Consider the following 288,358-nt stretch of genomic DNA (forward strand, 5'->3'; position numbering starts at 1 on the left):
TGAGAGTGTACACACCCCCTTGTGGCTGCTGTGATGCCCTCAAGCGCCCATCCAACTCAGGGTAGGCCACGCCAGGATCAGGAACATCAGGGGGGTCATGGTTCGACGGGCACCCTTCCCACATTGGGAGGCCATCCCCAGCTGAGCCTCCGCCGTCTTCTTGCTCCAGCGGCGAATGTCCTCCCATCTTTTCCGGCAGTGGGTGCCCCGTCTCTGGTGGACCCCCAGGGTCCGGACGTCCTTGGCGATGGCACGCCAAATGTCCTTCTTCTGGTGGGCGCTGACCTACATGACATGTACAGGGGAAGAAGAGAAGTCATCACCAACTGCACCGTCGAAGTGAGTGGCCCACATCCCTACCCTTGCCATGTGGCACATGCATTCACAGTCCTACATGCTCGCAGAACCCTGCCCCCTTCCATCTTACAACCAGCCCTCTCCACCCAGGCATAGCCCATACAACGTGCTCCCTGTGTACTTACCTGTTGGTCTGGAGGACCGTAGAGTAGCGTGTACTGGGGGAGGACCCCGTTCACGAGCTTCTCCAACTCCTGAGCTGTGAAGGCAGGGGCCCTTTCCCCAGACGCAGCAGCCATTGTCTCTTCCAGACCGAGGTCACAGCAGCACTTGCAGTGTAGGTCCTCTCCTGTCGAAGATCATGTATCGAGTGATTGAACAGATAGAAAATGGAGGTCACGTCCGCGGCGGTGACGTCCGCGGCGGTGCGTATCATTACCGCCGGCGCACTTCATCATTGGCTCCTGGGACCCATAGGGTCCAATGTTAACCGCGACGGTGTACAACACTAGCGCAGTTACCTCACATCCCATTGTCCCAGTTTAGAGGTCAGGCAGCCGTCATTTCAGGGGCCCACATGGCTTCATTTACTACTGCGTCACACATACCTAGGCCTACACTCAACACACATGCAGGAAGAGTTTTGTATTTGGTGTCGTGTTCTGTGTAGCTGTGGGAACATACCTGAGAATTTGTTGACTCTGTGGTCGCTGTTGTCCTTCTTAGGCACTGTCAGCTGGGACATTTGAGGAGATGGCGGAATCCTCTGGAGTACCGACCGCTGGTGGACCTGTTAACAATGGAGGAGTGACATTTGATCATCACCTACAGGTTTGATCGTGCCAAAATCCAGGAACTGTGTACCCAGTTGGAGCCAGAACTGATGTCACCAATCCGCCATCCCACAGGAATCCCCCCTGAAGTGCAGGTGCTGTCAGTGCTTCATTTCCTTGCAAGTGGGTCATTTCAAACAACAGTGGCCATGGCATCAGAGATGTCCCAGCCTATGTTTTCCAACGTGTTTTCCAGAGTGTTGTCTGCCCTGCTGAAACACGTGAGGAGCTACATCATTTTCCGTCAGGTGGAGGATTTGGCTACTGTTAAAGGTGACTTCTATGCCCTTGGACATATCCCCAACATCATAGGTGCTATTGATGGGGCCCATGTAGCTCTGGTCCCCCGCCGCAGGAGTGAACAGGTGTACAGGAACCAGAAGAGTTATCATTCCATGAATGTACAGATGGTATGTTTGGCAGACCAGTACATCTCCCAGGTAAATGCAATGTTCCCTGGCTCAGTGCATGACGCATACATCCTGCGGAATAGCAGCATCCCTTATGTGATGGGTCAACTCCAGAGGCACCGGGTGTGGCTATTAGGGGACTCTGGTTACCCCAACCTGTCATGGCTACTGACACCAGTGAGGAATCCCAGGACCAGGGCAGAGGAACGTTACAATGAGGCCCATGGGCAGACTAGGAGGGTGATCGAACGCACCTTCAGCCTCCTGAAGGCAAGGTTCAGGTGCCTCCATATGACAGGTGGTTCCCTATTCTACTCACCAAAGAAGGTGTGCCAGATCATCATCGCCTGCTCGATGCTTCACAATCTTGCTTTGCGACGCCAGGTGCCTTTTCTGCAGGAGGATGGTCCAGATGACGGTGTTGTGGCAGCTGTGGAGCCTGTGGACAGTGATGAGGAGGAAGCTAAGGAAGAAGACATTGACAACAGGGAGTCAGTCATACAGCAATATTTCCAGTGACACACAGGTGAGAACATTTGTTTACTATTATATTCACTTTCACACTTCTACCTCTATCCTGTCTGTCAATTTGTATCAGTATTGGGTAACTGAGTTGTACATTTCTATTACGGTTTCACAAGTGAGGTTACCAACGTGTGTCATCTGCTTGCTTCCTTCATGGACTTGTGCTGTGTGACATAGGTATGTTGACATTAAAATTTCAAACGGATTTTGTCATAGTCATAGCTAATACACATTTTCAAAATCACAGATTGACTCCAGATTGATTTGTGGATCAAGGGTGTTTATTTAAGTCCTCAAAAATGGAGGGGGGTGGTAAAATGGTGATGGGTGATGGTGGAGGAATGTCCATGGCAGAGTCCAGTCTATTCATCTCACAGGTGCATTGCCCATATGGGCATAGGAAGTGGAGCTGGGGCAGTTCCAATCTGGACAGGGTAACAAAGTGGGACAGTGGGATGACAATCAGAGTGGTCTCATTTCCTGGCAGGGGTCTTGCCATCTTGCTCTGTCCTGTTACTGGATCTCAGGGACCGCTTGCGGGGTGGTTCTCCGTCTGCAGGGGGTGGGGTGCTGGTGTGGTGGTCCTGTGGCGGGGCGTCCTGTCCACTAGCGCCTGGGGAGGTGGTGGGCAATTCATCGTCCAGGCTGGTGTCAGGGGCCCCTTGGAGTGCCACAGTGTCCCTCATGGTCTTTTGTATGTCCTTCAGCACCCCTACGATGGTGCCCAGGGCAGAGCTGATGGTTCTGAGCTCCTCCCTGAAGCCCAAATACTGTTCGTCCTGCAGGCGCTGGGTCTCCTGAAACTTGGCCATGACCGTTGCCATCGTCTCCTGGGAGTGGTGATATGCTCCCATGATGGAGGATAGGGCCTCGTGGAGAGTGGGTTCCCTTGGCCTGTCCGCCCCTGTCGCACAGCAGCCCTCCTAGTTCCCCTGTGTTCCTGGGCCTCCGTCCCCTGGACCGTGTACCCACTACCACTTCCCCAGGTCCCTGTTGTTGTTGGGGTGGTGGGTTAGCCTGGGTTCCCTGTAGTGGTGGACACACAGCTGATTGACGTGTCCTAGGTATGGAGGTATGGGCCCGCTGGGTGGGTGCTGTGCTGGTGTTACCAGCGGGTGGAAGGTCAGTTTTGGGCTGTGCCTCTGCAAGGGGAACTGACTGTCCCGAGGCCCACGATGGTCCGGGCTGGTCATCAGGATCCAGTTGGCCAGAGCTGCTGTCGTCACTGTGGGCGTCTTCTGAGGGTGGAGTGGAGATGTCTGGACCCTCCTGTCTGGTGACGTTCCGTAGTGGTCCTGCAGGGGTATAAGAGCATGATTATTGCATGTGTGTGTGTCATGGTGTGCAATGGCTGGGTGTTTGTGTACCCCAGTGCAAGCATTCCTGTGTGGGTCTTGTGTGATGATGGTTGGAGGGGGTGTTATGGGTATGTGCAGTGAGCATGCTTTAGTGAGGGGTGACCATGCTTAGTTGTTGCATGCAGGGCTTGGTGTTGGGATGTGTGGTTTGTGTTATTAGTACATTAGTGAGGAGTTGGAGTGATAGGGGAGGGGGTGAGGGTGGGGGGGTGTGATAGCATGCAGGTAGGGTGGGGGATATGATAGTTAAGATTTGACTTACCAGTGTCTATTCCTCCACCGACTCCTCCAAGGCCCTCTGGATGCATGATGGTCAAGACCTGCTCCTCCCATGTTGTTAGTTGTGGGGGAGGAGGTGGGGGTCCGCCGCCAGTCCGCTGAATCGCGATGTTGTGCCTGGAGACCACAGAACTCACCTTCCCCGTAGGCCGTTCCACCTCTTCCTGATGTCCTCCCGATTTCTTGGATGCTGTCCAACAGCGTTGACCCTGTCCACGATTCTGCGCCATAGCTCCATCTTCCTGGCTATCGAGGTGTGCTGCACCTGTGATCTAAATAGCTGTGGCTCTACCCGGATTATTTCCTCCACCATAACCCTGAGCTCCTCCTCTGAAAACCTGAGGTGTCTTTGGCGTGAGATGGGGTGGTGTGGGTGATCTCTGGGGTGGTGTATGTGTTGATGAGTGTGGTGATGTGTAGTGGTGTGTGGTGTTTTGTGCGTGGAATGTTGTATGGGTGATGGTGTTGTGTGCGTCTGTGTGGTGGGGTTCTCTATTGCTGTGCTCTCTGTCTGTCGCCTTCGTCTCTGATTTTGGGTCGTAGGGGTTTGTGGATGATGTGGGTGTGTGTTTTATATTGTGTTGGGTGTGTGGGAGTGGTGTTTGTATGTGTCTCAGGTGTGTGTATTTGGAATTGTCCAATGTGGCGGTGTTTTGGAGATGTGTGTGTATTTTGAGCGCAGCGGTGTGTACCGCCAATGAAATACCGCGGTTGAAAGACCGCCGCGTGGATTCGTGGGTCGTGATAGCATGGGTATGTTTCTGTTGGCGTGACGGTGGAGGTTTTGTTTTCACCAGTTTAACACTAACCTTTGGTGTGGCGGACTTGTGTGGGTGTCTGAATTTCGGCGGTTTCCGGAATGTGTGTCATAATAGCTGTGGCGGAATTCCGCAGCGGTAAGCGCCTTTTACCGCCAATGTTGTAATGACCCCCTATATTTGAAAAACATTTTTAAGACACTGAACTTATGCTCCTGCAGACCGGCAATCATTAGCTGGCTTAGCGGACTTTCGATCCCGTTTTCATGTCGAAGGACTAAATTCATATTACAGGCCCAGAAAGAATTAGTGAACAAAGTCGAAGCCGAGTGTGCAAGGGCCACAACTTAGGATTCTCACTCGGCTTCACTCATTTACTATTATCGTGTTCGCAAGGGAACAAGAAAGTCCTAAAGTTAAGTTCAAGATCAAGGTTGGAATTAGTGGAGAACAATCTAGATTGCACAACTATTTAATCATGATATGTTTTAGTTTTAAATAAGCTTTTATGTTTTGTATAAAATTGTTAATAGGCAAAGTATTTATACTATTATGCATTTTGGAATTGTGATGGTTTTTATTAACTGTGTCAATAAACTTACTGATTACTGATTGCTTTAACCATTCTATGACTCTTCCTGTTTGTGGATTCCCTGTCTGGGTCAGTTTGACAGTTAGGTTATTTGCACCTCTCTCTAGACCATGACACAGATGGAGCTGGGGTGTAGCCTACATATCTTGATGAGCCATCTGTGCTAGGAGGGAGGGGAGGAGTGGTCACTTACACCTGAAAGGGCTGTGTCTGCCCTCACACAATGCAGCCTCTAACCCCCTGGTGTGTGTCTGGGGCCTGGCCTGGGCAAGGCAGGATTTCACAAACAAGAGAGACATTCCTTTGAAGTAAGCCTACTTCAAAGGTCAAAATGGGTATAAGAAGAGCACCCAAAACCACAAACTTTAGATCACTTCTGGACATCAAGTGAAACCTCTGCCTGGAGAAGATCTTAAGAGCTGAGGAGAAGTGGTGCCCTGCCTGTGATTGTGCCTTGAGGAGCTATCCTGCAGTTGAAGCTTCTGCCTGTGCAAGAGGACAAAGACTGGACTTTGTGTGCCTTCCTGCTTGTGAAGAAATCTCCAAGAGCTTTTTTTGAGCTTGCCTCCTGTTGTTGAAGTATCAGGGCCATCACATTCTTCTCCTGCCAGCACCTGGACTAGCTGCTGAGACTCCTGACCTGCCATGTGGTGCCCTATCCAGTTGCTGGGGCCTTGGAAGGTGAAGCTGGCAGACCAAGACAGAAAATCCACGCACAGACCGCTGTGCGGGGAAAATATCAATGTACCTTCCAAAACACGGCTATAAAACAACATGCCACCGGCTTCAAAGCAGAAATTGACTCTCCACCGGCATCGTGGCTGGAAATTCGACACATGTAGCTGGAAGAACGACACGCAACACCTGCTGACGGATGCTGATAACGTCGCAACCCACATTGCACGGTTTTGATGATACTGTGCGGCAGGAACTTCGACGCAAACCTTGTTGGGCTTGGAAAAACGATGCAACACCTGCCCAGACCCGAGTGCTGCCCGGATCAACGCATTGCTACCCTGTGGGGAGGAAAAACGACACACACCGACCCGACCGGGGAAGGAGAAACAACGCACTTTCTCGCATGCGGGTGAGAAATAGACACATTGCTTACCTTTTTGCAACGCACACTCACCCAGGCATGTTATTTTGATGCTATCCAGGTACTTTTCAATGCTAACACTGTTTTAACTATTTTCTCAAGGATTTAAGACTTTTTTTCTTTTAAAATTAATAACTTGACTTGTGTATTTTAGATTTTTCATTCTTTTGGTCTTGTATTGTTTAGATAAATATTACCTATTTTCCTAAACCAGTGTTGTGTCATTTTGTGGTGTTTTTACTGAGTTACTGTGTGTGTTGGTACAAATACTTTACACTTAGACTCTGGAGTTAAGCCTGCCTGCTTGTGCCAAGCTACCAAGGGGGTGAGCGAGGGTTAACTGAGGGTGATTCTCCTTTACCCTGACTAGAGTGAGGGTCCTTGCTTGGACAGGTGTTAACCTGACGGCCAACCAAAGGCCCCATTTCTAACATTGGGCCTATAGTAGCTCTTGGAGGGGGGCCATTCATCCCCTTACCTTTTAAAAAACATATAAGCCTAGGGTTTTTGTTCTCGGGCCTCTAGAGGCTTAGGGAGGGGAGCCATGCACGCCCCTTTCTCTTTTGTACCATAGCGTACCTTGCATACTAGGGTAGGGGTGGACCCATGCATTCCCTGTTCCCCAAATAATTGTATTTCTGACCCCACCCCCCAAGCCCATCGAGGAGATCATGCCAAATATATTAGAAATGAGACCTCCCATTTTATTATTTTCACAATACAGTGGGAGTCCTTGGGTAGCCTGACATTTTTGGTTTTTAATTTTGACACCAGGGGATTCCTCTGGCAATGCCCACGAGGACTAGAGGGGCAGTTTATTCCTATTTCACCAATTATAAGAGAGGGGATTCAGACTACGGTGTCCTGTAATGGCAGCCACAAAATCTTCTTTTATTTGGCTGCCACTTAATCAAAATGCTTGCCCCCATGGGAGCCACACTTCCACTAGAGCGCAACGGCCTAAGGTAAAATAAAAAAGAGTCCTCTCGACCAATGAGAGTGCTTTATTTTTTCAGGTTTATCTTGTGTGATTACTGCATGAGTCCCTCACATCCAACCATCCAGATATACCAATATATTTGTACCTTAATTTCTAAAAATCTACTGAAAGAATTTACACCAAATCACAAAAAGCACGTTTTCTGGACTTAAATCTAGCTCCCTGCAAAAATGTTTGTAATTCCATTCAGCAGTTTTTGAAGTACTGCATTCTAAAAACGTCTATGGAAAATGCATGGGGACATTTGGTTTTGGGACACCTCCTTGTTTCTCGGCCCCTGCTTCATGGATCATCCTGAAACTTTCCAAGAAGGAGTTGAGGTGGGTAAAAAAAAATTATTATTATTATTTTGAAAAGATTTGTCAAGCAGCGACAAATTTATTAGTAAACCAAAAAACACTCTCCTGATGAAAACGCAGACCTAACTATAACTACCCAGTGGAACTGGGTATAGTCAGTTGTGCTGGTATGAAGTCTTATAGGACGTGGAGCAGGGCATTACCACCATGAAGATAGTACAGTACGAGGACACAAACTGCAGTTCTAAAGTCACTTTCTGAAAGAGTCTTTGTTTTGTTTTTTGGCAACATGTTCCTTGAGGGTGAGGTTGATGTCCAGGGTGAATCCAAGTGACTTGGCCTTTGGTGCTTGTTAGGGTTCAAAGCCATTAAGGTTAATTTAATTGATTCAGGTTTGTACTACTTCTCGCTTGTTCTTCATGGCAATTAAAAAAAATTGGTCTTGATTGGATTGAGCTTCAGGTGGGTATTGGACATCCAGATCTGGATGATGTGCATGCAGTGGGCCTGATTCAAAGAGGTAATCTTTGACCTTTGGTCTAAACTTAGACCAAATGTTTAAGTTTATGACTTTTAGTATTCACAAAAGGCATTTATGAGTAGTATCGTTACATCTGCACTCAGGCTGGAATCTCCTCACTTGGGGCAGAGTTTCGGCACGCGGGGTGGAACCTCTGCACTCGGGGTGGAGTAAGTGTAATTACATACACCTGCAGACTATCAACACCACCTGAATCACCAGCTCTAGAAATCACATAAAAGTGGAACACAAGCAAGTCACTGGATTGGCCACACCAACTTTTCACCTGCCTGCTCTGCACCTTGCCTCCACCATGCTATCTGCACTGCACCTTGCCTCCACCATGCTATCTCTGAAGAGGAAGAAGAATTATAGTGAGGATGAGACCACCATGATACTCCAGTTAATAGTGAGGCACCACAAAAAACTGCATGGTCTATCCCCTTACAGCAGAAATACCACACAGAAGGCAGACCTATGGCAACATTTGGCTACTGCAGTCTCTGCACTGGGGGAGGATGCCTGTACAGTCACAGACTGGCAGTGGCAGGGTGAGAAAAGGTGAGTGAAGGAGAAGTACAGCAGGATACAGCAGGATAGAGCTGGCTGGAGCTCTCCTTGGTGCACAAACTGGACCCTGCCACCTCACCTCACTCAAGAGGAATGTCCTCTCCACCATCCACCCCCATCTTATTCATGGGCTGCCTGTGATTGATGACCTCAATATGGTGCAAAGTATTATGTGATGAATCTAATAATGACACTAAATGACAAATGTCTGCACTACAGTGCAAATGTGACATGGATGATGTCCTTAATATTTGTAAATTGCATGGAGAGTGAGACCCTCATGTTTTTCTTTAGGCCATTGCACTACAAGTCTCAGGATCCTTTGCAGTGGAAATGGCAATCTCCAATTCCTCAGCCCAAAATATTAGTGGCCCATCATTGCTGGTGTATTCACCTAACACTGGTAAATGACAATAGATATTGTGCCTTATTGACTTATCATTACTGTTGGCATCTAGATGCAAGTGTGTAAACATGTGACAGGTCACACATAGTCAACATTTCTTCGTTACGTCTGCTGACTTTCCCCTTTTATTGCCACACACAGCCAGAGTACAGTCACTCACTGCATCAGAGGTCCCAGCAGGGAGGCAATCTCATGGAGCACAACAACCCATACCACCAGCACAAAAGTGTGTGTGTATATATGGTTAGGAGAGGTAACTCCTACTTTGTGATTAGATAACCCATAGATATATAACATGGAATCCATCAACAGTGCCAAACCTTTGAACTGAACTAGGTAATGTTGTTCATCACATGTGTCAACTCGAATGTAAACTGAAAACACAAATATTGTGATAGGCCCTGTGATGTTGTCCAGGAAAACACAGCCCACAATGACCTCTGCTACATTTACGAATGTGACTTCTGGTCAAGCAACATACACTGGTTGAAATACCATTACATGGATACTCGCTAACAAAATCCAAAGGCTCAAAATGTATGGTAATTGATGTGTATGTGGGCCACACTGATGCCAGCAGGGTTGCAGATGGGGAGAGCGGCTGGGGCTGGTTTGGTGGATGTAGAGGAAGTGAAGCATAAATCTGGTGGCAGAACTTCAGAGTGTAAAACCAGTAAAGGTGGGGATCATCTCAGCATCACCACTTGACTAAAATGTGTGATCCTAGACAAATGTTGGTTTTCACTTTTCCCCCTCTTCCTCCATAATCACATATAAGTGAACCTTGAAATACATGACTTCAGGGTGTGTGCTGAACAAAACCTTATCCAGTGTCAAATGCAATAGTCTACGATGATGTCCATGTGAAATGGGAATACAGGCCACCAAAAAAGTGTCCAGTACAAATGTTTGATCTCCCAGTCCAGAGTGGGCATTGTTTTTGGGGAGGTGGGGGTTTGAAGAATGAATGTTACCCAAATCTCGGTTGATAATTATTCATATCTGAAGTGTAATCTGCAATGCACTGACAAGACTTGATGTGGAAAGGTGAAAGAGTTGTGAATGTTGAGGAACACTCCTTTATAATTTTGAAGAGACCACATCATAGTTATGATGCATGATGCCCTTAAAAATAAAGGTGTATCCTAAGGTAGGCAGTGCAGGGCACCATAGTTACTTCCTTCATTTAACTAGCAATAACCTTCAAATATTTGTTGTAGGGAGTTGGCTCTGTATGCACTATTTCAAAGTAAGGAATAGTATGCACAGAGTCCAAGGGTTCCCCTTAGAGGTAAGATAGTGTCAAAAAGAGATAATTCTAATGCTCTATTTTGTGGTAGTGTGGTCGAGCAGTAGGCTTATCAAAGGAGTAGTGTTAAGCATTTGTTGTACATGCACAAGCAATAAATGAGGAACACACACTCAGAGACAATTCCAGGCCAATAGGTTTTTGTATAGAAAAATATATTTGCTTGGTTTATTTTAAGAACCACAGGTTCAAGATTTACATGTAATACTTCAAATGAACTTTATTGCAGCTAGGTACTTTAGGAACTTTGAATTAGCAAAATATCATATACAGTTTTCACATAAATGACATATAGCTATTTTAAAACTAGACAGTGCAATTTTCAACAGTTCCTGGGGGAAGTAAGAGTTTGTTAGTTTTTGCAGGTAAGTAAACCACCTACGGGGTTCAAGTTTGGGTCCAAGGTAGCTCACCGTTGGGGGTTCAGGGCAACCCCAAAGTTACCACACCAGCAGCTCAGGGCCGGTCAAGTGCAGAGGTCAAAGTGGTGCCCAAAACGCATAGGCTTCAATGGAGAAGGGGGTGCCCCGGTTCCAGTCTGCCAGCAGGTGAGTACCCGCGTCTTCGGGGGACAGACCAGGGGGTTCTGTAGGGCACCGGGGGGGACACAAGTCCACACAGAAAGTACACCCTCAGCAGCACGGGGGCGGCCGGGTGCAGTGTGCAAACAAGCGTTGGGTTTTCAATTGAAAGCAATGGGAGACCAAGGGGTCTCTTCAGCGATGCAGGCAGGCAACGGGGGGGGCTCCTCGGGGGAAGCCACCACCTGGGCAAGGGAGAGGGCCACCTGGGGGTCGCTCCTGCACTGGAGGTTGGATCCTTCAGGTCCTGGGGGCTTCGGATGCAGTGCCTTTACCAGGCGTCTGGTCTTTGAAGCAGGCAGTCGCGGTCAGGGGGAGCCTCGTGATTCCCTCTGCAGGTGTCGCTGTGGGGGATCAGGGGGGTCAACTCTGGCTACTCACGGTCTCACAGTCGCCGGGGAGTCCTCCCTGAAGTGATTGTTCTCCACAAGTCGAGCCGGGGGTGTCGGGTGCAGAGTGGCAAGTCTCACACTTCCGGCGGGAAACGCGTGTTTGTTTCAAAGTTGCTTCTTTGTTGCAAAGTTGCAGTCTTTGGTGAACAGAGCCGCTGTCCTCGGGAGCTCTTGGTCCTTCTAGATGCAGGGCAGTCCTCTGATGCTTCAGAGGTCGCTGGTCCCTCTGGAAAGCGTCGCTGGAGCAGTGTCTTTAGAAGTGGGGAGACAGGCCGGTAGAGCTGGGGCTAAGCAGTTGGTGTCTCCGTCTTCTCTGCAGGGTTTTTCAGCTCATCAGTCCTCTTCTTCTTAGGTTGCAGGAATCTAGTTTCCTAGGTTCTGGGGAGCCCCTCAATACTGAATTTAGGGGTGTGTTTAGGTCTGGGGAGTTAGTAGCCAATGGGTACTAGCCCTGAGGGTGGCTACACCCTCTTTGTGCCTCCTGCCAAGGGGAGGGGGCACATTCCTATCCCTATTGGGGGAATCCTCCATCTGCAAGATGTAGGATTTCCAAAAGTCAGAGTCACCTCAGCTCAGGATGCCTTAGAGGCTGTCCTGACTGGCCAGTGACTCCTCCTTGTTTTTCTCATTATCTCCTCCAGCCTTGCCGCCAAAATAGGGGCCGTGGCTGGAGGGGCAGGGCAACTCCACTAGCTGGAATGTCCTGGGGTGCTGTAACAAAGGGGGAGAGCCTTTGAGGCTCACCACCGGGTGTTACAGTTCCTGCAGGGGGAGGTGATAAGCATCTCCACCCAGTACAGGCTTTGTTACTAGCCACAGAGTGACAAAGGCACTCTCCCCATGTGGCCAGCAACATGTCTGGAGTGTGGCAGGCTGCTAAAACCAGTCAGCCTACACGGGTAGTCGGTTAAGGTTTTCAGGGGGCACCTCTAAGGCGCCCTCTGGGGTGTATGTTACAATAAAATGTACTCTGGCATCAGTGTGCATTTATTGTGCTGAGAAGTTTGATACCAAACTTCACAGTTTTCAGTGTAGCCATTATGGTGCTGTGGAGTTTGTGCATGACAGACTCCCAGACCATATACTCTTATGGCTACCCTGCACTTACAATGTCTAAGGTTTTGCTTAGGCACTGTAGGGGCATAGTGCTCATGCACTTATGCCCTCACCTATGGTATAGTGCACCCTGCCTTAGGGCTGTAAGGCCTGCTAGAGGGGTGACTTATCTATACCTGTAGGCAGTGTGAGGTTGGCATGGTACCCTGAGGGGAGTGCCATGTCGACTTAGTCTTTTTATCCCCACTAGCACACACAAGCTGACAAGCAGTGTGTCTGTGCTGAGTGAGGGGTCCCCAGGGTGGCATAAGATATGCTGCAGCCCTTAGAGACCTTCCCTGGCATCAGGGCCCTTGGTACCAGGGGTACCAGTTACAAGGGACTTACCAGGATGCCAGGGTGTGCCAATTGTGGAAACAAAAGTACAGGTTAGGGAAAGAACACTGGTGCTCGGGCCTGGTTAGCAGGCCTCAGCACACTTTCAAATCAGAACTTAGCATCAGCAAAGGCAAAAAGTCAGGGGGTAACCATGCCAAGGAGGCATTTCCTTACATTTGTTTTCCAGGAAATGTGATATCTGATTGACATCAGTGCTGTGTCGAGTTAACAGCTGCCCAGTGCTGCTGCTGACCAGGGGGATGAATGTAAAGGTCAGGAGGGCCACATGCAACCCTCCCCACCTGTGCATATCTCCGGTCTATACCTATGAGATATACATGAAAAATAAATGTCATCATCCTTCGCGTTTAAATATGGACATGTATGTCACATTGTCAGGACTTCATCGCTGATCCAGATGATGCCTTACAGGGGTTTGGGAGATATCCTGGCTGCAGCAGTCAAACCCACTGCAATCTGTCCCTCAGGTAAGCGTGTCATATATAGTATTGCAAACTATTGATTTCCAAATTATGCACAATAACCAAATCCTTGTGGAAGAACATTAGTAGATATAGCCACTTTTGCATAGAATCTGAAGATGGTGTGTTAAATGTTCCCAACGTAATCAGTAATGTGTGTGTCAAGCGTGCATGTTCACATATAATTCATGTAGAAAATTAAGTATGGTGTCACTTCCTCCTCATGCTGCTGGATCGAGGGCCACATCTTCTGCTACACACTCAAGAAGCCAGGTTCAGCAGTTGACATCAAGGGGGATAACAAAACCACACAGAGCTGAGGTTGGAGATGGTGAGTTTGTATTTGCATTTCACATCTGCATTGAACATCTCAATGCTACGGTGTGAGCAGTCATGTGTAGGTATACACAAACAGGTCACATGTGGAACATCCGCTGATGCAAAGATCATTTTACTCACCCCTTGTGTTGCACCACATGATACTCTAATACAAATAATTATCCTGTTGCAACCTCTGTATTTCAGGTGCTAAGGATGATGAGTCACTTCAGGAAGAAGGACCATCCATCATTAGTGGGCGATGGGCAATCCAAGGGAAGAACCCACTCCTCTTCCAGGCAGCCATGTCAGCTGCAAGTAATGCACAAGAAGAGGAGGATGAGGAGGAAGGAGTGGAGGATGAAGAAGAGCTAGTATTGTTTATAGAGTATGACGAGTTTGATCTCCTGGCCACCATTGTTGGCCAAATGAGCAAAACATCTGAGCCCACACCTACTCTAGCCAGCATAGTGCCTCAAACTCCACCCCCAAGGATTGCCCATTCCCAGCAGTCAGCCAACCTGCGTAACCATTTGCATACCCTAACACAGCGACCAACCCCTTTCACTCCTCACATCCAGATCAGACGTGTTGGTTCCCCTACACACTCCTCCCATGACAGTCCCTCCCATACCTTCTTTCCACCATCTAAGGGATTCACTACCCCTGGGGAAGAGCAGGTATTGCCTATGCATCAATCTCCAACCCACAGCCTCACACCTGCCACCCCCCCACCCGCTGGTGGACCTGACAGTCATATCCGAGGCCCTCCCATGCAGAGGGTGCTGGTAGATTGTCATAGTGGCCAGTGGGAGGAGGATTTTTTCCAGCAGCAGGCTGATGTTAGGGAGGACATTCATGCCAAAGGGGCTAGTCTGTCTGATACTTCAGACTCACTACAGGACATGTGCCAATTCCCAAGGATGGCCGACAGCCTGACCCAGGTCTTAGACAAGATGGATAAAACTTGACAAGACATGTCAAAGAAGATAAATGACATCATAGCCATACATAGGGAAAAAAGTGCAAGACACCAAGCCTTGTCCATGAAGAAAATGAAGTGCATGCTGACACTGATCCAAAGTCTCCTTTCACAGCCAGCACATGGAAGAGGCCCAACACATCTACCTACACCACATCAAACCAGCCACTGGTACCACAACCTGCACAGGCATCCCCCTACAACCTTCACAGGCACCACCCCCTTTGCACATGTCCCCCACTGCACAGTCACATCTCTCTCCTGCAGAGTCACATTCCTCACATGTACATTTACCACGATCCCCTGGCCAGGCACATCCCCCACCTGTACAGTCTGATGCACCACACACACCCTCCCCAAGCACAGTAAAAAAGACTTACTCACAGTGATCCTCACCACCACAATTGCAAAGTTGCAAGTGAGATACCCCATGTTGACGGTAAAATATGCTACTCACAATATATGGCAATTAAAGATATTCCTCACAAGTCAATACTGAGTTGCTTAATATGTGATGATGGTCAGTTGGTTACTCTGGTTGTAGGCCATAGATGTGATGATAAATGTGTTTGAGTGAGACATGTAGACTTGTAGGACCATCTGTGTAAGAAGGTATTATTTGGAAGACATAGCTAAACCACTCCAGATGTACACTTTCATACTTTAAAACCAGCATATATAGTGAACTACGCAAGACAGAGATGTCTGGTAAAAACATAAGAAATAATTAAAAAACAATCCATTGGAAAAGAAGAAAGGAAATCAAATTAAAATAATGGTCTTCATACAGAATGGGCAAGGGTACTTGGAGGGGTTTGGGCAAAATAAATAAAACATGCCAGGAAGCATCGGGGGAACCAGCCCATATACAAGGGGAAAACAAACTATCCACAGTCCAAACATGGTCCAGTCAATGGTCATCCTCCTTTTCAATGATCCTCCACCTAAGTGGCCTCTTCCTGGCTGGCCTGTGCAGGACAAGACACCCCGTGGGAGTGTGAAACATGAGGGTACGAAGGCTATTTGGGGTATGAGGGGAAACAGTATTGCTAGAGATACTGGGTGACACATGGGGGATGGTTTGGTAGTGACACTGTGCTATGGCAGATAACATGGCTGCACCCAAGGGAGTGATAGTGGCATTGAAGGTGACAATGTCTCTTGCATGTTCCTCTCGGAACTTACGCAGTTCATCAAAGATTCTCAGTAGGATCTAAGAGGACATCTTTGGCTCCCCTTCAGGTGCCACCATCATTTAGTGGGATGCATCCACAGGAGTCACAATACAGGGAGGGGTTTGGGTTGCATATGAGGGGTATGGGGTGTCAAGGGTCAGAGCTTTCCCTTGGTGCTTTTGGGCAGCCACTTGGAGGAGGACTAGTGGCAGGAGGTATAACTGGAGGCCCCTATGGAATGGGGACCTCAAGAGGTAGGGAAGAATTGGTGGCAGCCCCAGGTGATTATAGGGTCTGCTCTGGAGACACCTCAGCTGTGTCAGGTTCTTGTCTGTCCGGGGAGAGTCACAATCCTCCCACCCCAACTGGAGGTGTCTAGATCAGTGCCCCTTCTACACTGTCTTCAGCCTCCACACAGTCTGTTGCAGTTGTTGTAGGCTCTGACCGTGCAGATTCACTACCGCTGCCTGATGTTCCGGGTCCCTCCACCTCTTCCTCTTCATTGATGGAAAGAGTCTGTGGCTGCCGATGCCCCCAAGGATGTCTCGCTCTGCCCCGGTCCTGTTTCTTGTATTGCTGGCCATCAGAGTTCACTGAAATAGAAGGCAAAACATTATGTAGTTGGTGTACCAGTCATAACAAAGCACATCATCACATGAACTAAGTGCACACTTCGTTCTCCTTTCATCTCACTAACCAATTAGATGTGTCTCGGAGCCACAAGTCACTGAGATGTCCTGAATTCACTCACACATTGACATCTTTCACAATTTTGGAAAGATACACTTCTGTACTAACCAACCCTCACCATCAGCTTTATTGCAAATAGTGTTTCCTAACATTGCTACATAGTCATCTTCCAATGTCAGTCTAAAAGTGAAGATGGGACACAATCTGGATGGATATATATACACCTAAGCATGGATATAGGATTATCCTGTAATATGCAGTCTCAATAGTCTTACACTAACTATCAAACACCATCTGCTGTGTAGTATTGTCTAACAAAACACAAATGCTGGATTGGGTTTACTTATACAGCAAAGACATTGGATATAACCTTAGTTAAGATGTGAATATATGTATTGGAATATCCCTTGACAACATCAGATACTGTGCATGGCAAGTGCCACATTTAGCATGTCAAGGCTGTTTTTTTTGGTGCTGTATACAGATTAGTACATGTGCCTAGTTAGTACAGTTATGTAGACATTACAAATGGCTTATGAGCCACTGTTGGGAGGATGTGTGTATTTCGCCCCCCTTGGAAATGCTGGTATCATTTTGATTGAGATATGTATCACAAAGTCAGCCTTTACTTCATGGCACATAGGGGGTCATTCCGACCCTGGCGGTCCTGGGCCATTCTGACCGCGGCAGTAAAGCCGCAGTCAGAAAAGGGGAACCGGCGGTTTCCCGCCGGTTTTCCCCTGGCCCAGTGAATCCTCCATGGCGGTGCTGCTTGCAACGCCGCCATGGGGATTCCGACCCCCTTCCCGCCATCCCGTTCCTGGCGGTTTTTACCGCCAGGAACAGGATGGCGGGAACAGGTGTCGTGGGACCCCTGTCTTTGCAGACACTGAAAATCGCGACGGGTGCCACTGCACCCGTCGCACCCCAGCAACTACGCCGGCTCCATTCGGAGCCGGCTTCATCGTTGCTGGGTCTTTCCCGCTGGCCCGGAAGGCGGCCTTTTGGCGGTCGCCCGCCGGCCCAGCGGGAAAGCCAGAATGACCGCCGCGGTCTTTTGACCGCGATGCGGTCATTCGGCGGTTCCCGCCAGGCGGGCGGCTACTGCCGCCCACCGCGGTTGGAATGACCACCATAATGTTACATTTAATTCTGAAACAACACACAGAAAAGGCATACAAGATACAGCATCCAACACCCAAAGGCCTTTCATCCCTGCACTAGACGTTATTTGACCCGATTCTTCCCCATTGCACACAGTAGTTATAAGGTCCTTGGTTTACCTGTCATTGTGTTGACATTGCATTTATTCATTCAACTGCAACTGTGAGCGTTATTTCTCCAGTTGTGTTAGAACACTACAAGTCCCAGAATGCACTCTGATTAGTGTATTCCATGTGCTCCAATGCGGCATTGGCCTCATGACTACTGCAGCAATCACGTTAAAGGAGACATAAGACACACAAAAAAGGCATGCATGATACAGCATCCAACACCCAAGGGCCTCTCGTCCCCACGCTGGACATTGTCTGGCCTATTCATTCCCATTTGCACAGAGTAGTTATAATGCCCTTGGTTCACCTGTCATGGTGTTGGCAGTGCATTTATTCATTCAAATGCAACTATGAGGGTTATTCCCCCAGAGCAGTACCAGAATGCACTCAGGCTACGGCAATCAATGTGCTTCAATGAGACATTAGCCTTATGACTGCTGCAGCAATTACTCAGATTATGTAAAAGGAGACATAAGACACACACAAATTGTATGCATGATACAGCCTTCAACACCCAAATGCCTCTTGTTCCCACACTGGAAATTGTCTAGCCCATTGCTTCCCCATTGCACACATCAGTTATAATGCCCTTGGTTCACCAGTCCTGGTGCTGGAATTGTATTTATTCATTTAAATGCAAATGTAGGGGTCTAAAGGCTAGTTGTTTTCAGAAGACTACAAGTCTTAGAATGCACTCTAGTTGGTGCCTTCCATGAGCTCCAATAAGGCATTGGCCTTAAAGCTACTGCTGCAGTCACTCAGAGCGCGAATGGTGACATAAAAGAGATGATGGTACAGCTCTGTCACCACTCACATCATACTACCAGACACATAAAGCATTGTTGTGTGCTTACCAGGTGTTCGCTGCTCAAACTCATCCAGCTGCTCTTGGACACTCAGACAGGCTGCCCTCAGGGTCCTTATGTACAGTGGCGTAAACCTGGGCCTGTGCACATGGGGCTGGGATTACAGGCCTATTAATTCCTGGGCCTTGATTCTGGGCCAGTGTTCTGTTCTTCCTAGCACTTTTGGCATGTTTTGGCCAACAAGTGGTACACACCCACTGCACTGCAGTACTCTACAATGTCAGCTCAGAGTCTAGTGCATACTGCATTGCTCAGCTGGTCCTCAGGCCACTCCTATAAAGCTGAGGGTACTTATCAACCACCCCTCAGCTAATATGCTCAATTCGCCTTCACTGAAAGTGGATGTCTTCTCATCAAGTCCCTTAGTCATGTTAGGCAGTTTGAAAAAACAGAGCAGAAGGAAGGCAGAGGTTCTTATCTGAATTAGGAGTCGGCGGGTGCCCATTCGCACTATGCTTTTCACATTTAGAAGCATGACATGCTTTCTTGCGCTCAAAATACAGTATGATTGGCACCACGTTGTTCTCAAGTATGTGGCGATTTATTTTCAGCGTCTCTCTGTGCATGGTGCTGGACCTAACTTTAATCCACTTTTAATCTTTTCAATCACACCTTTTCCAAATTAGCCACCCCTCATTTTCCTTTATTTCATCAGTGTGTTTGTTTGTGTATGTGTTTTTTACGTTTTGTCTTATTTTGTTTGTTTTTTGTGACATTCCCCTTTCTTTTTTCCACCCAGCGCCTTGGCAGAGTATAGGTAATGGCAGAGGGAATGGCGGCTCTGGTGTGGCTGCTAGCCACTTATCTTATGGACTATGGTGCCACCAAAGGCTGCAGCCCCTCCCCATTTTTACCAAGGTGAAGATGGTAGCACTCGTATTTTTGTGCAGCGCCACCTCCCCTCCATGCTGGCAGCAGTCGACTGCTGTGGGGTAGGGTGCACCAGTGTGTGTGTCAACACATTGGGGTCCAGAACACCCAGCAGCACTTGATTCACCATTTAACAGACATACTGGACTGCTCGACCTCCAGGGCGTCAAGGTGTTGGGGTGCGGTGAGTAAGTTGTAATTTTTTTTTTCCGATAGCAGTGTTGACTCTCAGAGGTAAGTTAAGTTTATGTTATGATGAATAGTATGTGATCCAGTTTGAGCTAGCCAGATGCTCAGTCAGAGCTTCCTAATTGTACTTATCGGAGCAGTTTGGGCTGATTATCTAAGAAGCCATGCAGACTAAGACTCCTTCTGTCACCAAGAATAAGATAGTGATAGTAGTAGTAAGTAATATCAGTGAGTTAACATTCTGTTCTCTGTGGCTTTCTTTATGTAGCTTATGCAGTCTCTGTCAATCGCAATCTCCTAGTGATGTGTAGTATGCATCTGTGCATTGAAAAAAGGAGACTGAGTTGGACCATTAAAGGTGGTTGAGAAGCAAAGATCATTCTTTGCAATAAGAATGCATTAGTAGTGGTGAGAGTATGGACGGACAGGTGGATACATGGATGGCTGGATTGGAATGGTGAAAGACTTGACGAGAGAGAATGTAAAGCTTAAATGGTGGGTCTCAAAGGGTGAATAAATTAATGAAAAGATGAATGAATATTTGTTTGGATCAAGAAGTAAGGGAGCGCCCCTGGAGAAGGACATGTCTATTTACATATGTTGCTTGGGTTGCATGATTATCTAAGCTTTGGTTCAAAGTGGGGGGTATTTTAATTTTCTGTCTACACCCTTACATCACTATAGTTGTTACGCAAGGCAGATATGGATCCGCCCACCCATCATCATATCTCCCTCCCCCTTAGTCACCCATGCTGCTATGATGTAACTGCAGCATGGTATAATTCTGCAGTACAATAGTGTTGTCTGTGCAATATGCATCTGCTCTAGTTAATGCAGCATTTACAAAGTTGTCAATACATTTCAAACTTAAAACCTTCCCGCCCCCCCAGTGCCCACTCTGTCACCTACTAGTACTTCAGTCCTTTATTTTTTCCAAAGCTCTGTCCCAGCCACCCAAAAATTATTTTGGGGAAAAATCCCTTTTTGGCTGGTGCCACATTTATGTAGAAGTGATTACTATTTCATTGGTTCCATAACAGAGGCATGCCAGTACAAATGTTACCCTTTCAACATTTGTCAACTACAGTTAGCCATGTGTGGGTAAAACAATAGCAACACAAAAGGATGATGGACGGAGTGCTGAAACTTTTCAAACACTCATTCCCGGTCACATATCTAGGTTTCATCCATGGTTCTTTTGCTCACCTCGCCACCCCAGTTGGGACCCAGACAAATGCAAATCAATCTTGACCCTGTTCCCAATGAAAACAGTCCGGCCCGAACTGCCATGCCTGGTCCCCCCAGACCGGAAACAAGCATCCTGGGACCGGTTTTGGGTACCACCCCTCATCAGCAAGGCTAGCTTGAATCCAGTGCCACAGAGAGCAAGGGACCCACGTCTGGGTACATCCTGGTCACTTAGGACATCATTAGCAACAGAAAAAGATGATTGATGGAGTGCTGAAACTTTTCAAATACTCACCCCAGTCACAGTCCGCATTTAATCCATCATTCTTTTGCTCACCATGCCACCCCAGTTTGGACCCAGACATATGCAAATCAGTCTTGACCCTGTTCCCCATAGGAGCAGTCTGGCCCAAACTGCCAGGCCAGGTCCCCCAGACCGGAAACAAGCATCCTGGGACCGGTTTTGGGTACCACCCCTCATCAGCCAGGCTAGCTTGAATCCAGTGCCACAGTGAGCAAGGGACCCACATCTGGGTACATCCTGGACACTTAGGATCTTTACCAACACAAAAAGATGATGGACGGAGAGCTGAAACTTTTCAAATACTCACCCCAGTCACAGATCTGGATTTAATCCATAATTCTTTTGCTCACCATGCCACCCCAGTTTGGACCTAACCTTTTGCAGTTAGTCTTTACTCTGTTCCCATGGGGACAGTCCAGCTCGAACTGCCTTCTTACAGCAGGATATTTCAAGGTGGCATCTTATCCTATGGTGGTGGTGGTAGTGTTAGTAGCAGACTAACAAGCTGACAGGGAAGCCACAAGGTTCCACTGTCACTGTCAACTCGATTGAAGGATAACAGAGAGATAGTGGGTTATATTATATCATAATTTTAGAAAGACTGACACCAGATTACCACGATGACAGTATGACATACAACAGAGAAGACCTGACATGATAGTCAAAATTATCAATATCAACTTCTTCTGAGCAATGGGGTATTTAATGAAAACTAAACTTAAGAAATTAAATCCTTGAGTCAGGAGAAGTGGGTTCAGAGTCAGGAGTGGTATGGACAAGGTTAAGCGTTTAAGCAACACACAACACAAGGCCTGAATAATGATACTGATGAATAATGCGTGGGTGGGTAAATGAGGCCAGTGTGGGCTATTGCTCAGACGATAGAAGATAATGCAGTAAGCTGTGTCGCTTTCATTACATCTGCCCCAGCAAGTGTGTGTTCCATTTATTGTATAAAATTAAGTCACACCTGAAAAACAATCATACAGTCTGGGGGAAGAGGGTTAGAGGCTATGGAATGGATGGGAAAGTGAACATGGGGAAAGGGGTGACAAAGACAAACACTACACAAATGAAACAGTGACAATATTCATCAGGAGACTGAGCAGCACACCATCAGCAGTCAGCTGTGGAAGAAAATAAAGGAATGAGTATGACACAGTTCAGTTAAATGCAGTGCAAACAGTCCTTCAGCCCTAGAGAGACCCAAGTTAGTATATCTCTAAATGTTCTGTCTTCTAGGTTTGAAAAATAAAAATTATGGAGGAGTGAAGTTAACCCACCCAGTTCTAAAATGATGATTGCTAATTGGGAAATGGTACTGTATATATAACTAAAAATGCTCCAGCTGTATTTGTTGACAGCTTACCAGCTACAGTAGACAACTTTCTAATCTTATGAGAATTCAGTATCACTCCTCCATATGGAATAAATGAACCACACATGTCTCCAACAATTTAATTAGCACTAGCACTTCTTTTCACGCTAGCATGTTCTTTTTCTGTTAGGTCATCATGATACATTTTTGGAAACACTATCCCCATACAGCATGATCCATACCATCTCCTGGGTAACCTATAATAAGCGTATATTCCCACAAATATAATAGACTCCAGGAATACCTTGTTTCCTTAGATTTCAAACGTGTGATCACATTCACTGCTGTCCACAAAATGTGTGTCTAATTTGGATTTTCCAATGTAAATACACAATTTCCCATGATGTTGCCAATCCAGTGCTAAAGCCAATATCCCCCTTGCTACTTTATGTTCAGGCTCCTCCTTAGCCCAGTTTGGTGTATGGGTATGATTTGCATCACTGGCCATTATATGTATTGTCCTGTCTTCTGCTGAATCTATACATTTCTTATCCACATCTGTCAGTATACAGGTAACATTATGTCTATGAGCATTAGCAGTATCTAATGTCATAGTAGGTTTAAAAAAGTGTCTAACTATTTCTAGTGTTTTAGTATCAGACTAATGATTCCAATGTTTCAACAATGGAATTTCTGAGAAAACAAAGTCATAGTTTGAATAATAATATTGGAGATGTCTCTTTCCATAGAATAGGTTCAGCAACAAACTACACAACACAACATAAGTTAGAGGAATACTGTGATATGTTATACCCTCTGCAGTAAGTGCAGATAATTGCATACACACATAGCAATCCCTAGCATCCATAGTATCAACATACGCATAAAGCAAATTGGAATAGACATTCAATGAATAATCTCCTCTAGATGTATCTACATGTAAGTCTTTCTCATCAAATAAAGGCAAACTATTGTCATTAGGAAGTGGTGCTTTAGGCACTCCCATAGGCTAAATTCCTCTTCATTAGAATGTATGGGTAAGCTCAACTCTACAAACATGCAATTTATATTATAGTTATTATAACCAACACGCCTGTAAATATGTATCTACATCTGCCATTATTGTTAATAGGCTCCAGGACATTTCTGAACTCAGCAGCAGCAAAGTCATCTCCATTGATTCCCACTTTACAAGAGATGCAAAACAATGCCCATGCAATGCAATCATGTTATGTACAAAGCCTTTGTGAGTCTTGCTTAGCCCTACTTTATGTTCTTCTAAATGACAACCTTACACTCCTTCAGCAGTCTCGGGCCTGCGCACTATTCTTTCTTCCCTACAGAGTCTTTTTAAATATCTTTAATAAATTCAATTATAATCACATCCAGATTAAAATGTCTCAGTCTGTTAATTGGCAGTATAATCTCAAAACTCAGTTTGGCCACAAAGTTCAGTTCAAGGAGGCCCAGTTGGATTTAAATTGTTATACCAAAATGTCTTAAATTCTCTCCTCCAGTCATTGGAAGCAATATATGTCCATTCAGGTGAGGAGTACCTCTGACAGGGTACTTATGATCACTTTGATCTCCGTACTAATGGCCCAGTATCATCACTGCCACTTAGGCCAGATTCCTCCGTCTGTTCTGGGATAGTGTATGGTACTTGTGCTTCAGACAAACACTTCAGCATGAGACCCTCTGATTCCGACCTCAACTGTCCACTTATTTAGACCCCCTCACACCGAACATGTGCTGTGCCAGGCCCTATGGGTCCCCAACAGCTTGATTAACCTGTTCCTTTGTCTCACTGTAACCACTGGCACTTCAGGAAATGATGCTGTAAAATCATCAAGTGGATATGGAACTCTGCAGGTATGTGGGGTATGCCCCCAGTGGGGGGAGACACTCACACTTAACAGCTGTTTTAGTGACCAAGATGACTTGGCAGGGTCCTCTCTACCAAGGCTCCAAACATGTTTCGCCCACATGCTTTTTCACAATAACCTACTCGCCAGGACTAAGGTCATGGCACTGTTCCTGTTGAGGTAGAGCCGTAGCCTCTCCAATTCAATTACAAGTGAAGCTAGAAATACAGGACTTCAGGATGTGTGCTGTCGAAATCCTTATCCATTGTCATGTAAAATAGATTATGATCATGTATAAGGGGAAACAGGACAGGAAAAGAGGTAGACAGTTTCCCGAACCTTGGTTGACAATTATATCTATGATCTGTAGGCTGTAAAGAATTGAAAATATCTGATGTAAAGATGAAACAGATCTGCATGTTGAGGTAAACTCACTTAGAACTTTGAAGAGACCACATCATACTTATGATGAAAGATGCCCCCACAAATGAGGGGGTATCCAAACGTAGGTGGGGCAGGACACCATAGTAACTTCCTTCCTTTGTCTATCAGTAACCTTACTATGCACATTTGTCTGTAAATGTGAAATCTGGGTGATGTCAGTGCTGTGTTGAGTCAACAGCTGCCCAGTATTGCTGTTGACCAGGGGTCCACATGTATATGTCAAGACGGCCACATGCGGCCCCCACCCGTAAATTGCAGATCACTGTTTTTTTTTACCTATGACATAGATATGTGGAATAATTACCATAATCCCTTGTACTTAAATATGGAAATGTATGTCACATTACAGCTGCTGTCAGGACATCCTCAACATTTCTAAAGACACCATTCAGAGGTTTGTAAGACATTCTGGCTGCATCCATCCATCGGTCAGGTAATGGTGCCATACAGTGTTGTATACTTTTGAATCCCAATTCATTCACAATAACCGAATACTTGTGGAATTAAATTGGTAGATCTAGCCACCTTTGCATGGCATCTGAAGTTGGTGTCTAACTTCCTTCTCAAGCTGCTGGATCAGGAAAACGTCTTCTGCTACACACTCAAGGAGCCAGGTTGAGCAGCTGACATCAAGGGGAATCTTGATGCAACCCAGAGCTTTGGTTGGAGTGGGTGAGTTTGCTTTTGCATCACACATCTGCATTTAACACCTCAATGGTACAGTGTGAGATGTCATGTGTAGGTGTACACAAACCTGATCACATCCTGTGAGACACAGATCATTGTACTCAATCCTTGTGTTGTACCACATGTTATTCCAAGGCAAATACTTGTTCTGTTACAATCTCTGTCTTCCAGGTGCTGAGTAAGATGAGTCTCTTCTGGGAGAGATACCATCCGCAAGTGGTGGATGACGGGCAATACAAGGGGAAAATCCACTTCTCTTCCAAGTAGCTTTGTCAGCTGCCAGCAATGTATTGCAGGAGAACCAGGAAGGAGAGGAGGAGGTGGAAGGAGAGGAGGTCAAGAAGGTTTTGCGCTGTTCCCAAAGGATGATGAGGCTGATTCCCTGTCCACCATTGTTGGTCACCTGGGAAATGATCTCAGCTTATATCAGCTCCGGACAGCAAAGTGCTGCCAACTCCACCCCCAAGGTTTGCCCATTCTCAGCAGTCAACCAACCAGCCACAGTGTTCACATACCCCAACACAAACATCAACCCCTCACAAACCTCACAAGCAAGTCAGACATGTTGGTTCCACTACGCACTCCTCCCATGACAGTGCATCCCAGGCCTTCTGTCTGCCATCTGAGGGACCTACCACTCCTTGGGAGGAGAAGGTATTGCCTAGACACCAATCTGTGGACCACAGCCTCCCACATGTCTCCCACCTTGCTGCTGGGCCCAGTGGTTGTATCCAAGGCCATCTCATGCAGAGGGGGCTGGTGGATGGTCATGGTGGCCAAGGAGGACTTCTTATCACAGCAGGCTGATGTGAGGCAGGATATACGTGCCATAGGGGCTACCATGTCTGACATTGCAGACTCACTACAAGACATGCAAGGTTTCCCTCAGATGCTCAACCAACTGACCAGGTCTTGGACAGGATGGATAAAACTTGGCAAGACATGGCAAATAAGATAAATTACATCATGGCTAAACATAGGGAAGAGAGTGCAGGACACCACACCTTGGCTATGAGGTTGATGGAGGTCATGCTGAAACTGAATCCAAGTCAACCTTCACAGTCAACACATGGAGGGGACTCAACACATCCACCTGCACCACGCCCGGGTACAAAAGCCTGCACAGGCACCCCCCAAATTTTTAAAGTCACCACTCCACTAGCTCATTTCCCCACTGCACTGTCACATCCCCCATCTGTACAGCCACCATCAGCCCATGGAAGGCACATCCCTCACCTGTACAGCCACCATCAGTGTCTGTACAGTCACATCCCCCACCAGTACAGCCACCATAAGTCCTTGTACAGGCATGCCTCCACCTGTACAGCCACCATCATCCCCTGTACAGGCACTTCCCTCACCTGTACAGCCACCCTCACCCTCTGTACATGCACATACCCCACCTGTACAGCCACCCTTACCCCTGTACAGGCACCACACCTACCCACACATCAGCACCAACACGTTAAACACATTTACTCACAGAGGTCCTCACCACCTCAATTGCGAAGCCACAAGAGGGAACCCCCCATGATCGATGTCAAATATGTATTCACTACACTTTGTAAATACAAACTAGCATTCACATTTCAAATGAGTTGAGTAATAACTGATGATGGTCAATTAGTCAATCTGGTTGTAGGCCACATGTTTTGAAATATTTGTGTAAAACAAATATATATGTAGACCCTTAGAGGTAAAAAAAAAACATCATGTGGAGATCATAACTAACCACATAACAATGTGACTTCAATATATGGAATACAGCAAATATAATGAAAGACACTACACAGAGATGTAAATTTTTGAAATTGAAATTTCCTTTACACATTACAGTCCATTGGAAAAGGAGAAAGGAAATCAAATAGTATCTTAAATCATATTGGGTAAGGGAAGGTGGAGGGGGTTGGGCAAAATAAATAGAACACGTTAGGAAGCGTCAGGGGCACCAGTCTACGTAAAAGGGGGGGAAACAAAAAATAGTCCACTGTCCAAACAATGACCAGTCACTGGTCATCCAAACTATCATCTTTTACAATCGTGTCCAAATCCTCTGCCTCTGTGGACTGTTCTTGGCTGGCCAGTGCAGGACCAGACATCCCACGGAAGCAGACAAAATGATGGGTACAAGGAGTAGCAGAGGAAACAGAGATGGTAGACAAACCAAAGAGACATGACAAAAGTGGTGAAGGGTGCTGGGCCAACACAGACACAATTGCTGCCCCCAAGGAAGTGATAGAGGCACTGAGGTGAGCCATGTGTCAGGATTGTGTCTCTCCAAACAAGTTTATTGAGGATCTCCTGTAATATCCAACATGACACATTTCCCTCAACCTCAGGTACCAGCACCAGTTCTTGTGAGACAGCCACAGGAATCACAGTGCATAGAGGGTTCTGGGTCTAACAAGAGGGATGTGGGGTGCCGAGGGCAGGTTCCTCCAGCAGCTCTTCTGGGCGGGCACATGGAGGGTGAGTAGTGGCAGGGAGTGCAGCTGGAGGTCCTGATGGAACGGGGGCCTCCGGAGTTAGGGAGGGGGTGAGGGCAGACTCAGATGGCAATGGGGTCTGACCTGGGGACACCACATCAAAATGCTGGTGTTCTGGGCCAGGTGGAGACCTATCCTCTTCCCCCCCAGCTGGTGATGTTCCCCTCAATGTCTCCCCTGCAATGTCTGCAGCCTTCACCCGGGCTGATGGTGTTGTTGGTGTAGCTTTGGTCTGGGGGTGCACTTCCCCTGCCTTAGTGTTCATCTCCTTCCTCCTTGCTAGTGATATTGAGAGGTCGCACCCGCCTTCAAGCTCAGGTTCTACTCCCCTACCCCTGGTCATGGCTTGATGTACCTTCGCCAGCTGAGTCCACTGAAATAGAAGGCAAATAATTATGTATTAGATGTGCAAATAAATGAAAAGCTCACAACAACATTAAGAAAGTGCTGACTTTCTAGGCCTTTGTCCTCGCTGAGCAATGTAATGTTTTGCCATGCCAAATTAATATGTATATTCACTGTAAGGTCTTGATAATAGGCACGCAATAATATCTGTCTCAAGGTACCCCCGTATCCCCCTCAATATTTACTACTCTTCCCCCTCAACATTGATGTGATGTGAGTTTCTAGACATTGAAACACTTAGGGGGTCATTACAACCCCGGTGGTCGGTGGTATAGTGGAGGTATTACCGCCAACAGGCTGGCAGTACCTACCTCCACTATTAAGACATTGGCAGTTTGGCCAAAGCCAAGCCACCAAAGTACCACACCGACCACCACAGCAGTAACGACCGCTGGGCTGGAGACTGAAGTCTCCAGCCCAGCGGCCGTCACTTGGACGCCCATGGCATTATGACCCTGCCCACCGCCATGGTTTCAGTGGTTTCTGTACCGCCACTGAAACCATGGTGGTAGGCACTATCAGTTCCAGGAAATTACTTCTCTGGCACTGATAGGGGTCTCCCCCGCACCCCTCCCCTCCAAAGAGTCCTCCCCCACCCCCTCCCATCCCCGCACATTTACACACATACGCACACATACATACACACCCATACACACGCATACACCCATTTACCCACACATTCATACATTCATACACACTCACAGCAACACTCACAAACATACATCCAGGCACACACGCAATCTCATGACACAACATGCACGTACACTCACACCCACTCATGCATACATGCAGCACACACGGATGCATGCATTCACACACAGTCACACACAACCCCACACACACAACACCCCCCATTCCTCGTCTGTCGGAGGACCTGACTTACCTGCTTGCAGGGGGTCCTCTAGCAGGAGACGGGATGCGGCGCTGCTGCCAGCAAAATACCACCATGATACCAACATGATACGGTAGGCGGTGTTTTACCGCCGTCCGCTGCCATGACCGTAGACAGAATTCTGCCAGCCTTCTGGCGGAATTCTATCTACGGTCATAATGCCATTGACAGTCGGTAGCCACCGCGCCAGTATGTTGGCGGTTGTCGCCATGGTGGTAGGCGGCATTTGCCACCAAGGTCCTAATGAGGGCCTTAATATCCTGCAAAGGTTCACAAGTGGGGATAAGACACAGTCAGGATGGATTTAGCCAAACCTAAAAGGGGATGTAGGAATCTCTGAGACTGGGCAGTGTCAACTGTCATACGCTTACTAGCAAATGTAATCTGTTGTATAGAATATGTAAGCACTACATACCTGCAAATTAGGGTGTACAGTTACAAATAATGCTTTGAATTCCCTTGTCAAAGAAGTGAGTCAAAATATTTGAATATCCCTAGTGAACATTGTACATGCGAAGAGCCTCACTTGGCAAGTAAAGACTCTTCTGTCTATGCTGTGTACTGTTAAGCACATGTGCATAGTTAGGACTTAGACCAGGAAAATAGAAATGACATATGTGCCACTGCATTGAAGATGTGTGTATGTCCTCTTTTAAATATTTGCATTATTTTGAGTGCCAAGTATCCCAAAGTCAGGCCTTACTTCATAGATATTAAATATGTCATTCAAAGTATAAACACATTGACCCAAAAAAGCATGCATGAGATAGCATCCAAGCCCCAAAGCACAAGCCCTTCCTTCCCCACTGAATACAACAGTTATGAGGTCCTTTAGGAGCCTGGTTCTGTTTTCATAAGTGCATTGTTCTGGAAAATGCAGCTAGATGCTACTATTACCCCAGTTGTGTTTACTTCACTACAAGTCTCAGAATACCCTATAAAGCATCCTTTAAATTTCTTCAAGGAGACCTTGGCTTCTTAAATACTGTAAGCATTTGGCACATAGATTGAAAGCGGACAAAAGACACACCCAAAAAGCATGCATAAGATAGCATCCAGGCCCCAAAACACAGGCCCTTCCGTACCCATCAGACAAAACAGTTATAAGGTCCTTTGGAGCCTAGTTCTGATTTTGTAAGTATATTTTTTTTGAAAATTCAGTTAGGTGGTAATATTACCCTAGTTGTGTTTCCTACACTACAAGTTCCAAAACACCCTCATAAAATTTCCTTTAAATTGCTCAAAGGAGAACTTGGCATCATAAATACTGTAACCATTACAAACATAGGGTGAATGCAGACAAATAAACATGATGTAACATCACTTTCACCACTCATATCATAATAATAGCTGCATAAAGCAGTTCATGCCCTTACCAGGTCTATGCTGTTCAAGCTCCTCCAGCTGAGCATGGAAGATTGGAAAAGCTGTTCACAGGACTCCCTGGTGCAGTGGGCTGAGGCTGGGCCTGTGGACATGTGGCTGAGAGGACAGGTCCAAGAGTTCCTGGGCCTTGATATGGACCTATGCCTCTTACACACTCGGACCCAACAATGGAAAAAACCTATTGCACTGCAGAGTACAGTGATGTCTTCCCAAAAGGGAGTGAGTGCTGCAATACTCAGCTATTGTACTGGGTCCTCATAAAGCTGAAGGTACTGTTCACACCCTCCCTCTGCTAAGATGTTTGATTCTGTGTCTTTGAAAGAGAGTGCCTTGTCATCCAATCCCTTAGCCATGCTGGGGACAAGTCAGGTACACAAAGCAGGACTATGGCAGAGGATCTTGCCTGTAACTGAGGAAGGCACAGAATGACTTTAAAATGGCTTCCAGGATCTTCCTGGGATGAACTTCCTGCTATTTACTTCATGTGTGTCATTTCCTGTATGACATTGTTGGGATCCAGCTTGAGTACGTAGTCTTTGCTCTGTGTACTGAGTGTATTACTCTGGCAGGGACTCCGCCCTCGGTACAGAGACTCCACATTTCAACAGCAAAGATGTGATATAATCTAGAAAATGATACACAGGCAACCAAAAGTACCTACTGTGACACACAGCCAATATAGGCCCTCATTCTGACCTTAGCGGTCTTTTCGCAAGACCGCCGAGTTACCGCCGCGGTGAAGACCGCCGACCGCGGCGGTATGCCGCTGTGCGCATTCTGACCGCTGGGAGCGTTCCGCCGGAAAACCGCCAGCAGCCACACTGGCGGTCGGCGGGAAAGTGGAGACTGGTCAACCTCCACCGCCACGCCAGCAGAACACCGCCCACAGAATTACGACCCACATTTCTGTTGGCGGTCACCTCCCCATGGCTCCTGTCACCTCCCGGAGGACCAACGCACAAGGTAAGTTGATCATCCGTGAGGGGAGGGGGTTGGGGGGTGTTGTGTGATGTGTGCGTGCATGGGGGTGTGCGTGGGAGTGTGTAGAGGGGGTGTGTGAGTGCGTGCATGCGGGCGGGGAGTGCTGCTGTGCCTATGGGCAATGTGTGTAGTTCGGCGGGTGCGCATGTCGGCATGTATGTGTGCGGGTATGTGTCCCCGTTGTGTATGTGTGTGTGTAGGGGGTGTGTATATGTGCATGTAGGGGGTGTGTGCATGTCGGGGTGCGTGTATGTGCATGTCGGGGTGGGGGTGGGGAGGGGGTTCGTACCACCTCTGGGGGGTGGCAGGGGGGTGGAGGGTGTGGGGGGAGGACTCGGGGGGGCAGTGGGGGGTGGGGGAGACCCCTATCAGTGCCAGGGAAGGAATTCCCTGGCCCCGATAGTGCCTACCGCCATGGTTCGCATGGCGGTTCCCGACCGCCAGAAACCGCGGCGGTAAGCAGGGTCATGATACCGTTGGCGGTCTTGGGTCGACCGCCGGACCGGAGTGCGCAGACTCCAGCCCGTCGGTCATGACCGCCGTGGCTGTCGGAGTGGGGAAGTGGCGGTCGGTCGCGGCGGTGACCGCCGCGGTCAGAATGCCATTTTTAATACCGCCGGTCTGTTCGCGGTCCGACCGCCGTCTCTCCGCCGACCGCCAAGGTCAGAATGAGGGCCATAATGTTTTTCTGAGCCATCCTCAACAGGTACATTAGATCAAAACACTTCTACAGCTGACTTAAGCTAGGCAAACTGAATCAGAAATATATATGATTGCATTGCATCACATATGCACAACACAAAGTGGTACATGCATGATGCAACATTCTATGTCAGACATAAGAAGCAAACGCAAGCAATTTTGAATGGCTTAGGGTGGCCTCATAAATCAGAAGTAGTGGAACGCTTTACACATTGTTGCATTACACTACTGTACCCTGGCATGCAATGATTGTTTATACACAAAACAAAAAGATTTGGATGCATCCACAAATTTATAAGGCTATGTGACCATGGAAAAACGCAAGAGCCATAGCCTCCCTAGGTGAGGCACAATGATGTGCCAAATCACTATTTCTACCGCGCAACACACAGAGAAAGAGGAAAACGTCTTCCAGGTTAGTCTATATGCACAAAGGTATGACTTCCTGCACAAATACAATTGTGCATGGAACACAGGCACCCTTTCATCATAGTGCACGGGTGCCTGAATTGACACTAAACACACCATTTAGCCCCTGCTTCTAGGTAGTGGCCATGAATGGATTACATGCCTTAGATATGGCCCTTGCCTTACCTTTCAAAATTACACATTACAGGGCAGCAAGTGCAGCACTGCACCATCTCCTATTATATTTGCCCCCAAGATCTTCACACGGCCTCACACCCCCATGTCTCAAGTGCATTAAGGCCTGTCTCCACCATACAGTCTGATATACAGGCAATCTTGTCTAAACAATGGATAAGGCATGCTTTTTTTCAAATTCTCAACAGCTTACATTTAATTGTACCAATTTCAGTTACAATTCTAACTTTTCCATCTTGGACACAGCGCAAAATGTAAATTACTCCATGCATAGGCATCATTTATTGTGACACAAGTACAGATTTTTGTGATTTAGGCACACCTTCTGTGCAGTTAGCTAGCTTGCAGCACTGTGCACTTCTGACCTTCAACCAGCACTGACCTAGTGCCAAACAAGGAACCCAAGCACCATGGAGCAATAGGGACTGTGTTACATGAAGGACTGCTTTGGTGTAGTAAGGGGCACCTTCCAGCTCAAAAGCAATCCTGGAAGGCATATTCCTCTTTCTATGTGTATAGCACAATGCAGCACAATCCACTGATGAAAAAAAGGATGTGAACAATTGAGGTTACTCTTTGTTGTGCCTCCAATTGGCAGGCATAAGGTTTTAACACATCCCCAGATATACGAGTTCTTGTGAATTTGGGTAGCAATGTAAATCCATAAGTTTTGGGTTGGAACATAGAACACCTCCCTTGTGCAGAGTGAGACAATGCAGTAATTTGCACAACCTAGCCTCACTCCATATCTATATCATCAAAATTCATGAGATAGGTCGCAATTTGCGGCTCCATTGGGAACAGCCGCACTCGCAGGGAGGGTGGCCTGCTGGGGACAGCAGACCACTATGCCTGTGACTGCTTGTTAAATAAAGCAGTTTTTTAAAATGAAGCCCGTTTTCCTTGAAGGAAAATGGGATGCATTTAAAAAAAAAAAATGAAAAGTTTTCTTTCCATTTTTTCAGAGTAGGCAATGGTCTGTAGGACCAGTACCTGCTCTGCAAAAATATTTTTGCTTCCGTTCATAAAGGGGAAGGGGTACCATGGGGACCTCTGCCCATTTGCGAATGGGTTGGCACCAATTTGAAATTGGTGTTAACTGTAATTGTTTTGCGACCAAGTTAACAGTTGCAAAACAATCATACATGCCACTGCGACTCGCTATTTGGAAGGGACGCGCTCAGCAGGCCGCTTCCTAATTGTGACTTGCAAACCTATTTTGCGATTCGGTAAATGGATTACCAAATTGCAAACTAGCACTCCTACATGCCAAAATGCTATCTTAATGTTGCAAACAGCCTGATTCTGCAAATCGGCCCATTTGTGACAAAATAGCTACGTACATCTGGTCCTTGGTTCTCTAGCTCCAAAGTCGGTGATGCTAGCAAGTAAGCCACATGTTCCTATCAGCAGGTTACTGGTGGAAGGGTTTCTTAACTTCTGAACTGGATAAACTGAACAGGCATTTTTCACTTTTCTGTAACTAAAAATATTGTAGCACAATGTCATGGATATTATTATTCAAATGAATTATTTATCTGGGCTGGGCATCATCCTGGACTCCTCTCTATGCATGACCCGCCAAGTCAATGCCGTCTCATCCTGGCCATCCCCCAATACAGCCACATCTCCTCCCACCTCAGAGACCTACACTGGCTCCCAGTCAACAAGAGCATCACATACAAACTCCTGATCCACACCTACAAGGCACTATACAACATAGGACCGGCATACGTCATCCACCACCTCGCCTTCTATGTACCCAACAGCCATCTCCATTCTTCCCAGCTCGCCCTTGCAGCCGTTCCCATGATCTGGAAAAGCACAGCAGTAGGAAGATCATTCTCCTACCTCGCAGCCCAAACATTGAACATGCTCCCTCTCAAGATCAGGCAGACTGCATCACTGAAGCAGTTCAGGAAGGACATCAGGACGCGGCTCTTTGATTGAGCAGCATGCCCACAAACAGAGCTTTGAGACCCAACAGGTGATTAGCCGCACTTTAAAAATCACTGATTGATTGATTGATAGCTTGTCTTGCTTTGTTATTGAAGCGGTTGTTTATTGACTTGTCCTTAAACCATTTTAAAAAGAAAGAGTAAAATAAGAATATTACTAACACTTTTTTGCACAATTGGACTAAGAGTATGATTAAGAGTTTGGCTGAAGGTGAAGGATTAATGTCAATAAGGGCGATGAAGTACTACACTCACCCAGACAAACATTCCTTCCGCCAAATTTACAGTTCAAGGTCCTACAGATATCTCTCCACACTGACAGGAACCAATATCATTGCAGTTCCTGTCAATGTAGGAAAAATGTGATGGATGGTACCATCAGCTAAGACAGCCAGCTGTCACCCTTTTCAAAAGCTTTTTGTTTTTCATTAGCAGTCTTCCAAAGTGGCTGCTTGTTTCTGTTAAACACAAAAAATAATGACCCCGACAACCAGCCTGTTTTCCCTCGTTGTAGGAGTCAGCATTGATATTTTTTTGTCCCTCAGCACCAATGTTTTCCTCAAGGCGACGGACAGAAAAATAGGAATTGCTTCATCCACCACAAATGTGGCTGACAGTGTAATGTCCTTCCTCAAAAAGCCCCAACTCCATCAGGCCATCTGAGGATGTATTCCTTCTACATAGTCGAAGGGGGCTCAATTGATGGAATGCTTATGGTCTGCCGGTCTCTAAGTGACGTTAGCAGACTGATTGTTAGGTAGGCAGGATGTTCTGTTACATTTGCGATGGAGCACAATGTCTGCCAAACTCTAAATCAGGCACTTAGCCCCAAATTTAAGGATGGCCTTGCGCCATCTAACGCCAGATACGTGTTATTTTTCTGACGCTAATGTGGCGTTAGATTGCTGAAAATGCTGCTCAATATATACAAAGTTGCGAAATACATTCATTGCACCACTTTGCAACCCTTTGCGCCACATTATGCATGCACTACGCATAATGTATGAAAAGGGGGCATTCTAGTGCCAGGAGGCCCACAAGAATGGCGTAATGAAATCCAAAAGATTTCATTGCAGCATTTTCGGCATCCTTTTTAACGCCTGCTGAAAGCAGACGTTAAAAGTACACACCCATTGGAATCAATGGGCCTCCTTTCACCCTGCTCCACTAGCATCAGAATTTTTGATGCTAGTGGAGCAAAGTACCACAATGGCGTAAAATGTTTTTGACACTATTGTTCCTAATACCACCCTCGTGCGCTGTATCTTAAATACAGCGCACACATGGTGGTGTTGGGGGAGCAAGAAAAATGTCGCTTCATAATATGAAGCAGCACTTTTCTTAAATCTGGCTCTTAATGCTGTCTGGGAGGGGTGTTTTTATTCAAGTGACTGAAAGATGTATTAAGTCAATAGCAGGCTTTTCTGCTGTCCCTTGTATCAAAGTGACTGTTTGCCCTGATTCAGTCATTCCTAGAGACTACTACTTCCTTCTTTTGTGAGTGATGTTGTATATCTGTTTTGTAGAGCCTATTTAATACTATGTGTAGTTGTTATTGTTGATACTAGTTTGTAAATGTGATTTTTTGTTTTATTAAATTACAGGCTACTTCCTTTTCCTTGTAAATGAGTAAACAGTTATTAAGTCGAGATCTCTATTTATATTAGATCCTTCCATTAAATTATAACTTATTCTTTGATACATTTCTTGGGAGGTGAACCAGATCAAATTCTATGTGTGCTTATGCAAAGCCAGTGTCTCCAGAGCAATAGGCCCATCTTGTTTTCCTTGTTTGTGTTTTAACAAAGCCAAACAAAGCCAGGGGTACTCCTGATGTACCCCTTGAATCCAGTAGAAAGCCTGGAGAACTGCATGCGTAAATCACACTTCTTCATAGCAAAATCTTTGTAAATCAGGTACCATGGCCCGTATTTATACTCCGTTTGCGCCGAATTTGCGTCGTTTTTTTCGACGCAAATTCGGCGCAAAACTAACGCCATATTTATACTTTGGCGTTAGACGCGTCTAGCGCCAAAGTATGGGCAAATAGCGTCATTTTTTTGCGTGAACGCCTTCCTTGCGTTAATGAGATGCAAGGAAGGCGTTCCCGTCTAAAAAAATGACGGCGACGCAAATGCGTCGTATTTATACTCCCGGGCAAAAATCACGCCCGGGAGTTGGCGGGTCAAAAAACCCTGCATTTGCGCCACTATTTAACGCCTGGGTCAGGGTAGGCGTTAAGGGGCCTGTGGGCTCAAAATGAGCCCACAGGTGCCCTCCCCTGCCCCCAGGGACCCCCCCTGCCACCCCTGCCCACCCCAGGAGGACACCCAAGGATGGAGGGACCCACCCCAGGGACATTCAGGTAAGTTCAGGTAAGTATAATTTTTTATATTTTTAATTTTTTTTGGTGGCATAGGGGGGCCTTATTTGTGCCCCCCTACATGCCACTATGCCCAATGACCATGCCCAGGGGACAGAAGTCCCCTGGGCATGGCCATTGGGCAAGGGGGCATGACTCCTGTCTTTACTAAGACAGGAGTCATTTAAATGGCGTCTGGGCGTCGAAAATAATGGCGCAAATCGGGTTGAGGCGATTTTTTTGCCTCAACCTGACTTGCCCCATTTTAAAACGCCCTAACGCCATTTTCCCCCTACGCCGGCGCTGCCTGGTCTACGTGGTTTTTTTCCCCGCACACCAGGCAGCGCCGGTTTGCTAGCACCGGCTAACGCCATTCCAAAAATACGGCGCCCGCATGGCGCTTCAGAATGGCGTTAGACGGCGCTAAATTTTTTGACGCTAAACTGCGTTAGCGCAGTTTAGCGTCAAAAAGTATAAATATGGGCCCATGTATCTAGCTTCAGCCCATTATTTCGAAGGGAGGATGCTTGATTCTGAGAAAATAGTAAAATATGGCATATTAGGAAAAAGGCCTAATGTCGTATGCCACACTTTGCCCTTGAGCACTTAAATTCTATTTGAATGCGAAACCTTAGCAACGCATATTTCAGGACCAAATAAAATTTCGGTAACTAACATAAGCTGCATGTGCAGACATGAATGACCAAGCAACTGATTTGCCTCCAATAGGCAATTCAACAGTAACAAACCACTAAACCCCAATAGGTCAAAGACTGGCATATCAGATAACATGCAGGCATGATTGCATGAAAGCAGACTGGAAGCCTGGAAGCCTAAAACATTTCTGATGCAGTGGAAAGAGATATTTAGTTCCAGAAATATGACATGTGTTGATTCCATCAAGATCAAAGAAGCAATGGGAAATTGGATAGCACTTATGTAGATAGGCTCTATAGAAGCATCCGCCCTTGGTATATGAAAATGAAGCTGCATGGCAAGATCCAGTAGTTTGCTGATGGTTGAAGTGCTCGCAAATGGGTTCTAGTGCTTAGCTGAAGTCATTTGGTCTTTTCAAACCACCTGTTGACATTGTGAAGTATAGTAAGCCTAGGGTGGTTGAGGATGATGGTTTTCATGCAATTGCATAAGACTTCGACAAATGGAGTTTTTTTTGGGAGGGTTCCACCTTTGGAGAGAGTAGAATGAAATATCCTGGGTGTGAGATTGCACCTAACAGAAATAGAATTACATGCAGTGCTGGAGAAGTAACAAAGGAATGTGGTTGAGTAGTTTCTGTCCACTATGGGCATGCCTCCAGCTTTTTTGGGGGAATCCTTACATTCACATATAGGTAAGGAATAGCTTTTTCCAATATTTCAGATGTCCAGAAATGTTGATGTCTACACACCTAAGTGACAAAATAATTGCAACTTTGTCAACTAGAAAAATAGTCCTTCAGGAATGATAATTCCTTGATATCCAGTCAGAGGTTTGCTACCACTTCACATGATCACAGAAGAAAGAGGTTGGGACAAACACATTATTACTCATGCCCCAGACCACAGATCTATTGTCTGACTTGTGAGATTCACACAAAAAAGAAAACAGAGAAATCATTATGAATTTACTCACCGCAGATCCTTTGTGTTAGACCTGGCATCCTTGGCACAGTTTCTCCTGACATTTTTCCCTTCTGACCTCCTGTTTGCTGACTTAGGCCCTCATTATGAACACGGCTGGAAAGACCGCACTGCCAGCGATGGCGGTAACTACTGCCAACAGGCTGGTGGTCTGGGCCGCCAAATAATGAAGCACATGAAAAACAGGCAGCCTGAAATACACTCATCACCAGCAGAGGAGTGTCGACAACTACGGAATAGGCCGCCCACAGGCTGATGGAAAGGCCCAACCCACCCAACAAATAATGAAACACTGGACCGCCATCAGTTCCGGGGCGGGAACCACTGCCATGCAAAGCCAGGCAGAAACAAACCAAATAAAAGGAAACACTCACCGGAGGCTCACACAACACGCCGAAGCAGACATGGAGAGAGAGTTGCAAATCATGCCAGTCCTGCTCCTTGCCAGATACCTCCACGACTGAGTCCACAGATGAAGACGACGACGGTAAGTACCGCAACCTACTTAACAAGGGAAGGGATAACAAAGTTTCAAACCCACCCACTCCCCCACCCGTAACGCACTCACAATCCCTCACAACGGCACAAGCCATACACCCCAGAGCCAGAGGTACTTACCCGACACAAGTCAAATTAAACGTGGCCAAAGTACACACATGTGCACAACACCCCCCCACAATAAAACGAGTAACCACGGATCCAGAGTGTGCCAATAACAACACTGGCCACACAAACATTATTAACACTCAAAGAGCAACAGAACGTCCACAATAGGCCAATGGCCAGTCCATAGCTGAAAGGCTGATGGGCCCAAATGGCCCCAACTTGACTCCCACATGTGCACATGGTACTCCACCATAAAGGGGCATCAATGGGGCAGCCAGGCACCTCAGGGAACAGGGGCAGGTGGTGGCAGGGGTGGAGACTTACATCTTTGAGGGGGGGCTTAGACTTATGTTTGGGAGGTGGAGGGGGATTTGTTTATGTCTTGGAAGGTGGGGAGCAGGCTTTGACTGGGGTGCGTCTGCTGTACCTGGGCCAGCATGGGGCCTCTTGCTCCCTGGGGAAGGTGTACAGGAATGTGAAGGGCGGATAGGGGCGGACTTGGACGTGGGACGAGTGGACAGGGCAAGGAGGTGGGCACATTTAGAGACGAGACAGGGTGGGCTGATGGGTTCAAAAAGGTCTATATGGGATAGGAAAAGTTTCTTAGGGGCAATCAGGGTGGACCTGGAGGACGGTGTGGAAGTGGAGGTAGAGGGCGTGGTCATAACAGGTGTAGGTGTGCATGACGTTGATGCAGATTACTGTAAAGTATGCTGAGGTGTGGTGGATGTGTAATGGGTGGGTGTCTGGGAATGTTTGAGTGTCTTGGGAGGAGGGGGGTGGACACAGTGGGACAAGACAGGCTGCCAGTGTAAATGGATGTTGTCTGGGTGTCTGCAGGTCTGGTGAGTGTGCTGCATTTGACAGTCAATGTTGTTGTGGTGAATGCAGGTGTGGTGTCTGGGGTGCATGATTGGATGTCTGATATTGTGGTGACTACAAGAATGGGGCCAGAAACAGTGAAAGAAGGTACAGTGGCTGTGAGTGTGCATGTAGAGGTGACAGACAGGGAGGCAGGAGAGGTGGACACACTGGGGGAAGTGGATGTTGGTGTGTGTACCTTTGTATGTTGGTTGTGTGTATGCCTGTGGTGGGAAGTGTGGTGCTTGTGTTTCTCTGTGTGCTTCTTGTGTGGTGAGGTGTGTGCATGGCTGTCAGAATGTGTGATTTGGACGGGTGAAGGAAGTGTGGTGCTGGAAGGGGTGGAGGTGCTGGGAGGGGGGACGGAAATACCAGGGACACTGGCTGCCGTCAAAGAGGAGGCCAGAGCCTGAAAAGATATTTGTAGGCCAGACACGGCACCGTGAATGCCATTCAGGTAGGCATTGGTCTGCTGCACCTGTGATGCTAGCCCCTGGATGGCATTTACGATGGCTGTGTGCCCTACAGAGATGGTCCTCAGGAGGTCAATAGCCTCCTCCGTGAGGGCAACAGGGCTGACTGGGGCAGGGGATGAGGTGCCTGGGGCGAAGGAGATGCCACCCTTCAGGGTGAGCGGGCACGGGCAACTGGGTGGGGAGTGTGGTGGGGGGTGATGGTATGGGGGTGGCAGATTATGACAATGAATGGGTGGGCCCACTAGGATCTGCCACCACCAGGGAGCTCCCATCGGAGGAGGTATCAGAATCACTCCATTCAGTGGGCGGGCGGTGATGGTATGGGGGTGGCAGATGATGACAATGAATGGGTGGGCCCACTAGGATCCGACACCACCAGGGAGCTCCCATCGGAGGAGGTGTCAGAATCACTCCATTCTGTGGTAGTTGCCTCCCCTGTGGTACTCCCCTCGCCCTCCAACACACTGGTCCCCTTGACATCGCTCGACTCTGCCTCCTTGGAAATGTGGGCTGCTGCATGTGGCTCGTCGGTGCTACTGCTCCCTCACCAGATGATGCTGATGTACACAGACAACACAGGAGAACAGGGGTGGGGAGACAAAACAGGAGAGACATTTGTAAATAGCTGAATGGATGTACATAACTGGTTCACACATACTCCCACCCAGCAAATATACCACCATCCAGCACCTACAGCTATACTCATGGCTATGCCCCTGAATACTGGTCACAACCCTGGTAGACAGTTCTCATTTGATTTAGCTGGCTATATGTGCCCTATGGGATGGACACTTAAAACAGCATTACAGCACCTCACACACGCAGTATGTCATGCATTCCATGGCTGTACAGTGTCAAATCGTGCACACATGTTTACAGCCATATACCACCATTTCACACATCCATGCACCGCAATCCGCCTCCTCACTTGTACCTCTGGTTGACCATAGAGTTGGCGTACAGGTGTAGGACCCCGTCTATCAGCTTCTCCAGTTCCTCAGTGGTGAAGGCCAGGGCCCTTCCCCTGCCACTCGGGCCATTTCCAGGACCAGGGTCAGGACACAGCAGCACACTCAGTGGAGTACTTGCCTGTACATTATCCTGGAGTCAAATGAAGTTGGGGTGACGAGATAGCATACGCTCCACGGCGGTGTGCCTTGTCACCGCCGGCGGCAATCATGATAGGCCCATATTCCCCATTGACAACCATGTTAACCAATGAATGGGTGCATGGCGGTGAACACCGCCTTATGCCATTACGCCAACCGCTAGCGGTATTAGGTCACTTCCACTGCTACATATCTGGATTACTGGGGGCAGACATTTTACACACTACTACGCAGTTATTACTTATCGTTTGGCCCCCTGCAGGCCCTATGGACCCCATCCCCCAACTGCATGGACAAATTTTTTTTTACTCACCACAACAGTCCAGATGTATCAGTCAGGACATGTCACTCCAGTTTAACATCCTACAATGCATATGTGTCATTGACTTGTCTGCCAGCAGTGCTGAATCCTCAACATGTTGGGAAGATGAATATGTGTCCCTCACATGTGTTCTCCACTCCTCCTAGGTACAGACCCATGTGGCGAGGGAGTGCCCCATCGGTGTACAGACCACTTGTTGATTTGGAGACCATGGTGGAGCGTATCAATTACAGACTCACTTGTGCTACTATTCATGAAATTTGTGCGTTACTGGATCCAGCACTGAGACCGGTTAATCGTAATCAGCATGCCATCCCTACTGAAGTGCAAGTGCTCTCTGCACTCCATTGCATGGCCACAGGCTCATTTCAGGTGACAGTGGACATGGGTGCTGATGTTTTACAGCCAATGCTCTACCTCATACTGTCCAGATTCCTGAATGCATTTGTACAACACCTGCCGTTCTATGTGAGGTTTCTCCAAAGTGCTGGACTCCCTGCCATCAAGTCAGACTTTTATGCCTTTGACAAAATCCCTCATGTGATAGGTGCCATCAATGGCACCCACATAACTCTCATCCCCCAAGAGTAAGTGAACAGGTGTACAGAAACAGGAAGAACTTTGACTCTATGAACATTCAATTGGTGTGTACTGCAGACCAGTACATCTCACATGTGAATGCCATGTTCCCTGGATCAGTCCATGATTTCTTTCTGCTGAGGAACAGCAGTGTGCCACACGTGATGGAACAACTACAAGGGGACAGAGGATGGATCATAGGTAAGTGTTTCTAACACATTTTCTACACATAGCTGACAGCCAGCTTGTCTGCAACTGAGGGTTGTTAGTCACAGTCTTGTTTTGCCCACTTTTGCCGGTGATTCTGGCTACCCCAACATGCATTGGCTCCTGACACCAGTGAGGAATCCTAGGACAAATGCAGAGAGGAATTACAATGAGGCCCATGGACATACTAGGAGGGTGATTGAGCGCATTATAGGTCTCCTGAAGGCTAGATTCTGTTCCCTCATATTTCTGGGGGTTCCCTGGCCTATGGCCCTGAAAACGTCTTTAGAATAGTGGTGGCCGGCTGCATGCTGCACAATGTGGTTGTGAGGAAATCTATTCCCCTCTTGAAGGAGGAGGGTGCTGTATATCCAGACCAGATTCCTCTAAGAGGGGATGAGAGTGATGGTGATGATGAAGAGGGGGAAGATGTACACTCCAGGAACCAACTGATCCAACTAAGATGTACTATTTGCTGCTGTTGTTGTCTGTGCTGCATACTGTCTGTATGCCTTATCCCCTCTGTGGGTGTTGGGTCAATAGACATTTTCAAAGTAACAAGGTTTGCATGTGACATGTGACATGATGAACAATGTGTTAGACATTTCTGTTGACCCTACTGCTTGCTGTGTGTGGGGTGCCATTCCTGCAATAAAGGTACGATTATATGATTACAATGGCAATTACGTGCACAGTTCGATTTGATTCAACATACTGACAGGGGACATTGACATTGGTGTACATGTGTTTTATTAGGTGTCAGGGATGCCAGGATGTTCTTTACAGTGATGGGAGTGGGCTGTTGGTGGACGTCCATACTGGCTACATGGTCTCAGCGATTGTTGGCAGTGGTAATATGTCCATCTGTATTTTACATGTTGTTGAGTTGATATTGGACAGTGGAGATGGCGGTTGAGTGGCACACTTGGGGGACAGTACATGTCACAGTCACTTCTTTGAGCATGCCTTAGTCTTGGCAGGTGTTTCTGTGCCATATCTGGGCCTGAGGGACCATTTGGGTGCCTGGTGTTAGGCTGTACGGGTGGAGGTGCTGGTCTCCTGTATGTCCTTAGATAGTGGCACCAGTCCAGCTGCTGCTGCTGCTGTTGATGGCTGGTCTGTATCTTGGTCTGTGGTATGGGATTCCTGGTCTGTGGGGGTCTCAGGCTGGGTTGGGAAGTGGTGCAGCAGCGCCCCTGCAATTTTGGTCATGGTGTCATTGAGTTATTTCCACTGCTCCATGGCCTCCTTGTGGTGTTCTAGCTGCAGCCTTTGATTCTGCTCCAGGCTGGCCACGATCTGCCCATCCTGTCCTGGGTATGGTGGTATGCTCCCAGGACCTCAGAGATGACCTCCTGGCTGCTGCATCCATCCTTTGGCTTCCCCCCCTGGGCCACTGTTGCGCTCCCACTGGGCCTAGCCCCCTGTGCTTGTGTCCCCTGCACAGGTCTGGTAGTGTCACTTGTACTGGGGCCATCGTCTTCCTGCCTGTTGGTAGGTGGTGACTGTGGCCTCTGTCCTTGTGTTACACCAGTCTGTGGCCTGGATAGACAGGTTTGGGGCCAGTTGCCCAGAGCTGATGTTGGTGGCTGGGTGGTAGGGATGTCAGTGTTGTCCTGGGTGGGGCTGCTGGATGGTGACAGGCCAGGACTGTGTGAAGGACCAGGGTATTCCTCACTGTCCAGAGTTTCCTCTCCAGTGTCCTGAGTGGTGCGTATGTCTCCCTGTGGGCCACTGCCACTCCTTGTCCTGTCCATCAGGGTGGCATGGGTGGTAGTGCCTGTTGGGGGAATGGACATGTGTGTTACAATTGCAAAATCGGATGAGGTGCACAGGGCAGGCCTATTTTGTGCTGGGCTTCCACTGGTGGGACATGCAGGGTGCTTTTGTGAGGATGCCATTTTTCTTGGGATGTGGAAGTGCATTGTGGGTGGTGTAGTGCCATTGTGATGCCTTTCAGGGGTAGGTGGCTGTGCACAGGGGGAGGGATGTGGGCCTGTTGGTGGGTTTGTGGGCATGCAGGGAAACTGGATTTAGTGATTGTGGCCTGGGTGAGGTAGTGGTCCTGGTGGTATTTGGAGGGGTGGTGCATGCATTCAAGGTGTGGTGGATATGGGGTAATTGTGGATGACTTACCCAAGTCCATTCGTCCAGGGAGTGCAGTGAGGTCCTCAGAGTGCAGGATAGTCAGTACCTTTTCTTCCCAGTCAGTGTAGTTGGTGTTGTTGGTGGAGTTCCTCCCCCAGACTTCTGTACCGCAAAGTTGTGCCTGGATGCCATGGACCTAACCTTCCTGTGCAGGTCATTCCATCTCTTGCGGATGTCGTCCCTCGTGCATGGATGGCTTCCCACTCCGTTGACCTTGTTGACAATGGTCTGCCATAACTCCATCTTCCTGGCAATGGGTGTGTGCTGGACCTGTGCCCCAAATATTTGTGGCTCGACCATGAGTATCTTGTCCACCATGGTCCTTAGCTCCCTTTCTGTGAAGCGTGGGTGATTTGGGGGTGCCATGGTGTGTGTTGTTGGTGGTGTGTTGTGTGGATATTGGTGAGGGTGCTGTTGTGTGTTTGGGTGTGTGAGTCATGTGATGTGGCGTTCAGTGTCTGCCTGTAGTATCGTCCATCTAGCTTCTCCTATTTGCAATGCAAAGGATTGTAGGGTGTGTCTGTGAGTGTTTTATAGTGTTGTGGATGTGTGTCAGGTGTGTGGTTCTCAAACTTGCCAATGTGTGCATTTCTTACTGTTGGGTCCACTTGCTGGCCGTAGCGGTCTGTACCGCCAATGGTCATTCGACATCCACTGATCGCCGCGGTGTTTTGTGCATCATTATTTGGAGGGTGGGGGATTTGTGTGCTCGGCGGTGGCGGGGTGAGATGTGCAGCTTTTTTGCCGAAATGGCCCTGGCGGTGATGGGTGGAAGGAATTTTTTGGGCGGATTCAGTTTTTTGCATTTTTTTATGGCGGGTTTCTGTTCACCGCCAATGGCGGGATACTGTTTGCCATCGCCACGGCGGGACACGGTGTTTACCGCCATGTTCATAATGACTGCCTTAGTTTTTGGTGGCTTTAGTACTCTGGGTACTTTACATCTGCTGAGCCAGTTCTAAAGTGCATGTGCTCTTTCCCTAAAACATGTTACCAATGACTTAGCCACAATTGGCATATTTAGTTTACTTATAAGTATCTAGTAAAGTGCACCTGTAAATTAAATGCTACGCATGGCCCAGTAGCACTAATTGTGCCTCATACTTAAGTAGCCCTTTAAACATGACTCATGCCTGCCATTGTAGAGCCTATGTGTGCAGTGTTAAGCTGCCAGGTCGACCTGGCAAGTTAAAGCTCTTGCCAGGCCATCCCTTCCTTTTTAATACATGTAAGTCAACCCTGGACAGCCCCAAGGGCAGAGTGCAGTGTATTTAAAAAGATGGGCATGTACCTTTAAGCTGTGCATGTCCAGGTAGTGAAAAACTAATTTCTGATTGGATGGGACCCCCAAGTTTGGTGTCTCTAGAATCACAATTTAAAATCACAACTGATGGTGCAGTCAGATTTTAAATTGTAATTCTGAAAATGCCACTTTTAGAAAGTTGGCATTTACATACTTTAAATCATCTAGGGCCAGATGTAGGAAGCACTTTGCGAGTCGCAAATGGCAAAATTTGCCGTTTGCGACTCGCAAATGCGTGTTTCCTATGCAGAAATGCATTTTGCGAGTCGTTACCGACTCGCAAAATGCATTTCCGAATCGCAAATAGGAAGGGGTGTTCCCTTCCTATTTGCGGTTCGCAATGGTATGCAATTCCATTTGTGACCGCTTATGCGGTCGCAAATGGAGTCGCAGTTACCATCCACTTGAAGTGGATGGTAACCCATTCGCAAACGGGAAGGGGTCCCCATGGGACCCCTTCCCCTTTGTGAATGGACCCCAAAATATTTTTTCAGGGCAGGGAGTGGTCCAAGGGACCACTCCCTGCCCTGAAAAAACCGAAACAAAAGGTTTCGGATTTTTTGAAATGCAGCTCGTTTTCCCTTAGGGAAAACGGGCTACATTTAAAAAAAAAAAAAAAAATGCTTTATTGAAAAGCAGGTCGCTAACATGGAGGCCTGCTGACTACAGCAGGCCTCCATGTTAGCGAGTGCCTATACTCGCTATGGGGCCGCAATTTGCGACCCACCTCATGAATATTCATGAGGTGGGTCATTGCGACCCCATAGCGAGTTGCAGTCGGTGTCTGAGACACCGTACTGCATAGCAATTTGCGAGTTGCAAATTGCGAGTCGGAAGGACTCGCAATTTGCAACTCGCAAATTGCTTCCTTCCTACATCTGGCCCCTAGTGTTTTCTGCCTGTCTCTGAATACACATCTAGGTGGGTGACAGCTGGGCTTTTGTGCATTCCCTCCAGACAGCCACAAACAAAGGGAGCTTAGGTGTGACAGAGTGGCAATCTGCATGATGATGGCCCTTGCTGGGCAGGATGGGAGGTAGGACCTGACACACCTGAATGGGCTTTGTCCTGAGCCCTAACAAAGGGCTGCATACCCCTGTAGTATTTCTGGAGCCTGGGCAGGAAGGACAGGGAATAGGTGTGCTTCAAAGGCCTCTCTTTGAAGTCTCCTCCACTTCAAAGGAACTACTGGGTATAAGTACTGGACTTCTGATCCCACCAAATCAGTACACTTCTGGACCTCAGGACTGTTGTGCTACTAAAGGGACAGTCATTCTTCTGGAACTCTTCTTGACTTCGCTGGACTCCTACTTTGCTATGCCTGCCCTGCTTCCCTCTTTGCCTGGGAGTGAGAAGGACTGGCACTGCATCCCTACATCCCCAGAACCAAAGTGACTACAAGGGATTGCAGGCTTGCCTTCTGTTCTGAAGTCTCAGGGACATCAAAGACTTCATTCACCTTTGCTACAGCTGCTGGACTCTGTCAACTGTGAGTCCTGTCCTGTCAAGTAATGGCAATACAGTCTTGGGCCCTTGGAAGTGGTTCCCCTGTGCTGATCCAGCAGAATCCACCCGTCGCAGTCACTGTGCCGATGGGAACTGTCACATCTCGCCTCAACACAAATTAATCACTGCTGCTGATGAGGATGACGTCTCATCACTAATTATGTGTGTCAGGATTGATGCATCACCATCAGCCACGAGATATCACCTTTGCATTGCCAGCTGTGCAGCTTGATGATGACGCATCGCCTTCATTGCAAAGGGTACAAGTCCGTACCACTGCTCGGGGATTGACAACTGTGTGGTTTGTCAACAACACATCCCTGACTATGTGGATCGCCCCCTCTGCTCCTTGCATCAGATCTTCAACATAGACACAATCCTCCACACCAGGTACTGTTTCATCCAGGACAAGTTTGAACTTTGGATTTAACCCAGTCTAGTGCCCTGGTTGGCTTTTTAAGCTTTTAGGCACTACAATTGCAGATATTTTTAATATTTTTTTAATGATTCATAGCTTGACTTCTACTATTTGGATTTTTGTTGTTTTGTTCTTGCTTGAATCATTAAATTAAGATCTATTTTTCTAACTTTGGTGTGGATTATTTTTCTGTGGCGTTTTCACTGTTTTACTGTTTTAAACACTGTTGCCTAAGTTAAGCCTGCCTGCCCTGTGGCAAACTAACAGAGAGTGAGCACAAGTTATTTTATGTTGTGTAACTGACTTACCCTGACTAGGATTGGGTGTTCCTGCTTGGACAAGGTGCATACCCCTGCCAACCAGAAAAACTAATTTCTAACACTTTGCCAGACCACAGATCCTTAATCAAGTACATTCAGATGGGAAAATCAATCAATCAAATTAGACTTGTATAGTGCGACTAATCACATGTGAGTGTACCCAAATGCTGAGGATTCTTGCTGCGGAGGCTCAGTCAATCAGCCCGGTCTTGAGTCCTTTCCTGAATTCCTGAGGGTGAGGTCCAGAACTGAAGAGGGAGGTCGTTCTAGGACCTGTACACAAGGTGGAAGGAATGACCTCCATTGTGGAGTTGAGGGATGAGCCTTGAGGGACACTGCAGATGATGCTCATGTGTTCAGAAGTGAAAACAAGAGCATTATTTGCAGTTCTCTGTGTTCTTCCGATGAGGATGGAGGTGATCTCCTTGAATTCTGATGTGGTGGACCCCCTTGATAAGGGCATTGAAGATGATGTTGCGTTTGCTCTCATTGTACCAATGAGTCTACTGGATTTGGGGCGCAGCATCACCTGAATTGTGGGGAACTGAGTTCTATTCCATGTGTCAACTGTCGGCCCAATCCATTTTCGGCCAGCTAGCAGCTCGTCATGCACCTGTAGAAGCTATCCAGGGTGAAGCTGAGGTTATAGGCATAATCTGTTGGCGTGGGTGAGGGTCCTAGTTTGGCTGCCCACAAGGAGTCATTCTACTAGGAGGTGTTGTTCCCAAACATCAGACTTGTATTTTTTCTTCGTTGAGTTTCAGACAGTTGCCTTTCATCCAGTCTGCCATGCTCGTCATGCACCTGTAGAAGCTGGCCCTCATACTGGAGGGCACTTCTGACAGCGAGAGGATGAGCTAGGTGTTGTTGGCGTAGGAAATTATGTTTAGTCCATGGTTCTTGACGATGTTGGGCAAGGGGGGGTCATGTAGGTGTTGAACATTGTGGAGTTGAGGGATGAGCCTTGAGGGACACTGCAGATGATGCTCATGTGTTCAAAAGTGAAAACAAGAGCATTATTTGCAGTTCTCTGTGTTCTTCCGATGAGGATGGAGGTGATCTCCTTGAATTCTGATGTGGTGGACCCCCTTGATAAGGGCATTGAAGATGATGTTGCGTTTGCTCTCATTGTACCAATGAGTCTACTGGATTTGGGCCGCAGCATCACCTGAATTGTGGGGAACTGAGTTCTATTCCATGTGTCAACTGTCGGCCCAATCCATTTTCGGCCAGCTAGCAGCGGCTCACCTATGCCCAAGAGCAGGGCGGATTTGTGGCAGCCGGGCGCATGATATTGTGACCTCTCAAGGAAATCTGTGGTCGATCAGATCTTATCCCTTTCTCCCAGTTACGTTTGTCTTACATATGCAAAGACAAACAGAAGCCGAAAATGGTTCTATAGGTTTTATTGACTCAGTCACATTCTAGATAAAACAGCATGGACTGCAATAATTAGGATGATAAAACATACTAAACACAGAATGGTGACAAGAAAAATGAAACACAATAAAAGTTCCACCATACTGTCACTAAGCGAGATGTATGATTCCTAACTAAGCAACTAATATTCTATGTTAGAGCACAGCAGGATGAGCCCTAATCTGCCCTTTGGGACCCACCCGGGAAGACATCATCCCCCATACCTGAATATGGCAGTAGTGAAGAAGCCTGTTGTCTATTGAGACCCCCTCCCCATATAGGCCAGGGAAACAACAGTCTCAGCAAGCAGCTGTAGCTAAGTTAAACAGCATGCAATGGAAGTCATCTGGCTGGAACTCCCTCTAACATACAGGGAGCAGAGAGATGTTTCATAATAAAACAGCTAGTGTTCTGAGAAAAGTGTCCCCATGTAAAAATATGTATGTTCCTGTGAAATGCTAGAGACGCAATGTAACACTTTTTGCCAGCAACCCTATCTTGTTGCAGCCTTGAACAAGGCAGCAGCATTCCGTGTTGTGCCAGATGTTAAAGCAAGAGCTGCATGATCCACAAATGGCAGCTCATAAATGGCTTCCCATAGCAAATCCACCTTCAATGCGCATGTCTGGTAATGAGCTCTCAGCGAGAATATCAACAGATCAGCGTCCAATGAAAGTAACCTCCACGTAGAAAGACAAACGTCCAGTGCACATTCATAAAAGCATCAGAGGCACCGAAACATGGGCTGCTAACAACCCAAAACCGGTCTAAATGACAAAAGGACTAGTTACACTCCAGTTCTTCCATGAGTGGTGCTCCAAAATACTGCATCATGCGTTCACAACACAGTTACACTAGTGGAAGCGCCATCAGTCCTCTTTATTGCAATGGGATAGCTATTGTGAATGATTGCCTAAGTCTTGCATGTAGATGTCAGCACCACATGATTTTGGAACAATAGAGCTTTTGATCTGCTTAATTTGTCAAAATTTGCATTTAAAGTAGCAATATGAGGCCAAATATCTGCTAAGTTTGTCTGTTGCGTGGGGGGAAAAGTATGTTACTGCAACAGGTGAAAATTTGGGAGACTGAAACTACATAAGCAATTAAGGCTTGTATCCAACAATAGCTCTCACTATTAAAAAGTACATAACTTCCATTAGAGAGCACCTGGAATGCTAATCTAATCAAGGGGACTGGAACTCCCTTCAGAAAGCAAGCTAAATTTGCTGCTGAAGCATTGCATGCATTGTACAAGGACAGCTGCTTACAAACCATTGAATGGCTCAGAGACGTCTCGCATTTGCTGCTCTTAAGAAAGACCTCTTTTATGCCAGTGAGACATTTGGCAAAAAAGGTACCTCCTACGCCTCATTAATGTAACTATCTTCTAGTCTTTCATATCTGTCCACTAGAATGTGTTTTAAGCAAGATGTGAATTGCAGAGTTGAAATAGGCAAATTGATAGTCCCATGTATTAACCATTCAGCAGATGGTGTTTCAGCCACAGTAAAAGGCAAATTTTCGAACTTTTCGATGTTTAGCATAACATACATTGCTTCTTTCTTAGCCATTATTTGTTGCTGTTGCATCAGATTAAATGCTGAAAAAATGTCCCTTGCGCTAACGTTTTGCCAGGGAAAGTGACCAGACATCAATGTTTGTAGTGTCCATCCTAACTGCATAATGGACCTAAGCTGACTCTGTCCATGTTGTAAAAATGACATGTCACTTTGTACAATGTCTATTGCAGATGAAACAATATTATTTAAGGTGTATATGCGGTCAGACAAGGTGTAAATCCCATTATCTACAACAACTAATGCTTTATGTAAATTCTCCTGATCTATTTGCTTTAACCGGGCAACAGCATTTTATTGGGAAAGTTTCCAATTTTCATTGTAAATTACTTATAAGAAGAAATTTTCATGCTGTCTTCTGGGGCCTAACAGGAAATCCTGCAAGCCTGTGTTGTTTGACAGGAGACTGAGGTGTTCTTTAACAGCACCTAGTGAGAACCATGTTTTTACCATTGCTGGAATAATTTCTTACACTGTATGTTGTTACTTTACCCGAGTGTTCTGATGACATATAGCAAGGGTCTGGTCTACTAGTTCTAAAACCCCCTGTGGAGTTTACGAAACACGCATGACAACCATTTGTTTCCACTGGCCTCAAAAAACAACCTCCAGGACGTGAAAGCGATGTATTTAATGTTCCATTCTGGACCCACCCATTGAGCTGCTCTTCAGTTGCATTAATGTATTTCTGCCAACTGTTACATTTAGCAGGGGCAGGGATATTGGGTGCATTTAATATTCCTTAATTGTTGCCAAGCCTAAACAACTTGTCTGTTGTACAGCTTCATTTAAATGTATCATTTGAACAAGTATCAGGCATGCTCTGAATAAAGCTTCCTTTGCCCTTATTTGCCAATTTTTAGTTCCCCGCACACTTTTTTTTAAGTCAATTGACTTCAGCCAATATTCATAGCCTTCTAAAGGTAATCTTTTCAGGCACTGAATTTCCAACTTTCTGAATCAAACAAGTAGGTGTTTTTGAAGCATTCCTTATTCCCAAGGAAGCAGCACTGGCAGATGTGTTGTCGTCACAGAACTGTTGTAAGTCCTGCAAGACAGTGACACGTTCATTTATGTTAAAAGGTGTTTCTGCTGCTTCTGTGCCAGGAACATCAAGATCGGTAACATACATTTCTGTTCCAAAACAGGACTTCATATGGGGTGTGCACCCCCAGGGACCTTCTGGGAAGATTATTAAGCGCTCTCAGGACTCCATACAGGTGATTAAGCCAATTGGCCTGTGCCTAATATTCTTGCTGTTAAGGATTGCTTAAAGTCTCAGTTTCTTCGCACCACAACACGATTTTCCTTGGGATGATACAGAGATGAATAGTAAAGGTGTCCCTGAATGCCCTTGAGGAAAAACCAGGGCCCTGGTCTGAGTGGAAAGCCTCAACTGCATACGTGCCAATAAAGACTTGCAAATATTTAATAACAGTTAGATTGTCTGCTGAGCATTGTGGCCATACCCACAGACACCTGGAGCAAGAGTCCACAGTGACAAAAGATAGATTTGTATGCACCATCAGGTGTCAAAGGACCACAATGGTCCAGGTACACACATTGTAGTGGCTTGTTGAAAATTAAGAAAGGTGTCTGTGGTGGGCGGGGGAGCCTTTTATTTTCCGACAGATTTTGTTTAGACTGTTTGTATACACCAGGCTACTAGTAGCATGCTTATAGTAGAGAAACTGTAACCACCACTCCAGCATGGGCAGAAGCAACTCCTTCATGAACTGCTTTAATCAACCCAGATCTTTGATCTTGGTTGGGGGATCACATGATCACCCAGCCTGGTATAGGGCAGTATTTATGCTACATATGCAGTAGAAATATTTGGCAGGGTATGCCTTTGGCATGGGCTTGCTTTCAGCCAAAGCTTTCACAGCAGCCAATGTTTCATCATCCAACCTCATCCGTGAATGAGTTATTGCAGCAAAAGAAGCACTTGCTGACTTGGCCACTCCATCAGCCAAGGTTTTGCCTGTAACGTGTATTCCAACACATTGATGTCCCAATGAATGAACTACATAGACATTGGGTATCGTTTTTTTCAGATCCGCTACTTTCTCCCACAATAATTGTGTTTGATGGTGTTTCCTTTGAAATCTCTGAACCCATTCTGGTACCAGTAATGCAGGTATTCATTAAAGGACTGGCCACAATAGTAAAAATTATAGATGATTAATGTTAATTGTCCTGGATCTGTGTGTTCCAGTGCCATCAACAGAGCCTTAAGCTCTGCTAGTTGTGCAGTGCAGTCCCCTAAGGTTTGTGTGTAAGTATGTTTTGGATGGAATCACTCACAACCACACAGGCGGCAGAGTATTGATATTTAGTGCCTATTGCTGGTTGGACTGAGTCATCAGTGTAAATAATTGTGTGATATTGGTCAATAGGCAAGGTGTTTGCTGGAACTCGGTATTCTAGTTCATTTAAGAAACTCTTGAGTATGAAATTAAGGTGAAAAAAATACTCAAAATCTGTGGGCTTCAGAGAGGTTGTCCATTGAATCCAGCATGGATGTAGTGCTTTTGCGTTAGGATCCCTAGCTTTTGTGACAGCCTTGAGAGTGAAATCGGAGGTACTACAATAATGCGTTTCCCCTGGACCAGATGTCTCTTTTTGATGACAGCCATCTGAATAGCAGTCAGAAATGTTTCTGTGGGAACATTGTTCAGCTGTGGAATACAGATGTGACTTGTGTGCTATAGGGACGGGATCACCCTCAATGAATGTTACATAGGTGAAACCAATGGCACTAGAAATTACTCTGATGACTAAATGTGTTTTGTTGTCCCTTGCGTGTAAGTGTTTTGCTGAAAGCATGTCTTGTTGTAATGCTCTAAGGTGTGTGCGTTTGAATGTCCAATATTTACTTGTAAATTCAGGACGTATTAGATCATACAATGGTTTCATGCCATGTGCATAATCTGGAATGTTCGTTCTGCAAAGTTTAACAATGACTGGAGCTTTTTGATGGTGTTTGATGGTTGTAATTGTGCACACTTTTCTAGAAAATGAGGAGCTAGGCTCTTGACTTAATCTGGTAGTTCGTACCCCAAAAATAGGACACTAAGAAAGGCTATTTTTGGTTTTTTTTAATTGAACTTTTAGCCTAATTTGGAAAATTCCACAACTATGCAGTTCAACCATCTTATTTGTTGAACAAAATCATGATCCGTAAGGTAGATATCATCTACGTAGGACAATGCCTCAGGGTCAACACTCAATCAAAAGCGCAGGCCGCCCTGAGCTTTACCTGAACTAGGGTCATGAAAGACGGTTCAATTACCTCTTCCTCATATGGCAGATTGTGGACAAATTCTGGTGGCCAATCATTTTCGGCCAATAAGATATCATAAATGGTAGTTACGTGATACTAGAAGATAACATAAATTGTGTGCTCAATGTCTCCTTCTAATTGTACTTTCAGTTTATACACCCTGTCGGGTGGAAAGACGCACATGTCTGCATCCTCAACTTCTAAAAATCCATTAGATGCTTTCACCTCCAGATGCTCTTGAAGATTCCAGCTTACTATTGTGACCTCTGCCACGCAGTCTAGCAGGGCAGGAGCCCACTTCCTGTTCTTTAGTAAAGCTCTCATCCTTAGTGGCATTTCATACAGAAATCGCTGCCATCTTCTTCTTTTTGAATTGGGGTTTTTGTTGGGGAAGTTTGTCTTCATTCTTAACAGAATCTTCTGTTGAGCATTATGACTCTTTTTTCGGTTTCACATACTCAGTTTGCTGTTCTGACCGCCTGACATAGTTGGACTCTTGGTCTAGGCAAGACTGCTGGTTCAGGGATGACAGCACTTTTGTTTGTAGGCGACTAGGCCAATCCTACAACAATTCGCAACTGTCTGCCCAACCCTCCTGGCTCACAAGCAGTACCTCACCAAGAACCCAAACAGTAAAAGGTGATTTCTGGTACCCTTTCCGCATGGAATCTGGAGTGCGACATCTTAGGGGAGTTAGGATTAAAAGGAGATTACACTTTTCTCACATGAGCAACAAGTCTCATTCACACACAGGCAATGAAGGAAATGCAGTAAAGTTTCTTTTAGGTTTTATTAACAATACTGCAATCTACTGTAAATTGCATGGGCAGCAATGATTAGGATATTGAACAATGCAAGAAGCAGAATAGTAAAAATGAGAGTCGTGAATATAAAGACCCCCACCATCTTGCAATAACATGAAATGTGAAATATTCCTAAAACCCTAAGAACCTAGGGCCAGATGTAGGTAGGTGGCAAATTGCGAGTTGCAATTTGCGAGTCCGAGCGACTCGCAAATTGCAACTCGCAATTTGCTATGCAGAAAGGTGTCTCAGACACCTTCTGCAACTCGCAATGGGGTCGCAAAGACCCACCTCATTAATATTAATGAGGTGGGTCGCAGTTTGCGACCCCATTGCGAGTCTGGGCACTCACGGGGATGGTGGCCTGCTGGAGACAGCAGACCACCATGTCCGTGACTGCTTTTAAATAAAGCAGTTTTTTTTTTCCATCTGCAGCCCGTTTTCCTTAAAGGAAAACGAGATGCACTTGGAAAAAAATACCGAAACCTTTTGTTTTGTTTTTTTTCACTGCAGGCAGTGGTCCATAGGACCACTACCTGCTCTGAAAAAATATTTTTGTGATCACTCACAAAGGGGAAGGGGTCCCATGGGGACCCCTTCCCGTTTGCGAATGAGTTACCATCCACTTCAAGTGGATGGTCACTGCGAGTTGATTTGCGACCGCTTTCGTGGTCGCAAATCAACTCACATCGAGGTGCGAGTCGCAAATAGGAAGGGAACACCCCTTCCTCTTTGCGAGTCGGAAAAAGCATTTTGCGAGTCGGTTCCGACTCGCAAAATGCGTTTCTGCATAGCGTGAGGGCTTTTGCGCCGTTTGCGAGGCGCAAAAGCCTTGCTACATCTGGCCCCTAATCTCTAGCCTAAAAAGAGCCAGGTGTGTTAAACCTAATCTGCCAGTACCATGTCCATGAGAAGAGCCCCCAACTCTTGTTACCTTGGAATGAGGTCCCTAGCTCAGACTCCTTGGGGACACGAAGGCTGGGTCTGCATCAAAGTGACGTTAAGCATAGATAGCATTGATGGCATCTGGTAAGGATCCCTCTGATAACCTAGTCTGCATGAGAGGTATTTATACAGATCTTGTATAACCCCTGACACAGGTATGTTCCAAATCAATAGATAAGAAGGCATGCTTGGGGCAGCAAATACATAAACAATTCCCTCCAATAGTACATTATGTTCCTGTCACAAGTAAGCGGGAAAGGGACATGATGTGAATACCTACATCTATCACTTGCCTTTGACAGTGATAGTGACGCCTTCACAGAGTGGCACTGATAACATGAAATCAAAACATCGTTCTAACGTAGCAGCCACCTTGAAAGAAATAATTAAATAAATGGGCTAAAACAGAGCAGGCTAAGTAGGTTAAAAGTCTCTTGGTGTCGGGGCACAGGCCTCCAAGCCAGAAGGCTAAGCTATCTCCTGATACGCAATAAAACTAAATAGGATCCACTATATGCCCAACTCTCTCACTGTGTTCATCCGGTGAGTCCTGAAAGGAACAAGATTGGCGTGTATCAGTATATTGATATCTATCAGGAATTTTTATATTATCTCTATTTCTAAGGCTATATCGGTTTTGAAGTGTGTCTGAACGCAGAGATTCTCCCCTTTCTTATTTAGGTGTTTGTTTTTGTTTATCCCAAAGTTTTTAAGAACCCACAGGTATTTGCTTGGTAGAATCCTTATTGGATTTACCCTGTAATTGTGGTTTACTAGGTCAGGATCCTAGTCTCTCCTGACCAATACTAGAATAGGTTTTGGCGATAATCTTTGGCAGATCACCATTTTGATCCTGTTGAGGAACATCCCTGGGCCACTAGCGTACAGTCAAAGTTACTGCTTCCACTTAAGACTAATTGATTTTATTGAAGACACAGTGGCAAAATTGCCCATTAATTGCATCCCCAAATCCACAGCTAGGATAGCCCCATGTTCATCTTGTATTTGTTTTAATACTTCCGGGAGATTGGCAAGTGTTAGAGTACCATGTGTGGTGGTATAGAGTGTTGCAAATACCGTGTCCCAGGTGTTGCAATTATCTACTGAGGAAACCATCCCAAAAGACAAGCACATAGTGAGAATTCTATGTTTATCTTGAGGTCCTGCATGGGGAAACACTGCCTCCAGCGCATTTATTTTTTGAGCTAACCAAAACAGAATTTCTTTCAGTTTGGTGGATACTTTACCCATAATTGAATGGAAGGGTTCATGCCTGGTGTGAATGCATGCGGTTGCGCTGGTGTAGCGAGTGCTGGGTTTATTTTTAATGTTTGCATTACAAACTGCACTAATAGTCTATATAGTCTATCTAGCTCATTGTATATTCGGTGAACCTCAGCTACCGCCAAGGTGCCTGTATCGATATGCGGTGTGTATGTGGCTAACTGTGGCCAGGTAGGGCCTTCATTATTTAAAGGACCAAGCCTAACGTGTAGTGGTGTGTGGGGTAGGGAGCCATCAAGCCAGTTATGGTGGTCTTGAAAAGATAGAGGTATTGCTAAATATGTCTATGCTGCAGGTACATGAGCTATAGTGTAATAATAATGAAATGTATTGCTGTTCCCATCTACTACTGGAAAATGGACCCAAGAATAAAACATTTATGTTCTATAGGCTGGAGGAGCCTCAACTACAAAAGTATCATCGCCCCCCTGAGCTGTGAGGCCTTGTTGTAGTAAATGATTAGTAAATGGGGGGGCTCATGTTTACTGCAATTACCACCCGGTTTGGGTTGACCATATTGAGTGTATTTTGTTCAAAGAGAAGGACACCAAATGGGGATTGATCCTTTTAAGGTTCAAGCTTGAACAAACTACAGCATCAAATAGGCGCTACCTACCTAGTTGTGGAAGAAATCCTCAAGACCAGGGACATCTCCATATATAGTAATGATGGGGCCTTTAGCACATAGTGACACAGAGATACTCAGGAAGATCCAAAAATCAGTATCTGGCCAAACGTAGGTGGTGCCATGTCACGTTGGCTCTCATTGTACTAATGAGGCTGCTGGACTTAGGCAGCAGCATCACCTGATTTGTGGAGAACTGAGTTCGATCACACACCATGTGACAACTCTCGCCCAAATCCATTTCCTGCCATCTAGCTGCACCTCACATATGCCCAAGAGCATGGGGGATTATGACATTGTGTCCTCTCAGAGAAATCATGGTGGATCGGATCTCATCCTTTTCCCTCAGTTGCATTTGTCTCACACATGCAAAGACAAACAGAAGCAGAAAACTGTTCAATAGATTTTATTGAATCAGCTGTGTTCTAGATAAAAAGGCATGGACTGCAATATTTAGGATGATAAAACATACTAAAACAGAATAGTGACAAGGAAAGTGAAACACAAGAAAAGTTCCGCCATACTGTCACTAAGCAAGATGTATGATCCCTACCTACACTACTAATGTTCTATGTTAGAGCACAGCAGGATAAGCCCTAATTTGCCCTTCAGGACCCCCTGGGAAGACATCATTCCCCCATACCTGAGTATGGCAGTAGAGAAGAAGCCTGTTGTCTATTGAGAAGCCTGTTGTCTATTGAGACACCTTCCCCAGATAGGCCAGGGAACCAGCAGTCTCAACAAGCAGCTGTAGCGAAGTCAAACAGCATGTGGAGGCAGTCATCTGGCTGGAACCTCACTCTAACGCACATGGGGCAGAGAGATGTTTTATAATAAGACAGCCAGTGTTCTGAGAAAAGTGTCCCCATGTAAAAATATGTATTTCTGTGCAATGTTAAAGACGTGATGTACCACTTTGTGGTAGCAACCCTATCTTGTCGCAGCCTTGAACAAAGGAGAGAGTGAAAGAATGTTGTGCTAAAAAATGTAAGTGCATTCCTAATTGAAAGACCAGCAAGATGGGGGAAAATAAAACATCACCATAAATGTTATCATTTCAAAAAGAATAAAATGAAATAAAATAAAATGTAATTAGGCTACAGGGCACAAACAGCAGGCCTATTTGCTAAAATAATATGCCCAAAAACACAACTAAAATGGCTTCACTAAAATGACGGTGAGTTCATTACTGGATGACTTGGTTACCAGGATGAAAATGTAGTGGGGACAGTGTTTTGTAGGAGCTCCTGAGAAAGTAAACAGGCACCTGTGAATTAGTCAGACTACATATCGTGTTTGGTCTACCCAGATAGAGATGTGATATAAAGGGTATGTTGAGAATTTTCCAAAGCATGAATATAAAGATATAATGAATGAGAAGGGTAGCCAGGAATTGCCCAGATAACACATTTTCTCAAGGCCATCTGTAAGGCCAAATAGGGCAAAAAAATATTCAAACCACAAGCCCCTTGTTTGGTTCTTCCAGATGGGACTTTGCCTTCTCCCCAAAAGTGATCTCCAAGAGCTTGTCAGCTTGCCTCCTGTTAAGGAGTCTGAGGGTCAACAAAGATTTCACATAAGAGAGAAAATCCAACGCCCCGGAAGAAACGATGCAGCGCCTGTCTCGGGTGGAAAAACCAGTGCAGAACCTGCAGAATTGAAGCAGTGTCTGTTTCATCATCACAGTGCGTTTGAAATTTCGATGCATCATCCCTGGGTGTCAATTTGTCAACAAACCCTGCACAGCAGTAAAGAATCAAGACTGCATGCCCTGAAATGAACGCATCATCTTGCCTGCGAGGAAAGGAAAGAAGCATCACCTCCGCCGCGCTGGAAAAATCGACAAATCCCTTAACTTTGCGATGCGTCATCTCCTCTGGGGCCCGCATTGTCTTTATTTTTGACATATCTCAGGTAATTTGTTCTAAAGAGATACATCCATTTATTCTTATAGATTAAGACTCCGTTAAATATCTAAAAAGTGATATCTTGGCTTGTGCATATTAGATTTTTGTTATTTTGGTTTTTTTTTATTCAGAGAAATAATATCTATCATAAATAGATATAATAGATAGTAAATAAATAATATCCATTTTCCTAAATTGTTGTGGAGTACTTTTGTTGTGTTTTCACTTTGTTACTTTATGAGTTATTGCACAAATACTGTACACATTGCCTTTTCATTTAAGCCTGCCTGCTCTGTGCCAAGCTACCGGAGGGTGAGCACAAGATAATTTAGGTTGTGTTGTGGCTTACACTGACTAGGACTGTGATCCCTACTTGAATTGTTTGCATACCTCTGCCAACTAGAGACCCAATTCCTAACATTCCTTTTTTTTCTTTTTTTACTATTTATTATGTAACAAATCATGGGTGCATCAAAGGCCTCCACAGCCCCCGCAGTGCAGAGAGGCCACCTGAGCACAGTACTCAGACCCGAGAGGTCCTGAATAAGTCCAGAGGGGTCCCCTCCATGTACTTTGTTATGCCACTGTATCAAACTTGACCCCAACCCCAAGCTATTTACTTATGTTGTGAAAATTGTAGCCCATCTACTGTAGCATGACTTTCTCTGCTGTACAAGAGAAGTTTCATGCATGGAGACGAGGCTTTAAATGTGCATATTTCCTGCATAATTACTTTACTCTTTCGGAGAGAGGCATACATATGTGATAAACGGCCTTGAAACACTGCGCGTATGGCTAATCACCATAAGTTTGTCACACAGTCACTGTGCCAAGCTGCTTGATGTTGGTTTTATAAAAAGGCATGGCGGACCTCTCTTTTTATGTGAGAGACATTCCTTTCAGCCAAAAAGGTGTCAATTTCTCTATTTTGATTCAACTCCTTCTAAACTATCCCCCACATCACCAGTGTTATTCCAGAGATAAACAAAACTCAGTTTTTTTCTGCATCTCCCTATTATATGTTTACAAATGGTGATGTGTGTATATATTTTAAGACCAAGCCAGTTGGATAGCACAAAGTCCTGACCCTGCCCCATGGACAAACACATATGCAAAAAGCAGCTGCATTGCGACCTTTGGCACATCTGAGCCTTGCTACGGCAAGCAGCTTCCAGCACCTCTGTAAGCAGATACTTCAGCTTGCTTCTTTTTTAGGTCGAACACGCAAGCACTTTGACGTGATGTAGTCTATCAGTGGGATTTTAACCATGCCCATCACCATAACTTGTTCATGGGCTTGCCTTTTCAAAAATGCTTTGTCATCACTGGTAAATGCTTTACGTTTGCCCTTCCTTGGGGCTTTCTTACTGACTTGAACACCAACCCTGTTACATGGACATTGCACATTTGCCAATATGTTTGACTGTGAGCAAACTTCTTTTTCCTTTTGTGTCTCTCCTTCACACTTATGCTCATGGCGGCTGTGGCGCTTTGAATCGGCTCGCTTAGGTCAACTGTTTTACTTTTCATTTGAATTTATGCGGCAAGAAAAGTCCAGTTAGGAATTTACAACTCTAATAGCTCTATCTTGAGCAAACGCAAGACTCATTATATTGCACATGCTTAAGTGCAACTTTTATTTATGCTAGTGCACTTTACAGGCTATGGTTTGAAACCTGCACTTTGGACTTCTATTTTTGAGCTTGTAAACTTCTTGCTAACACCAGCAAATAATGTATATAACTCCCAGGGTTTGGTTTGGAAGTGGTTGGATCACATTACAGTGTCTCAGACACAGAGGTCCATTTTTAGAGCCCCACTCCACCAACCAGGCTTTCTACATTTAACACTCACAATCTCCTCCAAATAACTTTGCTAAACCCAACAACAGGCACATTTGTATTTGCACACAAAACGCCAGGCGGTCGGAGATGTGATTTAACCACCCAAACTGGCAACTTTGAGCATGGGTAAGCAGGTTCAAGTCCCGATGTCAGGTCCACATTGTGTGATTCTGAGCAAGTCACTTAGGGAAAGATTTAAGAGCTCTTAGCGCATCCTTGTGCCACATTAGCACTATTTATTTTTGTGTTAATGTGGCCAAACAAGGTCACAATCGCCGCGCCAATTTAAAAAGCGGCACAATGCATGCATTGCTCCATTTTGTAACCCTTTGTGCTACATTATGTCTGCGCTAGGCATAATGTATGGAAAGGTGGCATTCCCCCGTTAGGTGAGGAGAAACAATAGTGCAAAGAAATCTAAGAGATTTCTTTGCGTAATTTTTTTGGCCATTTTAATGCCTGCTCAGAGCAGGCGTTAAAAGGAGGCCCACCATTGTTTACAATGGGCCTCAATGAGCTTTGCAGGATTAGCGTCATAATCCTGCAAAGCTCCGAACTAGCGTTATAAATTTTGATGCTAGATCCCCTAAGTACAGCCATGGTGCGCCATATCTTAGATACAGCGCACACATGGTAGTGTTAGGGGGCGCTAAGGGGAGCAAGAAAAGTGGTGGTGCACCGGGTGCAGCAAAACTTTTCTTAAATCAGCCCCTTAATCTCCCTGTGCCTAAAATATGAATTTGACCCTCCGTGATGTAGTCTAGGGCTCATGTAAAGCGCTTCAATGCCCTTAAACCGAGATCACTCTATACAAAACTGCAAATAATAAATGAGAAGCGCAGTCACTGCTTGTTGCTTGGACTAGCTCTGCTTATATTCCTGACCCTCCCCATGCTAGCAAACAGCAACACGCACGAACGATCACGACGGTGCCATACCCTGAAAGGCGAACTGCAGGCAGAACTTGCAACAAATTACAGCCACAAAACGGTGCCCTATCTGTTTTGGTTTACTGGCTGGTGAAGTTGCAATCCAGTAGCTCAAAACAAAACCAATCAGGAGTATCCGGGATTGTTTTACAAAGCTAAATGTGTCACTTGTAACGATGTGGTCCAAGAAAAGTGAGAGGGAGGGACAATTGCTACCTTTGTCTGGGTCACTCTATATGTACTAGTAGAATAATTTTGCTTGCCTTTTAAAGCGAGGTATGTGAGCTGAAACTTTTTTATTAAAAAAAAAGTCGATTTTGCATATTTTTTTTAATTCATTATTATTGGAAAATGATTTGTAAGGATACACTGTCGTTTTTTTTCCTAACAACTTTGTCTTCTGTTCCCTTATCTGCTAAAAATTGTGCACACTTGCCAACTAAGAAGCCTTGTGCTAAGTGTGAGCCCCTGTATCTGTTCACTTTAAACAAACATGCTTTGGATTCTGGGAGGTGTAGTTCTACGTTTCTCATTATAAGAAAAAGCAAACAAGCCAATAGGTCTCACCTATGCAAGAGTCATTTTCTTTGTAAATGTATTTTAGCCAAATTGTGCAGCTGTACTGTCACTGTATGGCATGCCTGAAAGTAAAACACATGAAACAACATGTCTAAATACACGCTGACAACACAGCCTAAACCCAATAGTTCTCTCTGCAGGACCTAATATATTTTAGTGCAATGATGCCGACCCAGACCTAAAATCCATTAGTCTAACTCCTGAAGCATGGACAGAAAAACTAGGGCCCATATTTATACTTTTTGACGCTAAACTGCGCTAACGCAGTTTAGCGTCAAAATATTTAGCGCCGTCTAACGCCATTCTGAAGCGCCATGCGGGCGCCGTATTTATGGAATGGCGTTAGCCGGCGCTAGCAGACCGGCGCTGCCTGGTGTGCGTGGAAAAAAACCACGTAGACCAGGCAGCGCCGGCGTAGGGGAAAATGGCGTTAGGGCGTCTTAAAATGGGGCAAGTCAGGTTGAGGCAAAAAAATCGCCTCAACCCGATTTGCGCCATTTTTTTCGACGCCCAGACGCCATTTAAATGACTCCTGTCTTAGTAAAGACAGGAGTCATGCCCCCTTGCCCAATGGCCATGCCCAGGGGACTTATGTCCCCTGGGCATGGCCATTGGGCATAGTGGCATGTTGGGGGGCACAAATAAGGCCCCCCTATGCCACCAAAAAAAATTAAAAAATATAGAAAATTATACTTACCTGAACTTACCTGAATGTCCCTGGGGTGGGTCCCTCCATCCTTGGGTGTCCTCCTGGGGTGGGCAGGGGTGGCAGGGGGGGTCCCTGGGGGCAGGGGAGGGCACCTGTGGGCTCATTTTGAGCCCACAGGCCCCTTAACGCCTACCCTGACCCAGGCGTTAAATAGTGGCGCAAATGCGGGGTTTTTTGACCCGCCAACTCCCGGGCGTGATTTTTGCCCGGGAGTATAAATACGACGCATTTGCGTCGCCGTCATTTTTTTAGACGGGGACGCCTTCCTTGCATCTCATTAACGCAAGGAAGGCGTTCACACAAAAAAAGGACGCTATTTGCCCATACTTTGGCGCTAGACGCGTCTAACGCCAAAGTATAAATATGGCGTTAGTTTTGCGCCGAATTTGCGTCGAAAAAACCGACGCTAATTCGCCGCAAACGGAGTATAAATACGGGCCCATGGCCCATATTTATACTTTTTGACGCTAAACTGCGCTAACGCAGTTTAGCGTCAAAAAATTTAGCGCCGTCTAACGCCATTCCGAAGCGCCATGCGGGCGCCGTATTTATGGAATGGCGTTAGCCGGCGCAAGCAGACCGGCGCTGCCTGGTGTGCGTGGAAAAAAACCACGTAGACCAGGCAGCGCCGGCGTAGGGGGAAAATGGCGCTAGGGCGTCTTAAAATGGCGCAAGTCGGGTTGACGCTAAAAAATCGTCTTAACCCGATTTGCGCCATTTTTTCGACGCCCAGACGCCATTTAAATGACTCCTGTCTTAGTAAAGACAGGAGTCATGCCCCCTTGCCCAATGGCCATGCCCAGGGGACATATGTCCCCTGGGCATGGTCATTGGGCATAGTGGCATGTAGGGGGGCACAAATAAGGCCCCCCTATGCCACCCAAAAAAAATTGAAAAATATAAAAAATTATACTTACGTGAACTTACCTGAATGTCCCTGGGGTGGGTCCCTCCATCCTTGGGTGTCCTCCTGGGGTGGGCAGGGGTGGCAGGGGGGGTCCCTGGGGGCAGGGGAGGGCACCTGTGGGCTCATTTTGAGCCCACAGGCCCCTTAACGCCTACCCTGACCCAGGCGTTAAAAAGTGGCGCAAATGCGGGGTTTTTTGTCCCGCCACCTCCCGGGCGTGATTTTTGCCCGGGAGTATAAATACGACGCATTTGCGTCGCCGTCATTTTTTAGACGGGAACGCCTTCCTTGCATCTCATTAACGCAAGGAAGGCGTTCACACAAAAAAAGGACGCTATTTGCCCATACTTTGGCGCTAGACACGTCTAACGCCAAAGTATAAATATGGCGTTAGTTTTGCGCCGAATTTGCGTCGAAAAAACCGACGCTAATTCGCCGCAAACGGAGTATAAATACGGGCCCATGGCCCATATTTATACTTTTTGACGCTAAACTGCGCTAACGCAGTTTAGCGTCAAAAAATTTAGCGCCGTCTAACGCCATTCCGAAGCGCCATGCGGGCGCCGTATTTATGGAATGGCGTTAGCCGGCGCAAGCAGACCGGCGCTGCCTGGTGTGCGTGGAAAAAAACCACGTAGACCAGGCAGCGCCGGCGTAGGGGGAAAATGGCGCTAGGGCGTCTTAAAATGGCGCAAGTCGGGTTGACGCTAAAAAATCGTCTTAACCCGATTTGCGCCATTTTTTCGACGCCCAGACGCCATTTAAATGACTCCTGTCTTAGTAAAGACAGGAGTCATGCCCCCTTGCCCAATGGCCATGCCCAGGGGACATATGTCCCCTGGGCATGGTCATTGGGCATAGTGGCATGTAGGGGGGCACAAATAAGGCCCCCCTATGCCACCCAAAAAAAAATGAAAAATATAAAAAATTATACTTACGTGAACTTACCTGAATGTCCCTGGGGTGGGTCCCTCCATCCTTGGGTGTCCTCCTGGGGTGGGCAGGGGTGGCAGGGGGGGTCCCTGGGGGCAGGGGAGGGCACCTGTGGGCTCATTTTGAGCCCACAGGCCCCTTAACGCCTACCCTGACCCAGGCGTTAAAAAGTGGCGCAAATGCGGGGTTTTTTGTCCCGCCACCTCCCGGGCGTGATTTTTGCCCGGGAGTATAAATACGACGCATTTGCGTCGCCGTCATTTTTTAGACGGGAACGCCTTCCTTGCATCTCATTAACGCAAGGAAGGCGTTCACGCAAAAAAATGACGCTCTTTGCCCATACTTTGGCGCTAGACGCGTCTAACGCCAAAGTATAAATATGGCGTTAGTTTTGCGCCAAATTTGCGTCGAAAAAAACGACGCTAATTCGGCGCAAACAGAGTATAAATACGGGCCCAGGTTTCTCAAAAATGACTCAGGGACAAGGTGCCAAGGTGCCACAGGGCTACAGTCACTGATGAGAAATACATGGGTAACTAAATTACTCACAATCCAAAACCCTTATCAGGTTTTCCTGTTAGTAGGGTGTTGGTAATGTGGGACCAGCCCACTAAAAACAGCACAGATTGACTGAGAGTGTACTGTATAGTGTTGACATATACGCATATGCATGCCCAATATAACAAATGAACCTTATACCCCTAGAGTACTGAGCATAAAAAATGTATTGCAATATACATGGATACCCAAAGCAGAAAAAATGGCATAGTAAGAATAGAAAACTAGTGTAAATGGGCTCTGTTACATATCATAGAATAAAATACAAAGCACACCAGAGCAAGAGTAAGTGAGGATGTGTTTAGAGATAGTCTTTTACTTGATAGCGGTTTCAGATGAACTCTTACCACACAAATTCTGTGTAGGAATCCATGTCCAATGTTGCCCAAGATCAAATTGCTCACGAGAGGAGGGAGTTGTTCTTTACTTTGGATTCTTTTAAGCAGAGGATTTTAAAGACGGGATTCACTGAGTACTCTAAGTAAGAACTACTGCCTGTATCACATGAACACGTAGCATCCCTCTGTCAATCAGGACATAGGAAGCAGTGGCCTTCATGTTCTGTATCAGCTTGTTGCATGAAAAATGTTTCGAAAAATTAACAAGGTTTAGTTATGCGGGAAGGAGCAAAGCAAAGTAAGGGCCCTGGTATTATGTAGTAAGGGAAGAGGCTTCCGGTTTGAGCATTTTTGTGCCCCTCTATACTAAAACTGCAGCTTTGGTTTTGTCAGTGCTTCCTATGAATGTATTTAAATCAGTTCAGCCTTTAGTCGTCGATTAGGCAAATTTAGGTTCTTTTTGTACTTGGTAAACTAGCAGAAGATGCTGGTAGTTTTTGCCTTGGAATGTGAAACTGATTTGTGAAGCACTGTCACAAGAATTATCGCATGGCACTAATGCAGGTTCATACTGGAACTTTAAAACCCTCTAGCACTAATGCATTTAGGTAAAATATAGTTTGTTTCTGTAAATGATTGAGCAATGACAGAAGCAAGATTGTGTTTTTGAAGACTTTTCATATTAACTAACGTACTGAATTGGAAAGGACTTTGTTACGTTTCCCCGGGGTAATGCAAGGGCGGCCACACACACACAGTAATTTAACTGACTGGACACCCTATGGTTGGTAACTAGTCTTTGGTGTCAAGCTTTCTGCCCTCTCTACTATCTTGCTCCTACATCAGTAGCGTACTACTTTTGGCGTCAAACCATAGGGGAGACCACCAGGTAACATCAGAGGGTTTCCCCTCTGCGGGTGGTTTGCCCAACAACAGAACATTTCTCCTATACCCACACAAAATTTAATACAGAACAAACTCAAGCTGCAGTGCTGGCACGGACTGGTAATTGTCCAAAATTCAGTGCATCTTTCGACATCGGTGTCACAGGAGCACAAAGTCCTTCAATCGACTGGATGGCATACGCCACGGTCTCAGATCATACCTCCCAGTCCTGTCGCTCTGTGGGACTCCGGCTTCCATCAATATTGGGTCACCACCCACAGTTCTACTCTCACATGCCCTGGGACCAGGGGTTGATTGTCAGTCCGGGTCACCCCTCTCTACTGCGTGCCGGTCTGCACGCCGTCCTTAGGGTGTCTGCTGGGGATTCAGCCTTCTTCCCCCTGCTCCTGTTCCTCCGGGCTGTCATATTCCTGGTCCTCAGAGACTTCAGATTCTCGGCTGTCTGTCCAGTATCGTTTGAAGGAGGATACATTCCTGGTTATGGACTCCTCTTCGTGTCGTGCAGTGACCATGGTGCCACGCACTCTCACAACAGTCCACAGCCCTGGTTCGAATGGCAGAATGGAAGCTTAAACTTCCCTTCAGGACGCCGATTCTTGATCAACACTAGGACACCAGTCTTCACGTGTTTTGCTTGGGCATGACACTTTCATAACATGTGATTGTCGTGGGTGACCCGGTGATGCAATCTCTCGGCTGCCTGCTCATCCAAAATGGTGGGAGTCTTCAAGTGGGGAACGGTGTCCCTGAGCATGTGATTCATGCATAGGGACCTGGGTGGTATTTGAGTAGTGGTGTGGGGCGAGTCAATACTCTCTGAGAAAGGCATAAAGAGCATAATCTAACTTCTGTTTCTTGGCTACAGCAATTCTGAGGGCTTTGTTGAGGGTCCGCTTAAATTGTTCAGCCTCCCCATTAGCTTGTAGCCAGCATGGGGTAATCTTCTGGTGGTGAATGCCCTGGGAGGCTAGGTACCCACTAAATTCTTGACTTGAGAAGGGTGGTCTGTTGTCTGTCGTTATTTCTCGAATAAGGCCATGAGTCACCATGACCTTCTAGAGAAGGGAAATGATCTGTTCAGCTGTGGTTTTGTTCACGATCTCCACCTCTGGATACTCAAAAAAGTTGTCAATTATCACCAACATATGCCGCCCATCAGGAATGGACCATAGGTCTGCGCTCATGCAATGAATTGGAATGGCTGGAATTGTTTCAGTGATCACTGGTGCAGGAGTTTCACATGGACCAGCCGCATGGCATAGCTGGCAGTGTTGAACCACTTGTTCCACCTAATGGTCCAGACCAAGGAACCACACCTTGCACCGGAATCTTGCTTTTTTTCTTGACAACCCCCGATGTGGCGCATGAACAAGATCAACAATCGGGGGCTGGACCGATAGGGGTATGACCAGTCTCAGCCCTCGCAGCAGGCACCCATCCAGTGACGTCAATAGTTCCTGACGGATATGGTGTAAGGCTGTCAGCGTGCGCATGGCTTACTCAGTCCGTCGAGACAGGTTGTGTGTCAGAATGTGCCACCTTCTGATCCTGACCCCCTCCACCACTAGTTGTAGACACACATCAGCCTGGGTTGCCTCTTGGATCTCCTCCATAGACACTGGCCGGGACCATTCCACCACTAGCCGGACGTACTCTTGCACGTCTGCTGCCTCAGCAGCCTCTCTGGTCATGGCTGGCCTGGCATGTCAGGAAAGGTAGTATGCTGGATTGTGGGATCCCGGTTTACAGGCCACAGTGAATTGGTATTCTTGCAGTTGAACGATCCACTTCTCAATCCTCTGAGGTGGTTTGGACGCCGAGCCATTGAAGAGCGGGATCAAGGGACTGTGATCAGTATGTACAGTAAACGGTTGGCCATACAGATATAAATGAAAGTGGCGGCACCCCCAATAGACAGCTATGGCTTCCTTTTCAATGTGGGAGTACCTTTGCTCAGTTTCAGTTAGAGCTTGGCTGGCATAGGCTACTGGGGCCCATTCTCCACTTCTCCTTCATTGGGATAGGATAGCTCTGAGTCTGGTGGGGCTGGCGTCGACTGATAGTTCAGATTCCCTGGATGGGTTGAAGTACACCAGGGTGGTGTCGGCAGATAGTGCGCCTTTGGTGGCCTGAAACGCCTCCTCTTGAGTGGGGCCCCGATCCCAAGGAGCGTTTGCCTTTGCCAGTTCCCTGAGAGGACCTGTGAGGAATGTTAGATTCAGTATGAGCCTTCCCCAGTAGGTCAACATGCCTAGGAAACTGTGAATCCCGGTGACTGAGGTGGGTGCTGGGGCTGTGTGAATGGCCTGAACTTTTTCAGGGTCTGGCTTCACCCCTTGGTTGGAGAAGTGGTATCCAAAGAAGGCAATATCTTTCTGCAGGAAAGCACACTTTTCTTTGTGTGAGGTGAGCCCGTGATTGAGCAGCCATTTAAAGGTGGCCCAAAGTCGTGTGAGGAAGACATTTATTACCCCTTCAAGCCCAGAAAGCACTCCTCAGATGGTGTCCTGGTGGACTTCCACCACACTGGATACTCCAAAGCTGAGCTGTTTCCACCATCAGAGCCCAATTTGCATGGAGAGTATGGTAATTGCCCTCGACTCGGGGGTTAGTAGCAGTTAGTGATAGGCAGCTTGTAAGTCCATTTTTGAAAACCACCATGACCCACTTACTTCGGCCACTATGTCGTCTACTGTTGGTGTTATGTGCCTCTCCCTGTGTATAACTTGGTTAGGCAGTCTCATGTCGATGCAGATTTGCACCTCCCCAGGTTCCTTGGGTTTTCCTGTGATGCTGATGGGGGATACCCATGGCATTGGACCCTCCACCCTTTCGATGATATCTGCAAATTCCAGCTTTTGCAGTTCCTCCTCCACCTTTGGACGTAAGTGAAAACCCACCCGTTGATGTTTTAGTGCGACTGGCTGGATAGATGTATCCACGTGGAACTACACTTGTTTCCCTTATAAGCACCCAATGGCTTGCAACAGCAGAGAGTACTCAGCCACAAGTCCTTCAATGTTCTCCTGATGGAGGCTGAATGCAAACAATACTAGGTTCAGTCTCCCAGCAGTTCAGCAGCATAGCAGCATGCCCGAGCCGGTTTTTGTGACGTAGATGCGGGCATGAACAGTCTGAGCCTCATGATTGATGTCTGCCATGAAGACTCCTGCCATTGGGAGTGGTGTGGGGGAGCCAAAAGTGAATACCTGAGTAGTCGTGGATTGGAGGGTCAGGCGAATGCACAGTGCCTGCAGGACGGACAGTGCCATAATGTTGATGGATGTCCCCATGTCAATCAGGGCTACTACTGGCTGTCCAGCCACATGTAGGTGGCACTTTAGAATTTGTTTCCTGGGGTCTGCCCCTGGCTGCATTCTGTGGATTGTGTGGACAGCACCTTCTGCACCGTCATCATCCAGGTCCCCATCGCTTTCAAGATGAGCTAGCGTTTGGGCAACCTGTACAGTCTTTGTTTTGTTTGGTTTTCTGGCTGCCATGAAGCGACAAACTTTGGCGAAGTGGTTCAGCTTGTGCATTGCATTCCTTGGGCCGGGCATGCCCAGGAGTAGGGTCCTCCACACATGTAGCATTCTCTGCTCCCGGTGTTTGGCATGGGTCACAGCTTTTTCCTTTCCGCTGATGCAGTACTAACGGAATTTACCTGTTCGTCTTGGCGCTGCAGTGCCGCCTTCATATGTGCCGCCCGCACTCTTGAAAGCTCCTTTGAGCATGCCTATCATTGGCATCCCTGGGATCTGTAATATGCTCTCTCTCAACTTTATTGATGAGCAACCTTGGATTAATTGTGCTCTCATTTCATCCTCATGGTCGTGTAACATGCAAGTGCTTGTTAGTTCTCGGAGTCGGGCATAGAAAGTGTCCACCGACTCCTCAGTAAGTTGACTAGCTTACCGGAGAAGGAATCTGTTAGAAATGGGGTCTTTGGTTGGCAGTCAGGCTACCCCCTGTCCAAGTGAGGGTCCTTACTAGTCAGGGTGAAGGAGAATCATCCTCAGTTAACCCCCGCTCAACCCCATGGTAGCGTGGCACAAGCAGGCAGGCATAACTTCTAGTCTAGGTGTAAAGTATTTGTACCAACACACACAGTAACTCAGTGAAAACACTACAAAATGACACAACACAGGTTTAGAAGAATAGGAAATATTTATCTAAAAAAAACAAGACCAAAACAACAAAAATCCCAAAAGCAAAAGTCAGGCTAGGAATTAAAAAGCAAAAAAAAGTCTTAAATCCTTTAGAAAACAGTGCTAACGCTGTTAGCGTGAAAAAGTATCTGGGTTGCATCAAAATAACACTGCACAGGCGAGTGTGTATCAGAAAAGGCTAGCGATGAGTCAATTTCTCACTCGCAAGCGAGACTGTGTGTCGTACCTCCTCCGGTCGGGTCGGTGTGTGGTGTTTTTCCTCTCTGCAGGAGAGCGATGCGTTGATCCAAACAGGCACCTAGGGTCCGGGCAAGCTTTGCATAATTTTTCCGCACCCAGTGATGTTTGTGTTGAAAATCCTGCCGCAAGGTATCAGCAAAACCGCTCTATGTGGGTTGCAATGTTATCAGCCCCTGTCAGCAGGTGTTGTGCGTCGTTTCTCCAGCCGCGTGCGTCGATATTCCAGCTGCAATGCAGGTGGAGCGTAGATTTCAGCCACAAAGCCGGTAGAGCGTCATTTCTCAGCTGCGTCTCGGAAGGTGTGATGAAATTTTATCCGCATGGTGGTCTGTGTGTGGATTTTCAGTCTTGGTCTGCCAGCTTCACCTTCCAAGGCTCCAGGTACTGGATAGGGCACCACTTGGCAGGGCAGGAGTCTCAGCAGAGAGTCCAGGTCCTGGCAGATGAAGTCTTTGATGGCCCTGAGACTTCAACAACAGGAGGCAAGCTCAGTTCCACAAAGCACAGTCACAGGCAGGGCAGCACTTCTCCTCAGCTCTTCAGCTCTTCTCCAGGCAGAGGTTCCTCTTGATTTCCAGAAGTGATCTAAGTTTTCAGGGGTTTGGATGCTCTTCTTATACCCGTTTCTGCCTTTGACGTAGGCTTACTTCAAAGGAAAGTATCTCTTGTTTGTGAGATCCTGCCTTGCCCAGGCCAGGCCCCAGACACACACCAGGGGGTTGGAGACTGCATTGTGTGAGGGCAGGCACAGCCCTTTCAGGTGTAAGTGACCACTCCCTCCCTCCCTCCTAGCACAGATGGCTCATCAGGATAGGCAGGCTACACCCCAGCTCCCTTTGTGTCACTGTCTAGAGAGAGGTGCAAACAGCCCAACAATCCACAAACAGGCGGAGTCACAGAATGGTTGAAGCAAGAAAATGCCTACTTTCTAAAAGTGGCATTATCAAACACACAATCTCAAAACCAATTTTACTAAAAAAATCTATTTTTAAATTGTGAGCTCAGAGACCCGAACTCCACATGTTTATCTGCTCCCAAAGGGAATCTATGCTTTAATCATATTTAAAGGAGGCACCCATGTTAACCTATGAGAGAGATAGGCCTGGCAACAGTGAAAAACAAATTTGGCAGTATTTCACTGTCAGGACATATAAAACACATTAGTACATGTCCTACCTTAAACATCCACTGCACCCTGCCCATGGGGCTACCTAGGGCCTACCTTAGGAGTGTCTTACATGTAAGAAAAGGGAAGGTTTAGGCCTGGCACTTGGGTACACTTGCCAAGTCAAATTGGCAGTTTAAAACTGCACACACAGACACTGCAGTGGCAGGTCTGACACATGATTACAGGGCTACTAATGTGGGTGGCACAACCAGTGCTGCAGGCCCACTAGTAGCATTTGATTTACAGGCCCTGCGCAATACAACTTACACAGAGATCATATGCAATTTAGCACTGGTTAGCAGTGGTAAAGTGCTCTGAGTTCAAAATCCAGCAACAACAGGTCAGAAAAAATAGGAGTCAGGAGGCAAAACAAATTGGAGATGACGCTTCAAAAAGACAAAAAATCCAACAGAATCTCTTGTCTGGATTTGCCAGGGCTCGAAATGGGTAGTGAGGGCTCTTTTCATGGTTTGATACATGAATGGCAGGCCCTCCACTATTGATATGAATGCTAGGCCATCCACTATTGACTTGCTGATTTTGTGAATTGCTGTGTCACCCAGGTGTAGCAGCATGGGGAACGGCGATCATTGTCCAGGGCCACAGCTGCAAAATAGGTTTCCAACCGATTGACCCATTCCTTCCAGTGGGCCACATGTGTAGATGGCAGTTTGTCCACTATGAATGGCTCCAGTGCAGGTAAGGTGGACATTCTGTGTGGGTGACCTGTGTCTGGTGTCAAGACCTGTGTGCTCAATTCTTTGCCAACCTCTTAGACTGTTAGGTCGTGGTCACGTGAGGTGCTGAATGATTTTGTTGTCCAACTCTAGGCCTTGGCTTAATTTGTGTGTGGCCTTGGAGCGATGTGGCAGGCTCCTCGTGGCGACTCATTGTGGCCTGCCCCCTCTGGTGTATGCCTTGTGGGTGTGCCTTGTGCCCAGTGCCTGGGGTGTGTAGCAGCCCGTGCTTGCTGGCTCCTCTATGTTTGGCTGGTCATTGATTATCCAGCTTTGACTTGAATTGGGTTGGCTGCAGGGGCTGGCCTGTGGACAGGTCTTGTGGTCAACTCCTTATAACCCTCCAACCCCATGCTACGCACAGCCTTCGGCCGTGCACAGTGGGGGTTGGCCGCAGCGACTGGCTGCAGGCCAACCCCCTTAACGACTGAACCCCGCACTACATGCAGCCTTTGGCTGTAGGCGGTGGGAATTGGCTGCAGGGCCTGTATCCCTGGGTGTATGAAAAGGTGTGATAGGGCATCTCTGGGTGTGAGATTGTCTGCTTGGGTGCAAGATGAGTGTTAGAGTTTCTTTTTGGATATGAGAATGTCTGGGTATGAGAGTAGGTATCAGAGGGAGTGTCTGGGTGACAGTGGGTGTGAGAGCGTCTCTGTGAGTGGGTGTGTGAGTGTCCATGTGGGTCTGTGAGTGGGTGCATGAGTGTGTATGTGGGTCTGTGAGTAGGTGCATGAGTGTTTGAGTGGGTCTGTGAGTGGGTACATGAGTCTCTGATTGGGTCTGTGTGTGGGTGCATAAATGTCTGAGTGCATCTGTGAGTGGGTGTGTGAGTGCCTGTGTTGATTTGTCAGTAGCTGTATAAGTGACTCTGCCACAAAGGAACCTCACCTGCCCTTGTATCCAAAAATAGTCCACAGCTTTGCATGAAATATTTACCCAAGCAGGGTTCTTTCCGGCTCCTTAGGTAAATTTCCATTATGTATTCTACACTACAGCTGTGTAGTGGAGCACAAGGGAATGTCACCAGTGACCTTGTGTGAGTTTTGGCAACATGATTGTTTCCGTTGTCTGTTTCTGTAGAATTCTATGATAACATGAATCCTCCTAAAGAGAGGCCAACGAGAATACAAATACATCAATCTCCACCAAAGGTAACTCCTCTTATCTGTATAAAGTAAGTGCTTCTTTGTTTTTTGGAGATGTCCTCATATTCCTTGACATCAAGAATGCACCATCAAAATGGCAGGAAGCACACTGGGAGACTCTGTGGAAAGCTGTACATCATCCTGGCAAAGGTTGAAAGCCTCTGCAAAATACTAAAGTGGACAGTGCGGGGCCAAGCAGGTGCATCTTACAGGTGATTTGCACATATGCAGACTCATAGCAATTTAAAGGAAGAATCATGTACTTTAGGGGATGGATTCACGCGACCCCCTACGCTGCCTGATTTTGGCCCCGGGGACCACATCCCCACAGCCCACCACTATTCAATGGGGGAGTAGGGCCTCACAGCACCCTTCCACCAGCCAATTTCAGCCCCAAGGACTCCATCCTTCGGGACGCAGCCATGTCACCTAGGTGCCCTGCTGCTCCCAGTGCACACAATGGGGACCGCGTGGGATCCTTAAGGCCCCCGCGGTCCCAGCCAGCTGCCCACTTTCTTTGGGAGTAGTCATTTCTTTTGCACACAGGGAGTTGCTAAACATGCAGCTCCCTGTCTGCAGAAACAATAGTTTCATCTCTTTCCCTGCCCACATCTCTGAGGCAGGGAAAGAGATGAAACCTCTGCTTTCAGCAGACAAGAACACTTTGACAGCTCTCTCATGCTGGTAGCAGAGTGCTTGCTCTGACTTGGCGGGAGCTGACAAAGCTCCCATGAAGTCAAAGCAAACTGCTGTGTGCCGGGGGTGGGCAGCCCAGGACATAGCAGGAGTGGGCCCTGGGGTGGCAGTGCATTGGCTATACAAGGGGCTGTGCAGCCCCATTCCAACATTACATTTTGCCCCGGGAGGTGGTGGTCCCCTGAGCTGAGGGTCCACAATGGACCCCCTTCATTATTTATTTTCAGCCCCAGGGTGGTGGCAGCCCTTGGGGCTGCGGGGGGCCACACGGCCCCCTTAATTACAACAAATTGCCACAGCGAGGTGGTGGTGACAAGAGATGTGGGGGGGCTGTGCGGGCCCCACCCCCGCATACATTTCTGATTTAGCTCCGGGGAGGAGGCATCCCCAGGGTTATGGGGGAGTCTGTACAGTCCTCTCCCATGATAAATTATTGTTTTGCCACGGGAAGGTGGTGCTCCTCGAGGATTGCGGGGGTCATGGGCGCCCTCCCTGCCTACTTAAATGTTATCATTCTGGGGAGGTGGTGGGCCCCAGGGCTAACACAAGCCCTAGGAGAAAGGTCCCATGTGACCCCCTCCATTTTGAAGACCCCAATGACCCCAGGGCCTGGCCCACTTGGGGCAAACTTAAAGAAAAGGGCGGGAGACCACCTTTTCAAACATAAAATCTCAGAAAAAGCTACGGATCAGTATCCAGGTTCGCAGATTTTTTTAGATTTGTTTTTAAAAAATAATGCTTTTAAGCACTGGCCAGGTCCGTAAGGGACACCTGGACCAAGGATAGGGCTTCTGGGTGACCCTACTCTGGTCCCTTTTCTCTTTTTTCATCTTTTTTGTGGGACTCGGCTGCACAAGGGTGGTTGGATCCATAGAAGATCCGTGTCCTTAGATATCTATATTTTTAAACTCTAATATCTCAACAATAACTGAACAGATGTATCCCAAATCACAAAAAGCACGCTTTCTGGACCAAGAGCTAGCTTTCTGCAAAATTTGGTGTAATTCAGTCCAGCGGTTTGGGCTGTAATTGTGTTAAAAATCACTACAGGAAAATGCATAGGGAAAACACATTTGGGATTCCCCCTTTTTCTCGACCCCTGCTTGACAGATCACTCCGAACCTTTCAAGACAGCAGCTGAACCCACAGAAGTAAACGTTTTGAAAATGTCATGAAGATTCGTCAAGCCGCGCCAAAGTTACTGACAAAACAAAATATGGAAAGTAGGTCCTATTTATAACTACCTACTGGCAATGGTGGATGGATGATTAGTTTGACAATGTAGTGCAAGGTGAGCAATGCATGTTAACTTTAATCCTCAATACTTGGTGGCATTATGTCTGGCTTTTTTTCCTTCATGCCTATACACTAATTTTGGCACACTTTATTTTCCTTTTCTCTACTTGGTGATAATATTGGGTTTGATAACAAGTGAACGTGGAATGGGTATTTGTGAATTTAGGGCCAGATTTACAAGAAATTGGTGCAGCTTGGCCTGGCACAAAAATCAGCAGCACTACGTTCTGCCAGTTTTGAAACGCAGGACTGCACCTTATTCACAAAGAATATGACGCAGCCCTGCTTTTGACCCTGCACTGGTGCTAAATTGAGCTGCCTGCACTAACGCTGGCATTCTTGTACCACACTACAAGGGTGTCTCCGTTGAGGGGAGTGATCTACAATGGTGATTTGTCACTTCTATGTGTGCTTCAGAATGCAGAACACATAGAAGTACCAACGCGTCATTTTTGAATGATTGTTTATGTGCAAGAAGGGACACCTTCCCTCACATAAATAATCATCCATGGCATTTTGCTTCTTCTATGTGTGGGGGGGAATAAAAGCTTTCCTCCTCGTTTTGCCATGCTAACACCACCCTGCCGTTAGTTTTGGCATTGCCACAAATTTACCATTTCTCATAAAATCTGGGCAGTGTCAAACACAATGGGTGTTGCGATGGTACGACCACTGCAACACCCACTGAATGCCCCTTAGATGCAGATAACTGCGTCGGATGGGCCCATATTTACAAGGAGGCATAACGCCACAAAAAGTGGCGTTAAACCACCTTGTAAATATGGTGAAGTGGTTAGCGCCACTGGACTGTTGCAACAAGTGATGCTCTGTTGGCGATAGGGCCTAGTAAATCTGGCCCTTAGTTTTACTTGCATGAAATTGGCTTCATAGGCAGTTGCCAAATAGGTGACACTTGGAGATGGCACAAACAGTGTGTGTATTATAGAATGTTTTTACTATGTGTATATTTGATATTATAGCCCTGAGAAGGTCTGCTGATAAACAAGCAATAAAAGCAATGCAGATGAAATATGTGTTGGTAATGACAAATGTTGTTATCCTGTTTTGGGATTGATGATTGTGGAATCTGACAAGGAAACACTACAGATGGTGTCCCAAGTTGCATGAAAATAATGACTTATTTGATGGAAGACATACTACAAAGCTACATTTTGATTTAATTTTGGAGCGCTTTAAATCTTTTCCTGTTTTGAGGACTATGTGAAGCAGTGACATTATGTTACTACCACTTATCATACAATGTTATGCTCTGCACAGACAGAAACCTATCTGTTCAGGGCATACCAGGAGCAGAACAGATTTATGATATGCCCACTCAATATCCGAAGAACACCAGAAATCCACTTATTACATTCTGTTTACTGATCCATAATAGTTACAAGATCTTTTTCCTCACTACTATGCCTGTGAATGTCTCTTTTCCTGTTCACTTCCTTCACACTTAGGTGCTGTTGGATCACACGTGAGGGTCTGCTTCCTGTCTCTGGTTCAGAAACTGCACACACTCTGGTTAGACGTCACAACTAATCCCACCTATACTGGGGGTCGGCCAGATCTTTGGACTCAGTGAGGAGTGTGGTAATTGGATTCATTTAAAACAGGTCAGTAACATGAAAAAAACATAAACAAATTGAAGCACCATGACCAATTTTACTATAAAAACAAAACTCCAAACTGAATAAAGTTTCAAAGCTATATTACAACCACAAAGTTAATGTAACATAAATGGTGTGCAAAACTAAGTTATAAATATACATGAAAACCATCAGCTGATCAAAACGTCTGAAGAGATTAAACCCACTTAACAGCAATACTATTAAACACTCGAAAAGGATAACACAAATTAACAAAACTAAAATATACTCATCAAATTCTGATTTCAAAGCAGATGGTGACATCAGTAAATCATCAAACTCAAATTAATAACAGTCAGTTTTCGGGGCTGGGCCATCCTTATCCTTAATACAAATTTGGACTTGCATGTGAGGGGACGGGCTAACACATGCAAACAAAACAAAAAAAGCTACAAAAATAATTTGAAAAAATCATCTAAGTAGGGTAACTCACTATAAAAAATACACTGGTGTAATAATCTAAGCTGGAAAGGAAACAAGGGACCACATTATGAATCATATCTCTCCTCAAGGGACAGCAGACAGGAAATATTTGTTTGGTCAGAGAGTTCACAGCCTCTCAGCATCTGTCGACAGGAGCATCAAGGGCAGTGCAGAACAAGAGCTGCACATAGGGCAGATCAGCAGTTTAGAGTTTATTGTACATATTAGGACTGAACAACATAAGCAACAGGACATATAAACTAACAAAAAGTTACAAACATAAAGACTAAATATGGCACAAGGATTGGAGAGGAACAGGAGGTGACAGCATGAGCCCCCAAGAAGAACTCTCTCCAAGTTTCAAAAGTCTCTCCCTAACTAGAAATATCCACAAGTTTCTGACTGGTCTTCCGTGTGGGCTCATTTTGCACAAATTAATCAATATCCAATGGAAAACCATTGACGACATCAAGTTTGCAACTATTCCAGACTTTCTCAGGGAAGATGCAAAGTCATCTCGATGCACTCATACAGTTCTGCCAAAATACAGGGAGTGCAGAATTATTAGGCAAATGAGTATTTTGACCACATCATCCTCTTTATGCATGTTGATTTACTCCAAGCTGTATAGGCTCGAAAGCCTACTACCAATTAAGCATATTAGGTGATGTGCATCTCTGTAATGAGAAGGGGTGTGGTCTAATGACATCAACACCCTATATCAGGTGTGCATAATTATTAGGCAACTTCCTTTCCTTTGGCAAAATGGGTCAAAAGAAGGACTTGACAGGCTCAGAAAAGTCAAAAATAGTGAGATATCTTGCAGAGGGATGCAGCACTCTTAAAATTGCAAAGCTTCTGAAGCGTGATCATCGAACAATCAAGCGTTTCATTCAAAATAGTCAACCGGGTCGCAAGAAGCGTGTGGAAAAACCAAGGCGCAAAATAACTGCCCATGAACTGAGAAAAGTCAAGCGTGCAGCTGCCACGATGCCACTTGCCACCAGTTTGGCCATATTTCAGAGCTGCAACATCACTGGAGTGCCCAAAAGCACAAGGTGTGCAATACTCAGAGACATGGCCAAGGTAAGAAAGGCTGAAAGACGACCACCACTGAACAAGACACACAAGCTGAAACGTCAAGACTGGGCCAAGAAATATCTCAAGACTGATTTTTCTAAGGTTTTATGGACTGATGAAATGAGAGTGAGTCTTGATGGGCCAGATGGATGGGCCCGTGGCTGGATTGGTAAAGGGCAGAGAGCTCCAGTCCGACTCAGACGCCAGCAAGGTGGAGGTGGAGTACTGGTTTGGGCTGGTATCATCAAAGATGAGCTTGTGGGGCCTTTTCGGGTTGAGGATGGAGTCAAGCTCAACTCCCAGTCCTACTGCCAGTTCCTGGAAGACACCTTCTTCAAGCAGTGGTACAGGAAGAAGTCTGCATCCTTCAAGAAAAACATGATTTTCATGCAGGACAATGCTCCATCACACGCGTCCAAGTACTCCACAGCGTGGCTGGCAAGAAAGGGTATAAAAGAAGGAAATCTAATGACATGGCCTCCTTGTTCACCTGATCTGAACCCCATTGAGAACCTGTGGTCCATCATCAAATGTGAGATTTACAAGGAGGGAAAACAGTACACCTCTCTGAACAGTGTCTGGGAGGCTGTGGTTGCTGCTGCACGCAATGTTGATGGTGAACAGATCAAAACACTGACAGAATCCATGGATGGCAGGCTTTTGAGTGTCCTTGCAAAGAAAGGTGGCTATATTGGTCACTGATTTGTTTTTGTTTTGTTTTTGAATGTCAGAAATGTATATTTGTGAATGTTGAGATGTTATATTGGTTTCACTGGTATTAATAAATAATTGAAATGGGTATATATATTTTTTTTGTTAAGTTGCCTAATAATTATGCACAGTAATAGTCACCTGCACACACAGATATCCCCCTAACATAGCTAAAACTAAAAACAAACTAAAAACTACTTCCAAAAATATTCAGCTTTGATATTAATGAGTTTTTTGGGTTCATTGAGAAAATGGTTGTTGTTCAATAATAAAATTAATCCTCAAAAATACAACTTGCCTAATAATTCTGCACTCCCTGACTTTTAAGAAGATTTTAAAACATAGGCCTCCTTTCCCAAGCTTCTACAAGATCATTCTAACAGTTCTCATATGGAATTAATAAGGCTTCCTGTCTTGTTCAACAGCTAGAACAAATATTGGTACATTTGTTATTAGTTAAAATATGCTCTTTGTCTTTAATACAATAGGACATTCACCAACACATCAGCAACCTCTGAATTAATTCAGATCAAAGGAAACAGAATGAATTAGTACTTTTCCTCTCCTGCTGCAAAAACGAATCTTCATGCTAGTCTAGTTAAGGAAACCTAAACACCTATTGATGCAATTAAAATATATAAATCATATTGTACACCTTACAATTTAAATCAAATATACAAAGCAAATTATTTAATTGCAATCATTATTAATGATAATAGAAACAATTTAAATGTGCATTTATTTCTCTGCACACGTATAACTTGTGTTAATAAATTGATTTAATATCAATATAAGTATGATTAATTCATAGTCATGTAATACTGATAATATATTTTCATTTCAACTATTCTTCTAAAAATAATACTTTTAATGTTAATTCATGTCAGTAGTTCACTCCAATATAAATGCACAGCATCTTTCATGGGAAAATGTGATGCCAAAAGAAATAGTGGTCACTATGTACACCACAATTAAAACGTGCACATTCTTATATTTTATGTGTATTTCTCTATTAGGCTTTTAAATGAAGGTCTATAAGTTGCCATATGCTAACTTCTATGCCACTAATATATTGGTAAAATGTGATCTCTATCAGTGCTTTTTGAGAAATTAACTTTAGTATGGGCTCTTCACAGATATTCAAAAGGTGGAATCACTTTCAGAATATCAGAACCAAAAATATGGTGTACACAGAATATCATATAAAAAATATCGAGGACACAAATATTGAGAGGGTAAGAGCAAATAGGTAAGTATAGATCTACTATTCTTAACTCTACCTTAAAGATATATATTTGTATATATATATATATATATATATATATACAGTATATTGTCAAGGTATGTGTATGTGGAGTTATATGGTAAAACTTTGCTCACCTATAAATCTTACCTCCACAATCTTTTTCCTTGATATTCTTGGCACAATATTTTGTCCCACATTATTTTTGGTTGCGATATTCTGTCTAAACACCAAAAAGTGTACACAAATAAATAGTGATATGTAGATTGGGTTTGCATAAAATGTGTATGAGCATATATACAATAAAATATTACAGCTTTCTGTAAAAAATAGCATGTTCTGTAATTAAAAACAAAATGAGATGCTTGCCTGTGGCAATTTTCCCACGTCACATCATATACATATGCAATTGGATTTATTTATCTGTTTCAGGTAGAAAGTGAATCCAAATTGACAATATATTAAGTCAGTCATGCAATGCACATTGAGGTAAAATGGTTTCAGCCCACTCCATCACTTTCTTCAACCCGGGCTGCGGACTGGCTGGCTGCAACTTCTCCTTCAGGGCACTCATTTCAACTCAGTTTGGCGGCTGTACATCATGAGGGGAGATGGAGTTTACAGCAGGTAAACAACCAGGGATGGTGAGAGTGGAGGATGCTGGAAATCAGTTTCTTTTGTCAGAATTCCTAGCTCAACATCCAGGGGTTTCAATACATATCCTTAGTACCGGTCACAATTTATGAATAGCAAGGATATGCTTAATCAGCAACCAAAGCTGGAAACCTGACAAGAGGGGCTGGAAGCCTGACCTGTGGTGCTACCTCTGTTAAGGAGCTGGCTCAACCCACCCGGGAGAACATCATTATTTAATACCCGAGCCTAAAAGTTGCTCCTTTGGGACACTGAAACTGAACGATGTAGTAAGGAGTAGGGAAGGGAGTGCCTTTGGGAAACTAGCAGCACCTGAGAGGCAGCAAAGCGGGAACTGGAGGCCCTTAGTTAGTATGGCACCCTTTTTCTTTCTTTCGCAGATGGATTTGTTACCCTCCATAATTTATGCTCCTTTTGCATTCAGAAGAATGAAATACTGTGTCAGGCCATTGTTACCTGACTGCAAGCTTAACAGTGTTTGTTACTCTATATCAGAATTTAGTGTGCAACTCCTAAATTTGGTAACAAAATCAGCTTGTCCTTAATTTAAAATGTAAATGTTAATTGTCTGAAGCTTCAAAGCCAATAAGTGGGTAGAGGGAAAAGGGACAGGCAGCAGACCGAGGACAGGTGGCTCCAGTGTGGCACAGGCAGGTATGGAATGGTTAGATACAAAGGCAGGGTGATATGATGGAATGGAGGAGGGGCTTTAGAATGAGTTAAGAGAAAGAAGGTTAGTAGCAAACGAAATTTGGAGGAACTGGATAGCTGAGGAAGCCAGATATGGAAGGACTGTTGGTGCATGGCAAAACTAGCCACCAGTGGAAAAACAAACGTGAACAAATGGATGGACAGACAAGCTGAAGATAGGAAAAATAAAGACAAAGTATGGGCAGAAGGAATATGGGAGCGTTTTTGAGGCATGGCCTTGGATATGTTAGCCTCACTGCTTTCCTTGGTGTATCAATCCCCTGCCCTCTACGTTCAGGTCTAGCTGCACCCCGTGTCAATTTGCATATCAATGACGGGAATTGGGAGAATGTCTAATCAAATATTTAGTGAACTTGCTCTGAGAATGTGTCAGTGCTCATTACAGAAACATGCAATGAAATGCAACCAGCAGCAGCTGACATAAATTACAAGTGGTGGGGTGGGTGGAGTTGCAGGGAGGGGGACCATGAAGGGGGGGAATGTGGATGGAGTTAATAAAAAAAGCACTTACCTGCTGCTGACGGCCTCATCGTGCTCCTCTGCTTCTTGGTCTCAGCAGTCCCTGGGACAGCATGAACAACTCCCTGTGCACTCTCCTCGCTGCTCTCATGCCATTAACTAGCATGAGAACAGCTCGGGATTGGCCTGAACAAGCTGGTTTGCTGCTCGCTCAGACACAAGGAGTGTGTGCTGTTTCTCTAACCTAGCTGTCAAATACAACTGGGTTAGAGAAACCTAACTGCGCATGTCTGTTTGGCCGGCCTAGAACATCCGGCCAAACAGATATGCGCAGTAAAGAGCACACTCCACTACCCCCCCTCCGTCTCCCATGGCCAAGCAACAACACTCCCTGCACTCGCTGGCACAGCCAGCAGCAGAAAAAAAAAATATGAAATATTGTTTTATTTTTTGTTGCTAGCTCTGAGCCAGTGGGGCGACGCTCCTCCGCCAGGGGAGCCGCCGCTGAATACAACATCACAAATTAAACACCTGAAACGACTTAAATCTTAAATGTGAGTTGTGAGATAAACATGTTTCACATGATAATCATGGCTGATTGTTCATAATAATTAATAACATATAGACATCAAATGGACTGACTTTACATATCCTCATTTAGAACTGTAGTTATTTGTGAACGTAAAGTGAATCACCACTTTATGTAGACAGACACGATCACGAATGGGTAAAAATAATGACATGTTTGCACAGAGAAGCACGAGGAATAATACACCAGACCATGCAGTGATCAAAGCCACCTGTGTTGCAGGTGGTCATGCGGTTTGTTTAAAAAAAAATCCTTCTCCTTAAAAAGAAATTTGTCTGCCAGACATCCGCAGCATTCCAGCGTGGGAATGTTTTAGAACTGACGACTTTTGAGTGGTTTATGGCGTCAGCAGTATTTTAGTACCTCCCAAAACATTCGCATAAGTACATTTTTATTGGAAAAAACTAGTTTTGTGTAATCCGTCGAGCTGGAAATTAAAGGCAGTGTGCCGCTTACATAACGGTGGAATCACTTTGTGGACATGTGGTACTGGTTAAGAAATTTGAGACTGCACTGTTGATATGGTTAATATAAGAATCCAAAATGGCCGACGAAATGAAAGGCCTCGATATGTCATGTGCCTTTACGCTTTCTAATGGCTCTGATGAATTCATCACCACTACAGCGTGTGAATGATTGGATTGAATGCAAGTAGTACATTTTCCAAACGGACAGCCGAACTCGTAGTACCCATTTTTTTCAACTGCATCATCCACGTGATTTATGTGCAAAAACTGAAACAGGTTTTCTCAGAAAGTGTTGCTGCCCTAAAACTGATTCTGGAGGTCAGTTTATGTTCAAATTGTCGTAGTTATAACATATTGTAACACTTAAATTCAAACTTGCAGTAGCAACACCAGACACTAGCCAGATTTGGTTTAGTCAGTCACTTGGTAATATAATCTAAAGAATGGCATGTGCCCTTCTCCTCCCACCTCTCACTCTGTTTAAACCAGTTTGAGAATATAACACGGGGAAACAGAAAAAATGCCTGGCTCTGATTTAAACAGAACCTAATTTGATCAGTGTATGTTCTCAAATTCCTAAATATCTAAATCTGCTTTTCGTATTTAGGTCTTTAAGTGCCGCAAGCAGAGTCCATTGTCGATTTTGAAAGTCTCTATGTGACTTTAAGGATGGCTTACACCAAACTATAACAAATGCAAAGCATTTGTAGTTTACAGGACATCTTTCTGCCTAAAAACTTCTGACAATTCGAAAGATTACCTCCCATGGCACCAATACTATATTGTTAATGTATAGTGATAGTCACATAGAAAAACTTCTCTAGCAGGAATTTAGAGACTTCAATGTGTAAGTTGATTTTAGCCAATTTACAGACAAACTGTCACATTTTCAGTCAACAACGGTTTAATTTGAGACGCATATTTTTAACAAAAGGTCTTCAGCCATCATATTTTAACATTTTACTTTTGCAAGAAAATTTTAGAATTATTGGATACTGGCTTTAATCATGAATCATTTTAGATAAATAACATTTTGTTTGATAGTATTCTACAGAATTAGTAAGGTTACTGTTGAAATAATGCTCAGTGTGGGCAGTATTACTCATGAATAAGTCAATTTTTAAGGTGAATTACACATACATACTCAAAGAGTACTTACTTACTGCCCTTTATGCCGACTGGCATGTAGTGCTGCATTGGAGGACCGTCACTTCTGTATGTCTTGAACAAGTTTCTGTATGTTCCCTCAGCTGTAGTTCATTGTCTTCATTTCTGTTGCCACAATTCTCCTCATGGTGTTCTGTAGCCTGCCTCTCTTCCGATTACCTTCTGGAGTCTAGTGGAGAACTGCTCTTGTTCTTTTCTGATAGTGTGTTCGGTCCATCCCCATCTTTTCCTCATTATGATGGTGCCCATGTTCTCTTGCTTGCGTCTGGTGAGTAGCTCCTGGGTGGAGAGGGTTCACTGCCAGAAAATGTGCAACATTCAGCTCAGGCTACTGGTGTGGAATGCTGACACTTTGGTGATGTTGCTTTTTGCCACCCACAGGCATTCTGATCCATACAAGAGTGTTGGAAATAACACAGGTCTGGTAAAGCCTCAGCATGGTGTTTGTGCTGTACTGAGACAACCTCCACACATTGTTCAGCATTCTGATGGCATTCCAGGCCTTGTTCAGGATGTTTTTTATCAAGTCTGATAGCACTGCCTAGGTAGGTGAACCCTTCAGTTATGTGGTAACATCGAACATGGCAGCCATACCCCATCATGACACTGCTTCAATAAAAATAACACTGGTGGGAACATTACTCTGAAGTATAATTTTGTAAATGTGTACCTTTGATGGACACAGCAAAAATGACAGTTTTGGGGAGATAGGTCAAGGACAGCTGGGAGACATTTGTAATGCCCCATCCCAATGTATGCAAAATCTGCTGTCTCCATGCCAAGGCCGGATGGCCCCTAAAACTATTTGAAAGACAGGTATAACGGAGTTTAATAGTTATTGGGTGTCATTCAACTGCTTTTGGAGAAAGTTCACATTCCTAGTGGAAGGTTACCCTACATTTTCCAATCCCAAAAAATCTAGTCAGGAGTAATTTAGACAACATTATAGCTCCCTACTTCTGAGACATTGGCATGTAGTAATGTTGTCAATAATGTTTAAATTTTTGATGTGATTCATCAAATTATTTCAATCTAATAAATATGTTAACAGTATACTGTAAAAGATGTATCAGCCTAGAATAATGTTTACATATCAGGGTACCCTGAATATATCTCTCGCAGGTTGGTAAGGTATGATATTTTGGGGGAATGGTAACAACTAGCAATAGTCAATACTGTTAGCATAGCTTCAAAGTGTATTGGGGAGAGGAGTGAGAATTGTGGTCTAGGCCTTTCCATACCCTACTGTTTCGGTGCCTGTTGACCTCCTCAAATGCACAACCAGAAAGTTAAATATCCTACTGTTTGGCTGCACAGAACAAAATAAATATGTTGGGAAAGAAGGATGACTTAAAAGCTTACACCTTTGGGAAAAAAACTAAATTACAATTTATAAAATAGATGATAACTCAGGACTGTCTGACATTGGGACACTGGGACACTCATTAACATAGCTTAATATCCTGAACTTTCAGTACATTACAAAGATCTAGTCATTCACTCAAGGTCAGGCACTGAGGTTTCAGTTGTCATTCTGTGCTGTGAAAGCTATCTCCTTCAGTGTCATTCTCTGTCACCCACGTTGCAATCGTGTCACGTGGCTATCCACCAATACTGCAGCTGTCCTGTTTTTTCCTTGAAACTTCCCACAACCTGACCCTAGTAACCTATCACTTAATGGAGTACTGAGTTACAGCAGGGGATCTATGCCTCTGTCTTGTGCACTAACAGGCTCTCAAGTCTCCCAATTCTAAATAATCTCAATCCCCGTTCCTTTGTAATACCTCACCTGATTCACCTAACCCCTGTCTGGCCTGAGTAAATAACTCTTCACTAAAATCTTGTGTGTTGAGAATTTTACCCACGTTTCTTTGGTGGGATGGGGAAAAATAGTTTAACAAATCTTCATTGCCAAGAGAGGGCACCTCATAGCTCTGATGCAATGTGATCGTGCAGTGGTGGGGGTGATAGTGGAACGCTGGGAAAGGCAGTGTGGAACTCAACAATGTAGTGTGACGGTAGAGTTATAGTCTGGGGTTGAAAAATGATAGGCTCATGGTGGCTATAGATGTGTTTGCATTTTTGGGAGTGGGGGATTTTTATCTGGTAACATGGAGTGGAAGGGTGTTTCTGTGGTGGAGGTGTAGTGCACTGGGTCGGCGGTGCATTGGTGTGGGTTGGGACTGTAGTGCAGTAATATTAAGTGGCAATGCAATGCTGGAGTGGTAGCCTAGGGCTGGTAAAAAAGATGACACTCATGTCAAAGCATTGGTGAATTTTGTATAAACCAGAATTTAAATTGTATCTGCAATATCATATTACCATTGGATTTGTTTTTTTATCAGGTACTATAAATAGCACTTATTGTAGGTATTTTTCCTTAAAATAGGAAATAATATGCTGCCCCAAGGTTTACCGGAAACCCCCCCCCCCACCTCCTATAAATGCCAGCACGGTGACCTGCCGAAATTTATCCAGAGGATTGAGATTTTTTTGCACCCAGTATTTGAGTGTGTTAAAAGCATCAAAACCTCTAATTCTGATGTGTGCAGTTATCGCAGATGTCCGAATTTATTAGACAATTCATATTGATGGCCTTAAGCTCACATTTACTAGAGTTTGTGTAGGCACTCTGATACAGTGCAGTTTACCGCTGTGGAAGAGGACCTTTAACAATGGTAAGCAAATTGACATGTTGTTCTGCTTCAAGTTGGGTTGTGCAAGCACATGCGACAATGTTAGTAAATGTATGCCTTAGTCTCGATAGAACAAACTTTGATCCTAATTACCTATAGATAACTATAACTCAATATCTGTTGCCTTTGAATTTTGGTTTTCTCCTTTTGATGAAGAAAGCGTTTCATTAGGTGAGAAGAGAGCATAAGGCCAAACCTTTGGCGAAATAGATGTACAGTCCCCGGAGTAATTTCTTTAATATGGACAAATATGTCAGGTGTAGTGCAAATTCTGTTTTTATCTTCTAATTTAAAATGGATCCTACCGCATTTCTTAACCATGAAAAACAAGCATTCTGAATCCCTGGTAAAGCCTGCAACTTAATTGAAGATGCCAAACCACGCATGGTGCAATACTTATATAAATCGAGGGCAGGCATTTAATTTATTATTTACATATTTTATTTCAAGTCATTTTTAGTGAGTTGAATATATCTGCCGAAAACTGTTATCAGTCCAAAATGCATTTTATTAAAAAAATCTTTCTTTGAAAGGGAGGGCTTCAAGGTGAAGATTCCTTTACTGCCCGTTTGCGAATGCAGATGTTTATCTCTTAAGTACATTTACTCCTGCCTGGCTTGGAAACATCTGTCTCTGATTTTCTTCACATTCTGAAACGGAAGCGTCTACAACCTCTTGACATTCGTTTTTTAACTTAGAAATGAACCGTGCAAGAATAAACTCGCGCTTATTATCTTTATTGGTAGATGCTAATCCCTTTCTGCTCAAAATGGCATTTCCATCAGCCCCTCCTAAAAGACATGTCTCGCTTTGGACTTTTATGGTTATCATTCATGATAAATTAGAAGTATTGGTATCACACGGAGGACGGCGATTAAGAGATTCGAGAAAGGTAGAGTTAAACAACCTTTTCCAACTTTAAAAGGGCATAGAAATAAATAAGTTTCGATTTAAAAGGTAATTCGTCATTTACTGTTTAAATATTTATTAAACTGCAGACATTGGGCCAGATGTGCCTTCGCAATGTGGAAAAGCTGCACGTGCAAGTTTTTAGTAAAGTACCTACCCAGCACGAAATGGGGCTTGGTACAAGGATGCACATGTACGGCAGAAGGAAGTTGGATGCAGGCATGTTGCGCCCTAACCCCCGTTCAATAATGTAAGCATCCCAAAGGGACTTTCCGTAGACTCCATGAGTAGAAGGACCCCCAGAAAACTCACAAAGTGCCATTGACGTTTATGAGCTTGCTAATGCATTTTTTGTGGCTGTATCCTGAGACAAGGTATGGTATCGAAGGGTGCCGCAGTGGAACTTAATGTGATATGATTCATATATTTCACTTCTGACTAGCATCCTATTCCTTCCCTGCCTAATGATCACTTGGTGCTATAGTTTGGGCAGACACATTCCACCAAAATATTTTGGAATTTCGACTCAGACAATCACCAAAAACATTTACCTTTGTCCCAAAATGACCCATAAAACTGCACTCTGCCCCTGTCCTTTACATATTCCTATGGTAATCTGTTTATCTCCTCATGATTTATCTCTAACTATTACTGACATCGCTCTTTCTGCTCATGGCATGATCAACCTGGTGGGTGACATTCCTTAACCAGTCCTACTAGCATTCCTCTCTATCGCAGTGTATGTTTTGGCTGTCATGGTTCCTTTATCAGAAAAAAACGAGATAGGCTTTAGCGAATAAAAACACCAGAGGCTGCTTTATCAAAAGTGTCCATGGGTGCAATGGAAATGTTCCCTCCCTATATGCAGCCATAGGCCACTCTGGTATTACCAAAGACTCCGAATATGCTTATTTGGGGCCTTATGAAAGAGAGAAGTACGCGCCAGTGCTAATTGCGTGTCAGCCCGAATTCAAGGGGGAATACCATCAACTGTAAGGGACTTGACGTCATGCAAATCAGGTAATCCTTTGTTTTTACATGTGTGCCCTACTATATTAAAGGTAAAAATACCATCAGGAAGTGCACTCACAATGCATCACACACAGGTGGTGCACAGTCAGTGCACCCCAGGGCACCCTCCAAATATTTTAAAGGAATCATGTGGAGTCCTTTGACATCAGCAGATGCCCCATCCACCCTACTCCTTGTTACACTGTCTTGTTTACAATCAGAGGGAGTACAAAGTGACTGATGATAGATTCACAACCATGCCAGGTGCTGGAGAACTTTAATCTCCATGGCATTGAAATGATACCTTTCAGTGCTCTTTTTTTAGGTCACAGCCTACCAGACAGAGTAGAGGTCTAGTTTGCTCTTTCAGAAAGTTGAACTAGGTATACATTTCACTCATTGATTACCATTGGCTTTGTGGTTTATAACTCACACTTTCTGGCTTTCCATTTGCTGGCATTATTTGTTTCAGGGTCTCCAGGTTCAGTTCCTTCCTACCATTGCCTAAACTGTGTTTTTTGTACCCTTCCCTGAACTCGCTTTCTGTTAACAGGTCTTTAAATCTTGTTTCTACCTCATTGCATTTGCTGTGCATTCAAAGACCAAGGCCAATTGTCAAGCGCTGTCTTTCAAGGGTGCTTGTTACTTTTCTTTCTCTGATTTCAAAGCAAGAGAATTTAGGTGACAGTCTTGCTTGTCGGGAAAAATATATATGCACATGTATGTACCTATAGATATGATACTTTAGTTCCAATTGTCTCCTCCTTTATCTGAATCCCAGTAAGACTTCCCTACTGACCTCTCTGACACCTATGCCAGTTGTACAAACAAACCTCTCCAAGCCAAGTTGTTAAGTTTAGCTCGGTCTCGCACTTTCAGTTCAGCCAGTCAGCAACCCAGCCCCTTTCCTTTAGGGACCACCTGTTGTCTGTGCACGTGTTCATGCTCACACTGCATTATGTATATTTTACACTATGGACTTTAAGTTGTGTGTATGCAGCATTTCTTTTGTGCCCATGTTTGGACTGTGTCCCCTTTTGGGGTTGTGCTGTGACAGCACTTATCAACATATATAAGTGCCTGACTTATATGCTTCAGGGCAGAAGATGCCAGCTTGTAAGACGTAACACTGGGATGTGCGTCTGCCTTCTGCCTTGGCATGCCAATAAACCTTGGTACCTCAAGACACATTTCATCTGTTCCGGAGCCTTGCCTGGTGTTTGTGTTTTCTTTGAGCCACTCTGGGGAGGGTTGAAAATAGTTTCCTAACAAATGGCGTCAGAAGTGGGATGCGTGAAATGCCACCACCGGTAAGTTAATTAAATGCCTGTTGTTGTGGCCTTTCAACGCTTAGCTAAGAGTTAAACTGGGGATTGATGTAAATAAAAATATGGCTGGCTATTTAATAGGTGACTGAGGAGTAACTAAGTTATCCGTATCATTACATTAAATGATAGTGGCAAATTCGTGCGGCGAATTGTAATTCCACGCAGGAGAACCTGGCCAGACTGAAGATAATTTTTTTCTTAAATAGGTGACTGAGGAGTAACAAAGTTATCCGTATCATTGCGTTAAATGATAGTGGCAAATTCGTACGGCGAATTGTAATTCCACGCAGGAGATTCTGAACAGAAAGAAGAGAATTTTGTTTTTGTTTTACGGGAATCCCAGAGAGAAAATAAATAAATAAATTAATTAATTAAAACCCTCCTGGAGTGTAGCTTGGGAAGCATTTGATCAGCTGGCACCGGAACACAGGAAATGATTTTGAAATGTGCACAAACAAATAGTCTGTCATTGATCAATGGCTGTATTTGAATTATGTGTTGTTTAAGTGTAAATGTGCCACTATGTTTCATTGCAATGTTTTTGAATTCCATGTAAAGTAATGCAGCACTGCATTAGACAAGAAAAATGTTTTATGTTGTGCCTCTAAATTGTCAACAGCTCCTGTTTTCTCTATCTCTCTGTCTATACACCACTGCATAAAAAAAATGTTTTCCCCCTGTTTAACAATTGTTTTTGCAGGATACAACCATTGTGTTTATTTTTCCAGATTGTAAAATTGAGAGGGAAGGGCACAATGTGTAGCGGCAAGTCTAAAGGAAACATAATGGTGGTAAGCCCTAGGATGCTGAAAAAGACTAAAACGTTTAAAAAGATGACAGGAGAGAAATGTTTTAACCAGATAGCCCCATAGAGCAAGGTAAGAAGGACACAGACTGTCTACCAAATGTAAAGTAGTTTGCGTGCTAATGTGGACAGAGAGAGGGAAAGCAGAGTGTAGCTGTAACAAAGCCTGGGTATTAAACACAGGCTGCATGCACACAAAACTGTAACAGCAGACAAATATCTACATTTTAGGAGTGACATTAAGAACATAGTGATGATAAAACTAACTTTAATAGTAAAAGAGCACTCAATTTAAGAGGAATAAACCTCACCGTAGTGAAAGAAAGAAAAAAAAAAAAAAAACGAATTTGTGCGTGACATCACCAGGACATGTAAACTTAAAAGTACATGCCCCACCAACCTAGCGCCTACCTTAGGGGAGACTTATGTGTAGCAAAAAGGGATTTTTACGGATTGGCAAAAAGTTTTAAATGCTAGGCCAAAGTAGCAATAAACTGCGCCTACAGGCTGCAGTGGCAGGCCTGAGACAGGTTTTGGAAGGCTACATCTGTGGGTGGCACAACCAGTACTACCGCCCACTAGTAGCACTTAATTTACTGGCCCTGAGTACTTGGTAAACTACTTTAGAAAAAAAAAAAAAAAAGACCTTTCAAATATATTTGTGGTTGGATGGGAAATAATTACTTATTTCTAAAGGATAAAATAAACATTTCTAGGATTCAGTAAGGGATCATGTTCGCAGCAATAAAGAGATCAACCTAAAATGTTAATTATGAAAAAACACTTATTACAGTGTGAAGCTACAGCTTGAAGACCTAAAACATTATTCAGTAATGACCAAGGCTGAATATGGCTAACTACCACAATGTTTGCTCAACATACACACATGTAAATTATTCTTAAAATTAATTTTACAAAAATCGTTTTTGCATTTTCATGATGTTCATTATGTCTAATATCACTACTGTAAATATGAGCTATGTAACTAATTCCCATAAATGTTTGCACCTCTTTCTTCTCATGGTGTACTACAATGTAAGGCAACAGAAAGGCTGAGGCACATCATTAGAATTGCATTATTCTGTCCACATAATGATTTTAAATAGTCTTTTTCATAAGTATTCGGTTATAACATCTTATTAAGAGGCAGTTAATGTTTTGCATTTCAAGCACACTTTTAAGGTGCTGCTACTTTTCTGTGTCATTTTTCTCACAGCTTTAAAATATCTTAAGTACAAAATAGGATAATTGTGAGCTCTAACAACGCCAATATTTCTGTATCTTAGAGACAAAATTAAAATGTGAGCTTTAGTTTCAATGTGGCCTCATGGCTGCACTGTTTCCCAAGTACCCCAGCTCCTGGCCTGCTTTTTGCACAGGATTTCTATGCGCATACTGGAATTCTAAATTTTCTTGAGCCAGTTCTTTGGAAGGTTACCTTTCCCTACTGATGTTAATTGGTGATAGAGAGTGCATGGCACAGAAATACAAAAACAGCATAGTTTAAATCTTACCTTTCCAAAGACTGAAAATGTGGATGTTAAGCAGTCATGCTTCTGGCTGTGCAGAGCTCTGATGGGACTCTCACATAGGACAAACACTAAAACACTAAACAGCAGTTGTTAACTGTGCTGGGACAGGGGATGTGAATTTACGACAGGAGGTTTAAGTGTCAGATGCTAAGCTTCTGTAAGTAGCCCTGACTTGCACTGCTGTTACCAACAAAACAAATCAAAAAAACTCAAGGGTAGCTTTATTTCCTCAAAGTTATGCAAATAAGTAATGGCAACTGTGGCAGTCCTATTTTACACCAGATTTTTAGCAGTACACTGATTAAACTGGTTTTATATAAATGATTTAAAAGGGACAAATGCACACATGTAGCTTGGCAAACTGCTGAAGGGTCTAAATTAGACTGTGAAAGCATGACTGCAGGTCATCACCATATTTTTAAATATGAGATAGATATATATGTATATATACATGTACATTTTTAATTGTACTAATGCAATTTGTACATTTAGTATATACCACTTGTAATAATATTAAAGAAAATGAAACGGGTGAGCTAGTTTGGAGGACTGGCTACTTATTTTCAGCAGTTTTGCTTCTATTTCTTATGGTTTGCAACAGATGCTTTTTGTAGGGAGGCTTGCAGCTTTGTCCTCATTTGAGACAGCTCTCTTCCACACACGTACAAACAGTGCAGTGTCATGTTAGCCCTCAACACACCGAATGAGCACAATTTCCTAAAAAAAAACAACAACAAAAAAAAAGTAATACTGGAGTGCAACTTGTTCTAAATAGGTACTACAGACCAAAGAAAAGATATATAATGTATGCTTGTAATTTTGAAGAGTAGGTTAAGAATAACTAAATTTCCTACTTTTTCTAATTATTCCATGGTAGGAGAACCCACTTCGAGTAATATACAGACCAGAACATACTAGGTAAAAAGAGCTAATATATAAAGGAAAGTCCTTCTGCTTAGTAAAAAGAGGGTCAAATTGATGCTGAATACATGTAAACTGTTTTAGAATATCATCATTAGTAATTTAAATACATTTAATAAATGGAAGAATTTTGCAGAGTGGTAGCAATACATTTCTGGCTTAAAGGAAGAATTGCAGATTCTATTAAGGACAGAGCGGAGTTTGTGCTGTTTTCTTGAGGAATAGTACCTTTGTAGGAGATATGCAAGGTAGGACTTACATTATTGAATAACATTATCAAGGGGCGCAGTGCAGATAAGATGGAGGACAAGGATACCAGCAAGGAGACTAGAGTAGGGATCAGTGTTATTCTTTCCCATGCCAAGAGGCTTACAGAAGAAAAAGCACTGCATGAGGAACGCTTTCCAGAGAAAACAAGTAGGAACATAGGATGACGCAGGGAGAGACATGACCCATGCAGTGGAAAACCGATGAGCCCGGTGCTTTACGATGGAGGTATCTGACACATCTGAAGAGAATACAATGTTTCCAACTAAGGTAGGAGATAAAATGGTTGATTTCTTAATTTCAATATGGATGTGCCCCACCAATTAGCTGGGGGTATACCTCATCTGCCACAATTTCTGCAACAGTATATGCTTTCAAGAAATGGGATTTACTTACAAGCACCTGAGCGCAGGTTAGAATTGATTAACACAGCGTAAACTGCAGCAGTGAGCATTGACCTAGGACCACAGGAAGAGAAATTATTATAGCGCCAGCTTCAGAACAACACGTCTATAGCTGTAGCACCAGGATTCTACCCTACAAATTTGGGCCCCATGGTAATTAAGAATTTTACATTTCCTTTGGGAGTTGTGACTGTGTTGGCAGATGGAGAAGAATGGTTTTGAATGTTGTGTATGCTCAGAAACGACAGGGCTGTAGTTTTTGACAAGCTTGAAGGGAATATGACTTTACAGCTGACTGAAAACAAGGTCCTAAAACAACTGAACTCAGAGGTTTGGGCAAACACAAAAATGAGGCAGGATAATTAAAAACACACCCTCCCCATAAAGTAACGCTTAGGGAAAATGCAGAACTACCGTATGTGCGTCAGTATAGACTGTCACCTCAGGCAGAGGAGTCAATAAAACCTGTGATTGAGTCTGTCTTACAAGAGGGTATCGTTAAAAAGACCAATAGCCCCTGTAATAGTCCAATAACTCCATTGCCCAAGGGCAACACTGGGCAATATAGATTCATACAGGATTTACGCCAGATAAACTACATCGTGGTTCCCTTAGCACCTGTTGTGCCTGACACCAATACTATATTATCTTCTATACTTGCAGAAGCAGAGTACGTTTCAGTTAAGTCTTGCAAGTGTGTTTTTTAGTATTACGGTCCATCCAGAGAGTGAGTACCTCTTTGCCTTCACAGTAAATGATACCCAGTGCACTTTCACAAGACTGGCCTAAGGCTTCACAGAGAGTATATGCACAGGCAGTAAAGAGAGACCTGGACAGCCTACACCCGAAGGGCAACAGTGTAATCTTGCAGTACCCTGGTGATCTCCTTGTAGCATCTCCATCACTTGAGGCTTGTGAAACAGGCACTGTAGCTCTGCTGAACCACCTCCAGGAGAGAAGACACAAAGCCTCATTGTCAAAATTTCAGTGCTGCCAAAAAGAAGTGACTTACCTTGGTTATGTGGTATCCAAAGGTACACGCTGCATATCACCTGACATGATAAAAATGATTCAAAGCATGAATGACAGAATGATGTCCTTCCTGGGGATGATGAACTACTGCGCCAGTGGATCCCTGAGTACAGATCCTATGATGCATTCTTGAGAAAATGCACACTACAAGATGCACCTAACAACATTGTATGGAGTAATAAACTTGCAGAATGTTTCAAAAGACTGAAAGGGACATTGTGTACTGCACCAGCATTGGGACTGCCTGGTTACAAACTGCCCTTCCATCAGTATGTATCAGAGCAAAATGGTTTTGCAAATGGTGTACTGACACAGCAGCATGGCTCTGGAAAAAGACCTGTGGCATATTACTCTGTGACTTTGCCTTCGGAAGTGACTGAGCATCCAGACTCTTTGAGAGCAGAGGTAGCGGTGGCTGTGATGGTAAAGAGGGCGGCTCCCATTGTGATGGACTACCCTTGTATTGTTTATGTGCCACATTCGGTACAGTTGTTGTTGTCATCAGCAGCAACACAGCATTTTTCGGCAGCCAGGCACACAGGTTATGAGGTCACGTTGTTGTCTAACACTAATATTATCATTAAAAAATGCCCCCTGTTAATTTGGCAACATTATTACCTGCCATAGGTGATTCTGATGAGACCCCTGACCATGATTGTGTTGAGGTTGTAGAAACATGCACCACCCCCAGACAAGATTTACAACAGACACCTTTAGAAAAGGCAGACTATGAGTGGTACACTGATGGTTCCTCCAGTAGACTAACAGACACCGATTACAGAGCAGGGTATGCGATAACAACAGTAGACACCATAATTGAAAGTGCAACTCTGCCCCCTGGCACATCTGCCCAGCAAGCTGAGCTGTATGCTGTAACAAGAGGATGGGAGACCTGTGGCTCCACATAGTATGTTCCTTCCCCTTGCAAGGCTTGCTCATGTACCCACTCACATGGCACAAGGGGGGATGAATGAGCTAATTAGACAGGAATGGTTTGCACCAGGGATAACAGCCTTCACTGCACAATTCTGCTCCCAATGTCTTGTCTGTGCCCAGCATACTAAAGGCCGGTCCCCTGCTTCACATAATCACTTACCAGCACCACAGGGGCCGTTTACCAATGTCCAAATAGACTTTGCCTATATGCCCCCAAGAAATGGATTCAAATATTTACTGGTTTGTGTGGATCAATTTTCAAAATGGGTGGAGGCGTTTCCCACAAGGAAGAATGATGCGGCAACTGTGGTGTGATGCTTGATGAAAGATATCATACCCCGATTTGGGGTCCCCTAGGGCATTAATAGCGACAGAGGGGGTGAATTTGTGGCTGCAGTGGTGCAAAAGATGTGTGAATGTTTGGGAATAGAGTGGAAACTGCATGCCCCTTACCACCCCCAAAGTTCAGGACAGGTGGAGAGGATGAACTCCACTATAACAAATAGATTAGCAAAAACAACTGATGCAACAGGCCTGAAATGGCCTGAAGCTCTGCCTTTAGTGCTGCATGCCTAAGGGCAACTCCATCTAGGACAACCCTTTTGTCCCCCCATGAGGTACTGATGGGGCGACCTAAGTTTGTGGGGTTGAGGTTGCCTCTCCCAGCATCTCAAGCAGCACTGCTGTGGGCAGATGAAAACATTTCTGACTATGCTATAAAATTGTCATCAGTCTTGAGGCATCACCATCTCCAGGTGAAGGAAGCCTTGCCCCATCCGTCCTCAGAGCCCACACATCCTTTTAAAGCTGGAGACATAGTCATGGTCAGAAAAATAAAAGATGTTTCTCTTAGTTCTAGGTGGACTGGACCACACCTTGTGCTCCTGGTGACGCGGACGGCGGTGAAGGTACAGGGACATCCTGAGTGGATTCACGGCACTAGGTGCAGATCCGCACCATCAACAACAAAGACCGACGTGCCTGCAACGGATGAGCTCATGCAACCCGTGGAGCAGCGCAGCATACCAGAAAAAGGGGAGACAGACCAGACCATTCCTAAGAACCACACTCAGAGCTCCTCACCAAGTGTCAGGTGACACCAACTGATGCAGTTGAATGAAGCACACAACATAATCTCGAAGAAGGGTGATGGTCACACCTGCAGAAAAAATGACTCAAGAGGACACCGCAGGGCAGGTCCATGAAGCGCCCCTGAACAAAACGACTGCAGAAGAGAAGCAGAGGACAGCACACTGTGTGCCATTGCTTCACTGACAACTAGAGAAAGTGGCTTAGAACTGAGTAACAGAAAGACTTAATATCTATAAAGTTTTGCCATGCTCCAGAAGTTCTGTAGTAAGAACATCTATTCCTTTTCTGCAGTTAAAGTCCTACATCTTACAGAGCAGGAGATAGCCCACAGATATCTTAGAATACAATAAGATGTAGCGGAAGCACATAAAGAAATGTTTGATTTAATGGCTATAGACCCTTAACACATGAATGCATGGGATACTAGCATATCATTTTGTCTATGTTTAAATAATGAATACCTCTTAGGTGTATACCTAAATGACAAAATATGTGTTTCATCTAAACAAAATGTGTAATGCCATCCGAAGATATGTATTTTATTGATACGTTATTACTATGCTTCTGCAATGTATATATATATATATATTTTTGCAATCAAGTATGATATTACTATCAAAAAGGAGAGATTGTCGGGAAAAATATATATGCACATGTATGTACCTATAGATATGATACTTTAGTTCCAATTCTCTCCTCCTTTATCTGAATCCCAGTAAGACTTCCCTACTGACCTCTCTGACACCTATGCCAGTTGTACAAACAAACCTCTCCAAGCCACGTTGTTAAGTTTAGCTCGGTCTCGCACTTTTAGTTCAGCCAGTCAGCAACCCAGCCCCTTTCCTTTAGGGACCACCTGTTGTCTGTGCACGTGTTCATGCTCACACTGCATTATGTATATTTTACACTATGGACTTTAAGTTGTGTGTATGCAGCATTTCTTTTGTGCCCATGTTTGGACTGTGTCCCCTTTTGGGGTTGTGCTGTGACAGCACTTATTAACATATATAAGTGCCTGACTTATATGCTTCAGGGCAGAAGATGCCAGCTTGTAAGACGTAACACTGGGATGTGCGTCTGCCTTCTGCCTTGGCATGCCAATAAACCTTGGTACCTCAAGACACATTTCATCTGTTCCGGAGCCTTGCCTGGTGTTTGTGTTTTCTTTGAGCCACTCTGGGGAGGGTTGAAAATAGTTTCCTAACATTGCTGGATACTGGGGTGGAAAGAGTTTTTTCTAGCACATGACAACCTTTAAATGAACTGTGTAAGTATTTCAGAACATATCAGAATTTTGAACGCACAAATGAAGCACATTTATTGTCATTTCTGAAGTGTGCTTTAAACAGATACTTTAATATGATTAAAATGAATAGCTAAAGTAGGTCATGCAATTTCCATACATTTTGTGCACTGTATAGTTTTATTAGTATAAATGTATGTTTGTGCAAATGTAATGGTCAACTGAAAATGTCTGTAATGGCAGTGTGCTACCACACCATGAATACTCCACTCTGTGCCACTTCTCTCTCCTCTACACTACTCCATACCACTGCACTCTACTCAGTGCCAATACACTTTACACCACTGCACTGCCCTCTGGCTGCTCCACTCTTCACCACAGCACTGTACACCATTTCCCTCTTCGCCACTGCACTCTACACTACTCCAATCTAGGCCAACCCATCTACTCTGCATCCTTCCACTCCACGCACCTCTACTCTATGCCACTTTACAACATTGCACTCTACACAACTGCGCTCTGCCAATACACTCTACGCAAATGCATTTTACTCTGAAACACTCAATTCTATGTCCGTGCTATCTATGCCAATCCACCATACATCACTCTAAACTACTCTGCACCACTGCACTCTATGCCACTGCACTCTACACCACTTTACTCTACGCCATTACACTCTGCAACCGCACACTACCCTGCACCACTCCTCTCTATGCCACTTCACTGTACTCTGAAACATTCTACTCTATGCCACTACACTCTATGTTACTCTATTCCATTCTGCCACTACACTTTATGCCACTGCACTATATGCCACTCTACTTTTAATCACTACACTCTATGCTGTGCACTCTACACAACTGCACTCTGTATCACTGTACTGTATGCCATTGCACTCTACTCTCCATCACTGTACTCTATGCCACTGCTCTCTACACCATTCACCTCCACTGCACTCTGACACTCTACTCTGCAACACTGCACTGTCCATCACTGACCTCTATGCCACTCTACTCTTGACTACTCCCCTCTATGTCACTGCATTCTATGGCACTATAATCCACTCAGCACCACTCCACTCTGCTCCATTCCACTCTATGCCTCTCCTTTTTGTGCCGCTTCACTCTGCGCCACTCTACTCTGTGCCACTCCAGTCTGCAGCTGTGCACTCAATGGCACTACACTCTACTCTGCACCACTCTATGCTTCTCGACTGCACTCTGCACCACTGCACTCTATGGCACTATACTCTACCTTGCACGACTCAATGCCATTCCACTGCACTCTGCACCACCATATGCTGCACCACTGCATTCTACACGGCTGAATTCAATGCCACTGAACCCTGCACCACTATACTCTGCATCACTCTTCACCAATGTATTCTACAGCAGTCCACTCTATTCTATGCCACTCCAGTGTATGCCATTCTGTACAGCTCCAAACTGTGCCACTCTAATGCACAACACTTTGTTACACTACACTCTAAAACACTCTACTTCACTCTTTACCATTCTACTCTACGACACTCCATGCCACTCTCATCTACACCACTAACTTTTGGCCATGCTGAACAGCAGCCACGTTGGTGGACAGCATGGCTAAAACACAATGGAAAAGCTAATAGTTCTTGCATAGGCGAGAACTACTGGCTTTGACAGTGCTTATCCTTGTCTGGGACCACAGTGCAAGGCATGGCACAGCAGTCCAGGTTAGGAAAAAAGAAACTCTGTCCCAGATGGACTAGTAGAAACGGAATGTATCTTTTTCAATTTTCTGCATGGAACAAACACAGTGGCAATTGGCCAACCATGCTGCCTAAGCCAACAATTGCCTCTATAAAGGGTCGGAACTCTATCTTTAGTTGACAAGTCCTCACAGAGCTGGTAGAAAGAGATTCACAGCTCATCTGACGAATACTAATTGACTGTCAGAGTGCATCAATACAATGTGTACAGTTCTTTGCCTTTTACTAGCATGGGAGACGTACTCCAATAGTAGTACTTCAAGGTGTGACAAATGGCTGTTCACAAAGCTATTCTTGAAAAAGTACACCTATGCTGTTCGATCCTTCTTAGTGTGGAGTTCGCTGCCAAATGTGCAAAGACTGCTTAGGTGCTTGGAAACTTGATGAGGATACAGTTTCAATCAATAAGAGCTGGCTCTACCTGTGGAATGCCCATTATGTGCTCTAGTTGCTCAACTGGGCACAAATAAAACAATCAACATGTACAAAACTGATTTATGCCTTTTTTTAAGCTCACATCAGCAGTTCTGCCTGAATACCTCTCTTTAGAATGCTAGCCTTGATTTATGTGTCTTTTTTTCTTCTTTTTTTATTTTCTGCATAGCTCTGAACGAGGGACATAAAGCAAATTAGGACAGAGGCTTGCTAAATCTGGGCTGACAGTACAGCAGTCGCCAAGACCTGTTTCTCCCATTATACTTGGGCCAGATTTACTAAAGTTTTGTGTCAGCACCAAGTAATGCAAATCAATGCAGAACACCAAGAAGCCCCAAAAGGGTGTATGCTGTGCAGTGCAAAGGTGTTGTGTGCTGGGAATGTGCTTTTTTGTCTGGGCAAATTCCCCTTTGTGTCGCTTTTTGCCCAGTGGGGATTACTGGGCAGATCAGAGTAAATACCTGTAGGATTTGATGCAAAGCCAAATCTACTGAAATAACCAGACTTTGCTTTGTGTGAAAACTAACACCTCCTTGAAGCAGGTGATAACAAGAGCAAATGTGATACGTTCTTTAAAACATCTAAGCATTGCATGAGTGTTGCATTGGGAGCACGCCTATAATGCGTGGGATCCCTCAGAGTTTGTCCAGGCATAGGACTTTGTACAGCAAGAGTATGCTTTGCGTACAGTTCCTATGCCACATACCTCGGCACCATGGTTCAAGGCAGTGTGTCGTGTAGACAGCCTGATTTGTGAATGTACACAAGCATGGGGGATGACGGCAGCAGCAGAACATTTTTAGTGCATACGACTCAGAACTGTGTTTCCTCCCTTGTGCCATAGCAAACGAAACCCCCAAATACCTTCAAAAGCTTGTCATGTAACTGCTGGTGAAAGTAAGCATTCCTGACATTAAGTTTTTTTAATTGGGATCACAACCTCGGTTCCACATGGAGTGCTTTTAAAAACAGAAAAAAACACGTGGATCCTGTCTAATTCGTGTTTTGAACATTTAGACATTAAGAGAAGTAAATGCACTCATTTATCTTACATTGACGTTGTGGTTTGTGGCATTTAAAAGCTAAGTGAACAGTCTTTGAAGATAAAAAAGCATTTGTTTATGTTGCCCATTCTTTGTTTACCAGTAGCTAACACATACTACTGTTATATTCGTATTACAGAAGGTAATGACAGATGGGAAAAACAACATTAAAACAGAAATCTATGTTCTCAAACTGAGAAACGGGCACTAAGGAGGGTTATGAACTGTTCCTATGCTTCTTAACAATTCTTTATGGAAATTGTGCTGTATTTTCTATTACACATTTTCAAGAACCCTATACTCATAGATTGTTCCCGGTAATACCTCAGCTAAGAAGCACAGAAAACTTTTAAATGATAAAAGCGTATCCTCAAATTGTTCCATGTACATAAAAAAACAAATCTTTCCCATTGTTCAGCAGAACAGCTTCTAATTGTCCAAGAAGCGATCAAGTGGTATGAGTTCGCAAACATCAGAGTCCTGGAGGTATCAGTCTTTACTTGGTCGATTGCTGAGCTCAAGTTACAGATGCCTGTATCTCTCCGCAATTGTATCTTCACTACAATCTAGTTAGAACAATTATAGTATTTTTTAATGTTACCGAGGGGAATGTTCTGCTGAAGCAGATGTCTTAATTAGAAATTATTATTAAGGGTTTACGTATTTTGAATAATGACTTTGTAGAAAATGAAATAATATAGAAAAATAATGTGCACGTTTGAAATTGTGACCTCGAAGAATGTCCACCAGTGTTCACAAAATGTACTAAATAGTTATTAGTACTTATGAAATATTGAAAATGTATTAGATTTATGTAGTAATATGCCATATTATGGGTTATGAAGTATGCTCTAATTTATTAATTGTAGGCCTTAACTTAGCAAGTGTCTTAGCCTAGTTTTGCCAGGCCTCATGCAGAAGCTGTATTTCTTAGCATTCAATAAAAATGCTGACAGAGTGAACCAACTGTGAAATGCTAATTGTCTTGTTAAAATGCTTAGAAGAAGCTTTCTGTGAAAACCGACTAACAGTAGACAGTGTCCTTAAAATGTATTGAGATGTGTGTAAAATGTGCAAGAGGTTCTTTCACCAGGACGCAAACAATGAAGACACTGACTGGAGAGGAAGATGCAACAAATTTGATGCCTGAAAAGCCGGATGATGAGAACATAGTAAAACGGACCAATCAATGACGTGTGAAATATTAGAATTCATCATAGAATTCATTTAGAGTAATAACGTATGATTAACTGACCAATTTGGAATTAGGGGATAATTTGGGTGACTTTGATATAACAACACGACAGGGAACTTAGACAGATTGCGAGACTAGAGATCTAGAGTGACGTGGGAGAAGAAGAGATTTGAGATTCTGTCATTGGGCTCATACTCTCTGAATGAGAGCCTGATGTTTTGCTGATCGATTGATGACCTGTGGACGAAGACTGACTCTGCTTGCTGACCCGTACCGTGGATAGGTAGATATGACAATGTGACCAAATTTAATTTTTATGCCTTTTCTTTCTAGGTACCAACTGCGCTGTCTTGATAGTATTCCTAGCTAGATATTTTCTAAATTTGTGTTCTAAATTGTTTTGCATCAAGCGCCACATGCTGATCTGGGTTAATTGAGGCGATTCACATGATGACTGACAGTTAGCAGAGACAAATGGTTGACAAATTATTTTGCTGAACTCAATGGATTATGTAGTACAATTGAAGCTGACTTTACTAATGCTTTGTACGGATGCTGTAGAATGTATTGTGATTCAAGCTTTGAGTAGGTTATGTTTCTTGCGTCTTTTTGGTTAAACAATATTATTAATTGTGTTTGGTATGATTTAGAGATTAATCTACTTGACTTTAGCATTGTTAATATAAGGGAAATAAACTTACTAAACTTTTACTAAAGGTGTGGTTATTCGTGGCTGAAAGGCCCTGAGTTGTGATAATTACTAACTCCATTGATTATTGATTTAACTAATGATTATTGATTATTGTGTAATAATTAATGTTTCTGTTCTGGAACTATGGTGAGAACATCCTGAACGAGTCAAAAGGTTCATAGACCTATACGCGTCCCCTTGTAAGTTTACTCATTAAGGTCCGACGCGCTAACAGTTCCAACTGTAGTTAAAACATTTTAACAGTAGAATGCCAACCCTACACCTAAAGTACAAAACCATAGCCACCACTGGCTCCACCTCATTCAGGTGAGGTCAAGTATAAGTACACACTTGCAGTTTAGAAAAGCTGTGGCCAAGCTTCCTGGGGTGGTAGAAGTGAACACCACCATCTGCAGCCAAGGTTTGTATGCAGATTTCACTTCATACATTGTGTCAGTGGATATGAGGTCAGAGAAGGACGAAAGGTATGTTAGGCAGTAGGACATGTTGTGCCAGAATCAGCTGAGTGATCCATTACACATGAGGACTAAAACATCACACTGGTTCTACCCGTAGTGGCCTAACCTCAATGTCCTCCATGCTCTAGCTCATCATTTGATTGGTCTTAATTTAGCAAGCGAGGAGATGTCCATCATACAACATTTATTGAGCGTTGTCTTCAGATTTGGAGCAGAAATTACGTTTTCACTCAAATTATTTGTAATTTAAAATCTTCTTTAATGGTAAAGTTAGGTTTTAAGGTGTAAATCTAATAATGCAACTTTTATAAAGTTGACATTTTTCTACGTAAACTAACTGTGCCTTCCTGCCAGTGTCCTGGGTAACAAAACTTTAAATGGCTTTGCTATGAGGGTTTTGTAATGCTTCCAAACAGTGACACAAAGGAGACCTATGTGTGAGGTGAGAAGGTCTTTCTGACAGGATGGCCGGGGAGGAGCTGTGCCCTGCCCCGATCACTGTTCAAAGGGCACTGCTTGCAGCATGCACAGAGTTAGCAGACCCCATGTCTGCCCTGCCTTTTTTCACCCTACACAGTTGGGAGCCATGACCAGAGAATGGGAAGAACTGACCAAAACCAGCTTTGGAGGTCTGGGAATTTCATCACCCGTTGCCTGGCACCAGATGTAAAAATTAGACCCTCGGAATCACTCATCAGAACACTCCAGGACCAGTGCAAGATTCAGAAGAAGGGCTGACCTGCTGCCAGCAGCACTTCCCTGCTGCTGGAAGGACTGCCTTGCTGTCAGAGAAGAAAGATTAGACTTGCTTGCCTTCATCCCATATTTACAAGACTGACTCCAAGGGTCAGTTGGCTGACCTCCTGTGTGAGGTACAGGGACTCAAGCTTCAGAGGCCTCCCTGCAACTTCCCAGCTGAACTGCTGCAACTGGACCTGTAGATGCACCAGCCTGAGCCCTACTGGCCTCTACTAGAGTGAGATCCAGATTCCCAAAAGGTGCCTCCCCATGACCTGGATGCTTGGTTGGTATCAGAGTATATTCTTCTTAAAGAAATCCTGCAGTTTGGGCTCCTCGTGAAAACAAACAGCCCCTTTTGTGCCAAGACTCTGTCACCCAGAATGACTGCCAACACCAAGCTCAAGAAAGACCTGTGCTTTGCATCGACAGTGACCACCAGTGATGACCACCAAAGTGAGACCCGGACTTTGTGCTACAGCAGTGACAGCGCCACAACCGCCAATACGAAGCTACAGCAATGACTTTCTATGATGTCGATTTGCTCTTCGCGATATAGCAATGAACATCCATGATGCTCAGCTTCTTTCTCACGGCAACCTCCAACGTGAACGGAACTCTCCATGTCTGACTTTGATGGTAACTTATCAGCTGGACTAACCTGGTCCCTGCATCCAAATCATGCGTCATTGAGTTAGGCCTGAGCTTCTGACTTTCTCTTGATCTCTTGGTCTAGCACAATCAGATGACTAAGAGGGTCACTTTGTGTTTTTAGATACTATTTTCACAAAAAACTTTAAACTCGCAAATCTACGGTTCTACTGATTGGATTTTTGTTGTTCTGGTATCATTTTGTTTGTTAAAATTTACCCTGTGTTTCTAAATTGAGTTGGAGTTTTTCTTTTGTTGTGTTTTCTCTTTATTATTGCTTGTGTGCTACATGAATACTTTACACTCTGCCTCTTATTTGAGCCTGACTGGATTATTGCCAAATTCCCATAGGATTAAGCATAGGCTAATTTTGTATCTTTTGTGGTTCACCCTGACGAGAATTGTGGTTGTTGCCTGAGTGGGGCTCCCACTCCCCTCAACCAAAAACCTAATTTCTTACAGTTGTGATTTCAGGGCAAAGAGTACAGAGTCATGTGTACCTTAACAGGTACGATGTTGTGTTGTTGGTCAGAAGGTTAAAGGTTCAAGACCTGATGCCTACATGTTAATGTGTTTGGTTCAAGTGAATCTTTTTTTTTGTTTTGCACCAAAATATCCAAAATTGTGTTTGCTAAAGGGACATAAGTAGCATTGGGTTAACGTTTTTTAACTTACCTTTCTGTTACTAAATATGCATTCCTCAAAACCCAAAACATATTTTGCTGCCTCCTCTTCCCTCTGTCATCACCTTCTCCCTTCTAAGTCTGTAAACAGAATAGCTATCAATGTACAGCTACCTAAACAAGCACATTGACTTGGTTAACTGGATCGACGGTCAGGGTTATGCTTCCAAGTGGTACAGTAAAGTGTCAATTGTGGCCTAATTGTTCATGTTTCAGTTTCTCCTTCTAAACATTAGAAGTTCAAGACTTAGGGGGTTATTACAACTTTGGAGGAGGTGTTAATCCATCCCAAAAGAGACGGAAAAGTGACGGATATACCACCAGCCGTATTACGAGTCCATTATATCCTATGGAACTCGTAAAACGGCTGGTGGTATATCCGTCAATTTACATTCACTTTTGGGACGGATTAACACCTCCTACAAAGTTGTAATAACCTCCTTAGTCTTTCCTTGGTCATGTTTCTGCTCCAACCAGCATTTACAAGGTGAATTAATTTCATTTTGTATCATTATATACAATTTTCTGTTTGGTAAAGAGACAAAAGTAGCATTTTTGTCTGCAAAGATGTGGTTTCACATAATTTTTTTTTTTCTCTTTGTCATATTTTCTCAAATCTCCTCTGAAAATTGAATATTTCTCACTGTGCACTCACCTATGTAATCTCTTTAACATGTGCAATTGCATTGGAGGTCATAATTATGCTGTGAAGCTTGATAGTGGGTAGTACCTTGTGTCCTAATGGTTAGGTGTCAGACTCTGGGATTACAGGATCTAGATCGAGTGTCTCCATTGTCAGGTATCTGTTTACAAGTCTGCTTCAATGCTCATCTTAGTGAATTGTCTTCAGATTGAACTATTATGTCCAAACGTTTGCTTGTTAAGGGGACAAAAGTAGTTCTAGTAAAAAGTATTTTACTTGGCACTCTGGGAATATCTGGTTTTAAATATACCATGCACAAAGGGGAAAAAAATGTTTACCTCTCTCCTGTTTCATCTGTCATCACTTTCCCTCCATCCTCTTCTGTAAATGGAATACCTAGCAGTGTGCATTTCCCCATCGAATCACATTGACTTGTGAAGTTGGATCTATGTGATAGTTATGTTTTCAACTCTAGCACTAGTGAATGACTGGTGGCGTAATGGTTAAGTTATCAGCCTTTTATTCAACAGGTTAAACTTTCAAGACCTGGTGTCTCCATTGTCATGTATCAGGTTAACTCTCTGCTCCACGGTTCAGGTACAAAGTTAATTAATTTAAATTTTTTGTCTGATTTAAGGGCAAATGTATCATTCTGTGAAAGTATTTTAATTGGCATTCTACTGAGAATGTCAAGTTTTAAAATGTCAAGTTTAAATATTCTGTGCCCAAATAACACAATTCTTTAAATGAAATAGCTTTTGCTTTCACTTATGCAATCTAATTGACCTGTTTAATTCTATTGAATTTTTTGAATATCCATTAAGGTTTAGAAATAAAAGGCCAGATATACAAGGCCCTAGTGCCACATTTACAAGGCGGTGCTAAGCTACTTTTTGTGGCTTAACGCAACCCTGTAAATATAGGCTACTCTGCAGTTTTATGCATCAGAGGGGTGTGCAATGGGTGTTGCTGTGGGCATTCCACTGCAACACCGATTGCTTTTGACGCAGCCCCAGATTTACAAGAAGGCCTAAACCTCTGGAGGTGCCAATGGCTATTGCCACCCCAGGGGTGGCGTTAGCATGGCACAATGAGGAGGAATACTTTTATTCCTCCTCGTTTTTGCTTTTTCCAAGTGTATTGTATTCTACAGCACACATAGAAAGAGCAAAAGGCTGTGAATGAATGTTTATGTGCAGGAAGGTGTCCAGTCCTGTACATAAACAATCATTCAAAAATTCCAATTTGCTACTTCTGTGATTGCTGCATTCTAAAGCACACATAGAAGTGCCAAATCACCACTGCAGATTGTTTATTTGCAGGAATGAACACCTTCCTGAACATAAACAATCAATCCCCTTAATGCAGACACCCTTGCACTATGGTGCAAGGGTATAGTGCAAGGGTGCCTGCTTTGGCTCTGGCAGCTAAATTTTGCACTGGTGCAGGAGAAAACTCATCGTATTTTAGTTAACAAGGCACATCCCTGCATTTCTAAAGTGGTGCAGCGCTGCAAATTTTGGTGCTGAGCCACCTTTTAGTAAATTTGGCCCATAGAGTAATTTGTGGCCTAATGATTAAGGTGTCTGACTCTCTGTCTGAAGGTTAATGCAGATGTTAAGATACTTGGCAAAAAGATGGCCAACAGGATGCAAAATGGGAAACATTCCTTTATTCATTCTTAGCGATCTTCCTTTTTCAGGTTTTTCTTCAGGCGATAATATTAGACTGCTTTTACACATGAGTAGGAAGTTAGGTTATTAGATTAGGAGAATAAGGAGCATATTTAAGTAAAGTGGCACTGCACCTAGTGCAGCGCCACATTCCTAGTGCCCCTTAGCATCCCCCTACCGCCACCATGTACGCACCATAGCTAAGATACAGCGCCCCATAGTGCAGGGTAGGAGGCAATAGTGTCATTTTTATTGACGCTATTAATGTACTCTGCAGGAGTAGCACCAAAATGTTGGTGCTACTCCTTCAGAGTACATAGAACATAGTAAATAATGAAACCCCTCTTTTAACGCCTGCTCGGAGAGAGAGTTACCTCTTAAAGTCAATAGCCTTCGGTAAGAGCAGGCAGTTGGCTGGTGTTAATGGAAGGGGATTTGTGGTGGAAAAAGTTTACATTTTCTCGAAGCCACGAGAATGAATTGGGCACTCATAGACAGCAGCATTGAGGGAGCTACAGGATGGAGTTGAAGCAACCTCGGCATCAATGGATTTCATCATCATGCGTAGAATGTAGCAGGAGCTATGACAAAGTCTGGCAGAGCAGAGATGCCCCCTTATTGGATTGGCTAGGTAGGGTGGGCCTGGTTTCCCGATGGTTCTCCAGGGATTTTATTCTATTCTATATAGCACTTATAGAACGCATAGCAACCAGGAAGCATCCAAGAACTGTGGATAAGATCCACAGAAAAGTCAAGATTTTCAAGGGAGTACACACTGGGACCAGCAGAGAGTCCAGGACATTGGGTAAAGCAATTCAGAGAGGTCAAAACTCACTCCAACAGAGACCAGAAGCAGAGTCTAGGGCATGCCCAGTTGGCATTAGTCAGCTGGGAATAAAGTGAAAATGCTTCTTGAACCTTACAGTGTCCCAGTAGATCAACAGGAGGTCAGTCTTCTGACCCTTAATGGTACTTCTGGGGCCTTGTGTACAAGAGATGCAAGTCCAGTTTTCCATGAATTCACCCAGGATGGCAGTCTTCTTCTGAATCTTCCTCAGGTCCAGTTGTAGTCTGACAAGGGTTCTGTGGATGCAACATGTCTGCCCAGTGCCAGCCTGTGGGTGAGGGAAACTCCTGCCCACTCCCTCACCAAACGGGTACAGGTACCTATGAGTGAACCTACCCACTTTTGCAGAATTTTCTGTGTTTTTACTGTACTCTAACCTATGCCACAGTACCCCTCTCTCCTTAAATTCAACATCACAGAAACGTTCTTACCCTGGCCAGAGCTTCCTGTGGATGTGGCTATGAAAATGGGCAACCCTTTACTTGTGGTCACTCTGAACCAGCTCTGGGGAGCTCCCTCTCTCACTGGAATTGGTGCTAGCCTTGTATTGAGGACAATAGAGGGGGGAGGCCCAAGCATGAGCTACATCTATTTGTGATAGAGACGTTCCCTCTGGAGGTAATAAAGTTACTGGTTTCAGCCCCCCAGGCCTTCCTGGCAAGGGAAGGAGAACACTTCTCCACACTCAAGGCTCTTTGTCCATGTCCTGTGAGCAGAGTTCACCTCACCACATGGGAGCAATCATTTGCCAGGTGACAGCTGGATTACTTACAAAAAGGCCTTGCAAGGTTTATGGAGCAAAGTGGCAACTTTTTAAAAGTGCCATTTGCCCAATAGCTAGCAAATATCAGACTTTACCACTATATTGGATTTTTTTAGCTCTGAAAATACTCAAATTATTTTTCTAACTGCTACCAATCTTAACCTAGCAATAGAGGGTGTAATTATGGAATGTAGGGCTTTCCTAGTCAAGCAGCCAGCCTTGCTACAGTGACAATAGCTTTTAGGCATTTCACAGAAGGACATGGGAAACAGTACATGTTGCATGCCCTACTATTGGCCTTATGAGCAATAAGGGCTACCCTAGTAGTGCCCTCTTCATATTTAAAAGAAATGTTCAGGAATGTTGATTTTATTTCGACAGGTGTAATTGGCAGTTTTAAACTTCCCTTCCAGACTACAGGGGTAGGCCTTCGGTTAGGTTTGATGTGTCACTGCAGTGAGTGGCACAGCTAGGTACTGCTGCCCAATGGTGGCATTTAACGTGCAGGCCCTAGGTACACTTGGTACCATCACTATTACTAGACTTATAGGTAAGTTAAAGTTGCCAATCAGGTGGGTAGCAATTTCATCATTTTTGTGGGGGGGGGGGCCACAGGCACTTTACCGCTGGTTAGCAGGGTTAGAGTGCACAGAGTCTAAAGCCAACAAAAACAGTTGAGGCAAAACTCTGGGAGAAAAGACGGTCATTTTCAACAACTGCTTACCGGGGGTTAAAATATGCAATTATAAACTGGTGGTATCTTTAGAGATGAACAAATTGTTTGACTGTGAGTAATGAGGGTACATTTTGAAGACTTTGGACCTCAATACTAGTCAGCCAGGATTAAACTAATGTATGCTTGCATGAAATAACATCACTGCCTGAATATTAGCGATTAGCTTTTCCACATCGGAATTTACCCAGTATGTAATGCCCTGACCTTATTTTTCCATCCAGAAAAAAAAGACAGACAAATCACGAGACTCGTGCTGATTTTTCTCTAATAGAGTGAAGCATACAATGCTTTCCCTGCAACAAAAATGTCCACATTCCTCCCTTACTCCCCCACTCCCTGACCCAAGCTCCACCCCACGCACAATTATCACGAACTCAGCACAGGTGGTAGTTGTATGTGACAAACTGCCTTAAAGAAAGGATCCTGTCTGTTTTTATGGCAGGAACAATTGTCTTGGCGTTTGAATTCTCATTTGCACTAAGTTTTACTCATAATTGCATGGTAATGGGTTGATTTTACCGCATGAAACAGTAAAATCTCATGTAATGTTACCATGCGGATACAGCTGGCTTACTTCCCAACCTTTTTGTTGTTGATAAATGGCTTAATTCCAGCCCCAATTACAAAGGTAAGCTGCAGTAGCTTTTTGTTTGAGCTTTTTAACCCAAAGTGGCAATAGACAATTAAAGATTCCCGTTACTCCTGTTATCTCTGCTGTTTTATCTCTTATTGCTGGAACCCTTTGCAGATGTCGTCATACAATCTACTAGGAGATAAGAAACACCCCAGGTGGGCTACAAATGTTCATGTTGTATGCTAATGATAAATTGCTCACTCTTTCATATCTTACCACCTCTATCCCCTAGAACCTAGGCCTCATCTAGACCTTCAACACCTTCTCAGGTTATCATAGTAATTGGTCTATAAGTGAGGCACTGTCAGTAACCAAATTCACAAGGAGGGCAATTATAGATAGATATTCTTTCAAATACGGGCCTAGCACCCTGAAAAACCTAGACTTTTTGATAAACTATTTTATGGTACATATATTACAATTCAAGCTCTGCCCATTGTTATACCGATCCTTTGATAACTTCCTCTATTGGTTAAAACTTCAACAATCATTGTGTGGAAGTGTTCAAACAGTGAAACTGACATCAGTATATAGACTCAACTACATCTTTAGCATGGTCTCTTGAGAGCACCCTGCACAAACCTAGCACAAGTAGAAAGCAAAATTAAAACCTATATTTGGGGTAAGAGTAGATGTCTTAAATAAGAGAAACTGCATTCAGCAAAAACGGTTTTCGGTTTACATTTACAGCTGCACATTTAAATCACAGTTCAAAGGCACATCATCTGCCATATGTTGCACACTAATCCCCTAAAAAACATGAAAAACATACATGGATTGAGTTAGCAGGAACTATATTTCAACCAGTGGATGAACTAGATTTACTCCATAAAAAAACATCTTGATAGGTGTAATACAACCCCATGGAGATATGCAGCGGGATGCACATTGATGCACCCATTCAATGGTAGCCATAAATTGTAAAGAAAGGAGTTATTGGAGAAAAGCACCACGAACCTCCAAAAGCTGATGTAGAATGGCAAGGTAAAAGCCTGCAGTAGACTCATTTCTATTATTTTCCCATCTTGATGGAGTCTTCAGTTGACCCATTGTCTGAAATCTACATGGAGAATAACACCGTATAATTTGCCTGCCTTTTGAATTATGCATTGCCTACATGCTAGGAGTAAATATTAAGTTGTTGTATTCAGCCTTTGTGGCACAATAGTCAGTGCACGTTTTTCATATCTGACTGCAGCCCTTCGCATGAATAAGTGGTAGGACACCTATCCACTCAAATGTCAGATGAGAATTGGTCAGACTCATTCCCACTCGAGAATAACGGCCTCGGAGAAGTGCTCTTTAGATCCAGATTTTCAAAATACAGGAAACAAATTTATCTTAGTGGAAGTGGATTACGCCTATAAATACCCAGAGTAACTCTGAGGCTGGTAAACCCACCCTTAGTGGATAGGGAACTTTTAGCTGTTTCTTTTCCAGTAGGCTACACTAAGGAGGTGGTTTCACACAGGGGCACAAACTTCATGTCAATGTACTAGAAGGTAACGTGGGCAGAGTGAATGGGCTTATTGATAAATTCAACAAGTCTCTGAGAGGCATAAATTAGGTGCTGGGAGAACCCTCAGGAGGACGTGGGATGTTCTGTTGCTGTGCCTTTTGGTTGGTTAATGAAAAGTGCAGCAGTATGGTGGATGTGAGAACAATGGAAGAATGATACCAAAAGCCCACATGCACAGAGTGGTAATGTTCTGGGTTTTATGTTCAGGATGATGCAGTACATGATAAAAAAAAAAACATGAGTGTTGTGGAGGCCAGTCAAAAGCTAATGAAACAGTTGTAATATGACAGGGCAACAGTGAGAGAATATCGACCTGTTCAAGGGTCTTGAGGGTAGATCCTGAGGAACTCCAGCCATTCAAGTTAAAAGTATTAGGATGAACACGTTGCTAGAGGCTGGATAAGGCAACTCGCCTTATGTGTCATGTCACCTGTTAGAAATGGGGTCTTTGGTTGGCAGTCAGGTTACCCCCTGTCCAAGCAAGGACCCTCACTCTAGTCAGGGTAAGTCACACACAATCCACATTATCCTGTGCCCACCCTCTGGTAGCTTGGCACTGAGCAGTCAGGCTTAACTTAGAAGGCAATGTGTAAAGTATTTGTGCAATAAATCCTACAATAACACAATATAGCACCACAAAAATACACCACACAGTGTTTAGAAAAATATATAATATTTATCTGGATATTTGCAGGTCAAAACGATAAAAGATGCAATAAGAAAATGTAAAGATATCACTGGAAAGTGATATAAAGGCCCTCATTACAACCTTGGAGGGTGGCTGAAGCCGCCTGGCATGGTTGGACCGCCGGGCGGCCGCCATTGCGGCTGCAGTCCCGCCGCGGTCATTTTGAGATCCCGACTGGGCCGGCGGGCGGAAACCTGGTCGCAACACAGGAGCCGGTTCCAAAGGGAGCCGGCGGTGTTGTGGGTGTGCGACGGGTGCAGACACTGAAAAGCTGCACGGGGCCGTGTCAGGGGGCCCCTGCACTGCCCATGCCAGTGACATGGGCAGTGCAGGGGCCCCCAGGGGCCCCACGACTCCCCGTACCGCCAGCCTTTTCCTGGCGGTTCAAACCGCTAGGGCTGAAGTGGCGGTAAATCGCCGGTCCTGGCGGTGCGACCACAGCGCTTCCGTCACGGTGGTAATACCATGGGAAGCACTGCCAGCCTGTTGGTGGTGCTTCAGTCGGAACAGCCCTGGCGGTCTTTGACCGCCAGGGTTGTAATGACCCCCAAAGTGTCTTAAGTCTTTTAAAAGCAAACAAAGTCTCTTTCAAGCACAAAGTACCTGGTTGGAGTGAAAAATCTCCGCAAAGGGCCGCAGAGGAGGAGATGCGTGGAAAATGGTGTGTGTGTCGGTTTCGCCCCTTCACACACGGACTTGCGACGTTATTTTCCACGCGGGGAAGACGTTGCACCAATTTTCGCCGCACGGATGGGTCTCCTCTTCGGGTCACAGGGTTTTCAGATGCCCCAGGGTCTGTGCGTGGAATCCTGGGCTTGTTGACCAGCTCTGCGTCGTTCCGGTGAGCGATACGGGGAAATTTCTCCCTCACCGCAGGTGCTGCGTCGATTTCCCCTCTGGAAGTCGGGCGGCATTGTCCCAGGTGGGCCGTGCGTTGAAGTTCCAGTTGCACCGCAAGCGCCGCGTTGATCTTTTCCTCGCGAAGTCGAGCTCCGTCGTTCCGGTTCAGCAAGCGGTGAATTTTTCACTGCGGCACAATCTGTGCGTCAAATTTTTCCCCGTACAAAGAATCCAGTTGCAAGAGAGAAGTCTTTTTGGTCCTGAGACTTCAGGGAACAGGAGGCAAGGTCTATCCAAGCCCTTGGAGAGCATTTCTGCAGCAAAGCAAGAGAGCAGCAAGACAGCAGGGCAACAGCAAGGCAGCAGTCCTCTGTAGCTAGCAGTCAGGTGAGTCCTTTAGGCAGCCAGGCAGTTCTTCTTGTCAGGGTGCAGGTCCTGGTTCAGGTTTCTTCTCCAGAAAGTGTCTGAGGTGGTAGGGCAGAGGCCCTGTTTTATACCCAAATGTGCCTTTGAAGTGGGGAGACTTCAAAGAGTGGCTTAGAAGTGCACCAGGTCCCCTTTCAGTTCAATCCTGTCTGCCAGGGTCCCAGTAGGGGGTGAGGCAGTCCTTTGTGTGAGAGCAGGCCCTCCACCCTCCCAGCCCAGGAAGACCCATTCAAAATGCAGATGTATGCAAGTGAGACTGAGTACCCTGGGTTTGGGTGTGTCTGAGTGAATGCACAAGGAGCTGTCAACTAAACCCAGCCAGACGTGGATTGTAAGGCACAGAAAGATTTAAGTGCAGAGCAATGCTCACTTTCTAAAAGTGGCATTTCTAAAATAGTAATATTAAATCCAACTTCACCAGTCAGCAGGATTTTGTATTACCATTCTGGCCATACTAAATATGACCTTCCTACTCCTTTCAGATCAGCAGCTACCACTTCAACAATGTATGAGGGCAGCCCCAATGCTAGCCTATGAAGGGAGCAGGCCTCACAGTAGTGTAAAAGAGAATTTAGGAGTTTTACACTACCAGAACATGGAAACTACACAGGTACATGTCCTGCCTTTTACCCACACAGCACTCTGCTCTAGGGGTTACCTAGGGCACACATTAGGGGTGACTTATATGTAGAAAAAGGGGAGTTTTAGGCTTGGCAAGCACTTTTAAATGTCAGGTCGAAGTGACAGTGAAACTGCACACACAGGCCTTGCAATGGCAGGCCTGTGACAAGGTTGAGGGGCTACTTAAGTGGGGGGCACAACCAGTGCTGCAGGCCCACTAGTAGCATTTAATCTACAGGCCCTGGGCACATATAGTGCACTCTACTAGGGACTTACAAGTAAATCAAATAGTCCAATTTGGTGTGATCCAAGGTTACCATGTTTAAAGGGAGAGAGCATATACACTTTAGCACTGGTTAGCAGTGGTAAAGTGCGCAGAGTCTAAAAACCAGCAAAAACAGTGTCCAACAAGTGGAGGGAGGCAGGCAAAAAGTTAGGGAGACCACCCTAAGGCTGTCAGGTCTAACATGTGTCCCCCCCAGCTGAAAGTGTGGAGAGCTACCCAACCTCCTGGGAGCTCTCATCGCTAAGGCGGAAGTATCTGGAGATACCATTAGCATTGGCGTGGTCAACCCCTGGGCAATGCTCCACAGTAAAGTCCATCCCCTGTAGGGAAATGGACCACCTCAAGAGTTTTGGATTTTCACCCCTCATCTGCATGAGTCATCTGAGGGGCCTGTGGTCTCAGCTTCTTCAGTGCCCAGACCACAGCAAAGGCTTCTCTTTCAATAGCACTCCACCTCTGTTCCCATGGTAATAGTCTTCTGCTAATAAAGACTACTGGTAGTCTAGGCCCTCCTCGTATACCTGTGCTAGGACCGCCCCTATGCCATGCTCTGAAGCGTCTGTCTGCACGATAAATTCCTTGGAGTAGTCAGGGGCCTTGAGCAAGGGGGCCGTGCACATGGCTTCCTTCAGGGAGTCAAAGGCTTTCTGACAACCCTCTGTCCAAGTCACCAACCTAGGTTGCTTTTTTGATGTGAGTTCTGTCAAGGGTGTCACCATGGTTCCATACCCCTTGACAAATCTGCGGTAATAACCGAGGCCTAAGAAGGCTCTCACCTCTGTTTGGGTTCTAGGTGGTTGCCAGGCCTTGGCAGTTTCAATCTTGGCCTGAAGTGGCTGCACTTTGCCACCACCTACTAGGTGTCCCAAGTACACCACGGAACCCTGCCCAATCTGGCACTTACTGGCCTTGATGGTCAGGCCTGCCTGTTGCAGGGCCTGAAGCACCTCCTTGAGGTGGAGCAGGTGTTCCTCCCAGCTGTCACTGTAGATGGCAATGTCATCCAGGTAGGCTGCGCAGAAGGCATCCTTGCCAGCTAGGATCCCGTTAACCAACCGCTGGAAGGTAGCGGGGGCATTTTTCAACCCAAAGGGCATCACCCGGAATTGTTAATGGCGCTCAGGTGTGGAAAATGCTGATCTCTCTTTAGCCCCCTCAGTCAAGGCGATCTGCCAGTACCCTGATGTGAGATCAAAAGTACTGAGGAATTTGGCAGCTCCTAGCCTGTCTACGAGCTCATCAGCTCGGGGGATGGGGTGAACGTCAGTCCATGTGACTGAATTGAGACCCCTGTAGTCCATGCAGAACCTAAGTTCTGGCTTGGCACCGGGGGCAGCAGCCTTGGGTACCAGCACCACAGGGCTGGCCCAGGGACTGCAAGACTTCTCAATAAACCCTAGAGCCAACATCTTGGAGACTTCATCTTTGATGCCGGCCTTCACCTTGTCTGACAACCTGTAAATTTTGTTCTTTACAGGGGGACTGTCTCCCATGTCAATATCATGGACACACAAGTGTGTGCATCCAGGGGTGAGAGAAAACAGGGAGGAGTACTGTTCCAGTAACTGGTAGCAGCCCCCTCTCTGGTCTAGGGTCAGGGAGTCAGAGAGAATGACACCCTACACTGACCCATCACCTTCCTTGGCAGCGAGGAGGTCGGGGAGAGGTTCACTCTCCTCCTCCACCCCCTCATCTGTCACCAGAAGCATGTTGACTTCATACCTCTCAAAATGAGGCTTCAGTCGGTTGACATGGAGCACCCTTAGGGGGGTCCTACGGGTTTGGAGGTCCACTAGGTAAGTGGCCTCCCCTTTCCGCTCCGTCACTTCAAATGGACCAGACCAGCGGTCCTGGAGAGCTCTAGGCTCTACTGGCTCCATTACCCACACTTTGTCTCCAGGTTGAAACTCTACCAGGGTGGCCTTCTGGTCATACCAGCGTTTCATTACCTCTTGACTGGCCTCACGTTTAGTTTTGGCCACTTTCCAGAAGCAGTGCATCTGGTTGCGGAGGGCCAGCATGTAGCTGACCACATCCTGACGGTGTGCCTTTGGAGCTTTCTCCAACCCCTCCTTGACAATGCTTAAGGGTCCCCTGACAGGGTACCCATAGAGGAGCTCAAAGGGACTGAACCCTACTCCCTTCTGGGGTACCTCTCTGTAAGCAAAGAGAAGGCATGGTAAGAGGATGTCCCACTTACGCCTTAGGGCCTCAGGGAGGCCTGTGATCATGCCTTTCAAGGTCTTGTTGAATCTCTCCACAAGACCATTAGATTGGGGGTGATAGGGTGTGGTGAACTTGTAGGTTACACCACATGTATCCCACATAGACTTCATGTATGCAGACATGAAGTTAGTGCCTCTGTCAGACACTATCTCCTTTGAGAATCCCACACGGGTAAATATCCCCATCAGAGTTCTGGTCACCACCGGTGCAGTTACGGTCCTCAGAGGGATTGCCTCTGGGTAACGGGTGGCATGGTCCACCAAAACCAGGATGAACCTGTTGCCTAGGGCAGTTTTGGGGTCCAATGGACCAACAATGTCGATGCCCACCCTTTCAAAGGGGGTGCCAACGACAGGAAGTGGAATCAGGGGGGCCTTAACCCTTTTTCCTGTTTTACCACTGACTTGGCCGGTAGGACAAGACCTACAGAACTTATCTGAGTTTGTCCTCATTCTGGGCCAATAGAAGTGGGTGACAAGCCTGGCAAATGTCTTGTCTTGCCCCAAATGTCCTGCCAGGGGAATGTCATGAGTCAGTCCCAGTAGGAAGGTCCGGTAACACTGGGGGACCACCAGCACACGCGCTGCCCCAATGGCCGGAACCTTAGGCTCACTGTAGAGGAGATCATTCTCCCAATATCTGTGGTGATCGCCAGAGGCTTCACCTGCTGCCTGGGCTGAGGCTTGCTTCCTCATGCCCTCTAGAGTGGGACATTCTTTCTGCGCCTTGCAGAATTCCTCCCTGGTGGGCCCACCCTCAACTTGCCTGCCAGCAAGCTCAGGTAGGTCACCTAGGGTGGCAATGTCTTCCCCAGTTGGCTCGGGGGCCTCCTCCTCAGGAACCCTGTCAACCACAGCGGGAACTTCTGGGACCGGTTTCCAGCACCCCTTGCCCCTCCTCTTGACAGTTGTCTGGGTCCTTGTTCCAGGCTCCAGACGCCCTTCACTTCCCTCTCGGGCAGCCATGGACCGTATGGTCATGCAGACCCACTCAGGCAATCCTAACATCTCCAAGTGAGACCTTAGCTCTACCTCCTTCCAGGTAGTGTAATCAAGGTCGTTGCCTAACAGACAAACTACAGGCATGGCAGGACTCACAGCTACTTTTAGAGTACCAGAGACCCCCCCCCCACTCAAAGGGAACCAGAGCTACCGGTAGGTGGCTCTCACGATTGTCGGCAACTATGACTTGGTGGAATGTATTTGGGATGACCTGCTCTGCTGACACCAGCTGACCCTTGACAGTAGTCATGCTGGCTCCTGTGTCACGCAGAGCCTCCACCCTTTGCCCATTGATGGTGACCCACTGCCTATACTTGGAAGTATTGGCAGGCATATGGGTTTTTGGCACCATCTCTGCATCCCCCAGGGACACTAGGATTACCTCTGTCTGCTCCCCAAAACTGACTGGGACCATCTCCTCCCCGAGCGCTATGCTAGCCAACCACAGTGTCTGCCCTCCTTTGGGGGCTGTGCCCTCTTGGGACACTTGGAGTCGTCCTCAGAGTGCCCATGCTTATTGCACTCTGCACATTGGGGTACAAACGTCCCTCGCTTATGGTCAGTAAAACTTCTCCTCTGGGAATCAGACCGGGACTGGTTACCACTACTCCCTTGGGAACTATTTTGGGGGCCTTTTGAGAACTCCTTGTTTTTAAGTTTTTCTCCCCCCTCTTTCTTCTGATGGGAACCCTGACCACCTTTGTGGGTGTCCCCCCAGATACCTTTCTGGACACTCTGGTACTAGTCCAGAGGTCTGCCTCCTCAGCAAGCTTCCTGGGATCAGTCAGCTTACTGTTTACTAGGTGCTGGCGCAACTCTGAAAAACAAATACTGAGCATATGCTCTCTCAGAATCAAATTATACAATCCTGTGTAATCATCTACTTTGCAGCCCCGCACCCATCCATTCAGTGCCTTACTGGAAAAGTCAAAGAAATCTACCCATGTTTGTGTGGACAGTTTGGTGCTGTCCCTGAACCTCTGACGGTATTTCTCAGGGGTCAGTCCAAACTTGGCAAGTAAAATGGCTTTTTGAAGTGGGTATGTGTTTTGATCCTTTATGTCCAATGTGAGAAGTGTGTCCCTCCCCAATGATGGCACATAACTCCACATAACTGTACCCCATTGCCCTTCAGGAACCTCATGAGGCCTTAGTGCATAAGCAGCTAGCCATTTATCTATGTCATCTCCCACCACAAAACTGGGCACCACATTTTTGGATATACAAACCTTCTTTTCTCCAGCAGGTCCTGTCTGCATGCTGCCAACATTACTGCTGGATTCAGACTGTTTTGCCTTAAGATCCAGCTCCTTGAGACTCAGTTCATGAGCCAACAAAAGTTTATTTTCAGCCAAGGCTCTCTCAGCTGCTTGTGCTTCTCTCTCTGCCCTTCTTTCCTCCTGTTGAGCCTCAATTTTCAGTCTTGCCATTTGCAATTGGAACTCCCTCTCCTCTCTCCTTTCCTCTGCGGTCAGGCCTTGATCAGAGACACTGCTCCCTGGTCTTGAAGGAGGCACAATTGCAGTGGTTGCATCACCCTCTGATGGCTACAAAATCCTCTGAGGGGCCATCTTCTGGCTCCTCTTCCTCAGCATTTTCCTCTAAATGGGCTTCTGCCCAGGCCCTCATCGCCACTTGAAAGTCCTCCTTTCTGGAGGCCCCTTGGGTGGGTACACTCATCTCCCTGCAGAGCCCTTTTAGCTGTTTGACAGTATATGTCTCCAACAGGGCTAGGTCAAAATCTCAAGACCCAGCCTGAGACATGTTGAGTGAGGATTTATGTTCAGAAAATTGTCAGGAAAAACGAATTTGCAAAAAGAGATAAAAATCAAGTTGACCTTCAACTGTGGGTAGGTAGTGAAATACTTAGCTACTGTATGTCACTGCATAAATACAAGTCCTATCCTCACCGCTGATCACCAATGTTAGAAAGGGGGTCTTTGGTTGGCAGTCAGGTTACCCCCTGTCCAAGCAAGGACCCTCACTCTAGTCAGGGTAAGTAACAAAAAATCCACATTATCCTGTGCCCACCCACTGGTAGATTGGCACAAAGCAGTCAGGCTTAACTTAGAAGGCAATGTGTAAAGTATTTGTGCAATAAATCATACAATAACACAATATACCACCACATAAATACACCACACAGTGTTTAGAAAAATATATAATATTTATCTGGATATTTTCAGGTCAAAACGATAAAAGATGCAATAAGAAAATGTAAAGATATCACTGGAAAGTGATATAAAGTGTCTTAAGTCTTTTAAAAGCAAACAAAGTCTCTTTCAAGCACAAAGTACCTGGTTGGAGTGAAAAATCTCTGCAAAGGGCCGCAGAGGAGGAGATGCGTGGAAAATGGTGTGTGTGTCGGTTTCGCCCCTTCACACATGGACTTGCGTCGTTATTTTCCACACGGGGAAGACGTTGTGTAGATTTCCGGTGCGCGGACGGGTCTCCTCTTCGGGTCGCGGGGTTTTCAGACGCCCCGGGGTCTGTGCGTGGAATCCTGGGCTTGTTGACCAGCTCTGCATCGTTCCGGTGGGCAATGCGGGGAAATTTCTCCCTCTCGGCAGGCGCTGTGTCGATTTCCCCTCTGGAAGTCGGGCAGCGTTGTCCCAGGTGGGCCATGCGTCGAAGTTCCGGTCGCAGCGCAGGTGCTGCGTCGATCTTTTCCTCGCAAAGTCAAGCGGCGTCGTTCCGGTTCGGCAAGCAGTGAATTTTTCAGCGCGCCACAAGCTGTGTGTCGAGTTTTTCACCGCACAAGGAGTCCGGTTGCAAGAGAGAAGTCTTTGTGGTCCTGAGAGTTCAGGGAACAGGAGGCAAGCTCTATCCAAGCCCTTGGAGAGCACTTCTGCAGCAAAGCAAGAGAGCAGCAAGACAGCAGGGCAACAGCAAGACAGCAGTCCTCTGTAGAAAGCAGTCAGGTGAGTCCTTTAGGCAGCCAGGCAGTTCTTCTTGTCAGGGTGCAGGTTCTGGTTCAGGTTTCTTCTCCAGGAAGTGTCTGAGGTGGTAGGACAGAGGCCCTGTTTTATATCAAAATGTGCCTTTGAAGTGAAGGAGACTTCAAAGAGGGGCTTAGAAGTGCACCAGGTCCCCTTTCAGTTCATTCCTGTCTGCCAGGGTCCCAGTAGGGGGTGTGGCAGTCCTTTGTGTGAGAGCAGGCCCTCCACCCTCCCAGCCCAGGAAGACCCATTCAAAATGCAGATGTATGCAAGTGAGGCTGAGTACCCTGTGTTAGGGGTGTGTCTGAGTTAATGCACAAGGAGCTGTCAACTAAACCCAGCCAGACGTGGATTGTAAGGCACAGAAAGATTTAAGTGCAGAGCAATGCTCACTTTCTAAAAGTGGCATTTCTAAAATAGTAATATTAAATCCAACTTCACCAGTCAGCAGGATTTTGTATTACCATTCTGGCCATACTAAATATGACCTTCCTACTCCTTTCAGATCAGCAGCTTCCACTTCAACAATGTATGAGGGCAGCCCCAATGCTAGCCTATGAAGGGAGCAGGCCTCACAGTAGTGTAAAAACTAATTTAGGAGTTTTACACTACCAGAACATGGAAACTACACAGGTACATGTCCTGCCTTTTACCCACACAGCACTCTGCTCTAGGGGCTACCTAGGGCACACATTAGGGGTGACTTATATGTAGAAAAAGGGGAATTTTAGGCTTGGTAAGTACTTTTAAATGCCAAGTCGAAGTGACAGTGAAACTGCGCACACAGGCCTTGCAATGGCAGGCCTGAGACAAGGTTGAGGGGCTACTTAAGTGGGTGGTACAACCAGTGCTGCAGGCCCACTAGTAACATTTAATCTACAGGCCCTGGGCACATATAGTGCACTCTACTAGGGACTTATAAGTAAATCAAATAGTCCAATTTGGTGTGATCCAAGGTTACCATGTTTAAAGGGAGAGAACATATACACTTTAGCACTGGTTAGCAGTGGTAAAGTGTGCAGAGTCTAAAAAACAGCAAAAACAGTGTCCAACAAGTGGAGGGAGGCAGGCAAAAAGTTAGGGGTGACCACCCTAAGGCTGTCAGGTCTATCATCACCCCACAAAATCCACTTGAGGAACTCCATGTCAGTGACAAGATTCAGCCTGTCCTTTATATTCTGTTCCTAAAGAAGAAAACAATCTCAGTGAAATGATTTAATCTCTCTGACACTTTGACAGAATGGGAGGATTACGACTATCAGCATTATATTGGTCAGTTTTCTAGTCTCTCATAACTGGCACCAGAATTTGCTTACGATTGATGCCCTTGTGGTTGAGGAGTGTGGAGCATCCTTCTGGAGAAGTCAGAAAGAGAAGGCCTGTCAAAAGTGAGTAAGTCACAGATACACAAAAGTCAATACAAGATCCAGATACTTAATGTCAGACAGCCTCCTAAGACATGCAGCCTGGTAATAACCTTTTAGGCCTCACATTCTGTTGGCACAGATTTTCAAATGGGTGCTGAAGCATGGCATGAAATAAGGGGGCAGTTAGCACAGATACTGCAAATGAAGAGGAGCAGGACCATCCAAAAGAGTTTGTCAGTTGTCCTTTACTACTCAGAGAACAGTGGCAGAGTACTGATGAAAGAGAGGGCTTTGCTGTTGTATGGTCTGTAAAGAAATTGAGACTATATATGGCCGTTACTAATTTGGCATTCAAACAGATCATAGATCTCTCACGTGGCTAATATAAATGTGGCGAGAATACTCTAAATGGTGAGTTTAGTCCATTACCCCAAAGAGATTGGCTTTTTCAGCGGAATGCTGCCCTGAAATGAGTTACATCAATGTAGATGATTTATCTGGGTTGTTTGGCCTAGGTGATGAAAATTCCATGGGTGATCGGTAATTCCTCTAGGACCTTTAGTGGACAGAAACATGTTTTGGAAAAACCATTTTTTTGAGTTGTTCACAAACATTTGGATAGCTTCCATTGGATCCTCTACAGGAGGCCGCTAACTATCTCCCTTTGCTTGTGCTGTGCTCATTAAAACTTGGTGACCGTATTGGATATCTTAATTTTCATATTCGACCTATGCATAAATTCATGAAAGTTTTTCTGAAACTATGCAATTGCTGTAAATGTCAAATATCCTACTTGGTCTGCTGCAGGCTTTTTACCACCAACATATGGAATGAAAACTAAAAGAAAAGGGATGTCACATTGCTGTTTAGGCCTCTGTTTTACAATGCCAAATGTAGCCATTTTGAAACTTACATTATAAATCTGACATTAAGTGCTATAATGAAGTTTTATAATAGCATGTACTTGCTGCATAATGCTCAACTTCAAAATATTTGTTTTGCCCCTAACCTGTTGAAAAAAAAACACAAGTTGAAAGTATTGTATTTTAATGAACCTACAGCAGCCACTACCATACGTCTATGGGTTTCCATATGTCATGCTTGAATGCATACAAAATTCCAAACTTTTTTGATTAATTTAGGTAAATAAAAGTTTTGGTAAACACAGATTTTTATTACAAGTTTCACAAAAATGTTTCATCAATATGATACTAACTTAACTGTTTTTCCTAAATGAGGTTTCAAACCTGCTTGCCAACTACTGCAGCTGATGGGCCCCACTTACAGCACCAATAATTTCTTTCTGCAGCACTTTCCTCCACCTGGGAATAACATGTGAAAATGCTAATTCCTCACAGATCAAAAAACTCCAAGGAACAATGGAGCATATTTATGGAAAAGTGGTGCATAACTGATGATCCGCCACTTTTCTAGGGCCCTATTGCATCCCCCTAACAACACCATGTGTGCTCCGTATTTACCATATCGTGCATCATGGCAGTAGTCTCCACATTAGCTTCATAATTTATGGCGCTAACGTGGTGCTTTGTTGGATTAGCGCCAATGTTAATGCAGCAAAGCACAGGGAGGCCCATTGTTTTCAATGGGAGCGTCATCTCAATAGACAGGCGTTAATGATGACACTAAAAATGGCACAATGAAATCTAGTAAATTTCACAGCACCATTTTTCTGGGACTCCCTATGTGGGTCCGCCCCCATTCCCTGCACAGGCATGATGTGGTGCAAGGGTTTACAAAGTGGTGCAATGCTTGTGCTACTTTCTAAACATGGGAACATGTGGGAAATGCCACCTAAATGCCACATTTGCATAAAAAAAGACGCAAATGTGACACAAGGTGGCACTAGGTGCATCATAAATGTGCTCCAATGTGTTTCTTCTCTATCTAGCCCCTTAATCTGGTCCACTTATCACCTAATACAGAGAATTACTAACTAAAGGACAAAGCACCCAAAGAACTAACAGGTCAGCCCTACCTTATGTTAGAGAAATATTTAGCAGAGGAAGAGAGATACTTATGACAGTTTAGCAAACAAAAAGAAGTATCTGGTCTTTTGTTCTTGTACTTATTTGTCAAATTAGGAAGAGGTCAGTGGCTCCTTTTTCACAAAGATAACCATGCACCTTTCAATATGGGAAGGATAGCAATTGGATACCTGGAAATGGTGTGCTTCTCTTTGATTTTGAATGGACTGATAAGGGTAAGAAAGGGCTTGAATGTTGAAGTGTGAGGTCCATGTAGAGAATCCTGTCCAAGGCTGTATGTACCATTTTGGGAAAATGCTGAATTTAGGATTACACAGTCAATATTGCAATAAAACACAAGAAGTACTGAGACAGATAGGAAGCGTTTATGAGAGTTTGTCACTATGACAGGCTTAGGAAACTACACTGTTCATTGCTAACTATTATTAAGTAGTGATCCAACCATTTTAAACGTAATGTTGGTGATATAGAAAGAGCATTAAATAACCTGACCAGAACAGAAGAGTTCCTGACTGCTTGAGAAAGGACTGTTGAAAGGTTAATTCCAGATTACCATATGCTATTACCTGCTATTCAGCAGGTAGAAGAGGACCCAGGACATCTTTGTAAGAAGAACAAGTAAATGCAAGTGGGAACTGAACTGGTTCCTGTGCTCGTGTAGTGAGGGAAAGGGGAGTGAGGCATTATCCCCTTTACCCCAATGACATGGTTTTGTAACCAAGCAACAATTCATGAATTGGAGCAATCTCAATAATAGGGGCTAGAGTATATACATGTTTCTAAAGATAGGACATACTTTTTGAGTTCTATAAGACAATATCAGAACCACAAATATTGTGATGCAAAATATTGCTTCAAAAATATCAATCACAAAAATTGTTTTCCTATACATACAATGGTAAGTACAAAAATATTGAAACAACATTGTTCAACACTGATATCGAAAAACAATATTGTTTTTTTAATATATGTGTAGTTAAAAACAGTAAATCTTAAGTAATTTACCATATTACATTAATATCACGTAAAATAAATATATTTAAGTAATATCTAAAAATATATAAATATATACTTATTTAAACACATAGACATATATACGTATAAGCTGATGTTTATATACACGTATATCATTTAAAACAAATATTAATTTTGATTTATATATGTATATATATATATATATATACATATATATATATATTTTTACATAAACAAAAAATAAAAATATAACAAATAGACTGCAAATACATTTAAAATATTTCCAATTTAATTATACATAAAAAGTAAACAATATATAAAAATACATTTAACTAAAAATAAGTTAAAAACTACATACATTCATACATATAAATATGTAAAATTAAATACACAAACACATAATAGTAATACATATTTAAACATATTAACCAAATATTTCAACTGTGGCGATAATAAACATACCACTCCCACTTCAATCTATACAACAGTAAGGAAAGAACTGGTTTCAGAACGAGTAAAATTCACTATTCCCACTCCAGTCTGTGCAACAGTAGAAAAAGTGTTGGACACTGCAAATATAAAATTTACTATTCCTACTCCAGTGTATGCAACATTAGGGAAAGTGTTGTACTCATAAGAAGTAAAATTTACTATTCTCACTCCAGTCGGTGAAACAGTAGGGAAAATATTGGACTCATGAAGGGTAAAGTTGACTATTCCCACTCCAATCTGTGCAACAGTAGGGTAAGTGTTGGACTCCAGAGGGGTATTGTTTACTGTTGAACAGATGATGGATGGAATGCAGAACAATTGAAACATTCACCTCCCAATCACAATGATCTGGGTTTAATCCATTGTTTTTTGCCCACCACACCACCCCAGTTTGGAAATAGCCATAGGCAAAAAAGTCTTGCCCCTGCCCCCGTGGGAACAGTCTAGCCTGAAGTGCAAGGCCAGTTCCTTACTGGACTGGAAACAAGCATGGAAAGGTTTCGGGGTATCACCCCCTCATCAGCCAGGCTAGCATGAATCCAGTGGCACAGTGAGCACAGCACCCACATCTGGGCATACCCTTCCCACTTAGAGGGACAAAAGCAAAAAAAAAAACAGATGATTGATGGAATGCTGAACAATGCAGACATTCACCCCCAGTCACAAAGATCTAGATTTAATCCATCATTTGTTTGCCCACCACACTACCCGAGTGTGGACCCAGCCATATGCAGATCAGTCTTGACCCTGCCCTTCATGGAAACAGACCAGCTCGGGCTGCCAGGCCATTGTTCTCACTGGACCGGAAACAAGCATCCTGGGACCAGTTTTGGGGTATCAACCCTCATCAGCCAGGCTAGCTTGAATACAGTGGTGCAGTGAGCACAATACCCACGTCTGGGCATGCCCTTCCCACTTAGGGGGACAAAAGCCAAAAATAACAGATAATGGACGGAATGCTGAACAATCCAAACATTCATGCCCGTCACAAAAATCTGGGTTTAATCCATCCTTTGTTTGCCCACCCCGCCACCCCAGTTTGGACCCAGTCATATGCAAATTAGCCTTGACCCTGCCCTCCATGGGAACAGTTTACCCCGAACTGCCAGGTCAGGTCCTCACCGGACCAGAACAAGCTTTCTGGGACCTGTTTCGGGGTATCACCCTTCATTAGTCAGACTAGCTTGAATCCAAAGGTGCAGTGAGCACGGGACCCACGTCTGGGCATAACTTTCCGATTTAGGGCAGCTAAAGCAGAAAGATGGGAACAGTCCAGCCCAAAACTGGCCCCGTCATGCTTGTTTCCAGATCTTTGTGACTGGGGGTGAATGTTTGCACTGTTCAACATTCCATTCATCATCTGTTATTTTTTGTAAAATGTACTATTCCCACTCCAGTGTGTGCAGCAGCAGAGTAAGAATTGGATTGAAGAGGGTTAAATGTACCATTCCTGCTACAATCTGTGCAACAGTAGGGAAAAAGGTGGACTCAGGAGATGTCAAATTTACTATTCCCACTCTAGTAAGTGCAACAGTATGTAAAACGTTGAACTCAGGAGGGAAAAAGATTACTATTGACACTCCAATGTATGCAACAGTAGAGAAAGCATTGGACTCAGGAGAGTTATATTTACTATTCACACTCAAGTGTGCAACAGGAGGGAAACTGTTCAACATAGAAGAAGGTAAATTTACTATTCCTACTCCAGTAAGTGTAAGAGTAGGGAAAGTGTTGGATTCAGGAGGGATACAATTTACTATTCCCACTCCAGTGTGTGCAACTGGAGGAAAAGCAAAGGACTCAGGAGAGTTAAGTTTACTATTCTTACTTCAGTGTGAGCAACAGTAAGGAAACTGTTGGACTCGGGAAACAATCAATTTACTATTCCCACTCCAGTAAGTGCAACAGTAGGGAAACCATTGGACTCAGGAGGGGTAATATTTACTATTCTAACTCCAGTGTATGCACATGTAGGGAAAGGACTGGACTCAGGAGGGGTACAATTTACTATTCCCACTCCAGTTGGTGCAACAGTATGGAAACCACCAGACTCAGAAGATGTAAAATGTACATTTCCCACCCCATTCACTAGTACAGTACAAAAAGAATACTTCACTTCAAACAAACAACATATTTTAACAACCATATTAAATACCCCGAAATATAAAATTCTAATTATAAAAATTCAGGGCCTGATTACGACTTTGGTCTTTGGACTGTCAGTCCACTGTGGTGGTGGTTGGGAGGAGGTTGCCAAACCGGCGACATCCCGAATGCACCATTACAACATTTCCCCGGGTCTGGCACTGTGTCGGCGGTGCAGTCAAGTCAGCGACATGCTTCAGCTCTAGGAGAGAGCCTGAAGCCAATGCCGGCTACACTGCTGCGCCTCCAGAAACTCTGACACACTGTTTACATTAACCATGTTGTGCATGGCAAATAGTGTGCATTCTGACACTGCAGGCATAAGGGTGAACAAAATTGGCCCCAAACACAATCCACATGGGCGTATTCACCCTGGGGCCCTTTTTTGTGGCCCTTTCCCTGCCTTTCCACTGACCTTTAAATGGCGGTATCCCCGCCATTAAAATGTTGACAGAAAGGCAGATTATAATACACACGGCGCTGCCAGTGCCAGCACCACCACCATTACCCAACGCTGTCCCTACTGCCACTGCTGTTGTAGCTTAAATGTCAGTGGTCTTGTAGCGGTCCTACCGCAGAGATCATGGGGCTGTGAAACCTCTGAGGAGGCGGTGGTCAGATCGCCAAAGACGGTACAGCGGTCCCAAGACCACCAAAGCCGTAATTGGTCCCTAAACCTCTCAATTTTAACAAAAAATGTAAAAGATAACATAACTATTACAAATGTTAATATTTATCAATTAACACAAATATTATTAATATAATTAAAATACCACGATATTTTTCCACAAACATAACAGCCAACAATTGAAATGTAATAAAAATAAGTATAACACAATTAACCTATGAAATATTTTAAAAGATTTTTTTTTAAATTGAAAATCTTTTTTTAAGTGATAATTACTTAAATACCTTTCCCCCCATTACTGTACAAACTAAACACGCAACTGAAATATAACTTCACATAATAATAATTAAAAAAATAAATCATAAAGTAATTATCAATAATTTATTAATCAACTTCCAACCCTCTAAGCCTATCACACACCTAACATATAATCTAAAAAATATCACAATTACACAATTTACATGATTAACAATTTAATAATTAATAATTTAAGTTCATTAATAATTAATTGTAATAAAATTACTTTCCGCCCTATACCCGTAAAACCCACAAGACAAAAAATTACAATAAACAATTAAATTAAAAAACAACTTTAAATGTACAAACTATATTAAAAAACACTAACAATATTTATACAAGCAATTTTTAACACATACAATTAAAACATATACTAAAACGTAAAATAATAAAAAAAATATTTTTGCAAACTATGTTAACACATTGATTTTTTTAGTATCAATATTAACAACATAGTAATTTTTGTATACACTATTAACAACATCGATATGTTTAACGTTGTTATTTACAACATATTTTAACATTAATATTACTTACCTCTAAAATCAATATTCTTGTCAACAATATTTCTGCATCACGATATTTGTGGATCACAATATATAAAACTCAATATTTCCGTATCTCAATATTTTAAATTTGATATTTTGTCTGAATGCAACATTTTTGCTTATGGAGGAATGGGACAAGGGACCAAGGCTACCTTGCAATGTTGCACCCTTGTCTCTCAGGATTTCCAGGTTGAACCAGGTTAGAGCATTTTACTGCAAGAAACCAAGCTTCAATGGGATCTCAAGATATCCAGTCTCACTCTGCCCTGTCCAGTAGTGGTACCAGGTGTGTCCATCTGATGGATTTTGACTTACAGAAAATTTTGTAAGTAGGAAGAAAACAACGACAATGGGAAAGTGTATCACAGTGTGGACAACAATGATGTTACTTCAGCAGCTACAGTATTAAGGTCATTCCCTGTATTGAGATTTGCAGCATGGCTCAGAGCATTAGTGGGTTGAATTCAAGTTACCTGAGTTTGTGGTGCCAATCCCAGACACAACATGTCGACTTTCACTGCCTGAAATTTGTGACTGCCATAGAAATGTCTATGTCAAATGGTAATTTGGTTGGCCATGTAGTGAAATGGGTTCTGACCAATTAATTGCTCTAGATGTTTCACTTTTTAATCATCCACTTTAAAGACTCTTGCACAAGGGATAGACAGATAGTTGGACAAAAGAATGGGACAGCAGCAACACCATCATGGACAGCCGGAAGGATGAGCCTTGTGATGCCCTAATAGACAAATGACTTTACCTCCAGGACCACTGCATCTGTCCGGGGCCAGTGAGGCTGGCTCCCTTACACCCCCAATGGTTTAGTTGGGGGAGGAGGGCTGGACGTCTGTGCCCCAGCATGAGGAGCACAGCACCATAGACCATGAAAAAGAGAAAAGGTGGTGCAGGGAGGCAGTGAAATCAGCCTCCTGCAAAGTTTGCCACTTTTGATGCAGAAGGCTTGCAGATAGCCCAGGGGTCAATGTTAGATTCATTCATAATGAAAGAGCCTAGAGATGTGTGCATGGACTGCCATCCTCGGAATTCTGCATAGACCCGGGGATACCGTTCCCTGGGACGTGAGCCATGTCTCTACAAGGGTGGGGCCTGAGCCTCTGAAGCAAAGAAAGTAAGGAGAACTGCCATTGCATCCCCTCCCCCAGTGAGAGTGGACTCAACCCCTTACCTGTGCCACGTCTGGAGGGAGGAGGGTGGCCACCAGAGAAGCAAAACTCTGCCTGCTTAGAGTGAGAGCCAGTTGGTGCAACAGGGAGTAGGCTCCCAAGGATGCCACAAAGTCAAGGAGAACCTGGCTATTCAGTGGACATGGACACCTGAAATCAATGAAACAGGGAAAAAGAAAAAGAAGAAACAGGGCGCAAAGCCCTGCACAACAAAGTTCAACCACAGCCGAAACCGCTCATCTAAAATTAAATGCTCCCCCGAGGGAGTGTCCATAATGCCTGGCAGGGCTTCATTAACCTAATGTTTTCTCCCTGTGGGGGCCCCAGAGTGGCAGAGGCACCACAAGCAGAATAAAATGCGGATTATGAAGGGCGGCAGGTGTTGCAGCAGCTCCGCAGACGTAACTTGGATAAATGACCTTAAGTTTCCAGGGACAAGGAATTTATTACCGCCAGACCTTGCCGAACGGTTTTAAGCATTCCTAAGTGCTGACCATTTGCTCTAAAGCCAGAGAGTGCAGGAACCTTCAGAGGGTGGTCCTATGGCTAAATGGATTGGGGCTTAAAGTGGTTCAAGAAAGACACAGACATGTTACGCTATTTGAAAATACTTTATTTGAAAATATATAGCTGACAGTGATTGTATTTTTTTAATGACAATAATGATTGCATGCAAAACATGACTAAACATGATTTCAGGGATAGTGGGATTGTTCTCAACAGGTGATTCTTGGTCATTTAATGTTGTTTCTCTGAATAGGTCAATAAGTCGGCTTTATTTTAAGTGACACCCTCTCCATATTATAAAGTGCCACTTGGTGTAGGTGGGTTGTACTGTGATATTTTGGGGTCACATGGGAATTCAGAAAGTCACTAAGGGCATTTACATCTACCTTAATGTATATATTTGTAAATTACTGCATATTAATGAGTATGTGCGTGATAAATTGACTTTTCCTTTTCCAAAGAAAATCGCAGGCTGGGCAATCATTTATTGAGTGTTATTATTACATGCCTACTAATGGTGATTACTAGCCCACAGAATTTCCCTTGAGTAGGACTTGGGCTGATTTGCTTTGCTACAGTAAGAGAGTTGAATGCTACAATCTGGTGCTTGGTTCCCAGAGAGGGGATAATTGGGGACCTATTACTTGTTCAGGCCTCACATCCTGCACAAGTTATAGCTTGATTTCCATACAGCCGGATTAAGGCCCAAATTTGGTGGATTTGGCGCAGGGCAGCACAGCAAGTCATCTTGTTGCGCTGTCCTGCGTCAAAGTGAAAGGACAGGAATGTGCCACAAAAACAGTCCTGGGAGGCTTTTTCCTCCTTCTATGCAGAATGCAGCACACATAGAAGAAGGAAAAATCAAGGTGAAATAAAGATATTTCTCTTCATTGTATATTACCTGTGGAGGCATAATGTGTTGGGGCATCCCCAGGGTGACAGGCTCTTGTAAATCTGGGGATTCGTCAAAATCCAAGGTGTTGCCTGGGAAAACCCATTGCAATGCCCATGGAATGCCTCCCTGGTGCAGAGTAAGGTAACAAAGCACTATGCGCTGCCTTGCTTTACTCCATATCTATGAGGCCATTCAAAGCCATGCAAAGTGGCTTCGCGTGGCCTTATAGATATGGTTGAGAGGCTTGCGCCGCCGCTGCATCACTAAAAGTGATGCAGTGGTGGCGAAAGCCTCTCATGAACATGCCCCTAATTCTGTAGGACGTGTCCTACATTGTTCTTTTAACACCCGGCATGAACGGTGCCCAGGACCAGATTCACTGACTTTTGAATTTTCTTTAGGTTCTGTAAAGGTTTCTTGCTATTTCTTTAAACATTCATAACTCATTAACCACTTAACCTGTTTTTATTATTTTATTATTTATGTAGCTTCTTAATTACTAAGTTTAATTATTTTTACTATGTACAATGTGAAATTTAAATTGGTTTAATTCTTCAAATGAATGTTGTTTTCGTTATTGATCTTCACACACAACACCTACTTACTTTTACATTCTAGGTTAGAGTGGTTCATTATTTAATTCATATTAATTAACCAATATTTTTATTATTTCATTATGCCCTTTTATTTTGATCAGTTTTTTTGTTTTTTGTTTTTACCAAGGCTGTTGATTACATTGGAGAAGAATAGTGGATAAAGTCTTAAAATAAAAATAAAAGGAATAATGTTCTGGCACAAATCCCTGTCTTTGGTTCACTGTAGATAGGGATTTCTGTCAAAGCCCATGGGTGATTGCATGGGATTGGCCATGCACTACCCAAGGAATGCCTTTTTGTCTCAGTGTAACACAAGTTAGCACATTGCACAACTTTATGTTACTTTGGACTACTCAACAATGTAAATCTGATTTGCTTTGTATCCCAAATTCCATCTTAATACTTAGCGTTGGGTTTGCATAGAAGAGTAACACAAACCCACCAAAAATGTTTGTAAATCAGGGCTGCAGTACATACTTACCATCAATTGTTTCAACATGATAAATGTCCCGAAGCACCTAGTTAGGCTGTTGTGCTGAATAGTAACCACAACAATTTCGATCTCTAGTATTTTTGTTGTCAAAATATTGACAACTTAAACCTTGTGATCCTATAATTTTAAGGACAATAACACAAATATTGCTTTCAAAATATCGATTTAGAAAAATGTCAATAGTTAAAATAATATCTACAACTGAGACAGAGTGCTATTATGCATACTTTCGAAATTGATATTAGAATTATGGAAAAATAAATATAGTACACCAAAATATCCATAATAATGTAACAATAAGTACATTTACATAATATTTGTTATATTTTTCAATAAATTGTAATCTTTCATTAATATTTAAATTCTGTAGGTCGACAAATCATTATGCATTTTATTTTCCAACTAATCAAAAAACTGAATTTTTACCTTCTAAAATATTTCATTGAACAATGAAGCACTTATAAAACAAATGACATAACATTTGTAAAAATAATTAATCTAAAATAAAAATATAATTGAATATCTTCTCAAATATATGTATTTTTGTAATAGGTACATATAATCTTTGTTCAAGCGCAACATACATTAAAATAAGTGCATATAATGGAAGAGATTATGAACTAATCTAACCCAAGCACTACATACACTGGTTTGAGTGCTTAAAACTGGAGCTGAGGCATTTTTATAATGTTACCTGCAGTTCAACAAACATTGAGGTGTTTGCATAAAATTGACCGAACAAATTCACTATTCTAAAATCATTGCAACAGGTATTGGTGTAAATACATATAACTGGAGTGAGCATGTTCAGTCTTACCTTCAGTCCTACAACAAACCTTGAGGTAAGTGTATATAATTGAGGTTTCTCATAATTACTATCTAAATCAATTCCTACAAACACTGGTCTACATTTTTGCATTTTTTTGTTTTTGGAGGGGGAGCATGTAATATTCTGACTACAGCCAAGGAATGTTAGAAAATATGCAAATATGTGGGATGGGGCTATTTACAAATATTCAATTTATTCAAGCACTGGGGTAATTGCATGGAATGTCGGGTGAATTATTCTAACTCAAGTCAAACAAACATTAGATTAAGTACACCTAATTGAACAGGCACTTTTACTATTGTAGCTGCAGTTCAACTAATACGGAGCCCATGGCCTATATTGGGGGTGTCACTAATAATAAAAAATACTAGTATATCCCACATATTGAGATTAGAACTGTAATTTAATATAAGTAATTTGTAAATATAAACATGAAATCCAGTCCTACACACCTTTAATAATTTAAGCTAATTTGGAAATATAACCCATTTAATAGACATGCATCTACTACTACGACTACTACTACTGATGGAACTACTAGTACTACTACTACTAGTAATAGCAATAAGATTGATAGAAATAATACCAATAGCAATTTAACACATGTACATATGTTTTAACCCCTTTTTTAACTTTTACAAAATATTTAATTTTCCACATGTTCATATGAATATTTTAATGTAATTAAAATATTTTTGTTGGTTTTTAAATTAGGATTAAAATGTTTTTTCTTCATTAAACCACCATTTTTCGTTTTAAAATTATGAAAAAAGTATTAATTAAAAAAAATCAAAGAAATTACTTACTTTATTTTTATTTTAAACATGTATCCACCACTTCTCCAATGTAACCAAAAGGCTTGGTAAAAAAATCCACATATAAAGACACAATGAAATAATACAAATATTGCTACATAAGTATATATTAAAAAATCAGTTACATCAGAAATTGAAAATAGAGATGTTATTAAAAAAATACCCACCTAGTACATCAACAAACCCAACAATCCTCAAAAGATGAACTTTAAAATTTACAATTTTATAATGTATTTTACATTAGTTCTAACACTGTTGTCTTTAAAAACAAAAAATATATATTCTTAAAACCAACATTTACATAACATTTAATATCAAATTGATATCTAAAAATGTACTTATCCCTGATAATGCCATCTTCAATAGTTTTGTACTCACAATATTTTAACTCTATATTTAGTCATTTAGATTTAATTTTGGTTGCTATTTATGACCTGCATTACTAAGCATCAGATCAGCATTGCTGTTGGGATTCCGATATGATCATCACTTAGATGTTCTGCTGCAAACAGTAAGAATCTCCATGGTTATGTATGTTAGTTTGATTGAAGATGACTCTTTAATATACTTACAACACTGTTGTGAACACCATGTCATGCTGATGTAGAAAAAAAAAATGTGTAATGGACATGCTTAACCACAATAAAACATTATAGGCAAATCAATCTAAGCCGCACACAAAATGTTCATCCCAATGCAACATGTTGTGCTGCCTATCCCAGGGAAGAACAGAAGCAATCCCAGAATTTTTTTTGCCTTGTTACCCCTTCTCGGTGTGCCCTAAGATACTATGTCACATACAATTACTTGACCAATTATGTACCTGCGTTAGATATGATCACAAAATTAGGTGTTGCTTCTTTTACATTTGTTGTCAGAGTCATTTACATTCTCAGAGGCATGGCCTGACCAGGAATGATGTGAAATCAGCTCTGTGGCCCCTCGTGGAAAAGCTAATGCCATCTACTGCATCAGGATGTTGGCAGTCCACTGGGACCCAGAGCAATACACCGGTACATGTTGGGGGAGAACAAAATTTGCGGCTGCTCTGTGATCCCGCCCACAAAACAGCAAATATCCCCCAAGGCCTAGCCACCTTAGGGCCAGCTACTATCTTGGGGAGACCGACCTGCTACCTTTTCCTGAACAAGGAGTGGCTCCAGGCTCCATTCTGCAGTCAGAAGTGAATACGAGCACAACATTGGAGCGCTTGCCTGCCCGTCTAATGAGTGGGATAATGATATGGAACCATCTCCATTTCTCATGAGGCCCTGTGGCTCCCAACGGCAATGGCTGAACTGCTGCGGCTGCCAGCGATGGGGAGAGACATTGCAGACATGGCAGGGAGGTGAGCCGCTGTGCGCCGCACATGCAAAGTAAAAGGACTGGGCCATGACTCGCTTAAATGGCACACCTTCTCCATCCTGCTGCCTGAGCTGATCCCCATATCCCCAAAGGTGTCTGGAGCATGACCAGGGAGCAGAGAGGGTACATTTGTGCAGCACCAGCAGGGCCTCTCTCATGCTCCTGCGCTGACTGCTGACACATAAGGAGCAATGAGCAAGGTACTAGGTTTCCCTCACTCCAGTCAGCGTCATTTTTATGTTAAAGCCATCCAGTGCAGCGGCCAGCTACTGGAGCCTGCACGCAAGCCAGAGGCAGGGTGCAGCACTGGCACCACCATTGTCTTGAACATTACTTGAATGTTGCCTCCCAATCCTCAGCGGGGGCCCCTTGGACAGGGAGACAAGTAGGCCTGTTGGCTGAAAGCAGATACCTTAAATGATGTCACCCGTACTGCAGCTCCCTTTGGTCTCCACTGATCTTAGGTGGTGCCGCCGGGCTCCGCTGGTACTCATCCTGAACCCAACAGCTGGAACACTCCTACTAATCTACATGTATTAAACGCATTTTGGCCTTACACCGAACAGTGTACAAAGCAAAAGCGACCCTTCTCCCCCGAGACTGACTGGCTGGGGAAGACCTTAAATACCCAGGAAGATAGCAAGTAGCACTCCCTCCCTCATGCCCCTGACCCACACTGAGGGCAGACGTGTACAAAGCATGGGCTCTCCTGTGCAGCCTCCCTGTAAAACCTTCTAACTGAGCACAGAGGATTGACAAGTTCCTTACAATGCGGGCAGATGGGCCGCATATGATCACAACAGCCTCACTTATGCCCCAACTGCCTGATATTCTATTGTGGGTCCCTTCTACCCAACCCCAACAGACCTCACCTGGAAGCAACACATTTTGGATCGAAGCACACTTTCTGTCAGCTTCCTGTGGTCTGGTCAGGGCCAGACTGGGAACCCAAAGCAGCTCTGGCAAATTTTGTCAGGCTGGGCCCGTAGGGTGTACATAGTGAGCGAGCCTGACCATTTCAATGGGGCTTGGAAGTTCTACCTCCCAAATAAATTTGGGGGAAAATGGCACAAAGGGTGTATTCTACAACACATTTTTCATTATATATTCAAATGTATTATCTTTTAAAGCCGAGTAAATAATAACAGTATAGTGCACTGGGATTTAACAATATTTATTGGAGCTCTTCAATGATTCCCTCCCCATCACCTCTGACAGTGCTTCTCATCTCTCCAAAGCCCCTCGATCACATCTATTTCATTTCATTTATAGTGCCTCTTTTACCAGCGTACGGTGCTGGAGCACTTTCCATCACACACACATACAGAGACAATGAATCACACATGTCTAAATCAGTGCGTAGAAAATGTTACATAAGACGAAAGGGACTACAAGGTGCAGAATACACATGTCATCCATACTGGTAGGCATGTTTTAAGACTGCTTGGTCTGGAGAAGCATAAACTCAGGATTCAGAACGTAATACAGTGGTTAGGGTTGACTTTGCTAATAGCAATTTATTCATACCCAAACAAACCCTTTTTTAGCAAAATTAGGTTAATCAAAGACTGGGAAAACATAACTTTCTAAAGTGTACCATGCAGTTTAGATGCTGCTTTTTAATTGCAATAAATAGCTTGCTGTGCTAGAATAAGATTGAAACTTCTGAACTGCACAGTAACAAAAGAAGTTCTGTGACAAAAGCAGAATCCCATTGAGCATTGCACATAAAATACTATTCTGTGATCCGCAAGGTACACATTCTTTGCAGCAGTCACACTAACCCTCTGAGATACCTTAGATGAGTCAAAACAATTGATCTCTCTCCAGCAATTACATTAAACACCAGAGTAATTTTGGCACTTTTATTTTTGTCTGAAAACTGTTGGCTATACAAGGAGCTCTGCAGTGAGTTTAAAACAGCTGCACAACTACAAACCAGTACCCAGGAATAAAAGCAGAACCCCACCCTTCGAGCCTCCCAGGGAAATGCTCTCTATAGCCAGTCCGGCCTTATCTGTGGTCTAACATTCCAATAGGGATAGTGTCCACTACCTCGCCTGGAGAGAGCGTAGAGAAGTGCCCCCACATTGACACTCCTCCCTCGGTAAGAGCTGAATGCTTGATAATGCTGGCTGCACACTACACCTACTATAGATGTCCCAGTGACCTCCCTCTGGAGCAAACCTGCTATTCCAGGTGCTGAATGAAAAGACACCCCCCACCAAGAAAGACTTGAAGACACCCCCAACCCTTTTACCGATCACACAAGACTACATGAATCATTTTCTCCAGGAAACCTACTCTGACATAGCGCCTGATTACAAGTTTGGTGGTCTGATGGACAGACCGCAACTGTGGTGGCCGCCAAAGGAATGCCTAGTTGGCAGTCATTCAGACTGCTGTATTATCAGTTACATAGCCAGGTTGACCAAAAGACAGCTAAATTCCCAACACTACCAGGACAATGGAGGGCAGGAAAGAGGCGGGCCGACCACCGGCACGGCCAGTCCGACAACCAACCTCCGAACCTATTACAAGTTGAAAATCGCCATGTCAGAATTGCCATGGCTGTCTTCCAGTTGCGGCGCGAGCCGCGGTGGTCACCACTCCCCACAGTAATACACAACACCACATTGGATAGATTTGAAAACAACACAGCTGACACACATTCACACACCCAACACACCTACCAACCACACTATAAAACACATCTTTACACACAACGCCCATCCTTTGCATCTTGCATGCCAAACACAGAAGCCAGAGCAACATCAGAGCAAACCAAACCATAGCATGTGCACCCCACCATCTCACACAAAGCATCATCACAAAACCCCAACACACATTTTTGCACCTCATCACACTTTTTACCCACCCACCCAATCATCACACAGCACCTACAAATTATTTTCATCACTTCTCCACCATGTCACCACAAAAACATCCCTGTTTCACAGATGAGTTGTGAGTCATGATGGATAAAATGTGTGTGTGTTCTGGCTGAAATGTGCGTGTTGTGAATGTGTGTGTTTGGGTTGCAGTATGTGAGTGTGTGTGTCTGGAAAGATAGGTGTAGCTACTGGCCTTGGTGTTCCTCCCCGTATAATGTGTTTGGTAGAGGTAAAAAAAATGTTATACATGTTATCAATACAGGTAGATTGTGTTGTCCATGTCGGCGTTGCACCCCTTTTCTTTTGGTAAATAGGAGCAGTGGCATAACGTTTAGGAATGGCTCTATGGCGTCTCCAGACATGTATTGCTGTCTGCAGGTGAGTGTCTTCCTATGAACTGCTTGCTTCCTCCTTCTAGTAGGTAGTGGTTGGATCGCGGCAGTTTCATTAGCAGTGTGCAATCTCATAATAGGTTTGTCGGAAGCATGGTATCTGCAGGCCTATCTATGCCTCCAGAAGACGGGGGCGGTCTGTGCTGCCTGGTGGTAGCGACGTTGTGCTGGCAGCCTTTTATATCCTTGGCCGCCAAACTCATAATACGGTGGTCCACTCGGCCACAGAACTGCCAAACTCTTAATCAGGCCCATAGAGTAAATTAAAGACAACCTCAAGGCTTGTACCAGAGACATAAAAAGGGATGTATCTGAGAGGAGGGGCAAGATATGCTGTGGTGACGGGTAACAGCCCTCAAGGAGCAGCATATCAAACTCCAAACTAAACAGGAAGACCAGGAAAACCGGAGTTGACTGAACAACATCCCCATCAGCGGAGAACAGAAGGGAGCAGAAGGCAGTGACATTATGGCATTCATGGCTGACATCCTCCAGGCAATTAGAGATGATGATGACGCAACCCCTCCTGTCATAGGGCACACCAGGTGGCCTCAGCCCTCGGCCGTTCGGACTTAACTCCTGACATTTTGACTCTGTAATTCTTGACTGAAAAATAAGCTATCCTCTGTGCCTCTAGAAACAAAGCCCACTTGGAGCCAGATTTTAGAAAATGTTTTTAGCTTTTCTAGCCACCTCTTGTGCTCCCCTACCACCACCATGTGTGCACCGTATTTAAAATACGGTGCACCATGGTGCAGGGTAGGGAGCAATAACATCAGAATTTCTGATGCTATTGATGTTCTGTTCAGAGTTAGCGACAGAATGTTGGTGCCAACCCTGAACAGTACATAGGGGCCCATTGAAAACAATGGCATGACCCCTTTTAAGGCCCGCTCTGAGCAGGTGTTAAAAATCCCCAAAAACAATGCACAGAAATCTTTTAGATTTCTTTGTGCCATTTCTTCAGCCCCCCTAACCAGGGAAAGCCCCGTTGGATATATTTTGTCCGGCATAAGGGGTTACAAAGTGGTGCAATGCAAGCATTGCGCCACTTTGTATATATGATGCCGTGATTTGGCTTGGTTGGGCCACATTGAAAAGTGATGCCAAGGAGGTGCTAGGGGCTCTTAAATATGCCACTTGGTATTTAGAGGGCATACAATCTATTGTTATAAGGATCTCTCACCCACTGCCTTTCGACACAGAAAAGACTTCAAGCCAGTCAAAGACAAGTTGCGAGAAATGGAAATATGATACCAGTGGGGTCATCCCTTTGCACTACATTTCACTAGATTGAGCAGACAGTTCTCTTGCACTCTCTGGAAGGTAGGAAAGCAGCTACTGGGAATTTCCTCTGAAACTCGAGGCAGGAGTGCCTCTCAAACCCATGGCCCCACAAGAGAAAATCTAAACCCTGTCTGGCCCACTGTTAAACCCCGGCGTTCGGATAAACGCCAAACTGAGACAATAACTCAAGAGACAAAATGAGACATGATTCAGCATCTCTGAAACATTGACAAGGACATGTTCTCAATGCCCTATACCTTAGGCTCCACATAGCAATGGCACCAATACAGGAGCAGAACTTTGGAGATTTTGTCTACATTTGCATCTTGTGGAGGTGTCGACATGTGGGGCGCTGTGAGAACTTTATTATTAACCTCCTGTGTCTGACTTTGTTCTCCATCTGATGGCATTCCTCCAACGCTATGCACCAAAAGAGGGTGCCGCCCCTGACTAGATGCAGGCACAAGTGTGTTGGTCTCTGCAGCAGTGGGCACACAAGTTGGACCCTGTTGGTCCAAGTTTTTTTGGCGGATTCCCTAAACTCTTTTTTTCAGGTCTCAAGATGACAACAAGAACTACAGTAGAGATGAGCACACAACCTTGGATGTTCTAATGCCTATCCCTTTGCAAAGGTGGGATACTCTAACAATGGGGTGAAAACAACAGCCTACACCTACGAATTGTCCACGCATGCCTCTGTAAATATGGCAGTGAGTACCAAGCTGCTTTACCTCAAAATTTGCAGTCTTAACTCCCTGAATAAACATAAACAGGCTTGGGGATATATCCTGCACCATGATCCTGACATCATAATTTTACAGGAGACCCATCTCCGAGTGATAGGATGGTGTACCTGATATATCCCATTTGCCATTTGAACTACAGTGACACTAAAACACGGGGTGAGTATAGTATGCAAGTTAAGCTTCGGCTCAAATATCACTAAAGTGGTGAGAGATAGAGACGGATGATTCGTTAGGTTACATCTGCTCTGTGGGAAACACGACTCACGCTTTTCAACATATATACCCCAAACACTACACAAGACTCCTATCTTTGCTGCATTGTGCGGGAACAACTGATGGGGTGAAGAATGACATAATAGTAGGCGGTGACTTTAATTTGGTATGAGACACAGCAATGGACAGAAGCACCACCACATACCAAGGCACAGATCCATGTCCGCTCAGTTAAAAAGGGACATAGCTGACCTAGGACACTTAGATGCCTGGTGCTACAAACACCCCGACTCTCAGGATTATTCAATCTATTCACACATTCCCACCTCATAGTCCCGAACTGATTATCTCTTCATAGCACAAACTCTCCTCTGCACCCTTAAAACTGCTGAGATTTCAGACATCTCTATATCGGCCCCTGCCTATATTGAGCTGACATGGTCCCCCTCTATCCCCTCTTCTAGGGATCCAACATGGTGGCGTCTACCCCCTGGCTCCTTCAGGACCCGGTAGATGCTGAGGAAATACATAAAGCGATCAGACTACTTTACACACAACACCATGCTGGATGTATCACTACATACATTTCGGATGGGTTCAAATCCACCATTTGAGGGGTGATCTCAGTAGCTAAACATAGGGGAGAGAAGCCCAGTTAGTAGAAACAAACTTGACAACCAAGATAAAGACTCTGGAAAAACAGGACAAAATAACACGCACCCAGCACAATGAAAGACAGCTTGCTGTGCTGCGTGGCCAGCTACGGGACTACAGGAGGAATACAGCCAAAGTTCCCTTCTAGCACTTCAGCAATGCTATTATGAAGGGGGTAACGAAGTGGGTACACTCCTGGCTTGTAGTGTGTGCCAGGCACAAGCTAAGGCACCCATTGCAAAGCTTTGGACCGCAGATGAGGGCTGGGCGATCGCTGAACACGATACGCGAAGTTAGTTTCATAACTACTACCAGGCCCTTTATGATCTCAAAGAACGCCCACACACACTGATCGAGAACTATGTGTCATCTTCAACACGCAGAGACTCTAGACTCATCAATCACACTAGAGGAGCTCAGAGCTGCAGTCCGAGCCCTCCCTTTTGGTAAGTCGCCCAGACTAAAGAGCGTTCCGGTCATCTTCTACCAATTGTTTCTGCTGAACTGGGAGAACACATGGTGCTCCTATTTAACTCCTTCACGCAAGAAACAGGTCTCACCCCCTCAATGGCAGCAGTGAAGATCCCGTTTATCCCCAAGCCACGCAAAGACCTGAACCTATGCTCCTCCCTCAGCCCCATCACTTTATTAAACATCAATTCCAAGATCATTACTAAGATATTGGCTACTAGGCAAGAAAAATACCTCCCGAGCCTCATGGACCCTGACCAAGTAGGTTTTATCCATAATTGACAGGGAGCAGATAACATGCGCTGCATGGCACATTCAGTCAAGAAGGCACACCATTATCACTTCCCGGCGTACCTTCTATCACTCGCCATGGAGAAGGTTTTTGACAGGGTAAACTTGGCCTTCCTCTGCGCAATAGGTATGGGACCAGGTATAATTTCCAAGCTTTTACATCCCCCTTGTAGCTACTATCTGGGTCAACGGGCAACACATGGATTCCATCTCTATCCGCAGAGGCACCCATCAAGGCTGCTCCTTATAGCCTCTTTTATTCACCCCAGCATTCGAGTCTCCGGCTATCACCATTCCACACACTAAGGAGATAAAGGGTATCTCTTTGGAGTTCAGATACATAAATTGTTTACTGATGACCTTCTAGAGACCCTTTTGCAGCCCATCAAATCCCTCCCAGCAGTGATAACATGCCTTAATATTTTTGCAGAAGCGTCAGACTTTAAGGTCAACATGTCCAAATTGAGCATACTTAACCTCACAGTTTTGAAGCAGGGTGTGCCTATGCTACAGGGATTGGCACCATTTTGGTGGTCCTCAGATATGATTAAATACCTGGGCCTTAACCTTACCCAAACACTCGCCTCCTGAACAGGTGTGAATTGTCCCCCTTCCAACGCTCCACCCTGAAAAATATCCGAAGATGTAAACTTCTTCATATCTCATGGCTGAGATGGGTTAATGTGGTCAAGATGAATAACCTGCTTTGAGCCCTCTAGCTGTTTCAGACTCTCCCTACTACAGCCCCCTAAGCTGATATTGCATGTGTATCTTTATTTGGAATGGGAAATGTCCTAGAATATCCAAAGCTCTCTTGATTCAACCCCGCAATAGAGGGGTCCTAGCCTGCCCTAAACGTATAGAGTATTACTGGGCAGCCCATCTGTGATACCTCTCTGCCTGGGTAGCACAGTAAAGTGAAACCCACTGGTTCCACATGGATAGGGCAGTGGCATGTAGGCCATTGTGGGACGTGGCTGGCTTCCCAAGCACACCTGGCCATGCAGCACATATATTGCTATCCCTGCCAAAACTGCATTCGATCCTTGGGACAAAATAGCTCTTACAAAGTGGCTGACTACCTTTCCCTTGCCTAATACTCCTATTGCACGAAATCCAGAATTTACTCTAGCAATGCCCGCTCATGCCTTTTGAGATTGAACCGATAATGAATGCAGGACACTGTGTAATCTTTTCATAGGGACTACAATAAAATCCCTCGAACAATGTAAAACAGAATATAGCCTTCCCGACGCAGCTTGGATACAATACCTCCAGCTCAGACACTGGGCATTTCACCCCTTAGTTTATCCGGAGGTCATCTGCCCATACACCCCCCTTTGAAATGTTGGGGAGAACCTATGATAGATCATGAGGATGTATCTCCAACACATATCGCACACTTCAGCACTCCACTCCCCTCAGCCCTCACTCCTCCCAAATGATCTGGTGCACAACTACCTCAGAGCACATATCGTTAAAACAGTAGAAAACGAGACATACTAAAAACATATAGCAGCATCTCCATTAGGGAAACCGCATACAAACTCATAATTCAGTGGTATTATACACCAGCCTGACTATCCGCCATTTATCATGGTGAATCCATCCGTTGTTTGCGATGCAAACTGGACCGCAGAGACTTTTGTCATATTTGGTGGTCTTGCACTCTTATTGCTACCTTTTGGTAGGAAGTCCTTAGCCGCGTTAGAGCTACAGTAGGATATCCTGTTCTTGCATCCTATCTCACTGTCATTCTTGGGGTGCCACCATTAACCCTTAAAGCGATGCTACTAGCTGAATGGACACATATACGTTATGTACTCCAGGCAGCCAGACAGCTTGTGTCCCTGGGCTAGAAACAAAACAGCGCCTCCCTCGTGAAGCAAAATTTCAGTATACCTGAAACCCCAGCATAGAATTTACCTGATTTAACCCACCAAACCTCAGAGCACTGCAATTGTTTACTTGACTTCCGATAGGCGTGTTTGATTTACTTACTGAGCATGATCTCATCCTGATCCATGGGACATCAAGGTTGTATAATAATGCCTTGTTGAATTCATAGCACTAATGTATACCGCTAACTCTGACCCGAAATACACCCATCTGGTTTCAGCTATGTACCTCAATAGTTTGTTTATCCCCTGTTTTCCTTCCCCTCCTCTTCCCCTTGCACTGTAATGGGACTCTGTATGGAGAACCTGGCATAGCATCTATCTAATATTGATCAACAATAACTACGTTGTATTTGGATTTCTGCAGCTGATATTATCACTTTGTAATGCCATGTTAGTAGCAATGCTAGTAGTCTCTCAGTAACATTCTGCTTACATGTCTTGAAAAACTTCAATAGAGAGATTTCGAGTAAAAAAAGCATTCTCATGGATATAGGCTGGCACTACTTTGGGAGGAAAATATAAAGCTGATTTGTCTACTGAGTGAAAAATATTGTCATCATAAATTGCTGAGTGATGTATACTTCATAGGATACACTTTTCTCCTTGGTGGCAGTGGTAGCTGTATAATCTTATGGAAGAGCAATGCACTCTAGTTTCATTTTTAACATTTAAAGATTTTTTTTTATCTTGACTGAAAGACTACTTACCTTTATCACATCTTACTGGTATAGAGTAAGGTCTCTCACCAACTTGGTGATCCACAAGATTCCTAAATAATATAATTTACTATAAAGAAGCAACATTTTTAATTATGTACCACCAATTCGGCCATTTTGGATGAATTTTACTGTGTGCCTTTTGGGTACATTCACAGTTTTATCCACAAACCTGCGCAATTTAATCCCTCCCCTTTAAAATACAGACAGATGAAAATAGTTGAAATAACTTTATCCTCTGCAAGTTGCTATGGGTGGCTTTCAGTTGCATCCTTATTTTGCTTCCTGTGCCATTATACACTGGGACCACTCAATTGGAATTCTATTTCAGCCCAATGCCAAATGGAACAAACACAGCTAAACTTGTACTCCACATAAAGCCTGTGCCATTTTCCAGGCTCGTCTTTGAGAGGTAGTAGGATTGGCTCAAAGGGTTGCAGAAGCCATGTCTGGGCCTATCTGGGACTCTTTGTAGGAAGCTAGCCTGGTGTGTGGTGGACATCTATGGTGTACCAAGTGTGGGCGACCCCTATTAGTGTATGTAGGCAGGGTCTAAGAAGCCAGGGCTCTCTAGAGGTAGCTGTGGATGAGCAGCCAAGACTCACCTAGGAGACATGCAAAGCATATGCAATAACCACAACAGTCACACAGCAACTTATCACAAATGAAAGAATCACACAGTGTTACAAAAATGAAAGTACATTCTTATAGTAAGACAACACTAGATTACTTGTAGGCAATTCCCCCCAACTGGAGGTAAGTACATACTATAAATATATATATATGTTTTAGATTGGGATGGCAGCACTCTTTAGTGTGAATATAAGAAGGATTATAATTATAATTATTATATTGTTACTGTTAATGTTTCTCAAGTATTTATCATATGATTGTTTTAGGTATAAAGAAGAAAGCGGATTGTGCTGGAAATGCAAGGAACTATTATATCTTGACAAGTATACTCTACATATGAGATGAGTATTACAACACCATTTTTTTATGACTTGATATATATATATTTTTTATGTAGAGACTTGTTATGTAAGTTATATCAGCATTTGAGCTCCCTTTGAAATGACTCTGAGATATATAGATCATGTAGTATACGATATCTAATCGGTTCAAATACGGCTGACACGCTTGTAAAGAGTACCTTCAAACGAATATTGATTTTCTTTCCTTTTGATTTATTTATATTTGCACATTCTTATTTTTTGTCCTTTTGGATTCTTGTGTATTAGAAGTATATATATTATGGTTTTGTTTTTGTGTGTGTTGTAGGAGAGGGAACCAAATTTATCTACAAATATTTAACATGACTGTATGTAACTAGATAATGTATTATATGTACTCCACTTCAAAATGGCTGACACTGATGCAACTATTGGCGATAGTCCTTTGTTGATGTTGTTTGTTTTTGTGTTAGTTTAAATATATGCATGAAGGAGCATGTTTCTTGACCTGTGACCAAGGAGCGAGTGCTCCGAAGCACGTCAGGATTTATTATCATTAATAAATATGTTCTTGCTTTGAGTCACGGCCCGTTGCTTTTCGTCAAGGGATTTTGTCCCTGCGAGGCTGGAACAACATTTGATGGATTTATAAGGGGTCGCCGCCCTGCTGTGACTGACCGTGAGTAAGTGGCTGAAGTGAAGGCGATGCTTCTATGTATATATAAATACATAATTAATCCATAAAACGGTCCACATTGTAGCGTGCATATTCACGGGGTGCACATGTGAGGAAAGGACCATTCCTCTCTAATCTCCAAAACAAACAATTGCAGAACAATTGTATTGTTGCACTCCAGGAGAGTTTATTACTTTATCCAAGTGTGTACTTCATCCAACAACACCACTGTTTGTGCAGGGGTGGCCTCAAACACAGGGACCTGCACCCTGCCCTTGAGGCTAGAAGGGCCTACTATAGGGGTGACTGACAGTGACCTGGTGCAGTGACCTGTGGGGAAAGGGTGCATGCACCTTTTCATGCAGGCTACAATGGCAGGCCTACAGATACATTTTGTATGGGCTCCCAGGATGGTACATCTACAACCTCTAGAGCCCCAAGGCCTTAAGGTACCTAAGTACCATATACTACGGACTTATAAGGAGACACCAGTATGCCAATTGTGGAGTGCACAAAAGACCTTGGCAACTAAATTTAGGGAGAGAGAGCACAATCACTGGGGTCTTGGTTAGCACGATCCCAGTGAAAACAGTCTAAGCACACTGATAGCAGGTAAATAGTGGTAGTAGTTTGCCAAAAAGAGAGTACTTTCCTACACTCTTTAGGAGGATTTATGGATATAATACTATGTGATGATTAGAAATATACATGATCAATCTTTTTTCTTGCTCACTGTACCCTTACAGAGAGGGACCATGACATGTAAGTCATTCTTGGTGGTGCCCGAAAAAGGATGGATGATCAGTTTTGTTGCATAAAGCTGTGCATGATTACATTTTCATGACTTCTGGAGCCGCAAGTTTACAGTACTACGCATTTAATGAAACTGTGCGATTGATTTTGTTTTGATTCACTTTTGGTTTACGTGCTTCATCCGGAACATTACAATAAACTCAATAGATTACAGCTGTGGCAAAATTGGACGCTTGTCAATATGAAAAAATGACAAACAGATTTGTTCTATTTCTAAGCTTTACATATAATTTGCCAAGCCACAATGTGCATATGTGTGGTCCAGATTTCCTACTCTTTCTCCTGCTCACACTTGTCCTTACGCCAGCTTCACTCTAGCTGATCCTGTCCAGATTGCTAGCATTTACAGGACACATCCTTGTTGGTAATAGATCACAGAGACCATCTATGGTGTGACTATGTGTTCTGCAGAAACTGGGAATAATGACCAATAAGAACTACCACAACACTTTCCAAAGATTGTTATCGCCTCTTTCACTCAACATCTCACGACTTAGGCACTCCTAACAAGTATAGGTGCTATTTCCTGCACTTGATAAATGATATCACGAGTTAGTGGGGAATAACATGCACATTTTGGAGTTTATCACAAAACAATCTGCATGATATCTAAATATCCTTTGCTTTTCCCTGTTAAATTCTGGCAACTTTGATCTGCCAATATTCAATGAAGGTTGAGGTATTCAACACATCTGATAAGTATAAAATAGGTTAAATACCTAGCAACTTGTAATTCCAACCCATGCATGAACAGGGTTTTTAACCACTGGTCGGAATACAAGTATCAACTCAAACCAGGCCTTCAGTGAGTTAACGCTCTTTGCCTATATTTTCAGCGATCTAAATGTCACCATATCTAATCTTGCAAAAGCAGACTCCACCTTCCATCTATATATTGAAATCCATTGAACTGGCCATCAACTGTTATTTAAATTGCTTAGAAACTGCAGAACTCAGGTATGAAGTGCTACATGAAAAGCTAGTTTTTATTTTTATTTCACATAGACGTGGAAAACCTTATAATTATGACATACAGGGCTGCCATTGTACTAACAAAAATTGCAGCACACAATATACTGTGATGAAAACAAACAAGAATCGTTAAGTAAATTATTACTTCCCACAACTGCTGCTTTAAAAGGATGCGAAAATAATGGCGTAGATGTAGAAACATTGATGTAGAAACATGGACAGCCCATACAACTCTATGGCTATTGTGGGTGACTACAAGTGATGAGCCGAGGTATAAGCTGAAAAAACAAGTGTTGACTCTTTGTAGTGTTCTGTAAATAAAGTAGTAAACATCACTAGGGTTAGTAAAATAACTGTTGGTGACAATTCTGGGTTTATAAAAAGTAATTTATACTAAATGTTTGAACAATCTGCAACAGATCAGGAAAGAAACATGCCTCCAGCTGAAAAATTCACACCACTACCTATAACCTCTACACAGTAAAAACAAGCATTGGTAAAAGCATTAGGTTTCGCCTATGTGATTAATAGTAAAATGTTTTTTGTAAGTTTTAGCTTGGTTAGCAGCTGTGCAATATAATTTATAGGGACTTTAGAAAAGTGTTATGACTTGTTTATTGAGAGAGGCAAATAATCAGAGATAACATTGTGTGTATCCCTATGCTTGGAAAAGAGCTAGTTATCAATGGTGGAGCATTAGCAGTTTCACATGGGCCTATCAGCATAAGGGGGCTTACTATATCTCTTTAGTAGCCAATGAAAGGAGAGGGTAGGATAACAGCATTTCCTTGCCTGGTCAAGGAACAGTACCACACTTGGAACATCTATAATTTGGGGAGTAATTAAATAATGGAAACATGAACATAAAAAATAGCGTTGCCAGGAGATTTTAGTTTATGAGGTGGTCAGATGAATAAATGAAGAAAGAATTTATGGAGGAAGGATTGTGACAGGGCATTGGGTGACCTGCGTGAGTTATCTTGAAAATAATCACACATAGAGAGTAGACTGTGCAGTACAGTGGAAGGGAAAAGGATTTAATTAATGCTCTTTAATAAATCATCGGCAGAGAGCATACAAAGATGGAAGCTACAAAGAAGAGAACACAAACAGACAGGGGCAGCTCCTCCACAAGTGTGGAGAAGCGTGACTCCACTGCCAGTAGCGGCAGCTGCAATCCTTTTCCCAAAAAACGATAATAAACTGTGTTCATTATCGTTTTTTGGAAAAAGGGGCAGGGCCACAGGGATGACGAGCAATGAGGGAGAGTGCACAGCACTCCCCCTCAGAGCGCATGTGTGTTTGGCCAGCCGCCTCGGGCCGGCAAAACAAATATGCGCACAGGGCTCTCTCCAGCCCAGCAACACAGTTTTGGGCTGGAGAGAGCCCGCTCCGGCTCGCAGTCTGCCTGGGAGCGCCCTGTCTTGTTGTTATCAGCCAATCCTAACCTGCTTTAAGCAGCATCAGGGTTGGCGCAGGGCAGGCTGGGAGCCTGTGCCTGCCTTCAGCTAGGAGACGGAGGAGCGGAGTGCCATGCAGTGGTAAGGTAGGTGTTTTTTTATTTATTTTTAATTATTTTTCGTTTAATTTAATCCCCATTGCACTGCCACTCGCGTGCCGTTCTGCCCCTTTGGCTTCACGCGAGCCGTGACTGTAAGCAGAAGGAATGTGAAACTGGTAAACAGCTCCATGTCTTGTGTGACATTATGCATTTCTAGCAGGCTTCACTCTCCCCAATCGTTGAGAGTGCATCATGGCTCTGCAGGGACCATACAGGTCTGACTTGAATGTACAAATGTTCACCTATTGGAGTGTCTGCATTTCATATATGCTAATTTAAAATAATAATAACGGCTCTATAGGAATTCTTAATGAAAGAAATCTCTATACTGAGAAACCTTTTGTATCCAGTATAGAAATACATGTAGTCAGCTCAAAAGCAAGTACTGCCTGCAGCGCCCACTACACGAAAAAAAAACTCAGAGCTTTCGGAGGGCCCAGGCGATTGTAAAAGCCAAGCAAAAATAAGCTGTATTTGCTCATATCCAGTATGCAACTATGTGCAAACAACTGAAGAGCATGTAGCCCTCACAGCACACGCACTGTAAAATTAAATAAACAAACAATACAAAGGGTTCATGAATTTGAGCAAATAAGAGGGCAGTTTTCACATGTGATCAATATATCAACCAAATAAAGGGCAGGTGGTACGTGCATCATAAATTTAAATACAGTAAGTGGTGAGAAACCCGTATTTGCGTATAAGTAGCACCCCGCATTTTAAGATTAGGCAAATAAAAACGGTTAAGAGCAGCACTAAACATGTGTACAATAGCCAAACATGTGCAGACAACTGATGGGTTAATGTCACCCGCATTGTAAATTTAACCAAACTAGGTGGTGAAGTTGGCTGTAAACAAATGTAAGTGTTGCCACAGAGCCAGGTAAGCTGGTAAACAAGCTAATGTTTTGTAGTACCTTTATCGTAAAGTTAAACAAAGTAAGTAGTGAGAAATGCTGTTATCAAATGTAAATAGCGCCCACAGTGTCTGCATCATGACATTAGAGAAACAAAGTGGTGAGGAGCCACGTTTACGTGCGTCAGATATCTTAACATTTGCAGCCACCTAGAGGGCAACTAGCGCCCGCAACAAAATCTCTGTTTCATCACACCAGTGCACCGCTATGCTCGTAGAATGATACCTAACTCACCTGCCTCCTTCGTCCAGTGACATCTAGGAAACAAGTGCTGTGAGTAGCATATTTGTTTATCAAGCACAGCGCAAGCGCTGCGTGTAGCTGTGGTAGAGGCACTCAAAACAGCTAGTGTGAAAGAGAACACAAGCAGAAGGAATGTCAAACTGCTAAGTGACTTCACCTCTTGTGTGAAATTATGCATTTTGGCAGACTTCACTTTCCTCAATCGTTGAGAGTGCATCAGGTTTCTGCAGCGACAATACTGGTCCGACTTGAATTTCCCCAATTCACTTGTTGCAGTGTCTGCTTTTCATATATGCTCATTTAAAATAGTAGCAGGGGCTCCATAGACATTCTTAATTAAAGAAATCTCTACACTAAGGCGGTCGGCGGTGAAGCGGCGGTAAGACCGTCAACAGGCTGGCGGTCTTTTTTCATGAATTCTGACCATGGCGGTTACCGCCATGGCCAGCCGCCGCTTCACCGTTCCGACTGCCACGGCGGTAACGACCGCCGTGCTGGAAACCTGGGTCTCCAGCCCGGTGGTCGTCACATACCGCCGGCGGTATTCCAACCCGCCTGACCCCGGCTTACCGCCATGGATTTCATGCGGTTTGGGACCGCCATGAAATCCATGGCAGAAAGCACTATAAGTGCCAGGGAGGGGGTCTCCCCAACCTCCACCACCCTTGCCACACCCAAAAGGTTGCAGGACCCCCCTCCCCAACCCGATCCCCAACATATACACACACATACACGCACGCATTCATGCACGCACTCATGCACATACACACACCCCCCGCATTCATGCATGCACTCATGCACATACACACACCCCCCCGCATTCATGCATGCACTCATGCACATACACCCCCCCCGCATTCATGCACGCACTCACACGCCCCCTCAACATACACACACGCACACCCCCATGCACGCACACAACTCACAACACCACCCCACCCCCCTTCCCTATCGGACGATCACCTTACCTGTTCTGGTGATCCTCCGGGAGGGAACGGGACCCATGGGGGCAGCTCCGCCTACACCGCCACGCCAACAGAACACCGCCACAGCGAATCACAGGTCGTGATTCGCTGGGCGGTGTTCTGTTGGGGTGGCGGTGGAGGTGGAGCTACCTCCACTTCCCCGCCTGCCGCCAGTATGGCTGTTGCCGGCTCTTCGTCCGGAAACGGGCGGAGCGCTGTCAACGGTCATAATGGCCTGTGCGGAATTGAAAAGACCGCCGAGGTCGGAATGACCACCTAAGTGTTTGTATCCAGCATAGAAATACATGTAGCCAGCTCAAAATCAAGTAGCACCCGCATCACGAAAATAAACTGAGCATACCGAGGGCTCAGGAGATCATAAAAGCCAAGCAATGATAATCAGTAATTGATCATATCCATTACGCAAACAGTTGCAACCAACTAAAAGGCATGAATTAAATAAATAAAATATACAGAGGGTTCATGAAAATGAGCAAATAAAAGGGCTATTTTCAAATGTGTCTAATATATCGGCCAACTAAAGGACAGGTGGGACCCGCATTGTAAATATAAATACAATAAGTGATAAGAAAACAATATTTGCGTATGATTCGCGCCTGCATCTCAAGCTTAGGCATAAAAAAACAGTGAAGAGCTGCATTCAACATGTGTACAATATCCAAACATGTGCAGCCAACTAAAGAGTTAATATCGCCTGCAATGTAAAGTTAAACAAACTCGGTGGTGAAGTTGGCTGTAAACAAATATTACTGTCACCCGCAGTGTCAGGTAAGCTAAAAAGCCAGCTAAAGGTCTGTAGTACTCACATCGTAAAGTTAGACAAAGTAAGTGGTGAGAAATGCTGTGATCAAATGTAAATAGCACCCGCAGTGCCTGCATCTTGACATTAGACAAACAAAGCGTGAGAAGCCACATTTACATGTGTCAGATATTCCAACATATGCAGCCACCTAGGTGGCAAGTAGCACCCGCAACAAACATCTCTGTTTCATCACCCTAGTCCACCGTTATGCTTGTAGAATGAAACCCAACTTGCCCGTCTCCGTTGTCCAGTGACACTTAGGATACAATCGCTGTGAGTAGCATCTTTGTTTAACAAGCACAGCGCAAGTGCTGTGTGAAGCTGTGGTAGAGGAACTCAAGGCAGCTAGTGCAAGCATAGGACTCGGAAGGCGCCAGCAGGCCTTTTCCCCAACACAGGTCATACACCACCGACAAGACAATTAATTCACTGGAAGAAGTATTTATTTATATACTTTTGTTTAAGATCAAAATATCATTAATCAAAATTAAAATCATGCAAAACATCTTATGCAAATTACTCCATTAAACCTTTCTCTGCAAATCCTCAATATACACGGATATATGTACATTTTACATTGTGTAGCCATACATTTTTGACAGGATCCCTTCCTGTCCTGAACCTCCTTTGGACCACCCAGGGACTGGTCGTCACCTGTATCCCTGGGGGGGGGCGGTACCCCTGCTTCCTTTGTTCCTTGCACCCATGCTCAGGGTTCCGCCCCCTCTCCAAGCACCAATCAGCCAAGGGGTGTACCGGGGCGGCCCAGGGCATGAGCCCCGGGACCACCCCAGTAATCTGGGCTCCCTACCCCCAATCTGGTGTGTCCATCCGCAGGTTGAGTCCAGGACTTCAGGATCCTATCTCTGTTGTTATACCCCGGCCCCACCCTTGGGGTCCCCTCTGTTGCTTCAGGTTACTTTAGTCTCTCTTCTTCTGCCTAATATACGGAGAGGGTGGGTGGGTCAAGATGAAGCCCGAACGTCCGGGCCGCCGCGCCAACGAGAAGAAGGCTGAGCCTTCTGTGGGGGCGCTTTTAAGCCCCCCACTGGCTTCCGGCGGCCCAGACCGGTTCGGCCCGCACGTCGGCCCGACGTTCACCTCACAAGAGGTACTTCCGCTCATATGCCTCGCGAGGCGTGAGAGAGGAAGCCTCAGCCAGCCCGTGCATAACTAGTGCGAGGGTTCAGCCCCGGCGTCCCCGACCCCCAAGGTGCCGCGCTCCCCCCATGTTGGGGGGGTGCTTTTCCATTGGCTGTTGGTGTGCAGATCTGTGTGAAAGGCTTGCATGCAGGAAGACCCAAAGCTTAGCTTAGAGTCACCTGAATTCTACAATGCTGCAAACGAGCATAAATATAAAAGTTCCACAAAACTGCAGTAGCTGATTATAGTGGCCAGAGTAGCGTCTTTGTTTAACAAGCACAACGCATGTGCTATGCAGTCAAAACATTAAAAAAATAGTTCCACAAAAGTGGATGGAAACAGTACTTGGCTGACGGGAAACTGAAAAGAGAACCACATGAAGGAGAACGTAAGGAACAACAGGAAACAGTATGCTGCAGCTAGTAGAAACAGAGGAAAAGTGGCAAGCACAGGAACCAATGAAAAACAAGGAAAGCAAGGGGGGCGATGTAAGCCCTTTTTAAGATTTATATTAAATACAATATATTTCACAAGCACAGCACAAGCGCTGTGCAAGCAAAACCTAAACAATGACTTAAGCATGGCATCACTCCATCTGAACAATCTGCTTGAAATCGTCATATGTAATGCAGCCACCACTTGGTTGTGCCACATTAAACAAGTGATTGACTTATTACCAAGAACAATTACTGGAGTGCCCCAAGATTTACCTTAGGAGCCCCAACCCGTTGGGTTGAATGCCATGGCTGCCTAATCTCAAAGCCCTCTTGTGCCTCTGTACACCTCCTACATCTTTATTTTACTGGGTTGTAATATAGTAGTTATGTAGTGCTTCATATCCCGTTGTGGGATGCCAAAGCTCATTTCTGGATGGGTAGCAGTCTACGCTAAGGGAGAGTGTGTGGCTGGCAGATTGTTGTACTGTGTGGGAATTGTTGCGATACTGGTGCTCTTATCATGCCCTGGAGTGCAGTGACAATCATTGTTATGTAGGAGACATGAAAGATAGGCACTCAACACATACAGTAATTTGCCGGCAGTTTTAAATTACTCTCCACGGGCTGGGTTTTGTTTCATGTAGGGGTGGGCCAAAAATGTACCTCCGCCGGCGGAGTTTGCAGTGTTTTGCTCACACAGAACTCCACTTAGTGGGGAGCTCCAGCACAACTCCACCAACCACCGCATGGCGAAAATGTTACGTTAGTGAGTGTGAATTTGTGCACCCTAGATCAATTTTTGGGCACTAGAATGCTTCCCTGCAAGATTTCACAATGCATGCAGTTGCTTAAGGTTACGACCTTTCATGTTGAGAAAGCTGTTGCTGTAGTAGAAAATCTACTTGAGCAGCAGAAAGAAGCAGCAACCTCTGGTGCACTGCGTGGTGGCTTGCAGTGATAAAAACTAGTGCAAGCAGCACAAAATGACTGATTCCGCCCATCTGCGTAACTTCACGGAATCTCACCGAGTTTTTGTGCACTCACTGAGTGAACCTCTGTGAGTTCCATCCAGGCCTAGTTTCTTGGTTTCTATTATGCTGGAGGTAGGTAAAGAGTCAGGGAATTTACCTGGATGATCTGTGTTTTAGGTCATTCAATGATGGGACCGCTAAAATATATAACAGCGACACACTAATCACCTACCCAGGTGGCAGCGAGATGCAATGTGCCTTTACACCAAAAAAGAGGGGTAGTTAAAGAACGGCCAGAAGTTTACATAGCAAAATGCGTATGGATAATATGAAGCTATATTGGCACTAATGGAAGCCAGTGACATGAGCAATAGCAATGCACATTTTTAATGCCAAGCGTCGTGCCCACTGCAAGACAAATACACCTTGTGAAAGAGCAAATACATTGCAGAGTACTCAAGGATGGAAACATGAGCAGAAACTACAGTCAATAAAAGACCCACATTCCACCTACACTGTGTAGGTCAAATGAAGCCATAAATGTTAGCAGAGATTTCCACCCCATGACACTTCCCTGCTCCTGTAGAGTCCTAATAGTACATGTCAGTCAGACAAAACCTAGTGGGGTAATGGCTCCCAGAGACCCTTGCTCTTCCGGTTTTAAATCAGGTTGTATCCTCCTAGCCTTATTCTGTTTCCTCCCAGAATTCTCCCACCATCATTATTAGTCCTGAATTAAATTTCATAGTAAAAAAGAGACAATGTGGTGAAAAGAGACCTATACAACTTCACTTATTTTGGTTAAGATAACCGCATGACACTTATTTATTAGCTCTCATCTTAACTAGTTTCTTATATCACATATTTTTACAACCAAACAAACAGGTCACCTTCGTAAATTTTGAATGCCAGTATGCAATAATTCACTAGTTATTGTAACATGTCTGACACCTGAGGGGAGATACTGAGCCATATCACATAAAGTGAGAACTGGTGGTGGTCACACTTTTAGGCTGGCTGGCGCCTCAAGTGGTTGAAGAGCTGCAGAAACACTATTTTACCAACTTATAAAGTGGTAAATCTTTGCTTGTCGCAGGAACTTTCAAGGCAGCTTGTGGCTTAAAATGTGGCATAGTATGCTGACATTACTAAAGTAAATAACTAAATATAACACCAGAAAATACACAAAGCAAAATAACTCCGCAAATGATCCCCGAGCTTTCAGAATCTTTTCCTGTCCCATTGCAGAGCACTTTTTTCATCTTTTGAGTTTAAGCCTTCAGTATGTGTTTCATACGAAAGTTATCCAGGCCAAATTTGCTTCTTGTTTTGCACATGTTGTGTATTCTACAGGATACTCAGGGTTTGTGGATACACCTGGAGGAAAATAGCCAAAATATACCTAAATGATGCTTTCTTTTTTGAAAAATGGGAAAAAATGCTGTGCAAGAAAGTGCATTTTTTTCTGCATCTTATATCAGCACAAGTTAGGTTGTGCTACAATCAGCATGGTACCAGCTTTCAGAAATGAATGTTGCTTACTTTTTTAGGAGGCAGTTATTGTTTTCTATTTTTGTGGGTTCAACCTACTTGTAGTTTGTGGTGGAAACAGATCTGAAACCCATGGGTGAGGTTGGAAAGCTATACAGCACTGACAACTAAATAGTATCCTCAATTCAGCAAAAGGTGATTTGTGTAGATCACTCATAGTTCAGCAAATAAACTAATTGTTGAAATTGAAAATTATGTAAAAAAAACAGTTTACAAAATAAATGACTGCTTGACCATTTTGGTTGCAAGGATGTATAGTGTTTGTTTGGAGTCCAAAAACATGCTATACCAAGAACCAACAATTGAGCTGCAGCTTACAATGATTTTTCATTGTGGACCAACTATGCTTCAATTCATATGGTTACATCAAATTAATGAAAAATGTGTATGAAGAAAACAATGCATTTTTTAAATGTACAGAAGGCATTAGAATAGATATGATTTATACAAACTCTGAATTTGGGGTTAGCCATGTAATCATGTGATAAAGAGGCCCTTTGCTAAATGCATTCTTTCTTGCGCATCTTCTTACATTTGGAAGCCAAAAGTTGATAAGAATGTAATTGATATGAACAACTATGGTCTATTTCCACACTTCTAATCAATACAGTGCACCACTTGTATGTGTAGCCCTCACGGCTGTGACAGTCATGGTCCTAAAATGCAACATGAACACATCACATTTTTACAATCAAAATCAACCTGTTTTGGTGATGGGTACTTGCAGCATTAGGGCCGGTGCTCAGATGCCATGCAGCGAAACCTACTAAATCCAGACATTTCTAATAGTAGACATGCAGGGGAGTCAAAGGTAGGGTAACTTGAATGGATCCCACTATATTTTCTTATCCAGGATGCCCTGCAGATCACATTGGTAAAGTAGGCAATTTTCCTCACATTTTATTGAGGGATAATTTTGGAATTACCCAGGATCCACAAAATTCCTACCACCCAGCATTCCCACAATTCTCCCAAACAAAACACAAACCCACTTTAGTGCATGTCCCTAACACTACGACCAGAAAGGTTGGAAAACGGAGGCATCAAACCAGTGGCCATGCACATACCATAATGGCTCCTTGCTGTCACATTTTTCATCTGTTTATGTCAAATAAGCTTTCTGCCCCGCCCCCACCCCCTCTCAACCCCTACCACTCCCAAGAACAGAAAGACTAATTCGGTGTGTATAAAGTAGGGCACCGCTGGAAGCCTGAGCAGACCTCTCTACCTCTCCTTCTTTTACCATTTTTTCCTTTGTGTCTAGTGTGATTTCTGCCCCCCTTGACCATTCTCTCTCTGCAGGTGAAGATTGGGGGTAAACCCTACCATTCTTCTCCCAGAGGAAGGCAGAAAGACTACTAAGTAAGTCTGGGTGCATAAAATTGAGTGGTAGTGCTCACCACATGCAGCCACCATCATAAATCAAGCACACATTAAACTACGTTTGTGACAGTATAATTAGGCTTACAGCGTTCCCTCTTATTCTTCTGAGGCAGCTCTACAAACGTTTCAACACAAAGGTGGCAATAGTTGTGTCTATCTTCACTTTGTTTCTTTACATAATTATTAAAAAATAAATAGTTTTACAAATAAAACGTATCCATTCGTTCTTTTTTAAATCTTGTAGTTATCGTTCAATTAATATAGTATTTTATTTTAACGTATTTCAGTTTTCAGTTCGGAGGTGCATTTCTGTATGACACACACGTCATTGTGTACCTCAATGCAGTTGAGGGAACCACATATGCATTCGAAAACGAGACATAGGTGCCATCCCATTTGTGGGTTTGAGTCTCCAGCAGACAATTCACTGCATATATGAACCGTTTAGGATGTACATTCCTTTCTCTGTAGCTTTATGGCAGGATAGGATGAGGTTTGGTTGTATGATAAATTCAACTTTATACACTTCTGTTTCTGTGCCCGACTGCTTCCTTCATGTGAACCTTACGGCTCCTTATGGTGGTAAATTATTCTAAATGATAAATGTGCTGAACCCAAATAGCAGAATAAAACAATCATATCGGATTTCACAGATTTTGCAATGACATTATTGTGTTAATTTGTAGCACCTTGATCTGCACTGACCAAAGTCATTTCAGCTTGAAAAGACGTTGTTTTTACAATGTTCACTTGCAAACATTACGATTTCAGACTCCTAACCGGATGCATATACCGATGCTAGTTGCACCACTGCAATGACGTGTAGTTAATGTGGGTTCAAAATTGCACTAGTAGGATCCCTTTGTAGACTCATTTTGTGTGTCTGTTATTCCAAAGGCAAGAATTAAACTTACGACATTATTACCATCTGTAAATAACGAGTTTTGTTTGCCTAGAGGTATTAACAATTTAGAGGTTTTGTGACATATGACATGGTATAATAGTTCCCAGGTAAGATTTATCGATTGAAGCATATAGGCAGAAGTTTATAAAAAAAATGTACTTCTCAAGTTTACAGTCAATCCAGTATAGAAGGCTCCTTAAAGTACATGGTGGTGATTAGCCCAACTTGCCCATCTATGAACTAGCAACAGAGTTTTGCTCCCATTTAGGTTTTGGAAAAGACAGTTTTATCACAGCTCATATCATCAACACAGATGGATACAGAGCCTTTATTATCGCCCTTCATTCATTTCTTTTGGCCAGCAACTTTCATCCACTGCTTGAGTAAAATGTCATCCACATTTTGGATCAGACCAGAAGATTTTTTTTTCTCTCATCCTCATGCGATTCGCTGTTAAGGTTTTTAGTCCATCAAGAGAAAGTTTCCACTACAGTGCTTTGACAGTGAAGTTTCCATGAGTAGCAACTGAGGAACCCCTTTTTCTTTACTCCCAATTTACTAAATACCGCTTCTTCTACTCACAGGCCTACTCCTGGTCTTATCAATACTCTTACTCATAAATTGGCTCATACTGGAATGAGAACCAGTGGATAATGTTCAGTGTTCCCCTGCCAATGAGAATATGTTGAAGCTTTTCCAATCATACAACTTTTCAGTAATATATCTGTGACATTTCTATGATTCACAGTGGCTATATGTGATTTTCACGTCCCTTATGTGTGTAGTGTCGCGCTTGTGATGAAACAAGTGTGGGCACTACCATTGAAGCGCAAATGTGAGGGGTTCCGATGCACACACCCCTACCTGTTTTCCTTTTGTATAAGTGCCCCTTGGGTCACGTGAGTTAACCAAATAAAAGGGGCGTGGACGGCGGGTGCGGGATCTTAGGATCACAAGTAACATACAGAGAGCATGCCAACCGTCAATTGCCCGAAATCATAAACGTGTTGCATTCATTAATAATGCATGTGCACTATAAAGTACAGCAGGACATTATAATGTGTAACACTGGGGAGGTTTTTCATTTATATATCCTGTTATGGATAAATAATATTACCATACAAGAAAAACTGCATCTTATAATGGCAGTGTCGAAAATGCATTAAACGGCGTGCCATATTTTTTTTAGGGATTTTCAACGTGGTTTGTCATTATTATATGAGCAATTCTGTTTAACCTTAGAGCAAAGGTCTTCAAACTGGGGGGCGGGCCCCCCTGGGGGAGCTTCGGTGAGCCTGGTGGTGAGGGGCAGGCTCTGGCCAAAAGAAGCATTATACTGACAGCAGTAAGCGTTATGTAATGGGCCATCACTAACATCTTTTATCATTTATATCCTGGCTAGGAGAAGGTGTCAAAAAGGAAGGGACTTCAAATATTCTTCAAACACCTCACCCCCATGTCTAATAATCACACTGTGGATACTTTTACACATTAGTAAAGCCTACCTGACCAGAATGATATGTTTGGCCATCATGTATTTGATTGCAATTTGAAATCAGTAACAGAACTGAACTGCAATGGTTAAATAAGTCTAGACCTATTTAAACATTGCCAGGATAATAAAATAATTGTGAAACATTTTGAGGGGATTCAATAATTTTTTTTTTATGGGGGAGACGGCATTAAATAGTTTGAAGGCCCCACTGCCCTAGAGCATGAGTTATAATCATCCAGGAACTGTCCGTGGAGACTGGAGTGCAGTAAAGAACAAGTCAATCCTTTCTGTCCTGAGTACACTGAACGCCAAGCAGGCAGAAAAAACTATAGAGAGGAAACGTTTTATAATGAGAATATTCTGTGACAACCATATAATCAGTTACTTTTATTCAAAATTGTGACTTAGAGGAGGTTTATTTCTTGAAAATCATTGAAAGCTTCTATCAAGTGCCAGGGTGCAAACGTAGCACATGTAAAACTATAATTAGAAATTGAAGATCAGATGGTTGTGTTTATATGAAAATTTTGGCCAACTTAAATATTGGAGTTTAACATGAAACTTGAAAAGAATATGTTTAAGAAATAATGCATAATTTATGGTAAAAATGATAGTCCTACTTAATGTTGTTTTTCTGTTCTGGAATCCCCTGTTAGTGATGATTAGTGACTGGGGGTGTGAATATGAACATACACTAAAAATCCCTGAGTAATGGAGCAAATTATACTGTTAGTAATCCTTGAAATATGGTGGATATTCTTGGCTTGATGAAACTCAGCCCTGGTATATTTCCTACACTAAGACCCATATTTCTATCTGGGCAGACGGCCTGGTGTTCCGTTTCACCATGAGGATGGAGTCAATAACTCCACCCACATGACGGTGGGGCAGCCTGACTAATTTATAAATTATTGCCAAGCAGGTGGTCCTTTACAAAGCATTGCCAGGAACTTCTATCTTGGTTGTTCCTGCCAATGCACTTTACTTTGTGCTACAGGGCTGCACCAGAGAAACACAGTCCTCTAACATTTCTTCACAAAAAGAAAGTCCTGAAATGAGATTTTCTTTTGGTAAAGAAAAAATAATCCTCTCCTTGCCATGGGAGTCTTCTCTCATGGCAAGTGGAGCATTATTAAGATTTTACTGACCCTCACCACCAGGGTTTGCCTGGCGGTGAGCAACATTAAAATATGGCTACATGTCCACCCATCTAAATTGGGCAGGCAGTCAAGTAGTCATTCTCCGAGGGCCCATACTCCCCAAGGTTGTCAGAGAAATTTACCCATGGCAGAGTAGTGGCCACTGCAGCCAAACTGATGGTCTGTCCAAAATTAAATTGGGTGGGTTGACCACTATGTTAGCGGGAAAGGAACTCTGTCGTCCCTGCAACAGAGTTTCCTTCCCGCCAACATATAAGTCAAACCATAAGACTCTTAAGGTTGGTGTAAGCTGTCTGTACCCATTCATTGACCCATCCATTCACATTCTCACTAATATATGCAGCCATCAATGAATGTAATCAATTATGTAATCATTTTAGGAACGTACTCAGCTCATGAATTATCCCTGCACTCTGCCACTTCAGTATTACTCCAGTTACTCAATGTGTCTTATCCATCCAACTGTTAACATTGATTCACACATATACATACTCGCACAAAAACTCCAGACAATGAAGAACTTTGACTTGTAAAGTAACCAAACCTATTGGCTTTGCTATTTTTTGTTAGATGTGATGTTGTTAGCACAGTCTAGAGACACCATTGAGAGTGAATGTTTTGTAGATGATTTCCTTGAAACATCTGGCGGCATACTGTCCATGTCACTGCAGTGGAAAATTACTGTTTTCAAGAAAGGAAAGGAGAAAACATTTCAAATGCACTGTAAGGGAACCATGTACTCTTGGCAGAGATTGTAGCACCATGTAAGAAATAAACCGAACAAAGATCTACCTGCCAAAGGTACTGCTATGTGGGACCAGCATATCAAGAAGCTGTAGCATATGGAAGTGTCCCTGATCAAAGGAGGCCTGGCTGCCCCCTGCATACAGGCCCTACACTTTTCTTCTTCTCTCAGTGGCTAAGAAAGGCCATGGTTACAAGTGGGAGAGGGTTGCTGGGGCAATGGAAGAAACACCTAATAGCAGGCACTTCCTACACGCTTTGTGCTCATAATTCGAAGCCTCACCCTTTGCTCTGGCCTGAGACCCTGGTGGTGTTAACATAGAGAAATCCTAGCTATATTTTAGACTAAATAGTGGATTTCACTCACTAGGTCGATGAACCGAACCAAATTTGTTTTGAAGGGATTTCATTTCAAATACATCATAAACATGATAAATAACATATGTAAAACAGTTCAGCCTCAATAACCACACCAGTTTATTAAGAAGTAAACAATTTAATTTCCCTGTATTAACATCGCTAAAGTCATGAAAATAATTCGCAAACTCAAATGATACATATAGGGGAATAACAAAGGCTGATTCATACTCCGTATATATCTGAGTTTAATCAACGCCAATAGACAAATTATCTCAATGGTTATAACACAAAACCATAACAACAGAATCTGAGCAAGAGAAACTAAATACATCTGAATAATGATAAGCCAGAGAATTATCAAAACAAATCATGAGCATGTGAGAAACGCCTTCCTCACTAACCACTAATTAGCATTGACATGTTGGGCTTCATGTAAAAGTTTTAGTAACACAAATTTAGAAAATATCTAGCTAAGCCATTCCCAATGGGTCACAAATTGCGACCTACCTCATGAATATTGATGAGGTAAGTCCATTTGCGACCCCCCTGGAAAATGCTAAATGTGTCTGAGATGCATTAGTACATTGCTCTTTGTGACTTCCTAATTGAGAATCGCAAAGATTCACAATTAGGAAGTCGTAAATAGGACTCTTCATACATGTGGCCTAAAATGCTGCCTCTTCAATCATACCCTCATGCAGAAGTAACCATATTGCTTGCCAACCACTAAAGGATGATTACACAGGAAGCCCTCCTGACCAAATCAGAATTTCACCTCCTTTTTTTCGAGCATATTTGCTTTATAGCTAGGTTTGTACGCAAGGTACACCAATACATACTGTCAAATGTAGATAGACCTTATCCAAGCATTCTACCTCACCTGCTCATTTCCCAAAAATATATTCAGGTCTGATTTATGCTAATTAAACAAACATTAAAAAAATAACACAGGTCTGTTGTAGTCTTGAAAAAATCAAAACATGTCGCTTTGGATCAGAGCCCTGATTATGTTGCAGGGAAGAATCCCAAACTGCACTATCTAGTTAATAAGTGTAGGGTAATTGTAGTCACACATCTATTAAAAAAACAAAAATCCTTATTAATAGGAAAACCCACAAATTAGACTGTCATGCTCCTCATTAAATAATTCTGAAATATTTTTTAGTAACAGTTTAACTTTCTAGCAATGGTCCATGAAATATCAAATTTGATAAGTTCCAACCTTGAACATAATATTCAGCAGGCTGTAACTTCAGCCTGTCTAATAATTTGGCTGACAGAATTTAAGCAGACAATATTGAAGATTAAGGGCCTGATTCTAACTTTGGAGGACGGTGTTAAACCGTCCCAAAAGTGGCGGATATACCACCTACCGTATTACGAGTCCATTATATCCTATGGAACTCGTAATACGGTAGGTGGTATATCCGCCACTTTTGGGACGGTTTAACACCGGCCTCCAAAGTTAGAATCAGGCCCTAAGTTGTTTAATACCAACCGCCCTACTCTTGCTCAGATGAAAGCAAATATGATATTCAGAGACATTTCTAAGAAACACTGCTTTTCAGGAACATACTGTATTATGAATGCGTACTCTCAGAGTTTAGATAGAATGTGCATAATTAATAACAATACGTTTTAAACCACTTCAATAATTATTTATTTGAGATTGAAATTTCCTGAAAACTGAAATGGTCATAACAGCTGGTTCTAAAATTGAAAAGCAAAATTAAGTAACACTACCGTTTTGAACTATTAATATAATTTATATTATTCTTTCAAATTAATCGTTCGACTTTTCAGGGATCGACACACCTCGATAGTTATTTTAGCTCAGACTCTCACATAAACAGAACTATCTGGCATTCCATTTGACAATTATATTTTTTATTTGCTAACCTTATACTGTGCCACTTGATAGAAGTTTTTATGATTTTCAAGCAACAAACTTCTCTAAAATGCAATTGTGAATAAAAAGAGCAAATGTTCTTGTTGCTACATAATTTTCTTATAAGACGTTCTCCTTCCTACAGTTTTGTTGCTAGGGATTTAGTTTACTGCTATGAGTACCACATGAGTGAATGCATTTTTGGCTCTGACATTATCAGAGGCAGTTTTTTTGTGTGGTGATATAACGTTCTCATAGCAGGGTATGTGAACGAGTTGTTTAATTGGTCATCAAACTAAATCCGAGTGGCTCTTTCCAAGTAAATCAAACTTTAGTTTAACAAGCATTTCGTAAGCCCACATTCCCATAGGATTAACCTTTTGACATTCACTTTACAACTGCCCTAGCTCATTACCCTAAAATAAATGCCAGGGCCGAGATCTGGGCACTTATATTTGCTGAATTGATTTTATCTAGATGTAAGTAATTTACTTTGATGCCCTTCTTGTTGTTAGGCATGTATGTCTCTAATAGCATTTAAATATGTTCCTGATCATCCGATCCTTAAGAAGCTTCTGATCTTCATAAACAAAGGTAAACATTTTCCTTCTTGAAAAATATAGTTTAGCTGATTTATTGCTACTGCCAAACTCATGTAAATGTTAGGGATATTGATGTATCTGAGAGTGCTTAACTACTTGAAAGGGGTTTAGCTTCATGTAGGGGTGTAGCTTTTCCTGATCATCCAATGCAGCAGTATGGGAGCGGGATGGACTAAGGGGCATATTTATAGTCCCCTAGCACTACCTTGTGCCACATTCACATCATTATTTGTGATGTTAATGTGGCCCAACGTGGCCGAAATCCTGCGCCGTATTCACAGAGTGGCGCAATGCATGCACTGTGCCACTCTGTAACCCTTTGCGCTACACTATGCCTGCAATGAGATTTCGTTGCGCCACTTTTTACAGCACTTTTAACGCCTACTCAAGGGCAGGAGTTAAAAGGGGGCTTCCATTCTTTAGAATGGGCCCCTATGTACTCTGCAGGAGTAGTGCCAATATTTTGGCACTACTCCTGCTGAGTACATCAATAGCGTCAGGAAAAAGGACGCTATTGCCCCATACCCTGCGCCATGGTGTGCCGTATTTTAAATACGGGGCACACATGGTGGCGGTACGTGGGTGTTAAGGGGTGCAGGGAAAGTGGCGCTGCACTCGGTGAAGCAACACATAAATCTGGCCCTAAGTGCTTCAGCTGCCTGCAACTCCAGCACCTTTCCTGGCTAATCTAGGCCCCGTGTCCGGGCCCAGAATTATTCAATGCCGAGTTTACAAATCCACTAAACCGTTACAAATGCATTATAATAAAGTACTATGAGGGGTTTTTTTTTAGACCTTGAAAAGTAGCCTTCAGCCTGTCACAAGAGCAGAAGCTATGGCTTTACTCTCCAGTTGGAGGACTTCCCACTATATTTAGAGATCCCAGCTTTCCGGTTTGCATGAAGTGAGCATGAAACATACACCACTCATTACAGAATAAAATAAGAAAACGTATAATACGAATTGAGATAAGGGAGTCTTCTCCTTCCCTTTTATGTAATTTGTGCATCATTGACCTGAAAGATAAACAGCTTGATGGTTTTTATTTTCACCTAAGTGTGGCTTAGTTCCAGTTAGAAGCCAAAATTATGTTGATGTAATTTTCCTTTAGGCTACAACACTCATTGTCCTGCAAACAGACCCTAGACATTACATTGGCCAAAGCGAACTGCAGAGCAGATATGTAACTCTCCTTGTTATTGTTAGCTATGTGTTTGATATCGAAATTAAAAAACTAATTTCAGAAACCCTCTAATTATAAATATCTCATCATCTTAATTATTATCAAATCGAACAGATGCCCTGATTATTGCGAGAAAAAGGTCAAAGTTATGGTCATTGTGAGAGCTGCTAGTAGACTCAACACAAGATATGCAGGATGTATATTTGCACCCAGTTTCTCAAAACAAATGGAAACTGACACCCTTATCAACAATGACACAGTAGTTTGACTGCAATACACCGATCTATCCGGACCTGTACAAGACTGCTATTGTAAGACTGTCAGGAAAATAAATGTCATTCTGCTACTATGGCATGGTCCAAATAGGCTGCAGGCAAGAAGCAGGGACGAGGGTGTAATTATTGCAGGAGGTGCAGTGGCACCGGGGCCCATTGGATCTTGACAGTTAATGTCATTTTGCTATTCAAACTTCACCGGAGGGGGGTGGGCGAGGATTTTCTTTCTTGCACTAGGGCCGATGACACACAGGCCACTGGCAAGGAGGCTGCTTTCGGAGTTACCGGGTGGCTGTGACTCCGCAATGCTCCCATAGTCTTATTCAAATTGGGGCCTTCTGTGGTTTTGAATCTGGTGCGAACATGTTTGCCGGGCTGATTTTGGTTTTCAGTCCTTTGTACTACACATTCAAACTCACCAGTCTTTCTACGCTGCCAACAGGTGCCTGTATTTCAGTGCTTCCCCTGAAACTAGGGGGAGATATAGAAAACCCCAAAAATATTCTAGGAGAGGAATATTTCTTATTCTATCGGCAGTACTCCAGTATCTGGGGCAAGAGTTGATTTGCAAGCAGAGCGGTTCTTTCTACATATGGCCAGAGTGAAATTAAATGCCCGTCAGTGCGTATACCGGAAGTCATCTCACATGCACAGCAAAAAATGAGCAGGGGAGACAGAGAGGGGGCTTAAAGAGACTGAACACAATCCTTGGCGTTCGTAGGATTAATGTTACACTTGCTCTCAGCATTGTGTAGATGTTTAATGCAGGTTTTCACCATTTTCTTCAAAACCTCCTGCATCAAAGATCTTCTTCGCTTTATTTTGCAAAGCTAGACAGGAAGCAGTCGATAAAAGCTTACATTTACTTTTTTCTGCATACCAGTTCTTAAATGCAAGATAATTTTCCGACATCCTGTAATAACTATTAAAGTAGTTTGAAGTTGCAATAAAAATCAATTTTCCTTTTTTACTAGATTTACTGAAGATGGTGTAGATGCCAAGAATCAATCCTTTTTTCTAAAGTCTCTTGTGGGTAAGTCAAATGGATTACCGGCTTCCATGATTACCTGCATGATTCGATTGCCTGCTCTACAAATACTGTTGACTCTCTTGAACATTAAAGAATGCCCAGGGGCATGGTTCGGCATTTCTCACAACAAAATGACATCTAGATTTTATTTTACGAAGAACATTTTACTATAAATGCATATTTTAATGTACACATTTTAACTGTTTAACCACTTTACTTTGCACATTTACTAATGCTAATATAGCTTATGATTGGATATCCAACTGAAGTATTTTAATGAATTCCAGTGGCATATAAATAACTAAGGGCCTGATTTAACTCTTGGTGATGTTACCACCAATCAGCGGGGGACCCAAAAAGACCATCAAGTCAACGGTGTTCCACCTGCTGTATTTAGATGTTACAGCTCTGCAAGTGGTGGACTGGCTACGGATTGCTGATAAAGGGAGACAGTGGCGGGACCCAATGGACTTCCTACAATGGCAGGGGCTATGGAATAGAGGCAAGTGATACAGACACACACACACACACACACTGAGGGTCATTCCGACCTCAGCGGTCTTTTCAATAGACCGCCGAGGGACCGCCGTACGGAATACCGCCAGTGCTGGCGGTCTTCCGCATGGGCCATTCTGACTGTTGGCAGCGCTCCGCCCGTTTCCGGACGAAGAGCCGCCAACAGCCATACTGGCGGCAGGCGGGGAAGTGGAGGTAGCTCCACCTCCACCGCCACGCCAACAGAACACCGCCCAGCGAATCACGACCTGTGATTCGCTGTGGCGGTCTTCTGTTGGCGTCGCGGTGTCGGCGGAGCTGCCCGTTCCCTCCCGGAGGATCACCAGGAACAGGTAAGGTGATCGTCCGCTAGGGAAGGGGGGTGGGGGGGTGTTGTGAGTTGTGTGCGTGCATGGGGGTGTGCGTGTGTGTATATTGAGGGGGCGTGTGAATGCGTGCATGAATGCGGGGGGGTGTGTGTATGTGCATGAATGCGTGCATGAATGCGGGGGTGTGTGTGTATGTGCATGAATTCGTGCATGAATGCGGGGGGGGGTGTATGTGCATGAATGCGTGCCTGTATGTGTGTATGTGTGTGTATATGTTGGGGATCGGGGTGGGGGACGGGGGTCCTGCAACCTTTTGGGGGTGGCAGGGGTGGTGGGGGGGATAGGGGAGGGAGTCGGGGTGGGGGTTGGGGGTGGGGGAGACCCCTATCAGTGCCAGGGAAGGGATTCCCTGGCACTGATAGTGCTTACCGCCATGGATTGAATGGCGGTCCCCAACCGCATGAAATCCATGGCGGTAAGCCAGGGTCAGGCGGGTTGGAATACCGCCGGCGGTATGTGACGACCGCCGGGCTGGAGACCCAGGTCTCCAGCCCGGCAGTCGTTACCGCCATGGCGGTCGGAACGGTGAATCGGCGGCTGACCATGGCGGTAACCGCCATGGTCAGAATACATGAAAAAAGACCGCCAGCCTGTTGGCGGTCTTACCGCCGCTTCACCGCCGACCGCCAGGGTCAGAATGACCCCCACTGTCTCTTAGCCATATGTGTACACCTGCACTACACACTACACAACACACCATGTACACACCATCATCCATTACAATCCCAAGACAATACGTAAATGCTGAAAACACATTGACATATACATGCATGACACAATATACATATACCATTGACCCTGCACCCACACATGACACACCTACAACAACCAACACAACTACACACTCAGCTACACAAACACACTTACACACAAGCACAACTACACAGTGCACAACAACATTTGCCACACAACAACAACACTCACCTGAATGTGTCAACTGGCAACACAACATAAACAACATTGGTCTCACATGCCAGTGACACACATACAGACACAACCACAACACCCACTCCATCTCCCTCCATCTCAAACACCCAATCCACACACACAAACACACATACACTTACTGACACACATACAAAACAGATAGCACTAACTGACCAGTATAGGTCCCCTGGCAATGCGCACACATGGACACCAATGTCCTCTGTGAGTGTACTGTCATTGTAGTACCTCCATTCATTTTTAAATGAATGATAACCCCACAATGACAGTTGTGTAAGTGTGCGACATGCATGTTGGGCCTTTGTGTCCTCAGACCTGTGTGACACAATTGTCTCCCTGACATATGCATGTCAGAGTGATTTAAAATACTTACTGGGAGATGTATATGCCTGCAGTGGTCCAGACCTCCAGTGCACTGCCCACCCAACATACCTTGGCTATATGGCGTTCCTGCCTTCAAGTCCAGTGACAGAGAGGGTTGTGTTTTCTCAATAGACCTGTGGCAGCAGTGACGGCAGGTATTGTCCAATTGTGTCCAGTCAATGATAGGGGTGGAATGGGGAAATGTGAGAGTCAGGTGTGGAGGTCTGACTGCCACTTTTTTCTTGGCGGTAATGCACATATAAATCTGCACAGCAGGAAGGGTGTCTGAGTTCCTGCTGGCATCCACTTTTCCCTCTCCCATTGACGTGGGTGGCATTTCTTGGCGGAGACAGTGGTTCGAAAGCAGACTGTGGGACCGTCAACATCTAAATACGGCAGGCAGACCGTCACCACAGCAGATGCGTTTTCAGACAAAAAGTCGATGGTGGGAACATTACAGCCTACAAATAAATCAGGCCCTTAGTCTGTGAATACTGGACTAATTTAGAATGAATTGCAGTATACGCAATTCATTAAATATTTGACTATTTATTATTATATTGCCCATATACAATACATGATATTATTATATGTCAATTGTATGTAAAGTTGACAATTTAAAAATGATGAGAAATAATAAACTGTTAAATAAAATGAACTCTATAACATCTGATACCCATATATCTCCAGAACTAAATGTTATTCTGAGATATTCCTTAAACTGGTCTATACATTACTCTACTCCCACTTCCTAACAATAGTCTCTAAAACAGAACAGGCATAGAAGAAATCTGTGGGCCAGTTCTGTTTGCTTGCAATATTCAAAAACTCACATGTCACAATCAAGAATATTTCCATAGGTGAAAGCTCTAGAGTGGATCCCTCTTTCAGCCTTGTGGTTTATAAATGTCCCAGATTGCCTTGATATTAATATAGGCCCATATTTCACAGTTACCTATTACATATCATCTCTCTCTCTCTCTCTGTTTTTTGTGTGTGTTTGTGTATATATATATATATATATATATATATATATATATATATATATATATATATGTATATATATATATATAGAGAGAGAGAGATATAGATAACTCATGGACTTAAGTAAATATAGCTTGCACCCCACCATAAACAGTGCTGTTAACAATGATGTAATTGCAGATGTTATCAATGTTGTCATAGAACATGTAATGTAATTTTGGGAAGAGTTACCAGTGTTTGAGGAGGGTTCTAATTATAGTTACTTAGGGCATGAGTTATAGTTACCTGAGATACCTATAACTAATTCATTTCAGTGGTTTTGTCTGTTTAAAACAGTATCTGGCTTGATGCTGAGGGATAATCTTTGGCGGACTTCCACAAGTTTGACCTTTTAAATTAATCGCTGCATTTTCTTTGAGCTGATTTTAAGTTGGATTTTGTTGGGAGAAGCTCTTTTTTGACTTGATTTCCAAGGCTTGAAGTGGAGCATGGTGGACCTGTTAAAGCCTGTGCTGTGGTGGTTTGGCAGCCATTTTTGGTGTGCCACTCTGGGGAGTGGTTTGTGCTCTAGCACTCCTCCCTTGTACATCTGCACCAAATATAAGTGCGCCGACACTCAGATGCACAGCAAGTATGCCACTGGTGCGCCAGAGGTGCACTAAAGGCAAGCCGGTATGCACCCGTCCGTGCCTGGATGGCACCAGGTTGTGTGTTCATGTGTATTCAAGATTGATTTTGCTTGATTTAGATCATAGATAAACTGGAGCAAAATGTGATGAGATAAACCCGGGTAGTGGGGAGAGAGGATATTGTCCAGGTTGTAATTGTTCTTATAGGAGTGTGGCTACGAGTAAGCCTTTTGTGGAGGGCATGGACAAGACTGATGGGAAGGACATGGGAGAGAAGAATATATTTAGATGTGCCTTGACCAACGCGCGCTCTATGAAAAAGGATTGTACAGAAATTAATGCATTATTAGCTAAACTCAGGTTGATTGTCCTTTCATTACAGAGTCTTGGGCTAGGGAGGATTCTGGCCAGGATTTAGTAACTGCTATCCCTCTGGGGTATGCTATTGAGAGGGTGGGCAGGGGCACCCAGAGAGGTGGGGGACTGGCCATAGTTTTTAGGGACCGGCTGGTATGTTATTTTGAACCTTTCTCTTCCTCGACTATTGAAGGTTGTGAGATGGGACACTTTAAGATACGGTCCAACTGCTCTCAGATATTTGTAGGACTTATGGTATACCACCCTCCAGGTCCTAAATCACAGTTTGTAAAGAACTGGAATCAGGTGCTTGAACCTTTAATTTCCAGTAGAATCTGTTCCATTTTGGGGGACTTTCATTTACATTTAGAGAAACAGGAGGATAATGATGTCTGTGCCTTTTCGATTCTTATGCATAGTTTTGGTCTATTTCCCAAGGGTTAATTTCACCACTCATCTAGGTGGCCATACACTCAATGGCATTTTTACCATACTTAAAGATCTGGTTGTGGAAGAATGTCACCAGTTAAGTTGGTCTGATCATCATGTTGTGCTACTTAAAGTATATAAGGAGATGTAAGGCAAGAGGACCCAGGTTAGAGTCACTGGCTTGAGGAAGTGGAGTAAACTCACAGGTAGTGGGTTTAGGGAGGACTTCATTAATTTGCATGCCAGAGACCTCAGTGGGTCGGGATCATTGGCAGAGAATTTCAATAAGTGTGTTTTGTCTGTTATTAATGAACTTGCCCCAGTTATTCATAAGAAAGATGATAGGACGAATACCTCCACCCCGTGGTTTTTGGGAAGCCTGAAAAACCTCCAAAGGAAATGCCACAGACAAGAACGGAGGTAAAGACTGACTATGAATAATGACAATAAGACTAAGCACAGGGAGCTAGTGAAAAAATATAAATGTGTGATTAATGATTCTAAAGCTTCCTACTTCTCACAGAAAATAGGATCTGCCTTTAACACACTGAAATAAATATTTAAGGCGGTTATTAGTCGTTCCTCACCCCTGATTCAACAAGCTCTGGAGAACTCCCAAGATTTTTGTAATAGGGTAGCGGGTTCCTAAGAGGTAAGGTTATGAAGATCTATGTGGAATTTCAAGAAGAGGAGGAGAACATTCCAGTCCCTTCTTTTAAGTGGCTTTTTTCAATTTGCCCTCTGATGGCTCTTTAGCAAAGTTTCCACCTCTTGTTTCAGCTAGAATCAAAACCTTCTTGGTGCAAACTACCTCAGGATTTCACGTGCTGGAGTCTGGAGTATACCCCCCATGCTGGAAGCAGGCGATTGTGATATCCTTAAAGAAGAAGCCTAATGGAGATGCAGGAGATTAAAAAAATCTATGTCCAGTTTCCTTGCTGCCTGCTCCCACAAAAATGCTGGAGAAACATACCAATCAGGAGTTGGTACAGTTTTGTTTAATGAGCATGGTCATCTGGACCATTCACAAAATGGATCCAGAAGCAATCATAGCACAGAATCTACTATACTCATGGTGGCAGACTACATATGCTGTCAGGTTGATCAAGGGGAGGCAACTATTCTGCTAATGCTCAACGTGTCAGCAGCCTTTCATACCATATCTCAATCTCTTCTGGTGCGAAGTCGGCGACAGGTGGGACTGTGTGATGCTGCCTTAAAGCTGTTAGAGCCTTTCTGGACTGGACTGGCAGAACTCTTATGCTCAGCTGTGATAATTTCAGGGTCCCTGTGGTGTTCGCAGGGTTCCTCTCTTACCCCACACAATTTAACCTATATGTTGCCCCTGTGGTGAAGTAAATCTACTCCTTTGGTTTTCAAGTTTCTTCCTACCCTGACAATACCCAGATCATCATTTCCATCTCTGAAGAAATGATTGACATGGCTAATAAATTTAGATCTTGCATGGCCGCAGTCAGCATATGGATAAAGGGGAAAAATAAAATTGTGATATTTGAAGCAGAGAAATATATCTGGTCTAATTGCTGGTGGTCTAAAGGTTGTAGACTGCTTCCTGTGCCAGTTAATACAACTAAAATCTTGTGGGTTGTCTTTGATAATTCGTTGACCTTTGACAACAAGATCAACAGAACAGTGTTCTAAGTTTAGGGCCAATTTGGCTAAAGATTGCACAATTTGTAATTCTTGGTAGCTTTGTTCTTTTTGAAATGCTACTATAAATTTGTATAGTTTACGTTGGGTTATGTCTAGTGTGGATTAAAAGGCTTTGTGCCATCCTTCCACTGCTTTGTTTGTTTTGGCATCCGGTGTTAAGGTGCTACCATAGGCATTCCACCATGGCATTTGGCTTTTGGGCTGGCGTCTGTGTCTGGAGCCATCAGTCTACCAACCCAAGAGTCTTTGAAATAGTGCATTAGGGGATAAAGGGGTCATTACGACTTTGACGGTGTCACTGCGGGACCACCCCAGCTGCGGGGAGGACTCTGCTGTCATGCCAACGGCACCCCCCGTAGAATTACTATGTTCCCGCCCTGGGCTGATTGGTGGGAACATTGTATTACGGCGTTTCCTCTGGGCTGACTAATGGGGACAGTGCTACAGTATTGGTCTCGGCTCCATTAAGGGTGCAGAGGCCAATACCATAACAAAACACCCCCATTCAAATGTGCACTGTCTGCAAAGCAGACAAGGTGCATTCTGAGGGTGCTGGGCAGGGGGGTCCCTGCCCATTCCATGGGCATGAGCAGTACAGGGGCCCATCTGTACCCCCCGCACTGTGTTTCCACCAGCTTTTTCATGGCGGTGTGCCTGCCATGAAAAAGCTGGTGGAAACAGGAGTCGTAATCAGCACAGTGGCTCTGAGTTCAGCGTAACTGTGACTGACCACGAGTCTGTCGTCTGCCGTCAGCCTGTCGGGACCCTTGTTCCTGGCGTTCTGACCACCAGGGTTGTAATGTGGTAGTCAGGCTGCCTGGAGTGCGGTGGTCTGTCACCTGGGAGGGGGGTTACGAGGGACTAAGTTTGTTCTCATATACTCAGTAAAAAGGGCTTTTTATTAGTAAGATGTAGTGGTTGGCTAATTCTATGAGAGGGACATAAGCTAGTGCTATCATTTTATATTTATTTCAAAGGCAGATTGGTTGTTTGTGGAGTATTCCACAACCCAGTGCAGATTTGTGGAGGTATCTCCATGTACTTTGATTGAAATTATAGTAACAGACTTGTATTGCTGTGTGGGCATATGTTTTCAGACTGGTTTGAAACATGGCTTGCTTAAAGTCTATGATTATTTTTGTTGGGGTAGTAGGTGTTTGTTTTATGCTTTTTATGAGCTATTAGTAAGTGCTGCTTTGCTTATTTGGTAGTAGGGCGTATTTAGAAGGGATATTTGTGTTTTGATATTCACCAAGTATGGTGTACATCTTATAGTTTGTGACACATTTTGAAGGCCCCGTCCATCATCCAGGTTTGACATTGGCTAAGTTCCATTAAGTTGTTCGCTGTGGAGTATTGTTATAAAAATATTTGTTTCTCATTATTTAGGTTGTAATGTATAAGGAAAGGTTCTGCATTATGTATAATTGTTACATGTTCAGGTATGTCTATGTCTTGGTATCATCTAGGTGTAGTATCGCTGATGGCTTTTTCAGCACATGAAAATACATATTTTAAAGTGGTGAAAGGTGGTAGTTGCCCTGTTATATGTTCAGGGACTCTAGGTAATATATCTATAAGGATTTTTCTTGTGTTTTTCCTGGGAGCTAGTGTTTGACTCTCTTATATCCTGCAATATTTTTCTAATGTCTATTACTGTCACATCTGGGGGTCGTTGCGCTCCCTTAAATGAATGACATCATTTTTTGTAGTTTCCCTCCCATAGCATGCATTAGAGCAGTGTTTAGTACATTGCTAGTTTGTAGTTTCTGCTGATGCATTTTCTTGGCTGTAGTTGTAGCCCCCGTGATTTAAGGCCTGATTACGACTTTGGCAGTCGGGGGATCGTCATGGAGTGGTGGCAGTCCAACTGCCACCATGTTAGTGGTCCAACTGCTTAAGTTGTAATCAGGCTTTAGTAACTGCATACCTTTCTATGAAGTGATACATTTGGTGGCATATGTCACTGTATCTGTGAGTAGTGTATTAGTATAAATATAAATTATATTTTATCTGTTGCATGTTTGTGAGTAACATGTTAAAAAAATCAATTACTTTTATTTTGTGTACTTACTTGTATTTTCTGTTGAGATGTTTTGCATGGTTTTGCAACTTCCCCATTGAGGATGTTCTAAGGTGGAGCATGTGCTTTCTTTTCTGTTCAACAGAAAAAAATATATGTTTCCTTTAAAATGGTTCTTTGTTTGTTGTTTGTAGAGTTTGAGGTTGTTAGGTTTGTTTGTGCTTGCTATTTGGGTGACTAGTTATAGAAATATATAAACTATGGTCATCATTATGACCTAAGCGGTAAATTCCACCTACCGCCACGGCGATGGCCTCCAAAAGACTGTCTCCGAGGCTACCTACCATCCGCCATATTAGGACCATAGCCGGAATTCTGCCAGAAGGCCGGCAGAATACCGGCTACGGTCATGGCAGCGGGCGGCGGTAAGGTGGCGCTGCTGCCAGCAGCAGCGCCACGCCAGTAGAACGCCGCTGACCGTATCATGACACATGATACGGCCTGGAGGTGTTCCGCTGGCAGATGCTGCTGCTGGCAGCAGCGCCGCATCCCGTCTACTGCCAGAGGACCCCCTGCAAGCAGGTAAGTCGGGTTCTCCGACAGGGGAGGAGGGTGGAGGGGGTTGTGTGTGTGTGTGTGGGTGTGTGTGTGTGACTGTTTTTGTATGCGTGCATACGAGTGTGAGGCGTGTGGGATGGGTGTGAGTGTACATGTATGTTGTCCTGTGTGAATGCGTCTGTGCTTGTATGTATGTTAGTGTGTGTTGCTGTGTGTGTATGAATTTATGCATGCATGGGTGAATGTGGGTATGCGTGTGTGTATGAGTGTGTATGTCTGTGCGTGTAGGTGTGTGTATGTCAGGGTGGTCTGGGGGGGGACTCTGGGGAGAGGAGGAGGGCGGGGAAGACCCCTATCACTGCCAGTAAAGAAATTCCCTGGCACGGATAGTGCCTACCACCATGGTTTTCGTAGTAGTAAGATTGCCACGAAAACCATGGCGGTAGGCGGGATCATAATCCCGAGAGTGGGATTGTGACGGATGCCTGGCTGGAGACTGGCGGCTGTTACCGCCCTGGCAGACGGAGTGGTACATTGGCGATTTGGCTTGTGCCAAACCGCCAATGTCATATTTTGGGGAAAGGTGCCACCAGCCTGTTGGCAGTACCTTTCTCCAAAATACCTCCATCCGCCAGGATCGCAATGAGGGCCTATTTATTTACGTATACTTTCTTGTATCTTTTTGCTAGTCGTAATTTTCTGACAGGTTATTGGTTTTCAAGTTCTAGATTATTTATTTGATGAAGTTTAGGTAACAAGTTGTAGAGTTTCTGAATATGTTTTTGGTATTTAAATTTTTAAATTTAAAATAAAGTTATGTTTTTGTTTAAAGATACGTATTAGTTACTTGGTTATGTGGTTGTTGAGATGTATATATTTCTTCTTTAATAAAGGGTCTGGATAGAGCTTTCTCATTTTGCAGCATTTGGCATTTTTGAAGCATTTAATTGTTGAAATTAATGTGCCTTGTATATTGATGATTTAATTGTTTGTTTGATTTTATTGGTTAAAGTTATTTTTAGCTTTATTTTATTGGTTGGTTTAGTATAATTTGATTTTTTTTTATCAGTTTAGTCCTTCTGTTGTAAATGCTAATTTAGGTTTTATTTTTAATGTATAATATATAGTTTGATATTTTTGGATATAATTTTATTTATGTATGAATTTTTTTATATTTAGGTAGGTCTTTGATTGTTTGTAGTTAATGCTAGATTTTCTGTTATATATATATTTTTGGGGTGAATGGATAATCTTTTGTTCGTGTAACATATGTTTATTAAATTTAATGATGTGTATAGCAAATTTGGGGTTTATTTGAAATAATACTTTTATGTGAAAAGTGTTTTTATCTTAGAATTAATGATTATTTAATCATATTTAGAGATAATATTGTAGTCAATAGTGTTTAAATCAATATTTGGACATATGATATGTTTATTTAAAGGTAGCAATATTTTTTCCCCCAATATTTTCATTTTCAATATACGTAAAAACAGAAATTTTTAACAACTATGTTTGCATTCTTGATATTTATACTTAAGTATATGGAGCTGATATTTTTGTTATCGATATTTGATTTCTGATATTTTTGCATTCAGATATTTTATGAATCAATAGTATGTCAGTCACCCTTTGTGGGCATGCATAAAAACCTTAGCAAGAAAGAGATATGGTTTTGTGTGGCCACGGTGCTTCTATATGGCTGCAGATACAGAATGTGACTCAAAATATAACTTCTGTGAACTGGTGCATAAGTTATTACCAAAAAAAATTGATGCATGTGCTACTGTTGCCATCATTTAAAGCCACTTTGCACAGTCTTTATTAAGTGCAGGTGTCAAATTCAGTAATAGAGACAGATATTAAAGTGTTTATTAGGAACAGGACCTTTTTCTGTTAATTCCACAGTCTATTAGAAGCACAATATGTGAATACAACTGATTCAAGCACATAACGTTGTTATGTATGTGTATATATTGTGCCCTTCTTCTACTTGGGAGCGACTGGAAAATGCCTAAGGAAGCCTCATCCTACGCATCTAGATGGACTCTACCCCTCATGTGCTGAGAACATTCACTGTGCTTGCTTCTTTGTTTTTTTTTCTCAATAGTACTCTGGAGCCCCATTGGTGATAGTGATTCATAAAAGTCCTAGACAAATAAACAGTGTTAATCTGACAAAACAATGGAATCTGTTAGTATGAACCTGGGCTGTGTGAGTAGGCATACTTTAAATGTGTAGTGCATAGTTGAGGGTAAAGAAACACCAACTAAAATAATGCATACATGATGGCACGTTGGAAATACAGCTCATCGTTTTTCCTGAGATCGAAGCAGGCAAACACAAAGAGGTAGACAAAGAAGTAACAGCCACAGCAACACTTTCAATTAAAGAAGTCTAGGTTTTTCATTTGAAAAACAAACTCCTGCTCAAAAAGGCCCAAATGGGTGGGACCTTATAATGAATGTGCATCTGCAACATATTTGAAATACTGCACATATTTGAACTATTCTTTTGGAACTGTGCACAAAATGTCACTGTCCAAAGTGCACAACATATTGAGGATTCATACTCAACTTGCTTTGCAAAGTCAAACTGAACTGCCAAGTATGTTTATCTAGGTATCTCTGTGTTTTACCCTCACCCCCATAGCCAGAATCCTTGCTCCTCACTTACTGTATAATCCACACTGGTGTGTGAGTGCCACAGCTGTGACTTTTCTGTCTCTTGTCCTTTTTCCATGCTCCCCTCCATTGTTGAAGTTAGTTCTGAAAGATGGCTTCCCCTATGTGAAGCCTATTTGCTGAACACACAAGCAGTTTTACCTACATGTTGCAAAGGTTGCAGCCTATACTTACTCTATGAATTACTCATCCCGTCTAGCTATCATATGTTCTCTGTAGTTATACTAAGGACCATAGGGTATTAATTTATTCATTTGCCAATAAAGTTGGCGCAGTTTGATAAATCATCACTAAACTTTCCAAAAAAAAGTCCACCACAAACTCTTTTTGGAATGATTCAGAGTGATCCATCAAGCGAACGCTGAGTAAAGAGGGGTCGCAGAACATCTTTTCTCCATGCAATTTTCCCTAGGAAAATTATACATCCAAAACAGCTGAACAGAATTCCACCAAATTTGGCAGAAAGCTAGATCTTGATCCATAAAGCATGCTTTTTTGGTGATTTGGTGTAAATCTGTTCAGGAGTATTCAAGAAATGAAGATTACAAAATTCTGTATATTTAACACTGTGGAGGATGTGTGGAACAGGCAGACCAATAGTTAAGATCTGAATGGCTGCTGCATCAACAGAGATGTTGCAGCAGCCATTTTAGGAGCCACGTACTCAGTCTCCTGCCCTGAAACAAGATAAACAACAAAATATTGAGGGGCAGGGTAGGGATACCATGACCCCCTACGCCTGGTAGGGGGAGGGGACCCAGGGGAATAATCCCTGCAGCAAAAAAAATATTTTTTTATTGGTACCGTGGAGCCACAGCAAAATCTTTTTAAAATAACGGGCACCCACCTTTTTTCAATAAAGTGCCCATGTGGAGGGCCACGACCCGTGGGACTGGTGGTTGTATTATTTTTTTATAATTGGAGAGGGGGCATGCATAGGGCACCCTCCACAAATTTCAAGAATCCCCCATGGGCCCCCGTCTCCCACTCCATTCTCGGGGCACAGTGGCATAGTGCATTGTGTAGCACGTCATGCACCCCCTCATGCACCATCGTGCCCCTGGTGGCCCCTATCTCCCTGGGGCAGAGCCACTGTATATGAGGTCCAGGGTTCTCCATCTTTGGGACTCTAATGCAACAGAAGGGGGACACCACTGCTCACACTCCTTTGGCAGACCATCTCTCCATGACTGGGATAGCGGGGCACACATCGTCTTTACTTTCTTACCGCATGGAGCGGGCATGGAGCAGAAAGCTACTGGCCCTCTGTGTACAATGAAGTAAGTCTGGCAGGAGAGGAGGCAGTTCAGCAGTGTGGTATTGGGCTCCCTGTGCTGCCACTTTTTTAAAGAAAAAAAAAGTGGATGCCCCAGGTGGAACCGGGCCACCAAAATAAAAATAAAAAAAGATATTGGCAGTGCAGGACTGAACTCCCACACTACCTTTAAAAAAAAAAGAAGCTCTTGGTGCCCCCAGTGGGACCAGACACCCAGAGTAAAGAATTTATTGCAGCCTTCAGAACCGAAGCTGTGAAGCCACTAATTTTATATTCACTGCTTCAACAGGGAGCACCCCATAATGCCCTGAAATGGCTTCATTTCACAAATTAACCTTCTTGTGATGCACCATAGAAGGGTCAGGGGAACAGCCAACAATTTAAAAAGGGTTAAGCAAGGATGCAAGGGGCACAACGGCTCTACAGGAATTAAAAAAAACTTGGGGCCTCATTATGACTTTGGCAGTTGGACCAGCCATCCGCCAATGTCGCGGGGAGGATGCCACCGTCATACCGGTGGTGTCCTCCTACCCGCCCTATTACAACATTGTAAAAGAGCATTCCTACTGTTCAGTCCGGCAGGAACAGTTCTATACTGTGGCACAGAGGGGGCCGACCAGCACTCTCGGAAAGTGCACTGTCTGCAGAGCAGACAGTGCGCATTGAAGGTTCTGGGCACAGGGGCCATGCACTGCCCATGGCCATGGGAAGGGCCCCATGTGGCCTCAGCACTGGCTTTCCTCCAGCCTTTTCATGGCTGGGTCCCTGCCATGAAAAGGTTGGCAGAAAGTGGGTTTGTAATCATCCAGACATCGCTGAGTTCAGCACCACCCTTGCTAGTTACAACTCCGACTGCCGTCACCAAATCAGGAACCTTGTTCCCAACAGAGACAGCTGTACTCTGGTGGTGCGATCACCATGGCCATAATCTGGCAGTCAGACCACCAGGGCTGCAGTGGTCCAACAGCCACCGCGAGTCTGGCGGTCCTAGGACCACCAGACTCATAATCAGGCCCTTTGTCTCCTAAGTTATTGAGTGCATGTCCCCAGGAGAACTTACCATCATTTTCAAAGCTCTCCAAACTGAAGCTGTATAATCTTCAGCTTGAGTGCAAGGAATTCTTTATGTTGGTTCTAAGGTTGTACATTGTGGCTGAACAGTGTTAAATAAATACATTAAGACATGTTTTTTTTTATTTGACAATGTTTTATTTTAAATATTTTTATGACAATAGTTATCACTAAATTTTGACATGCGTATTTGTAATTGGTGAATTATTGTGGTAACTTTTTAATAAAGTCAGTAAGTCTGCTTTGTATATTTTGGTGTCAATAGGCCTGCCTTTTATGTTCTGATTCTTTGTCAAGGCCAGTAGGTCTGTTGTATTTAACCCCTTCGCTGCCAGGCCTTTCCCCCCTAAGCTGCTAAGCGCTTTTTTGGCTGCTTGGGGCAGTTCGCGCTTAGACCCTCATAGAATTTTGGCCACATAAGCTATCCAAGCCAAATTTGTGTCCTTGTTTTACAACATCATAGGGATTCCAGAAGTACCCAGACTTTGTGGGTTCCTCTGAAGGAGACCAAGAAATTAGCCTAAATACAGCGAAAGGTTTGTTTTTTTCAAAAAAATTGGAACAATGGGCTGCAGAAGAAGGCTTGTATTTTTTCCCCTGAAAATGGCATGAACAAAGGGTTTGCGGTGTTAAAATCACCATCTTCTCAGGTATCAGGAACAGGCAGACTTGAATCAGAAAACCCAATTTTTCAACACAATTTTAGCATTTTACTGGGACATACCTCATTTTTACTATTTTTTGTGCTTTCATCCTCCTTCCAGTTAGTGACAGAAATGGGTGTGAAACTAATACTGGATCCCAAAAAGCTAAACATTTCTGTAAAGTAGACAAAATTCTGAATTCAGCAAGGGGTAATTTGTTTAGATCCTACAAGGGTTTTCTACAGAAAATAACAGCTGAAATAAAAATATATTGAAATTGAGGTGAAAAAAACACAATTTTTCTCCACGTTTTACTCTGTAACTTTTTCCTGGAATGTCGGATCTTAGAAAGCAATATACTGTTACGTCTGCTGGACTCTTCTGGTTGTGGGGGTATATAGAGCTTGTAGATTCATCAAGAACCCTAGGTACCCAGAGACAATAAATGAGCTGCACCTTGCAATGGGTTTTCATTCTATTCCGGATATACAGGAAATTCATTTGCTGAAATATGAAGAGTGAAAAATAGGTATCCAGAAAACCTTTGTATTTCCAAAATGGGCATAAGATAAGGTGTTGAGAAGCAGTGGTTATTTTCACATCTCTGAATTGCGGGGTGCCCATACTAGCATGTGAATTACAGGGCATTTCTCAAATAGATGTCTTTTTTACACACTGTCTTAAATTTTGAAGGAAACAATGTAGAGAAAGACAAGGGGCAATAACACTTGTTTTACTATTCCGTGTTCCCCCAAGTCTCCCAATAAAAATGGTACCTCACTTTCATGGGTAGGACTAATGCTCGCGACAGGAAACTCAACATGGACACATCACATTTTTACATTGAAATCTGACGTGTTTTTTGCAACGTGCCTAGCTCTAGATTTTGGCCTCTAGCTCAGCCGGCACCTAGGGAAACTTAGCAAACCTGCACATTTTTTAAAACTATACACCTAGGGGAATCCAAAATGGGGTGACTTGTGGGACTGTCACCAGGTTCTATTACCCAGAATCCTTTGCAAACCTCAGAATTTGGCCAAAAAGCACTTTTTCCTTAGATTTCGGTGGCAGAAAGTTGTGGAATCTGAGAGGAGTCACAAATTTCCTTCCACCCAGAGTTCCCCCAAGTGTCCCGATAAAAATGGTGCCTCACTTCTGTGGGTAGGCCTTGTGCCCTTGTGCCCGCGACAGGAAATCCCCCAAAACACAACATGGACACGTCACATTTTCCCAAAGAAAACAGACCTGTTTTTTGCAAAGTGTCTAGCTGTGGATTTTGCCCTCTAGCTGAGCGGCCACCAATGGAAATCTACCAAACCTGCACATTTTTGAAAACTAGACCCCTGGAGGAATCCAAGATGGGGTGACTTGTGGGGCTCTCAGCAGAATCTTTTACCCAGAATCCTTTGCAAACCTCAACATTTGTCCAAAAAAACCTTTTTCCTCACATTTCGGTGACAGAGAGTTCTGGTATCTGAGAGGAGCCCCAAATTTCCTTCCACCCAGTGTTCCTCCAAGTCTCCAAGTCTCCCGATAAAAAAGGTACCTCACTTGTGTGGGTAGGCATAGTGCCCGCGAAAGGAAATGCCCCCAAAACACTATCTTGACACATCAAAATTATCAAACACAAAACTACCTGTTTTTGCGGGGGGCACCTGCGTTTTTGGTCCTGGGCTCAGCAGCCATCTAGGGAAACCTACCAAACCCAGAAATTTCTGAAAACTAGAAATCTGAGGTTTTACAGGGAGGTGTGACTTGCGTGGATCCCCCAATGTTTTCTTATCCAGAATCCACAGCAAACCTTAAATGTAGCTAAAAAAATCACATTTTCCCACATTTCTGTGTGGGATCACCACACCAGGACAAATTTCCTAACACCCAACGTTCCCCTCAGTCTCCCGGTAAAAATGATACCTCACTTTTTTAGGTGGGCCAAGTGCTTGTGACAGGAAAAAGCGGAGAGGGGGATTGAAGACGGGTCTGAAAGGGCAGTGTGAAAAAAACATTTTTAGGCTGGCAAGTGCAGCAGAATTTTTATCGTATAGATGAGACAATACTGGGTGGTAGGAATTTTGTGGATTCCTGCAGATTTCCGAAGGTTCCATCACAAAAATGTGGGGAAAATGTGTGATTTCCAGCAACGTTGGAGGTTTGCAGGGCATTATAGGTAAGAAAATGGTGCGAGGCGCATGTGAAGCGCTCCATCCTGGAATCACCCAGATGTTTAGTTTTCAGATGTGTCTAGGTCTTGTGGATTTTTTTACATGGCAGCATCCCAAAGTCCAAAAAGTGCAGCCCTTACCATTCCAAGTGGGATGGTTTTGAGAGTTAGCCAAGCTCACATGGCCCAAATGTAAAACCAAAACCCCAAATAATCAAATGTCCTCTTGCTTGCCGTGGGACAAGATGTTTTAGTGTGCGGGGCTAGAGCTGAAAGACTGTTACCCCCTTCAGTTGGGGTGGGGCCATAACCAGGCCCATACTGGTTGGTAGCCACCAGCCCACTATATATATATATTTTTTTAATCCCTGGCATCTAGTAGACTTTCTGCCCCCCCGGGGTGTGGATCAGGAGTAATTGCCCCATCTGCCCACTGGTGGGCAGAACAACTTTGGCCCTATTTATTTGGGGTGGGGGTATGGCCATAGCCCCACCCTCTTATTTTGAAAAAAAAAATCTTCCCTGGTCTCTGGTGGGCTTTCTACCCCAATTAGGGGCAGATGGACCTTCCAAAAATACCCCGATCTGCCCCCAACGGGGGCAGATATGGGCAACAGTAATGTGCCCACATGGGGAGCGACCCTTGCCTAAGGGGCTGCCCCCCCAATCAAAACCCACACATAGACACACTAATCCCTGGTGCCTAAGTGGTTTCTGCCCCCCCCCCCCCCGGGGCAGGTCGGCCGAATAAAAATTGGCCGATCTGCCCCCAAGGGGAGCAGAAATGGCCTAAAATAAAATTGCCCCCCAGGGGAGTGACCCTTGCCTAAGGGGTCGCTCCTCTTGGGTGAAATTAAGCAAAAAAAGTCCCTGGTGCCTAGTGGTTTGTGCCTCCCTTGGGGGCAGATCAGCCTAATAAAAATAGGCCAATCTGCCCCCAAGGGGGCCAAAAATGGCCTAAATACAATTTGCCCCCCAGGGGAGCAACCCTTGCCTAAAGGGTCGCTCCCCATATATAAAAAACAAAAGTGAACTTAAAGAAAAATATATACCTGGTGTCTAGGGTTTTCTGGCCCCCCTGGGGGCAGATTGGCCTAATTATAATAGGCCGATCCGCCCCCAGGGGGGTCAGAAAAAGCCTACAAATATTTTGCCACCCTGGGGAGTGGCCCTTGCCCAAGGGGCAGCGCTCCTTACGTATATAAAAAAAAATCCCTGGTGTCTGCTAGTTTCTGCCCCCCTGTGGTTTGAAAATGAGTCAGCGTTATTATCATGGTTCGACTGGTATTCAATAACCAAGAGGATTAACGATGTGAAAAACGTACAATAAGCAGGTTGAACCGAGATGAAGATAAGTAAGGCAAAGACACTGCAAGGCAAGAAAAAAACGAAAGGTGAATGACTACCCTGTGACAAGGAAAAGATGGAGATTGAGGTGTGTTTGCTGAGAAAGGGCGAAGCACTCGATCATGTCATTCAAAGCAGCATCTCTGTGTGGAAGAATAGGTCAATTTGGTATAGAAGGTAAAATCTGGAGATAAACAGTGCTAATAATATATTCTATACTTGCAAAAGGAGGTTTGGCCTAGGGGTTCCCTGGGGTGGTATGTGAAAATGGAGAATTAGCAGTTGAATCCCAAATTTAAATGTGTGTTTTTTAGAGTTTAAAACAGTGTTTCACTGAAATAGAAAGTCAGTTTAACCTTTGTATTTTTCAGTGAATTTCTAGGGTTTAATTTTTTATTGTAATGTAAGATATTATAAACAGACCTAACAATAAATGTCACTTTAACCTTGGGTTTTTCATGGAATTTCTGAGTTTTTTTGTTTTTAATGTAAAGTAACATTACAAAGGGGTGTCCTTTTAAGCCCTTCGCAGCAAAGGACATAACGGTTACATCCTTGGCTGCGGCGCTGAGGCACAAAGGACATAACCGTTACATCCTGGGACTGGCTTATGGGGGAACGCTAGCACTCCCTGCATGAGCCTCGCTTCAGCGCCCCCACTGAAGGGATGGAAGTGGAATCGCTTCCCCTCACCCCCCCCTCCCCACCCCCATGGCGTCTGATAATATCAGCGCACGATCACGCGCTGACCTCATCAGAGGCCTGCTCTCCGCTGGAAGCACAGCTTCCAGCGCGGATCGGAAGAGAAACGCTTTTGCATTTCTCTTCTATCACTGGAGGGGCTGAGAAAGGCATCAAAGAAAAGGAAAGGCCTTTCCTTTCCTTTGATGTCTTTCTCAGCATTTGCCCACTAGATACCAGGGAGTTTGTTTGTTTTTTGTAATTGATATGAGGGAAGCGGCCCCTTGGGCAAGGGCCACTTCCCAGGTGGCCAAACTATTTTTAGGCAATGGGCAGAAACCCTCTAGACACCAGGAATATATATTTTTTTGTTTATTTTTATTTTTTACATGTGGGGAGTGACCCCTTAGGCAAGCGTCTCTACCCGGGGGGGCAATATTTTTTGGCCTATATTTATACTTTTTTGGCACCACATTTGCGTCATTTTTTGATGCAAAAGTGGAGCAAACTTACAAAATACAATTATATTTAGTAAATTTGTGCCGCTTTTGCGTAAAAAAATGACGTAATCGCGCCACAAAAAAATTATAAATATGGGCCAAAGTGTGAATACCACTGATTCATACACATAATGGTGCTATGTTTGTAATTGCCTAATGTAGCCTAGTCCTGTGCATCCAACTGCACTCTGCTTCTTATGTTCAGCAAAAATCATTTAAATTCCATCTTCGATTTTTTCTAACCAGAATTCAGGAGTGGCCCTTGGTGACACAGCGCTATGTAAAACTCCTGAATAAATAAATAGTGTTCATCTGTTAATAAAATGCAATCTAACCTCTTCCGTTTGTACAGACCTGCACTGTGTGAGCACGAAACAAAACGTTTTCATCCATAATAGAACAGAGGTTCAAGTTTGTAACTGCAAGTAAATTTACCTGTGAGACAGACATTTGGGCATAACAAATGCAATATGGCTTCAGAATTCAGGAAAGAAAATAGTGGCAGATTGATTATGCAGCTCATGTTTCCAGAGCTGCCGTCAAGCAAAAGCAGACAAAGAGGTAGTCAGGACACCCTGTTTATAAAAACAGCAACAGCCGCAGCTGCCCTTTAAATTAAAGAAATGCAGGTGTTTTCTTTGAAAAGCAAACTCCACTCCAAAAGGACACACAAGAGCTGGCCCCTATAATGAATGTGCATGTGCAGTTTATTTTGATATATTGCACACATTTTACTAAATATCTTGCAGGACTGTGCACAAACTGTAATAACCAAAGTGCACAAAGAATGGAGGAGTCCATTGGCAAGTGCCAATATGTGCAAACTGTTGGGATATGTCATGTTCAAAAAGCTTTTGTGAAGCCAACCTGAGCTGCCATGTCTGTTTTTCTAAATAGCCCTGCGTCTTACCCCCACAGTGAGCTCAACATTCAGGCAAACCCATTGGTGGTGCATCCATTTCATTGATATTAGATATCAGAGTTGGGATTGTATGTGGATGGGACACCAAAAGGGCAACTCTCTTTATGAAAGTGGCTGTTACTCCCCCACCTCTAACTGTGATAGAATAACAATTGTAAGACCCTCGTCTTCCTGGGAAGCAACTTTTAAACAATCTTCAACCATGTGCAAATTTTGTCACCAATTCATATTTTGGTATATAATAGATGCATATTTTTTGTAAAAAACAGTCATTCTTATACTTTGAATTGAATCATTACGGTGCTCCTACAGTGACGGCGCAGTGAATGTGATTGAAATCTGGAAAAGCTTAACTTTTTGTTGACAGGGTTCTGCAGTTACAATGTTTATTGTCACACTCTTAAATGGATCCATTGGTAAGGGCGAGCTGGTTAGTTGCATTGATTAATGTTTTGAGGGCAGCATTGTTAATATGAAAGCATTTATACCAGTACTGAAAGAAAGAAGACATGCTCTGTTAACCATTCATTTTACTTTTTAATTATTTAAGGAAACCAAATATTCAGCAAATTAATTCAGCCCTGTGAACTATGGCAAATTACTTTTAAAGTGTGTCCAAATCTTTTAAGCACTCTTCTTCTGAGTGTACCAAAGTGCACCTGAAGCTTCCACACAGAATAACAGTGGTCATATGGTGCAAAAAGTATGGCATCTAGTGCAGAGGAACTTTGAAACTGTTTAGGTATTACTTACAAAGATGATGTTAGGCACTTTGGGCCATATTTATACTTTTTGACGCAAAACTGCGCTAACGCAGTTTTGCGTCAAAATAATTTGCGCCGGGTAACGCCATTCTGAAGCGCCATGCGGGCGCCGTATTTAATCAATGACGTTAGCCGGCGTTAGCCGCCGGCGCTGCTTGGTGTGCGTGGAAAAAAACGACGTACACCAGGCAGCGCCGGCGTAGGGGGATATGGAGCTTGGGCGCCAAAAAATGGGGCAAGTCAGGCTGAGGCAAATTTTTAGCCTCAACCCGATTTGCGCCATTTTTTTCGACTCCCAACCCCCATAGAAATGACTCCTGTCTTAGCAAAGACAGGAGTCATGCCCCCTTGCCCAATGGCCATGGCCAGGGGACTTCTGTCCCCTGGGCATGGTCATTGGGCATAGTGGCATGTAGGGGGGCACAAATCAGGCACCCCTATGCCACAATTTTTTTAAAAAAAAATACTTACCGGAACTTACCTTAATGTCCCTGGGATGGGTCCCTCCAGCCTTGGGTGTCCTCCTGGGGTGGGCAAGGGTGACAGGGGGTGTCCCTGGGGGCATGGGAGGGCACCAGCCATGTTTGAGCTTTCCCCCTGATTGTTGCCCCTATGTATCAATTTTGACTGGAGAGCTGCCTCTTTCTTCTTCTGGGGGAATATTCTTTGCAGTTCAAACACAAAGTGTGCCATTGGCTGACCCAGCATACTGATTTTACCTTTTCTGAGTATAATGACATTTTATCTGGGAGGAGGGTTGGGTGCATTGGCCCCTCAGTAAAGCACATAGAAGTTGATTGTGTTATAATGAAATGCAAAAATCCAGGTTTGGCCCAGCAGCTCATTCAATTTGGTACCAGGGTTAACAAGCTGGGAGCTGTCGTCAACATCGTTCCTCTGGCTTTTTCTACAAACCAGTTCATCTGGGCAGATGGGTGGCTGTGGGTTTTCGTCAGCTCGGATTGATTTATCTGGGGATTTTTCTGCACCAAAAAAGATACCTTCCTCTGTCTGGTTTGGCTAGCAGCAACTGATGGTCATCCTCCCTAGATGTTGGCAGGGCACCGACCACGGTAGGGACTTCTAAAGCTGGCTCCCATTTTAATCTTTTGTACACCCCGCATTTGCTGTCACCCCCTCAACCCCCCCCAACAGTGTGATGCTCATATTTCAATGTCTGTTAGCGACTCCATGGCCTCTACTACCTTCTTTGCAAAGTTAGGGCCTGATTTAAATCTTGGTTGATGGAATACTCTATTACAAATGTGACCGACATCCTGTCCACCCTATTACATTCTCCATAGGATATAATTGGATCATAATACGGAGGACAGGATACTGTCATGGTTGTGACTGAATATTCCCCTCCGCTAAGATCTAAATCAGGCCCTTAGTCTACTGGAATCTTGCTGGCACTGTGTCCAAGGTATCCTGCCCAGACTGGTGCCAGTTTCTTGATAAATTTAACATTCGCCTTTTTCAGGAGACTTGGGCCATGCATCCACAGTTCCGTTCAGGATTTGCTAACTCTGATCAGGCTGCAACTACTTCAGGGAAAAGTAATCCGTCTGGGGGGCTTGCAATTCAGATTAAAACTACTATGCTGTGTTCAACCAAAGTTATTGATCTGGGTTCCCTTGATGTTTTGAGTGTTAGTCTGCAGTCTCCCTTTGGTATTTCTGATTGTATATATAATGTTGACTGTAGGTGAGTTGAATTATCTTAGTATTGACTTTGATATGTGATTGGTGAGTTGAATTATCTTAGCATTGACTTTGATATGTGATTGGTGAAGAGGATGAAACAGTCAGTGCCTATGCTTTCTCCCTGCGTATTAAGAAATGGACAGCTGGTGCCCTTTAAATAAACACCTTCACACTAAACAACATCCTTCAGGCTTCCACTATTTAAAGTTCCCTTATCGAACCATTTGCCAGTGGAGCTTTGTGGCTGATTCCCCGGCAGGTTTGAAGCAGGTTTATGAGGTTGTTGCATCTGACCTGGAAGCTGTGCAGGCTGTGGGAGTGAACATTTTGCATTCTGATTTTCTGGTGAGAATTAATGACATTCACAAAATCATGTTTTTCTGCTTTAGGAACCTGTCCCTAGATGAGTCTACGTCCCTTCCCAAGAGGGTTAAAGTGACGTCTTGGTACCCTAAATCATGTTGAACCTTGAGGCCTGCCCTAACTAATGCCTTGAAAGACGGGAACAGGAAGTTAATTCATGAACCCAGGTCCTCCTACAAAGTCTATGTACTAGACTCCAAAAGATACTGGGAATATGCTGAAAGGGAGGCCCTGCTATCAGCTATCAAGTGGAAAGACCACTGCTCTTCTTGGCACGTTCTTACAAACAGGGACCCTGAGGGCAACTCAGCATTCAATAGCAATATCTCTGCAGTTGCTTGGGTCAGCCACTTTCCTAAATTATTTTCATATGATGAGGGTGTGGACCCCCCTGAATGTGAGCTAGTTGGGATACTTGTCACTAGAGGTGATAGCTGTATAACTGATGTCTCTCCATATGATGTGGCTGCAGATCACTCTGTGTGTGAGTTCACTGGGACACCTATCACTAGAGTGGGTAGCATTATAGCTGGTAACTCTCCAAGGGATTCCTTACTTGAATGGTATGGTTTAGATGTTAGGCCTATTCCCATTACTGAAATTAATAAAGCAATTGTTTGATCACCCCAAAGAAAGCTTCTGGTCTAAATAAGATCCCTTTTCAAGGCTGGCGAGGATATCTGGTGCCCCTCTGTATTTTAATTCCTTAATAGGTGTCTCCCCCATGCCTCCTTCGTGGGCTAGGGCAGAGATAATCCTGAATTTTAATAAGGGCTCAAGGACTCTGTCTTCTAACTATAGGCTCATTAGTCTGATTGACAGCTCCCATAAACTTTTTAGTCTGATTGTGTTGGACAGACTGCATGATTGGATGGTAGATGTGGGCCTGTTGTCTCCATTGCAAGCCGGCTTCAGGGATGGTATTAGCACCATCAACCAGGTGTTTCGCCTGCAACAAATTCACTGGAAATATGTCACTCTGGTAGGAGGCCATCTATATGTAGTTTACATGGCCGTCCAGGCCACTTTTGACCCCGCACCCAGGGAGTCTTCGTGGAAGGTCATGACAACACTGGATGTCCCAAAATATCTCATCGATGTTATAATCAGGCTCCACTCTAACAATTTTGCCCAGGTGTGCTGCGGTCCCCAGGTCGAGCTGACAACCCCTACTCCTGTCAACAGGGTGTGAGGCAAAGGTGTGTGCTAGCTCTGACCCTTTTCCTGCTATATGTCAATGATTTAGTGCTCCAGCTTTGATCTTGTGATAATGATGCCCTGAGTCTTGCCAATGGGAGAGTCCTGGCTCTCCTGTTTGCAGATGGCACTCTTTTGATCTCAAAATCTCCATTATGGATCTAAAAGCTTCTTACTCAATTTGAAATCTCCTGCAAACAGAGAGGTCTGAAGATTAAGCTTACTAAAACCAAGTACATGGCCTTTGATCCCAGTCCATAAGCTCACTCCCACCCAATTATTAAGGGTGCCACCCTGGAGAGAGTCCACACATTTGAGTATTTAGGGTTTCCACTCCCAGAGCAGTTTGACTGGTCTCCCCACATCCAAAAGTGCAGATCTGAGTTGAAGCAATATACAGGAGCTATTGTGAGGCCAGATTTCAATCCAAGGTTCTACATTTCAATCTAGTACCCCCAAATCTTCAAATGTATAATCTTCAAGCCCGCTCTTATATGGCACTCTGGGGCCTCGAGAACATGAGCAGGCTGGAGTTAATTGAAAACCACTTCTTGCGTCTCCTCATTAACCTCCCTGTCAGCACTCCACTTATTCCCATGAGGTTAGATGTGGGCATCAGATCTTTCACCAACAAAGTGGGCCTTAGACCAGTATTGAATTGGCGTACGATCTGTGCAACCCCAGAACTTTTGTCATACCAACAGGGACTTGAGGACATTCTGAAATTTCCTGGGTTTCTGAAATCCCATGGTTCGGGCTTGCAAAATGTAGACTGATTAAGATGGGATTTGGGAACCTTTGATCTATCTCTGAGGTTGCCTGTGGGATTTTAAAATCAACACTCAAAGGTCTACATCAATGATTTATAGATTGTATGATTTGTAGGAATGGAAGGGTGGGTTCCCTTACTGCTGCTTTTCTGGAATTTGAAGATGAATATATCATGGAAGGATATGTGGATGACATCGAACCACCTCTTGCCAATTAATTGAATACAAAACTCTGGCTTGGGACCCTGACACTTTGTTCAGTTATGGCAAAGTGGCGGTACACATCTAATGAGTCAGATGCATATTGTCCCTTCTGTCCCCAGGTGATAGAGTCCATTGATCATGTTGTAATTTTCTGCCCAAATTATCATGGGTACAGAAGGTAGTGTATCTTGCCGCTATGCCGGAACCTGGGGATAAGGGATTGTAGATCGGCGATCAGGATCCTGAGAAGTGACACCAGCCAACCTATTGTATTTGCCGTCTCCCATTTCTTGATGCACACGTGGAAGCTCTGGCAAAAAAGGTTAGCCACCTGAAGGGTGTTTCTTTATGATAGCGTCTGATACCAGATTTGTGAGCTAAATGTGCTGGGGGTTGTATATATTGCAGAGGGCTCCCACCATTCGTTTTTTTCCAGTCATATGTCAACTTTACCGTTATCAGATGAATATTATGCAAATTGTATTTATTCTATCATCTGTTTTCAATAGTTTTCTATTATATTAGTTTTTTGGCTTTTATGGCACTTATCCTAAATAAGCATTAATGATTGATTGAAAATAGGGACTTTTTCCTATCGCTTAGGTTTTCATGCATATTTTGGTTTGGTCACTAACTTCTTAGTGATCCTTGTTTACAGTTTGCCTATTTTGGAGGTGCTCGCAGGTCTGCCCATTATGCTTGTTCTCTCAGTTGCCCTCATTCTAATTGACTTTCAGTTTTCGAAACTGGGTGGCTTTTGTGTGTTAATCCTTGGTATGTTTTCCTGTAAGTTCCAAGGAACAGATGATTCTGGTGGATGTCATTTATGCCAGTGCTTCCTAGTCCTGTAGATTCCTTCAGGGGTTGGTTCTAGTGCCCTTGTTTAAGCTATATATGGGGGTCTTGGCAGATCTGTTTGAAGGACTGATTATATCTCTCTGCCAATGTTCCTTCCACAGCAAGTATGGTGTATATACTAGAAAATAATGTTAAACATAACATTATTAGCTCAAGTAGACCTTTATAAATAACATAATACATATAGTTGCATTATAAATAATTTTAAAATCACCACAGTTTTCCTTTTGAAGCCTGCATGGTCTGTGGCATATGCTTGATAGCATAGTATTTCATACATTAGATTTTGATATTCAGTGGATCCCAGATAGTACAGATTCCCAGGAAAGGTCTTTGATTGGCCAAACTTCATGTATTTTCCAGAATTTTCTTTCAAAGCAATTTTACTGGCATTTTTACACATAACCATACATCTGGGCTAACGAGAATGTATTTTCAACAACAGAAAAACAGCTTAAACAGCTTAAACAAAATGGAAAAAATAAATCACCCCCTCCCACAGTTTGTTCACCCACACCCTATGTCCATCAACCACCAGTGGGTGACAGCAACCTCTACTAGAGTAACACAACTTTCAAGGCAGGCCAAGTATCGTGTGTGTTTTAAGATGGACAGCTCTCACTCCTCATCACCTGGTTGGGTTTCCAGCCGTAGGGCTCTATAATTAACTTCAGGCATCCAGGGGGGCAGCAACTGCTCCGATATATAGTCCACCAGTGGTCTCTATGTCAGAACGTATTTGTCACTCATGTCATTATGGTACCAGATCAGTTTCTCCATTGCCAAGAGAGACCACAGACTCCTCGCCCATTTGTGTAACATTGGGGCTTCAATTTCCAATTTCCATTTTTAGGCTATTGATTGTTTTGCCACTAGGATTATGCGAGTGGAAATACTCCAGTCAGATTTTGTGAGGTATTTATAGTCTTGGTGCTAAGACAGTGCTCCCCCTCCATTTAGGTGGCTAAGAGATCTGAAGACGGGGGCAGGATCATATATGGATGTTGCACCTGCTAGCGCAGGTGTTTTAATAAAACTTATTAATGATGGTTTATGTATTTTGAATAATAAGCTTGTGTAGAAAATAAAATAACATAGAAAAATAATGCACGCATTTGAAAATGTGATTACGAAGAATGGCCATCAATGTTAACGAAGTTTACTAATCAATGATTTAATACTTATGAAATGTTGAATATATGTTTGACTGATGTAGTAATATCTCATATAAAGGGGTATACAGTAAGCTTTAGCTTTATTAATTGTAGGCCTTAACTTAGCAAGTGTCTTGACCTACTTGCCAGGCCCCATATAAAAGCTGTATTTCTTAGTGTTTAATAAAATGGCTGTCCAAAGAAAGTTCAACTGTGAATTTCCATTGTATTGTTTAAATGTGCTCATAACGGAAACTTCTCATGAGAACTGACTGCTATAAGATGATGTTCCCGCTAATGCAACATTTTATGTATAATGTGTGTGAGAATGACTGTCCCAGGACAGGAACAATGAGGATACTGACTAGAGTAGAAGCTGCAACAATATTGTTATTTGACAAGCTGGATGATAAGGACATGTCATGATCAACGACATGTGAATTGAGTAATATTAAAATTCATAGATTTGGGATTTTAGTTTTATTTGGAGGAGTGTGAACATATGATTAACTGACCAATAAGGATTTTGGGGGTAGTTTTAACAGTTTTAACTTAGCAAGAGTACACAGAGAAAACTAATTCATTCAGCCCATTGCCCATTTTCTTCCTGACCGATTTACCTTTCGGTCAGGAAGAAAATGGGCAATGGGCTCTTGAAAAGAGATGTGCTTAACTTTAATGCTTAGAGACTTTGCATTTCCTGAACTTTGATGCTGAATCCTGATGCTTTGCTGATCGACTGATGTCCTGAGGATGAAGATTGATTCTGCTTTGCTGATCCATACTGAGGATAGGTACAATACATAAACTATGATTATTATGCATATTTGCTTTTTTTTCTAGGTACCAACTGTTCTGTTTCGATACAGCCATAGTTAGATGTTTTTCTAAATTTGTGCTATGTTAAGGATCCTCACTAATGAATTATGATAACAGGGACTAATGCTTGGTGAATTTCTCTGCTAAACTTCATGTACATCATTACATTGATGCTGGTGACTTTGTTATTGATTTGCACCATAACTTTAGAATGTGTTGTTGTTAAAGCTTTGATTACATTACGTTTCTTCCACCTCTTTGGACAACCAGTATTGTTTCTGTATTTGTTTCATCTGATTAATCGACTTGACCGTAGCATTGTTAATATAGGGAAATAAATATTCTAACTTTTACTAAAAGGTGTGGTTATTCATGACTGAAAGGTCATTGTGTATGGCAATTACTGACTCCAGTGATTATTAATTTTATTGATTGCTAATGATTATTGTGTATTGATTATGTACTGGAGCTATGGTAAGAACATCTTAATTGCGAGTCAAAAGGTTCATCGACCTATTCATGTCCCCATGTAAGTTTACTTATAAAGGTCAGACACGCTAGCACACACACCCTTGCCACACCCTCTCCTACACAGTCCAGAAGTGAATTGACAGATCGTTTTCATCTTGTAGGCCGTTATGTGCCATAATGTAATGTACTTAGTTAGGAATTCCTTCAGCCCAATCTTGTGCTCAAAATCTTAGGAAACTGCACCTCAGGGCTTGCTGTGGTGAGCATAGAATAGATGGCAGAGATTAGTCCACTGGGGGAGGTGTAATTAGGAAAGAGTTTCTCCCAGTCAGTAAGGCTTCTATTTCCTAACATTCTACGAAGCCATTGGCAAAAGCAATGCACTGATGTTTTGTATAGTGCAAAGCATTAATCTTGAATGTGAAGTTGTAACTAGGTTCTGTATTTGTTTGGAAAGATTAAATGCTATTGCTGAATATTACTGATGTCTCTATTTGTAATATTGTGATTGTAATTGTAATCTGTGGTGTTTGTGATGTTTGTCATGCCAACTTTCTGAGGAATAGAGAATGTAGAGACAACTAAGTTTTCCTAGAAAACATTATCACCATATTCTCAAATGCAATGAATAAGAACCTCTTATTGAGGCGTAAAGTTTAAGGAGTGATAGTATGATGTGAAAAACTCAGATACACCCAACAGTTAAATAATACACAGCACATAGACTGTTCAGTTTTTTATTACTTTGAAAAATGAAACAGGCATATATTGTACTTGAGGTTAAGTAGCTAATTATAAATCCAATAGATTTACAGTTAAAACAAGACTAAAGAAAGAAACAGGGTACTTATTGACTTCACATACACTGTAGTGATCTTTATATAACACATATTACAATGGGATTAAACAGTATTAGCAACTTTGTTAGAAATGGGTTCTTTGGTTGGCAGTCACGTTACTACCTGTCCAAGCAAGAACCCTCACTCTAGTCAGGGTAAAGGAGAATCACTCTCACTTAACCCCCACTCACCTCCTTGGTAGCTTGGCACGAGCAGGCAGGCTTAACTTCAGAAACAATATGTAAAGTATTTGTACCAACACACAGTAATACAGAGAAAACACTAAAAAACAGACACCATACCAGTTTAGAAAAATACGAAATATTTATCTGAACCAAACCAGACTAAAAACGACAAACATCCAACATAAACAAGTCAGGATATGAATTTTCAGAAGAATAAGGGCCATATTTATACTTTTTGACGCAAAACTGCGCTAACGCAGTTTTGCGTCAAAAAAATTTGCGCCGGCTAACGCCATTCTGAAGCGCCATGCGGGCGCCGTATTTAATCAATGACGTTAGCCGGCGTTAGCCGCCGGCGCTGCTTGGTGTGCGTGGAAAAAAACGACGTACACCAGGCAGCACCGGCGTAGGGGGATATGGAGCTTGGGCGCCAAAAAATGGGGCAAGTCAGGCTGAGGCAAATTTTTCGCCTCAACCCGATTTGCGCCATTTTTTTCGACTCCCAACCCCCATAGAAATGACTCCTGTCTTAGCAAAGACAGGAATCATGCCCCCTTGCCCAATGGCCATGCCCAGGGGACTTCTGTCCCCTGGGCATGGTCATTGGGCATAGTGGCATGTAGGGGGGCACAAATCAGGCCCCCCTATACCACAAAAAAAAAAAAAAACACCTACCTGAACTTACCTTAATGTCCCTGGGATGGGTCCCTCCAGCCTTGGGTGTCCTCCTGGGGTGGGCAAGGGTGACAGGGGGTGTCCCTGGGGGCATGGGAGGGCACCTCTGGGCTCCTTCAGAGCCCACAGGTCCCTTAACGCCTGCCTTTTCCAGGCGCTAAAAAACGGTGCAAAAGCGGCCGTACGTCATTTTTTTTTACCCGCCCACTCCCGGGCGTGAATTTTGCCCGGGAGTGTAAATACGGCGCACATGCCTCGGAGTCAATTTTTTAGACGGGAACGCCTACCTTGCATCTCATTAACGCAAAGTAGGTGTCCACGCTAAAAAATTACGCAAACTCCATGGACTTTGGCGCTAGACGCGTCTAACGCCAAAGTATAAATATGGAGTTAGTTTTGCGTCGGAATTGCGTCAAAAAAAACGATGCAATTCCGGCGCAAACAGAGTATAAATATGCCCCTAAGAAAACAGTGAGAATGTACAAAGTACCTGGTTAGCGTCAAAAATAAAGCCGCACAGGCGAGCATGTATGCATCAGAAAAGGATAGCGATGCATCAATTCCTTACTCGCAAGTGAGGCAGGGCATAGTTTCCTTCTCAGGTTCGGTCGGCGAAGCATTTAATTCCGAATGAGGCACCTCAGATCTGTGCAGAGTAAGGTTGACTTTGACACCCAGGGGCAATGCATGGAAAATCCAGGCACACAGTATCAGAAAACTGCCCTGCGTGCGGTTTGCGCCATTATCAGCCTCTGTAAATGGGTGTTGCACGTTTTTTCTCCAGCCACGATGTGTCTATCTCCCAGCCGCGATGCAAGTGGAGCATTGATTTCAGTTGTGAAGCCGGCGGCGCATTGTGTATCAGCCACCTCACGGAAGGTGTATCAAAAAGTTCGCCGCATGGCGTTCTGTGCGTGGATTTTCAGTTCTTGTCTGCCGACTTAACATTTCAAGGGACCAGGAACTGGGGATGAATGTTTGATTTGTTCTGCATTCCGTCCATCAACTGTTCTTTTCGCATTTGTCGCCGCAAGTGGGAAGGTTATGCCTAGACGTGGGTCCAGTGCTCACCATGCCACTGGATTCAAGCTAGCCTGGCTGAAGAGGGGAGATACCCTGGAACCAGTCCCAGGATGCTTGTTTCTGGTTCAGTGAGGACCCTGTCAGGCAGTTCAGGCTGTACTGTTCCCAGGCAGAACAGAGTCAAGACTGATTTGCATATGGCTGGGTCCAAACTAATGGCACGGTCAGCAAACAAAATGATGGATTAAACCCAGATCTGTGACTAGGGATGAATGTTTGATTTGTTCTGCATTCTGTCCATCAACTGTTTTTGCAGGGACTGGAAACTGCACCACGTGGCAGGGCAGGCGTCATAGCAGAGAGTCCAGGTGCTGGTAGGGGAAGTCTTTGATGGGCCTGAGACCTCAACATCCGGAGGCAAGCTCAGTTCAAGCCCTTGGAGATTCTTCTCAAGCATGATGCACAACAAAGTCCAGCCTTGGTCCCCTTTCACATGCAGAAGCAGGAACTGCAGGCTAGCCCAACAAACCACAGGCAGGGGCAACACTTCGCCTCAGCTCTTCTCCTTGGCAGAGGTTCTATGGTAGATAGATTCTAGGTAGAATTGATCTAATTTTCAGGGGTTTTGGCTCCAATACGTATACCCCTTTTCTGCTTTGAAGTAGGCCTACTTCAAAGGAAAGTCTCTGTTATTTACAAGATTCTGCCTTGCCCAGGTCAGGCCTGTTAAAAATGGGTCTTTAGTTGGCAATCAGGTTACCCCTTGTCCAAGCAAGGACCGTCACTCTAGTCAGTTAACCCCATGCTCACCCCCTTGGTAGCTTGACATGAGCAGGCAGGCTTAAGTTCAGAAGCAAGGTGTAAAGTATTTGTATCAACACACACAGTAACTCAGTGAACCCACCACAAAAGGACACAGCACAGGTTTAGAAAAATAGGTAATATTTATCTAAACAAAACAAGACCAATACAATAAAAATCCGACATACACAAGTGAAGTTATGAGTTTAAAAAGAAAAAGAGTCTTAAATCCTTTACAAAACAGTAAGAACACTGTTATTGCACAAAAGTACCTGGGTAGCATCAAGATAAAGTCGCAAGGGTGAGTGTGCATCTGAAAAGGCCAGCGCTGCATTGATTTATCACAAGCGAGACCGTGCATCGTTTCTTCTCTTCTGCAAGAGAGCAATGCGTCAATTCTGGACAGGCACTTCATGTCTGAGCAGACTTTGCGTTGATTTTCCACACCCAGCAAAGTTGCATTGAAATCCAGTCTTTGCAATGCAAACAAATGATTTTTCTTCATAGAAGCAGATTTAATAGTAGACCAAAGTGTAGACCACTATGCTTTCCAAAGACTAACATTATCTAAAGCTGGGAAGTCCTTCCCCCACTTCATCTCCGGAAGAGACAAGTCTTCTTCCACTGCCTCCAATAGCACCTGATACCACAAAGCAACCTCTTTATGAACGGATTTCTGTCATAATTTCTCCTCCTGAATACCCTTCCCAGTTTCTTCTTTCTGAAGGGTATGAACCCAACTTGCCACCTGATAATACTTAAACTTAGAAATCATGTTTCTTGCTTGTTCCATAAATGTGGGCCAAGGTATCAATTTGAAATCCTCTATAATTTGCCCCCATTTTATCACCCCATTGACCTTTAAAGGGAGTGATAACTTATCTAAAAGACATTTGGGTTGCCCCGTGAATCCCAAATGGGGGCCAAACTGCTGTAATAAGCTATCCCCGAGGCACCTCAAACCTGTAGCCAAATCCCACATACATCTTTAAGAATCTTCAGGTGAACCTTCTTGAAGTATTTCAGGTGGCCAAACTTATATAAAAAGTCATCATTCGCCTTCAAAAGATGCTGAGTCATTGCCTTCAAAAGAGAGGTGTAAACAGATCTATTGTTTAAAAGAATCCTTACATTCTTTAACTGGAAGGCAAGATAATATTTGTAGAAATTCGGTGTTGCAATCCCCCATATTCTTTCTTTTTACATAACTTTTTCCACGCAATACACAATCCCTTGGATACCCATACAAAAGCAGTCAGGTCCACCTGTAGTTTTTTAAACAAACACGCCTTAAACTCCAGTGGAATTAAATAAACAGAAATGTATGTTTTTAGAGAATAATCATCTTTGAAATGTTAGACCTTCCTATGAGGGACAGAGGAAGACCAGCCCACGTCTTAAGGAGTTTTTTAGTGGCGCCCAAGCTCTATCAAAGTTAACCTTTGCAACTTTCTCTAAATTAGCTGTTCTCTAAATCTCCAAGTATCATATCTCTTGCTTAACTTGTGGGCTATTATAGATAACATTCCAACACATAATTTCAGTTTTCTCCTGATTTACAGAATAGCCCAACATCCTATCAACTTCCTCCAATAAAGATGTAATACTAGGAAGAGAACCAGCCACATCTCTACTGTAGATCATAATGTCATCGGCATATAGTGCAACTTTCTTTTCCCAACCATTGCTTTAAAAAGGAAGAATGTTGCTATTCTTTCTAATCATTAATGCCAAAGGTTCACTATACAAATTAAAAAGAAGAGGGGATAGTGGACAACCCTGACAGGTCCCTTGTCCGATCCTGAACTTTTGTGACAACTTGTCATTAATCAATATTCTAGCTGCTGGGGACTTATAAAGGGCCTTAATTGCCCTATTAAAAATGTCCCCAAGCTTATAGGTTTCCATGGTAATCTGCAAAAAAAGACCAGTTAACCCGGTCAAAAGCTTTGGCTGCATTAAAAGTAAGAACCGCTAAAGGAGCCCCCTCCTGGAGCGCCAAGTCCACTGCGCCCAATAAATCATGAGTACGTTTGTGGAGTTTTCTTCCTTTGATGAAACCCTTCTGATCCATGTGCACCAAACTACAGGCCACTCTCTCAAGCCTTTTAGATAAGATACATGTATTAAGTTTATAGTCAGAATTCAATAGCAAAATAGGTCGGTATGACATTCACTGGGCCAGATCTTTCCTAGGTTTTAAAATCAGGCTGATTGTGGGTTCATCCCATGATATTGGCACTTCCATTCTCTCAAAGAAAACATAATTAAACAGCTTCAACATGATTGGAATTAGCTCATCTCTAAGTAGGCTGCATAGTTCATTTGGAAGGTTATCCGGACCAGATGCTTTTCCCTTCTTCAAACTCTTTATTGCTTTATGCACCTCTTTTTCCTCAATTTTTCTCCCCAGCTGCTGCCGTGTGATCTCATCCAAGCCAAGAAGGTGAATTCCATTCCAAAATCCCCTGATCTGTTCCTCTGAGACTCCTAAGTCATCTGTGTAAAGCGATCAAGAAAAGGAGGTGAAGCCTTCTTCTATTTCTGAATCCTCTGTGCAGAAGCAGCCTGTGACTTCAGATCTAATTGATGTAATAGTTCCTTGTACGGTCTGTCTTAGTTTTTCAGGCTAAAAGCTTACTAAAGCCTTCCCTATATTCATTGTGTGCATAACGGTTACTGTCCTATCGTCTCCTATTTTTCTTTTCTAGAAATGACTCCAGGTCTGTTCTAGTCCTCTCCAGTTGGACTTCCAAGCAACCCAACTGATGTTTATCCTCTAACTGATAAGCATTATGCATTAATTCATGCAAAGTGAATATAAGAGACTCAAGACTCTTCAACTTCTCCATCTCATCCCTGTGCTTATATGCAGCCCGATTAATAAGGCTGCCCCTAATATATGCCTTATATGCATCCCTCACAAGCTGTAATGTGGCACATCCATAGTTTGTGGCATAAAACTCTTTAGTTTCATGCTTTAAACCTTTGACAATCAGCTCATCCAATAATAAAGCCTGATTTACTGTCTACCTAGGATAAGAGGGCTGTATATTGAAACTAAGGTGTAGCTTTACCGCAGAGTGTTCAGAAAGATGTGCCAGAGCATGCCTCACTTTGTTAAACTTTCCGCATAGACTTCTGTGCGCTAAGAAAAAGTCTATCTTAGATCGATGACCATACTTCTCATTATTGAATGTGAATCTAGAGCATTCTTCCCCTCTCCATCCCCAAATATCAAGTAGGCCAAGATCTACCATTGCCTGCTTCACCCAAGATCGTGTTTTAGGAGAATTAACAGTTCCTCTGGGGGTTGAATTATCCAAGTCAAGATCCAACAATACATTGAAATCTCCTCCCAGTAGGATTGGATAGTTAGTAGATGGTTGTTTTGAGCCTGGAAGGGTGCCAGGTCATCTATGTTGGCGCCATAGCGCTCCCTGCTTTTGTGAACCAGAACCCATACACACCTACTTTCACAATCAACCATCATCCTTTAGAGTCCGCTGTTACATTGCCCACCATTGCCTTCGTAGATTTTTTTATAAGGATTGCTACACCTTTAACTGCACAAGATTGATTAGTACTTACACTATAACCCACTCAATTCACTTGCTTCAGTGTCTTCCCACTCCTCCCGTAATAAATGGGTCTCCTGAAAGATAACCACCTCTTCTTCAATCATTTTAAAAAATTCAATAATCTTCCTCCTTCTCACCTTAACCCTGAGGCCATTAACATTCCAAGAGAGAATTTTCAGCTGGACAAACTTGTGTCTAATCATTAAAAAATCCCAATGAACCCTTATCTGACCTGAATATGGAGTATCTGAGGATGACTATATATTTTTTTTCTTTTTTCCCACATGGTCTCACACCTAGTGCAAAAAAAAACATAGAACTTTATTACCCCCCAACCACACCCCTCTCCCAGGGGAACCCTCCAATCTTTCTTAGGGAGAGACATAAAGTTGCCCCATTTGAGCTCTCCTCTGAACAGCTCAAGCATGATCTAACACGATGCCTTAATCTGTTCTACAAAAGCACAGACTTCATTAGGATCCCAAATATTATGCATCTTGTTATTTCACATAATTCCCAAGGCGGCTGGAAAACTCATTTGAACTGTTGCTCCAAAGAATCTAAGTTCCTGCGTGTAATTCCCCAGCTCCCACTGTCTATCCAATGTTGCCCTTGACACATCAGATCGTATATGAAAAAAACAATCCCTTTTCAGAAACTGCCCACTGTAAGGGCTTCTGAGAGAATTTTCTCTTTAATGGAATATGTTCCAAAATTTATTAGTATTTTCCTGGGGGCTTTCCTTTCAACATTTCTCTTAAAAGGGTCTCGATTAATTCTTTAAACGTCTTCTTCCAAATTAAGGTGAGCTAGTTTAGGAATAAAGGGCCTCATTATGACCCTGGCGGTACAGAACCGCCAGGGTCAACAGGGGCGGGAGCACCGCCGACAGGCCGGCGGTGCTCCCTTGGGCATTCCGACCGCGGCAGTAACGCCGCGGTCGGACAGGGACAACTGGCGGTCTCCCGCCAGTTTCCCGCTGCCCAAATGAATCCTCCAAGGCGGCGCAGCATGCTGCGCCGCCTTGGGGATTCTGACACCCCCTACCGCCATCCTGTTCCTGGCGGTTCGCCCGCCAGGAACAGGATGGCGGTAGGGGGTGTTGCGGGGCCCCTGGGGGCCCCTGCAGTGCCCATGCCAATGGCATGGGCACTGCAGGGGCCCCTGTAAGAGGGCCCCGCTAGTATTTCACTGTCTGCATAGCAGACAGTGAAATACGCGACGGGTGCAGTAGCACCCGTCACACCTTCCCACTCCGCCGGCTCGATTACGAGCCGGCTTCATCGTGGGAAGGTTGTTTTCCCCTGGGCTGGCGGGCGGCCTTTTGGCGGCCGCCCGCCAGCCCAGGGGAAAACTTGGAATACCCTCCGCGGTCTCTGGACCGCGGAGCGGTATTTTGGAGGGGGGAAGTCTGGCGGGCGGCCTCCGCCGCCCGCCAGACTTAGAATGAGGGCCAAAATCTCTAATCAAGGAAATTGGATAGCCCTTAATATCTTCTTCTTCCTCCCCTTTGTGGACATTCAGCAATCTGATATTGTTTCTCCTCATTACTATTTTCCAAAGTTTCTAATGTATCCTGGAATACTTTTTCTCTGTTTTTTTCTTGTTCCTCCACCACCACTTCTAGTCTGCCCATCCTTTCCGTTAGCATATTTACATTGCTCTCCAAAGCTTCACATACTTCTCTAATTTTCCCTTGGTTACGCTCAGAAACCTCAAACGTCTCTCTAATCTCCCTTGTTAGTGAGATTAAATGATTCTGAACAACTAGGCTGTGAGGTTGCAGGGGGTCTTCTAGAGATTCAGGGTCTGAGGATCCTTAAGGAAATGGGTGTGTAGCCTTCATTTGCCCACTGAAAAGTGCTTGAGCGGGTCCTTGTTACTGTTTTCCAGCTCTCACTCCTTTGAACCACCAAAGAAGAGGGGAAAACGATAACTTCTTGCAAGGCCTGCGCACCCCTTTTCCCTTTAGGGAGAGACAAAAAAAAAAAAAAACGTCATAACCCCCCCTCCAACCCTCTAATGAGTGTTTTGAGGGAGGAACTCCTTTTTTTGCATTTAGGTAGGTGCGATTTTATTAGTCAATTTCCTTTTTAAATTTAGGGCCCTATTAGCCAGCTTGCTCCTCTCCCTCTCTACCCCCTCTTGGTGCTTTGAGTGCAGCCCCCTTCCCCTATTTTCTTAGTGGATGTGGCTCTAATATCCAGTTCAGGAGGACCCACCTTACATTTATGTGGGCTTTGTGCCTCTGAATTTAGGGCTACCAGGGAGCCTCTGAAGCCTACACGGGCACGACATCTAACCAGGTGTCATATATAACAAATCCTCCATGCTCTCGACATGCACAGGCACTTTCCCTTCTTGAGGGAGAACACCTATTGTGCCGCTAGCCCCTCGAAGGCTGCAATGGAACGAGTAGTGCCTCCCACGACGCACACTCTAGGCAGCCTCCACTCTCACGCTGGCTCCTGAGGCGTCCCTTCCTCACTCCCTTCCTTCCGCCTCGCAGCTGAGTCTGAAACCAGCTCTGCTCTCCAACCTCAGATGCATGCACTCCAGGTAAGGATCCACACTAATGTTGCTCATAGAATACAAAGTATTGTGCTAGAAAAATCAGGCATATCTTTATAACTACAGTCAGCTGTCCAGAAACCAGAGAGCTCCCAGCCGCGCTCCTCAACTAGCCACCATGTTCCCTCCATTACACTCCATGCTGTCTTTTGTGATTTACAGGCCACCAATGACAGAACCTCCGGACACTGTAAGAGGGTGAAATATCAGTCACAGCCTGAAATTATTGACACCGCAGTCTCCAAGTGTAGTTGTGCAACCGTTGACTAATGCTCAGCTTAACAACATTTTGTTGCAACATTTGACTGCCCAGCAATTGACTGAATGGTTAGACAAGCTGAATCCCTGCAGAGTGCTCCTAGGGGAGAGGAGTACTTGAACTATACAAGACTAGGGATGGAAGCGGGCGAGCTCATTGAAGGAACTATGGGTGTGAACAGACTATGGGCCAGATGTAGGAAGCAAATGAACTGTGAGTCAGAAATAGCAACTCCTTGCAAATCGCTATTTCCGACTCACAAAACGGCATGCAGACAAAAATCGCAAAACCAAATTGCGATTCGGAGGGGAGTGGCACCGCAATTTGCGATCTCGCAATTTGCGAGGTCGCAAATTGCACAAGGGTGTGGTCCGGAGTCGCAAATTGCGACTGGCTCACAAATTGCACACAGGTACAAATAAAATAGGTGAAAACACACTTCCTGGTTCAGAGTGATGACATCAGAACCAGGAACTACCCCCATAGAACAGGGAGGAGCCTACCCAGCACAAACAGCAGAGGCACACCCAGCTGAGAGGAGCATCTACAGCCATGTCAGCTCAGGACAAGGAGACACCCACTGCTGGGAGAAAGAGGAAACTGAAGTTTTCTGAAAAAGAGCTGGCGGTCCTAACTGAGAACTGCTGCCTGAACCATGATTTCTTGTTTGGCAAGGCATCAATGAGTGTCCCTGACACCCAAAAGAAGAAAATCTGGCAGGACATCCTTAGTAAGATAAATGCGATCGGAGTCAGCCATTGCACCATTGATGAGGTCCGCAAAAGGAGGTATGACCTCCGGTCCAGAACCAAGTAAAGGGTGGCAGAGTGGATGAGGGAGATGCATGGAACTGGAGGAGGACCATCAACAGGACCAAGCCATAGAGAGCATGGTGGAGACCACTCTGGAGCCAGTGCTGCTCCGGGAACATCCAAAAGTAAGTACCAAAAATCACTTATTTACACCACTCAATGCACCAGGCACACAACCACAGTACACAAAAGCATGCATCCTCCAGATATGCTCCATTCACTTACTGCAACCTACAGAGCAATGCATAATGGGCAATGTAGTACAGTAGTCCAACGTTTGAGAAATATTTATTCTGAGACACCAAGCATATGTGAGGCACTGACAGTGTATCCCCTGTGTCCCACAGGTCTCCGACAAGGCAAGGACCCACCAACAACCCTACTGTGCAGGAAGAAGAACTGGGCACCAACACAGCAGATGAGGCAGCCAGTGTAACAGCAGGGGAGTGCATGACTACACCACTCGTCCAACATGCACGAGAGACCACCGAAGAGACAGATCTTGATCTTGAGGCAGGCACCATGACACCAGGGCCACTGATGAGTGGGAGTCAGCCACATAGGTCAGCTGGGTCTGAGCGGAGACGGCAACGTCCAACACAGTCAGCCAGTGAGGAGGATGTCACAGGTGAACAATTTCTAGGACTGGAGGCATCCTTACTGAGAAGTCACCAGCTGCAAAATAAACACATGCAGGTTATGAATAGGAACCTGCACAGACTGCAACAGACCCTCTCCCAGGGTTTTACCAACGTGGACAACCAATTCACTGCCATGAACAACAACATTGCAAACCACCCAAGCTCCATCAACGACTTGGTCAGGGAAATGGTGGCAGATAGGGCCCATGCAAGGTGAAGAGAGCGCAACACTGCTGCCAGTTTGGACCTACTGAGTCAATCAATTGGTTGCCTTGCAACCACAACTACCTGCCTGTCAAGGCGCACCGTAAAGCTGCAGGTAGAACTTGGCCATTTTGCTGGTGAAATGGCAAGGGGACTAAGGTTCATCAGCCATGCAGTGGACCTAATAGAGACCACCCAGGCAGCAAGGGGCATTGGCAATACCCCTCAGGATAGCAAGGACATCTCCAGCGTCAGTAGTGTATCTGCCTCAAATGCACGCATCCTGAGGAGTAGCAGTGCCAGCAAGGATCAGGGGGGCAACCAGGATTGGGCCATGGTGGCTGTAGTCGCAGGAGGGAGTGAGCTACCTAATCTGTGTTTTGACTGAGGCACACGAAGTTAACATGTCAGACATTACATTTTGCTTTTTTCGTGCAGTTGAGTTGACAAAATTTCTTTATTACATTCCTGACATTAAAGAGATTATTTTTTGTACTACACAACCTGGCTATGTGTGTCTTACTTTTGTGAGTGTTGTCACGGTTGCCACGTACCTGCCAAAGTAGTGGGTTGCAATGTGGTCCCGTCTCTGTCTGCCCTCCATTGCGATGCTACCATCCCCAGGCTGTCGTGTGGTAGCACTTGCTCCTCATCCTCCAAATCTGTGTCGTCGAGGGTGAGATATAGCCCACGTCTGGTGGCAATGTTGTGGAGGCACAAGTTGCAATGCTGTTGCAGAGGCATACTGGAGTGCCCCTCCACTTTTGTGCAGGCATCGGAAAAGTGACTTCAATAAACCGAAGTTCCTCTCAATGACAGCTCTGGTTCGCCAATGTCCTATGTTGTATCGCCTCTCATTCTGGTTACCAGGTGTTAGGTATGGGGTGAATATCCATGGTCTCAGGCATATGCACTGTCACCTGTGTGACAAAAGAGCCAAAATTAGCAGGCCATCACAGGGTTACGCAGTGACATGTATTTAAGACATCAGAGTGTACTAGACAGTACCTAATAAATATCCTTCGCCAAACTCCCCACGTTCTAGGCATTGGTGTATCCCACTGTGCCTGAATATGTATGCATCCTGTGTACTCCCTGGATATTTAGCCACAATGTCAGTAATGACATTATGGGCATCACATACCACCTGGATGTTTAGTGAGTGGGTACATTTTCTTTTGCGGAACACATATTCCAGATTTTTTGGTGGGCAAATTGGTATATGTGTTCCGTCCACACACCTAATTGCATGGGGGAAGTTGGCAATTCTGTAGAAGTCCAACTTGGTGCTGTTAATTTCTGCCTCATTCCTGGGAAGGTATATATATCTGGACATGTGTGCGAGTATGGCATCTAGGAAACATCTGAAGAATCGTGACAGGGCACTTTGGGATACCCCACCTGCAACAGCAATCACACCCTGATAGCTACCCGAGGCCAAGAGGTGCAGTGAACAGAACACTCGCACATGTTGGGGATGGAGCAACTGCACATTGTCTGGCGTTCAAGCTGAGGTTTCAGCAGTTTAATCATCTTTAGGATAACTGCGCTGCTCAGTCTGTATTTATCATAGATCTCGTCCTCAGTTTGTTGAAATAGTGTCTTTCTGGTTCGGTATATCCTCTACTGTCTCTGCGTCCTCCTCCTCTGCTGGGCAGCCTGGACTCTCCTCCTCCATGCTATCACGTATAGTGCAGCCATTTTGAGAAACCCAGATGCCTTCTGGGTCTCCGTTTATACTTTGGTTCTGGTTACCACCTGTTTGGAATCAATGCTAATCTGGGTGTGCAAAAATGGTTTTTTGCAACTAGTCACAATTTGCGACTGCCTTGTGCATTCGGTTTGCGAGTCGCAATTTGCGAATTCTTAATTGCGAGTCGCAATTTAAAGTCGCAATTTTTGCGAGTCGGTAATGGGTCACATCGCTATTTGGAACTCCGAAATGGCATTGGAACATACCATTTTGCTTTTTGCGAGGTCGCAAATAGCTCTGCGACCGATTTGCGACTCGCAAATCTTTCACACATCTGGCCTTAAAATCTTACACCAAAGCACAATTGAGATATCTGTGCCTGAAAATTATGAGGGAAGTGAGCAATGTGCATCAAAAGTTAGCAGACCTGGCAGAGAAATACGGAATAGGATTAGAGAAAACCAAACATTTGAAGACGAGTTACAGTTTAGATTTTGACTCAAAAGATTTTGAACACAGCAGATCTGCAGGAATGAAGGCACACCGTAGGGAGTTACTCCAAAGTGTGGAGCATTAGACAAGTGGGGAGCATTAGACAAGTGGGAAGACAGATGGGTAAAGAAGAGAGATAAAAGAAAAAGGGATTCTGTGGATCTTACTGCAAATGTGCAGCAGGGTAAGGATCCAGTGAAAAGTTTACCAATGAGAGAAATTTCAGGAGGGAATTTTGTCAATGCCCCTTGGAGCAGAAGTGACATCCTCTCCTTTACAAATGATTATCCTAGGTTGAGAGAGAAACCAGTAGAATGGTACCAGCAGGCAGACAGGTTCGTGCAACTTGCAAAATGCCTGTGGTAGGACTTGAACACCCTATTAGAGATAATAGTTCCAGCAGATTTGTGGGTGGAGTTCAAGAGGAGTATAGATTGGCCAACAAAGGAACCAGAGAGAGATCCTACTATGGGTGAACCATCTCCTGAGGTAATTAAATACTACTAAAAAGTGATTGAATTTTTGAAAATGAGAATTTCGCGAGAGAACATTGACTGGCAGAGAATAAACAGGACAGCTCAGGAAGCAAAAGACTCAATAGATGCGTATTATGGGAGATTGTTGTAGGCATTTAAGCATTACAGTGGTGCAGAGACAATCAAGGCGAAATATATGATTCATTTTGTGAATAGATTTGTGGAAGGATTCAGACCTGAAATTAGCCAGATGATTAAGGGTCATTTGATTTGCTGGCAAACAAAGCCGATTGATGAGGTATTGCAGTATGCAAAGTACTGTAGCGACGAGATTGAGTTGAAGCAGAGAATGTTGAAAGAAAATGCGATGGTGATGCAGATTAAAGCAGCACAAACAGGGATGAAGGGAAGGTTTCCACAGCAACAGCAGGGAAACGTGGTATTCCAAAATCAGATGAGAGGTAGAGGTCGGGACAGAATTGGAAATGGAAACCGTAGCCCCGATTTGAGTTCTGTAGTGGTTCAGAATGATGTGCAGGGAATGAAGAAATTGTTGTCATGTTACGCTTGCGGAGTGGTCGGACATTGGAAGTTGGAGTGTCCGATGATGATACAGGAAGATGATGTTCAGCAAACAAGTGACATCAATTCATTACAAAACATCAGATGACCGAGAATGAGAGGTCATAATCCAAATTTTCATAACTATGTGAATCAAATGCAACATTTTCAACCCATGCAGCAGGTGCAATTACCACATGTACAGATGACACAGTTGGAGCCAGTGCAATAGCAGGTTCAAAAGGTACCTAGACAGCAAATCCAAATACCTCAAACCATAATGGAACTGAAGCAGGTGATGCTTCCTCAACAGGTCACAGGTCAGAAGTTTAACCAGAGTAATAACATAGTACACCAATTCCTGTTACACAGTGACAATTGAATAAACGATGATTGGGTGAGCGAGAGTTCAGATGAAGACGAATATGTGCTTGTAGCTTACTTGGAGGTAGATCAGAAAGGTCCATATGTGAAGGGAAAAGTAATGGGTCACAAGTTTCATTCTTGGTTGACACAGGAGCTATACGTTCTACAGTGAGAACTGCAGAAGTTCCAAACCTGACACTTTCAGGAAAGACAGTCCAGATTGTAGGAGTAGCAAATCATTATTTGGCCAATCCAACCACAGAACCGGTTCAGGTTAAAATTGGCAACTTTAAAGGATTACATAAATTTGTAGTCCATGACTCAAGTCCAGGATCCCTACTCGGGAGAGACTTGCTGTGTAAAACAGGATGGTTGATTACTTGCTTAAATAATGAAATCGAGATACAGACTAGCAGCAATGATGAGGATGACCCAGCTACAGAGACAGAGTGTGAGACAATAAATGAGGAGTATCCTCTGATTAGTTTCTTTCCACTATTAAAAGTAAAGGACCTTCCTCCTGACTTGCAAGGAACAGTTTAATAGAGAGTGTAGGATTTGACAGGCAAATAGATTGGCCAGATAAAGGCAATTGAGCCAGTTAAAGTTCCGGTAAAGAAGAATGCAATTTTTCCTCAGATTCCCCAGTACCACATGCCACAGGATATCATTGAGAAAGTTGCTCGCAAAATTGCAAAATTTGTAAACCAAGGGGTTTTGAAAGAAGTGTTGAGCAGCCCATGTAATTCACCGATAATGGGACTGGAAAAGCCCTGTGGGAAAGTTAGAATTGTTCATGATTTGAGAAAAATAAATGACATTGTGATCAAGTGTTGTCCCGTAGTGCCAAATCCAGCCGTGATTTTGTTTCAGATTCCATGTTATGCTGAATGGTTCACCATCATAGACTTCTCACAAGCCTTGTTTTCTGTGCCTCTTTATGAGGATAGTCAATTTCTCTTTTGTTTCAAATTTGTAGATCGGGTTTACCCTTGGTGTAGAATTCCTCAAGGGTTTTCAGAGTCACCTTCCATTTTCAACCAGATCTTGGAAAGGAACTTGGAGTCATTGTAAATGCCTTTCCAATCAACATTGGTACAGTACATTAATGGTTTGTTGATTGCATCCAAAACGAAGGAAAAGTGCAAGGATGACAGAATTGCCTTACTGAACCATTTGGGAAAGAATGGTCATAAAGTGTCCCCACTTAAATTATAATACTGTCAAAAAGAAGTGAAGTATTTGGGTCACCAGAATGAGAAGGGAATAAGAACAATATCCATAAAAAGGGCCACGGCCATATTGCAGATGAGTCCCCCAGCCACACAGAGAGATGTCAGGATGTTTTTGGGAATGGTAGGCTACTATTGCCAGTGGATTCCCAAATTTTCAGTCATTTCCAAGCCAGTGCAGAAGCTGACTCACAAAGACTTCACTGATCCCCTAGTGTTAGACCAGGCTTGTATGAAAGCATTTTCTGAGCTCAGAGAGAGTTTGTGCAAAGCTCCAGCTTTGGGAATGCCTGACTACACTAAGTCCTTCATGTTGTTTTGTCATGACGGTGATGCATGTTCTTTGTCTGTCTTGACTCAGGTCCATGGAGGTGTAAACCGGCCAGTAGCATATTTTTCAGCTACTTTGGACCCAGTTGCAGCAGCTTTACTAGGCTGTTTGCGTGCAGTTGCAGCGGGTGGACAGGGCCTCCACAGTGTGAAGGCATTGTGATGGGAAATCTCTTGACTATTATGGTCCCTCACTCCATTGAAGTTTTACTTTCTAGGACCAAGACGCAATACTTGACAGGTGCCAGATTGACTTGCTATGAAACGAGCATCTTAGGGTCACCTAATATGTCATTGAAAAGATGTGCAGTGCTTAGCCCAGCAACCTTACTCCCAAATGAAAATTTTGAATTGAAAAATTAGAAGACATTGTGCATGATTGTCTTGAAGTAACTGATCTATGCACAAAACCGAGACCTGATATTAAAGACACCCAATTGGAAGAAAATGACCAAATTATCTATATTGATGGCTCCTGTCTAAGGGACAATACGGGAATACCGAGAGCAGGATATGCTGTGTGCACAATTTCTGGTATACTTGAAGCGTCCTGGATTCGAGAAGTATATTCTGTGCAAGTAGCTGAACTGGTAGCCCTTACTAGAGCATGCCATGTTTCTGCGCAAGGTAAAGTTACCATCTATACAGATAGCCAGGATGGATTTGGAATAGTGCACACTTTTGGCCAGTTGTGGTCACAGAGAGGTTTCCTTACCTCTTCCGTTCGCCAGTAAGAAATGGTGAGAGAATTCAAGAGTTGTTGCAAGCTATCCAAATGCCCGAAACGATTGACGTGGTGAAATGCAGTGCACCTCTGAAATTGCAAGATTTTGTGTCAATAGGAAATGGATGTGCGGATCAAGTTGCAAGGCTTTGTGCATTGAACTGTATATCGTTCAAGGATAAGTGGGAATTGTTATCTGAAGAAGATGAAACATGTCCAAGTTATGCATTACATGTAATTGATACATTGGAAGAACTGAGAACACTGCAGAATAATGTTGACAGGGAGGAAAAATGATCCTGGGTCAAAATGAAATGTGTACAGCAACAGGATGAACTCTGGGTTTCAGAAGAGTGTCAATGGGTTTTGCCGAACAGTTTGTTGCCTGAAATGGCTAGGTATTATCATGGTGAAGCACATGTTGGGAGGTATGCCATGATTCGAATGTTCAAGCAAAGTTGGTTCAATCTGACATTTAGACAGGCTACTGAAGCAGTTTGTCATCATTGAGTCTTTTGTCAACAAATGAAAGCGATAAATGGGACCGTGGTCAATCTGAGCCACATAGGAAGAGCAGGAGGTCCATTCAGCAGAATGCAAATGGATTTTATTAAGATGCCGGTGCGTGGAGGATTGAAATATGTGTTGGTGATTGTAAGCAACTTTAGCCATTGGATTGAAGCTTATCCTACACGAAGAAATGACAGCCTCACAGTAGCAAAATTACTGCTTAGGGAACTGATACCAAGTTTTGGGTTTCCGATCTCTTTAGAATCAGATAGAAGAAGTCACTTCAACACTGAAGTGATCAAGTTACTGTGTGCAGCCTTAAACATTGAGCAGAAGTTACATTGTAGTTACCGCCCTGAAGCATCAGGGCTTGTGGAAAGGATGAATGGTACCTTGAAATCAAAAATGTGTGTGTTCACGAATCTGAAATGGTCAATTGCACTACTGTTAACTCTGATGACAATGAGAAACATCCCCAACAGGTAGGCAGGATTGTGACTGCATGAGATCCTCATGGGCAGAGCAATGAGGTTGCCAGCGGTTCCTGCCAATGCTCTTGTGAACATAACAGACGCTAAGGTGTTAGACTACTGCAAAGGTCTGGCTGATGTGGTTCGCTCTTTCTCTCATCAAGTAGAAGCCACCACACTGAACCCGTCTCAAGCTCAAGGACACAACCTGAAAGCTAGTGACTGGGCTGTGATCCAAAAAGACGTGAGGAAGACGTGTTTGGAACCTCATGGAAAGGCCCTTTCCAGGCAGTTCTGATCACTACCACAGCTGTGAAGTGTGCTGAAGTTCGAAACTGGATCCACGCAAGCCATACGAGAAAAGTGGCATGTCCTCTGGACAGTGAAGAGGAGTTGGACTGGATCAACCTCAGAGCCAGAAGGAGAGAGAAGGGGAACTGAGGCCAGATCTGAGCGAATTAAGAACAGTTAAGTCACTCCTGTGAGAGATGAAGGAGAAGACCTACAGGAAAGTGACAGTGAGCCAATCTCAATTGAGGCAACAGGAGAGTCTAGTCAGAGGAGGGATCTCCCAGAAGTAGACAATTTTGAGAGACAAACAGAGCAAACGCCAGATCCTGAGGGGGAAGGAGTTGAGGCGGATCAAAGCCAATGTGACCTGAATCCTCCTAAACCAGTTGCAGGTCCGTCAAGAGAAAATCCTGCAGAGCGAGAAGAAGTTTCAAGTTCAACACTGAAAAGAGCATTGACCAAGGGTCCACTGAAAGGAGCTAAGTGGCCGGAGTCACAAGCAAAGAGAAAGGAAGCAATTGTTGTAACAACAATTGAGGAAGAAATAGATGCGACAAGGAGAGAAGACCTGAGTGAAGGAGAATTGAATGGAGATCGAAAGTTGAAAAGAAAGAGAATAGCAAATTGAAGGTACGCTGGTCCTGAATGGGCATATGCATCCACAAGTGAATGGCAAAGATAATTTTTGCCTTTTTGTTTTGATTGAGACATTACAGGTCAATGTTTTGGCACTTGAAGCAAATCATTGAACTGAACGTTTGAAATTACAAGCTGAGAAAAGTACAAGGGAGAAAAGAGACTGTTGAAAGTAACTGGAAAAGACTTTTGAAACCTGATTTGACAAGCTGCTAAACCGATTTTGACAATCTTACCAATTTTGACAAATGATCCTGGAAGTGAGACTGAAAGCTATAAATAACTGCTGAGAGAAGACTGAAAATGTGTTTTTGATTTTTGCTGTATAGTTTTTTTTATCTTCTACTGATTCTTTACTGATCATGAGTAACGTTAGCCAGCAGGGTAGGAAGAACAGGTGCTGTTAATACATGAGTATTGGTTTGGTGACTGTATGCGTGATATTGTGCTTGGTATTGATTGTAGGAATGACTTTACAAGAGTAAAGCTAACCATACTTCAGCTTTAGAGACAACTACTGCATTAACAGAAATAGAGAAGTTTAGGTTAGATAAGAAGCGTCTGCACGTAGACTATGCACGAGGAGAACTTTCTTCTAATGACTTCTTTTGCTTATTGAGTGAGTATGTTGAGAAGATGGATGTGAGAAATTGTTATGTATGCACGCAGATTCCTTCATCAGTCGAAGAAGGAGTCACCTATCATAGTTTGCCCCTCACTTATGGGATACGTTGTAGTCTGTTACTAACAAGATTCTATAACCAGGAGTACATCCACTATTTCTACTCCAACCATGATGTCGTGTTTTTGTTTGTCCCCATAATTAAGTACCTGGGTAGAGTAGCTAAGCAGAATAAAATAGAATTAGTGAGAGGATTCTTTCAGCCTACAATAACTTTTGGCATGGCATATGCACACAAGAATACCTTTTTGCTTTGTGAACGCTCAGTCTTCTGAAGGCTCACACGTGAATGAAGATATGATCTCCTCATAAGTAGACAAGTAAAAGAAGTGAAGAAGTCTGAGGATATATTTAAGGGACTCCCATCGTACTAGTCCTGAAGAAGACCCATTGTGGAGCTGGGATTTGGCCCAAGGTATAGAGGGGTTGAAACGTCAACGGATATATCTTAGTCTGGATTGGTTTCTGCAGAGGATCTTTGGAGGATTAAAGGAATTGATTTAGACTCTCTGAGGATTTGGAATGGAGTTAATGCAGCAAACAGAAAAGAACCAACCAACTGTTTTTAATGTTTTTTGTATAGGTTTTTGATTCATTGGAATATGTATTCTTCTTTCTGTCTATCACAAGCACTTTTTCTCACACTATCTGTCCTTTGGTGTGTTGTTTTACTAGATGGGTTTTCCATATAGGATGAATATATTAAATTGATATTCATGTATGAGTAAATAAATGAATATATATATTTATATGAATAAATAGTTTTTTTGTTTTCACCTATGTTGTTTTATGATATATAATTAATTTGTCGATCTTTCCCCGTTAGGGCATTGTTGTATGTAATGATCACAAGAATACCTTGGCATGCTTGCTTACACCATTAGAAATGAGCTTCTTAGATCAGACACATGACAGGAGAAAGGCATTAAAGGAGAAGTTAGAAAGGGGTTTAGAGAAAAGGATGTTTAGAAATAATTACGCTTATAGTGAAATAAAAACACAAATGAAATTAGCTTTAGATGCGCAACACGTAGGAAAGCTTTGTATATATAGGACTAAATCTAGTAATGACACTTTGTGGGAATGAGTGAATGTAGACATGTGTTTTTGTTTCAGAGTAAATGGACATTTATGTTAAATGGACAGGATCCAACGATTCCTGGTATATATTACATCTGTGGACCAAATGCTTATTACCATCTTCCAAGAGGATGGTATGGCACATGTTACTTGGGGATAGTTTTCCCAAAGATATTCCAACTTAAAGACTTGAAAAGATTACTGAAAGTGACTGAGTTACATTATCTTAAACAAAAGAGAGAGTCTCCTTCTAGTATAGTGGGAGATATATTTGGAGCAAGGATTCCTTCAGTAGGAGTTGTTCTGAATTCTTAAAGATTCAAAAGATGTCTACTATTGTGGATAACATGTTGACAAATTTTTCAGTAGCCATGATCCTAATGGATACAGAACTGGCTGCAGTAAGATCTATGACTCTTTGGAACCACCTTGCATTAGACATTCTTTTAGGAAAGGATGGCAGAGTTTTAAAAATGTTAAATTTGAACCATTGCTGCTTGTATATTCCTGATAATTGCTTACTTACTAATATGACCAATTAAAGTGCTGATTTGAAAGAGTTCAAAGAACCAGGTGTTTGGGAGAACGTTGGCAGAGGATTTGCTTCAGTGGGAAATTGGCTCAGCAACATTGGGAAAGGGATAATGTTGAAAATAATACAAGGGATATTGATTATTGTGATTTGCATGATTGGAGCATGGGGAATATTTAAATTGTGTAGCATGATTAGATTAAAGAAATTGATAAAGAATCAGAGGAGGGAAGAGATGAAGTGGGAAAAATTGTTTAGGGAAAATTCGGAGAGGGAACAAAGATTAAGAGGGATAGAAATTACAAATTTTAGCTGAAGCTGAAAATTTGTGTGGAAGATGTAGGTGTGATGACATATTTAGTCATCAGAGGAATGATTGTTAATGCTGAATTTTACTAATGAATTTTCATGTATTCTAAGTGTTGAAATTGTGCTTACTTAAGTGGCTGCCACTGTTCCTGAAGCGTACCTATGGATAACTTATTAATATAAAATGTTGAGCTCATGTTTGGATTAATGTAGTAGTGTGCAATATTGAAGGTTATGTATTATGTATTTGCTTTTTAATCATAGGCCTTAATTTAACAAGGCATTGGGCCTAGTTGCATGGCCTTATGTCAAGCTGCATTTTCTTAGGTGAATTAAAATGGCTGCTTAGAGAATTAAATTGTGATTTTCCACTGCATTGACCAAATGGTAGTAGATGAAATTATTTCTCATGAGAACTGCTTGCTAGAATATGCTGTACTTGTTAGAGATACAATGTATAACTGAACGTGTGTAAATACGACCTGCGCAGGAGAAGACAATGGATGCATGGACTGTAGTACAAGCTGATACAATATTAATAGCTGACAAGCCCAACGACGAGAACGGGAGAAGAGGAGCCAATTATCAACATGTGAACAGTGTACTATTAAATTCTTAGATTTGGGATTCTACTTTCATTGGATTAAATGTAAACATATGATTATTTGACCAATAGCAATGTGGGAATTAGTTTTAGGGACTCTAACTTATCCAGACTGCAGAGGGGAGCCCACTTATTTTCCATTATTTTCTTGACCATCCAGAAAGGAGAAGTGCTTAACTTTCCTTAACTTTGTTGCCTAGAAGCAACATGAGGGTACTCACTGATGATGCTCGCTACATGTAATAACAGCTGATGTCTTTTCTTTGTTAAATCAATTCAAGTGGATATCAGCCTGCATATTCGTCAAGATTCAACCCACAACAGTTGAAACCCAGTAAAAGTAACATCCATGTGAAGTACAAGTACACACAATCATACAATCTGGACGTCCACCCTAGTTCACCCAAATAAATAAAAATATCAACTGTTTACTTTGTATTCACTTTCTATTGCATGAAATATTCGATGATCTGAGTACTACTTATGGTAAGACCCATCTTTTATGATTGCACTTTAAGTTAACACTTTTTTGATTAGAAAACATGATCAGTGCGTGAAAGGTTCTTCACTAGAAGATAATGTCCAGTGATACTTGAAACAACTAAATTCTTCCTCAGGAGTTGTGTACATCACTGAGATTGTTTTTAAGAGAACTTGTGACTAAATCCGGGCACTCTGGTTTATTTTTTTGCATTTCACTTTGGTTTTTATCTACAGTGGTTGTTTGAGCGCAACTTTTTGTTCCGATGATGACCCATTCAGTAACAAAAGAGTAGAAATATCAATTAATTCCTCCTCTGCGTTAAACTATTGGACGGATTGCCTTTCCAAAAGGAAGGTTATTCTTCGACTCTTCTTCCAAAACGTCACCCTGAGACAACCCCCATTGCCAAAACTTTGCATTCCTCCACCAGTACCAAGAACAGCAGCATTCCTAATATCACCAAATGCACCCCTAAAATTTATTTTATAAGGTTTACGTTCTTCTAAACATAAAAATGAGAACCAGATTTGTAGGAACATATTTTACAATGTAATCAGTTTAAAGCATTTGTTACGTCACCTGAAACTGTGTTTGAATGTAATCTTCTCAGCAGCAAAGGGACAGGGATAAGTCAAAAGGTCCAATAAAATACATAAAGTCAGTGAAATAAATATTTTATACTGAACCATTATTTTCTCCCATTAGTTCCTACCCAAGTTGCCCAACAAGAAATGCATTGTAGGCCTGTTTTTCCTAAAACTTAAATTCAGGCACATTCAAATAAGGTGAATTGTCTACTAATTTACAACTATGTCACCTATAACTCTTAGGCCCTCATTATCTGTGGCTCTGTATAATGTCCAGATTTCCCCCCCCTTCTAAAGTTACCAATACTAAGGGTACCGGAAAGTCCAGGTGAGAAAAAAATCTAGCCCAGTACAAATTGACCTGAAGGTATACTATCAAATAATTCCTGATCCAATTTTCCCGGTAATGTCTAATTTCCCTCTTAACTTTTACAAGGATATTTTGGCTGTTTAAAGCAGCTCAAATCTATGTTTGAAAGTAAAGATGTCTGTGGTATTCCCACAGATTCTATCATTCTGATGGGGCCAGTAGCTGCTACAACTGGCCTCATCAGAGTTCAATGGTAACTTGTAATGATTACTTTACTAACATATGGACAAGTGAGCATTTCAGATATTAGACTGTATCACAACAAACGTTTGGCGCTATTGCATGTACTTGGAGGTGCTTAGTCCAAACATCTTTTACTACTGTCTTATCAAAAGAGCATTCTGGAGATTGTAATGTGCTGTTGTGTGTTTGTGCTGTAATAATGCAATGTGATTTTGTTACATTGTACTGATTTTTTTGGGTTGCTTTTTATTTTATTTATCGTTGTGATGTTCCATATTATGTTTTTTATTGTGGTTTTGCATTATTTTCTACACGTTTTTTGTTAGGTTCAGTTTTCTACTGTAGGTTTCTCAACAAATGCTACAATATTTCCATACAAAAGCAGCAAGTTCAGAGACAAGCAACCACTCACCACCATTTAAGTTGATAAAATAGTGCTGCTCCAGCATTTCAACTACTGAAACATGTCAGTCCAAAGCTGTGGCAAATACTTGGGTAGATTTACAAACATCTGGCACTGTGTTAGCATCACAAAAGTGACACTAACCAGTACAAAATATTTTTTTCCTAATTTACTTTCCAGTGCAAAACTTGTTTTGCACTGGAAACTACCCTAAATATAATGCAAAACAGTGCAAAGTACTGACTGCGCTACTTAGCACCTAGGTGGCGTTAAATGGGTGGTACATGGGCGTTCACACGCAAATGGTGTGTAGCCATTTTAGTTATAGCTCCATGCACGTTATTTTAGCATACAAGGCCGGCCACTGTGCACTTTGACCTAGATACATTTTATTCAGCTTCATTTATTATTCTTACAATAGCCTCTTTTGCGGTCTTGTTTTATTTTCTTCCTATCTAGCTGTTCCTTCTTACGCCAGCACTATGTTCTTAAACAAGACATTCTTGGTCACTCTGTACTTCTTTCAAGGCTGCCGGTAAACGTGGTAAAAGTCTTGTCTCTGAAATTCATAGAAAAACACAAATCCTTACATAGGGACATTTTCTCAGAACATCAACTGTTTTCTTATATAAACACTTCCTTGTCCCTTACAAGTTAGAGGGAGATTCCAGCCAGAGAACCACGACTGTATGCTGATTGCTGAAACGCTTCGCTACAGCTGCTTTTGCAGACTTCAGGCCTTTGCCCAGGTATGGGGGATGATGTCTTCCCAGGGGAACCTGAAGGGCAGAATTAGAGCTTAACGTGCTGTGCTTTACTATAGCCTAGGTAGGAATTGGTCTATTGACTCTAGTGACAATATGGTAGCCTTATCTCTATGCTTTACTGTCCTTGTCACCATTCTAATCTTGCCATGCTGTATCGTCCTGGTTATTGCAGTACATGCTTTGCTAACTAAAGTGTAGTCACTTCATTAAAACCTTATTGAAACATATACTGCCTCTGTTTGACGTTGTGTATATGAGACTAATGTAAAGGAGAGAAACGGATGAGACCTGAGTGACCACGATTTCCCTGAGAAATCAATTATTAAATGTGCTTGGCTGCACAATCATCCCCGCCCTCAGGTAGAGATGAGCCCCTGCTAGTTAGCCAGAGCAAAACCCGGATTGTACGGAGAGGTGTCACCTGTAGTGGCTAAGAATCAGTCTCCCATACTGCAGGAAATTCTGCCGCTCAAAATCCAGTAGTCTCAGTAAAATAATGATAGCATACACAACACAACCACATGTGCCTTTTGACGCAAAACCCTATCTACAATAAATAATAGACAGGGTTTGCACCAACAGTTAACGCTATTTGAAAGGAGAAATGTTTTCACTTCTCCTTTCTTTTCTGACTTTGCATGCTTGCTGCAATGTGCAGCACACATACAAAGAAGGAAAAGTTTTAAAGTGTGTCTAAGCATAGTATTTTGACTGAAAGGGTACTCTTCCAGTCCAAAAACTATGTTAGATTCATGCACACACCCTTGCACTATGGCGCAAAGGTGTGTGAGTGTGGTGCTGGGTAGATAAAATCTGTATGGGCACTTGGGATAGGGGAGGAGAGAGGATATCTCTGAAGAGGGTATTTCCTGCTCCCTCCCTATCAAGCAACGAAACACTGCAATATTTGGCTGCTGTACTGCGTGTTGTGCCTTTTTTGGAAATCTGGGCCACTGTGTTTTAACTTAGGGCCTCCACTGCTCACTTTATGTGACTCATACTTGACCATCAACCTGAACACATTTAGATAATGAAGGATATTACCAAGTAGGCTTTTGTTGATTCTGACATATTGGATAGAATTTACTAGACTTTCTTCGCTTTGATATTCAACTCCGTTTGTAAGACATCGAATGCGCCCCATCTTAACAAATGGGAGACATTATTTGAGGAGGTTAAAGGTGAGAGTTAGAGGTTTGACACTGCTGACAAATCTTGTCAACATGTGCCTTTGACGTTTATGCTACCGAAAGGACTAGGCACTAAGGTAATTAAATACCAGAGACCATCGAAATTGAAAAATGTTCCATGTGGCGATAGTGACTTTCAGTAAAACTTCCGTTTTGCGAGAAAAAAAAACCATATTAAATCTATAAGAAAATTAAAACTATCTGTATTAATAGACATAATAAACACAATGAAAAACGAAATTAATTTCAATGAGAACATGAGAACACAGCTACAGGCATTTAATGAGGCCCGTATTTATACTTTTTTCGCACCGCATTTGCGCCATTTGTTGACGCAATATCGGCGCAAAGTGACAAAATACAATTGTATTTGCGCCGATTTTGCGTCAAAAAATGACGCAAATGCGGCGCTAAAAAAGTATAAATACGGGTTGTGTATGAGAAATCACGAATAGTGTATCTTCAAGCATCAAAGTGTGTACTACAAGGTGCAAATTATTAATCCACAGTGGCACAGAAATACACCAGGGGTGCACAGTTTCACTGCATTCATCAATTTTCTCAATGTAATTGGCAAATTCTAAAAACATATTTTAAATATTTACATAACAATTCGGAATATTTGAAACCATCTCTTGGAGGCTAATAACCACAATATTCAAGTGTACTATGTGCAACTCATTCCCTATCATGGTAAGTCCCTGATTCAGAGTTAGGTAGAGTTTTCCATCTCCTGCGCAAACTCCTTTTTGCTTAGGGTCAGAATGCTGAGTTGAGCGGTGTGTACTACATCTGGTAATTGCTGGGTGCATTAAATACTTCACCTAGTCAAACCTGCCAAGATGTAACAGCAGAAAGGTGCACAGTATTTATCGGACTATGCTGATTTGGTGCACTAAGCAGCAAAACCCACATGTTAGTCCCAAAGTACTCAGAATAGGTGATTTCTATTGAGCGATAAGTTATGTAACCCTCCAAATTGTTATTTATTGGGTGTGATGAATACCTCCTCCAGTAAACTCAGAATCAGAACCTAACACCAGGGGTGGTTCCTCCTTAAAAGCGGTGGAGTGTCACCCCGCCTATTGTGAGCGCAGCAGGCAAACACAAATAAATAAAATGGCACAATAATGCCATTTTATTTTGCCACCAGCTTGCGCTGTTTACAGCGCAAGCCTGGGGGCATAGGGCAGGGCTGAATTCCCCTATTGCAGGACGGCTGTTACCTCTTTCAGTGCGCATGTCAGGTTGGCCGGCTGTCTAGCTACAGCCAGCCCAACATGTGCTCTGTAGACCCAACAGTCCTGGGGCACTTTGTTGCAGTTACAGCGTTTCTTGGAGCAGGCTGTGGTTGATCTGAGGTCAGAAGAGTCTGAAGTTGTTGCAGAGGATTCCTGAAGGAAACTTGCAAGCAGAATCTGAAGGGAACCCACAGGAGAGACCCTAAATATCCCTGGGGGTTTGGCTACCTTATCATGTATGGACATATCAGGAGTGGTCTCTGACATCACCTGCTGGCACTGGCCACTCAGAGCCCTCCAGAGTGCCCCCACACCTTGCAAAGCAAGATGGCTGAAGTCTGGGACACACTGGAGGAGCTCTGGGCACCACCCCTGGTGTGGTGATGGACAGGTGAGTGGCCACTTCCCTTCCCCTTGTCCAGTTTCCCACCAGAACAGGGGAGAAGGGGTCGCTGAACCGGTGTAGACTGGTTTATTCAAGGAGGGCACCATCTGTGCCCTTCAAAGCATTTCCAGAGTCTGGGGGAGACTGCCCCTCCCCAGCCTGTAACACCTATTTCCAAAGGGAGAGGGTGTAACATCCTTCTCTCAGAGGAAGTGCTTTGTTCTGCCTTCCGGGGACTGGGCTGCCCAGACCCCAGGAGGGCAGAACCCTTTCTGTGAGGTGGCAGCAGCTGTAGCTGCAGCGCAAGCCTCACAGAACTGGTTTGGCAGTGCTGGGGGTCCATGGTGGAGCCCCCAGGATGCATGGAATTGGCTCCCCAATACCAGATTTGGAATGGGAGGACAATTACATGATCTTAGACATGTTACATGGCCATATTCGGAGTTACAATTGTGAAGCTACATATAGGTATTGACCAATATGTAGTGCACACGTTTAATGGCACCCCCGGACTCACAAAGTCTGGGGAAATGGCCCTGAACTATGTGGGGGCACCTTTGCTAGTACAAGGGTGCCCTCACACTTAGTAACTTTACACCTAACCTTCAGCAAGTGACGGTTAGACATATAGGTGACTTCTAAGTTACTTAAGTGCAGTGAAAATTTGTACAATTGTATGCAGGATCAGCGCAGTGGGGTTGCTAGGACTTGCTGGGAGGCGGATCTCAGTGTGAGTATATCGGAGGAGGAGTGGCGGAGAAGTTGTGCACATATGCAAGCTCTGTCCCCCAATTATAGGCTGTGTTTGATCCACTTAAAGTTCCTGCATCGCCTCTACTACACCCCACGAGGCCCCTGTTCTATGGGCCTTCGCTCAGATGCGGGTTGTGAACGGTGTCACGCCCCTGATGCTGGAATCCTTCACCTCGCGTGGGAGTGCGCCGAGGTCCACGCTTTTTGGATGGAGGTCATTCATATGATGGAGGAGATGACTGGTTTGGCACTGCCCCAGTAACCTCGATTGGTGCTGCTTGGCTGTGTGGATGAGGTGCGGCAGACCTATAGGAGGCTGGTGGGACTGCTTCTCCTGCTGGCCAAGCGTAGGGTTGCTATGTGTTGGGGCCGGGCTCCTCGGGGATCGGATTGGTTGCACAATGCTTCTTATTGCCAAGAGCAATTGATGATTTTTTGGGAGCTGGCTCCTGAGGGGTCTCGGCCTAAGGACATATGGGCTCCACTGCGTACTTTCTTGGAATCTTTATAGTGCAGATGTGCATGTATTCTGTGTTTGACCATGCGTCAAGTGGTTCTGATCTCTGATGCATTCTACTGTGCTGTGCTTATAATATGTAGCAGCTTGGACGTTGCATGCCACTGTGCCGTACCTTCTGCCTGCCCCTTCCCTCTCTTCTCTCTGTCTCTGTTGGTTTTATGTTAGTTCCTAGCCCTATGAATGCTAAGTTTCTTGCCTAACGATCCTGGGTTTATGGTATTTACGTGTACATTGCTATGGTTAGAGCTCCTTCGATTGCTCTGGAACTTTTTGAGGATGTACTTAGGTCGGCATCCTTTGGGTGCTTCGGCGTCCAGTAGTGGGGTCCTAAATGTTGACTGGAGCGTTGTTACATTGGCAATGTTTTTTTTGTTCATTGGGCTTGTCTACTGTTGGTTTCATTGTTGGTTTTATTGTATGTTTCATATAATATTCAATTTAAAAAAAGGGCAGTGAAAATGGCTGTGAAATAACGTGTGCTTATTTCACGCAGGCTGCAATGGCAGTCCTGTGTAAAGGTTTGTCTGAGCTCCCTATGGGTTGGCAAAAGAAATGCTGCAGCCCATATGGATCTCCTGGAACCCCAATGCCATAGGTACCTAGGTACCATATACTAGGGAGTTATAAGGGGGGTTGAGTATGCCAATTGAAATTGGTAAATGTAGTCACTGGCCTACAGTGACAAATTTAAAAGCATAGAGAGCATAAGCACTGAAGTTCTGGTTAGCAGAGTCTCAGTGACACCGTTAGGCACTACACAGGCATAAAAATTAAGCCATAAACTATGAGCACTGGGGTCCTGGCTAGCAGAATCCCAGTGAGACAGGCAAAACACACTGACATATAGTTTTTTTTCTATGAGCACTGGGGTTCTGGCTAGCAGGATCCCAGTGACACACTAAAAACACACTGACACACACTCAGTAACAGGCCAAAAGTGGGGGTAACCATGCTAGAAAGAGGCTACTTTCCTACAATAAGTTTGCCATCTAATAAGACACATATATTTCCTTTCACATGTCCACTTATTTGACAACTAGAGCTTCGGCTCCTCACAATGTCCTTTTCATGTTTGGCTCCTTGGAAGTGGTAATGTTGATGCGTTTCGGCCTATGTGTTTTGTCAGCTTCATCAGGACCAATGGCTGATTGGTAATTCAACAAAGTAAAAACAAACAAATTGAAAAGGTTACCTAACTCGCTCACAATATTTATTACTTACTCAATGGTGAACCACCATCGGAGTTAGTCCCACATTCAACCTTATTGCCCCACCATAATGGTGTATATTTACAAAAATGACACAGTTTCCAAATCATGAACATGCCCAAAGTCATGCGGCTCAAAGGTAAACAAGTCAATACACTTGCACGGTGAGTGAACTCGTGCAACCATCTACATTAAATGTCAATTCACAGTATTCCTGCAGTACCATGCTAAATAATTGAGATATTTGTTATGCACAGTGCCCTTCCACAAGCCATGCTTTACAAAAGCACTATAAAGAATAACATTTTTAGTACCTCAACTTAGCATCACATCTATGGTCACATTCTGAATATGCACTCAAGACAGGTACTACTGTAAATCAATATATCATTCAATGTAAATAAGTCGTGTCCATGTGTAGACAAAGCTTGAGGTGTATTAGTCAAAACATCCATAGCTTACCAGTTCTCCTTAAAGAATGGAAAGACATAGAAAAAAAGCTAGATTATGCAGAACCCACATTTATCTGTTGAACATAAACCAGTACAACATCAGAAAATGTACTAGTCTCTCACTCCTAAAATGCTGCTAAAGGGCACTCAGGGCTCAAAGAAACCACTTACTGTGAAAACAATGTAGGCGGTATACTTCTTAGATCTATAGGTTTTTCAAACGCCTCTGCTTTCAGGCGGTCCGTGTCTGTAACAGGAGACAAAATCACTGCATACAAAATTAGGCTCTCGTAAAAATTCAGAGAAGAGGAAAGACTAAGGCCCATATTTATACTTTTTTACGCAAACCAACGCCGGCGCTGGTGTGCGTCAAAAATGTTACCGCCGGCTAACGCCATTCCTACGCGCCATGCGGGCGCCTTATTTAAGGAATGATATTAGCTGGCGCTGCGGACAGGACTGAGTGAAAAAAAAAATGACTCAAACCAGGCAGCGCTGACGTAGGGGAAAATGGGGGTTGTGCGTCAAAAAATGGTGCAAGTCAGCTCTGAGGCAAAAATCTGGCCTCAAACCGGACTTGCGCCATTTTTTGACGCACAACCCCCATTGACATGACTCCTGTCTTAGTAGAGACAGGAGGCATGCTCCCTTGCCCAATGGCCATGCCCAAGGGACTTCTATAACGCAAGGTGGTTTCCCACATCCCAAAAAGTACGCACACAGTGGAATTTTGACGTCCCCGGGCGTCAAAGTTTAAATATGGGGCAAGGTTTGCGCCGAATGTGCGTCAAAATATTTGACGCACATTTGGCGCAGACGGAGTATAAATATGCCACTAAGGCCTCAGGTTTGAACGTCATAAATACAGCACAGCCATCTTAGAAAGAAACACATCAATTGATATATAATATAATGAGGCTAGTCTCTACTATTGGTGAACCGTTATCTATATTTCTTACAAACTTTTCATCAATTATCGTTTCGAGTACTATTATCCACTATACGGAGATACACTCCTTAGATCTATAAGGTTTTCAAACTTCTCTGCCTGGAGGTTTTCAGTGTGTGTAGCGAGAGTCAGAACTGCTGCATGCACTCCTGTAGACAATTCATTGAAGAGGAAGGACTAAAACCTAAAGTTTGAAAATTGCAAAAAAGCACGTCCATCTTTAGAAAGAACACATCTCTTTATATAAATTAATGAAGCCTCTCTCTAACACTTTCTGTCGGTGAACTGTTATCTTTATTTTTTACAAAATGTTCATCAAATATTGTACTGGGTACTAATATCTACCATATGATATTAAAATTGACAAACTACAAAATTCACAAGTGTACCTCGTTAAACCTGGTCACAATCAATGTGCATAAAGGATGGAAAAACAAAAGTAATAGCATTTGTTGCACATATCTACCTAATTAGTGCCCTGAAAACAGTATGAGAGCAGATCCGGGATTAGTTGGATTTGTGTTACTACTGAGCAGGATGGACGTCCTTCCATTCCTGCTCATGGACCCCGGGGAGAAGTGCTGCACTGGGGGGAGATAAAAATATGGTGAGTTTGGCACCATTACGCCCCACCATATATTTGTCCTGCAGGCCACCACTGCCAGACTCTTGACTTTAGCAATTGTTCTCCATATAACCTAGTACAGAATCATGGAACACTGGTTGTGCAGATGATCATGCAATAACTCCTCTCACCACTTTGTAAGGAAGCAAATTGCCTAGTCTTGCTTTTGAATAGGTCAATATCATTAATAATCAGTGCTTAATTTGAGCCAGTGCATTCCGGTGTTGGGTACCGGCACTTATTTTTGAGGGCCTGTGCTTATTTTTCTGCCTCGGCCATTTACTGCGAGAAAAATACATATTTGAAAGATGGAGGAAGAGAAACACGAAAAACCGTCACAAAGGGAGAAAGCAGAAAGCTGCACGAGTGAGATAAAGGAGCAGTGAGTGGCTGTAAATGGATTCAAGAGGCCCGAGATGGCTTCAGGATTGCACAGCCTCAGTATTGCGTGCTAGCACATTTAATTGCAGAAGCTGCGTGTTTCAGAACAGAACTTTGGGTGCCTGCACGTTTTTATGTACAAATCAACCATATTTTTTTGATTAATATGCATCTGACTGTTTATTTACTTGCCTAATCACTATGCATTTAGAATGGTGGTTGTTTTGCAGAGTTATGATTTACCGACTCTCTATTGGGTGGTTTCACTACAGTTGTCAACAAACTCTTTGTTTTCTTACAAATGTTCATGCACTTGTCAAAATTTATTTATATTTGTCTTGATTAGCCTGGGCTTTGCCAAGTTGTGAAAATGATTAGTGAAACCGTTTCGTGGATCGAACTGAAAGACATTTTATTAATAAAAACGCCTATCTCTGCTGAGTACCATGCATGTTTAATGCTGAACGAGGTTTAAACCCTGGATAATGGAATTACTGAAAATATAATGCTTATTCTATTTAGTAATATGGGGCTATGATATTTTGAAGGTTTGCCTCCGGCTTGATGTTTTGAAGCTTTTATGAAAAGATGAACCTTTTTTGCCTAGTGCCTTAAAGGAGCTCTGAATGAGCGATGTCTTTGAATATTGTGTTGCATGGAATTGGAAACAGCAGCACAATTATTGTTTGTTCATATCAAACTGCTTAAAGGAAAAGAAGTGTTCTGTACTGATACACGAAGCTTTTCTGTGGCTAGGTGTGTCAGTTACTCCCAGCTAAGTTATTAGTTACCACTATATGTCCAAGATGTAGACACTCGTGCTTATGGGCCCTTTATTCTGAATTCAGGCAATAAAGATTTATTAATACTGTTATATTTCTACTCACTTATTTGAGGCATTTTTTTTTAATTCCCTTTTCCTCTAAAATAAGTACTGATTTACAGATATTGTTAGTGTTTCTTGCTCAATGATTCTTCATGTTTTCCTTTTTCTTCCAAATATACCCAAAGGAATTAACAATGTGTTGTTAATTTAATTTATATGAGAGCAAGTACATTTTAAATGAAGAATGTATTCATTTCAAATAACATTTACTGCAGATGTGCATAGTGAAACATTTATGTGTTGACACGATGATGCCAAACCACCAATAACTAAATATTAGTAAGACCAAAATCCAGACTTAAGGCAATTGTATCCCTTAAAATAAATCATCCCCTGATCGAACAAATAGTCCTATTCGACCAGCCTGGGGGCAAATATGGGAGTCATCATTGATCAGGGTTTCAACCCTGGGCACTGCCTTCCTCTTGGTCTAATCGACTAAATAAACCCTGTAACTACGTAACTGACATCCCTAAAATGCAGGACCACCTCATCTCCAGAAAACCCTAAATCTATGTTCCACTAACTAAAACTAACATCAGACCTCTCAAATATGGCTGACGTGCTTAGTTGAATTAAGAAGCACTTCAGTGGCTATGTCAGGTCATTTCATCCCTTTCAACCAAATGGAAGGGTCAGGAGCCAAAGTGGGGTGCCCGTCACCATGCTTGAAACAGGTTGAAGCCTTCATTTTCAGGCAAAGGCAGACTGTGTAGATTCACATTACCTCTACTTCCTTCATTGTAGTCCTAGTCATTACTTGTCTAAAGTTTGCGAGTAATTAAGATTATCAGTGAGTAAACAGGTCATTACACTTTGTTCCTCACCCCAGTTGCTCACACTATGGTAATTCCATGTTATTATCCTGTGTTCTGCAGTATTTGTTTTGCAGTTATTTATTTGTGTTAGTATTTTTATGGCACATGTATTGATCACCAAAAGGTTACTATTTGTTTTCAGCGGACTCTTTTTCACAGTTTGGCATCCTCGGGAACAGTATCCTCCCTAACCCCACCTTCTGCAGCACCAACTCTGATGCAAAGGCCTTCCATATTATCAGGTTGGCCAGATGAGGGATGGGTTTGAAGGTGGGGAAGGAAATATGGAACAATGACAAAGAGACTGTATTACTGCCAGAGAACACAAAAAGTGAAGAATTGAATGCTTGAATTAATCTCAGCCACTGGTATTTACTCAGGGCTGAATCCCAATCCATTGTTATTTTGCACACCATACCAGCTTAGTTTAGGCCCCTCTGTATGCAAATCAGGCCGGTTTTGCCCTTGTTATGAGCTTATCAGCCAGGACCCACATCTGGGCATACCCGTTCCACATAGGGCAACGTACAAAAGTAGGCAAAAACTGATGGATGGAATGCCTGCTCACTGTGCCATTGTAATAAACTTATACGTGGCTGGTGAGCCCATAATAAGGGTGAAATTGGTCCTGGGTTGTTTGTGGTCAGGTTCAGGGAGGACCTGGCCTCGCAGTTTGAGATGGACTGTTCCCATTGGTGTAGGTCCAAGGCTGACTTGCATGTGGCTGGGCCCAAACTGAGGTGGCATGGTGGGTGAAAAACGATGCATTAGGATGCGGCTTGAACGATCTTCAATGGCTGAGATTAATTCAAACATTGCATCCATCACTTTGTTGTTTGATGCCCTAATTGTGACAGGTATGACCAAATGTGGGTCCGAGTTGCTGGACGGAGTGGCAATGAAGAGCTTTACCTTTGTACTTTGTCACTTTTTTGGAAGTTGAAAACCTCCAGCAGGATGAAGCTGCAGGCTGTAACCTATGATGGCTCCACAGGGCTACAGCCAATGCAAGACGACCAGTAATGCACCTTAGCTGGATCAGCTGGTAGGAAGGATTCAGAACCTGTGGGCACCACTGGAGGGGTTGGGACTCACTCCAAAAGAGGCCACGTGGAGGGTTCAAGGTCTCTGGATCCTGTTTTGTCCCTACAGCTCACACAGGATACTAGCCAACTAGCCCTTGGAGTCACTTCTAGTGGTCCTGTGTTCAAAGAGATGGCCCAGTTCTCTTTCAAACATCAAGGCAGGCCTTCAAGCAGCAGGGCAGTGCTCTGGTATCAGCAAGGCACTGCTCTGGGGGTCCAGGCAGACATTCTGAAGTCTTCCACAGAGCCAGGAGTGTACTGCAGAGGTGATCTGTGTGGACACTATTTATACTTGCTGCCAGCCTTTCAAATGGGGGGTGCATCCTGGGCTACCCCAACATCTGGTTCTTGTAAGTTCTGCCCTTCCCCTGCTCCAAAAAGTCTGGGGTGGCAAAAGGCTGGTGTTAGGTTCCTTTGTGTGTGTGTGCTGGAGGTTAGTCCTTTGAAGTGTAAGAGGGACAGGGGACAGCTCCACCCCAGCCATCCTAACAGTGAGCCCCCTTTGTCTCACTGTCTGCAGGAAGACACAAACCCCAACAGCAAAACCTTTCACAGTCATGTGACACGGGGTAGTAGCAGAGGTCCATAAATGGTGAGCACAGGAAAATGCCACTTTTCAAAATTATGACTTAAAATCTAACTTTTTACCATTAAAGAGAATTTTAAATTACAATTCATTTGAGTCTAAATGTGACGTATCTACCTGCTCCCAATTAAATGTTAGTACTTAATAAATTTCCCAATTAAATGTTAGTAGTTTAAATAATTTAATAAGGTTAAATGACCGGGGAGGTTTTGCCTCACAGTAATGAAAAATGAAACAGGTGTTTTCACTATCCGAACATCTACAACTTAAATCCATGTGTCCTACATTTAAGTACAATTTAAATACAATGCACCCTGCCCTAGGCCCTTTAGGGTGACTTATGTGTATTAAGAAGGAAGGATTAGGCCTGTCAAAAGGTTTATTTTACCAAGCTTTGCCAGGTCGAATTGGCAGTTGGCAGGGAGGAGGTTAATGGCTGCAGTCTAATCAGCAGCGTGAGAGAGGGCATGGTCGAACGTGTTTGCAGAGGAGACGCAGAGTCATGGAATAATGCACCTGGAGAATTAGGCCTCTCCAACTAGCACGATTGTAGCCCACTCATCTCTTCCTGAGCCCTTGCACCCCGTAGCAGCTTCCTAAAGGCGATCAAAACTAGTGGAGTGGCGTGTGCTTTCAATGAGCAGTGGCTGTAAGTGCACCCACAGTGAGCTGAGATGGCTGATGTTAAGTCATTGTGGCTTGTTCCCAGGTGGGGATAAGTGGCTGCCTTTTTACCAGATATACTGTCTGCTTATCTGCCTGCATTAGTTTACTCGTTGCTTCTCCAATGCAAGTGTTCTAGAGACAAGCAGGCATGAGTCACCAAAGGTTCATGGGGTGGCCGGGAGGGTTAGTTGGAAGTGGAGGAGAACTTTTTTTTTACCCCTGGCTGGCACCTTTTCTCATAACCACTCCCAATGCTTACCGCACCCAGCTGCACGGCTGTTGATTCCGCTATAAACCATCTTGCAGCATGTATTGGTCAATGGAAGAAATTCCCTGCAATCTCCCGCATTGCTTTAGCCCACGGACTTCATTTCGAGCTGGTCGGCCCACGCACAGAGGTATTCATAGCTCATAGTACCACAATGGCTCAGCAGTGAACAAGGGAGTCTGGGGGACAGTCTGTGGCTGGCAATAAGCCATAGGCTCCCTGCATGGGGGAGAGGCGGCCGGCAGTAGGCCAGTGTCGCTTGCGCCTTGCGGAGGAGTTCTGCATGCTTATACATCTCCAACTTTGTTCACTTCCTCGTCTCAACTAAATTTTTGCCTTTCACTTGGAAGGACGATGGGGTTTCATTGCTTGCTGATCCCTAGCCACAAGCTATACAGGAAGTGCAGGGAGCCACAAGCTATACGGGAAGTGCAGGAAAGGACTGTAATAGGCATTTCCTTCCCCCTTTGGTGGTGTGGTGAGGTGGCAGGTACCAAGGCGGTGAGCTTGCTTGCTACTCTGAGCTCTGCCATACATTTCAGATGTTAACGTGTGCCCTGAAATCTGCGGCTTGCCCTCTTTCCCAAGTTACTTGTTTCTGTGTGGCTAGTGAATTTTGGATATTAAGTCATTAACCACATTTTCCTCAAGAAAGGATCAATATGACTGTACAGAAGCTTTGATCAGGTTGTCTGATTCAGTTACGGAGCCTGTAAAGAAATAATCTAACTCCCTTAGGAACAAAATGGCGCATACAAATCTTGTGAAGGGCCTGGACCAGCTTTTATCCTTCTTTACAAAAGAGAATGTGGTACAAGACAATCCCATACCTAAATTAAAGCTTGCTCCTGCCTCTGTGGAGATGGAATTAGTTCACAACCCAGTGTTATCTCCCTCCTTATCTTCCTCTGCCTCTCTGCAGATAACAAGCATGGCCAGTAGGAATTTAAATCCAGAGGAAGCCTATAAATATCATAATGAGGAAATTACTCTTACAGATATACATACCTGGGCCAGTTTAAAGGCAATGCTGAAACAAAAATCGAAGTATGAGGAAAAAGAAAAATTTAAGTATCTCCAAAAAAGGTCCCCAAAAATCAGTTTTCACAAAGCTGAAGTTCTGTCTTGAAAGTCAGGGGTAATTAGCTTTTGTATTCAGGTTACGTGAGCAAGGGAATAAGGGGAGCCACTTTCAAATACTGACTAGCCATCCATCAATTTTCTGGATAGGAGTGAAACAGACACAATGATGGCAAAATGTTCTTCAGTGCCCATTTCTCAACCGAGCTCCCTTAATTCAGTGGCTGAACTGTACGGCCTGTAAGGAAAGGCCGACTTATCCCTTCACTTCTTGTAAAAACTTGTGCCTTGGCCTTTGCTGCTTGTTTGACTTTGACTTAATTTTGAACCATTCTCTGTTATTTTTAGCCTGCTTTGCTGATATTGAGAATTTGAGGCTGGTCTAAAGTAGTGACATTTCGCCTGTTACTTTGTGCCATACAAAGCCAGGGAGAAAGGGTTTTATTTCAGTCAAAAAGTGTTGTAAATTTGTTTTTGCAAAATAGTGATTCCATTCAATGCAGAGGTACTGATGTGTTTCCGGTAGGTGAGGAAGCTCAAGATTTCACTATTGAGTTTAATAATTTGGGTAGTTCTCGTTATGAACCTTTTCCTTTAATGGAAAATGAGACGTCAGTAGGTGATCTAGGACATCTGTGAATCTCCATTGGGAACAGTGGAAGACTTGTGATTTACTACAACACTCTGAGACCCAGATATTCCCCTCCCTTTGTAGAAGAAAAGAGACTGAAATAGAATTGGTTGGCAGGTGCACTAAATGGTGACGAGTATGGGCCCCAGTCTCCAAACCATATAATTATCAATGAATTAAAAGTGGTTTCCTGGAATGCAGTGGCCCTGAAAACTAGCAGGGGGGAAATAGAATTTTTAGTAAGCCTAAAAGCCAATATAATTTGCATCCAGGAAACCTAGTGTCAATCTGATCTCCAGCGAGATGGTTACTTTGCCATTGAGTGCAACGCTACTCCAGCTAGGAAAGGTCATTCAAAAGGTGGGATTGCAATCCTCTTAAAAATGTGATTAATTGGAAGTATAAGAGTTCTGATGATTCCCGCAACCTTTTTCAAGCGGTAACCATTTTTTCTTCTGAAGGTGGGCATATAAGGATTCCCATCCTACTGTTGAATGTGTATATACCCCATGGAGTTCCCTATAACAACCTCTTGCATGAAATCGTTGCCTTCATAAGTGAGGCTACACAGGATTAGTATGACCTTCTAATACAATGGTAACTTCAGTTGTAAAGTCTCCAACCACACTATCAGCTTGTTTTTGGAGTCTGAAGAAGAAGTAGCCTTCCACATCCACCCTCTGCTTTTTCCTCCAAACCTAAGAAAACAGATAAAAGAGGCCAAATGCTTCATGATCTTTGGAGAAAAAATGAATGCTTAATTGTATTTGGGAGATTTGCCTTAGACTTTCCTGTACAGTTTACCCATAAATCACCATCAGGAAGCTCAATTATAGATTAATTTATGTTCCCTTATTCATTGTTCCATCTTTTAGGTGACTCGAAAGTATTACATACTATACTTAGTGATCAGAAACTCTTAGGCCCATAATTATACTTCTTTTGCGCCACATTTGTGTAATTTTTTTAGGCAAAAGCTGTGCAAATTTATAAAATACAATTATATTTTGTAATTTTGCACTGCTTTTGCATCAAAAAATGACGCTAATGCAGCGCAAAAAAAAAATAACTATTGTCCTTAGTCTTCTTCTCGGAAGCTAATATGTCCCATGGAGGGTTGTGGAAAATTAATTGTCCCAATTCTAAATGTATTAAAATAATTCTTGTAGAACCCAATGGGATTCTAGGAACATATCCATTTTAAAAGGGCTCTGGAGAAGGCTGAATGATATGGACACCAGGATAGCTGATGCTTTTTTTTTTTTTTTGGCAGTTCATGAAGCAAATAACAGAAAATACTGTTCAGAGGCACATTAAAGAGTCCCTATAAACTCATATCTTTGCCTATTTTCATAATGAATAAAGAATGTATCTCCTTCTCTAAGGAAAGAGATGGACGCTGATCTATTTTGAATACCATTGAATGCAATTGTTATTTCCGGTCGTGGGACATTGTTATGTTAATGTGACAATGCCCTCATCTTGGACCGAAAGTATCATTGTCCCGCTTTGCAAAAAGGGTGATCTTAGTTTACCCAGAAATTATCATCAAATTGCCCTGTTAGATGCAGTAGGCAAGATCTCCACTAAATGTTTACTGACCCAGTGTAATACTTGGGCTGAAGATAATAAAATCATTCTATGAGAACAGATGGGCTTTAGGAAAAGTCATGGGACCCTATATAACATTGCAGCCCTACAGGTAATGAATGAAAAATACTGTTATTAGAGTCTCTCCAATTTATGCCTCACTCATCAACTTCTTCACAGCTTTCGATGATATGGACAGCCCAACACTGGGGAAGAAGTTGTCTGATCTCGGGATGCCAGGAACTCTACTGCATTTAATTGCCTCCATTTCACAACCTGGTGCCAAGTTTTGTTAGAGGGCAACCGGGGCTTATCTAATAGATTCCCAAGCGAAAATGGTCTAAAGCACAGTTTACATGTCCCATTGTTGTTTTCTCTGCATAGTTATGATTTCTCTCACTTCCTCTCAAAGGGAATTGGCTTTTCTCCTGGCGTTAGGGGTCAGTCAATATCTTGTCTCTTCTATGCAGATGATACAGTAATTCTGGACCTAACTCTTAAGGGTTTAAATAGTTGCTTAACGATGTTGCAGCAGTATGCGGACACACATTGTTTAAAAAATCAATTCTCTCTTTGGATAAAAAGTGGTAAATATGCCAGTTACTCATGGTGCCTAGGATTCAAAAAATTGGAATTGGTTCAATCTTATACCTTTTTGTGGAAAGTATGAGAAGTAATCTGAATGACACTGTCCACATCACTAACAATGTTAGCAAGGCGCAATCTCAGGCCAAGGGGTTGGGTGCATTTTGTAATGCGATAGGTCGAAGACAATTTTCTTATCTCCTTCCTGTTAAACAGGCCAAAATACCAGCCTCCTTACTGCAAACAGTAGAGGTATTTTTAAACCTATATTGACATTTTAACATGAATCATGTGTTAAGATGTTACGCTTTTTCTCTTCTTTTTATGTGTCGTTTTATGTATGTAATGTTTTTACTTTCATGTGGCCCTTCATTGTGTTCCAAATCTTGAAAATAAACTTGAACTTGAATTGGCAGTTTAAAACTGCATTGCAGGCTGCAATAGCTGACATGAGACATGTTTTAAAGTGCTACATTAATTAGTCATTTAAATTGGTTGGTTGGTTGGTTACAATGAGTGCTGCAGGTGCACTAGTAATATCTCATTTACAGGCCCTGGGTACATGCAGTACCTTTTTACTAGGGACTTAAAAGTAAATTAAATGTTCCAATCAGGCGCAGGGAAATTTTTCCATGTTTAAAGCGTGAGCACAAGCACGTTATCACTGGTTAGCAGTGATAAAGTGCACAGATCCCTAATCCCAACAAAACACAAATTCAGAAAATAGGAGGGGTGAAGACACAAAAAAGTCTCGGGGTGACCCTGCTGAAAATGTCAGGTCCAACATTCATCAATGCATAAGCTGTTGCTTCAGAAGAAAATGCACTGCAGGGAATATTTGTAAATGTTTGAAGCCAAAAAGAGATGAGGAGTTTGATTCTTATTGATCAACTAACAGAAGCAGCAAGGATGATTCTTGTAATATAGTTTCTTAGAGTATAAGTAACGCGGGTAGTATTCTTTGGTGAACATGTTTGGTGTAGCAAGAGTTTGGTTGTATTGTTATAATTGGTATGTTCCTATTTCCCTTTGACTGGGAGTGGAACTTTCTGACAGTTGACAGGAGGGGAGTTCAGATTAGAATGTTGAGAGAGGGTTGAGGAAAAAAGTGGAAGAAAGGGCTGTGTGGAGAGCATGAAGAATTGGAGCAGTGGAGATGACAATAAAGACTGACTTCAAAAAGAGAAGAGAGTATTCAGGTTGCTGGCGCTCAATTAGATGTAATAAACTTCCAGCCGAGATCTTCACATTCGCTGGCGGCCACGGCTTGGTTCGACTTGCCTGTCAACGACGGAGTCTGACAGGCACAGCTTTCTAGGCGATCGGCGATCTTGTCCAGAGTGGTTTTATATCGCCTGTCAACAACAAGCGCTGACAGGCACAGCTTTATAAAAGTACGGCGAACGGCCGCGTATTTCAAATTGCCTGTCAACGACAACGCTGACAGGCACAGCTTTCTAAAAATACAGCGATCTGCCGCATATTTCAAATTGCCTGTCAACAACAAGCGCTGACAGGCACAGCTTTATAAAAGTACTGTGATCGGCCGCGTATTTCAAATTTCCTGTCAACGACAACGCTGACAGGCACAGCTTTCTCAAAGTATGGCGATCGGACGAGTGTTTCAAACTGCCTGTCAACAACACATGCTGACAGGCACAGCTTTCTAAAAGTACGGCGATCAGCACGAGAAGCGAACCTGCAAGCCTGTTGACAGGAAAACGCTGACTGGCACAGCTCAATTCACATCTTTACTTTCACTATTGAAGCACTGCATAGTGGAAAACTGCTGTTACTCAAGTTCTTTCCTCTAATACTTCCTAAAAGACTAGACTGTGTCTTATTGGCGTTAATGGTCCTATTTACATGTAATATTGTGCCGGTTAATGATTTATATAAACTGAACTATAAGGGAAATTTAATCTTTACTCTACAATATTGTTATTTTCTTTAATTGCATGGTGTTGAAAATGTATTCATAATGGCTGCTGCAGGAATGTCCCAACCAATTCCATTCTTAAATGAAGTTGGAGACCCTAATGTCCCATGGAAAGAATGGATAAAAATATTTGAATCGTATTTAATTGCTATAGGAGGGGACAAATTCAACCCGGTCAGAAAACAACATATTTTATTACACAATCTGGGAACACTTGGTAGGAAAATGTATGAATCTCTGCCTGAACCTTATATACCAGAAGACAAGGGCAAGATGAATATGTCACTACATACTTAAAATTCGAAAAACAGTTTGGAGACAGAGTTAATGTGGTACTAGAATGGCATACGTTTTTCTGTCGCAGTCAAGGAAAACAGGAAATTGTGATTAATTATGTTGCTGCTTTAAGAGGGTTAAGTACTCTATGTGATTTTGGGGATCTTAATGATTCTCTTATACGGGATCAATTGGTTCGATGCACTAAGAATATTAAAATACAAGAAAAACTATTACAAAAGCAGCCAAATTTACAAGAAGCTATAGAAATAGCAAAGTCCATTGAGCATACTGCAATATGCTTACAAGAAATCAGATCCCCATCTTCCTGTGAGCAGGTTAATGAAATCAAAGATAACATAGGGGATGAAAAGGTCCTCAAAGTTAAAAGTGGTGATAAATTGCTTCAAAAGAACATTAATCCAAAATCTGGTTTGTATTGCTACCGTTGTGGAAACAGCAACCATCTTGCCAACTCAATCTCTTGCCAAGCCAGAACAGCCATCTGTAGAAAATGCAACAAAAAAGGTCACTTTGCTAGGGTTTGCAAGGACATGTCCAGATTTGACAGATCTTCTGACAGTAAGAAGTCGGATGATGGTTCTCACATGGTTAAGAAAATTGTACTAAAAGTTAAAACTGAGGGATTTGCTCTTTCACAATACCCAGAGTGTATGATTTCCATTAATGATAAGCTGATAAAAGTCTATGCTGATTCATGCTCACCTTTCACTATCATAAATGCTTCAGATTTTGTCAAAGTTGATCATGGGAATGTCTTTAAGTTATTAAAGCCAGACATTAATCCTAAAGGATACAACAAGGATCCAGTTCACCTCCAAGGTATGTTCAAAGCACTCGTTTCATTCAAAACCCTCTGCTTCCAAGACCATATTTTAATTTATGGAGCCACAGAAGAGGAACACAACAGTAATCTAAGGAATGTTCTTAGTAAACTGAAAACAGCCGGGCTCACTCTAAAGAAGGAAAAGTGCCAAACTGGAGTAAGTTCAGTGGAATATTTAGGGCACATCATTTCAAAAGATGGGTTCAAACCCAAAGCGTCCCTAGTAGATGCGGTAAGGAAAGCGGAGGCCCCCAAGAATAAAGAAGAACTGAGGTAATTTCTGGGTCTTGCTCAGTTCATGGTAAAGTATGTTAGGAATTTTTCAGAAATCTCATTTGATCACAGAGAATTACTGAAGAATCCCATCCCCTACAAATGGACAGAACACCACGATCGTGCATTTAAAAAAATTGAACAGTCCATATTGACAGCACCTTATCTTTGTAACTTTGATTATAAAAGAAAAATCATTCTCACTAAAGATGCCAGTAAGTTAGGACTGGGAGCAACATTTTGACAGCAAAGAAAGAATAGTAGCCTTTGCATCCAGGGCCTTAAACAAGGCAGAGTCTAATTACTCAGTTATTGAAAGAGAAGCCCTGGCATGTCACTGGGCTGTTAAGCACTTTAAGTTTTTCTTCTGGGGTACACAATTTGACGTACGCACTGACCATAAGCCACTAGTATATGTGTGCTCCACGAAGGGGTGTTACAACAGCACTCCTAGAATTGCTAGGTGGATCCTAGGTCTAGAAAACTTCTGTTTTAAAGTTGATTATCTCCCTGACAATAGAAATACTGCAGCTGACTTCCTATCTAGGCTCCCGTTAGATGTAAATGAGGACTTTGAGATTACAGAGTATCCGGTAATGATAATTTCCACACCTTCGATCAGTATTGATGAAGGGGTTTCTGCATGTCAACAAGACGAAACCTTGTCTTTACTAAAATCAAAAGCCAAAGAAGGGTGGCCAGAATCTAGAAAGGATATTGAGGAGATCATCAATAACTGCTAGGAGGTAAGATATGAAATTAATAAAAATGGAAACTTTGTGTTCAGAAATGATAAAATTATACCTCTTAGGAGTTTAAGGCACAAAATCTTTACACTTGCCCATGAAGGTCATTTAGGCAGGAGTCTCACCAAATCCAGAGTGAGGAAACGATTTTGGTTCCCTAACATGGACTCTATGATTGAAACTGAGGTCAAAGATTGCTCCATTTGTGCACACAGTGACAAGACAAACATAATTTGCAAAGCTCCCATCTCTCCGGTTGTAATTCCTGATAAACCTCGGGTAAAATTGGCTTTAGATATTATCGGCCCAATCAACATTACTGGTTTATCGAAAAGATTTGCCTTAGTCTTAATTGATTATCAATCGCATTGGATCACAACCAAATTAGTAAATTAAATTACCTCTAAATCAGTTATTAATTTTCTCAGAGATATTTTTGCTGTTGAGGGCATACCAGCTACCCTTATTACTGATAATGGTGTTCAGTTAACATCCTCTATGATGAAAACACAAGCCAATCTGTGGAAATGTTTGGCAAGTAAATCAGACCACAAACATCATGTAAAAATGTGATAAAGTGTCTTCAAAATTAAAAGTAGTGTATTTAATTTGCACACAAAAGGATTTCACTTTAGTGCATCAGATTATATCACTGCACTGAGAAGGATTTATTCAAAGTGACAGTTTTTAAACATGAAAAATTCCTTCCCACACCTTCTGCATCATGTCTAAAATAGCACTGGTAAACTAGAAGGCAAGTCAGGTGTCACGTTTATCCTAGAAGCGAAAAATAAGAATTAATATGTACAAGAAACCGAAAGAGTAAAATAGTCTGTTAGACTTTTAGAGTGCACACCCATGCTCATTCAGGGAGAACCTCCAGGTTGGACAAATTCTCTGGATTAGAAGAAACTGTTCAGATCTACAGCACTATAGAACAGAGGCAACACTTCTAAGCTTGAAACTAGCTGAACTTAATTATCCAGCAAAGATTATAGGAAGGGCCAGCAAGAGGGCTCCCAACAGTAACAGAGATGCACAGATGATTCACACGAAAAAATGGAATAAGGCACATCGCACATGCGTCAGCACATACAGTAACATTTCAAATGACATCAAGAAAATCATATCAAAACATTGCCACATTTTAAACTGTGATAGAGTCAAATTTGAAAAAACACTGTTCTCATTTACAAGAAACACTAGTCATAGAGACATACTGGTGTATACTAGACCCAGGGTTACATTCCACAAACAATGGACCCTACAGGACCTTTAAAGGGTGACAGGGCACTTTCGATGTGGCCATTATGCAGTGGACAAATACAATACCCCTACCAAAACAAATGACTTGGGGTTAAGGTCCCCCTGAGAACAGAGGAGTTATACCAATTGTAACTCATTTGGTATACCCGATTAAGTGTCCATGTGGAAAAATGTACATTGGCGTTACAATGAGGAAATTAAAAACCCACATATGCTAAAATCGTAGCAAACTCTGCTGCAGACACATAAACACATGGCTAACAGCACACTTTATAAAGCTGTATCACACTGAGAATGACATGATATGGACAGTTATTGAGAAACTAGGGAATAGACTAAACATGGCAAAAATTCTCCTGAGTGGGAATAATGTTGGGTCTATAGACTAAGAATCCACTTTGTTGGATTAAATGATGACATACCTTGGATGCAATTGAACGTCTCCACATAAGATATAGACATCAATGACTCTAGCTTCCAGGCCACCTGAAACTATTGGCCCTCTTTTTTAATAGATGTAGGACTGGTCCTTCTATAGATCAGTGTCTAGGATCATTCAAATCTCACTCCCAGTATATAATGAGAAAAAGAAACGCAGACCATACTGGGTCTGTAACTGTTGAACACACACAACTGGAAAATATGTCACCGCTTGTCTGCTTAGGTCAATGACTATGTTTATTAATCATGTTTTGTTTGTGTCTGAATTTATGCCACATATGAATAAACTGTTAGGAGATAAAGGACATGAGAAGTGTTAGAAATGGGGTCTTTAGTTGGCAGTCTGGTTACCCCCATGCAAGCAAAGACCCTCACCCTAGTCAGGGTAAAGGAGAATCACCCTCAGTTAACCCCCGCTCACCCCCTTTATAGCTTGGCACGAGCAGGCAGGCCTAACTTCAGAAGCAAGGTGTAAAGTATTTGTACCAACACACACAGTAACTCAGTGAAGACACTACAAAATTACACAACACAGGTTTAGAAAAATAGATATCTATCTAACCAAAACAAGACCAAAATGACAAAAATCCAAAATACACAAACCAAGTTATGAATTTAAGAAGGAAAAGAGTCTTAAATCCTTTTAGAAAACAGTGAGAACATTGTTAGCATACAAAAGTACCTGTGAAACATCAAAATAAAGCAGTACAGGTGAGTGTGCGTCAGAAAAGGACAGTGATGCGTCGATTTCTCACTCGCAAGTGAGAGCCCGCATCATTTCTCTTCCGGTCAGGTCGACGTGCATCATTTCTTCTCTCCCGCAACAGGGTGAGGCGACGATCCAGATGGGCACCTTTGGTCCGGGCAGGCTTTGCGTTGATTTTCTATACCCAGCGATGTTGCGTCAAAATCCAGTCACACAGTGTCAAGAAACCACGCTGTGTGGGGGCTTGCATCGTTAACAGCAGCCATTGCGGGTATCGCTCGTCGTTTTGTCGCGTGGGCTCTCATTATTCTAAATGAGACTACTGGATTTCTAGGCAGCAGGATCGATAACGGTGTGGGGGACTGAGTCTGACCCACGTGTAAAGAACTCTGTCACCCTAAATCTGTTTTTTGCTCCGGCTAACTAGCAGTGCCTCATTTCTCCCATGAGGAAGGAATGATTTGGCAGCCGAGCGCATGACATCTTTGGAACTTCTCAGGGAGGTCGTGGTCACTCAGATCCAAACCAACTCTCTTATTTCCAATATGATCTCATATACAAATGACAAAGACAGTATAAGTTTTATATAATGTTTTAATAAAACGACTGTATTTTAGATATTAAGGCGTGAGCCGCAATAACCAGAACGATACAACACAGTAGGATTGAAATAGTCACCAGGAGAGTAAAACATAAGGACAAAGCTATCATATTGTCTAACAGTTTCTACTCTCCCTCTGCTTGTTCTATTTAGAGCACAGCATGTTAAGCTTCTAGCTTGCCTGTCAGAATCACTGTGGAGACATCAGCCCTCATACCTGAGCAAAGACCTGTGATCTTGGTTCAGCATCTGTAACGAGGCAGTCAGCGTCTAGTTGTGGTTCCCTGGTCGGAATCTCCCTCTTGCGTCTATTGGGACAAGGAAGTGATTTTATAACTAACATGTCATCGTGATCACAAAATGTCCCTACGCAGGAATGCCAAGTCTAAACTCCTACCACGTCTATCGGCAATGTACCAGACTGTATCCTTGACTGAAGCACAGAGTAAATATGTTATGGAGAACTCCAGTGCTGAAGTAGGCAAAACAGTGTGATATGAATAAAAAACAACACCGTAGAACTGGCAATTTGAAAAATAACAGTACGAAGCCTAATAAAAAAGCATGTAGAGCAAAGTGCACAGAGGCTCTAAGCTGTCAGCAAATGAATAAAATATATTCAGGGCAAAGTGCACAAAGGCCTAAAGCCTGAAGCTAAAGCGCAATCAATACGTAAAACTAACCACACTACACCCTCCCGTTGTCGGTAGCAAGTGGTTCCAATAATATAAAAGGATGCCCTAAATATAAACAATATATAAAATCATATATTTCGACAAGGTGAGAAGACAACAAAGTCATAAATTTAGGAAACATGTGACCATAAAACCAAATTCAACATTGTGTCAATTTCGTAAGAGAGAAAAAATCCAATCATCAAACAGAAGCAACAGAACGCAGGAGTTCCTCCACTTCGATATATGTCAATACCGGAAGATCCACGCCACAAAGTACCATGGAGCAGGTGTGGTCCAAAGCCCCAAAACCATTCAGGGCGGCACCCCGTGCAGGGCCTATGAAAGAGACAATACCATCTTCCTCCAGGAAGGGAATCTCATAAACCGCCTCACGAAGCAAGCGCATCCGTAGTGCACAAGTCTGGGAATGAGCCCTAATCGGGAACATCAACAGATCAGTATCGACCATTGGAGGGCGCTGCAGTGAGAGACAGAGAGCCAGTGCATGTTCAAACGAGCACCAAAGGCATCGAAACACGGGTTGCACACAATCCAAAACCGGTCTGAATGACAGAGACCAGTCACACTCCAAATGTCCCAGGAGTGTTGCTCCAAAATGCTGCATCATGCGTTCACGACACAGCTGCGCTGACGGGAGCAGCAATACAGGATCTCGTCGTGACGGGACAGCCATTGCGAAAAAATAGCAACAACAGCAAGACTCCAGCCAATAAAGCCAAAGTAATCGGGAAACCCCCAAAAATGCTTCCGAAAATAGAATGTATAGCCGAAGGTATCAAACCGAATATGGAAGAGAAGGTGTGAGTAAAACCAACACCAACGGCTTTGAAAAAATGTGCAACACCAGCAGTGCTGGATGCATTAAATATATGTCCCACAAGTTCACCGAAGTGACTTGAAAAGTTAGTATTCAAAAGGGACTGTATCTCCGCCGATGACCTTGCCACCTGAAGTGCGTAGGTCTCGCTAGCAGATGTAAGGGCCACATGCTTTTGAAACAATAAAGCTTTTAGCCGACTCAACTTGTCGAAATCAACCTTGGAAGTAGCAATATGAGGCCAGATGTCCGCTACCTCCCTAATTTGAGTGGGGGGAAACAACACATTCCCGCAGCACGTAACGGCCTTGTTGACAACGACAATGTAAACTATTCCGGCACGCATGCCACAGCAGCGTTCGCTGTTAAGAACAATGTAACTGCTGTTAGAAAGCACCTGGAAAGTGTTTTTAATAACCGGGACTGGAACTCCCTTCAGATAACAAGCTAAGTTAGCAATCGAAGCGTTACACGCCCCGTGCAAGGACAGCTGTTTACAAACCATTGAATGGCTGACAGAAGCTTCGCATTCGCTGCCGCTAAGAAAAACCTCCCTCAAACCATTAACGCATCTGTACTGAAAGGGAAGCTCCCACACCTCGTGTATGTAACTGTCTCCCAATAGTTCATATCTACCCACCGGAATGTGCTTCAAACAAGAAGTAAATTGCAGAGTGGAGATAGGCAAATTAATAACCCCATGAATCAACCACTCAGCTGACGGAATCTCAGCCACCGTGAAAGGCAGTTTCTCCAATTTCTCAATATTCAACATAACATATGTTGCTTCCTTTTTAGCCATCAGTTGTTGCTGACGAGTCAAATTAAAGGAGATAAAGATCTCTCTGGCACGAACGTGCTGCCATGGAACGCGACCTGCCTTCAAAGTCTGTAGAGTCCAACCCAGCTGCATGATGGACCGTGTCTGACTCTGCCCATGATATAAAGAAGACATGTCCGATTTAATAATGTCAATGGCAGAGGAAACAATGCTGTCAATCGTGTAAACACGGTCAGAAAGGGTATGCATGCCATTATCAACAACAGACAAAGTCTGCATCAGGTTTTCCTGATCAATCTGCCGCAACCGGGCTGCAGCCTCTTGTTGCGAAAGCTTCCAAATCTCATTATAAACTTCGTATAAGAACCTTTTCTTCCGTGGTACTTTGGGACCTGACAAAAAATCTTATAAATCAGTATCATTAGACAGTAACGTGAGATGTGATTTAACTGCATCCAGCGTGGATGACTTCAACCATTGCTGACAAAGCTTCCCCACGCTGTATGTAGTTATAATATCAGCATGTTCTGGTGAAATGTAACGAGGGTCTGCCCTACTAGTCCTGAACCCCCCTGAAGAGGTGACAAAACGTTGATGACACACATTAGTGTCTACAGGCCATAATAACCACCCGCCTGGATGTAACGATGAAATGTTAAGCGTACCATTCTGGACCCAATGTGTAAATTCACTAAAAGTAGCATTCACATAGTGCTGCCAATTTTTTTATTTAGAAGGGACAGGTATACTAGGCAAATTCAACTCCCTAATTGTTGCTAAGCCCAAACAGCTAGTCTGTTGTACTGTGTCATTGAGGAAAATCATCTGCACAGGGATAATACATGCTCTAAATAACGTGTCCCTGCCTTGCATCTGCCAATTTTTCGAACCCCAAACACTTTTCAAGTCAACAGTTTTAAACCAGTATTCATACCCCTCGACCGAAAGTTTAGATACAAACAAATTTGAATACAGCAATTTAGTATCAGTCAATAACATTTGCTTATTAGAATACGGTGCAACTTTAAAATAATAGGACTTAGCATTTTGTTGATCATGGCCAGAAAAATATGCAAATTTATCATAATACGTTTTCGAACTCCCTTGTGGAGGAGTCGAGCAATGTTCCCATTGCACATAATTAAACATGGACTTAGGGCTACTAGCTTTATGAATAAAGTGGTGTCCATAATAGTTGTAGCAAAACATGTCACCATGATTATCTCTAAATTGGTAAGCATCTTCATCGTCATAGACAGTATAATATTGCAAATCTGTTAGCATAGAATCTACTGTCTTCACATCCCAATCATCAGAAACAATGCCAGGTATAACAATATCATTCATTGATAACTTGAGGACATACGGTATTTGAATCAATTCAGTGGGACCATATATATCAAACATTACTTTATCCCACACAATCCCATCCGGAATTGGTATTGCAGAAATGTTTACAGTGGACAAGTCTCTTCGAACCATTTGAGACGAAAAATGCGGTTTTAACACAGTCTCCACGTGCTCAATGTCAGATCGATCAGGAAGAAAATGACCATGTATTATCAGAAAAAAAGTAACCACAAATCCCAACCATAATAAAAAAGTCAGCACGGCCAAAAACAGCCACAAATAGTTCCAAGGAAAAACAAAATATGTGCGTTTAAGCCAATCCAGCATCCGACGTGGACCGTGGACAGAAGACATCGAGGACGAGGAGCCGGACACATCATTATCAGCGTTGTTGAAGCAGCCAGAGGCAGTTCTAGCAAAAGGTGCAACTGTGAACAAAGAAGCAGATTGAGGCTCTCGCCTTGGCACGCTATAAACCACATGTTCAGAAACATCAGTAGAACGTACAGCAATTTGATAAAAAGATTCCATATTAATCGTCGTCGGTGGAACAATCGCAAGATCATCATCCACCCTCCCCAAGCTCGGAGAGGAAACAGTGTCGGTGAAAATCACCTGCAGCGGGACTTCTTCCCCAGTAGTGAGAGGGATTCCGGAACTACTGGGTGTCCCTCTTGGTCTGCTGTGCAGAATCGGCCACATGTTGTAACTTGACATTATCAATGGAAACAAAGCGATTTCCTTTGGCCCCTCGCTGCGGCGGTAAAATCACAGTTCTCGTGCCGCTTACCCCCAACACAGGGACAGGTGCTCGATAAGAAGGACCAAATTATTTTTTAACTGCGACCTTTTCACGCACTAGATCCCCAATCCTGGGTATCCAACCAGTAGGTGTTACTGGCTCATCCTTAATTCCTGAGGAGGCAGCACTGGCAGAAGAGTTATCTTCACGGAATTGTTGTAAATCCTGCAAAACAGTGACACGATAATTTATGTCAAAGGGCGTATCTACCGCCTCCACACCAGGACCATCTAGATCAGGAACATACATTTGTGTTCCAAACAGGCACTCGTATGAAGTACGACCCCCCAGTGACCTTCTAGGCAAGTTATTAAGTGCTCTCTGTACTCCATATAGGTGGGCTAGCCAACCACGACCCGTACCTATAACCCTGGCCGTTAAGGATTGCTTTAAATCACGATTTAAACGCTCCACGACAGAATTTCCCTCGGGATGAAATGGAGACGAGAATTGGAGTTGGACCCCCAACGAAGCCATGGTGTCCCTGAATGCCTTAGAGGCAAAAGCAGGGCCCTGGTCCGAATGAAAAGCCGCAACTGCAAATGTATCGACAAAGATGCGCAAATCTTTAATAACAGTTCGAGCGTCAGCCGAGCGTTGTGGCCATACCCACACAAATCTGGAGCACGAATCTACAGCAACCAATATATATTTGTATGCACTATCTGGTGTCAGCGGACCACAATGATCCAAGTACACACACTGTAATGGTTTATTTGAAATTAGAAGGGGAGTCTGCTGCGGGCGTCTAGCCGACGACGCTTTAATTTGTTGACAAACGTCACAACAAAGGACATATTGCTTCGTCTCTTTATAGAGACCAGGCCACCAGTAACGAGCCTGTAAAAGTGATATCGTGGCAGCCACCCCAGCATGTGCAGAAGCCACCCCCTCATGTGCTGCAGAAATTAATCGAGGTCTCTCAATTTTATTGGGAATTTCACGCACACCAATGCCTGGAATTGTAACAGTAGCATTCAGCGCACCATTCAAGCAGTAACTATATTTAGAAGGAAATCCTTTAGGAAAGGGCGTGCCATCAGCCGTAGCCTTTATGGCAGCTGAAATTTCTGTGTCTGGTTTGGAACTCGAACGAGTCACTGCGGCCACAGTGGCGACAGCCACTGCCGATTTCACGGCTTCATCAGCCAAAGTATTCCCAGCAACGTGTATTCCAACGCGCTGGTGTCCAAGTGTATGCACAACATGGACGTTAGGAAGCGTTTCCTTCAGATCCGCAAGCTTACCCCACAACATTTTATGTTTAATGGTGTTGCCTTTAGAATCTCTGAACCCATTCATCTTCCAATAGTGTAGAAATTCATTGAAAGACTGTACACAGTAGTAGGAGTCACAGACCAGCAAGGTTAAAATCGCCGGATCCGCGTGCTCCAAAGCTAACAATAGAGCTTTGATCTCAGCCAGCTGTGCCGTGCAATCTCCCAAGGTGTTAGTATAAGTATGTCGGGGGCAGAACACTTCCCCCTCCATAGTGCCGCTCACCACCGCACATGCAGCAGAATACTGTTGTTTAGTCCCAATCGCTGGTTGCGCAGAGCCATCGGTATACATGACCACTTGATATTGGTCAATAGGCAACGTACCAGCAGGAACAGGGTATTCCATCTCATATTGAAGAAATTCTTGAGTCTGCAGTTTAGGGTCAAATACGTAATCTACATCAGTGGCTGTCAAAGACGTAGCCCATTGAATCCATTGCGGGTGTAAAGCTTTCGAATTTGGAACACTCGCTTTTGTAACTGCCTCTAAGGCCGGAATCGGGGAAACGACAATGATGCGTTGGCCCTGGGCAAGTGGTCTTTCTTTAATAACAGCCATCTGTACTGCAGTGAGTATTTTCTCAGTCTGTGCAAATCGTTGTTCTGCAGCAGAATACAAGTGAGACTTGTATGCAATCGGGACTGTCTCCCCCTCATTAAAGGTGACATACGTAAACCCAACAGCCCCAGGTATCACCCTGATGACTAAATGTGTCTTATTGTCCCGTGTGTGTAAGTGTTTAACTGCCAAGAGATCAGTCTGTAACTCTTGTAGTATGTGTGTATGTTCAATCATCCAAAATCTACTTGAAAAATTCGGGCGAATCAACTCGTATAAGGGTTTTATACGCGTCGCATAATCAGGAATGTAAATTCTGCCAAAATTCAGAAACCCCAACAATGACTGGAGCTTCCGAACCGTATTAGGAGGCTGCAATAAAGCACATTTCTCCAAAAAATGCGGCGCCAAGCTCTTGCCCTCACTCGACAACTCATATCCCAGGAAAATGACGCTGAGGAAGGCAATCTTTGATTTCTTAAAATTAAACTTATAGCCAATATCAGCAAACCCCACAACAATGCGCGAAACACGCTTTAGATGTTGCAGAATCTCATCGTCCGTCAGATATATGTCATCAACAAATGATAACGCTTCAGGGTCGAACTCGTGCAGCATTTCAGTTACACGAGCCAAAAACAGTCCTGGGCTCTTCTTATACCCCTGAGGCAAACGACAAAAAAAATTCTGAGAGCCAAACGCACTGAAACTGGTATAGTCCAAACTTTCGGGCGCTATATTCTGGCAGAAAAATCCATTTGAGATATCTAATGTGGTCTTGTACTTCTTACGTACAATATTATTCATAAGCGCTGCGCTATGTGAATTCTGTATTGCATATGTGCGTGTATGACTATTCAAATGTCTGTAATCCACCACTATCCTATATGAATGGTCCGGTTTAGCAACCGGAAATAAGGGATTATTCATTGGAGAGACACAGGGCTCAATTACACCCTGGTACTCCAATTGTGTAAGAATTTTCCTAACCAATGCCCTTGCTTCAAATTTGATAGGATACTGCGGTTGTGGCTGAGGTTCGCCCTTTATCCGAATTACATGATAAGGTGATTGTCTATCCCACCCCACGTTATTTCTATACAGGGCGGGAGCCTGTGCTAGAGCCCATGATTTACTATAGGACTCCGCTCGTTCTCTCAGAACAAGTGGTGAGAAGGAAGGTGTAATAACCTCCTCCCCAACCGGGCAGTCGCGAACAAAGTCAGGTGGCCAATCCTGTTCGGCCAGCAGAACATCATATGATTTTACCACATGGTCCCAAAAAATGGCGTTTACAATACGGTCAATGTCCCCTTCAATCGCAGAGTCACTTCGTATACTCTATCAGGATCAGAGACTCGCATATCCGCCGTTTCGACTTGTATGAAGTCATCAGTTGCTTTCACCTCCAGATGCTCTAGAAGACTCCGGCGAACTATTGTGACCTCTGCCGCGCTGTCTAACAGTGCTAACGCCCATGTCTTGTTCGTCAAGAGAACTCTCTTCTTGAGCGGCATGTCTAACTGAGACTGCTGCCACTTTCTTCTTTTAAAATTCCTGTTTTGGTTGCAGCGGTTTCTCTTCTTGTTTAATAGAAACCTCCGCCGAGCGTTGTGAATCCTGTCTCGGTTTCACGTACTCCGTCCTCCGCTCTGACCGCCCACCTCTCTCACTTCTCTTTTCCGAGGAGTCCTGAAAGGAACGAGATTGGCGTGTATCAGTATATTGATATCTATCAGACGTCTTCAAAGTATCCCTATTCCTGAGATTATACTTATTCTGTGGGGTCTCTGGTTGTGGAGACTGCCCACCATCTTTTTTAGGTGTTTGCTGTTTCTTTTCCCAGCGCTTTTTCGAACCCTCAGGTTGTTGTTGTTTAGCATTATCTTTATTATTTTTACCCTGTAACTGGTGTTTCTGTGGTCTAGCACCTAGGCTATCTCGACCAATACTAGAATATGTTTCCGCTATTATTCTCGGAAGTTCCCGCTCCTGATTAAGCAGCGGAACATCCCGAAGACGCATTCGCACTGCTAGTGCTACTGCCTCTCCTTTGAGATTACTCAAAATAATAGAAGAAACTGTGGCAAAATTGCCCAGCAGCTGCATGCCCAAATCTAAGGCAGGGGCAGCCCCTTATTCATCTTGAATTTGTTTAAGCACGTCCGGTAAATTAGCAAATGTCGGTGTACCGTGTGCCGTAGTGTAGAGCGCGGCAAACACCGTGCCCCAGGTATTACAAAGGCCCACCGGAGGAACCATCCCATACGGCAAACACATTGTCAAAATTCTATGTTTATCCTGAGGTCCCTTATGGGGAAATACTGCTTCCAGCGTATTAATTTTCTGCGCCAGCCAAAATGGAGTCTCCTCTCGTTTAGCCAGTACCTTACCCATAACTGAGTGTACAGTGGCCGGATTAATACCCGGAACCACTGCCTGTGGGTGCGCCGGAGCAGCACGCGCTGCGTTTGTATTTAGTGTCTGCATGACAAACTGAACTAATCGTCTATATGTAGCCGTTAAGTCTGTATATAAACGACGAACTTCAACCACTGCCAATTGAGCAACCGCAGGATGAGGTGTATATGTAGCCAATAAAGGCCAGGTAGGACCATCATTACTCAGTGGACCTAACCTAACTTGTGCTACTGTGTGTGGGAGGGCGCCATCAAGCTAATTATGGTGTTCTTGATAAGATAAAGGTATTTCTAAGTAAGCGTAAGCCCTGTATTGTCTAGGGACATTCGTAACAGTGTATTCATGAAAAGTATTTGTACCCCCATCCACTGCTGGAAACCCGACCCAAGAATAAAAAAGTTCCGTTCTATAGGCTGCATGGGCGTCCACCACAAAAGTGACTAGACCCCCCTGGACCGTCAGTCCATGTGCCAACAGATGTCCAGTGAGCGGTTGACGCATATTAACTGCTATATTCACTACATTAGGATTCGCCATGTGTAAAAATTAGCTCTAGGTCAGAGAAGGCACACCAATATTGGGGTTTTCCTTTTAAAGTTCAAGCTTGAACAACCAACCACTAAGCAATAGGATCCACCTATCCCGTGGCGGCGGAAACCCTCAGCCCCACGGACGTCTCCGTATACGGAACCGAGGAGTCAAAATATATATGAGACCAAGAGAGTCAGTCGGACCTAAACATTAGAGCCAGACCAAACGTTGGCGGCGCCATGTCGCGTGGGCTCTCATTATTCTAAATGAGACTACTGGATTTCTAGGCAGCAGGATCGATAACGGTGTGGGGGACTGAGTCTGACCCACGTGTAAAGAACTCTGTCACCCTAAATCCGGTTTTTGCTCCGGCTAACTAGCAGTGCCTCATTTCTCCCATGAGGAAGGAATGATTTGGCAGCCGAGCGCATGACATCTTTGGAACTTCTCAGGGAAGTCGTGGTCACTCAGATCCAAACCAACTCTCTTATTTCCAATATGATCTCATGTACAAATGACAAAGACAGTATAAGTTTTATATAATGTTTTAATAAAACGACTGTATTTTAGATATTAAGGCGTGAGCCGCAATAACCAGAACGATACAACACAGTAGGATTGAAATAGTCACCAGGAGAGTAAAACATAAGAACAAAGCTATCATATTGTCTAACAGTTTCTACTCTCCCTCTGCTTGTTCTATTTAGAGCACAGCATGTTAAGCTTCTAGCTTGCCTGTCAGAATCACTGTGGAGACATCAGCCCTCATACCTGAGCAAAGACCTGTGATCTTGGTTCAGCATCTGCAACGAGGCAGTCAGCGTCTAGTTGTGGTTCCCTGGTTGGAATCTCCCTCTTGCGTGTATTGGGACAAGGAAGTGATTTTATAACTAACATGTCATCGTGATCACAAAATGTCCCGACGCAGAAATGCCAAGTCTAAACTCCTACCACGTCTATCGGCAATGTACCAGACTGTATCCTTGACTGAAGCACAGAGTAAATATGTTATGGAGAACTCCAGTGCTGAAGTAGGCAAAACAGTGTGATATGAATAAAAAACAACACCGTAGAACTGGCTATTTGAAAAATAACAGTACGAAGCCTAATAAAAAAGCATGTAGAGCAAAGTGCACAGAGGCTCTAAGCTGTCAGCAAATGAATAAAATATATTCAGGGCAAAGTGCACAAAGGCCTAAAGCCTGAAGCTAAAGCGCAATGAATACGTAAAACTGACCACACTACAGTTTCTCCAGCCAGGTTGCATTGATCTCCCAGCCGCGATGCAGGTGGAGCGTCGATTTTAGCCCAAGTGCTGGCAGAGAGAAGTCTTTGTTGTCCCTGAGACTTCAACAACAGGAGGCAAGCTCAGGTCAAGCACTTGGAAATTCTTCACCAGTGGGAAGTCACACAAACGTCAGTCTTTGTCCTCTCTCAAGCAGAAGCAGCTACTGCAGGCCAACCCAGCAAAGCGCTTTCACAGAGGCAATACTCCTCCTCCAGTTTCTCCAGCTCTTCTCCTTGGCAGAGGTTCCTCTTGGTTCCAGAAGTAAAGGTTTAGGCCTGGCAAGTGGGTACAATTGCCAAGTCGAATTGGCAGTCTAAAACTGCACTCACAGACACTGCAGTGACAGGTCTGAGCCATGTTTACAGGGCTACTAATTTGGGTGGCTCAATCTGTGATGCAGGCCCACTAGTAGCATTTGATTTACAGGCCCTTTGTCCTCTCTCAAGCAGAAGCAGCTACTGCAGGCCAACCCTGCAAAGCACATTCACAGAGGCAATACTCCTCCTCCAGTTTCTCCAGCTCTTCTCCTTGGCAGAGGTTCCTCTTGGTTCCAGAAGTAATCTTATTTTCAGTGGTTTTGGGTGCTCTTCTTATACCCCTTTCTGTCTTTGAAGTAGGCTACTTGCCAGGCCTAAACCTTCCCTTTTTATACATGTAAGGCAGCCCTAAGGTAGGCCTTAGGTAGCCCCATGGGCAGGGTATTTTGAAATTGTGAGTTCGGAGACCCCAAACTCCAGATGTCTATTTGCTCCCAAAAGGAATCTGCACTTTAATAATATTTAATTTAAAGGCAGCCCCCATGTTAACATATGAGAGAGATAGGCCTTGCAACAGTGAAAATCGAATTTGGCAGCATTTCACTGCCAGGACATGTAAAACAAATAAGTACATGCCCTACCTTTAACATACACTGCACCCTGCCCATGAGGCTACCTAAGGCCTACCTTAGGGGTGCCTTACATGTATAAAAAGGGAAGGTTTAGGCCTGGCAAGTGGGTACACTTGCCAAGTCGAATTGGCAGTCTAAAACTGCACTCACAGACACTGCAGTGACAGGTCTGAGCCATGTTTACAGGGCTACTAATTTGGGTGGCTCAATCAGTGATGCAGGCCCACTAGTAGCATTTGATTTACAGGCCCTGGGCACCTCTAATGCACTTTACTAGGGACTTGCTGGTAAATCAAATATGCCAACCATGGATAGCCAATGTACACATACAATTTATTCAGGGAACACCTACACTTTAGCACTGGTCAGCAGTGGTAAAAGTGTCCGGAGCAAACAAAACAGCAAAAACAGAGTCCAGCACACAGAAACAACGTGGGAAGTAGAGGCAAAACGTTAAGGGAGACCATGCCAATGATGCCACGTCTAACAAGAAGATAAATGCACACGGTATGTGATCACAGTCTTTTTCCTGGCAGCATAACAGTTGTTATTAGATAGGTCGATGCAGAGTCATTCTCAATCAACCTTCCGTGGCCCCTGGGACTACATTTCCTATAAGGCAACAGCACAAGGCCTCTCTCTGCAGTGAGTGACGTGCACGAACCGCACCTAGCACTAAAGATAAATACAGCATACAATGGAGTTCTGATTTATCGGCGGGGAGAAGAAGAGCCCCAAATAGGGACATGATACCCTTGAAAGCTTGAGTAGATCATTATAATAAAAACAAATTAAGATGTTTAAGGTAGGAACAATGACAGATTGCAACTTGTTCTTTCTATCGTTCACTTTTAAATGCTGTGTGTGATTACTGGGACATATCCCTCACTCCTTTGACTTAGTTTGACTTCCTGAAAATCCAGGGTAGCTGCTTCATGTTTGGTGTCATTATACCTCCAACAGACCAAACAAAACTGGGAACTGCACCTAGCTCTCCACATTGCATGTATTTACATGTTTTGTATGCATCTCATGTCCTCGTAAGTGAGCCAGTGGACATTCTCACATGCTACAGATAAAGGCAATAAAACACCAGCTTAAGATAACAAAAGTTTATTTTTATTTTTGGTTCCTTTCATAATTTGATTCCTTATGCCATACCTTCCCCCCGCAGTGAGTGAGCTGATAATGCACTGACAATCGAACAATGATCCCGATAACACACAAGTCCATCATCTTTTTATTTTACAGGACCCAAGGCGATTACGTTGTGGGAAAGGACAAACAAGCCCTTCTTCCACACTGGACCTTTCGGCCTCTCTCATTGGGCTAAAACATGTTGTCTTCACATAAGGTGTAGGAACATTGGCCGATATGTACAAACCTATTTAGCATTTCTTAATTCACCTAATCGCTATTTTGGGCCAGAAAGGCTATATAGCCAGCCTATCCAAATGTACAAAAGTTAGAAACACAGTCGCAAATTGCAATTTCTACCATGTAGAAATTGCATATATCGATTACCAAAATAGGAAATTGCAAATAGGGATTTTCTATTTGCGATTTCCAAACCGTATGCACATAGCATTTCCTACATGCAAAATGGGCATTTAGGAAATGTTATTACCATTGAATCCAATCTGATAGTAACCAGGTTTAAATTTTAAGAAGCCACCCAAATGCAATTGTTACATTGCCATATTGTGGATTTGTGGTAATACTGGAAGACAATCATTTATGAAATAATTCCTTGTTTAGGACTCCATGTTGTGTTTTGTATCCTAAAAGTGCCCCAGATTCTTATTATAAATGGAGCATAAATGGAGTCTTTTATATAAAACACAAGTAATTTTTGAAAGTCGCACATCCTGAACTCACATATTTGGAGGTGCTATCATATGTGGTAATAAAGAAAATGGAGATTGAGTGAAATAACATATTTGCCTGGGATCACACAATTTTTAAGCGTGGCAGCCAAAACTGCTGATTGTTTTTTCTTGTTGCATATTGTGCAGTTTAGCCCCTTGATGGGTATCTTTTTCTGTCTCCTGTTTTAGATCAAAAGTTAATGTTTTGTGTTAATCTCTTAGTGTACAAGGTTAGAGGATTGTGGCAGGCAGAAACACATGAAAACTCGGCTTCAGTCAGGTTTGAGGCCCAAGGAGACCAGGCATCATCTGGCTCGACGCTTTCAGTGGCTAGTGACCTTTAGTTATAAATAATACACACTCTGAGGCTGATTCACAAAGCCATCTAAAACTAAGTAAAAGAGTACCCCTGTAATACTGTTTCCTTACTCCTATGTGCCTTTGTGAATTGGCACTAAAACATCTAGAACAGGAATTAAATGGGAATGTTTGGAGAATATTCATATCCAATTAGTACAAATAGAAAGGATTGAGCTCTTTTTGCCCTTTCACTAAGTGGGAGTGGATGTTTAAGGGCAGATTCACAAAGGCCTGTAACGACTATGTAAATGAGTACTTTTGTAGTACTACTTCCAGTATTCATTACTAATTTTGTGATTCAACCCCACTGAGCTACAACCCCACCGTTCATAGTCTGAAAGCAGTCCCTTTTTGATTACAAGGATTGGTGGCTAACGTCCGTTATTTGACACAATTTCTACATCTGGTATGCTAGGCCTGTGTTGGGTCTATTTTCAACACCCTCACGGGTCGCCCCTATTTACGTAACCTAATTCTGACAGAATAACAGCACTGACAAGGGATGCTCTAAGACTGGTTGGCCACAAGGGCTAAAGTTACCGTTCAAACAGAGATGATGATTGTAGTCCCTGACGCTGGGAAGGGTCTGAGTGCTAAATTAAACCTCGTGGTCAGAGCTTCTTCTGGCATGATGTCGAAAATGACCCTGCTCGCGTGCTTCAGTACTGACTGCTGACTTGCAAAAGAAAATTGAAAACATTCATCTGGATTCACGAAACATTTTGCGAAAATGAATCCTTGATTCATAAAACTTTGTGGTGAAAGCAAATGCCGCAATTGTGTTATCTGAGAGAGAAAATGTTAACTTGGGATCATTTATCTTTTTGGAATTTGCTAAACATCTACATGTTTGTAACTTGTCTGCCCTTCACAGATATTCCCAAAGAGTTTAAAAACTAACCATGCAAATACGTAAATTGTATGAAAAACATTACAGCAATATTGGAATATTTTTTAAAACAGCGTGAAAGGAGTTTCTGCACTTGAAGAGCGAGAGTATCTTTAGAATCTTAACTGTAACCATGAACTGGCAATGTGTCTTAGAGGCAATGTGTCAGTTCCGGGCTATAGGTACTCAATACAATTCCCATATATTTCTGTGATCCTAGTCTACCCAGCCTTTGTACAACAAGGCCTCTCTTTTCCAAACGAAATGTATTTCGTTGTGATGCTTTAGCGCCGATCTACTTTGCTGAGCAAATATTTCTGCTAAATCATTCAACAAATCACTTAAAGGTCGGACTGCTTTAAAATGTATAACTGGTAATCTTTGTAGCCACCATACGCCTGAAAAAGACAAATTCTACTACAAATAAATAAGGCGTTGCATTTAACGTAATATGCCATTAATTAATGTATAGAACATTTCTACATACGATACCATTCTCGTAGGTAATATCATTTTTAAAAATTCCATCCGCAGAATACAGAATTTAAAAAGAAAAGTGAAATGGCAAAGTGCAAATGTGACACATGGAGGAAAGTGCATATGTTAAAGTCATGAGTCCCCAAATTGAGCCATCAGGCCTCCTTTACAAGCTTCGGCTCTGATGCTCCATGCCCAGAGTGTGAACCTAGGGAACCTAGAGGTACAAAGACAATGTGTTCCTTTGTGTAACATCTAAGGAGCTTAGGAGCTGTTTTGTGCCCATTATTTGGCAAATTGTAATAATATAATTTTTTCAAGGAAGAACATAACCTGGACAACAAATATAAGAAGTGTTCTTTTGTCTCTGGGTTTGTCAGGGAGAAGGGACAGTTTAATAAGTGGCCTAAAGCTCTTATTCCAGGTGCCTGTGAAAGATGTAAGTGGTAAGTTGCCAGTTCTACATTTAATATGCATGCTTTTTTGCCCTGGCATGATCCTGTCCAAGCAAGGCTCAAAACTGGAAATACATGTATGCTCAAGAAATTTACCAGACACTACGATCTTTTGGGTTTTCCATGTTCTAGCTAAAATGAATGCTCAGAAAGCTTTCTTCGGCTTTGTAATTATGTTTTTGTTGAATAAAGCTGGGGATTGTCATATTTCCTCCATTTTAACCGCTATACAAAGGAGTTTGATCTTTTTAAGCCATGGAGTACGTACATGTTTATCCATACTAATACGATCAAATAAGGCATCACAATAAGGGGCCAGTTCCAGTGTAGTCCAAAGACGAGTCCAATAAGTCAACGTTTTCAAAAGGACCATGGAGTCTGCCTTGCTTAATGCTAAGTCAAATCGAAATGGTGTTAGAGGGGTACTCGAAGGCAAGGAAAGCAGTGACCTGATGAATTTGTATTCAGTTAGAACGAGAGGCGACACAGGGGAACATCCCCAAACCTCTGCTCCATAGGTAGTCCCAGTCTGAGCGGTAGCCCTATAGATTTCTATAGCTGGGGAGACAGTCTCAGTAGAAATAGCCTGCTATTTCTGACTATAATTGCTGCTTTTCGTTGTTAAGTGGCTCTACTCTTTTTTTATCTGAGGGGCCCATGATAAATATTTGGATGGCAGAATCACCTCAATTGTTGGGTACAGAGTACAATCCCACGCCATGTGAGGCCTGTCGACCCAATCTGAGTTTTCCGGCCAACTAGCAGCGCCTCATCGCCTACCAAGAGCGGGGATGATTGTGGCAACCGGATACATGAGAGAGAGGACTCCTAAGGGAAATATTGGTTGATCAGATCTCATCCCTTTCTCTCAGTTATATTAGTCTCACACAGGCAAAGACAAACAGAAGCAGAGTATAGTTCGAGAAGGTTTATTGAAGTATCTGCATCCTACATAAAATGGCATGTATTGTAATAACTAGGATGATAAAACATGCTAGAAGCAAAACTGTGACAAGAAGAGTGAAACACAAAGTCCCACCATACTGTCACTAGGAATAATATTTATGTATATTCCTACCTAAGCTATGTTAGAGCACAGCGTGATAAGCCCTAATCCGCCCTTCAGGTTTCCCACCTGGAAATACATCGTCCCCCATACCTGAGCAAGAAATCCTGTTTTCTAAAACGAGACCAGTCCCATATAGGGCAGTGTTCCGGCAGTATAAGCAAGCAACTGTAGAAAAGACATTCAGCAATTAGCATGCAGTTGTGGTCATCTGGCTGGAATCTCCCTCTATTGTGTATGGGACAGCGAAGTGTTTTTATAATAAAACAGCTGATGTTCTAAGAAAAGGTCCCCATGTAAGGATATGTATGTTTCTGTGAATGTCGGAGGCACAGCGTACCACTTTTGTTGGCAACCCTAGCTGTCTGCAGCCTTGAGGAAAGCACAAAGTGAAATGAATGCTGTGCTAAGACGCAATACTTTCCTAAGTGAAAGAACAACCAGATAGAGAAAATAAAACAATGTGGATAATGTTAGAAAAACAAAACAATGTTGAATAAAATGTGACTGGCCTAAAGTGCACAACGGCAGGCCTAGTTTGCTAAAATAACATGTCTAAAATATGGCTAAAATAGCTATACAACAGGCTCATGGCTCAGGAATCATGCAGTGCTTTTAGTGCTTTGTTTGTCCTGTGCTCCTCCTCCTGTCAGCTTCTGAATCTTAGGGGTGAAGTCCCACCCCAGGGATGGGCCAGAAAAAGTCAAGTGCGGGAGCTCATGGTGCAGGAAGTGTGCAATGCTTTTCGCGCTTTGTTTGCTCTGCGCTCCTCTTTCTGTCAGCTGCTGAATCCTATGAGGTGAAGTCCCACACCAGGAATAGGCCAGAAAGAATCAAGTGTGGGGGTTTGTGGTACAGGAAGTGTGCAGTGCTTTTGGTGCTTTGCATGTCCTGTGCTCCTCCTTCTGTCAGCTGCTGAATCTTAGGGGGTGAAGCCCCACCCCAGGTATGGACCAGAAAGAGTCAGGTGCAGGGGCTCTCTGTGGCATATCTAAAGTAAGTTGGAGCGGGTACTCCAAAAAAACATGAAAGATTACCTGTCTAGTGTATTTAGACTGTCATTGGCTATAATGCATTTGTAATATAGCAGAATGGATATCTACCACATTTTTAATGGAGTACCTCAGTTTTCTGAATCCAATATAAAGCTCATTGTTCTTTTTATCATATAATCTGAAATATGAAAGGAACAAACCAACTTAGCCAGTCTGTGCTTTCCTTGCTGTCACATCTTTTAGATACATGTCAAAGGCATCAGAGTTCCCAAAAGGCTATCATTTGCAAAGAGTAGACAAAGTATGTCCCTGGGATAGTAATGTTAGTATAATTCCCACCACAGATGTAATTTTGTAGATGGAATACCCTCTGAAAGAAATCAAACTTGAAGTTAAATAACATTGCAACTGCCTTTTAGAAGATTATACAGTCCAGCTCTTCTCTAGATCAGACCCATAGTTATAGATGTCTGACCAATGTCAGTGCTCCGGGAAAAGTGAGTAAATAATCAGAACAAATATTAGTAACATTCCTGAGTTTTTATAAATATTATTTAAACTTCTGTTCAAGATAGATATATTATGGTTTGGGATAAACAACAAAAGTAATTCAAACATTGTTTTAAATATTTATTAAAAACATATTCACTGGTAAGTTTGAGTTCTTGATCATTATACAGGATAGGCAACTTTTAACTTTGTCTTCCTGAAGCTCTGGTGCCTAATTAACTTTAGCCTGCCAGGAGCTGGTCACGGTCAATGAGTTCCTCTTAAATAAGGTGTGAATACTACCCTTAGTGGAGAAACAGTGGCTTAGACCTTTTCGCTGATTGGCCTTAGCGTGAGGTGTTCAGGAACTTCTTTAACTTACAAGGGACCAGGGTGATGCATGCCCATTCATAGCTAAGTATAAAGTGAGTCCTAGAGAAGAAAACCTTTTGGTCACATTGCTAACTATGAAAATCTTGCAATCAACTAAGTGGGAGGGCAGCTAGTCTTAGAAACGGTTTGTTGTGTTTGTGGAGGAGACGACTGCTCATTCCACTTGGCACACCTATGGCCAGGACATCAGCCAATTTCAAAGGCAAAAAGGTTCTGCCATGTTGGATTTCACTCAGAACAGTGCACGTGTGAGATAGTTTGCAGTAAGGAAAATAGGATATACAACAAAACTGTGAAGGTTTGCCCTCAGAACCTTTTTTTCCATTGCTAAGAGAATGTTTAGGGGTCACCACCACCCACTGGTTAGTAATTTCTACAAAAGTAGCCCTTCACCCCAGCTTATTCGATCACTATCTGAACCTGTGGAAGAACAGAAGAGGAATCAACCTGCTGTCTGTGACCTGTGTGGAGACCTAAGGTGCTGGACCTGCTCCCACTTTCACCCAGGACTGAGAAGTGGACTCAAGGGTGAGTTGGATGACGTCCTATGTGGTTGCAGGGACACAACAAGCTGCAAGACGCCTTTTCATGAGGTGATCAGTTGATCTATTACACCTGGATCTGTCCTAAGCCAGGCAGAAGGCATGTGATGGAGTGAGTCCTGGCACATAAATATTGTCCCTGAAGTCATAGGAGCCTTAGAAGAAACTAATAGGAATTGCTCCAACAAGTCTGAAATCTGGGACTTGGAACATTTTTGACTTTCCTAGAGCTCTGGATCTTCAGTGGGACCTCATGGAAAAGGTGCCAATACTGAAGAGACTTCATTAGATACAGCTTCCAAGATTGCCCTGCTGGACAATTTTGAGCTGCAAAAAAAGTGACTAAGTAGACGGTAAAAATCTTGGTATGGTGAAGGTACGAAAGGTATCTGCACAGTGAGAGTAATTCAGCAAAGGTGAAACTTGAAGTTTCTCACTCTGAGTGTTTCCTGCTGAAACCAATGGATATAGTTGGACCTCATTCAATAGGTATCTAAATTCAAGTGAATGAATGCAGCCTGAAATCTGCTCCTGCTGAAGAATTTATTTTGATTTCCATTTCAGAGACTGAGTCGGAAGTTAAAATCTTTGACAGGAATGACCCTCGTGGCACATCCAACCTCCTTTGCATAACAGTCAGCCTGACATTGCGCACCATCAAATTTATGATTGATGTGTTACTTTTTCTAAATTGCTTTTGTACTAAAACTTTTTAAAAAACATCTCTCCAACTCTTCTTATTTAATTTGAATAATATTGTTTTCATTTTCTAATTACAGTTCTCCCCATATTTGGAAGTTGGCACTGGGATTTTTACTGTGTTGTGTTTTGACATTTTATTTGTCTTGAAACAGCTAACTACTTAACTCTTTTTCCTTAAATTAATCCTATCCCCTTTGTGCCATAGCTACCAGGGATGAGCAGTGGTTTATTTATTGAAATTATGTGTTGGACCTGACACGATTTTAGATATAATACTAGGAATTATTTACAGAATCCTCAAAAAGTAACCCATTTTCTTAAACCCACTGTGATCATTCAGATCTTCAAACCCATAGGACTGGTGATGGCTCTTGTAGTTGGAATAAACCCATTGGGAACTGATGGTGTAATACAGCCAATTCACATGTTAAGATTAAAAAGGCAGGCTTGACCAGACTGAATTGGTTCTATTGTGCAAACATCAATGAATGTTAACTAGTCATTGAAGATAAATTTGGAGAGACTTCTTATCATTCATAGATGTCATGATCTGACATTTTTTAAAGACGGGGGGGGAGGTAAACGGCTCTAAGAACTATAGATAATTCCTCAAAAAGTATTTAAACTTAATAGGACATAGATATAGAATCATTTAAGGGTTAAGGGACTTATAACCAAATTATGTAACATAATTTAAGCTTTCTCATGGAGGAAAATAGACATGTCTCTTTTTAGTTAGCGCTTGATCCACTGTTTGCTATACCAACTAAATGCTTGTCTTGCAAACAATAATGATATGGGTTTGTCACACAGTCACAGCTGTCAGCTATAAATATATACTATGAAGAAAATGACTTGAGAATAAATATCTAAAAAAACAAAAACAATGATATTGGTAAAAAGAAGTAAAACCTCCTTTTCAATAATAACCTTTAACAGAATGCCTATATCAAATCTTCAGTTTTGCACTTCTGCAATCAATGACTCAATAGCAGGATCCAGGGAATTATATAGTTCCACTGATATACAGAGCTATTGATAAAGTGGCAGAGGTAAAATCAGGGGTCAGATTATCTGTGGCACTGAACTTTAGGGCTTGACTAAAGCACCAACTCAAATAGGATGGCACTAAAGAAATTTCTAGAGGACAACTTTGGGGACAACTTTGGGCCTCCCACACAATACCACTGCAGGCATGAATCAGATTTGCATCTATAACAAAAAAGTGCCAATTAGCTCTCATAAATTTTGAGCTAAAAAGATTAAGGTCAAAAGGCTGAAATCTGGTAGATACATTCTACCAGTTTTAAATGAATTGTCAGTCAGATTATTCCATCAAATGGAAAATGGAGACACCCCAACTAAATCTATGCCTGACTCCAAACAACTCAAACTTGCAACTGCTGTCCAAGAAAAGAATGAATGAAAATAGAAATAAACAATTTGATGACTTAAAGTAGTCCAAAAAGTAAAAACTCTTGAACGTTTCTACTCCTCTTATCAAGTTGGCCTCTTTAGTATTTCCTGCCAGGCACTAACATACCTGTTAAAATGCCCTAGCCACAAGCAGAACTTTTAAATTAAACACCTTGCTGAAAAGAAGGAAGCTAACCAAGTCTGAAAAGTGCTACCATGGTGAAAGTGAAGATCTTGCTCATTTTGTGTTAACCTGCCAAATATACAATTGGATCAGATCAAAACAATCAAACACATATTGGACCAAGAGCATCTGGAGAATGTTGAGGAATTTATGTTTTTCCTTCTAAGCAACATTTGACAAAGCAACTGAGCTCATGGGTCATTTCCTCCTAAGACGCTGAAATCTCAGAGAGAGAAACAACTATGTGACAAGCACCTTACACAGAAATGTGGGTGCCAAGTCAAACAGTGGGTAAAGCATCAATGTTGAAAATTAACACTATGGCAAGAAATGATGCAAGCTTAAGATATTATTTGCTTTTTATCCCTTTTTATGGAGCTGTTTTATATACATGTTAACATTAAATAGGAGCACGCTGTACATGAAACAATATGGGTTTTGTCAGGGAGACAAAATGACTATTGGTACAACATAGCCTAAGTGACATCTACCAACATGTGCTCAAAGTCCTTACCCACAAAACGTGGTATGTCTCATCATAGCACCCTCGTTTTAGTAACATCTAGGTCATAATTAAATAAAATGAACTAACTGCCCTGGGAAATAAAACACCTTCAACATCTGACAGGCCTGTGCTGAAATGCTCTTGCCACTGCAGTGCCATCCACTAACAGAGGCAGCTGGCAAGGCTTCACTCTTTAGCACGCCTGATCAGCTTGATCAGCGTCAAAGAGGAAAGCGAAACTGTGAAGAAATCATATTCTTCATAACCTCTAACTATGCAGCATGGCTGAAAGAAAAAATATGCTATGACTTGGCCAGCATTTTTCTTTTTACTTTTAGCCATGCTGCACTGCGGTGGCTCTGCTGTCCAAGATGACTAACAAAACACATTGACAAAAACAACATATCTTGCATAGGCGTAACCTATGGGCTTTGCCAATGCTTCTTTTTTAGGTCGTGCATAAGCGTACAACCTCTTGTATACTTGTATACTTGTAGATATACTTCTTCTGTGGGCTTCCAGCTATTTAATTTGTTAGTTTCAGTTTCATTTAAAATCCTTGCTTGCTAGTGGCCAGTCATGCCTCCCTGTCCCTCCTTCTTCTGTGTGGGAGCAGGGACCAACTACTGTATATTTAGGCTTTGGTCTGTTTATCTGGTCAGTAGAGGACCTTTTTTTACTTTCTTTCCTGCTCTTGTCCAAGGACGCTTCCCCTTTCATTTGCAGAGCATTCTTCCTCTGAGCTTAGCAGTAAAGAAGGCTATAAATCATTTGTTATCTTGGTCACATGTGGCCTTTGTGGGCTGTCTACACCCTCTCTCAACTGCCTGGCTCCCGCTCTTCCTTGGCTTGGATTTTATTTACCAAGTGTGCCTGCCTGTGTGCTGAGAGAAAGAATAGAGGATGGCTTGTAATTGCTTATAGCCTAGGCACCCAGCTCCACCAGGGCTCCGCAATCCTTAGAGACAGTGCCCACATCTGCTCCATACTTGGATCCCACTCGCAGCTCCATCAGTGCACCTAAGTTCACACACTCCAAGCCCTAAGCCGTGCCAGTACCAGGAACCCCACACATGCTGTCTGCCAGAGCACCTCAGTTGTTGCAGGCAGTACACTCAGCTGCTCCAGTACTGGAACCTCGGGCGCAGCTCCATCAGTGCACAACAGTTCACACACTCCGAGTCCTCAGCCGTGCCAGTGCCAGGAACCCCACACACGCTGTCTGCTCAGTTCTTGCAGTCAGTACACTCTGCTGCTCCAGTACTGGGACCTCGGGCACAGCTCCATCCGTGCACCAGAGTTCACACAATTCAAGCCCTCAGCCGCACTAATGCCAGGAAACCCCCACACACACTGTCTGCCAGAACACCTCAGTTCTTGCTGTCAGTACACTCTGCTGCTCCAGCGCTGAGACCTCAGGCGCAGCTACATCAGTGCACTGCAGTTCACACACTTCAAGCCTCTGCCGTGCCAGTGCCAGGAACCCCAGACATGCTGCCTGCCAGAGCACCTCGGTTCTTCCAGTCAGTACACTCTACTGCTCCAGTACTGGGACCTCAGCGCAGCTCCATCAGTTCACACACTACAAGCCCTCATTTGTGCCCCGCAGACCCCACACATGCTGTCTGCCAGAGCACCTCAGTTTCTGAGCTTAGCTGTAAACAGGGCTATAAATCAGGCTATTATCTTGGTCACATTAGGTCTGCCTGCCTGTGCCATCCAGAGGCCCAGCCCCCAGATCTAACCTGATGTCACCTAGGAAACCTTTTTATGGTGTCCCTGCTCTTTCAGCTCTGCTACATGCATGCAGCTCAGCCAAAGCAGCTCCTTCCAATTAGTCAGTACCGACTGCTGTTCCAGTGCAGGGACCCCTCACCCAGCTCTACAAGGGCTCTGCAATTCTTAGAAACAGTGCCCACTTCTGCTCCATACTGGGATCTCACCCGCAGCTCCATCAGTGCACCTCAGTTCACACACTCCAAGCCCTCAGCCGTTTCAGAACCCTACACACACGGTCTGCCAGGACCTCAGTTTTTACAGTCAGTGCACTCTGCTGTTCCAGTACTAGGACCTTGGGCACAGCTCCATCTGTGCACCTCAGCTCACATACTCCAAGACCTCAGACGTGCCAGTGCCAGGAACCCCACACATGCTGTCTGTTGGAGTAGGCCTTTAGTGGCCAGTATGGCCTACTATGGCAGGCTTTAAGACTGTATTAGTGAGTTGTCAAGAATGGTATGGGGCTCTGTATGTTTGTAAAAGTGAGGGAGATTGATGTTCTCTGGAATGGGTAAATGAATAGGAAGAAACATATGGATCTGGGGGAAGTTTGCAAAGCTTTTGGTTCAGGCTGTCTTTCCTTTGGGATGGGAGTTTTCATGTATGATGGCCCTATAGCACTATGGATGATTGGAATATAGGGCCTGGTGTACGAAATTGGGTGTTTGCAATGTCCTAATAGCGCATTTTTGTGATTTTGCTATTGGAAAATAACAAACTGCAATGTACAACAGTGTGTTTGACACTGTTAGCGAATCGCAGTGGACCTCTCTCATCAATATTTATGAGGCAGAAGCAATTTATGACCCATTGTGAATGGCTACAATCATAGGGATGGTGGCCTGCTGTGGTCAGCAGACAAGTGTGTCTGTGATTGCTTCATCAATAAAGCAATTTTTTTTGTGATGCTGCCCGTTTTCCTTAAAAGAAAATGGAATGCATTACAAAAAGAAAAAGAGTAGGCTTTTAAAAAATGCTTGCACACCCATTTGCAAAGGGTTTGCGAATTGCTTACTACCAAGTTGAAGTTTGTGGTAACTGTGAATGTTTTGCAACCGCATTCCCTATTAGAAAGGGACACCGTTGGCACGCCCCTTCCTAATACCAAATCGCTACCCATTTTGCAATTTGGTAATAGATTATCGAATTGTATATTCAAAAACGTTTTTTTCTGGTCGCAAATGGCCTGCGAACAGAAAAGAACTCCTGTACTTCTGGCCCAAAGCTATATTTCAAATAATAAATAGCATGGAAATATTTCAGGAGAGGAGATGGTTAAAGAATGCCAGACAGAGTGAGATGAAGGGAAGGAACGGGGTGAGGAGTGTAAGACTTGGGAGTGAGATGAGGAGGTGGCAATAATGACTAGAGTTATTGGTGACGAGGTAAAGGGAGAGCCTATTAGTGTGGTGTAGGTCGACAACTTCGACATAATTAACATTTTTCGCTGCAAAACCTGACATGATGTATTTTAGTATATTTATATAGATTTGTACATGCTCAAAAAGTGGTGCACCTCTTTTTGTAGTACATGCATGCAAATATTTATAAACAGTTGAACATATCTGCATAAATGTCTTCTTTACTGGCAGGGTTAGCAGCAGTAGAGCCGAATTGAACCTTTCCTGCTTTACAACAATCTGGAACGTATTTGGCAGTCATTGATGTTAGGAAGCCTCGTCCCGGTATAGACTGGGAAATCACGTACAGCAGCTGGAAAGTCCGGCGTCTGATTTCATATGATGCTTCAAAGGTGTAATTTCAGTTTTACAGGTACCACGATGTTCTTATCGTTCCCATAATAAACTAGAAAACAACACTATTGGCTTTCCAACTGTTTATGACATATAAAACAGCTCAAGCACAAAATTGATTGAAACGTTTTTGCCTCTGTAACTATAAAATCTTGATTTATAGTTTGAGGAAGGCTGGTCATTTTCCTTGTAAACGTGTTTTACAGCCCTGGCCTTGAAAAATATATTTGAGAAATGCAAGCTTGCACTTTCCAGATGAACAAACTCCACTGTGTTCCACATCAATGTTCTCATTTATTTATTCCATATTTTTGTACAGTGGTTTCATACCAAAAGTAGATTTAAAAACTAGATTCTAAACTACAAATGTAAATTGCTAACCAGACATTTTCCAATGCTGTGGGAGTACGCCTGTCCTACTCTTTCGAAGATCATATAGGTGAAAGTCACTTTCCTGAAACGACAAGATACTGTGATATTCTTTTGCAGTAAAAATGGACAGGGTCTTTGAGGCAAATGGTAGCAATTGTGTGCACAGAAGAATGTATAGAAGCTATCTGAACTCTCTCACTCCTCCAGTAGTCATGGTAGGTACTGCATGCCATATTTCCATATCGACACTGACACATTACACGACATCCATCTTTACCATACATACAAAACGTTGCAGATAAGTTCTTCCTGCATATACCCCTGTGTATTTTATCCTCTAACAGAGGCCCCTAGAAAAATATTCCCTGAAAGGGGAACTTTAGTGAATTTTACTCACTAAGGTGTTTTTCCTCATCGTTTGCAGGATTAAAAAAAATCTTCTTTTACTTCGCCCTTTAGGTCGATTGGTTTTTCACTCAGTGAAGAGTGTGGTAACCATTTACAATCAATTCAAACCCAAAGAACAACTCAAACACCATGACCCACCTAGCCACGGAAGAACTCTCTAATCAATGAAAGTTTCAAAGCTTTATTTATAACCAAAACAAAACATAGGCAAATAAATGGTGCACTAAATCAAATTGCAAAGATAAATGAACACAATAAGCTGACCAAATCTATCAAACAAATGTAATCTACTCAACATCAACACTATTAAACATTCAAGAAGAACAATGCATATTAATAAAGCAATCCCTTGTGAACAGAGACATGCTTCAGTTTAGACAATGAATTCATTAGTCAAGCCAATCTTTAAAGATGCATATTTCAGGGATTGGGACATAGGTTCTTCCTACTAACAACCAAATTAGGACAGGCTTGTGTAGGAGGGGGCTACACATGCGGGCAAAAGTAAAAAAGAAAAGACAACAATTATTTGGAAAGCATCTATCTCAGGCTAACTTAAACTAACTAAGACAAATAAAAGAGGCAGGTATCAGCATGATAACTCCACTCAGGAAAGCAGGTCAGGGGAAAATAACATTTACATTAGAATATACCTTTCCTAAGTTTATCATTCATTTCAGTTTCATCAGGAAAACATGTGGATCATCAGCAAAGTCCATCAGAAGCACCATTGGGGAAAAGTGCTGAATACGGGCTGTACATTGGAATCAGGAACATTCAAGGGGACAAGCTAGCAGAACAAGATTCAAGACGGGACTGACACTGAAACTTATAAGTCCTTCCCTTACTTGGAATTACTCAAATCAGTTTGATTGGTTGATTCGATGAGTCCACATTATGCAAAAGGGGCAATGTCCAATAAAAATTAAAGCACACAACGAATTTGCAACATATGCATTTATTGCCAGGTTTGGTGTGAAGTCATCTCTCCTTTATGTGTGACTCCAATCATTTAACAATTTGTACATCACTTGTAGTCCATGTTCCCTCTCATGGTACAAGACGATTTTCTCCTTTCTCATGAGAACAGTCCTTTTAAACAATAGTACTGCTCTCCTTTCAGTCATCATGTTCTAATGTTGAAACATTCAAGGACACTGCAGTGTAAAACTCACACCTAATACGACAAGACTCTTTAATAATCAAATGAAACAACCTAATGGAAAATTAATGTTAGAGAGAAATAAATGATTCAGCATTCTATGCTGCTGCAGATATGAAAACCCCAGGCCTAGTTATGCTAACACAAAACATATAATGCATAAATATTGTCATTAATGAAACACACAGAAAATGCAAACTTATGATTTCAGCATTAATAATATGTCATCAAAATATGCAAAAGCAGTTCATTAATAATTGCAATCTTGGTTAAGACATCACATCAAAAATGACATCGATGTGGATTATGTTTTCTGCACATGTATTTTTAAACTGAATAATCATAAATCATTATGAATCATATTCATCTCCACTAATAATAATTAATTCTAATGATTAAAGTATAATTCATCATTGCTCAATCATGTTAGCACTTTCTCAGTTCTGGTAGGCACAATGTCTGCTATAAATATAAACATGTACACTTTTAAAATACGTCCAAAGGAAACAATGGTCCAGCCCTCTCATCCAATAGAATGCCTTTTTTAACCAGTTGTGGGTTACCAAACCGAGGTATGGACCAATTAACCTCAGTGAGAATCCATAGGACTAGGAGGGAGATTGGTAGGCCCACCATGAATCCAAATTATATATTTGATACATCATAAAGTCAAGGTGTTTGTATATTAATGCATTGAGTCAAATCCATAAATTCAGTTGAAAGCTTCTTATGACACACTTGAAAAGCAACAGCTGACACGTGTTTTGCCCCCTGGGATGTATATACCTGGGGCTTTCTCTAGGCTGTGAAAATCTAAAGATGAAAATATTTTTTTAATATAAATGTAAATTAGTTAAAGAAAACTTGCAGATAAAGATGCAAGGATTACCCAAACTCCCATACTGAAGGTGCGAATTAAGGGGGGGAAGAATGATACAAAAATTTCACCACAAGTGAAAAATAAAAATAAAATTGTGATACAAAAAAGCAGAGTAAGTGAATTGTTTGTGAGAAGGTGCTGGCAGATTAATTTGTGTTACTGTTTAGAAAATATACAAGGACAGGATAAATTATAGTGGTTTCTACAACCAGAAGTCCCATATATGGGAGTTAATACAGGCCATTTCTGAGAGAATAGAAGAGAGGACCTTCTGCCTTTATTTCACTCATGCTCATGCAATATTGTGGATAGAAGAGGTTAACAGATCTCTACCTTGCATGGAATTACAGTCTTCAATAGTGGAAATAACAAGCAAAGTTACATTCCTTAACTAATTTATTCAAATAACCTGCTGAAGATGACATTGGATGCGCATTTCAAAGACGCTGGACTTGGACACTGAGGGAGGCCGAAACCACAGCCCCCAGCATTCTCAGTACCTTCGCCCCTATTTCAGGGTTAGTGATCCTCACTGCGCGGGACGTGCATTTCAAAGATGCCGGACTGGACGCTGGGGGAGGCCAAAGCCACAGCCCCCAGCATTCCCTGTACCATCAGCCCTATTTCAGGGCTAGTGATCCTCACCACGCAGGATGCGCCCAGGACAAGACGGGCCCGTCTTTGCCCATCATCGACTGCTCGAGCCTGGGCTGGGCCATTCTCCTTAGTTTTGGAGTAGCGACGTTTCCGGGGAGGTGATTCACAGAACTTTTTCCAGGTATTTGTTCTACTTCCTCTTCTTTTTTCCTTATACTCTGCATTATCCTGTCCTAGTTATGTGGAAGCGGAAGGCATCCGATATCCCAGTGGCCCATTCAGGCGCCAAAAAGCATAAGAACCGATCTATCGGGAAAGCAGACAGTTGCTCTAACACTAATCAATTTAAAGCCATTGACTCGTTGTTTGAGGAGGTTGAAGCAATACTAAGGAGTCCATCCATTTCTGCCCTCCCAGGCTCTGATACTATCTCGCACAGGGAGATCCCTGACGTTTTCAAGAAAAGATCACAGATGCCCCAAATGGTTGTAGAGGTGGACTTAAATTCCCCTCCTGCAGTTCAATCCCTAATTCCTTCCCCTTCAAAGACATATGCCCTGTGTGTGAAGCCTACCAAATGCACTCAAGTTAGGGCCACCTCACCACCAAGACAAGAGGCCTTAATCTGCTGACATTCCCTGCTCTAATATATTTTCAGCTCTGCCTACATTTAGTGACATTTCAGAACACGTTTTGCACTCAGTCCTTGACGAACAAGAAATTAGGAAGCACGAAAGGAAGATGCAATCAAAAGGTGTACATGAGCTGGCTAACATCTCCCAGAAGATGGACGATTTAAAGACTATGGTACTTGCACTTCTGAACAACATTTCTGTTTTTTCAGAACAGAGGGCAGTGTGCAATTGTAAATTGCCCAGTGAGGATGCTCATATTTCGGTGCTGGATGGGCTGACCATTACACCAGTTGTACCAGTTATTGGTGGCGAGGTGGCCAACCCTCCCGGATACTCAGAGCTCAATGAAAGGCCTGGAATTAGGGTGTTGAATGACAGAGCGATTTGTTCATCTGCGCCAGTCACTTTGGGGCGAAAGCCCAACCAAGCTTTAAATAAAAATAGGTACATACATGGTTCAGGGAAGCAGATTATCCCATGCCATACTGACATTTCCAAGGTTTTTCGGGGAGATTTGGGGGTGCAGGTGCCCATTAGTTCTTCAAGATCCCCCCCCGGCCCCTCAAGAATAACCCCAAAAATAGCACAGGTGCATGACATGAAGTGGAGGATTGGTTGGAGGGGAAAAGATGGCTACATTTATATGACGAGGGTTCCCAGGTTGCAAATTGGACACAAGGAGACTCAAGATTCCCTTATCAATAAAGTTATCCACTGGTTGCGTACACAGAGGAAATGCCTCTCTGTCATACGGTCTGACATTCTGGAAGAGAGCAGGTCAACTAGGATCGGAGTTTGATTTAATTTCAATCTTCCTCGTTGATACCATCCTGGTGGATAACCTTATTGCCTTTGACACACGGACAAGCTCCTCGAGGGCTGGTAGAGGAACTGGTATTAGTTTGCATAGGTATCCTCCTTGTGGTAATGTTAGCAGTTGTTGCCCCTCTTCTGAAGGCTGTATGGGTGGGGCTCAAGTTCCCCAAAGGAGTTGGCCTCCAATTGTGAAAGATAACCCCTCACCTTCCTTATCTGACCTGGATTGACTAAATATTGCCCCTTTTGTGAGGATTTCTACAGCAGTTATTGGGGTCAATCACGAAGAATGGACCAGTAATTCAGTGAATGTTCCATATTTGAGAACTAGGACTGAGACTGTGTGCCCAGAACTTACCATCATGTCATGGAACGTGGCATGAATTGGGAAAAAGCTGGGAGACCCGGAGTGGGCCAGTTTTATCAATAGGGAAGATATGTGCCTATTTCAGGAAACCTGGGCTGAAGAGGTGATTTACTTAGATGGGTTCGCAACATATTTCTCTGCGGCCCAACCCGCATCAGGGGGTTTCAGTAGACCCAAAGGAGGCCTTAGGATCCTGTTGAATAAAATATTAAAATGCGAATACTCAGTACTTTGCTTTAATTCACCTGATTTATTGGGTGCTCAACTTATATTTCAACCTGGCTTTGAAGTGATCTTGATCAATGTGTATGCAAGGTCTATTTCATGAGGTATAGAGTCCAGAGTACTTGCTAAGTTAGCTGAATATATGGAGCACTTACATCCATCAGGTTTTCTTGTGGTTGCGGGTGACATGAACTGTACTCTTGTAACCAACAACCTTACTAGTAACTTGACAACTGAAGAGGATGAATTCTGGGGTATCCCGCAACTGGAAGAGAATGCCCACTGTATTGGGTCTTGTGCTGCCTCGTAGCTGGCTTCCCTCTGCTTTAGATTTGGACTAAGAGCATGTAAAGGCTGCACTAGATCTGATTTAAATCATGCCCCCACTTTTAAACGTGGGTCTTCGTCCAGTACTATCGATTATTTCTTGATAGACTTAAGACTTTGGTCAAGCACCCTATACATGAAGGTAGAACATCATGATGATAGTGATCATAACCCTTTGTGCCTCACTTAAACTAGTCATGTATTTAGGAGAGCTCAGAATTTAGAGATTACTAATGTTCCGAGTCCTCTTCTGAATCATAGACAAACCCGTGTTAGCTGGCCTAAAGTAATGTCAAACCCATATCTGGTCAAAAAAATCTATCTTTTTTAAAACTGTTTTCTAGTTTTAACAAGTCAGAGGCTGGTAATATTCCAATCTTGAGCATTCATGCAGAAATGACAAATATTCTACGGGGCATTTTCTATAAGGAAACCACTTCCAGGCCCTCCCCTGACAACACTCAATCCAGGGAATGGTTTAATAAGGACTGTATTCAAGCGAAGTCCAATCTAAAATGAGTTCTTAAAACGCATTCCCAGGGGGAGATTAGGAATGCTAGACTAGACTCATGTAAAATAAGGCCATAAAATTAGCGAAGAAAGATTGGGAACACGATACTTGGCAGAGGATGCTTGATGCAATCAAGAATCATGATAACAGGTCTTTTTGGAGGCTATTGGCCAGTAGATATTGAGGGGGCAATGATACCATTAGTACGCACATTCAGCCTGAAAAATGGGTTGCCCATTTGTCTGAAATTTACGCTCCACCTGAACAACAGGACCCTGTGCACTATGGGAACGACGATTGTAGAACATCTGCCGACAGCTCTGTGGAGGATATTGTCTTTACTTTAGCTGAAACCACAGCTGCCATTAATTCTTTGAGATCGGCCAAGGCACCCAGTCCAGACAAGATACCAGGGGATTTGTTCAAATCAGAACCCGTCATTTGGGCTTGGTACATAAACACATTATCTAATGCCATACCAGCAGGAGGCCCAATCCGGGATACGTGGCTTGGGGCGGAAATAATTACTGTACACAAAAAAGGCGATGTGGGTTCACCTGTTGATTATAGACCAATCAGTCTTATCGACAATTTGCAAAAAAAGGTTTGCCAAGCAAGTCCTAGACAGACTTATGGAATGGGTCCAAGATAACCATGTATTATTCCCTCTTCAGGCTGGTTTTCGTCCTAAAACCAGCGCCATGGACCAGGTCTTTAGGCTCTCCCTGTTATTTTCGAAATATATCACTTTAGAAAAACAGAAATTGTATGTTGCCTTTGTAGATTTAAGGTCTGCCTTTGACCTAGTTCCTAGAAGGAAGCTATGGGAAGTTCTGTATAAAATTAGTGTTCCGGAGAGTCTAGTTAATCTAGTTCAGAGGATGCACGAGAATACCTATGCACGAGTGAGATGGGGCAATCAGGGTGAACTCACTGATTGAATAGATATTAGGCGGGGTACGTCAGGGCTGCGTCCTCGCCCCCACCCTTTTTTCCTTGTTTATTAATGAAGTGGTGCAAGTTGTATCTGATAGCCAAAATGATGCCCCTTCTTTGAATGGTCAAAAAACTCAGATCTTACTTTTTGCTGACAATTCTCTTTTGATTTCCAGAACTTCCATGGGTCTTCAAGTCCTAGTGAATAGGTTTAGTGCTTTTTGTGCAGACCATGGACTAGAGCTTAACTCTAGTAAAACCAAATTTATGATTTTTAGTAGAGGCCCCACAAGATGATGTAATATGTTACTCAATGAGGCTCCTTTAAAAAAGGTGTGCTCTACTGATTACCTGGGGATAAGAATGAATAATAATATGCAATGGGAGGCCCAGATCGATAAGAGCACTGCACTTTTACAGCACAGATCTGGGGCAATTCTAAATTTTTATAATTCCACTACTGTGAAAGCTGTCTCTCCAGCCATTACATTTTTTTAGCAAAGACTCAGGGTGCGACGTCCTATGGTGCCGAGATTTCGGGATTCTCTAATGTTAGTAAACTATCTGTAGGGGAAAATAATTTTACAAGATCTCTCCTTTCATGTCCTCGCAATACCCCATTGATTACAGTGTTCCTGGTTCTCGGGTATTCCCGTATTTCAGATGTAATAGCTCTAAGACCATTACTTTTTTGGGTACGCATTTGGACCACCCCAGAACTAGTTGAATATAAGGAATCTTTAAAAGATATTTTAGATAGACCCAATGTGCTTTCTATTTCTTGGCTTAAGCATGTCTCGAGATGGTTGTACACCTTGGGACATGGGGATTTTTGGAGACAACCATATCATCTAAGGAGGGCCCAGAAGCAACATCTGAAGTCAGTCTATTGGTCCTATGTCAAGAACAAGTATTTGTCATGTACGTCAAATGGTCGACTGACATCACAGTTTTTGGACTTCAAGTGGTACCCTCATTTTGAACCCTTTCTGGATTTAATTCCCGATCTACTAAGCAAAAGCCTGTATGCTCGCTTCAGGCATGGGTGCTTACCAATGAAATCTCTAACTAGCACCTGGCGACCTACCCCGACTACAGATCTATGCCTTAGTTGTAATTGCACCGCGGAAACTATATTACATTTCATGTTTATCTGCCCTGCTTATGGGACTGCTCAGAGGAAGTGGATTCGCCCAGCTTGCAGGAATATGGGTTTGAGACACTGTAAAGCTGCATTAAGGTTGTTGATGAGAGACACTTCTCTCTTTTTAATTTGTGCGCTCAGCAAGTTCCTTGCGGCCGCATGGCACATACGTACTAGTTTCTTAAAAAATCAAAACAACTTGCTCTCAATTGAACATTGCCCCTAACCTATTATTTATTAACTATTTTTCTAAGTTTATGACTGTTATGACCCTTCTTTGGTTGATGGGGGGAAAAGCCATATGAGAATCTGCAAGTGTACATAGGAAGCTGGTGCGAGACAGTTTTGGTCTCCCAGATAGGTGGCTAGAATATCTGCATGATGGATGATTTTACTCTTACTTTTATTTTTGTATTTATTATGTGTATTTTATTATTTTATTTGTTGTGGTTTTATTGCTTTGATGGTTAAATATGACCGAATAAAGCTTGTGTGATGATGATGATGATGACATTGGATCCATAATCACATACCAGTGGGAAACCTACCTGGTTAATGTACCTGCCATGCATATAACGTAAGCCCTTACTCATTTTGAGAATTAGGCAGCTTTTGAAAAAAGCAAGGAGAGAGGTTTTAATTATATCAAGAGATCTGGTACTTTATGAATGTACAGATATAGGGGGTTATTCTAACTTTGGAGGAGTGTTAATCCGTCCCAAAAGTGACGGTAAAGTGACGGATATACCACCAGCCGTATTACGAGTTCCATAGGATATAATGGACTCGTAATACGGCTGGTGGTAAATCCGTCACTTTTCCGTCACTTTTGGGACGGATTAACACCTCCTCCAAAGTTAGAATAACCCCCATAGTCCTTTTGTTGAACATTTCAAGAAATATTTAATTTAAGTACTGCATCTGCTCTCTAAGGCTTGCAGTCAGATGAACAGATCTGTCTGGTAATAGATTAGATTGTGAATAACCCACTACAAGGCAAAGTGTAGAACAGTATAGAATGCATACATTTAGCAGAAAGCTTGCCCGTAGTCTACTTGACCACCTACAAATAAGCTAAGAAAGTAAGAATATCAGAACTGTGGACTTATAAGAGATCAATATTGACATATAAAGATCACCCAAGTAAGAATAGAGTGGGATTGAAAATGCAATGTCTTTTCAGAAACGTATCATTAGCCACTGCATATCCTCAAAGCATTCTGATTTTGGTAATTCTCTTGTAGACAATTGTGGGTGTCTGGTTGACTGATAGTGAGATTTGAGGGTGTTAACTAGATTGGCACATTGTACTTGTCATTATAATACACAAGAGACGAGCCAAACAATAGTCAGGGACTGTAAAGTCAACACCAGAGGTAAAGCACAGTTTTGAGCAGCAATTTTTATTTTTTCCCATTGTTCAGCCCTTGGGGCCATGGAGACCTGGACAGCAATGCATACGATGGGAGCTAGGAAGAAGGTCAGTAAGCATTGCAGTCTATTGCAGCATTTTCATAGAACATTCTACCCCTAGATACGGTGCAGATGTGTTGCCCATTCGGGTAGCATGTTAGACAGTAGAGGGTTGTGTCTAATTAGGGGATGTGGAGGTTGATAGTAGGGTGAGTGAAAGCAGTTTGTGGGATAGACACACAATTTTCATCCCTTTGGTTATTTTAGTCATTCTAATGGAGAATCCGACCTTGTTTTGATTTTGGTTGCTGCATTAAGATAATCCACATTGCTATCCTATGAAGCTGGTCAGGAATTATGAGGAAGGATGATCTGCCTGTAAGAACTATCCTACAGCCCTCTAATGTGATGATCATTGTAGGGAGATAAGTGAAGGTCAGAGTATGTAGCTATTGGGACCTGCAGTGTCAGACTAAGTTAGAATCCTCCATTGGTTATCATTGTTTGGCAGAGCTTTCTCTATTATGCTTACACAATTGTGTGCTTGTCCAGTTGCTATATGGTGGTTGGTTGCAACAGTAGTCTCCACACTTAGGCCCATTCTGAAATTGTTCCATCTCATGTCATTATCTGTTGAGATTGGTATTTAGCATGTGGATATGAGACCTCTTGGTGTCAACAGGCCAGAAGGGTGAGGGTGAAAGTGGCCTGGGGTGACCATTCCATTTTGAGAGAACGTAGCTTATATCAAGGAGCCACAGTCCAATAACTTGAGATCTTATGAGCAGTCCCTAAGAGTGACTGTTCCATACGTCCTAGTGATCCCCTGTGCTCTTCTCGGAGAGTGACAGTCCACACCCTATTAAAGTGCTGAGAACAGTACATAGGAGTTGTAGGTCCAGGAGTAGATGTCCTTCCTCCTGCTGGAAGTGAGAGCTTTGTTGAAGACAAACGACCTATCTGGTGTTCTCTTTTAGAATAGGTGGTTTCTAATCCTAAGCCCTTTCCAGTCATAACAGACTAAACACAGAACATACCCTTGTCCTATCTGCCCTTTGACTCGATGCCCTGGTGAGATGACCTGTAAGAGGATTGCAATGGGCTATGATTTATGGTCACAGGACCATCAGCAAGTCACAATTTGTACCTGGAAAAGTTGTTCTTAAGTCTTTGGTTAATCAGCTCACCTCTGCCAAGTGATGGCCCCTCAAAAGTATTTTAGTATATCTGGCCTGTTAGACTTTTTCATCCTTAGCGCGGTCTCACTTAACTTTTTGCCTCTGTTCCCCAGGTTGTTGATGTGTTCTGGACTCTGATTTTGCTGTTTTTGTTACCCTGGGCACTTTACCACTGCTAACCAGTGCTAAAGTGCAAGTGCTCCTTTACAAAATGTGTGTGTAATTGGTTTATCCATGACTGGCATATTTGATTTACTAGTAAGTCCCTAGTAAAGTGCACTAGAGGTGCCAGGGCCTGTAAATAAAATGCTACTAGTGGGCCTGCAGCACTGGTTGTGCCACCCACATAAGTAGCTCTGTAATCATGTCTCAGACCTGCCACTGCAGTGTCTGTGTGTGCAGTTTTAACTGTAAATTCGACTTGGCAAGTATACCCACTTGCCAGGCCTAAACCTTCCCTTTTCTTACATTTAAGACACCCCTAATGTAGGCCCTAGGTAGCCCCAAGGGCAGGGTGCAGTGTATGGTTAAGGTAGGACATATAGCAATGTGTTCTATATGTCCTGACAGTGAAATATTGCTAAATTCGTTTTTCACTGTTGCAAGGCCTGTCCCTCTCATAGGTTAACATGGGGGCTACCTTTAAATATGATTAAAGTGTAGATTTCCTTTGGGAGCGGGTGGACATGTGGAGTTTGGGGTCTCTGAGCTCACAATTTAAAAATACATCTTTTAGTAAAGTTGATTTTGAGATTGTGTGTTTGAAAATGCCACTTTTAGAAAGTGAGCATTTTCTTGCTTATACTATTTCTGTGACTCTGCCTGTTTGTGGATTCCCTGTCTAGGTCAGTTTGACAATTGGGCTGGTTGCACCTCACACTATACAGTGACACAAAGGAAGCTGGGGTGTAGCCTGCATATCCTGATGAGCCATCTGTGCTAGGAGGGATAGGAGGAGTGGTCACTTACACCTGAAAGGGCTGTGCCTGCCCTCACACAATGCAGTCTCCAACCCCCTGGTGAGTGTCTGGGGCCTGGCCTGGGCAAGGCAGGATTTCACATTCAAAAGAGACTTTACTTTCAAGAAGGCCTACTTCAAAGGAGAAATTGGGTATAAGAAGGGCACCCAAAACCACAGACTTTAGAACACTTCTGGAAACAAGAAGAACCTCTGCCTGGAGAGCTGAAGAGCTGAGGAAGAAGAGCTGTCCTGCCTGTGACTGTGCTTTGTGGAGCTATCCTGCAATTGCTGCTTCTGCCAGAGTAAGAGGGCAAAGACTGGACTTTGTGTGCCTCCCATCTTGTGAAGAAATCTCCAACAGCTTGATTTAGAGCTTGCCTCCTGCTGTTTGAAGTCTCAGGGACAGCAAAGACTTCTCTCTGCCAGTACCTGGAGTCTCTGGAGAGACTCCTGCTCTGACAAGTGGTGCCCTATCCAGTCCCTGGGCCCTTGAAAGGAAAAGCTGGTGAAAATTCAAGGAAATCTACTTCGTACAACTCTGGACCGATGCTGCTGCTGAATCCGGTGACACCGCCTGCAACCAACTCCGTGATCTTCGCTGGAACGCGACGACCTAGCAGGCCTGATATCGCTGCAGCCTTGCCGATGTCCGCGACTCCGTGGAAGTCGCCGCACCACGTCGTGACTGACGCCGCTCATGAGGATTCAACGTTTCGCACAGACACCGCGATCCCCGACTTCACGCAACGGCTTGTTTTAATTTCTTCACCAAGGTACTGTACCTGGGGTCTACGCGACTCCGTGTCTGACGCCGCTGGTGTCGGATTCTTGGGAGCGACTCAGACACGACGCCGTGTTAACACCTCATAGAAGCATTTTGTGTTTCTAAGCGCTATTTTTGAGTTTAATCCTTAAAAATTCATAACTTGACTTGTGTATGTCGGATTTTTGTCATTTTGGTCTTGTTTTGTTTAGATAAATATTCCATATTTTTCTAAAATGGTGTTGTGTCATTTTGTAGTTTTTTCATTGAGTTACTGTGTGTGTTGGTACAAATACTTTACACCTAGCACTCTGAAGTTGAGCCTACTGCTCTGCCAAGCTACCAAGGGGGTAAGCAGGAGTTAGCTGAGGGTGATTCTCTTTTACCCTGACTAGAGTAAGGGTCCTTGCTTGAACAGGGGGTAACCTGACTGTCAACCAAAGACCCCATTTCTAACATGGCCCAATGTCACTAACTCTTTAAAATATATGTACAATGAACTTTGTGGCAACCCAGTGGATTATTACTCTCTCACCTCCTGCTATTTACTGCTTTGTATAGCAATGATCCACTGATAGAGCATAAGCATTAGAATGTACAAGAGGCAATTTACATCTAACAAATCTATTCATTTATCAGATATTCAATTATTTATGTCATACATACATTATATGTAGAAAGATACTATTATTTTGCCTTTCTTTGGTACTACTGTACTGTTTTTCTTCAGACCCCAAAATATGTTAATACCAGCATATTTTTCTACCTCTGTCATTACTACCACAATCAACATTATCACCAACATCATTCCCAACACCACCAAAGCATTTGTGCATGCCGTTCTGTGTATGCTTTATCACTGTGACCATGCTTTAGAATACGTATGCCAGACCTATTGACTTTGCCGGTGCTTGATTTATTTATTATTTTCTTGTGAAGAGCAGCGCTGAGATTCCTGCCATCTTAGTGCGGTTTGAAATGTTACCTTTTTAGGGTTCTCATCTAGAGTCCCAATGAACGGCAACTAGATACAATCATCACCTTTAGCTTCACCACCATGAAGAAACAACATGTGCAGACAAAGATGGGGGATGTTATTCCACTCATCACCAGACCCAGAGCTGTTCCAAATTTAGCCTGTTAGCAAAAGTAGCATGTGTCAGGGTACTCACTGACCAAGACGTTTTTTCCTGCCTGAGGTCAAAGGTTATCTTCAAGCTGTGGTTTAGGAAATGGACGTTTAATGAAGCATTTCACATTAGTCACCACTTAAAATCATGCCTTGCCACTGTGAGCAATTGTTCTCAGTTTGCTGTGAATAATTTTTTTATAATTGCATTTCGGATTTCAGCTGTATATTTTACCAGTTAGTTATAATGAATATTC

This window comes from Pleurodeles waltl, chromosome 11 (genome assembly GCF_031143425.1).
Source record: "Pleurodeles waltl isolate 20211129_DDA chromosome 11, aPleWal1.hap1.20221129, whole genome shotgun sequence".
Taxonomy (NCBI): domain Eukaryota; kingdom Metazoa; phylum Chordata; class Amphibia; order Caudata; family Salamandridae; genus Pleurodeles; species Pleurodeles waltl.